We start from the raw sequence: 288,358 nt of genomic DNA on the forward strand, positions 1-288,358 counted from the left end.
GTGAATTGGGCATTGCAGGGGAGACAGAGAAGGAAGACAAGGCGTTTGCTTCAGGGAGCTTGCAATCAATGTTCTTTGCTTGAAGAGGGCAGAGAGGCAAGAAGAAAAAGAAGTTACGTTTGTGATCAAACTGAAGCCTTCACCCTACCTTGCTGGCAAAATCATAATTTACCAACTTAACATCAGCGATTTTCAGAAAAAGATGGGCAGCATAAGTAAGGAAATTGGAACTTTCTTAGATGTATTTTTCCCGCGAAAGAGGGGGAAAGTATAGAACAGAAGTCTTCTCTGAAAACGGTCAGCTGGGGAAAAGTAAGGACTCTCATATCAAACAGATAACTCTCTTTGGAAAAGTGTTGCTTGCTTCTGTGTGTTTGACACTCCAGTGGGGGTGAACTGGACCAATGTCAACCCAGAAAAATTGGAACAGCCTGAGTATATCTGGAAGCAAATACTCCACAGATGGAGAGAGATGTGGGAGGTTAGCTCAGACCACTTGATTTTAATTAAACGGCTTTCAATTTTGTGAATGTGGAAAAGAAAAGGCAAAAGCAGAACTGATAAGGTCCATGTGACATTGACTCTCTTTAACACCTCGATAAAACACAAGAGCAAAGTCTATTAGTGCTAACTGCTGCAGTTCCCTTTTCTAGGAAGGGTAGTGTTCATGTTGCTGGGGTGAAGTGTGAAGCATTTGAGAAGCACAGAATCATAGAAGGAGGCTTGAACCATCGTTGGCATGTATCTGAAGGAAGGATGGACGTACCCGCGGTATTTGCTATTTAGGGATGTTTGACAGAACACCTCTGAGGGAGGGAACACGGCTTCATGGTTAGGAGAACAGATGGACCGAAGGGCAGCTCCAGCCCTGCTTCGAAAATTGACTCCAGGACTCTTGGGTAAAATTGAGAATGCAGCCATTTGGAAACATTGTGAGGCCAGATGCAGGAAGCTTGCCAGGGTCCAGGCGTACACAGGTTGGGGGTGAACTAGTTTTTTGCTTACAACTTAAGCTGGCTCAGGTTCTCTTTCCGCTGAAGTCGTTTTAAGACCCCAGTGAAAAAGGGAGAAGGAGACACAGTCTACGGTAGCCCCCACCATCTTCATTCCCATCCCTAACATTAATGCCAACATTTTCTTCAGCATCCCATATTCTTATTTGAACATGACTAGCCAGGAAATACAAGTGCAGCCATTATAGACATTCTAACATTGAATGTATGAGGTTTTGGGTGGTTGTCCTCAACCAGGGGTGATTTCCCCCCACACGGGGACATCTGGCAATATCCAGAGATGTTTTGGGCTATCACAGCTGGGAAGGGCAGGCCACTGGCATGGAGTAGGTAGAGGCCAGTGATACAGGTAAACATCCTACCATGCAAAGGCCGGCTCCCCACAATTAAGGATTAGTGGGCCTCGAATAACAACAGCACCAAGATTAAGAAACCCTGGGCTAGGTGATGATATGACTTTTTGCTGAAAATATCTTGGAAAGGTTGAGTGGGGCTGGATGAAGTTGTGTTGACTGTGACCTAATTTTATAAGGTTGATTTTAGGCTTTATTTTATTGGCCATGATGTATTAGCAGGCAGTTTTCATGATGTTTTTGTCACAAGGTTCTTCTTATTGCCTCAATCATTAATCTTTTTGAGAAATGTTTCAGATCACACTTGTGAACTTCATCTGGGCTCTACTGATTGCTGACTTTGACGTACAAGTGAGACTTCCTACCTAGCCTTCAAATCTAGATTCTCTTATTTTAGGTAAGTGGGAAGAATCTCCCTGTCAGTGATCTTTTTTTGCTCCTGAGGAACTGATATGCTCAGCAAGAATCAACATATTTTGGATGGCCACTGCTTAAATATTTCCTGTCTTTTCTTTTATTTAAATTTAATTGAAATATTTTTTATTTATAGCCACGTTATTAATATTGCAAATACATTTTTTCAGTAAGGTAAATCAAAGGGTTTTCCTGGGAAGCCTGCAGAAAGGTCCTACACCTGTGTTTACTCTTCCTTCATGATCACTCAGAGTTACTGCTGCTTCTAGGGCAGATGGCACGAAGGCTCATTTTGCTGGGCTGAACGCCATTACTTGCTATATGGCAGAGATTTGGAGATTTTGTGCAGATGCCCAAATATCTGTTGCCCTTGAATACAAAGCATTCTTTGATCCTTGAGTTGTTTGTTTGTTTGTTTGTTTTCTACCCTGAACAAATGAACATTTGGGGATGTAGGTAAACTAATCAACTATCGAACTAAAAATATATAATAAATCTAGTTCTCTGTATGTATTTAAAATCCCATTATTTCCTAATATAATAAATGAGCAGTATTTTTTCCACTTCTAACTTTTGTAAAATAATTTAGTCTCACTTGTCATGCAGATTTTTAAATGGTAGATTTTCACCATCACCAGAGCTACCCTTTGAGCTTTCTCCTCTCATATTTTCTGTGTTGTATTCCATCCATTTTTGAGAAGTGGGAGTTTTGAATTAGATATGATGTTATCATTGGAAATTTTATTCCACACCACAGATGTCCATTCACATAACATTAAGAATTATTATTTTCCATTGTATATATATATACCACATTTTCTTGATCCACTCATCTAACACTGGACACTGTGGTTGCTTCCATATCTTGGCTACTGTAAATTATGCTGCAATAAACATAGGGGTGCACATATCTTTTTGAATTAGTGGTTTCATTTTCTCCTGCCATTTGCAACACATGGATGGATCTAGAAGGCATAATGCTAAGTGAAATAAGTCAGAGAAAGCAAAATACCATATGATTTCACTCACATGTAGAATTTAAGAAGCAAAACAATGAACAAAGAGGAAAAAAAGAGACCGACAAAAAACATAGACTCGTAACTATAGAGAACCAACAAGTGGTTACAAGAGGGGAGGCGGGTAGAGGGATGGGTGAAACAGGTGATGGAAATGAAGAGTTCATTTACTGTATAGAATTATTGAATCACTACTTCGCACACCTAAAACTAATATAACATTGTATATTAACTGTACTGGAATTTAAAAAAAAAAGAAATTTTTTCATTTATTTTTTAAAATCTATATTTACAATATTCACTTGTAATTGGTCATACATTTCCAGGAATAATGATGATATCGATTCAAAAAGATTTCTTTAACCAATTCTGAAAGTTGACTTCCATAAACATCAACAACTAGCACGACAGAGGTCGTATCAGGAAAATTTGTCTGCCATAAACCGTATTTTGTTGTTCGTAATAAAGTAATAGATATGGCATCCTGTAAGTTGTATGATTTGCTATTTTCTGAAGTACACTTTTTTTAGGGAAAAATCTCTGACCTTAATGTTTGGATGTACAAAGTATGTAAATGTATATTTATTTAATTTGGTTCATTAGGTGTTATTATGAGACTGACACTTGGCTCTAGTCTGCGAAACTCAGAGGTACCTGGCTATGAATTGGATACACTGAGAAGAATCTAGTGTTACAGTTGGAAACTGTCACTGGCTGAAGAATATACATAATTTTAAATATATATTTTAAATATTTTTACATATTTTTAAATATGTTTTTAAATTCTAAACTCAGTCAAATGGTACTTAAACAATTCCTTGAAAAGCTACTACCTATATTCATCCTAGACTCTGTTCCCATCCCTAAACTGTAAAGAAGACTCTTACTTATTGCTTAAATAAGAGCTCCCTGAATAATACCCACATGGGGGAAACCACAGAGCCCAGGTGCTACGTTTGTATGACTTCATCCTGAAACTACCACATGTGCACCCCAGAGAGGTAGCAATATGTTTTTAAAATAATATGTAGATTAAAAGAAAGCGTTAAGGTAAAAAAAAGAAAAAAAAAAAAGAATAAAATATCAAGCCAAAGTACATGGGTTCCAGGTGCACATCTATGATGGCTTTTTGACAGATATAAATATTTCCTGAGAAATTGCCCTTATTGTGATATGTATCTTAAGGTCATTTGCGCAACATAAGTGCTGGTAAGTAAGGCAGTAAAAAAGAGAATTCCACCTGGAGTTTAGCCTCAGCTGCAACATTTATTACCTGGGTGACTTTGGACAAGTCACATGTCTGTTCGACTTTCTTTATCTCTGAGACTGCTTCTTGAGGTAGTTACCAAAACCTGAGAGATAATATATTTGGAAATGCCTGGCACATAAATATCAGTTAAAACTTGTTAATAAAACTATAAAACTTTATTGGTAGTTCAGTATTAGTTATATCTTTTCTTGCCAATAGTTTATTTCTACCATTTTGCTGTAAGGATATGGAGGGTTTTTTTGAGGGGCTGCAATAATATTCTGCATTTATAATTTGGGGAAGAAATATAAATAGTTTTGCTTTCAAAATCTGTAATAACAGCAGCTAAGAATTTTTAGGTCATTTCAGGCTTTTTCCAGTGGCGTTTTTCCCTGGTTCAGTTTTCAATGAATATGGGGATATATAAATTTCCTCCCAGGTTGTGGAGTGTTTTATTTCCTGGAAACTTTTTACATTAAGGCATCACTTGTTCTGTGTTCACTTGGGCCTATGGCCATGTCTGAATCTGGTTGGAGTATAAACTTTTTGGCCAACATACTAAGACTTCTGGACAAGACACCAAACTATTATGCAAGCTGGCTCTTCTCTAAGCTCAACCAGGAAACACTACACAAGTAACAAGAAGAATGATTGAAAACAGAATCGGGGGCACCTGGGTGGCTCAGTCGGTTAAGCATCTGACTCTTGATTTTGGCTCAGGTCATGATCCCAGGGTCTTGAGATTAAGACCCATGTCGGGCTGAGTGTGTAGCCTTCTTGCGATCTCTCTCTCCCTATGTCCCCCCTCCCCCCCCACTCACGCTCTATCTCTCTAAGAAAAACGATAGGAAAAAAAAGAAGAAGAAAAGAGAGCGGAACTAGTTGAATTCTAGTCATAACAAAACCTATCAGGGCCTTTTTCTGAGAAGAGAATAGCAATCCAAATCTGAAGAGAACCAGATGCCACTACCTAAGGGCTGCTGAGAAGGAGTGTTCTAATTGTCCTTATCTCTTTATTCTACACTGCCCTCGATAAATCATTGTTTTCCCCAATGCCCTATAGGGAGGGGACACAGCAGCCTCATGCCAACACCAATGGATGAGGCAGTTAATATGAGAGTGGAGGAAGGAACACTGACAGCTTCTATCTCAAGTGGAGAGGCAAGCTCCTTCTCCTTGTTTAATGGACAAGATAGTTACAACAGAGGGAAGCAGACCCCAGGAAAAGCAGTCTGTATGCAGAAGAAATGGGGAGCTCCGCGAAGGGCAGGATTGGGGCTTGTATGGAAACAAAGGCTTCCAGATTTGCAATAGTAGAGGCTCTTGTAAGTCATTTCTATACCTCCTAAATGTACCTGGAAGAAAGCACACACTAGGTCTAAGATTTCATCAGTATTCCTACTACTACTAGCTAAGGTGATCAATAGTCCTAAAAGAATTTGAGTGATAGTGGAAGGAGCAGAAAGATAACTGAGGAGGAATACTAGCTCTTTATTTACTTATTTCTTTCTTTTTAATTTTTAAAGGGTTTATTTTTGAGTGAGAGAGAGAGAGAGAAAGGGAGAGAGACAGCATGAGCAGGGGAGAGGCAGAGAGAGAGGGAGACACAGAATCTGGAGCAGGATCCAGGTTCTGAGCTGTCAGCAGGGCTCAAACTCACGAACTGAGAGATCATCATCTGAGCTGAAGGCAGGTGCTTAACTGACTGAGCCAACCAGGCGTCCCAGGAACATGAGCCCTTTAAAAAACAAATAGGTACTGAAGGACCTTATAAGAGGGAGTTGAATTAATGTCCCACCCCCAAACAAGAATGTAAAATCAATACCATAAATATCTTCAGAGAGGAGGGGGAGGAGATACTACAAATATGAAGCAGAAACAATCAGTGAAAAAAAAAGGATCGAATGGAGTTAAGAAACATATAATAGCAGAACAGATATAGCCAAAGAATAAATCAGTGAGATCAATGATCTAGTAAGAGAATTTTCCTGGAACATGCAATAAAAGGACAGAGAGATGGAAACTAACTAAGAGAATCTAAAACACAGGGAGAGGATAGAAATAGGTCAACTTTGACCTATTAGATAAAACGAAATGATGCAGAGAATTGTCGTTGTTATTGAAATCATGATTGAGAATTAAAGAAAGATGGAAGAGTCCGATCAGAAGGACCCATAAAGCAATAGACAACACTGATGAGGAAAACTCTAAATCTTGACCCATTATACTATCTTAGAATATAAAAGACAACTTTCTAGAATCATCTAGAAAAAAAAAAACCATTTCACTCTAAATTAATTGACATCAAAATTCTCATTGTAGAACAGTAAAGTAACATTTTAATATTGAAGGAAAATAATCTCAAACCTAGAATTTTATATGACTCAGCTATTATTTAAACACTAGACTGAATAAAATGAAGATATTCTGAGCTACACATACACAAAGATGCATAAGACCTTAGAGAAAACTTTCTATAGAAGGTTCTCTATAGATAGAGAAAACACATGACTTCAGAAAGAAATAAGCAATGGCCAAAAAAGTGTGTGTGATTATTTGTACATATCTACAACAGTGCTGTCCAAAAGACTTTTTAGTTTTGATGAGAGCATTCCATTTGCACGTGCAATATGATAATCTATGATCATATGTGGCTATTAAAATGTTGGTGAGTGTGGCCAAGGAACTGTTTTATTTTACTTAATTTTAATGAATTCAAATTTGAATAGCCATAAGTGGTTAATGGTAACTGCACTGTATAATGTAGCTCTGTAACAACCTAGATATAAAGTTCTAGATCATACCAATATATGTTAAGGGGTAGGGAACAAGCAGAGATTAGAAGATGGATAGCAGCCTATGGTCCTTGTCTTGTTCAAGGGGAAAAAAGAGAGAAGAAAAGAATGAAGTGTAAGACTGAACACATTAGCAGAAACCAACCAAAAGATAGACCATTTTCATTTTCATACCAAAAGGAAAAGTCTAATGAATGGCAGAAAGGAAAAAAAGAAAAAAAAAAAAGAAGGGATGGTACATAGGATGTATGAAATAGACTCACCATAATAAATCATAATATGACAATAATTAAAGTAATGTAAACAGATTAAACATGCACATCAAATCTCAGAGACTCTCAGGGAAAATAAGATGCCATAAGACATTGTCAGCAGGAGATAATTAAAATGAAATAGATTGAAAAGAATTAGTTAAAAATGTATGAAGCTATCATTAACTTTAGTAACGGACAAAACACAACTTAAGCTGTCAAACTATATAAGTAAAAAATGAATATTGTTTATATTAGAAAAAGAAATAGGAGATAAAAAAAAGTGACAGGAAAATATATATATCTCCCGGTATTATGAAGAAAGATACATTAGGAGGGAAAAGCAGCAAAATCAGCAATTGCAGTTGGAGCTGGTAACACACTTTTGATCAGCTGATCAAGAAGATAAAAAATAAAAAGAAAGATTTAGAAGATCTGGAAAAACTCTGTGATCAATAAACCTAAACCAACAGATGTATACAGAATTTTATACTCCAAAAACATAGAATGTACATTCTTGCTGCACATACATGGATATTTATAAATGCAGTATCATACTCTATAAAGTCAAAATCATAAAGTAAGGGATCGATAACCAAAACATAACTTTAAAATACCTTCAGATAACCATATGTAATAGAGGTCAAAGTATGACAAAAATAGATCATGAACAACAGAACGGCTAAAAATTTGAAAACTAAGATGAAATGGGTGAATTTCTCAAATTACATACAATACCAAAATTATTACAGGATTAAATACAAACTTGAATAAGAATTATCAGGGAAGAAATTAAAATGTAATCAAATAACTCTCCCCTCGCAAAAGAGCTCAAGACCAAATAGTTTGAAAAGTGTATTCTAAGCAGAAGCTAAGTAACTCTCAAGGAAAAGATCTCTATCTTATATGACAAAAAGCTTCCAAACTCAATTACATTTAATAATATGTTAAAAATACATAATAATTGAATGTATTTATTTCCCAAAGAATATAATGATATTTCAATATCAGACATTCTATTAAAGTAAATAACCTTCAGCAGTGATCATACCTATTGGAAAAGCTTTAGTTTTATAGTCTTTAAAAATGGAAAAAGGAAAAAAAAAGATTTCCCCTATTATTGCAAATGTTTAACATAATATCAGAGGTGTTTGGTAAGGCAAGAAAAGAAGAAAAACAAGTAAAATAAAGAGTCAGAAGGAAAGCAACAATAGTCTCATTTATTTGCAGACGATAGGACTGTCTAAATAGAAAACCACACAAAAACAATAGAGAAATTTAGAAGTGATCAAACCGAGCAAAATTGTTGTAACACAGGATAGACATGTCAAATCAACAGCATTTGTTAATGCCAAACTTGAAAATACAATAACAAAGATGATACACAGTAACAACATTTCTAAAAGTATTCAAGACTTAGCATAATTAAGATCGCAATCTTTTCTATAGTTTAGGAAGTGGAGCAAGGACTAGAGTGAAGACTTAAGCAAAATTTAACTGAGCTTAGAATTTAAGAAAATATGTTCTTAAGTCCGTTTCCAACTGAAATACCAGATTCTTCTCAGTGCATCCAATTTATAGCCAGGTAATATAGAAGTTACTCAGAGTAGCACCCAAGTATAAGTGTCATGAAATACCCAAATGATTGCCAAATTATACAGGCAGTGTGGTAGGCAACCTCTAACAAGGCTCTCCAAGAAACCCTGCCTCCAGGTATTCATTGCTTCACGTAATTCTCTCACACTGGGTGTGGACTGAACCTACTGCCTGTCTTCTAACACAGAATATGCAAGGGCTATGGAATATCACTCCAAGATGAGCTTACAAAGAAACTGTGGTTTCTATCTCGCTTCCCTTCTCTCTCATTCTCTTGCTGGCTTCCTCTGAGGGAATCCAGGCGTCATGCCATCAGCAGCACTATGAAAAAAAGGCCCATGCGGGGAGGAACCAAAGGAAGCCTTTTGCGACACGCAGAGGGAAAGAGAATCCTGCCGGCGATCATGTGAATGAGACTGAAAGCCAATCATCCCTGAGTTGAGCCTTTAGACGAGGCTGTGGGCACTGCTGACGGGCACTGACTGCAGCCTTGTGAGAGAGACCTTGAGGAAGAGAGTCGGCTGGGCCACACCTGGATTCCTGATTCACAGAAACCATGAGATAATACATGTTTGCTGTTTTGAGTTGCTAACTTTGGTGTAATTTGCTATGTAGCAATAGATAACTAATGCAGACAATTATCTATAATAAAATAAACAATTAGCTACAGAAGACTGTTGATCATTATCCGCTTCAAAATGAAAACTATGATTTACTTTGGGAACTTATGGGCTAACTAAATAACAACAAAAACAAACCCAAAATGTGGTCACATTTCCATTAAGGCCTTAGAATCATTGGGTCCATGTGGCACAAAAGTGTGTCATGAGACCTGACGGATACTGCAGATTGACTCATTTAACACTCATTTGAACGCCTTCATTTCTTGCCTTATACCGTGGAGCTGAAAGAAAATACTGAATTTCCAGCTTTCCTTGCAGCTAAAAGTGATCATGAACACAGTCCTGGGCAATAACACAATGGCAGACGTTCCCCGGAAGATTTTCATTTTTCATATGAAAAGATAAATCCTTCCCAGGGAGTGGATTTTTCCTTACCCCCTGCATGTTCTCCCTGCTTTGAACATGAAAGTGATATTGAGAAATACAGGGCATCTTGTAACCATGGCCACAGGGAGAAAAACCCATGTGCTAAGAATGTGGAACAGGAAGTTGGAAGGCTCCTGGTTCCTAACAGCATTGTTGAGGTGAAGGACTAGTTTAGACTCTTTATTGCTATATCTAATATACGACTTATTGTTGAAGCCACTGTGGTGGGGTTTTCTGCTCTTCACAGTTGACTGTATTCTTTTTTTTTTTTTTTTTAAGTTTATTTATTTTGAAGGGGGAGAGGGGAAAGAGAGAGGGATAAAGAGAATCCCAAGCGGACTCCATGCTCACAGCTGAGTGTATTCTTAACTGAAACAGGAGAATGATTTTAGATTTTTGTATCAAAATTTCCTGTGGCATATAAACATAATTTAAATTGGATACTTTGAGACAGGCATCAATTCTCTCAGTTTATGTTAGTCAGTAATAGGTAAAATGAGAATATCTGAATGTTCATTCCAGGTGTCATTTTTGCTTTAGCAGAAATTAACCAAAAGGAAAGCCATGAAAACCTAGTTGGAGCACCAAAGACCTAAATCTTCACTTGGTGTTGGTTTGCTTGTGGAAGATCCAGTGAATCTGGACTGAACTGTACCCAATTCCAGGAAGTTTCAAACTCAACCCAGGTACATAATAGCTGAAAAGGGGTCCTCTTTTATTACTGTATTTAACTTCAGGGATTATTCCAGGCTTATTAAATGGAATTCCTATGACAAGCTGAAATCCGGTGTTAGAATGAGACCAATCTATTCAATATAATGAATCTAGCTCTATTCTACCAGTTTCTTTTGGTTCCTAAGAAATATATGTAAGTTATAAATTTAATGCACCATCCAGGAAATAATACACTAATGGCTTAAGAGCCCAATAAATCTCCCTATTTTACTCTGGATACTTTGTGGCTAGAAACAGAAGCCAACTTGGGCTGGTTTAAACAGAAAGCATTTTATTAAAAGGATCTTGGATAATTCACAGAATTGCCAGAAAGGATGGAGAATCAGACATGAGAAATGGGTAGGCACCAAGGGAGGTGGCCGATGACAACCACAGCCAAACTTCCATCTGGGACAGTCTGGCAGGAATACTTCTCTCCTTGTGAAGGGACGATGGATGTCAGGGCTGGTCCTGGATGGTGCAAACAATCCTTGCCTCTCTTGTCTTGGAAAGAGCAAAGTGCTACTACTGCTTTTGGGACAGAATTCTCCTTTGACCTAGCTTCTTTGCTCACTTGCTCCAAACTCGTGGTTATCAGTGTCTGTCTGAATTTAGCAATGAGATTAAGGAAAGCTTTTAAGGAAATGAAAGGTGGACAAAAGTTAGTACTTACTATGTCCCAAAGGATTGATTTTTAACTTATTCCCTTATCCCCAGATTATTTTATTAAAGAAGGGATGGTGTAAGAATGGGGCAAAGTAATTTTTAAAAATTATGAAAAATGATTGGTTGTCGAATAATTAAATGAGATAATCAAAGATTGCCAGAGACCTTCGTGTATTACACACATATAGCAAGAATCTAAAACGAGACTCTGGTGCATAAATTGGAGTAATTTGGCTTTGGGTGTAGGGCTGACACAGGAAAAGTAAATAAATATGTATCTAAGCTTTCTCCTTTTTCTTGTTTCAGGCAACTCAGTCAGATGACTTTCAAAAATTCCACGGTGATTGGGCATTCAGACCTTCTCCTTCTCCTTCTCCTTCTTCTCCTTCTCCTCCTCCTTCTCCTTCTCCTCCCCCTCCTCCCCCTCCCCCTCCCCCTCCCCCTCCCCCTCCCCTTTCTTTTTAATACAATTTAGAATACTGAATACCTCTGCATGGCCATTTATACAGTTCAGTGTCTTTGGCAAATCACTTGTACTTTTAGATTTACTTCCTCAAGACCTTTCCCTTTCTTTTTTGTTAATTTTGATTTATTTCTTTCTGTTCCCATCACCTCATTTAACTTAGTTCACATGATATTCTGAGTAATAACTCACTGTTGTAATTGTCACCCGGGATTAATCCTGTTTGTACTGGAGAGTTACGCAAGTTCCTACCAGAGGAGATGCTTTAGCAAGTTTGCATTATTCATGTGTAAAGCAAACACACAAATGTTAAGAGTTGGAAGGAAAGAAAACCAAGAATTTGGTCTAAAGTTCTTTCTGTAGAACTGAGGAAGACAAATGGCCTGGAAGATTTTTGGTGTCAGATCTGAACTCTAATCAGTCAAGGAGAGATATCTGCAGAGCTGGGTGGTCAAAATGGCATCTCAAGAATTTTCAGATTTCGTTCTTGAAAAAAAGAGCCTAAAAGTCAATTCAAAGAAATGCTCACCCTCAAGCATTTTTATGCAAAATGACGAACTTTAGAGGAAAATTAGAAACAGCCAAATTCTGAAAATTATACACAATGAATAACTGTGGTGTGATCATGATATGTGTTAGTGCCGTTAAACGTTTTGGGGAATTTTGTTTGACCAAAACCAGGATTTTTTCTTTTCCCAAATGACTAGATCAGGTATTACTGATATACATTCCCATGGTGCTCCTTCGCTGTGCTAATAACATATGTAATTTCTTTATTGTTTGTCCTTCCCACTAGTTTGTAAGTTTCACAGGATAGGAATTGGGTCTACTTTGTTGTCTGTATTCCTGTCACCTAACAAATACGTGCATTGGCATATAGCAAGTCGTTCATTATTTGTTGACTGATTGGCAAATAGGAACATGGAGGCAAATGAGTTATATTCAGAAATTTCATCCTGAAGATACTCACAGAGAGTAGAAGGCAGAGGGTAAATATTCTGTTGAATTCTGTCTCATATCCTCACTCCTTAAAGCTCTTGCTAGCCTTGACTCAGGTCCAAGATTCTGTGTCTGGCTTGTGATTGTCCTCTGCAAGTATTTGGAAAGGACTAATCCTTGTGTTCAATAGACTTTCCACAAATATTTATTTTTGGATATTGTTTATTGTTGACCAATCTGACAGTCTTGGCTGCAAAGTTTCAAATTGAGTTTTGTATGCATTTAATTGACTACGGAATCTGGAGTTATCTTGAGCAGCTGTTAAGCCTAGAATTGATTCTAACATATATGATATAGAAATACATATAATTGGTTCTAGCATATTTATATATATTTGTTACATATATAATTGGAATCCACTAGATTTGAGATAATCTATCTGAAGCTGGAGCAAAACATCCCAAATATTCCACGTACGTTACCTTTTTCCATTGGGTGTTTTGTTTTGTTTTGTTTTGTTTTGCTTTTTTGCCTAGTGGTTTGCAGAAGCTTTTATTTTTTAACATTTATTATTTATCTGTTATATTCATTCCAGATTTTTGCTGATCTTTCACTTAGGATTTAACATTTCTGAATGATGTCAATTTTCTTTATTTATCAAAATACTTTAATTTTTTACTGTATAATTTATCAGTGATTTTCTCTTTTGTCATGATTTCTAGGTTTTGGTTCTAACTTCCAAAGACATTTTTTAGCTCAAGATTATAATTTTTCTGTTTTTTTCTTATACTATGATAGTTTTGCTCTATAACATTTAACTTTTAAAACAATGAGACTTTTATAGGAGTATGGTGTAAATTAGAGGTATTCTTATTTTCCAGATGAAATGTTAAATATTTCATTACAATTTGTCAAGTTAGTCCAGACTCTTTTCTCCTCATGTACCACCTTTATCATCATCTAAATCTATATATTCACTTGGGTTTATTGTTCACCTGTCTACCTGGATCTATTGATCCATTTATTAATTATTGGAACTTTACTTAGATATGTGGTAGGTCATGTCTTCACTCACTGTACTTACTTTCAACATTTCTTTTACTATATTGTTTTTCTATTACAGATAAACCTGTGAATAATTGTCAAGCAGCTTAGAAACATTCTGTTTGGGATTTAAGATTGCCTAAAACTTACGAATTAAATTGGGAGAACTGACTTCTGTATAATATTGAGTTTTCTCAACCATGATATTTGTACCCATTTCTATTTTTCACATCTTTTCAGATGTATACAACACAATTTTACAGGCTTTGTGTATAGAACTCCTTTTCTCATTAAGACTATTTCTCATTTTCTAAAAAAAAAAAAAAAAAAAAAGACTATTTCTCATTTTCTGTTTTTTATTGCTATTGTGAATAGGATTTTTTTCCTTTTATATTTTCTAGTTGATAGTAGACTGTTGGAAAACTACTGTTTTTTTTTTTTTTTAAATTGTGTATGCTTACTTTTGAGAAAGAGAGAGAGAGACAGTGCAGGGGGGAGGAGAGAAGGGCAGAGAGAGGAGGAGACAGAGGATCCAAAGTAGGCTCCATGCTGACAGCAGAGAGCTCAATGTGGGGTTCGAACTCACAAACTGTGAAATCATGACTTGAGGTGAAATTGGACACTTAACCAACTGAGCCACCCAGGCACCCCAGAAAACTACTGATTTTTATATGATGATATTGAATCTGGCCACTTTAAGGAGTGCTGGTACCTTTTTATAAAACTTTACCTTCTTGGATTGAACCTCTAGACAAATAATGAAATAATATAAATAGTGAATATAGTGAATATAAATAGTGAATATCTAGAAAGATAATGTTATCTCTTTTACAATATTTATGCCTTACTCTTTATTCTGTTCCTACAGAATACATTGATGATGAGGGGGAGGAGGAGGAGGATGATATGTGTGAGGGGTGGGTGTATGTGTTTCATGGTCTCTTATACAAAATTGGACTTGACAATCTGAAAAGAGACTTGCATTAAAAATAGAACAAAAATACAAGGACAGTGAAAAGTTAGGTCACTGTGATACTAATTGGTGCCTGTAAGACAAAATTGAAAACAAACATATGGCCGTTTGCCAAATTTTGAATATAAGAACATAATGTGCTTTACATACTTAAAAATAGCCACAAATAATAATAAAACAATAATACATGCCAAAAGACACTGTTTCATAATCTCTCCAATTATTCATTATACTGACAACATTGCTAAAGGAATTCCAAACATAGACTCTTTCTCCAAAAATATATAGCAATGAAATGTATTAGTCATTGGACATGAATGGCCTAGTCCAGGAAAAGACAATAAAAAGACAAATATGTAACGAGAATACTAGTCAAGAGTGTCAGGACAAACCATGATAGTTTAAATTAACTAATACACTTTAAAAATCCAGAAAGAATAGAGATGAGATTAACTAAGTAAACCAATTTCTGCTTGGTTGGATGTTTTCAGTAGATAAAAATGAAATGATAGGATTTTCATGCTGCCCTGAGTGTATCACTAAGGGTGAAGGGCTCATCCTTTTGACTTTTAATACGAAGGTGTGTCTTCTGTAACCTACTCATCATTCAATGATCAGTTGTTATGACCTTCCTTCCTCCCTTTTTAATTTTCTTGGGACAATACATGTATTTTTAAATATAATTTATTATCAGGTTAGCTAACATACAGTGTATACAGTGTGCTCTTGGCTTCGGGAACTATCTGTAGGTTCCTTTAGGATAATACTCTAGAGGCTATTGTGATCAATCATCTACAACCTGTAATAGTCCTTGTTGAATCAATTTCAGTGAGACCTTTAGAAATAGCTGAAGAATTGTTATTAGGATAAAGCTTTAAATTCACAAAGAGAGATCATAAAGACCCACACTGAAAGATTCAAGTAGACAGTTTATACCTAACAGAATTGGAATAATATTGTCAAGTATAAAGAAAAAATGCAACTGAGCTTAGCATGTTATACATTTATATATATAAATATGGTACTACTTAATATGTTAAATATGTATGTTTAATGCTAGACATATATGAGGTTCTGTAAGTTAGTTTTCATTCTCAAATTATATTGTAGTGTACAAAAAAGGCATTTATGAATAATTTTAGATTCAAAATTTTTTATCCGGTAAAAGGTAACTACTTTAAGAAAAATTAATCTTTATTTGAATCAATTCAAAAGTGACACTGTTCTCCCACTTTTCTTAACATATATAAAAAGACTGGATCATAAAAAACCAAAAACAAAAGACCCTCAAACTAAGGTGAGCTTTCCCTGGACCTGTCAGTTAGATAAACGTGAGGAATTCTGGGGATAAAAAGTTAAGGATTATTTAACACCATTTATGAAGCAACTTTTTCTCTTAAGTTCTTCAATAAGGTAGTGTGCAGAACACAAGGGCTTGTTTAATAACAGAAAGCATAACCCTTAAATCTCAAGACTTCTGCTTAAACTTGGCTATGCAAAATATTCTTCTCTACCAATATTGTAATATTGTCTACATACGATAGTAAACGATTTAGCACATTATCATTATAATTTAGCATTCTTCAATTTAATTTCACGTAGAATTCATTAATTGTAGATTCACGAGTCTTTCTCATTATTTGGCTTCGCATAAATCCTCAATCTGAGGCTTTGCCTGCAAAATCACTTTAAGATACAATCCAGCTCACAAATGTTACAAATCCTGGTATAGTAGTTTGCCCGAGGTTCTGCACACATTTTTCCGGTGTGCTATGAAGCAAAGATAACTGAAATGCTATATACTGGATGGATTTGGCATGACAATCAACTGAAAGACCTACTAGGGTATAGCAAGGCATCAGACTAGGTCAAATAGGACCTCACAATATTTCAGAAAGGTGAATTCCACACAGACAGTTTTCCCCCTCTCTCTATAGTAAAAGTTTAGTGAAAATCTCTGGAATGATTGTATGGGCAGTACGTAGACTACCAAATAGTCTACTGGGGATTAATTGTTCCTAAATGTGATATGAAGAAATTTCCTTCGAGCTCCTTCTGCTTTCTATAGATAGCTGTAATATGTGCTATGCTTGATTAAAAAAGGATGCAAAATGACTTTTCCATATTCAACTGTTTCTCAGACACTACTCAAACTTTAACCAGTAATGAATTCCAGTGATGAGAAAGGTGGTTGTCGATGAAATGGACTGCAGTACGTATTTCCACTGCTTACAATCAGGGAGTAGTAGAAGGGAAAGTGATCACAGAAGTAATTTGATTGGTTAATTAATTCTTTACTTAGCCAAGTTATTTGAGATATTAAATAAAAAGCTTTGCATAGTAACTCCTAACTTCACTGTGTCCAACTACCCTACAAATCCCCTCTAGATACTCTGTTTCTCCTCTTCTCTCTTCCCAGCCAGAGCCTGGATTTGCACCATTTGAAATCAGTTCTCCATAAACACATGTGAGATTGAGAGGAAGAGATAAGAAAGTGGGGGTTCCTGAGATTATGGTCCTGATGGTTTGAGATGAAAATGTTACCCATGTGAATTTTCCTCAATTCCATTGTCCAACTCTTTGTTGGAGTGGCCCTTAGGCAGAAAGCCAATATATGGAAATGCAAGGGAATCACGGAAGAATGTCTCTGAAGGTTTCTTCATCCATTATAATGGTTCTGAAAGTGTGATCTACGGTCCTTTGAGGGTTTCTGTCAGTACCTCTCAGAGGATCTTTGAGTCAAAACTATTTTCATGGTTCTACTAAGACACTATTTGGCTCTTTCACTAATATTTATACTAGTGACAAAAAAACAATGGTGGATAAAACTGCTGGCACCTTAGCAGAGATGAAGGTTGTGGCCCCAAACTGTTGTGGCTAATACACTTGCATTAAACACACTAACACACACACACACACACACACACACACACACCCACACACACACACATGCTATTTTGGCTTAAAAATACTCTTGGTGAGAAGATGCTCAGCATCAGTCATCATCAGGTAAATAAAAGTCAAAACCACAATGAGATACCACCTCACACCTTTAAGAATGGCTAAAATGAACAACTCAGACAACAACAGATGTTGGCGAAGATGCAGAGAAACGCAAACACTTTTGCACCGCTGGTGGGAATGCAAACCGATGCAATAGTCTGGAAAGCAGTATGGAAGTTCCTCAAAAAATTAAAAATAGAACTTCCCTATGACCCAGCAATCGCACTACTAGGTATTTATCCAAAGGATACAAAAATGGTGATTTGAAGGGGCACATGCTCCCCAATGTTTACAGCAGTGCTATTAATAATAGCCAAATTATGGAAAGAGCCCAAATGTCCATCAACTGATGAATAAAGAAGATGTGTTTTACACATACAATGGAATACTACTTGGTGACAAAAAAGAATGCAAAATTGCCATTTGCAACAACATGGATGGAACTAGAATGGTTCCAGTAAATAGAATAAGTGTACTTTTCACTTATGCTAAGTGAAATAAGTCAGAGAGAGAAAGACAGATATCATATGATTTCACTCATATGTGGAATTTGAGAAACTCAACAGATGAACATATGGAAGGGGAAGGAAAAATAAGATAAAAACAGAGAGGGAGGGAAACCATAAGAGATTCTTAAATACAGAGAACAAACTGCAGGCTGCTAGAAGGGAAGTGGGTTGGGGAGAGGTGGGCTAAATGGATAATTGGCATTAAGAAGGGCACTTGCTCGGATGAGCTCTGGGTGTCATTTGTAAGAGATGAATCACTGGGTTCTACTGAAGCCAACACTACACTCTATTTTAACCAACTTGAATTAAAAAAAAATTCTTGGTGAAGCAGTAAAAAATTATTAATTTTATTAACCTCGATCTTTGAATACGTTTTTTTATTTCTGCGTGAAGAAATGGGAATATACATGAAGCACTTGCACTGCTGACTGAATTATAATGGCTGTCTTTAGAAAAGTCCTCAAGCAATTGTTCAAGTTGCAATCTGGCCTAGCCACTTCTTTTATGGGACACCATTTTTACTTAAAAGAATGACTGCCAAACTATGACTAATCAGCCTTGTGTATTTGGTAGATGTTTCTTGAAAATTAATGAAGTGAGTGTGTCACCTCAAGGGAAGAAAAATCATAATGTTTGTTGCTGGTGAAAATTTAACTTTTGGAAAACTTGTGTCTGCCCCTGTGAATTTGACTACTTCCTGTACTTACAGACTTTTCCAATGAGATCAGTGATGATACTTAATTAAGGGACTTCTGGGGAAGATGGCAGAGTAGGAGGACCCTAAGCTCACCCGTCCCATGGATGACACCCACATTAGTGTAAATAACCCAGTAAAAGTCCCAAAGATTGGCAGAACAGACTCTCCACAGCTAAATGCAGGTAAGAGGCCACATTGAAAAAGGTAAGCAGGGTGGAGATGTAGTCAAGAAACAAACTGACCCATGAGACTGTCAGCAGGAGGGAGGGACATTTCAAGCACAGAAAAGGGAGAGGAGCGGACCCCACATAAGGCACATAACATTTGGCTTTGAAAACCAGAGAGGCTTAACTTTGCAAGTTTTTACAATCAGTGGGGTTTAAACCTGGAACTTTAAAAATCAGCTGCTGGGCTCTGAGGGAGTCAGACGGCAATAGGAAATGGAGTCCCTGCCTTTAAAGACACAACATAACAAACAATCCCACTGAGATACAACATAGAAGCAGCAGTTTGAAACGTGCCTGGGGCATATGGAAGATTTATTTGCTGATCTCAGAGCATGTGATGGGGGGATGCAGGGATCTTCTGCTGCAGCGTAAAGATTTTGGACCATTGTGTTTTCATTTTCATTTGTCTCTATGTATTTTTTTATTTTCTCTTTGATTTCTTGGTTGACCCCTTCATTGTTTAGTAACATGTGATTTAGACTCCGTGTATTTGTGCTCTTTTCAGATTTTTTCCTTTGGTTTATTTCCAATTTCATAGCATTGTGGTTGGAAAAGATGTATGGTATGACTTCAATGCTTTTGAATTTGTTGAGACTTGTTTGGGGGCATATTATGTGATCTCTTCTGGAGAATGTTCCATGTGCACTTGAAAAGAATCTATATTCTGGTGTATTTGCATGGAATGTTCTGAATATAGCTATTAGAACCATCTGGTCCAATATGCCATTCAAAGCCACTGTTGCCTTGTTCATTTTCTACCTGGATGGTCTATCCATTGATGTAAGTGAGATGTTAAAGTCTCCCAGTTTTATTATATTACTATCAGTTTCTTCCTTTATGTCTTTTAGTAGTTGTTTTATGTATTTTGGTGTTCCCATGTAGGTGCATACATTACATGAACAAGAGAAGGGATAAAAACCATATGATTATTTTAATAGATGCAGAAAAAGTATTTGACAAAGTACAACATCCGTTTATGATGAAAACTCTCTACAAAGCAGGTTTAGAGGGAACATACCTCAACATAATATAGACCACATATGAAAAACCCACAACTAACATCATACTCAATGGTAAAAAACTGAGAGATTTCCCCCTAAGATCAGTAATAAGATAAGGATGTCCACTCTCATCACTTTTATTCAACACAGTACTGGAAGTCCTAGCCACAGCAATCAGACAAGAAAAAGAAATAGAATGCATCCAAATTAGTAAGGAAGAACACTGTCATTATTTACTGATGACATGACACCAAATATAGAAAACCCTAAAGATTCCATCAAAAACTATTAGAACTGATAAATGAATTCAGTAATTGCAGGAGACAAAATCAATGTACAGAAATCTGTTGCATTTCTATACAGTAATAATGAAGTGGCAGATAAAGGAATTAAGAAAACAATGCTATTTACAATTGTACTAAAATAATAAAATGCCTCAGAATAAACTTAACAAAGGAGGTGAAAGACCTGTACCCTGAAAACTATAAAAATTGATGAAAGAAATTGAATATGACACACAGAAAAATGGTAAGATAATCTATGCTTTTGGATTGGGAGAACAAATATTGTTAAAATGTCTATACTATCCAAAACAAAACAATCTACAGATTTAATGCAATCCCTATCAGGGGACCAACAGCATTTTTCACCAAACTAGAAAAATCCTAAAATTTGTATGAAATCACACAATATCCCAAGTAACCTAAGCAATTTTAAAGAGAAGGAAATAAAACTGGAGGTAGGACCACCCCAGATTTCAAGATATACCACAAAACTGTAGTGATCAAAACAGTATGGAACTGGCACGAAGATAGATACATATAACAATGGAACAGATGCTCAACATCACTATCAGGGAAATGCAAATTAAAACCACGATGTGATATCGCCTCACACCTGCCGTAATTGTTAAAATAAAAAACACGAGAAACATCAAATATTGGTGAGAATGTGGAAGAAAAAGGAACCCTCTTGCATTGTTGGTGGGAATGCAAACTAGTATAGGCACTGTGGAAAATAGTATAAAGTTTCTTCAAAAAATTAAAATAAGGTTACCATATGATCTAGTATTCTGCTACTGAGTATTTACCCAGTACAATAACACTAATTTGAAAAGATATTTGCATCCCTCTGTTGCAGCTTTATTTATAATAGCCATATTACGAAAGCAGCCCAAGTGTCCCTTGATAGATGAATGGATGAATAAGTGGCATTATATATATAAATACAAATATTTAGTTGACACAAAGAGGGGAGGGTACTGCTGCCTCTGTTGGGTAGGGGCAGGGATTCTGGTAAATATCCTAAAGTGAACAGAACAGCACCCCCCTCCCAAAACAAAGAATCCCCTGGCCCATAACGTCAATAGTGCTGAAGCTGAAAGACCTGATTAAAAGTAAAAAAATTTCCTAATACAGTGTTCGCTAATGGAGTATGGCCGTTCCCAAAGGCTATTTGTATGACTCAAATTGCAGAAGTAGAGATTTACTTTATATTTACCTTCCTTAGAAGAAGGTATGATTATGTCTGTTTATTTCTTCTTGGCACAGCTTACAGGAAGTCATGGAAGAAAATAATCAATTTCATTGATTTGCCCCCAGAAATTAACAAAAGTAATGAAGGGAGAAATTCTATTTGTTAGTTTCAGAGTTCTGGTTTATATCAAATTAATTTGACTGAAATGACTAAACCAAACCTTTAAACAAGTTCTACTATACCCCATGTTTTTATTTACAATACAGCTCTGGATAAAATGTTGAACAGGCAAAAGTTTTTATTCCCCGAATTTTACGGAGCTGCTCTCAGCACTGAGTATATTTGCACCTTTTAGCACAAAGCCAATGTGTTTATGAGTGGTTCACAAGATAATTGCATTAGAGAACTTTATGTTCTGGTTCAAATAAACACTGATACTTTGCTACGATATACTTAAATTTCAAAGAATAAAACATTACTATAAATCAATTAATTAATTAGCCTTGACTTTGACCTGGAATGGCTCATGCTGAGTGCCATGTATTCATGGAAATTAGGGACTTTTCATTTCTTATAAGTGTTAGTAGGGCTACTGGTTGCATTATGATATTTTTTTTCTCTCTAAATTGTCTTGTCAGAGTGATAGTTCCACTACGTGTTATGCCCTGTGGACTAAAAGCATTTTCAAATTCTTTGCAAAGAAAGAAGCTGCTTCTGCTGCTGCTTCTTTTTTTTTTTTTTCTCCATACAAGCTCTTCTACTTTTATTCATTTGTCTTCACTCCATTCTAACCCCAAAACTGGGAGCAAGAATTCTTTTTGGTTTTCCTGTTCATGAACGTGCTTATATATAAAATGTCTCACTTTCACAATAAAAGATTAATTGGCAATAGGCCTTTTGGCTCAATAGCTTGTCTTTTGTTCTCCAGCTCTATTATCATTCCTGGCCCAAGTTCAAGCATCTCCTTTAGCATCTCCTTCTGTGATGTGTCCTGTCTTTGCAGGTAAGAACTCTAGGTGTCTGGTCTTAAGCCAAATATTCTCACCATAAGTAGAACTGGCCCCGTAAATTCCTTTGATTCTGCCCTTAAAGAAGCTCACCTTCAGCTGCTCCGGCTTACTGTGGATTACATATTGCACGGGTTTAGGTAATGGATAAAGCATGAATATGTTCCAGGCATTTTGAAAGGAAATATACTCTGAGAATTGAATGGCAGGTATGCTTTTCTTTTTCTCTAGCAGAAATCACAAGAAATTTCTCGGTCGTCCTTTTGGTGAATTTGAAAAGTGAACACAATAAATACAAATGGAGTCATGGTCTATTTCATTGCTTTGAGATGTCTTTTTTTTTTTAAACACAGATTTGAGGCTTGAAATGTTGACAATCTAATATTTCCTCCTTTAATCTCTAAATATAATGGGTTTTTGTAGCACTTTTCCAGTTCACAACTCGGAAATAGTTTAAAACTGGATTACAGACCATTACATTTCCTTATTATTTAAAATGTGCATTGGTGATACAAATTTACCTGTAATGGCCATACTTCTAACTATGGTTTGTGTAGTAATATATTGATTACAGGTGTTTGCTGGAATTAGAATAAGATTTCTGAGATTAGAAAAGCTTTTGTAACTCAAACAGTCTGTCATTATGGGTATCATTAATAAGCTGTATTAGAAATTATGTGTCACAGTGATGATTAGCTAATGACATTTGAAGCAAAGACTGTCGTCTGCATATTGTGCATTCTTTTGTTTTTCATAATCCCTAGTGAAAAATAAAATTTACTATGTAAAGATTGGTTGATGCTTTCCATTTAGTTTTTTTCAGAAAAATTTTTTTTTTTTTTTGCCCCAGTAGCTTATTGGTTTGGATACTGCTTATTTTGAAGTTTCTTCTTTCGCCCACCTGCCCCAACCCCAGTTTGGTGTAGTTGTTACCTAAGTGTCAGAGGCAAATGATGGATGGTTGCTCAGCTTCTTACAAATGCAGCATGTTCTAGTGCCTTTTCATACTTGACTTTCATCGCTAGTGTTGATTGATGATGTGTTATTTACCAGACATTGAGGGGCTACTAGTTTATAACATTCAAGGTACAATGTTTGAAGCAGTATGCAATGCAGAAATTTTCTTCCACTGGGGCAGGTTAATGGCTTATCAAAAGAGGAAAGATCCATGCGTGCTGGGAATGGTTCACATCTTCTGAAGCCAAGATCTACTTGTGGGGTATCCTTTTGATAACTGAAGTAGTAGATTCTCATCTGTTAATTTCCCTCAATTGCTTTAGAATGGAAATATGGGAGGATTGGTCATTAATGGTCTACTTGCTGAAAATATCTATACAAAACTTGTGTTTAGGAACCAGATTACTTCTTTTCTTTCTCTATTTTGACAATGTTGTTGCACACAACACCTACTCACTGTTTGTACAGGGGATACATTTTTATTGCTTGCACTAGGGAGGCAGAAGACACACCTTCTATTTCACCTTTATTACCCAGACTATTTAATACAATATGGGTTATGTGACAGAGAGCACGATTCCTAAATGTTAGTGGCTTAGTGAATGACTGACAATGAGTGATCTAAATCCTAATTTGTCAGTCTCACTTTATCTTTCTATTTTGAGAAAATAAAAAATGTCATCAAGCATCTTGTTAAAATATGATTTCTGGATTCTGGATTGAGCATCATAAATTGTTTTTGGCTATTCCATGGGTATACGATAGATGACAGAAAGGCGATTGTGAATCAAAGTGGGGAAAAATAGAAAATATATGTATGTAGGCTGAAGTAATTTGGATAGTTTGATGCAATGAATGTGCATAGCAGCTCCACTGGGCACTAGTTTGCTAATCTAGCACTTTAAATTTCTTTACAATTCATTTTCAGGTCATGTTTTCATTTTATGTTTCTTACAAGAACAAATTAATTAAGCATCAAAAAACATTGAACCCTTTTGGATAATGTAGGACTTCAAGTAATCCATCTTAGATTTTTGAAAGCAAAGCAGCACAAGTAAACCAGAATTTCTATAATCTTGACATATAATCTTGAAATATATCATTTGTTGACTTTTAAGCAAACTTGAGATTGATTTGTTTTTGGGGAGAAGACCCTTTTCTATCATTACGAGTGGGCATTTGCTGGCATTTCCAAATGGTTCCAACTCAGTGGAATTAATAGTTAATGTGCCACTTAACATATACAGATTATGAAGGTGGAAAAAAGTACTAACACAGTGTAATGTCAATTTATCATCAATTTCACAAAATGAAACTGAAGAAACTAGTTTTTGTTCTGTTTTAAGGAAATCCTATCATTATTTAATGATACAACACTAAAGCAGCATTTTGGAAATAAATCATCAGGTATGTTACAGGTTCAAAGGATGACTAAAGACTGAGAAACTCTCATATAGCGGATAAGAATTCGTAACAAGTTCTGACAACATTGTTAACTGATTAAAAATACCTAATAAGGCTGCTGGATTCATTAATGGGTTCCTTTAAAGAAAAATTGGCAATAAAACAATAGCATTTGTTTAAACAGAAAAAAAAAATCCCCTGCATTCTTTCTTTTTGAAAAGAAACAGCCGCATTATGGGTGTTCTCATAGTTTTATGTTGAAACAAGGCACCTTTTCAAAACTATCAAGTTCAGTGCTTCAAAGACATGCTGAAGAATTAAGACAGTGGGTGTGTAAATAAATGTGCTGATTGCGTAAAAATGGTTTCTAGTTTTGCTCAAGTGATTGTAGAGCTTCTGAAGGGGTATGGTTTTAAAGTGAATCTCTAGGTCAGTAATTTTCCTTTAGTTATAATGTATATATAAAGTGACCTTAAAATGTTCCTTTGCCTAAGAATTCTCATTAATTCAGGACACAGTACTGTAGATCAATCCTTATTCTTTAATTCTATGAACAAAAGTCTAAAAACATTCCAAAATTTTTCCATTGATGTAAGAGGTTCCAGTTTAAGTGAGTTATATTCAAAATAGAAGAAAATTCGGTTATCAACCAAAACATCAAGACGAAAGGCACCTGGCTGGCTCAGTGGGCGGAGTACGCGATTCTTGATCGTGAGTTTGTGAGTTATAGCTGCACCTTGGGCGTAGAGATTACTTACAAATGAAATCTTAAAACAAAACAAAAAACTCTTTCCAACATGACATAAGTGAACTGAACAGAAGTGAAAGGTATCTTCAATTTCACTTAAATAACTTGTAATTTAATTGGTAAAATTGATCAGTATACAAAACCATTAGAAAAATGAATCCATAAATAGTCAAATGGTAGTTAAGTTTTTGAAGACTAAATGTCAGGTATTCTATTTTGTTGCATGTCCTCTAGGAAGCTCAAACCTTATGTTTGGCTGATTCACTACCCTATTGAATCTTTGGCCTGACTTAAAAAAATAAGCAAAAACAAATAAAATAAAAAAATTTTAAAAGACCCAACAAGGACCAGTCTCCTGCCACCCACCTTCACCCACTGTTAAAAAAAAAACACAAAAAACAAAACAAACAAACAAAAAAACCCACAGCAATAACAACAAAAAACAAAGTACTCAAATGATCATGGAACATTTTTTGAAGTTGAGTTTCTGGACATGTAATTATTTTAACTTAATTTTTAAAAATATACTTAAAAAGTAATCTCAATGTGTAGATTTAAAAAAATTAGGTGAAGTTCACATAACATAAAATGAACCATTTTAATGTGTGCAATTCAGTGGCATTTAGTTCATTCACGGTGTTGTGCAACTGCCCCTTCTATCCTGTTCTAAAATATTTACGTTGGCCCCAAAGGAGACCCTGTACTTATTACACAGTCCCTTTCCACGTTACCCTTTTCATAATCCTGACAGCCACTCATCTGTTGTCTCTCTCTATGGATTTACATAGTCCAGATACTTCATATAATTGGAATCATACGTTGTGTGACCTTTTGTGTCTGGCTACTTACACTCAGTATAATGCTTTCAAGGTTCATCCATGTAATAGCATGTATCAGTATTTCCTTTCTTTTTATGGCTGAATAATTCCATTGTACGGATAAACCACATTTTGTTTACCCATTTGTCCCTTGATGACATTTGGGTTTTCCCCACCTTTTAGTTATTGTTAATAGTGATGCTATGAAGATTCATGTACAAATGTTTGTTTGGATGTCTATGTTCAAGTCTTTAGGATACATACTTAGGAGGGGAATTTCTAGGTTATCTGGTTTATATAGGTTTAATTTTTGAGGGAAAAGTCAAGCTATTTTTTACAGCGGCTGCACCATTTTACATACCAGTATTGTATGAGGCTCCAATTTTTCAAAATTCTCACCAGTACTGGTTATTTCAGTGTTGTTGTTTTTTTAAATTATAGTGGGTGGATATGAAGTGGTATCTTACTGTGATTTTGATTTGTAGTTCCCTGATGACTAATGATTTTGACCATCTTTTCATGTGCTTGTTGACCATTTGTGTTACCTTTTTTGGAAAAATGCCTACTCCTGTCCCTGTTCCGCTTTTAAATTGGTTTGTGTGTGTTGTTTTTTTTTTCATTGTTGAGTTGTAACAGGTACTTTTTTCTTTTGAAATATATATTCTGGATATTAGACCTTTGTCAGATGAATTGCAAATATTTTCTTCTGTTCTATACATAGTCTTTTTCCTTTCTTGATAATATTCTTTAATGCACAGAAGTTTTAATTTTGATGAAGTCCAATTTACCTATTTTTTCTGTAGTTGCTTTTGCTTTTGGTATCACAAATAAGAATCCATTACCAAATTTAAGGTCATCAACATCCTTATGTTTTCTTCTAACAATCTTACATTTAGGTCTTTCATCCATTTGAGTCAACTTATGCATACAGCATAATGTAAGGGTCCAACCTCATACTTGGTCTTCAACCTCATACTTGAATGATCTTCATACCCTTGTCAAAAATCACTTGACTGTAAATACAAGGGTTTATTTCTGAACTCTCTCTTTTATCCCATTGCTTTATATGTCTATTCTTATATCAATGCCACACTGTTTTGATTACTATAACTTTGTAGTAAGTTTTGAAGCCAGAACATGTGAGTGGTACTAGTTTGTTTTGTTTCAGCAAGATTACCTTCCCCATTCGGGTTCCCTCACAATACCATATGGATTTTAGGATCTGTTTTTCTAGTTCTGCAAAGAAGGCTATTGAGATTTTGACAGAATTGTATTGAATCTATAGATCATTTTGGAAGTGTTGCCATCTTAATAATGTCAAGGCTTCTAATCCACAAGCACAGGATGTCCTTCCATTGATTTACGTCTTCTTAGAATTTCTTTCAACATTGTTTTGTGGTTTTCACTGTACAAGTCTTGTACCTTATTGGTTAAATTTATTCCTAAGTATTTTATTATTTTTATGCTAATGTCAAGAAGACTTTTTTTTAAGTTTCATTTTTGATTTATTCATTGCTAGTCTGTAGAAACACAACTCTTTGGGAGTGCCTGGGTGGCTCAGTTGCTAAGCGTCCAATTTCAGTTCAGGTCATGATCTCGCAGTTCGTGGGTTCAAGCCCCACATCGGGCTCTGTGCTGACAGCTCAGAGCCTGGAGCCTGCTTCAGATTCTGTGTCTCCCTCTCTGTTCCTCCCCCACTCACACTCTGTCTCTGTCTCAAACATAAACATTAAAAAAAAAAAGAAAAAAAAAGAAACACAACTGTTTGTGAGTTGATTTTGAATCCTGTGACTTTGTTGAATTTACTAGTTCTAAAAGCTTTTTGTGGTTAATTCTTTTGGATTTTCTACATATTGAGCAGCACCTTGTTACTGATCTTAGAGGAAAGTTTTCAGTCTTTACTACTACTGAGTATGATGCTAGCTGTGAGTTCTTCATAAATGCCCTTTATCAGGTAGAGCAAGATTTCCTATTTTTTGTTTGTTGAATGTGTTTTATCATGAAGGGGTACTGGATTGTTTAAAATGCTGTTTCTTCAACAATTGAAGTAATCATGTGACTTTCCCCCCTTATTTGATTAATGTAGTATATTACCTTGATTGCTCTTTGTATACAGAACCACCCTCACATTCAAGGGATAAATTCCTACTTGGTCATGATATACAGTCCTTTTAAATATGCTGCTGGATTCAGTTTGCTAGTAGTCTGTTGTGGATTTTGCATCTGTATTCATGAGGTATATTGGTCTGTTGTTTTCTTTCTTTGGGATGCCTTTGTCTGGCTTTGGTATCAGAGTAATTTTGACCTCATAGACTGATTTAGGATGTGGTCTTCCTTTTCTATTTTTTCAAAGAATTTGAGAAAAATTGGTGCTAGTTCTTTAAATGTTTGGTAGCATTCACGAGCGTGAAGTCATCTTTAGAATTTTATTTTTAAAAATGGGCAAATATTGGGGCACCTGCGTGGCTCAGTTGGTTTAGTGTCTGACTCAATTTTGGCTTAGGTCATGGTCTCATGGTCATGAGATCAAGTCCCACGTTGGGGTCTGCACTGGGCATGGAGCCTCCTTGGGATTCTCTCTCTCTCCCCTTCTCCCTCTGGCCCTATCCCCTCTTTAAATAATGATAATGATAATAATAATAACAAAAATGTGTAAATATTGACAAACCTAAGGCTCAAAATTAGATGGAAATGTTTTGGATTTGACAATGCAGAATTTATAAACATAAAATATTTCTGCCAAAATAATGACTCATACTACTTCCAAAATTATATATTTAGGAAGATTAAAAAGGGGGGGATAAAATCATTTTTAATACCATACCCAAGATACAGATAAAACTTAACTTCCATGAGGTAAACTCTACATGTATAAAATATGTTGGAAGGCAATTATCTAAATAAATAGGAATATAACTGAGAATTGAGTGTTATAACGTATTCAGACCTGCACTTTGATTTTCTATTTCACTTATCCATATACAAATAATCAGAATTACTCTTAGTTGGGAATTTGTTTAAACTAGTAAGAGAAGAATATCTCCAAATAATTTTATAATTTTATTTTCTTTCCTAGGTCCATTATTTTTCTGAAATGTCAAGTTAATCTTTAAAAAAAACCTTTAAAAGCTTACATATATATAGATGTTAGCAATATACATAATAGTGGGTCATTCAGATATATAACTAACTGTATTTGAAAATTTTAAGTTATGGTTTATACATCACCTATAAATCTCCTAGATACTTGAATTGACATCATCATCATCATCATCATCATCATCATCGTCATCAGTATTAGTTCCAGAAAGTGTAGCTCAGAGAATGTGCTTGGAAAGACACATGGGAAGTAATGTCTTTCAAATTTTTGAGTGATGATGATGAACAGCCATGAGAATAATGAAACTGAGTATCAATTTGTTTTTGAGTGAGTGGTAATGATGTTAATGTTTAGCTGGTTCCTGTCAGCATTAAAGAGATAGATAAGCAAAGACCAAACTTCAGGGGCAGGAAGTTGGTAATTTTGCTCCCTCTTGAAATGAGTATACCATACAAAAAGCACTATTTGCCTGCTTGAAATTTCAGAAATGTAAATACTTTGAACTGGCATAATGTTTGGGGTATTAGCAAACCTTTTAGAAGAAGAAGTTTATAGGTAACTTCTGGGTGAATCATACCAGCTTTTCTCAAGATGAAGGATTAGTATCAGAAATCCTGACTCATGACATTTTATGTGGTTTTCTATTATTAAACAACTCTAAAGGTTTTTTGCGCATTCTTTTCAGGGTGTTACTTAATAGTACCATACGTCAGGCCCTGGACTTTAAGCTGCTCATAGGCCGAGTTCACATATTATTTTGAATGGCTGGCACATGTACAGCAAGTGTTTGACAAATACTTATTGAATGAATGATCCTATTGTGAAGAAGCAGCATGAACTGGGAAGCACATTGTCTTCTAGTTCTAAAAGCTTAAGAACATGCTACAAAGTCTGCCTATTTAGATCTGCAATCTTAACTTATCCAGACTTTGGTTTTCCTGAATTAAGGAGTTGGGCTAGCACATTTCTTAAATCCCTTCTACCTCCTGAGTATCATGACATGGGTCCAAGACTAGATTTGTGAGTATCTTTTCAACTGATCTCAGTTTTCAATGTCTTACATTAAACCTTGTAAGAAGTAAGTCATTGAGTAGTCTTGCGATACCACTTTTCTTTCCTTTACCTGAATTGCAGTAAATGTAGTTGGAATTAATCAGCACCTACAAATGCAGGGCCTAGACGCAGACATTTTTCTAAGTATAATACATGGCCTCTACCCTCAAGGAGCTTAGAATCTGGTGTAGAAAACAAATATGTACCAAATGGTGTAACTAACACAAGGAAACTTAGGGTGAGATGAGCAAGGCTTTAAAATGACTTTGCTAGGGATCGAGATTTAGTTGAAACTTGAAATGATGAAGAAGGAAATAGCAGAAGCTAGAAAAAAAAGAAACCCATTTGCAAAGGAATAAAAAAAGCCTGTACTTTAAAGAGCATAGCACTAGTCTCTGAATCCAATCTAACCTTTGGTTTTTCTGCTGTAAGCTTCCTGCAGATAAAATATGTGACATCCTCTAGGGCAGTTTTTTTCAGATTTTGGTCACAGTTTGGTTATACTGAAGTATATTGATGGTTTTTGTCTTTTACCTTTTCTCCCCCTATGTATGTAATGTTTTCCTGTGTACTTTTCTATGTACTTAAGGTTTTTTCTTCGATTGACTTATTATTTTTACTTAAGCAAATGAATGCTAGTAGTTTTATAGAATCCCACATCATTATATATAGATGACAATTATAAAATCAGCTCCAATGAAAATGATATATTATTAAGTTCTTTCTGGGTACCGTTGCCTTCTTAAAGCTTCTGCGACTACTTGAATCTTGTTATTCCCTCTCCTTTTTTTCCCCAGCTCAACTGATTGATTTTCTCCTGAAATAGTTTTGTTTAAAGCCCCCATGGATTCTCCATATCTCTTATCCTTTACTACATTATATTGGATGCATTAACATCATCTTCCCTAATTCTATCCTCTTCACAGTCATTCATGACCTGAGCAACTTGTCAAATTTCTTCCTGTAAAGTGCCATTCCTTGAATATTCAATACAAGATTGTTGAATAAATAAAATCATTATGCAAATAAAACATTGATATTTGTAAGATGGTAATATTTTTATATATTCTATCTTTAGGCTTTCCTCTTCTTTTTTTAAAAATGGAAACTTAGCACAAAGTTAAAGCATTTGGTAAAAATGTATTGTCCCCAAATGGAGACTTCCTTTTCAAAGAATTCAGAAGTGCTGAGCAAAGTTGAAAAAAATGGAAAGAGGATAACTCTATGGCCACAGTCTTACGATCTGGTGGCTTTGTTTATGCATATTTCTTCTAAAAGGAAGATATTGTTCTTATCTGCTGGGAGGCTGGAGGAAATGTTAATAATGTTCCCATAACTTCTGTCAGATGTTAAACTTGAAGAGATATTCTGTGGGTTTAGGGATTCACAGACTGAAAATAGGGATTAAGACAACCAGCAGTCAGATTTTCTAAATTGTTAAATATAATTACAGTGGATTCTCTACTTGAAGCTGAGTAAAACAGGAAAATGTACCATTTAAATTCTTTTCCTTTTTCCTCTTGTCACCTGTGGTGAATTTTCCAATGATAAAATCAATTGGCTTTCCTTTATGACAGAGAGGTCGGGAAATAAATATAGGAAAACTGGGAATTGAATGTGATTTACAATAATTGGACTTCACTGATAGCAGTGATAGAAACTTGGGATTTAAAAAAATATAATTTAAAATATTCTTAATTTTTGAAGGAAAAAATATACACACTGGCAGGTCATAACTAAAATATTTCAAGTACACATACTAGCCCCTGATGAGTGAGACTCTTTGGTTAGAGGCAGTGGTTATTCTTGTTCAACACTAAGAATTCCCAACTGTGTACTTGAATTCAAGTCCAAGTTCAATGATGTAATCAATATCATCCTCGTTACAGAATATATTAAAATATTATCCAATTTCTGGGGTTTACCTTTCAATTTAGCCAATATTTGAGTATTGTGTACAAACAAAATATTATGTCAAATGACAATGGGGATTAAAAGATGTGTGGGGCACAATTCCTGTCTTCTAGGAGCTTATGATCTACAACTGTAATAAACTGTAGCAAGGAAGGACAGCACAATGAGGGGCAAAGTCATGTTGTGGGGATATAAAATAAGAAAGGAGCACATTGATACATTAGGTGGTTTTATGAAGAAGGTAGCATCTGATGTGGACCATGAAGAAAGAACAGGCTTTTGACAGAGAGTGAGGCAAACTGCAGGGCATTTAGTAGGTATCAGTGAGAGGGACACAAACTGTAATAGCAGTGGGAAAGCTTGAGATGTGTTTGGTGGTTAGTGAGAAGTCTAGGTTTACTGGAATGTAGTGGAACAGGGAAAGTGCAAATTAGAAGAACAAGCTGGGACAACGTGAAATAAAACAGATTCATGACTAACACAGAACACAGCCAATCACAAGATTCAATGTGGGTGTGATGTCAAGGACAGACCCAAATGATGGCTCCAGTATTAGAAAAGCCACATGGCCCTTCCTTCATCACCAATGGCAGAACTCTTAGATAGGTAGTCATAATGATAACAATTACTATTTGTTGAAGGTACATCAAGTGCCAGGCATGATACTAGGTACTTCACATATATTATATGGTTTAATTTTTAATGTAATTCTGTGACATAGATGCTATCTTTATTTTTACAGTCAAGAAAACAGAGCTTCTTAAAAGGCTTGAAGTTAAGAAGAAACAATTTATATCAGTCTAGTAATAGACACTTACTTTATTATGCAGGTATCTTTGAGAAAGAGTGGGCTCATAAATGTTATGTAGTTACATGCGAAGTCATAGAACATCTCCCAGATGAGATGCCTAAGCACTTCTTCCAATCTATAATGTTTGGCAATAAAATGTAAATGACAACAGCAACAACAACAATAAAAGAACCCAGGGCCATTTAATAACCATTGTTAATAACAAATTACAAGTGTTTTCCAAAGAAAGCAGCTTATTAAGAATTGCAGTCGTGCTTGATATGGTCATCAGCCATTTTTCAAAATGCCACATTTCAAGCAGAGCTATTAATAATCCCATTTCTTGGGTATTTCAATCTCATTTCACAATGTGAAATTGCTAAGAGACATACATTTATCAAATATGTTCTATAATATTACTTGCTTGGCATTACTTCCCTCAGTACATTGTATTTTTGTTGCAAGATCAATGTGAGAGTCTTCTCTCTAGAGAAGGCAACTAATCCCCTTGCCTAGTTTAAAGTGGGTGACTTAAAGCCATTTACAGAAATCCCTCTGGTTACTTTTCCTTCCCCATCCTCCTTCCTTATCCTCAGACTCTTTTATAAATAAGCTTGTTTCTTTTCTTCATTGTCTGTGGCCTCAAACCATGAATGCTTATTGGAACACCAGATTTAGTTAGTAGCTGTTTCTACTAATGGACAAGGTGACCCTGGTTTGGTCTGGACTCAGAATATTTTCAACCCGAGATGAGGAGAGACTGTAAGACTTCTCATTAAAAATGATAAAAAGTGGTTTTGCTTTCTAAGAGGAGTATATTATTCAGGGTTCTCCAGAGAAACAGAACCAATAGGGTGTGTGTGTGTGTGTGTGTGTGTGTGTGTACATATACAATTTATCTTAAGGAACTGGCTCATGTGACTATAAAAGTTTGGCAAGTCCAAAATCTGATAGAGGTGACTGGCAGGCTGGAGGCCCAGAAAAGAGTTGAAGTTTGCATGCAAAGGCAGTCTGCTGGAGAATTCTCTCTTGCTCAGAGGAGGTCAAACTTTTGTTTTATTCAGGCCTTCAAATGATTTGAAGACACCCACCTGCCTTATGGAGGACAATCTATTTTACTCAGAGTCCCTCTGATTTAAATGTAAATCTCCTTCAAAAACACCCTCACAGAAAAATTCGGAATAACGTTTGACCAAATATCTGGATACTGTGGCCTAACCAAATTGACACATAAAATTAACCATCACAAGAAGGAATCTATCTTTGAGGGATATTTTCCTCTTAACCTAGAAAACCATTTTATAGCTATAGCTAGAGAAAATTCTGGTCTGGATTGGAGAGGTCTGAAGCTATGTCTCCAGAAAACTAAACTGCTCTGAATTCTCTGGTTAAAGGTCATCTCTACAGCTTTTCTTCCTTTTGGGAACTGTTTTTAAAGTCTAGATTTAGACTGTCCTATGAATTTTCATCATTGCTTATTCTTGGAAGGCCTGTGTGTGGGTTATCTGTCTAGATAAGGTATTTATTGATAGTCTAGGAGCTGGGCAGGAAGGGAATGGTGAAAAGGGACTGTGTGTTCTCCAGAAGTCATCCTTTGGGTTACCTTCTCCCATTACTTTGGAAACTTCAGCAGATCGCCTTACACATCACAGCCCCTTGGCTGTTGTGCTATGGAAGATTAAGATGGAAGGGCCACAACAGAGTGGGGATAGTCCATGAAAGAGCTATTCTCCCATGAAAGTATATTCAACTCATGTTTTGCGTTGAATGTTTGTGTTCCTCCAAAATTTATATGTTGAAATTCTAACCCCCTTGGACATGAAGCCTTTGGGAGGTATTGCGTTAATAAGGGCCAGTCCTGATGGAGGGGCAGGGAGAGGATGGGCTGGGATGCACTTAGCATTAGGGGCGGACTCAGAGAATTGCTGAATCAGGGCCCCCAGGTGCTGCAGCTGTGATCACTTTTCCTAGACTAAGCTTTATCACTTGGGAGTTCTACAGGTGGATGGGGGTGTTCTGGGATTAGAAACACCTGGATGCCCTGGGAGCCAGAGGCCCCTTATCCCAGACTCATCCATAAGGAATGTGACTCCCACCACTTGTCACACAAACATCAATGACTGTGGATGCCTCACCTCTTCCCTGCCTCAGTCATCTTGCCCCAGAGGCCAGGATGGGTGTGAAGAAACGAGTTCTGGCCAAAATGTTACATAGGTGAGAGAGACTGCTAGAGTCCAGAACAAGGAGGAAAACACACGGGAGCAGGCACAAGTCCATAGCCTTCCAGGAGCCAGAAGGACCTGGTAGCAAAGCATTCAGGCTTCTGGTGCAGAATCCTAGGGCCCGATCCAGTGTCTGCCAAGGTCCAAGGCTGCAGCAGTATCTTAAGGTACTATTCCATTATCCTCAGGGTCAATTGTTGATTTTTGTTTTTGTTGCCTGTGCTTTTGGTATATCTGCAAAATCATTGCCAAGATTGAGGTCAAGGAGCTTTTTTCCTGTTTTCTTCTAGAAGTACTATAGTTTCAGAAGCTCTTCTATTTAAGTCCTTAGTCTGTTTGGAGTTAATTTTTGTGAATGATGTAAGTAAGATAGAGTCCATTTTCATATTTTGCATGTGGCTGTCCGGTTTCCCAACATCATTTATTGGAGAGACTATCCTTTCCCCACTGTGTGCTCTGGGCTCCCTTGCCACACATTAGTTGACCATATATGCATGGATTTATTTCTGGGTTCTTGATTCTGTTCCATTGGTCTATGTGCCTATCTTTATGCCAGTACCATACTATTCTGATCATTACGGCTTTGTAATACTGTTTGAAATTAGGTCAATTTGTTTTTGTTAAAGTCACCAGTTTCAGAAATGTTTAATCTGAACCAGGCTCTCATTTTGGAAAGACCAAGTGAAGAGCAAATGGCTGAGAGTAAAATGATCACTTTGGATGTGCCTCACAGTGGACTGGTGTTGGCCTTCGTGAATCCCAGCCCCACAGAGTAAACCCAGTTGAGCTGCCATATTCTCTTGAACTTGTTTTCATGGCATATGATGTCAGAGGACCCTTAAGTTAATGTGGACCTCTGACTCGCCAGCTTCTGGGTTTAATCCTCTGATGTTGGATCTGCTGTAGATTTCATTGTGAAACCTGCTATGCACAAACAAGTGAGAAAACGGCCACTTCGATGTCAGTAACAGCTGTTCCTCTGAAAGTACATGCTTGCCTATTAAAGCAAAGCTCCCATTTCTCAGGGATACCACTAGTCCAGGGAGGAAACCTGCTAGAACTGTGACATATGGCCACTTTGTGTGTGTGTGTTGTCAGCCTCTTTTATCAGAACATCGGAGGCAGTGCTCTCTTAAAGAATAAAACAAATGGTGGCTTAAAAAAAAAAAACTACTTACTGTCATTTTTTTTGTTCCTATTCTCTGGTGCATCTCAAAATCACAAACATCTTTTCTTAAGACTTTTGGCTTGTTACCCCAATAAGAACTGAAAGGTCTGGACTGTCATTATTTTCAATTTGGAGGCAAATGTCAGCCTCTTTTCTATTATGAGAATAAATGTGCAATGTGGAAAGGAGGTTCACTTTGGCATAGATTTATCTTAACTTAAATTGAAGGGCTTTTGTGAAGATTACTGAATTGATGTTTTCAAATTCTTTGGCATCCTTAGATGAAAGTACTAAGAGTTTTTTTTACTATTACAGTGGTGTTATAGTAAACAAACTGCTTAAGTGTTTTCAAGTTTCAATCCTTCCTGCCTCCCACACAGCAGGTGTGGTTACATGACACGTGTTCTTCTCAGTTGTGAGGTGATGAGAATATTTTGAAATATGTAAGATTTTTTTAAAAATATTTTTTAACATTTATTTGTTTTTGAGAGACAGTGAGAGACAGAGTGCGAGCAGGGGAGGGACAGACAGAGAGGGAGACACAGAATCCAAAACAGGCTCTGAGCCGTCAGCACAGAGCCCAATGTGGGGCTTAAACTCACGAACCATGAGATCATGACCTGAGCTGAAGTCGGATGCTTAACCAACCGAGCCACCCAGGTGCCCCCAAAATATGTAAGATTTTAAATGTTAATTATACATGCACATAATGCCTAGTTAAGTTTTGAATGTATTTCATACTTTGGAAGGAGAAGTAAAGTAAATATCTAATCCTGTTGCTTATTCTATGATTCTATAGAGCATCTTTTTGGCCATTTCCCTAACTGAATCTAAGAGGAGATGTTCTTTAACATTGAACTTATTCTAATTCTGAAATGAGAATTCCAATAGTATGGGATTGTTCTATTCTATTGTGTCTCCAACACTCCATGTTTTCTTCATGTATCTAGCTTATGATAGAAAAGGATAAAAAAAAAATACCAAACACACAGAAAACCAAAAGATAGCTTTAGAAAATTATGTACATTTCATCTTTTAAAGGCTTTAACCTTTGGAGTTGGGAAAACTCATTTTTTCTTGTCTCTTAAAGATATATTAAATAGTCACCCTGATTCACTCAATGGACCTTGAACATATTATGCTAAGTGAGATAAGTCAGACAGAGAAGGAGAGGTACTGTATATTATATGTGAAATCTAAACATGTCAAATTGTTAGAAAGCACCATGGTGGTTACCAGAGGATGAGAGATGGTGGGGGGGGGGGTAGGACAGATGTTTAAGAGTACACACTTGCATGGAATACTAAACTAGCACTAGGCATCTAATACCCAGTATAGTGAATATAGATAACAAAATTGTATCATAATCATCAAACTTTCTAAGAGACTAGAACTTACTGCTTCTAACCACTAAAAAGAAAAAAGATCATTATGTAATGTGATAGGCAGAGGGGCTAATTATGACTACAGTGGCAATCATATCACAATATATATCAGATTAATATGTTGTTCACCTCAGATTTGTACAACGTTGTATCTCCAATATATTTCAATTAAAAAATTTAAAATGGAACAAGAAAAAAAAGAAACATCTTTCATGTAAGAGATATAGCAGAGGCTTCAAAGGGTAAAATAATAAATGCCAAAATGCCCAGTGCAACCATTTAACTGAGATGTAGGCTTTTTTTTTTTTTTTTTTACAAACAATGGACCAAAACTATTTCTGCTGACATTATTCCATGGCCCAGCCCAAGATTTAAAATAATTTTGTTGAAAAAAAGAAGTCACATCTGTTTGCTCTGAATTTTCCTTGATAAGGATATACTTCCTAGAAGAAACTGGCATGCTACTGACCTTGTAGGGGTTTATGATTTCACTGACAAGAAAATAATTACATACATAAAATAATTATTAAATATTAAAACACCTTATTTTAGAATAGGCAATCATTATAAGACATTATTCCAACCTATTTACTCTAAGTGGCATAAGATTTCATAGAAAGATATATTCAAAGAAAAGCTTCTTGGGGATGATGGTAGTAGTGTTCATGACACAAGTTATAAAAATGATACGGAAGCATTGGGAATATAGCAGCACCCAGGATGCCATGAATCGATGTGCCTGAAAATTTTCAACAATACCAATTTTAGATTTTATATCAGAAGAAAGACCATTTTCAATGGGGAAAAATATCGTTTTATAAAAACAAGCTTTGCAAGTTATAGGTATTTCATAAAATGAGAGACTATGGCCAAATAATTCACACTAAAGATGCTGATTCCTTGGACAAAAGCTTAATGAGTTCCTGTTAGGTACAGGGCAGAGCTAGATCATTGGAGGATATAAAAATGCACCTGCTGGTAAAAGCAGATAATCTAGAGATGAATAAAGGTAGCTAATCATGTTACAAATTAACTTATGATACATGCAAATGAGAGGCCATTGAATCATAAAAGACATGATAAAAATTCCAATGGAGGTATATGTCAAGATTTAACAAAGGTTCTGAGAGCTGCAGTATGTAAGAACCTGATTTAATTATGAAAATCTACCACCTTAACTATTTCCATGAAATTCAAAAGCTATGTTTATAAATACATCAGTGGACTTGGGAACAAAAACTCAGAACTTTAAGAAACTTTTGGTAATGTCGTTTAAGTTCTTAGGATAATGTGCTTTATTTTCACTAAACTATAGAACTGGTTATGATCTCAAGTCCAACCTCAGGTGAGAACACAGACAAATGTTTAGATATAAATAGTTGATTCCAGCTGGATTCAGCTTCCTTTTAAGTAGCCAGTCCTGTAAAAGGTACCTACTTGCTGTGATGAGCACTGAGTCTCACGAGTTACTAATGCTAGATAGATATTTACTGGTGAAACTTATTCCAAAGACAAGTGATATGGCAATTTGGTGGTTTGTGGATGATACTGTGTTTTGAAAAATACCACACTGCATCCAATTCCATTGCTTCTGGTCTATACTCCTTCCTAGCCCACAGAGACTCTGAATTTGAGACGTCCCTGCTGGGCACATAGTTAGACAAGGAGCCAGTTAAAATTCACTGTTGTGGTGGGAAATAGATACATGATTGACTTAAAGTAATAAAGAAGGTAATTTCAAAAACAGAACCAAGGCTAACAAAAAAATATTTTGAAAATGAGGTAAAAAAAAAGTTCATGGTTCAACTAATTGTTGAAAGATTTCAGTTTAGTGAGGAAAAAATGAGAAACAGCTCAGCTTCTCTCACACATAGGCTGTATCTAAACAAACTTGATTATTCATGGAACGATTTTTTTTTTATTATTAAGATATTTTTACTATATAGAGAACAGGCATAAAAAACTCTGTTGCATATTGGATCTCACTCTTTGCAGATAGGTAACAGTTAGTTTTAGAAGAAATATGATAATTAAATATAGAATCACATAGTGTTACTCAAAGCAAAAATTTTGCTTATGTAATGCTTCTTGATTTGCTCATTGAGCCTGATATGTTCTCTATAGAGGTTTGACTATGGAATATATGAATCAGTAAATTTTCTTTCTCTTTATGGTACATATTCAAGCACATTGACTGGCCATATTTTCTTCCTACTGCCTAAATCACTCCCTAGATGTGATTTAGCTGCTTGAATATTTGTATCTAGTTCATTTTCTACTTTACTAAAGCAACGCTTTCCAAGAGTAAGAAAAAAAAAAATGAATTCCTGAAAATAATTAGCATATGACCAGACAGAGATTTACAAAGTTTGTGTTCAACATCTATCTTTGGCGTAGTTAGGGGTAGGGGTTGAAAGTTCAAGTCCTAAATAGTAAGTTTAATTGCTGTGTCGTGTATCTTCTTTTCATCTCTTCACTCTCCACCCTTCTCCACCCTGCTCTGGGCTCTGGAGGTTGACCTATAGGTTTCCCATCAATGGGTCTTTCTTGTCTTCAGGCTATGTGTTGGGCACAACCTCTAGGGACACTGGAAGGAACGCAGTAAGCTCACTTCATCTCTTCTACAAAGATCTGTCTCTTCCTGGTGTTTGTTTCATGTCCTCTCTTTGTTGGTCTCTCTCTCAGGGTTTTGCTCCCTTTTGTTATCCCTAAAGGCCTAGTGTGGTAACTGTACCCTGCCATTCCTGTCTCCAGAATATTGCTCTCTTACAGTTTCCTATAATCTTGCCTTCACCTTATAAATAGTCCCTCTACTATACTTTTAGCAAATTTATTACTTCACCACTGACTATCTGATACCACCTTCAACACAAAACTCATACTACTTGGCCAGTGGATTAATGATATTTGTTGTGCACACAATGGCTTTCAGGTACTGCTGCACTACTTATTTGCAAGATAATCAGAAAATTTATCCCCATTGTGGGACTGGGGAAGAAAAACAAACATTTATTGTTCAAAAGAGTGTAATTCAGGCATGGTTTTTGAAACTACATTAAGGTTTTTGATAAAAACCATAGTCACAGGGTCTCATGTTCTATTTATTTCCAATTTTAAAAGCACTTTGAATACACCCATGTTTCATGGTTCAGCTGAATTCAGGAAAAGTAAATACTTGTATGAGAAAACAACTTGAGTCAAAGAAGCTGTTGGGTAGTTGTGAAGAAAGGGAAATTAATCTCTCTCCTCAAATACAAACATCTGCAATACATCTATACTATATAATTTTGATATGGAGATACTGAACACATGGTCAAAAGAATTCTACACAATGTGATTATGGGGATATTCTTCATTTATCCATTGGTCTGCAAAAGATTTCGAAAAATAGGGCTACCCTTAAGCATTCCAGACAGATTTAAAGAATTCTGGGGTTTGCCAAAAATCTAGAAGATATGATACAGTCTGTTGGTCTGATAGGATATTATATACAAGGTAATTAGGTTTGTTATGTTCTATACAAAGAAGACTTTCTGATACTACTCAACTGAAAATCTCAAATTTTTCACTGGATGCCCATTTAATTATATATAGATTTACATGAGTATTACATACATAATATATTTCTTATTTTGAACCTAATGAATTGGAGCATGGTTTTAGTCTAGTTTTCATTATATTGTTATTGTAGAAAAAAATTCACACGGCTTTCTGTTCATAGCACTATTGTTTTTCAGTTAGCAAATGCAGATGTAACTTCTCATGTCCTCTTTTTTAAATGTTTATGTATATTTACTGAGAGAGAGAGAGAGAGAGAGAGAGAGAGAGCAGGAGTGGGGCAGAGAGAGAGAGAGAGGGAGAGAGAGAATCCCAAGCAGGCTCCTTGCTGTCAGCATGGAGCCCCATGTGGGGTTTGATCTCATAAACTGTAAGACCATGACCTGAGCCAAAATCAAGAGTTGGATGCTTAACCGACTGAGCCACCCAGATGCCCCAACATGTCCTTCTTTTTGAAGGGAATTCAGCTGCATTTTTCTATCGAAAATGGGACTTTAATAGAAATGAAAGATTTTTCTTCTACTATACATCAAAATGAGGGCTGATATTGTCCGGAGCTAAAGTAAATGGTAATGATTTCTCTCGGGTGTCTGTAACTTTATACATTCTTAAGTTTTCTTTCTTCTCTGGTGTGAAAACAGAGAATATATGTATCTTGTCAATGCCCACTCTGGTAACTATTATACCTAGACCCCTATCCTGCCACCCTGTGAAACCATCCTTCCCGGCCTGAAATTCCCCCTTCCTTTCCACCACTGCATAACCAGCTCCAGTATCTTACTCTATCTTAGTCTGGCAAACCCAACCTGATGTCCCTGCAAACAGAACTTGTCATTTGCTGGTTTCCACATTTCTATTATGCATGTATCATACTGCAACTTTTCTATGTCTGTTTCTGGACCATCCTGTGAGTTATTTGTGGGACTGAACCTTGTCTTTGATGATTAGCAAACTCTTTAGAAAGTCAGTAGTAGGCATGCATGCTAAACTCTTCAACACTATTCTGCTTCTCATTTATGCAGAGAACATAGAATAAAATAACTTTTACTGGGTTTATGAGAACCAGAAATTTAACTTGAGTATAGTTTTTTTTTTTTTTTTCTACAGTGTAAGCTAAGGGAAAGAAACTATGTTTGTGATTGTATCTCCAGGCAAATGTATGTCCATTAAGAATCAGTGAATGTTTGTTAACTAAATAAAGAAGAAATAAAAAACCACAAACTTTTACCATGTATCTTCCTTCATGATATAAAATGCATCAATTTTTCCACTAAAAAAACCCCAATTTTTAGGGGGTTCCTGGGTGGCCCAGTGGGTTGAGCATCTGCCTCTTGATTTCAGTTCAGTTCATGATCCCAGGGTCATTAGGATCGAGCCTTGCATCAGGCACTGTGCTGAACATGAAGCCAGTTTAAGATATTTTCTCTCTCTTTCTCTCTCTCTCCCTCTTCCTCTCTTCCCCTCTTCCCTGCTCTGTCTCTCAGAACTTAAATTAAATTTAATTTACTTAAAAAAAAACAATTTTTAGCCTTTTGCTGACTCGTTATTTCCATTCAAGCTTGTGAGCATTTCCCCATGGATGGGGTTCACTTTCCTTTCAATATATTTCTCATTTTCTATTGACTAAAAAGGAAAGGGGTGTGTGTGTGTGTGTGTGTGTGTGTGTGTGTTGTGTTTATCAGGGAGGAGAAACGCCCCTTCCCTGATCATGCTGAGTTCGGCACAGTCCCTGACAGCAGCTCCACTGACCTCTGTTTCCGGAAGCGGAAGTGGAAGCGGAAGGGCAAGTAGGGCTGTCGCGGCACCCCTGCCGGTCTTCTCCTCTGAAGATGCTGCCCCTCATCACACAGAGTCTCCTAGAGCTCTTGCTTCCCTTCCAGCTGGCGGGCTGCTCTTTTCTCCTGATCTAGGGACTTCCTTTACTGAGTACCTCAGGACCGGAAGGCTAGGCTAGGCCTGGGACACCGAATTTGTTCTTGAATTTATGAACTGTGCCCGGTGAGAAACTTAAGTGCTCCTGTCCTTCAGTTGCCATTACAGATACGGGCAAAATAATCCTTTTTATCATCCCACAGTCCATAAAATGAACACCAATTCATGGTGTGGGCATAATTAAAGGAAATATTAAATTAATTGGACAGACACCGATGTAAGGTCTCAACAGTAACTGACTGTGGCTAAGTGCATTGCTTTAACTCTCAGATTGTATTTCAAATGACTATTGCTGAGAGAACTCCCAAATATATTCTTGGCCAATATGATTTCTTTTTTCTTTTCTTTTCTCTTCTTTTCTTTTCTTTTTTCTTTTCTTTCTTTCTTTCTTTCTTTCTTTCCTTTTTTTAAAATTAAAAATATTTTTTTTTTTGAGAGAGAGACACAGCAAAAGTTGGGGGGGAAGCAGAGAGAGAGGGAGACACAGAACCTGAAGCAGGCTCCAGGCTCCAGGCTGTCAGCACAGAGCCTAACACGAGGCTCGATATCATGCACTGTGAGATCATGACCTGAGCAGAAGTTGGACACTTAACTGACTGAGCCACCCAGGAGCCCCCATCTTTATTTCTTTCCTTTTTTTTTTTTTTTTTAAGTTCACCGCTCTACTGGGCCTTGACAATTACATTAAAAATGATATTTTGAGCCTCCCCACAATTTTTCCTATGGCCTCACTGAAAAATGTTTGCTTTTTTGCAAGGTTGCAGCGCTTAGAACCAGGACTAAGGATTATGGCCACTAAATTCCAAGTCTTCTTTTATATGTTTGCTTCAAAGCAGGCTTATATTTTCTTAGTATCTTTTATCAGTGTATCAGTCATCAATAAAATAGAAGAGGATAATTCTGACCAAATTAATAGCCATTTTTCCTGACATATCTGATAATGTCCTTTAGAGATAAAGAGTTATATGCACTTAGAATAATCTCTTGAAACTCTTTCTTCAAAAAATATATATATTTTTGGTGAAGTCTTATGTTATTTTTCCTTTTTAAGAGTCTAGATCGTGTATAATAGAGAACATAAATTCCCTTTCCAGTGACTGCTATGTTCATGCTTCTCATTTTATTTTATTCATTCTATTTTATGGATTTTGCAAAGCTGACTTTCAGTTAACCTTATGCTCCCTGAGGCTAAACTTTTGATTTAAAATTATCTGAGGCTTTGAACTCTGGATTCCCTGGTGCATACAGACCCATCTTTAGGTGACTCAGAGCTGGAAGCCCAGCTTTCAGAGTTGGCATCGACCCTGGGTGCACTAGGTGGCTGAGAGTTGGACAGTGTTATCCTGAAGCTCAGCGACCTGCTAAGAATTCCTTGTCTAGGGCCAAATGATGCTATAGACACAGGTCCAGTAGTATGCAGTCCATTTCAACCTCTTCGGCATTTGGCCTCATACCAACACCATAGACTTCTTTTTCCCTTAACCTTCAATGTTGATCATTGAGCCAATTCTGGAATATCCACTACACCTCCCCCATCAATGCCCTTTGTTCTTATACCAAGCTTAAAAGGTTTGAGAAAGTTCCAGACCTATTGGACCCAGTAGCTCTGTCTCCCTCCCTCAGTAAGTAATTTGTATTCCTATTTCACTGCAAAGACCCACGTCATCTCTGGCAAGTCTGTTTTCCTAATTTGCCCTGAAATCTTTATCACTAGGTTTTACATTTATTCGGAGTGTTCTCCCTATAACTGAATAAGTGATTGTCTCTTATTAACCTCAAACTCAAACTCACGTGCAAATTCAAGTCTGTCTTCCATGTAAACACAATCTAAAGATAGAGGAGCCCATAATTTGAAGTTGAAACACTTGAGTTTGGGACCCGGTTCAACTTCTTATAAATTTAGGTGACCAACTTGAAATGTGACCAGCATTACTAGTATTACATGTGTTATAATATTTTTGCCTCTTCCTTTTTATTTTCCCATCAGTGTCTAAATCGTCTATTCATGGAAATCCCAGACATGGCTTTGTGAAACACTGCTTTGATAAACTCCTTGCCCAGAGTCAAACTCCTTGGTGTCATGCCTAAGAACTACCTCATATTTACCCAAAGATATGCTTTCACATCATCATTTTTCCTTCAAAATTCTCTGCTTCCCAGATCTGCTATCTCTTGAAACCAATAACAGACTACAATTACTTCCCAATTACATACCACTCTCCTTCTCTTTGCCTTGCTTACTCCAATTATTCAAGCCCAATCTGACTATGATGTCCCATATATCAACCTATTAATTTCATTTAATATCTAGTTGAAAAAAATCACACTAGCTAGGATTGTGCTTTATTCCTTGTCTAGAGGCCTTGTCTAGAGTCCTGAATTGCATTATTATTATGTTAATTATTTTATAGCCCCTTGCTTAACAATTTATGCCAAAGAAAGACTTTATTTTCTTTGTCCTGATTTTCTGATACGTAATATGACGAACATTATATTTTTTCTCTTCATAGGTCTTTATGGGATTTTATAGGTTAACTAAAGCATTCTGATGAGCTTCTTGAATAAAGATTAATAAAGATAAATACAGTAAAACCTTGGTTTGCAAGCATAATTCATTCCAGAAGCATCCTTGTAATCCAAAGCACTTGTATATCGAAGCAAATTTCCCCACAAGAAATGACGGAAACTCAATTCATTCCACCCAAAAATATTCATATAAAAATGATTACAATACTTTAATATAATATAGAATAATAAATAAAATAAAAAATAAAAGAAAAATAAACAAATTAACCTGCACTAACCTTTGAGAACCTTCATGGCTGGTGTGAGGGAGACAAGTGAGAGGAGGATTATTGTGTAGGATGACTTTCCTTATCACTAACAGAATCACTGCTATCCATTGGCTCAATGGAATCTTTCTCTGCTTGGGGGCCTTTGTATATGCTTGCACGGAGGTTGACTACAGTACAATACTAATAACCTCTTGTCCTTTACTGTATTTAATGTAACTAGCAATAAGACAGCAGAGGAAAGGGTCCATATCTGCAGGTTAGAATGAAGCAAAGCATTCCTAAGCTTATTCTTGTATGGAAAAGCAAAAGACTGTCCATAAGGGCTCTGAAATGACAAAAAGTGCACCAATGCCAGTTATGGGCACTTTCCAATGTTCTGAAAAATCGCTGATTTCTGCCAAACACCATGGCCAGAGACCAGGCATCCAAGCAAGGGAGATGATCACCCACAATCCATCGGGGAGGGGGGAGAAACCATTGGCTCAGTTGTGATCATGTGACATTCAGTGTCACTAGTATTACAAAACATCGCTCATTTATCAAGTTAAAGTTTATGAGAAATGTTTGCTCATCTTGTGGAACACTCGCAGAACAAGTTACTCACAATCCCAGGTTTTACTGTATTTTTACATTTGCCTGTCAGTTTATTTCCCTGTTTATTAGTGTCATTTATATGCAATTATTGGTGAGAAATTTATTTTTTCTCAGCTTTTAAACATCAATTCATAAATGAAAGGTCAAACTGTGGCCAGTCGCCATTGTGGTGTAGATGGAGTAAAACAAACACATGTAAGTTTATGTGTATTTGTTAAATATACTAAAGAAGAAAGAAAGGAAGGAAGAAAGGAAGAAGGAAAGAACACAGGGAAAAATAAAGAAAATAAGAAAAGGAAGGGAAACAAAAAGAAATTTCCTAAGGCAAATGACTGAGAATTTGCTAGCAAGTTTTCACTGAGCTCATTTACTTAAACTCTGATTTAAAGATAGAATATTTTATAATAGAAGCATATATGATCCAGAAACCTAATTGCATCTTTACTCCTGGAAGCAAGTGGATACAGAAATCCCCCTTCATCCATGGTCTTGCTTTCACAGTTTCAGTTACCAGAGGTCAGTCCCAGCCCAGAGACAGATGACCCTCCTGATGTATCATCAGAAGTTCAATAGTTGCCTAATGCTACATCACAACGCTTACATCATTCACCTTAAGATATCTTAAGGGAGAGAGACACTACATTCACATGACTTTTGTTATAGTATATGTTGTTATAATTGCTTTATTTTATTGTAGTTATTATTCTTAATCTCTTACTGTGCCTAATTTGGATGTTAAACTTTATCATAGATATACATGTACAGCACTTGTACCCCAATGTTTATAGCAGCACTTTCAACAATAGCCAAATTATGGAAAGAGCCTAAATGCCCATCAACTGATGAATGGATAAAGAAATTGTGGTTTATATGTACAATGGAGTACTACGTGGCAATGAGAAAGAATGAAATATGGCCCTTTGTAGCAACGTGGATGGAACTGGAGAGTGTTATGCTACGTGAAATAAGTCATACAGAGAAAGACAGACACCATATGTTTTCACTCTTAGGTGGATCCTGAGAAACTTAACAGAAGACCAGGAGGGAGGGGAAGGGGGAAAAAAAAAGTTAGAGACGGAGGGAGCCAAATCATAAAAGACTCTTAAAAACGGAGAACAAACTGAGGGTTGATAGGGGGTGGGAGGGAGGGGAGGGTGGGAGGTGGGTATTGAGGAGGGCACCTGTTGGGATGAGCACTGGGTGTTGTACGGAAACCAATTTGACAATAAATTTCATATTAAAAAAAAACAAAAATAAAGAAAAATTAAAAAAAATATATGTACAGGAAAAAAGCATGGTATATATATATGGTTTGGAACTATCGGCAGTTTCAGGCATCCCCTGGGGGTCTTGGAATGTATTCCCCCCATGAATAAGGGGGGCCATTTATACTGTGGTTCTGTCTGTTTCAACTCGGTCTTGAAAGAAAGAGTAACCTGCAGGCAAATAACAATATCCAGTTTATAAAATGCTTATATTTTTCCCCAAGATGAAGACCTTTTCTGTGTCTGCCAACAAGTTTTCTTTATCTGGTGACCAGTGAAGGTACCTGACAGTTTTCATAAACTGAAAAGTTATTGGGGGATATTAATTTCAATTTGAAAACCTCTAAATACGATTCAGTTTGTTTGGGCAAAAACAGCTTCACTTTTCTGAGTCCCTACACTCTAGCCCTTGTGTTGATCTTGCTAATGGGTGGCAGTGTGTGATCTCTTAATCTCTTTGGGTCTCTAGTCATTCTGGAGGTAAATCATTCCTTTTATAAATTCTATATAATAGGCATTCTTAGCCTGGTTGGATAATCAATACTTATAAAAAACCTGATAAAAGGCATGACCTGCCTTCTCAATATATATACTACTTCTTTTTTTTTTTTTTTAAGATGCTCATATCTTCTAATGGATAAGCAGCCATCGTGCAAGAATTCGTGGCAATCAAGCCCCAACACCAACCTGAAACTCAGAATGTGCAAAGGCCCATTGTAGTCTCTCAGCCTGCATAGATAGTACGCTGGCACTTACCCTAAGCTCTGCCACTTGAATCATCTCACCTAGCCCTGGGAGTTTGTAGGTAAAGCTAGTGTCACAAAGAGACAGGGATCACTTTGCATTTATTCTGAACATTCAATGTTCCAGACCAGTGGTGAAGTATCGTGTCAGTTGGCAGTGGGGTCCTAATCAATGCCTCCTGTGGTGTGATTTTCACTATTGCTTTGGATGTTTAGCTTCCTTTGTTTTTGTAAATGATTTATAGACTCTACAATATCTTTCTTTCTTTTTTTTTTTTTTAATTTTTTTTTTCAACGTTTTTTATTTATTTTTGGGACAGAGAGAGACAGAGCATGAACGGGGGAGGGTCAGAGAGAGAGGGAGACACAGAATCGGAAACAGGCTCCAGGCTCCGAGCCATCAGCCCAGAGCCTGACGCGGGGCTCGAACTCACGGACCGCGAGATCGTGACCTGGCTGAAGTCGGACGCTTAACCGACTGCGCCACCCAGGCGCCCCTCTACAATATCTTTCTAATAAATTCAGTGAAGTATCCAATATCCTTCAAGTAAATTCCTTTTTTTTGAAAAAAAAGCAAAGTTAATTTATTTATTTTCAGACAGAGACAGTGTGAGTGGGGGTGGGAGAGACAGAGAATCCCAAGCAGGCTCCATGCTGCCAGCGCAGAGCCCAAAACGTGGCTTGAACTCACAAAACCAGAAGATCATGACCTGAGCTGAAACCAAAAGTCTGATGCTTAAGAAACTGAGCAACCCAGGCATTCCCACACCCCCAGTAAATTCCTTTTCTAGGTAAATTCACCAGAACTGATCTCTGTCGTTTGCAAACAAGAGCCCCAATACACATAAAGGTAAGAAAAAATCCAGCCTATAATTTCAGTGTTTTAATGGGCCCCCGTAAGCCCATCCACGGATTCTGCCTCCCCCTCTCAGTCTAATGGTGTTGGTGATTTTGAGGGGCTGTGGAAATGGGGGAGTAGCAGGAAGGGCTGGTTAAGGATGTCTGCTCTAAAGTGCATCCAGTTTATTTTTTTTAAAAAAATTAGGGGTCTGAAAGTTTCTCAGTGCATTAATATAAGGAGAAAAGTCACGGGCTTATGAATATCAATTCTAGAAAGTCAAATTTATTTAGGAAGTATATACTTTTCTTCCCAATTATGTACTTTAAATCTTAGTTCTTGTTCATTTTGAGCTGAGGAACAGGGCAAATCTCTGCTCACTGAACAAAGTTAATCAAGAAAGGTCCTTCATTAATTCTTCTGTAGAGGAAGAGGTTTTATTAGTGAGAGACAGCACAAGCACTTACATATGGGTTATCAGTAGACTCACAGACACGTGAGTCAACACTTCTCCCACACAAATCTTTTCATAAAGAATTTCAGGAAGTTTTACCATGTGAGTTAGTTTCCCGGATATATTCTACAAAGACAAGTTATAAAAATCAACTTCAGAATGTTTACAGAGCGAGAGATGGCCTGCTGTTGAATGTCTAAGTTAACATATAGTCACCCTACTGCATATCTCAGTGACCAGCTAGACACAAACACTGTATAGATTTTGTTAAAATATAAGTAATTGGCATTTGGGCTAACAAGATGAATAAGTGGTGTGTGTGTGTGTTTGTGTGTGTGTGTGTGTGTGTGTGTGTGTGTGAGAGAGAGAAAACTCTTCCAAAGTCATCAAACTCTCCTAGCGGAACTTACAGCAGCACTTATGAAGCAATTATTATCATTAAAATTGTGAACAGGGTCAGCTGGGTGGCTCAGTTGGTTGAGCATCCAACTTTGGCTCAGGTCATGATCTCGCGGTCCGTGAGTTCAAGCCCCGCGTCGGGCTCTGGGCTGACAGCTCAGAGCCTGGAGCCTGTTTCAGATTCTGTGTCTCCTTCTCTCTCTGCCCCTCCCCCACTCATGTTCTGTCTCTCTTTCTGTCTCTCTCCGTCAAAACTAAACATTAAAAAAATAAAAAGTAAATAAAATTGTGAACATAAAAGAAACCAGAAAGTATGGGATCCAGAGAGTAGGTGAGCTGGGCAGGTGACATGACTTCAGAAGACGGAGGCAGGGGGAAAACAATTTTCTTGGCACTCTTTTGTGCTTTCTCTTGTGATTATGTAATCTCCTTCTAGATGGGCCCCCCAAAAGTTCAAAAGTAGTCTTTCCTTTCCCCCTTTCAGAAGCCAATTTCCTTGGAAACACAGAGACAAAATGTCTGCTGGCTACCTTGTTTGTTTATTAAAATGTATGGTCTTCCCTCCACTTATACCTCAGCTACTGGTAGGGAAGGCTAGCAGCACAGCACCTTCTGCCTGCACGCACTTCTTGCCCACAGCCGGCTAAGTACCATCAGCAGCGGCAGCCAGACGATGCCGCTGGTGGGAGCCTTAGAATTATTCATTGTACACAGAATTTATCTTCATGCTTACGGAAGTCTCCAAAGTGAGATCTGTTCCCCAGGCAGGCATTACGTACAGGAAAGCAGACCTTTCCCACTCAGGCTGGGGCTGAGTGATCATCTCCACGACAGAGTGATTCTCCATGAGAATGGAGTCTTTGGCTTCTCTGCTGTCAGGGGAGTTGTTTATGGCCATTTACACTTTTGGTATAATGAGGACACCTGTTTGCTAATAACTGAACTGAGGGTATCACAACACAGGGTATTAAAAACTGACACGGGACTACACTGCAGATCACAAACAGAGACAGATCTTTGCTCTTGGTAGCTTAACAGACCATAGCTTTCCTAAGTAGCTAAACTGTCTTACAGATTTTCTAGTATTTATTGCATTTCACTTTAATAAGCAGTTATTATAGTTGAATAACTAATTATTTTATAGCAGGTGTAACAAATACCATGGAGGTGTCATCAATTAAAGTGTTTTATCGCTGCTTTTTCTGTGTCGCAAGGTAATAATCAAAGGCAGGGCCTAAAGGAAATAAAATGAGTTCCATTAGTGAAGCAAATTAAGATTTCATTTTCAGTGAGACTCGTATGCTTCAATGCTACATGCTTCAATTCAATACTAGCACAGACCAGAAACAATAATTTTACTGAAGTGATTTGTGCTGAATGTGTGAATAAGCAAAAAAAAAAAAAAAAAAAAAAAAGATCTGTTAAGTCCATTCACGGGCCATCCCTCCTGGAGGAGAGTGGCATTTGGGTTCCTTTTCTCTTTTCGCTGGAAGATTGTATAGAGAAGACAAAGTCTTTCTCAAGTCCTAATTTGTGACTATGGTACGGAGGGTGAGACTGAGAAATTAAGACAGGTTAGAAAAAGGATACCTCGCATACTTCCATGGGTCTATATGGAGGTGATACTTAAAATTAAAGACTAAAATCAGAATGCTAAGGTATTGTTTTTTAACATGTCTGCAGCAAGGTATGTCGATTAATATCCTTTTTGAGGAGTCAGGGGTCAGACAAACTGTAATAGGAATTTACTAGTTCTCTCAGGATATTGATAAATATAACTGTTGATGCAAAACATCAAAAGTAAAAGTAACCAAGCAATCAAAGGACTTAACTCCCAAATCACCAACCCCCTTTTTGATGACATATATTTATGTAATCGTGTATTGAAATATTTATGCATCTGTGTGTATAAATATATAAATAAAGTATATATACACACACATATAGACTGTATATATATACATATATATATAAATATATATATGTATATATATTTGTTTTTTAGAAGCAGTTAATGGAATCATGGAATATTTGAAATACAGAACTTACAGGAAGTTTTGAGCATCACATTATCACAGTATTTCTCTATTTTTTGTAATAAAAAGATGAGGACAGAGAGTTGAATTGACATGTCCAGTTCCCACAGTTAATGGCCAGGGATAGCACTTCCTTAGTGTATAACACTATTTGCACACAATTAATAATCTTTCTATGTCTCTACTTTAAAATTTCAGCTTAACTCACTCTAAAAAAATAATTTGTTTGGCCTCAAACTTAATCTCCACGTTTACCAATATAAAGAGTATCTGCAGCCTCATGTAAAGTAAAAAGTTAATTTAAGTTGCTTTTGAAATTCATTTAGTGCTTAGTATCAATATTCTGACCTCTGTTATCTTGAGAGTCAAATGTGATCATATTCACATAGACTTCCGACTCTAATGAGCTACAAATGCCCACCTGGCCAGGCAGAACCTCAGGACCAGTCTTTTCTCAAGTGATCTCAAGAATCCCCAAAGTGGGGCACTTGGGTGGCTCGGTTGGTGAAGCGTCTGACTCCAGCTCAGGTCATCATCTTGTAGTTTGTGAGTTCGAGCCCCGTGTCAGGCTCTGCTCTGACAGCTTGCTTACAGCCTGGAGCCTGCTTTGGATTCTGTCTCCCTTTCTCGTGCCCCTCCCCCCGCTCACACTCTGTCTCTGTCTCTCCCAAAAATAAATAAACATTAAAAAAAAAAAAAAAAAAGAATCCCCAAAGTGGCAATGATTTACTCAGGAACACAGCTCTTGGTGTTCTTTATTTGCAGATTCTTCCTGGAGGTTTGCTGTCCCTAAGTCCCAAGCCTCTGCTTAAGATGCTACTTGTCTTGTTTCTCTGCAAGCAAGTAGGGAGACTGTGTGTGACCAGTCCCTGTGAGGTTACTTGGGCCTCAGTACAACGCCTCCTGTGCTCAGAGTCTCACAACATCTTCAGGACACTTTTACTGTGTTCTTCAGATGGAGTGTTCAGATTCCAATGCCCCCCATTTTCTCCTTTCTCCCTTCACTCCCTTCTAGCCCCGAAAACCTTCTCCATCTTCCAGAAAACATTATAAGGTAAATGAATCCTGGCAGAAGAGGAGAATGCTGTTTACCTGCCCACACTGAAGAAACATTCAGGTTCCAGCCTCACCCTGCCAAGACCCTGCCAACTTTTGGGGAAAATCTGGAGACGCATTTTACTTTCTGAGAGACGGCACAAAAGATTGGTCATCATTACTCTAATTATTCACTTCTATTTGCAGGGATGATGAAATTTTTTGTGGTTTGGCCAAAATATCCAGGCTCCATTAAGATATACTTTCTTGAGTTACTTGAATAAAAACCATCTCTGAAGCAACCTCGAAAAGGAAAACTTTACTTTAGTCTATGCTTCTAGTGCCTTACTTTCTAGAAGTTCCAAATGGACCTCAAGACTTTTTCTGGGCCACTGACATGGAAAATGATAGTTGACAGTCAGTGGCCATTAAAAACCATTCTTGCTGTGCTGCCGTGGCATTGGGCAGCCATTACTGTCATGTTGTGAGTAAAAAGGGTAGAATCATGGTATTTTAAAAATGGAAGGGAACTTAGAAATAATTTTGTTCAACTCCCTTGTCTTATAGATAAAAGTAGTCATGTAACAATTTGTCATTTTATATCCAATTTGGAAGCTTGCAATATTCTTCTATAAAATGAAAACATACAATCAAATACGGCACAATTCCTTGCAGACATACTTGACTCAAGCATCACATTTTCACTCCATTTAACGATTGCAGTGGTTGTATACAGTGGTAACTCCCATCCTTGATTTATAACAACTTTGGGTGCACGTTAGACTCCATCCATGAAATTATTGAAACACCTCAAAAATAATTCACATTTTAGTAAAGAATTCCACAAAATTCTTTCATAGTAAGGGAAAATTTCACAATAAAATAAGATGAGATAGATAAAGCAGCTCCTAAAATAATGGGATTCTTGGAGCACTGATAAAATTAGTTGAAGGCCGAATGAATATCTCGATGTGTGAGGAGGAGAGCAAAGATAAGGAAATTTACTTTACGTTTTCATGGGTAAATGCAATAATATTTCAGTTTCTGAAAATTCTATCACTATGTTAAAATTCATTTCCAACTCATCTGATTGCCTAGTTTCCCTTGTATCATGTTATACCAGCCTTGGATCTTCATGGCTCCCCAGTGAATTTCCAATTCCTTGCCCTTCATAAGAGCCATCTGTTGTATTCGAGTTTGCACTGGATCTGACATAAACATTTACGTGTGAGTTCCTCTTGAGGAGGGATTGTGCCTACTAAGTCCTTGGAACTTGGTACCAACCAATACATAGTTGCTAAGTTTATTTTTCTCAAGGTATCTTCTCTAACAAAGGTTACGTTACAGGGCCAATTTAGCTGAGGCCAGCACACTAATTTTATATAATTAATTAAAATGTTTGAAGTGGTGATCAAAGCATTCATTGGTGGTCACTGACAGCCCTAGACCATAAGAGCTCTTTTCTCAGGGGTTGAAAAATCTCTACTTAAACAAATACAATGGTCATAGGAACGGAAAATATTTAGACAATATTTTCCCCATGAGCCAAATTCTGATGATGGAGATCCACTAGAATGACTGCGTTGACATAGTTTATATAAGGGCCATCAAGGTACCATTGACTGGAAGCAATTTGGTTATAATTCACTTGAGAATGTTGTGATGCCTGCATTGTCTTCTGAAGTCGACTTATAAAATCAACCAGCATCCTCATAGACATATTTAATAATGCATTCAAGCAGGCATTTTGCCAAATCCCTTTGAGACAGTATTAAATAGAAAGATGTTTTAAACATTCATTTTGATGAAGGGCACGTAGGTAATGACCTTCTTCAATCCACAGAGCTGATACACAATAAAAGCACTGGCTAACAGAGAATTTATTATAGTAAGATGGAATTCATTTTTGGTACACTGGATATTTAATCTATCTGTGTGTTCTTTATTTCAATTTTAGAGGAGTTTTTTTTTTTTTCCTAATTGTGAGATTAATACATGCTCACTGTAGAAAATTAGGAAAATACAGAAAAAAAGGGAAAGATAATAAAAATTAACTCAGTTCTAAAAAATAATTACTTACTGTTGCATAAATCCTTTTAAATAAAAAATACACATATATATGTATATAATTTTTCTAACATTTATTCATTTTTGAGAGACAGAGAGAGACAGAGCACAAGCAGGGGAGAGGCAGAGAGAGAAGGAGACACAGAATCTGAAGCAGGCTCCAGGCTCTGAGCTGTCAGCACAGAGCCCCATGTGGGGCTCAAACCCACGAACCAAGAGATCATGACCTGAGCCCAAGTCGGACACTCAACCGACTGAGCCATCAGGGCACCTGGATGGCTCAGTCGGTTGAGTGTCTGAGTCAATATATATATATATATATATATATATATATATATATATATATTTATTTATTATATTTTCATACTGGCTTTTATATTTAGTTCTTTAATTTTATTAAAGATTTTTATATTTATTATCAAATTAAAATTGAACAGTACATACTATTGTATAATTTAATACTTTTAAATATAATGCATTTAATGGAAGTTTTAATTATGTTAAGCAACATAATTAATTTCTCTGACTTTCTATATTTCATCATTTATATAGTTTCCTTGTTGTTATTATGAGTAATTCTTTGATGAGGGGTTTGTTATTATGAGTAATTCTTTGATGAACATTTGTGTATTTAAATATTATTAGCTCCTTTTTAATTACATAAAATTTAAGCATACCAGAATATGATTATACCTTGTGTCAAACTGCTAGAAATAAACATTTGTATAAAGGGGTGGGAGAACCGTTAAACTCTCTTGACAGAGTCAGATTGTTCTCCATAAAATTTGATCCAGTTTTTTGGATGACATTATCAGTTTAGGAGAACCTGTTTCCTGCTCCTTAATAAATTTTATGGTAATATATCATCTAAAATCCAGGTATTTGTAGGAGAGAAAGATATTGTTACTGATGTTATACTGCATAAATATTATTTTAATAAGGTTTACTTTCCAAAAGAAGTATTTGTATTTATAGTTTATGGAGAATTGTGGTAGTTCCTTCTTCCCTTTCTAGTTCTCACCCTTTGACTTTTTTTTTTTTTTTTTTTTTTTTTAATTTCCTCTGCTCTTCATGCTAACTGCTTTCAGGGTCCTGAATACGCCATAATTTTTGTTATCTCTGGGCTTCTGAATATTTCTGCATTCTTCTGACCCATTTTCTCCTGGCCTCCTCCTTGGCCACATTTCATCCTACTCATTGTCTGAGGCATCCTCTGTGTCCTCCTTGGGGTGGGCTAGGTACCCCTTTTCTGGGTTCTTAAACACTGGGTGACACCTCTAATATAGCATCCTCCCCCTCTCTCAGAAATCAAATGCCTGTCCAATTGATTGTGTTCTTTGTGAGATGGTGAAATACCCAAGGACACAGAATTTTATCTGAATGGGATAGAAAAGTACTCAGCACAAACTAGGCTTTTGGTGAATGTTTGCTGACTCCCTTGTGCATTATGTAATTTTTTTTAAGTCACCATGTAGATTAGGGTTTTCAGTCTAGCACTCAAGAATATCTGCAATTTATTTCCAGAAAAGTTCTTGAAATTTGTACAGCCTATCACTAGATTTCCAGTAAACTTAAATAAATTTAATAAATTAAATGTTTTCTGTACAATGACGCTTAAGAGCAAGAGCCTTTAGTAAGGCATAAAAATAAACATTACCTAGTCTAACTAGTAAAACATGGTTAGAGAAAAATATGTGTATCAATCCCTCTAAAGATGATTATTGAAGAACATTTTAAAAACGTTTTTGTAATTGGATTATCTAAATGACTATCAACAGGACTTTAGTTGTACTGGCATGAAAAGAGGGCCACATGAAGTTGTCAGGGAAAAACGCAAGCTGTAGAACAACATATACAATAAGATTTGATTATGTATGTTGAACATTGTTAGAAAGCATATGATAAAAGCACGAATAGTGTTTACCTCTGAGGAAGTTGATAAATGGAACATGTGCATTTTTTACAACCAATATTAGTTTTATTATGAATAAGCAAACAATTGTAGCTTATACTTAGAACACAACAATCTACAGTATATTCAGGTTGAATAAATATTATTGAATAAATAAAAATTATTTACAGATTTAATTTGCTCACTTGAAGAGAATGGTGAATAAATGTAAAGGTTCCAGGGGGTAGGGGATGCTACAGCTAAACTATTAACAACATGTAAAACATAATATGTGGGTGACAAAGTAAAGGAGCTAAGATTACTTATTTGAAAGTAGGACATATGGGAGTGATTTCACAATAACCATTTTGTGAGTGGTTACTACACATAATGCCCCCACTGGGATGGCAATGAACAGAAATCCCAGACTCATGGAAACTTGGAAAAGGTGTGTGTAATTAGGAATCGGGATCTGTCCATGATCTGGAAGGCAGACCTCTGGACACAGCCCAGGGACAACAGTTGGTCTACACGTGAGCAGATATTCTGAACATGGAACACGTGGGGCAGCACAGGTGTAGGCCAATCAGAAGGGACACAGGCTGTCACACTGGGGGAGAGTCCTAGAAGCCCATTTATGGCAGTATTAACCTTTTAGTTGCTGGACAGAGATCAGCCAGGGGATCATATGGCATAGGTCTGGGCAGTACTCAGTAAGCCATGGGGCTATGTCCTTATAACAATCCTATTTTTCAGGGTTTGTAATGCTTACCCTTACTATTTTTTCATATTCTAGAATTTGTTATTAGATGCTCTGCTCATGAAATATGTGTTAAATTAAGACACTACATACGTATTAAATGAAAATACTTGTAGATTCCAATGGCTTAAATTGTGGTTTTCTCCTTGGGTTTCTCTGCCTCTTTAACTCCCAGTCATGTAAATATCTTTGTAACTACTCTTTGGACCACTTTTACCCTGAATAAAATGGCCTACTTGGATGTCATTCACCTTAGCTACTTTGGCACGGTTTCTAGAAGTTGGTATTTCTTTATAATAATGACTTTACAAACATGGGGAGTTTAGAGATGTCCTCGGGGCTACTAGTGAGTTTTGCTATTGTAACTTTTTACTTTAAGAACAGCTAAAATGTTTCAAACTATGTTAGTTAATAATGTATTTATTTGTAAATATAGTTCTTGGTGGGCCCTTCACAATAACATCTTAATTTTTCTATAGCATTTCACAAGACACTTGGTATATAATATTTCATTTACTTATTGTAACAATCATTTGAAGTAGATAATATTATTCATATTTTATAAATAAGGAAACTGAGGCTCAGAGAAATCAAACTATTTGCCTAAATGTACATGACTTATAAGTTGCATAATTACAGCTGAAAATCTGTGACTTTTTTCTACAAATCTAATGTTCTTTCTACAGCATTCTACTATCTTATGAGTTTGCTCTTTTTTTTTTTTTTTTTCATTTTTAGCATTGACTACAAGTAACAGTTATACTTAGTTTGGCTTTCAAAGATGTTTTAAAGGATTTATCAATTTTTAATGGACTAAAACCCTTTTCCTTTCAGGATGTAATAAAAATTCTCAATTACATAAATGTTGATTAGTTGGTTTTATAATATTGAATAATAGCCTCCATTGACAAAAATGTATCAGTGCACTCTCATTCCCTTCTTTCACATCCCATTTTCATTAACAAACCTAAAATATGCGATGTGGTATGAATTCCTCTATGTATTTGATAGTCCATTGGGGTTTGTGCTATATATCCCACAACTGTCACCACCCTCTAACCTACAGAAGCTGATGCCTGCCTGATGAATTCTAGATTTTTGCATAACAGAAGTCAATGGCCACAAGTCCATTTGGATTTTAATAATTCAGAACAAATTTAGTACAATTAGAGTGGGACAGTTCCATCTTACCTGGCAAAATGAGAAAAAGGTAGACAAACAATTAATTTGGTTAACTCAGGAGTATTTTAAATAAAGACTGAAATTAAAGTCTACTGATTCCATTCATCAGTGTAAGCACTGTATGTCCAAGGGAAAAATCATGTGCAGATGACAAGGATTTGTCTATTTTCTTTCCATTAACAGTAAAATATAGGCACTTTTGCAGCCAAAGAATCATATGCTATGTATCTATGGAATATGAAATGTCTATTAGAATATAAAATATCTTGTACTATTGTGATGGCTAATTTTATGTGTCAACTTGATTGGGCCAAGGGAAGCCCAAATAACTGGTTAAACACTAATTTGGTTCTGTGAGGGTATTTCCAAAAGAGGTCGGCATTTGAACAGGGAGACTGAGTAGAGCAGATATCCACCCCCCACCCCCACCCCGCCCCGGCCCGTGAGTGGGTGTCATCCAGCTCACTGAAGGTTGGAACAGGACAAAAAGGTAGAGGAAATTTGGATTTGCTCTCTGCCTGCCCGATTAAACTGAGAATTAGATCTTCTGCCTTCAGCTGTCCTGGTTCTCAGGCTTCCACACTCGGATTGGAGTCTACATGACCCGCAATCACCCCTCCAGTTTCCGGGCTCCCAAACCACACTACTGGCTCTCCTGAGTCTTCACCTCGCAGATGGTAGCTTGTTGAGACTTCTAAGCCTCCATAATCGGGTGAACCAATACCCTACATTAAATCTCTTTCTACATATAGATCATAATAATATATCATTATACTTATAAATTATATATCTAAAAAGAGAATTAATGTAAGAGATGTAATTATATGTGTTATATATAATTATATGTCTAGAAAGAGATTTAATATAAGATTTAAAGGTATTTAATATGGCATTAATTAATGCATAATATATATTATATATATATCTTATTGGTTATGTTTCTTGAAGAATGCTGCCTAACACAACCATAAACATCCTTATTTGCTGGCTGTGCTGGACTGAATAATAATGCCTCCAAAAATGTCTATGTTTTAATCCCAGAAACTCGAGAATGACCTCATAGAGCAAAAGGGACTTTGCCAATATGATAAAGTTAAGGATCTCCCCATGGAGAGATTATTCTGGTGGGCCCTAAATGTAATTACAGGGTCTTTACAAGAAAGAGGGAAAGGGGGATTTGATTGCAGAAGAGGAAGGTACTATGATGCTGGAAGCAAGATGCTATGCTACTGGCTTTGAAGACGGAAGAGGGGCCACCTGCCAAGGGATGTACTTGGCTTATAGAAGTGGGAAAAGGTAAGGAAATGGATTGACCCCTAGATCCTCTAGAAGGAACCAAGTCTGCTGACAGTTTGCCCTCAGTCCCATAAGACTGCTTTCGGACTTGACTTTCAAAACTGTATTGTTTTAAGCTACTAAGTTTGTGACAATTTGTTATAGTAGCAGTAGAAAACTAACACAGTGGTGGAGCCTAGTCTGGATTTTGTACTCTCCTGATAAAATCCCTATATTCTGTCTTTTAGACATTATACATGGTACATTTGCTCCTGGACATTTTAATCCCATAACACGGAGGAAGGCATATGGAGAGGCCCAGGCATAGACCCAGGGCTTGATGAAGGTCTCACTCAAAGCTGGAAACATTCCAGGGGAAGGTAACTGTGGATCTATGGGTCTGGTTGGGCTCTAGGCAAGCCTGCCTTGCTGAACCAGTGTTCAACAGCCAGTCCTTGGGAGAGAATTGTCCAGCCTGGGTGCTGCCCACTTACATATCAGTACACACAAGCAGATCACGGATGGATAAACCAAGAGAAGAAGTCACATTCTCTGGTAAAATATCCCTATAAAGTACGATCACTTACTAGACTCATCTGATCAAAGGAGACAGACATGCAGAATAATGAAGCCCAAGAATTGCCCGGAGAAGGAATTTAGCATAATTTAAGAGAGAGTTTTTTGGGTACAATTTTAACAGAGAAGAAATACAAGAAATACCAAAAGAAAAAAAAAAAAAAAGTATAACACCTGAGGTTTGGGAACACATGCTTTATTTGCCCTGTGCAGCATCCTTAGCTTTTGCCAAGTCAGAAATGGCAAGAGAATGGTGACCATCAGCCGGCTACTCTCTCGGCAAGCAGGCTGACCACAAAGGAGCTCGATCATTTTAGGGTGGATTTATCAACTCTCACATCTTTTTTGGTGGCTTAAGACTCAGTAAGCTGTTTCGTAAACCAATAAACCTAAACTGCAAGCACAGAGTCTACATTTCTATGTGATAATCGGTTTACCCCTGGGCACTCTGACTTTGTTTGACACACCCGCTGCTTTGCCTTGTTTCCCTCTGAGTCATAATCTACTTGAGATGCTTCTGAAGTAACTCTATTGTAGCCCAACGATTTAGAGAGACTTCAGGATTCAAGGTTTTCACCTTTGACTCGCAGCTGTCTTTTTCCTATGAAAATGGGCTGGGGATAAATTTAACTGATACGGCACTCAATCATTACTCATTTTTGAATCTCCTAAGAAGTGTGGCCAGTCAGCTTATAAAGCTGTAGGATAAGTTCTGTCTTAGAAGGATCCTTGACCACAGATTCAAATAAACCTCACAGAGGCAGTTTTGTGCATCTTCTATACCTGACAACGTGTTTGAGTCCTAAAAAACCAAGTCATTTTCCAAGAAGATTTTCAGCCCAATGAGTATAGACGTCTATTGGACTCTGCTATCAGTCTGTAGTGTTTGACCGGAAATGGACACAGAGGGAACATAGTCCGTGCTCAAGCCAGATTGCTATTACACATGTAGGAAGGACAAAGCACAAAAGGGTTTGAAGTGCAGTGCCTGTAATGAAGACTTTGTGTAGCCTATGATGGAGGCAGCTCAAGGGCACGCGGGGCACTGTGGAACACCTGGGAGAAGGGCTTTGAAGCACGATGTCAGCACGTCCATTTGATCTGTACTACATGAGACATCACCTAATACTCTCTGTTCTTTCATTCAATGCCCTGATTTTTGGCTCCTTCTGGATCTCTACCTCTGATCATTATCTCCTGCTTCTTGGCAGAGAGAAGAGGCATTCAGGTGAGAGAAAGCATGGGCAGAAGGGGACTCTCGGTATAAGGGTGAGACCGGTTTCTGGGAAAAATTATTTTTCTTAATTAAGAGGCAGATAATTCAGGTTGAACACATGGTGGAGAGGGTGAGGACCTGAGTGGATGTACCATTGTGGATCTCAGGTCTCTGAGTGTTTGGAATTAGTATCAGTGATCATCAAATACGTGCCAAGAATATTACCATTGTTTATAGATTGAATAAATACTATACGTCAATTGTGCTACTAATTTTCAAATATAACAAAATATAAATTCATTTTTAAACACTAGTAAATTCAAATGAACTTAATACTTTTCTACTTTTCATTTGTTCCTCAACCTACCACATAAAAGTAATAGTACCATCATCTGGACATCTGTAAAATAAAGAGGTTTTTTTGTTTTTTTGTTTTTTTGTTTTTTTTTTACCCTTCAGATTCTGGAAAAACAGGAATAGACAAATTATGACACCTTGAAGGATTAAATGCTTTTTGGATAAATGGAGCCATGTTTTTTTCAAGTACATATAGATATTCTGTCCACACAATATAAACCTGCCATTGGATGAATTTTGTTCATTCATGAAAATGAATGCATTAGGGAATTAAACTAGTTTCTTTCTTTCAAAACCAGTTGTCATCAGGTGCATCATTTAAAATGAAAACATAAACATTTCTTTTTTTCCTCTTAGAAAAATAGTAGATATTTAAAATATAGATATAGATAAGAAAAAGGGGGCAATTTCTCACAATTACACCACCCTAGATATTTACTATTAATATATTAATATCTAGGTATATATCCTTCTAGAACCTTTTAAATATACATGCTTATGTATGTTATTAAAACAAAAAAATGTTTTTCTAGGTTGTATTTATAGCCTGTTGTATTTTTTCCTTCATTTACCAACTTAGGATCAACATCTTCCATGAGAAGACATGCTGTTAAAATCCGGAATTCCCTACTAAATAATTTTCTTTAAAAAAAAAATTTGTTTAATGTTTATTTATTTTTGAGAGAGAGAGACAGACAGAGCATGGGCAGGGGAGGGGCAGAAAGAGAGGGAGACACAGAATCAGAAGCAGGCTCCAGGCTCTGAGCTGTCAGCACAGAGCCCCACGTGGGGCTCCAGCCCACAAACCCTGAGATCATGACCTGAGCCGAAGTCAGGCTCTCAACCGACTGAGCCACCCAGGCGCCCCCCCTACTAAATAATTTTCAAATAAATCTGTGATTGAGGTAAATTCCGGTTTCTAGAGACAAGACAATTCTTATGTTTCACTTTGAAATCATGCTTGGAAGGTATGACAAGTTAATGTGACTGCACAGATTTTTTTCCCAACACAGCTTCCTCCCAACTAAATAATTATAATTTCTTTCCTTATGCTACATGTTCTTTTGTGCTTTTTATTCTTTGTCTGTGATTAAAACCTTTTTAATTAGGAGCTAGAGAATTCACTCTAATTTAGGGTTCATATAAAAATCAGTGGCCTGGACTTAACAATTCTAATCTTTCACTACTTATGTTCCTCTACTAGGGTGCTTTTAGGCAATACATAGCTTCCTATTTCTAGAAATAAAAGGTTCTTTAAAAGCCTATTAAAAGGGCCCTATTGATATCAAATAGCACTCTAGTATTACACAGATTTTAGTTTAAATGAGATAGAACCATGTTAACTAAGTTTCCTTTAATAAAAATACAAGCTTGCAAACGCAGACCTATAACATTTCCACAAGCTGTAACCTCGGGAAGGGCAAACCACATCTTCAGAAGATAAATTTCAGACTGAAAGAATAATGGAAGGGACTCCAAAGAGAATTTTAAAAAAATAATTAAGCGTATTAAAATTATATTTATGGAGCAGCTGACAGGATTATACTTATTGCCTTTGGTAAAATGGCTATTAGTGATTATAAACACTACTTATAATGGCAAATATGTTCTACTTTGACTAGTGACCAGCTATTAACCAATGCAAGAGACAAAATGAGAACTAGAAGCCTTGATATAAAGACTTAGGTAATATCTCTCTAAAAGGAGATTTTCAGAAACCCAAAGTCATTTATTAGAATGAAAATGAATTTGGCAGAAAGTACACTGGCCCACCTGGAAGTCAGAGATCTGAGTTTTATTTGGCCACCGCCACGGATTCACCACGCAATCCCTCATATATCCCATTATCTCCCTGGATGAGAGTTTACTTATCTTTAAAATGAAATGATGGAACTAAGGGCTCACGAATATTCCATCAGCCCTGACATGCTCTGATCAGGGTACTATCATTCTTACCAGTGTCGCAGAGACTGTCACCTGCTTCCTCCAACATCCATTTTTTCCCTTCCTCCTTAGAAACAAATCTTGATACTTTTAACAGGGCATAATTTGTCCTGGAATAAAAGAGAACATTTCTCAGTTTTCTTGTAGCATGGTGTGGTCATGTAACAGATCACATCATGGAACTAAGGTCATGGAACTAAAAAAAAAAAAAAAAAAAAAAAAAAAAAAAAAAATAGAAGCAAATGAGTTGGCATGGGACTTTGGGAAGCTAACTGAAGCTTTTTCCTCCTTTAGGTCCAAGACTCAGATGCGCTGGCTTAAGCCAGAGAATCACCTTGGACATGAACTGACGTTGAGAATGGAAGCCATTGCCTAGATGACAGAACAAGGGCAACATCCTGGGTCTCCCTAATGATACCACAGAGTCACCATATATGTCCTGGTGGCCTGTTCTGTGCTGCTTGTACATGAGAGAGAAGTTCACATCTCTCTTCTTTAGGCAATGACATTTTTTTTTTTCTGTTAAAGGCAGCTATATTGAATTCTAATTGATGCAGTCAATAAAATGTGATTACTCGTTGTTGTAAAATAACTACAACTACCAATTATTTTGCACTTAGTAGATGCCAGACACAGTGCTAAGTGTTTTATGGACATTGCTTGATTTGATTTGCACAACGAGAATACTTATGAGTTAGGTATTATTATCTATAATTTACAAATGGGGAAATGGGAGCTTAGAAATATTAAAGAGTATCTACAAGGCCATGTAGCTTATGTGACAGAGCCTAGATTCTAAACCAGATTGGGATGATTCCAAAACTTATTTTCTCAATCAATATCACCAGTTTAATGCAGTCATTATTCCCTGTGGGTCAAAGATGCACAAAGAGCACAGTGTTAGCTAGTATTTCAAGAAAGCCTTATACAATTGTCAAGACATAGACAACATTAAATGCAATCTATTCCCTGAACAAAATGAGGAGACAAAGATCCATCATGGTTACTATAACACTGATAATAACCGTCCCCAAACCTTACCTACCTAGGTCATCAAACATTTTACCTTTACGAGGTCAAACATAGAAAGTAACATTATCTAATAGTAAAGATTCTGTTGGGGATTAAATATGACGATGTACAGAAAGTGTGTAGTAGAGTACCAGGTTCACAATAGGTGCTCAATAAATGGTATCTTGTAGCATTATTATTTAAAAGATCCATAGTGATGTTGTGAAAACTTGGGAGAGTCAGAAATATTAGGTTCAAATACAACCTCTGCAACTTGGTGATTATGTGGATACAGTCCAGTCATTTAATTTTTTGGCATGTAGTTTCCTAAGGAATGGGTTACTTATCTTACAGAATTGTGATCGAGGACAGCGTCTCCCTTCCCGATGGCCGACATGTTTCAGAATCCCAGCAAATGGAAACATTAATATTTACTATTGTCCTCACAGGATTTAAATCAACTTATTTGCCAACAGTTCTTTTCTTGGAGGTGGGGGTGTCGCCCAACTCCCATGGGAGAGTGTTTGCTGTGGGTGTGGCTGCACTACAGCAACGTGTGTCTGGAATTAAGAGGCTACTGAGGTTGGCTTCAGCTGGAGGCTGCCGGCTGCAGTACATCCTGTGGCAAGGCGGCACCCTGGGCCCTTCTGCTGGGCCTGCCTGACTGCTTTGCAGTTCAGGTTTGTCTCGTTCAATTTTTGTTTCTGTATATGAGATGGTCTCCTTTCTACCTTTGCACTATAGCCAAGGCCATTCCAACCTCGGTGGGGCAGCGGGAAGACTTTGGGGTCCTTGTGGGAAACAGAGCGTAACTGCTGTGGGAGAGAAGGACCAGGCCAGCTGTGACCGTACACAGAGGGCACCCCATGTGACAGCACTGTCATGTATTTGTTGCTCGTTCTCTTGGCAAATCTTCACTTTGTTGAGAAACTTGTTTCATAGAAATCAAATAAGAAAATAATACAGAGTGAAAACAAGGCTTTTCTTAGGTAAATAACACTTACTTAATTCCTTCTGACACTAACAATTTATTTAGAACGCTATTAGAAGTTCTAAAGTTATTAAGTTATTAAGTCAAAACCTCGTGCAAAGTTCTAAACTAGTAAAAAAAACAAAAACAAAAACAAAAAAACCATTTTCCCGTCTCCCCTTCCTCCTTTCCCCTCCATGCCAGGTGTTTATCTCAGGTCTAAATATCCATAATACCACTTTTTCTTCCATTTTAAAATTCCCAAATTTGTCCTCTTCGCTGATGGAAAAAAGGGTGACTCTAAACTCCTGCTTCTAGGCTGCTAGGGATTAGATGGAATGCACTGGAAGCCTGGAGAGGACAGGTGACTACTGACTCTACCCTTGCACATCACAGCTCTCCTCTCTCAACCTACTGCCCCAGGAAAGGCATGCTTTGCCTGTGTGGGAGGGAGCTGAGAAAGTCTGAGCCATCCACAACCGACCATCTGAAATCACTTTCCCAGGGAGCCGAAGACGCACATGGCCAGACACTGCTCTGCTTTTCAAAGAGTGAGTCCTCTCTTGTTTCCTAACTGCCACTTAAAAACTCCAGACAAAAATTAAACTGTTGATACATGCAACCGAGCCTTAGCATGGAATAACTTCTTTCAAAGAGATAGCAGTTTTTTGGGGGTGGGGGTGGGTGGGTTGCTAAATTGTGATGTGAAATCAAGGTCAATTTTCTTTGATAATAAATATGTATAAATCAGAAAGGCTGATAATACTACAACAGGAAAAGAATGTAGAGCATTTGGGGGCTTAATTGTGCTTCCATTCTTTTTTACAACTGTGTACTTTGAAGGAAAACGCCAAGTTCTGTTTAGGTCTTTTGTTGAAAATAATTTCCAAAGACCTACCTTACCTGAGTCTTTCTCCTGCTTTGCTTTTCTATTACCATTAGAATTACCCTGCCGGGTATTAGAATTAGAATTAGAATCAGAATAAGAATTGTGCCCCTGCCGGGATATCACAAACAGCAGTGGTGTTTGCTTACTTCTAGCCCATTGCACATCTTCTTTAACCTAGAATTAACCATGTTTTATTTAAATCATCAGTGAATTAACCAAACTGCAAAAAGAATATTTTAATCTCTGTTCAATGGGTTTTCTCTGATCTAGAAAAAAATATGCTTTATGATGGAACTCATGAAAACTAATACATGGGGTGTCTGAGCGGCTCAGCTTGTTAAGCAACCGACTCTTGATTTTGGCTCAAGTCATGATATCGTGGTTTGTGAGTTCGAGCCCCCCATCGGGCTCTGAACTGACAGCATGGAGCCTGCTTGGGATTCTCTGTCTCCCTCTGTCTCTGCCTCACTCCCTCTCTCTCTCTCCCTCTCTGTCAAAAAATCAAAATCAAAATCAAAATCAAATCAAATCAAATAAACAAACTTAAAAAAAGAAAACCAATATTTATCTCTGGCTTTCCTCTGCTCTAAATGTTGTGTGACTTTTAAGGCATTCAAAGATTTCTAAGCCAGTTTATACCTTGACTTTTCTTAGAACTCTATAGTTTCTTTTGTGGTATCTGAAGACTGACCTGGGCATAGAGTTTCTGTGCGCATGCAAAAAGCATGAGCGCCAAGACCAGAAACCAAAGTCCACACGCCTGTCTTCCCGTGGCAACTTCTGCCCCCCACACTGGGCCCACGTCACAGCCCCTGGGGTTCCAAGTGAGCAAATGGGAGCCTTGCTTTCTTTTTGCTCCTGGGCATGAGTTGGTTGTGGTCACAGTCACACAGTCATCCTCACTGGGGTCACCTTTCCCCCTCCGGACTATGTCCCCAGGTCTCCTCGCTTCCTGGCCCCTTCTTTCCCTTCTGCCTCAGTTTCCCAACATGCTCCTGGTCTTTAAAGAGCCCAATGGTTATGACTCCCAAGGAAGTCAAATGACTAACATGTACGCTATAATATCTTTTGAGTGAGATGGCAAATATGGGAGAGAGAAGGGTTAAAGATTTACCTTGGACAAAACTCAACTTTGGAATTTTCATACATTTGTTTATATATTAGCTCCTGTCTACATGGGTGAAGGTAAGGGAGAGGAAGGGAGGGGCTGGTGGCCAGGAGAACAGAGGGAGCGAATCCTGCAGAGTTGCTTTCTGCAGCAGCTCAGAGGCCTGGGATCTGGGCTAGGCTGGGCGGCCAGCTAGCTCCTCCTTCAGACAGACAGTCTCCTCCACTCCCTCCTTCTCAGCTCTGGCCCTTACATCAGAGAGTGTGGAGTAAGCATTTTCTCTCACTGCCGGGGGGCATTTACGAAACTGGCTCGTTCTCCACACACCCCACCCCGCCCCCAACAACCCCGCCTATTTTTTTTAATCACAAACTGGAGTGAGGGGAAATACTCATTGTTGGGAAGTTAGATCTTCTCACAAGGTCAGTTTGTGCCTATTACCCAATGAGAAGAGAACAATTTGAGCAAATGATCACATTTAATTAGAAAAAGAATGAGGCTTAGCTCATAATGACAATGGGCAATTTGAGTAATTAAAATTATTTTAGAAAAGCATTGATTTCTTCTAAATTAAAATATGCCCAGAAGCTATATATATATATATATATATATATATATATGTGTGTGTGTGTGTGTGTGTGTGTGTATATATTCAGATAACTTTTTTGTTATTCAGTCTTTCTCATTTTAAACCACTTGTGAACTGACTTTTCCATTTATGCAAGAGGATGTTCTATATCTCAGAATAATAATTGAAAATGCCCCCATAAATACTTTAAATTTATGAGGTTCTCACTGGCTAAACTACAATTCCTTTAGTGTAACAGCTGAAGAAAAGCATAGAATTCTAGAGAAAACAGTTCTTGGCTTTAACTTCTTTATGTTCAGCAGCCTTATTATTGTCAAAATTCCCCAAATTAAAATGCAAAACTCCGCTTCTTGGCTGGGCTCGGTTACTTAACCTTAATAAAATATAAGAGTCTGTTTCATTAATCGGAAACATACCAGACACAGTGCATGAATTTTATCTTCCACTCTGTCCTTTGTATTTCAGAATGATGATAATAATAATAATAAAAATCCTAGGATTTGGCAGCCAGACAATTGTGTTCTCTTTGTTTCTATCATGTTCCTATGTAAAATGAATTTCTCAGACAGACTAAATGCCTTAAGGGGCAAAAATTCCAATGATCCTCTCCCCTGGAAATCTTTAAAAATAGAATAAACTTTCATTTGTCTGGGTGTGGTTTAAGCACCGTCTGTCTTTGGCAGAGGGATGGTTTAGTTGACCTACTGATGTTGCTTTAAGCTGCATGATCACTTAGGGGGAGAATTTTCCTTTAATCCTTGCCAGATTCAATTTATCACAACAATGCATGCTCTTACAGATGTAGTAAAACAAAAAAGGGGGTGCAATCTTCTTTTCCCCTGTAAAGTAATAAAACAATTTCTCAAATTTGAGAAACTAAGATTAAATCAAGAAAATGTCTGATTTGTTTCCCCCTCTTCAAACTTCTACTGAAAGATAGTGAAATATGATAAATAGCATGCTTTTTAAGACAAGATGTTTTCAAACAACTGGACCAAATCAACAAAACGGAACCATATGCTTCATGAAGACCACCTTCATATTCCTCACAGGAACCTGAAGCTGGGCATCTGGACAGAGGTGGGGGGAGGCACTGACCATGCCAAGGGGTGCTGATGGGCACTGACAGAATGGGGAGTGGGAGAGGGCTGGGGAAAGTGCTTTCACAGATACGGAACCACCAGTGTCAGCCCAGGCCCTTGTTATATGTGCGTCATGTGCCCTCCTGTTGACCGCCCAGACACTCTGTGGACAGCCACAAATTCCCCAGAAGGCCAACTGCACCCCCCCCCCCAAACCCTTGCACCTGGAATCATTATATAATGAAAGTTTCCACTTTCCTCAGAAACACCAAGGGAAAAAAATAGTGTTATTATGTCAGTACGTTGCTCATTAACACATATACACACACGGAGGCCTAAGAGTGGGTCAGTTTTTTAAAACTATTATTTATAGTCAAATTCTAAGTCAAATGTATTCAAGTGTTCACCAATTCCTTCTCTCTCTCTCTCTCTTTTAAACTTTATTTTGAGAGAGAGAGAGAGAGAGAGAGAGAGAGAGGCAGAGAGACAGGGAGACAGAATCCCAAGCAGGCTCTGTCCTCAGGGTTTGATCTCAAGAAGGGTGAGATCATGACCTGGCAGAGATCAACAGTCAGACGCTTAACCAACTGAGCCACCCAGGCACCCCTTTTTCTTTCTCTTTCAAGAGAGAAGCCAAAGTTTGTTTTTAACCATCAAGCTTTATTTAGGTATTATTTCCTTATCTGAAAATACACCCGTTGTATGTGTGGAGATCAATGTTTTTTAGTGAATTTATAAAACTGTGTAATCATCACTACACCCCAGTTTTAAAATGTTTTCCTGCACTTCAATAAGTTCCTCATGTCCATTTGTAGTCAATCGCCTCTCCGATCCCCAGCCCCAGGCCAAGCACTGACTGCTTTCAGCTCTACAGATATGCTTGTTCTAAAAATTTTATCCAAAAATTGTTTCTTGGCCTTTCGGCTAAGATCATGTGTAAAAATTTTACACAAATCAAATAATACAACAGGGGGTCTTTTTTTGAATGCCTCTTTCACTTAGATGATTTTGATGTTCACCTGTGTTGTATATGTGTCAGTAGCTGATGCCTTTTTATTGCTGAACAGTATGAACAGTATGCCAATGTATAGATATACAGCATTGCTTTTGTTATCAGTTCACTAGTTGGTAGACATTTGGGCTTCTGATTTTGGATTACCATGAATACGCTGCTGCGAACATTCAGTTGCAAGCTTTGTGCAGATTTAAGTTTACACTGTTCTTGGGTAGATAGCCAAGAGTGGAATTTTTATTCCAGATGCTAAGTGTATATTTAACTTTTTAAAAGAAACATTGCTTTCCAAAGTGATCGCATCATTTTACATTCCCTTCCGCAATGTATGAGGATTCCAATTGTTCCTTGTCAACACTTGTTATTATCTGAATTTTGATTAGAGCCATTCTAGAGTGCGTGAAGTTATGTCTTACTATGATTTTGCTTTGCATTTACCTAAAGATTTATGATGTTAAGCATCTTTCCAAATGCTTACTGGATATTTTTTATATTTTCTTTGGGCAAATGTCTATTCATATCCTTTACCCATTTTTAAATTGGGTTGTTTGTTTTAAAGTTTTATTTTTTATTTGAGAGGGACAGAAGCAGTATGAGCGGGGAGGGGCAGAGAGAGAGGGAGAAAGGGAATCCCAAGCAGGCTCTGTGCTGCTGACTCAGAGCTTGATGTGGGGCTTGAACCCATGGAACCGTGAGATCATGACCTGAGCCAAGACCGAGTTGGACGCTTGACAGACTGAGCCACCCAGCCACCACAGGGTTGTTTGGTTTTTTTATTATGAGTTGTAGATGTTGTCAACTGAAAGGAAGGCACTCAGGGTAGGTTAGTAAATGCTTTATTCATTGCCTTAGTAAGAACACAGCCCAGGAAACAGTCCTTCGCATTGCTCTGAAGAATAGCTCTGGAGTTATAGGGGATTATATGTGAACAGGGGAATGGGGTTTACACGCCTGCAAACACTTCTCCAAATATTTGTGTGTCACAAGGCATACGGTTTGGTTGATAAAATTAAGGTTTACTGATTTCCACAGAGACATGTGTAAGACCCCTAGGTGAGCTTAATAAATTATGTTTCTATCATAATTGATTATTCAAAAATATCATTTGCATGCCTCTGCTTAACTGATTTTCCAGTTCTTCCTGTTATGTTTTTAAGTTTTTATTTTTAATTCCAGTTAGTTAACACACAGTATTATATTAGCTTCAGGTGTATAATACACTAATTTAACACTTCCATACATCACCCTGCATTCATCACAGGTGCACTACTTAATCCCTATCACCTAGTTCACCCATGCCCCCCACCCACCTCCCTCCCTTCTGTCAACCTTTGTTCTCTACAGTTAAGAGTCTCTTGGTTTGCCTCTCTCTTTTGTTTCCCCTTTCCTTGTTTTGTTTTTTAAATTCCACATATGAGTGAAATGATATGGTATCTGTCTTTCTCTGACTGACTTATTTTGTTTAGCAATATAATCTCCAGCTCTGTGTCATTATAAATGACAATATTTCATTCTTTATGGCTGAATTATATTGCATTATATAATGCATTGATAGGCATTCTTCTTTTGTTGTTGTTGTTGAAGTTTCCTTTTTCTTAATAATTTATTTATTTTTTAATTTACATCCAAGTTAGTTAGCATATAGTGCAACAATGATTTCAGGAGTAGATTCCTTAATGCCCCTTACCCATTTAGCCCATCCCCCCTCCCACAACCCCTCTAGCAACCCTCTGTTTGTTCTCCATATTTAAGGGTCTCTTATGTTTTGTCCCCCTCCCTGTTTTTATATTATTTTTGGTTCCCTTCCCTTATGTTTACCTGTATTGGATCTTAAAGTCCTCATATGAGTGAAGTCATATGATTTTTGTCTTTCTCTGACTAATTTCACTTAGCATAATACATTCTAGTTCCATCCACGTGGTTGCAAATGGCAAGATTTCATTCTTTTTGACTCCCAAGTAATACTCCATTGTATATATATACCACTTCTTCTTTATCCATTCATCCATCGATGGACATTTGGGCTCTTCCCATACTTTGGCTATTGTCGATAGTGCTGCTATAAACATTGGGGTGCATGTGCCCCTTCGAAACAGCACACCTGTATCCCTTGGATAAATACCTAGTAGTGCAATTGCGGGGTTGTAGGGTAGTTCTATTTTTAATTTTTTGAGGAACCTTCATACTGCTTTCCAGAGTGGCTGAACCAGTTTGCATTCCCACCAGCTGTGCAAAACAGATATTTCTCTGCATCCTTGCCAACATCTGTTGCTGCCTGAGTCGTTAGTGTTAGCCATTCTGTCAGATATGAGGTGGTATATCTCATTGCCACCACTTCTTCTTTACCTATTCATCAGGTGATGGAAAGTATGGCTGTTTCCATCATTTGGCTATTGCAGATAATGCTACTATAAACATGTACATCTATCCCTTTGAATTTGCATTTTTGTATTCTTTAGGTAAATACCTGGTAATGCAATGGCTGTATCACAAGGAAGTTCTATTTTTAACTTTTTGAGGAACCTCCACACTGTTTTCCAGAATGGCTGCACCAGTTTGCATTCCCATGAACAGTGCAATAGGGTTCCCCTTTCTCCACATCCTCACCAACATCTGTTGTTTCTTGTGTTGTTGATTTTAGCCATTCTAACAGGTTGGGGTGGTATCTTATTGTGGTTTTGACTTGTATTTCTCAGATGATGAGTGACATTGAGCATCTTTTCATGTATCTGTTAGCCATTTGGCTGTATTCTTTGGAAAAATGTCTATTCATGACTTCTGCACATTTTTTAATTGGATTATTTGTTTTTGGGTGTTGAGTTTTATAAGCTCTTTACATATTTTGGATAGTAATCCTTTATTGAATATGCCATTTGCAAATATCTTCTCCAATTCTGTAGGCTGCCTTTTAATTTTGTTGATGTTTCCTTCCCTGTGCAGAAGCTTTTTATCTTGATTATGTCCTAATAATTTATTTCGTTTTGGTTTCCCTTGCCTCTGGAGACATACCTAGAAAGAAGTCAGTAAGGCTGATGTCAAACAGGTTGCTGCCTGTGTTCTCCTATAGGATTTTTATGTTTTCATGTCTCACATTTAGGTATTTAATCCATTTTGAATTTATTTTTGCGTCTGGTGTAAAAAAGTGGCCCAGTTTCATTCTTTTGCATGTAACTGTCCAATTTTCCCGACATCATTTTTTGAGGAGACTTTTTCCCATTGGATATTCTTTCCTTCTTTGTCAAAGAGTTATTGCTATAGGTTCATTTCTGGGTTTTCTATTCTGTTCTATTGATCTAGCTGCCTTTTCCCCCCCATACCATACTGTTTTGATAACTACAGCTATGTAATATAACTTGAAGTTGGGAATTGTGATGCCTCTAGCTTTCTTTTCTTTTTCAAGATGGCTTTGGCTATTTGGGGTCTTTTGGGTTCCATACAAATTTTAGGATTGTTTGTTCTAGCTCTGTGAAAAATGCTGTTGGTATTTTGATAGGTACTGCATTAAATGTGTAGATCTCTTTGGGAAATATAGATATTTGAACAATATTTGTTCTTCCAATCCACGAGCATGGAATGTCTTTCCATTTCTTTGTGTCCTCTTAAATTTCTTTCATCAGTGTTTTATAGTTGTCAGAGTACAGGTCTTTCACCTCTTTGGTTAGGTTTATTCCTTGGTATCTGATTTGTTTTTGGTGCAACTAAAAATGAGTTTGATTCCTTAATTTCTCTTTCTGCTGCTTCATTATTGGTGTATAGAAATGCAACAGATTTCTGTATGTGGATTTTGTATCCTGAAACTTTATTGAATTCCTTTATCAGTGCTAGTAGGTTTTTGGTGGAATATTTCAAGTTTTCTATATAGAGTATCATGTCATCGGCAAATAGTGAAAGTTTTACTTCTTCCATACAGATCTGGATGCTTTTTATTTCTTTGTGTTATCTGGTTGCTGTTGCTAGGACTTCCAGTACTGTGTTGAATAATAATGGTGAGAGGGAACATCCTTGTCTCGTTCCCCACTGTAGAGGAAAGCTCTCAGTTTTTCCCCACTGAGGATGATATTAGCCATGGGTTTTTCATACACGGGCTTTATATGTTGAGGTATGTTCCCTCTAAACTTACTTGGATGAGGGGTTGTTTTTTTTTTAATCACAAATCGATGTTGTACTTTGTCAAATGCTTTTTCTGCATCTATTGAAATGGTCATATGGTTCTTATCCTTTCTTGTATTAATGTAGTGTATTATGTTGATTGATTTGTGAATATTGAACCACTCTTGCAACTCAGAAAGAAATCCCACTTGATCATGGTGAATGATTTTTTAATGTATTGTTGGATCCAGTTTGCTACAATTTTATTGACAATTTTTGCATCTGTGTTCATCAGGGATATAGCCTGTAGTTCTCTTTTTTAGTAGTCTTTACCTGGTTTTGGTATCAGGGTAATGCTGGCCTCATAGAATGAATTTGGAAGTTTTTCTTCCTTTTCTTTTTGGAATAGTTTGAGAAAAATAGGTATTAACTCTTCTTTAAATGTTTGGTAGAATTCGCCTCTTAAGCCATCTGGCCCTGGAATTTTGTTTGGAGGTTTTTTGATTACTCATTCAATTTATCTGCTGGTTTATGGTCTGTTCAGGTTTTCTATTTCTTCCTGTTTAACTTTCATAATTCATATGTTCTAGGAATTTATACATTTCTTCCAAGTTATCCAATTTGTTGGTATCTAGTTTTTCAAAGTATTCACTTATAATTGTTTGTATTTCTGTGAGTGTTGGTTGTTATTTTTCCTCTTTCATTTGTAATTTTATTTATTTGGGTATTGTCTCTTTTTCGACAAGTATGGCTAGAGGTTTATCAAATTTATTATTTTTTTCAAAGAACCATCTCCTGGTTTCATTGATCTGTTCTATTTTTTGTTTGTTTTTTTGTTTTAGTTCCAATATGATTTATTTCTGCTCTAATATTTATTATTTCCTTCCTTCTGCTGGCTTTAGGCTTCGTTTATTGTTCTTTTCTTGCTTCTTTAGGTATAAGGTTAGGGCGTTTATTTGAGATTTTTCTTTCTTCTTTAGGTAGTTCTGTGTTGCTATATACTTTCCTCTTAGGACCACTTTTTTTCTGCATCCCGAAGGTTTGGGCCATTGTATTTTTTAAAATTTTCTTCTTTGATTTCCTGTTGATCTATTCATTGTTTACTAGCATGTTGTTTAACCTCCATGTATTTGTGGTCTTTCCAAATTTTTTCTTGTGGGTGACTTCTCATTTATAGCATTGTGATCAGAAAAATTTGAATGGTATGATTTCAAGTTTTTGGTATCAGGGTAATGCTGGCCTCATAGAATGAATTTGGAAGTTTTCCTTCCTTTTCTTTTTGAGGCCTGATTTGTGACCTAATATATGATCTATTCTGGAGAATGTCCCATGAGTACTTGGGAAAAATGTGTATTCTGTTGTTTTAGTTAGAATGTTTTGAATATATCAGGTCCAGTGTGTCATTAAAAGCCATTGTTTCCTTCTTTGTTTTCTGTTTAGATGATCTGTGCATTGATGCAAGTGGAGTGTTAAAGCCCTCTACTATTATTGTATCAGTATCAATTTGTTACTTTATGTTTATTATTGTTTTATATATTTGGGGGCTGCCATGTTGGGTGAAAAAATATTTACAGTTGTTAGATCTTCTTGTTGGATTGTCCCTTTTATTATGGTGTAATGCCCTCCTTTATCTCTTGTTACAACCTTTGTTTTAAAGTCTAGTTTGTCCAATGTAAGTATTGCTTTCTTTTGCATTCATTAGTGTGACAGACGTTTCCCCATCCCCTCACTTTCAGTCTGCAGGTGTCTTTCAGTCCAAAATGAGCCTCTTGTAGGCAGCATATAGATATGTCTTCTTTTTTGTCCATTCTGACACCCTATGTCTTTTGATTAGAGCATTTAGTCCACTTTTGATTAGAGCATTTAGTAATTTAGTAATTACTGATTTATATTTACTGTCATTTTATTACTTGTTGTTTCTGAACATTTTCTGTAATCCTTTCTTGTCTTTGTTAGTTTTAGTCTCTCCTTTGCACTCAGTGAGTTCCCTTTAATATTTCTCGCGGGGCTGGTTTAGTGGTCATGAACTCCTTTAGTTTTTGTTTATCTAGGAAACTCTTTATCTCTCCTTCTATTCTGAATGATGGCTTTGCTGGACAGAGTATGCTTGGTTTTTTTCTATTCAGCAGATTCAGATTTTTCCTATTCAGCACTGTAAATATATCAAGCCATCCCCTTCTGGCTTGCCATGTTTCTGTTGAGAAATCTCCAGTAAGCCTTATGGGTCTTCCCTTGTAAGTCAAGGATGGCTTTTGCCTTGGTGCTTTTAAGATTTTTTTCTTTTTCACTATGTTTTGCAAATTTACTTATAATATGTCTTGGTGTTGACCTGCTTTTGTTGATTTTGATGGGAGTTCTCTGTGCCTCCTCGATCTGGATATCTGTTTCCTTCCCCACATTAGAGAAGTGTTCAGCTATTACATCCTTAAGTAATTTTCTGCCCCCTTTTATTCTCTCTTCTTCTTCTGGGATTGTCATTACATTTGATAGAGTCACTGACTTCCCTAAGTCTATTCTCATGTTCCATAATTCTTTCTCTCCTTTGTTCAACTTCATTATTCTCCATTATTTTGTCTGCTAGGTCACTAATTTGTTCCTCTGCTTCTTCCAGCCTGCTCTTCATTGTATCAAGACTGTTTCCAATCTCATTTTTTAAACTCTTTTATCTCTGTGGTAAGGGTATCCCTGATTTCTATCCTTTCTCAAGCCCAGTGAGTATCCTTATAATTGTTGCTTTAAATTCTCCATCAGGCATGTTACCATATCTATTTTGCTTAGATCTCTGGCCATGGCCTAATCTTATCCTCTCATTTGGGATAAATTCCTCCATCTTGGCATTTTGTCTAGGTCTCTGCCTTCATCTGTGTATTAGAAAAGACAGTTATGTTTTCTGCTGTTCAACATAATGTCTTTATGAAGAAGAGCTCATGTAGTGTCCACAGCCTGGCACTTCAGGGAGTGTCTCTGGTGTGTGCTGCCTGCACTCTGCTGTTGTGTTGTGGCTTCTCTGTCCTTCAGGCTGGTCGTCTGCAGAGGCTCTCCTCGCCTGTTGTGGGCAGTGTTTGGTCCTTGGCCTGAGTGTGGTGAGCTTTAACTAGGTGTACTCTGGTCTGCTTGTGAAGTGATATCTGATACTACTTTCAGGAGAACTAAGGCCCTGCAGAACTCTCTGGTTGGGAGATGTGGTGTGGGCAGGGGTTTGTGCTGGTTTTCTGGGGGAAGGGCCCGCCCCATTGGGATAAAGGCAAACTTGGCAGAGAGGGGTAGTTTCACCACAGCACATGGGGTTGGGGCTTGGTATAAGCAAGTTAGGCAGCCAGTGTAGGTGCTGGCCTGCTTCCTGCAGGTGGCTCTATCTTTATGCTGAGGGGTAGGAGAGGGAAATGGCTCCAGTCAGCTCCTTTTTTCCCTTAAGAGGTGTCTCCATGAACACTGCCTCTCAGAGACATGCTCCAAGAAATCAAATAATTTCCCAGCTGTGTACCCCAGGCGTTTTTCAGATCATTGTTTCCATGCTGTCTGCTTCTGGGGTTTTTTGCCTGCCTACTTTCCAGGAGCAGCACAGTGCCCTCCGTGCTCTATCTCAGTCAAACTGCTGACTTTTAAAACTCTAGACTTTAAGCCCCACTAGTTGCAAGAACTCACGAAATTTAGCCCCTCTCATTTCCAAGCCAATGGCTTTGGGGAAACTTTCTCCTTGTGCATTCCCCTGCATGCTCCTCTCTCTCTCACTCTTCTCTGTCCATGGCTCCCTCCTCTCCACAGTACCCACGATCCATTTCTCCCCCAAACTACATCTCTGCACTTCCTATCATCCTTGATGTGGCCTCTTCTCTCCCATTAGTCAAGGAGGTTGTTCTGCCAGACTTCAGGTCTATTTCTGGGGTATTTAGGATGATTTAATAATTATCTAGTTGTATTCATGGGATGAGACAAGCCTCAGGTCCTTCTACTCCACCATCATCTCCCCTCTCCTATAAGCCAGTCCTTCCTGTTATTGGTATCTCCTTCAGGTATCAAGGAGTCACAGAAGGCACGGGGCATGGAAAGGTCACAAAAGGCTGACATCAGTCACCTACTACAGTTTTAGTGTACAATGTTCTTCATAGATTATGGATACAAATCCTTTGTAAGATACATGATTTGAAAATATTTTCTATCAGGCTAGGGCTTGTCTTTTAACTTTAATGGTATCTACTGAAAAACAAAAGTTTTAACATTTTGATGCAGTCCAATTTATCAATTCTTCTTTTATAGATCATGATTTTAATGTTACATCTAAGAAATCATTGCCTAACACAATTTCAAAAATATTTTAGCTCACATTTCCACTAGAATTTTTACAGATTTATCTCTTACATTTAGGTTTATGATCTGTTTTTCGTTGATTTCTGTGTATGGTGTCCTGTAAAGATTTAAGATTATTATTATTGCTTTCTTTGCATATGAATATCCAATAATTCCATTGCCATTTGTTGAAAAAAATGTCCTTTCCCCATTGAATTTCTTTGGCTCTGTCAAAAATCAATGACCATAAATATTAGGTTTATTTCTGAACTTTCTATACTGTTCCATTGACCTATATGTCAATTTTTATGCTGATCATACTGCCTTGATTATTGTAGCTTTATAATAAGTTCTGAAGTTTATAATAAGTTCTGAAGTTCCCCTTTGTTCTTTTGTAAGTCATTATCCCTGTACTACTTCTTCCACTGTAGGCAATGGTTTAATTTCTAATCCTAGAAGATTATGAAAGAAGAGATCATCTTTTCCTTTACACTTCTCTCATGTGTTAGGATCTTCTTACTGGCTCTTATGTAAATCAGTTTTTGCAACATAACATACCACCTCAGAACTAGTGGCTTAATAGAACACACATTTATTTAGCCCACAACCCCAGGAGTCAGCAATTTGGGATGTGCTCAGCTGAGCAATTTGTTTTTCTCTGGCTCTTTTTCATGTGTCTGTGGTCAGCTGCCAGCCCCTTTGGTAGTTCTCCTTCCGGAGGTTGACTGGATGGCAGCTGGGGCAGTGGTGGGTAACTGGGTCATGTGTTTCTCACCATCCACCAGGGTAGCCTGAGCTTGTTTCCATGGTGGCAGAGTACCAACAACTCTAGAAGGAAAACTTTTCAATTCTCTGCTAGCGTATCCTCTGTCCCATTGGCCAAAACCAGTAACAAAGCCAAGACTAACAATAATTTGGAAGAGTTTTGCCAAAAGTGAATACAAGGATGTATGAACTAATCGAAGGTACTGCTGGGGTCAATCTACCACAGGTTTTGGCAACATGGTGAAATTACCTGCTTCAAATATGAAGAGAACCAAATTTCTGAGTATGAACCAATCAAAATTTAGCAAACCAGTTATTTCAAAGTAACAGTTTGGGGTCACTGGGACTTATTCTTCCACAGATTTCCAATCCATAGAGCCCACGTCTCATCCAGTAGCTAACACCAAAGACTAAGGACATAGGGAAAGAAAATGGTTCCTTATAATTTTCCTTAGGATCACAAAACTTTTAGATTGGGGAAACTAAAAGAGTCCAAAATATTTCCTCAATTAGAACATTTAGGGACCTTCAATTCCAACCCTTCCTATCTTAACATGATTTACTTTTAGAACAGAATAATCTTAGAGATCTTCAGGATCATAAAGACCAAACCTGAAGGTTGTACCTTAGAGCTTCATTGAAAGGGTAGTGCTCTTTACCTAAGTCTAAGCACCAGGGCATCCTGACATTAGGATTCACCACTCCTGTATAAATAATCAAATCACACAAGTGTTTTCCTGTATTTTTTTCTGGAAAAAACATCACAAGCAGCTATCAGCATTTTGGTAGGAGATGAAGCTTTAATTCCTAGTTCATAATAGTCAAAATTAATTCATTTTTATCTTTTTTCTCACTATCTATGTTAGACTCTCTGCTGCCATCACTGTTATGAAAACATTTGGAATATTTTAGCAAATGCGTGGGCTTGGAAGTAGATGAGAGGCAGGAAGCTGCACGGTCTGGGCTCAGATTGGTGAGTTAAGATTACCTGCTTCAAGCTGTAAGTATTTGGTGAATAGTTTCAGTATGTTAGAACAGTAGCTATGGATTAAATATATTCTTGAAAAAAATTTTTAATGTTTATTTATTTTTGAGAGAGAGAGAGAGAGAGAGGGAGAGAGAGAGAGAGAGAATGAGTGGGGGAGGGACAGAGAAAGAGAAAGACAGAGAATCCAAAACAGTCTCCAGGCTCTGAGCTGATCGCACAGAGCCCAACATGGGGCTCAAACCCACAAACCGTGAGATCAGGACCTGAGCCGAAGTTGGATGCTTAACAACTGAGCTACCTAGACGCCCCTAAATATATTCTTTGGGTCAACCAGGAAAACTCACCACCTGTGACATTATATTGAAGACAATAATTTAGCAAATAGCTTTGCAAATATAATCTCTTTGAAAACTGGGGTAAATCTGAGTTGTCTTTATTTCAGAACATTATAGATAAAAGCTGGATCAATATGAGAATTTGGAAAGACTTTTCTGGCTAACCTAACCAATTAAATCAATTCCATCCAGGCAATATAAGTAAAGTTGATTTTCTCCTCCTCAGGCAAGTTTGTTGATTAAAATGATTATTTTAGTATTTTATGGTGGGATTGCAGATGTGGAACTGGACCCTACAAATTTAAGTCATTGCCAGTCCAGATCACTTCAGGTGCCTAGTAAGACTAGTTGCTGTTTTTGTTTGTTTGTTTGTTTTTTAAGGTTTATTTATTCATTCTGAGAGAGAGACAGCATGAGTTGGGGAGGGGCAGAGAAAGAGGGAGAAAGAGAATCCCAAGCAAGCTCTGATACAGGGCTCAAACCCACAGACTGTGAGATATGACCTCAGCCGAAACCAAGAGTTGGATGCTTAACTAACTGAGCCACCCAGGCACCCCAGGACTAGTTTCTTAATGTTGGTTGTCCTGGCTGTCATTGTATAAAGAAGCTTCTGAGGAAGTGAAGGCTTGTCCTTCGTCAGAGATAGGTGTAGTTGCTGCCTTGTAGAATGGAGGTTTAATTGAATCACCTGCGGGCTTCAGACTCTGTTTAAATATGTGGATGAAACAAGAAAGATGATGCCTGACAAAGACAAGTGGCTTTGTTAATTGAATTTGCAGTGGAAAATTTACAAGCTTTAATTAGTATAAAATAAGCCACAGAAATAAAGATAGTGATTAAAGCAGACTAATCTGATTAGAATCACAATGTGCGTTGTTACAGGCTAGTTGATGGTAGAGACTCCCCAGCGGAGTCTGGCCAGATGCAGGAACCCACTTGGAGGAAAAGGGTACTTTGCACCCAAGCCTGGAGCTGCCTGTTGGATCGCTAAATCATTTGGGGGGCGGGGGGGGGGGGATTATGCCGGAAAAACACTGTGAGAAGCGTGGGCACTGGTGAATTGATAAAAGCCTTCTTTCTGGGAGAAAGCCTATAAAATCCATGACCACCTGCAGTGAAGGGAGCTAAAATTAAACTTCAGAACCCTCACTAGCTGAGCAAGATTTCACCCAGCCTCTCAAAACTTCAAACTTATGAAAAGTCTGGAGAGTCAGAAGGTGGTTAAGTTGTCCATACTTTCTTAGTTCACACCCACACAATGAAAGCAGTGTCCATTCGAGACATTTAGACAAAGAATATCCAAGTATCCTGCGTGTTGAGAGAAATGTTAAATTCAATGCAGTACAAATCACAACATTAAATTACCATGTAAATCCTCTCCAATGTTCAGTTTCTTGATCTAACTTCTATCAAATTAATTTTAGTTTATGAGTGTAGGTAGATGGAAACTGTCCATTTCCCTTCCAGCAATTCCCAGTTCTCCCCCTATTTTCTGGTTTGTAAAGCTTCCAATCACCTCAAAGCCGAATGCTAAAACAGGTCACGTGTCTCCATTATTTTCTATGTGCATATGCGGCATCGTGCATGAGGCTCTCGTAATATTTAGATAGTCATGCACCAACAGAAACCGTGACAGAACTTCACTTTTCAAACAAATCGTAACCAAAGTTTTTAGAAGATATTCAATTATATATTAAATAAAATGGCCTGGTTTATATTGACTTAGGCTTCTAATATTTGGTATCAACTATTTTAAATGTTTATTCCTTCAGTATGGGTTTATTATAAGAATAGATTTTCCTTCGGTGTTGCAAATGCTGAGACATAAGAAGAAATTCATTTTAAGTGGCTCGTCTTATGACAGAAGGTTATGGCCATTTCAAATCAAATCATTTAAAAAAAATAGACATTTTTATTGTTAATTTGATGGCATAGATTTCAGCCACAATTGTGTCACCGTGGTCTACTGAGATGATTTAGTTCAAAATAAACCAACATTCTTCACTATAGAGTTTTCATTAAAAATATCTACTAAAAGAAGAGAATTTTCTTTGGTGCTTATGGCTAGAATACAAAAAGGTGGAGCGAACGACTGCCAAAATACACTTGGATTAAGTTTATTAATTCACTTCGTTATCTGTATCTAATTCATCAACTATAATTCACAATAATAATTGATGGCTATCACAAAAGATGATATGAAGTTCAATTTCAATTGCACTGCTATGCATTTGATAACAGAAATGTTTTTGTCTCAGCCAATGAATGTTTGTTGAGAACCCCAGAAGATGCAGTATTCTGTCCTGTGCGTTGGTATCTTTTTCAAAGAATATATGTGATCTGGTGAATAGATAGGATACTTATCTTTCTTAGATTTTTAATAGAGACACACTGCTAATGTGTATTCAATACAGATATTTAGAGATACAAATAATAGCTAGGTAGGACATTGATTCTTTAAGTTCAGAGTCTGTTCTCCCTTCCTCCCTCTCAGTCTGAAAGCTCTTAGGTGGGGCTGAGCAAAGCGGGCAGCTGTAAGTGGCAAAGGCAGTGACACAGGACAGGTGTTGCTTGAGCAGGTCGAGGATGGTGTCTGCACTGACTGGGGTGGGGAGTTGAAGCCCCACTGAGAGGGGTTGGGATAAGCAGTTTTCCTGCACAGGGAAGGACAGGTGGAATGCTTACGGAAGCCCCAGAAATGGGTGGAGAAGACCGACTGGGTGAAGAGTCCACCTGTGGGATGATTATGGCCTGGCCTGTGGCGTTGGGGCTGTGGAGGGTGCAAAGGGCATGTGCATATCCTGCCAAGGAATACAGAGCCCAAGAGGGAGGAGGAGGCTCCCTGTGTGCGGGCACCGGTGGTGCGAGCCACCACGGGATATGAGGGCTGAGAACAAGGTGAGGAGGGCACCCTGGTGGGAGACAAAGGTGATGGCAGCAGCATCTGTGTGCGGATTGGAGCCCTGCATGCAGACGGCACCTGTGCAGGGGCGAGGCGACTGTGGAGGGGGTGGTAAGGGAGCATCCACATGGGATTAGTGGTGCGGTGGTTTGCTGGGGGCACTGGTTACCCTGCGGTGACTGAGTGAATAAGAGAGTATAATGAAGATAAAGGGAGACAAGTTTCTCATCGTAAGAAACTGAGAAAGATAAAAAAAAAAAAAAGGGAACAAACCCATGGGGTTAATTTGGAATTATGGTATTGGTTTGAACTCATGGTTTTCAGTATGTAAGTATAGATAGATATATACCTATATAAATAAATATTGATCAGGATGTACGTGTGTGTGTATATCTATATCATATGTGCATGCACACACACACACACATATATTTACTACCTGTATCCAAAGAGAGAGCTTAAGAGCAATGATACTCTTGTGTCACCCAGATGCTGAAACCTAAAATCCATGCTCCAGTACAAGAACTGGGATGCCTTGGAGAAATGGCAGATTCTAGGACGGATCAGGATAATTACATAATAAATGTGAGGTATCTCAGTATGATGGAAGATAAGGAAGTACTCAAAAGAAAGAAGAGGACATTTCAAAAAGACATAGAAATCCAGATGGCCAAACAAGAGACAGGTTTAGCATCAAAACAAATAATAATAGTAAACATGTTCCTTACAGTAGACTACCAACTGCTTAAGGTATAAAAAGTAAGAGGAAAACCATGTGGCAACCATCATAATAATAATTCAGGCAAGAAACATCAATGGATGCAATGAAGTGGTAGAAAATTTGATGAAGAGTAGAATAGGCTCTTAAATTACCTTCACAAAGGGATGAAGAGTAATTTCTTCGGTAAAGAAATCTGCCACACAAAACTTAACCAAGTGATCAAGGTGAACATTAACACACAGGACAAAGCAAAATTACATAGCGCTTGATAGGGTGCAATGAGACCATAGCATCACATTCGCGATATCTCTGCCAAAAACAGATAACCCAAACATAATCATGAGGAAACATCAGACAGCCAGAGTGGAAGATATTTATCTGAACAACTGGCACGTAATTTTCGAAGTTACCAACGTCATGAAAGCCAAGGAAACCCCAAGGAACCGTTTGAGATTGCAGCAGATTCAAGAAACATGGTCACCAGATTGGGTCCTCAATTGGAACCTTTTGCTAAAACACATACTCTTGCCCAGTTGGGGAAGCTTGTATGTGGATTAAATGGTGGTAATAAATTAATATTAAGTTCTTTATTTTGTTTATTTATTAAAAAAAAATTTAATGTTTATTTTTGAGAGAAAGAGAGAGAGAGAGAGGGAAAGAAACAGAGTGTGAGCAAGGAAGGGGCAGAGAGAGAGGAAGACACAGAATCTAAAGCAGGCTCCAGGCTCCGAGTTCTTGCACAGAGCCCGCCTCTGGCCTCGAACGCATGAGCTGTGAGATCATGACCTGAGCTGAAGCTGGACGCTTAACTGACCGAGCCACCCAGACATCCTCTAGGTTCTTTATTTTGATTATTATATTGGGACTTTGCAGGAGAAAATATTACTTGTAGGAAGTACATTCTAAAATAACTGAAGGTAACGGGACACAGAGGCAGCAAAACTATTCTGAATGTTTGAAATCATTTCAAATCATTTCATTGAAAAAAAATATATCAGGAGTCTAAAACAGTCTGTTTTCCAGAGCTGCCTGTGTTATGACCTGGCTGTTTGAGGGAGGAGGACAAATCACTTCAACTCTTTATGTTTCTATTTCTTCACCTCTTAAATAAGGGAGCTGGACTAAAGCACCTCAAATCTCTTTAGAGATCTAATACCCTCAGGTTCTCAGGTGTCAATCAGGAACATTGTACTTAGGGGTTAGGCAAGAAGGGGTAAGTGGTAAAAAGCTCTGGAAGAGGAATCATCCTGGCTGCATTTTGTGAGAGTGGAGATTCGCTGTGTGCCAGAAAGAGGAAGAGGGATTGTGCAGGCAAGGAAAGTGCTCAAGCAAATAGTCTGAGCAGAAGTTACACAACAGGAAGAGACAAGATCTTATCTTTTTGCTGAAAGGCTTCTTGATTCCCCTCCTTCTCTTCATCCCACCTTCCTTCCTCCCTCTAGCAGTTATTAAGCAGTTCAAGGCACTGGGTGAAATACTGTGGAGGGTAGAAGCAGAAAGGATAGTTTCTGCTCTCAAATTGTCTTCAGTCTGGTAGAAGAGGAAACACACGGATAAAGCAACAGCAACCACAACACCAAAATCCCCCCCAAACTCTGCTTAAACTACACCAAGTTTGCCACTCTGAGGTTCAGAATTGAATTAGCCTCTTTCTTGTTCAATAATCATTCTCCCTCCCCTCCCCCAAAGCATTCTTTCCCCTTATTTGACTGTTTTATAGACTAGGTGACATGTGGCATTGATAGCTGTATGTTTTATCAGGAAAAAAATAAGCCTTGGTCAAGTGAGCAGTACTCTACAGACTATCTGCTTAATGCCTCTAGGAATAAAATGGAATTTATCTCTTTGATTTTTAAACCTCAGAGAAACTCTGCTTCCCTTTTCCTACCACAGGAAAAACTGCAATTTAACAATTGATACATGAAATGATTAATTTTATTAGGGTAAAATTGTGAAATAAAATACAATGTGAATTGGGTTCCTCTTAATATAAGCCATTTTTTAAGCTGGTAAAATAATAATATGTATTAATTTATATAATATTATTATAACACTGTACTGTGCATTATATTGTAACGTCAGGGAATTTGTATGTATGCCACTGAAAATCAGTAAGGGACTTAATCCACAAAATCCATATTATTTTCTTTATCAGTCGTTTTGGAAAAGACAGAAAATTATAGTGCTTGAATGAAATATGTTTTTAAAATGAATTTTCCAAATAAAATTTCCCCTAATGTTCATCCTTGTTCATTAAGCCCACATAAAAGGGACCAAAGCAACCATTAAGTGGAGGTTCAATGGCTCTCTGTTTAAAGCGAACACTACGGTTCCAACCCATAATGTGTCTATTGTTTTGGAAAATGCTAATTGTTAAATTGATTGTGATATTCATGTTCTGGCACTCCAGTTGAACACTGCACAATGCCCCATGTGATGATGGAGAAGAGCTTGCTGTTTGATGCACAGTGCTTGGCATGTCCACGTCTATCTCAGTTGTGAAAGGTTGTTTCAGGGCCTTGTTTTTCTAAATGTGAATGGCTCAGACAAGAGAACGGTAACACAAGATACTAAATTATGCTTATTCCTTTCATCAGTGAAGTCGCTCAGATGAATAGACGGGGAGCAAGGAAGCTGCATGTTACATATTTATAATGGATTCTGAGGGTGGCTGAGAAAGCCAACGCAGCATGGTTGAGTGCAGGATGTACTGGGAGTTGGGAACGTGGTTCTGGTCCTGCTCTGGCTCTCTCTGACTGTGATATTGGCACGTTACTCTTTGGGATCTTATCTAAGGAGAGAGGGTTAGGACAAAATATTTTCTGAGTCCCTTCCAGTGCTTTTAATATGAAATATCATTATGTTAAATTTCTCGCTTGTTACGGCACTTAATATGGAAAAAACTGACAAATAACTTCCAAGTAATTTTTCATCAGATAGATACCAAGTCCCTTTTATGTTCTGAGAACAGTGTCTATACCAAAAGTGTAGGATTAATACATGTAGCATGTGTTATCAGGAGTGTATAATTTAGCCTAATACTGGCAGACTAATGATAAATTTAGGGCGGTGATATTATAACAAGTCCCATAATATAACTAAATGTAATGCACGATCCCAGATTTGATGCTCAAACAGAAAATAAATATTGCTATAATGAACATTTGTTGGAAAAATTATACTGAATTAATATCAAATTTCCTGAGGGAGATAATTGTATTGTGGTTATTTGAGAGAATATCCTGGTTCTTAGGAGAGACATGCTGACATATTTGGGGTCATGATATCTGCAACCCAGTCCCAAATGATTCAGTAAAATGTATGTTTATACACACACGCTTATACATATGTATGAGAGAGGCTGAAAGCAAACACAGCAGAATGTTTACAATCGGTGAAAGTAGCATATGGATATTCCCCACCCCCTCTTTTTTTTGAGAGAGAGACAGCAAGAGGGGAGCGGAGGGGCAGAGGGAGAGAGAGAGAACCTCAAGCAGGCTCCACGCTCAGTGTGAAGCCTGACGCGGAGCTTGATCCCATGACCCTGGGATCATGACTTGAGCCGAAATCAAGAGCCAGATGCTCAATGGACTGAGCCACCCAGGTACTCTGGGTATTGCTTTATGATTCTTAAATCTTTTCTGAACATAATAGCTAGAAAAAGTAATGTGTGATAAAATGTTACAGGAATGCAAGGATAATTGCATGCAAGATAATTATAATAGCTAGTCTAATAAAACAGGATGTTAAACCATCTCATTTTATAAGTCTGCGGCCCCACAGATGAAACATATTGGTGACAAGTGTCCAGTGATTGATTGTGAAGAGTAGCTCCATTCTCATCCCCCACCCCCCCCCCCTCCACTGGACGAGGTAAGATGTGGCCCAGATCATGTCCAGCTCATTGGTTTCTTCCAGCTCATAGGCAAGAAGATTATTCTGAGGCACAAGAATGGTTAAGTAACTTGCCCGAGGTCACACAGTAGGTAACAGACCAAGGAGTCAAAATCAGGCTTTGCCAAGTGGTCTCCTACCTTTACCACTCTATAGTGCCTCAAATAATCCTATGTGAACTCAGTTTGGATGTTTCATGTTTTCTTTTTCTTCTGTCTACTTTTGCAAGTTTAGTTTGGAACAAAAATGTCCAAAGGAGCTCAAACCATGGTTGGATTATTATTAGTGAATTAGACAAATTGAAACTTTGCTGATCGGATTACTTCCAGAACCCTGATCGTTGTGATTTGGCCTGTCATAATGATTGTAAATGGTTATCCTGATTTATCTGGTCATTGATTTTGAAGACTTTTAGAGCAATAAGATCGAGTATATGTAGCAAATTGGGTCTTTAAATATATTTTTTAATGCATATAAAATCTGTATATCTTATAGGAAATAACATCCAATCCATCATGAGGAGAACTGAGATTAAAATCGGAAGACTGAGGGGCGCCTGGGTGGCGCAATCGGTTAAGCGTCCGACTTCAGCCAGGTCACGATCTCGCGCTCAGTGAGTTCGAGCCCCGCGTCAGGCTCTGGGCTGATGGCTTGGAGCCTGTTTCCGATTCTGTGTCTCCCTCTCTGTCTGCCCCTCCCCCGTTCATGCTCTGTCTCTGTCCCAAAAATTTAAAAAAAAAAAAAAAAAAAAAAAACGTTGAAAAAAAAAAATCGGAAGACTGATATTGAGCACACCTCCTCCGAGCTTTTCTGAGCGCGACTCTTCTAGGAATGGTGTCTCAGGAAAGATGCTAGATCAGCTTGAGGCAGGATAAGACTTCATTTTGAGTTTAGGGAGCTGTAAGTATTTTGGAAGATACTCAGGAATAAAGTCATGAAATTTTCTTTTCACGTTCATAAAAATATAAGGCACGGTCACTTAGACAAAGACACTTTGGGGTGAAAATTGTGAATGCTCAAGAGCCTTTAGAAAAATTATCTACAAGAGTGCTTAGAAGAGGAGCTGGCAATGGAAGGAGAGAGGTTACACTTTAAACTTAAAGGAATATGGTAATCTTTGGATCCTGCAATTTGGAGCAAACTAGTCTTGCATTTTATTCCTCTGATGTTTGTTTCTTTTCACTGTGAAGATTCAACCTTCAAAGCAGAACCTGACAGGTTGTGCTCTGCTCATCCAGCCTTCTGGGCATCTGTCTTCAGGTGAATTATAGCAGCAAATCTGGGAGTTCACTCCTGTTCTCGGTGCTCGTTCATCTCAACCGAGTGGCAGCAGAGGCCTTAAATGAGCCATACAGAAGTGCGTGCCACAAACATCTTCAACTGGGAGTTTTGAATAATGTTACTTTTAGGTTTTTAGAAAAGTTTTATCCTGTTCATCACGAAGCCTAATGAAAGCCTATTTTGCATTCTGAGAGGAGGAATTGTAATGTGAAAATGTCTCAGAATCCAAATTATTTAAGCAGTAATCCAAAGAAGTTCCTTGTCAGAAGCAATATTATTTTGTACATGCTAGAGAAGAGGAACCCTTGAGCGCTATCCCCCCAGAACTCTTGAACAGGGACTAGTGTATATATATCGTGAAGAGAGTTACGCCATTAATTCTTGATATGTAATGCATTCCTTTCTTTGTATCTGATATTATTTTTAATAGTATTTCTGTCAATTCTCTTGAGATAACAAGTTGTCTACATTGGAGAAATTTTTATTCATTTTGTCTGAAATTTATACCTTTTCCTCATTTTACTTTCTTTTTTTCAGTTTCACTGAGATGTAATTGATATACAGCACTCTATAAGGTTAAGGTGTATAGCATAATGACTTGACTTACACATGTTGTGAAATGATTCCCACAGTAGGTTTAGTTAACATCCAATATCTCATATAAATACAAAAAAAAAAAAAAGGCTTTTTTTCCTTGTGATAAGAACTTTGAGGACTTCCTCTCCCAGAAACTTTCAAATATGCTGTATAGTTGTGTTAACTATAGTCACCATGTTATACATTCCATTCCCAGGCCTTGCTTATAACTAGATGTTTCTACCCTTTGACCACCTTCCCCCATCTCCCCCACTCCTTGCCTCTGGTAACCACAAATCTGCTTTTTTTTTTTCCAGATTCTAGATGTGAGTGAGATCATGAAGTATTTGTCTTTATCTTATGTCACTTAGCATAATGCCCTCAAGGTCCATCCATGTTGTTAAAAATGACAAAAAATTTCCTTCTTTTTTTTTTATGGTTGAATAGATATTTTCCTTTTGCTGTTATCCTGTGACAAATACAGGCCATAATATGAATTAACCGTTGGTTGCATTTAATTGATTTGTTATATAATGCTTGCTTTACTTTCTGGTTGGTTCATGTATATAAGTACTGTTTCTGTTCAGTTTGGGAGACATGCTGGGGCCTCAACAGAGAGGGGGGGAATTAAAGATATACACAGGATCAGGCTAAAGGAATTCTCCTGTGGAGAGCTGGTGGTCTGTACACGGGGAAGGCTGGTGTTTTATATAACAGTGCCCAGGGAACAGTGGTGACCTTGGTGACAATCCAGGTAGGGTTGCTGTCCCAGGGATCTAATCAGTTGAATAGGACATGGACACAGGAAGTCACCAGACAGGGGTAAAGATGCAGTTACAAAGATGTGATCACCTTAGTTTCAGGGAGTTCTAGCTTTAAGGAAGGTCACAGCCAGAAATTTAAGGGTGGAGGGAGTATGCCTAGTCCCTGAGGTTAGAAGTTTGTTGGTAAAGTCTTAATGCATTTGAGGCCTAACCAAAAGGGCTAAATTTCAGGGCAGAACCCCAGCCCCGGTGGCAGAAATAGTAGGCTCTCTCCGGAATGCAAAGGGTCTTCAAGATAAATTCAGACTGTGACCAGGCCTTAGTCTAAGCTGGTGACTGGATTACGGATACTGGGTTGGGTCAGAAAAATAAATTCCATTTTTCTTTGTTGGTAGTCCTGGGGTTCATTGACAGTTAGGATTTGTTCAGGTGCTTAGTGAGGCTAAATTTTTCAGATACAGGATCAACAGTATTAGGGAAGATTTCAGCGGTCAGGAACCAATAGATTATAAAATTTTTGAAGATGCTTATGTCTGTTTCTATCTCAGCTCCCAAAGCCTGGCACAAGGCGGATGCTCAGAGTAGGTGCTGAGTTGATATTTGTGAATTGTGCGGTCTGGTTCCCAAAGGATATTAAGTAAATAGTTACATCCATGTCAAGATTTGCATGTCTAGATCTGCTTAGAATGATTCTAGGATATATTCAGATGAAAGATCTAGTTTATTTTCCTATTTATGAGAATGATATTTAAAAATATTTCCTTTTAGTGTTTCACTTACTAAACTAAGTTAAAATATTAGCCTTTTTAAAAATGGAATTAAACCTCATACTCATTTCTTTATACCTCTAGATCAGTTATTAAGAATGCAATCGTGGTGAGGCTTGCCACATTGAAAAATTAACATTACGGAGACGATATTTCTGCCAACTTCAGAGTTAAGACATTGCTGTCATTATTAAAGCAGGATATTTTTCATATATATAAATGACGCTTCTGAAAACAATTAGAGGAAGTGCCACTTGAACATTAACAGGGGGGATTTGTCCTATGTCATTCACATTCCCTCAACTTATTTGCCTTAGGAATGTTGCACAGACTTACATCTCTCATACATTTTGTCCTCAGGGGTAGTATATTTCCTCCCCCTGCCCCCATACAGCAATTCACAATCCAGTGTAACAAAGCATGTATATTTTCCATTGTATTCCATTGTTTTTCCTGCCTAGGGGCTCTGTTTCCTTATAAAATTGTGCTTGCTGAAATTTCCTTGGTAATTACTAAGTTCAACATGCTCTTTTTTCCATATACGAGACCAAAACTCAGAGAGTTCACATAACTTTTTGCCTGTGGCCCAACAGTTGCTAATGCCTACATCCAGATATCCTATTTTCCAAACTATTCATTTTTAAATATCATCTATCTCAAATTTGAAAACCACTGATGAAGTACTTATTTGATTATTTTTTTATCACCATCTATAACCAGTGGATTTGTATGATCCCTATTGCAGGCTTCTCCCCTTTTTGAGTACCGTCTACTGTTCTCTAATTAACTCCATTGTCAAGCCACATGACAACATCTAGATATCTGAAATACTCTGTAACAAGTCTTTGTGTTCTCATGAAGGGCAATACTCAAATGAAAAAAAAATTTTTAGGGCACCCGGGTAGCTCAGTCAGTTGAGGGTCCAACTTCAGCTCAGGTCATGATCTCATGGTTTGTGGCTTCGAGCTCCGCGTCCTGCATCAGGCTCTGTGCTGACAGCTGGGATCCTGGAGCCTGCTTTAGTTTCTTTGTCTTTCTCTCTCTCTGACCCTTCCCTGCTCATACTGTCTCTCTCTCTCTCCCTCTTTCTCTCTCTCAAAAATAAATATTTTTTAAAAATTTTTTAAAAAGAAAAAAAAAACAGGAAAACATTTTTTAAAGTAGCCAAATATCCAAATGTTTTCTAAATTCCCATGTTTAGGGACACCTGGGTCGCTCAGGTTGGTTGAACACCCGACTTACTGGGCTCAGGTCGTGATCTTGCGGTTTGTGACTTTGAACCTTACATCAGGCTCGCTGCTATCAGCACAGAGCCCACTTTGGATCCTTCCCCCCCTGCCCCCCCGCCCCTCTTCTGCTTGCGCTCTCTCAAAAATAAGCATTAAAAAAATAAAAATAATAAAACGAATTCCCATATTTATGGCATTCTGTGGAGAAAGTCTCCAGATAAATATCTATAAACCTTAACCTTCAAACAAAAATGTCTTCCATGTGGATATTTCCTAAAGTCTATCCATGTTGTTCTGTGTAAGAAACTGAAAGACTAATGTTGCCTGTGCAGAAATACCAACTTAATGTTTTTAAATCCATCTTTCATATTACCTCATCTATTAGAATGTAACTACATTTACGTTTATATGGGTATTGTGTTCTTGATGGTATCTTCTGATCTGTATCATCATCAACGTGAACATTAAGCCCATAATTAATGTAATACCAGCAAATAGAAAGTAAATATTTGCCAAGCATTATCAATTAATATGTACTCTGGGTCACGAATTTATGTATCTCTCTGTATCTGCCTTTTTTTTCTTTATAGATGATGTTGCATAAACATACTGAAATATTCTGAAAGCTCAGGTTAACTGTATTTAAAATCATATTTTGCATGGCAATACAGGCAGCAATTGGCCTTGTTCAGGCACTTCTTTGAAAGGGATATAGAAGGGTGCCTGGTTGGCTCAGTTGGTTTGGATTTCAGCTCAGGTCATGACCCCAGGGTAGTAAAATTGAACCCTGTGTTGGGCTCCAAGCTGGGTGTGGAGCCTGCTTAAGATTTCCTCTCTCCCTCTTCCTCTGCCCCTCCCTTGCTCACCAAATGTGCTCTTTCTCAAAAAAAAAAAAAAAAAAAAGGATATTGAAATTGTCAATTCTCATTTGCATTAGATTCAAGTTTATATCCTGAATAATGCCTCATGCAATTATATTGCCTCAGGATTTTATAAATTACTCCTATAAAAATAAAAAGGAGTTACTTGAAGAGAATTGAACTTATAGAATACTAAACAATGTTTGGATTATTAGTTAACTCATGTATATAAAATTAATGTATAAACATTATATGTGTGTTTAATATAACTCTATATGTATATGGCCACTCATTTATGTATACATACTCCTGCCCATATAGTCAGTACCTATTAATTGAGCACTTACTTGATTCCAGGCATGTGGCTAAGACAGGAAATACAGCATGAACAAGACAAACCTGGCATCCATTCTCCTAGATCCTGTCAGGCACAAGAGCGCCCCTAACTTCTCCCTCGGCAGGCATGGCACAAAGACGTCCGTGCCCCTGAGCCTGGATCTCCTCAGGTCGGGGCTCTTTGGCAGGGCTCTTTGACTGGACCAAGAATGGCATGGGAATCAAAACCTATTTGCCATTCCTGACTGTATATTTACGTGTATACGTAGCAGGCTGTTAAATTAGATGTTTCCATCTAGAGACCCAGGCACAATAGATAACAAGAACCAAAATAAAATTTGCCCTAGACCACCATGATGAAAATTATTAATTCAAGTTTGAACTTTTTATTTGGGGACTGGTTACATGATTTGGGGTCTCTTTCCAGGAGCCCTTCAAGAAGATCAAAAGTAAGGGTTGACTGAGATTGGGAAACGATTTTGTGAGAACAGTTTCTCTGTAGAAATGGTATTAAGAGCCACAGTGCCCTTAAGGGGTATAGCCCTTTCACCTAAGGCTACGGACGACTTGGCAAGTTTGCAGTTAAAGGACCACAGGGCACTGGTGCCCCAGTCAGGCTCGAGATAGCTGCACTGGCTTGCGTGGAAGAGAAGAATGCTACGGTTGGGAAGAAAATGCATTCCTCACCAACACACGTCAATAGGGTGTGATTCCAGCATCAGAGGGCATCACACTGAGGACATTTAAAAATGAGTCCTGCCCACGGGGTTTTCCCTCCCGGGTAAGAGGATCCAGGTGGTAACTAGCCGTCCCATCGGGGACAGAAGCTGAAGTGGGACTGAAAGCCATAGGCTCAAGGAGAGACACTGCCATGTCACAGGAGTGGCAGTTGATGGGGCCTGCAGAGGGAACTTCAAAGAACTCAGATAAGCACCTACACAGGAAAGTCAGCTTTAAAACACCTGCAAGGTCTAGATAGCATGACACCTGCCTATGACAGTGGTGGTCATGTAGGAAGTACAGGTATTTCCATCAATTTTATATCTAAGCTCCCCAAACATTAGCTGGTGGAAGCAGAAAGGAAGCTTCTTCTTCCCCACTGCTTGCTACAGGCTTCAGCTGAAGGCAGAACTGAGATTTAAGTTTAAATCAAGTTAGAACTTTGCAATATCTGGGAAAGGAAATTTACATTGCTTGAGCAAATTTGGTAAAGTTATCATAGCCCTTTCTATTATCTCAGAGTGGCCAAAAGGTTTCTAAAGGTCTTCATTGTCACTCAAGGGCAGGAGATGGGCTGCAAATACTGAATGGGTTTAAAGGGATGGAGGGAAGCAAAAATAAAACTGCTTATATAATTCACTCATTCATTTATCCATTCATCCATTGAATATTTATTAAACACCTTCTATGTGCCAGGCACTGTTTTCAGTGCTACATACACGCGAGTGAAAAAAAAAATACTAAAAAAAAAAAAATCTTCTGCTCCACAGAGTTTTGTTTTTAATTTTTTTAAAATGTTTTATTTATTTTTGAGAGAGAGACCAAGTGTGCATGGGGGAGGGGCAGAGAGGGAGGGAGCACAGAATCTGAAGCAGGCTCCCAGACGCAGGGCTCAAACTCACGAACCGCGAGATCATGACCTGAGCTGAAATCAGACACTTAACCAACTGAGCCACCCAGGCACCCCTGCTTCACAGAGTTTCACACTTAGGGAGTGTATGTTTAATGTCAAGGAGACATATACATATAAGCACACAATGATGAACAGGTGTACGAGTGAGTTGCCCAGACATTCTATTTATTTTCTACCTTTTCTTTAAAAGTTTTGGTGAAACCCAAAGGTAGTATAGATAAGGAAATCTCATGATTCTGGTCTTCTCTGTTGACACGATTATATGTGAGGCTGTCCTTGAATGAGTTCTATGATCATGTTCATTCATATTGCCGTATTCCTGCATCATGGTTGCTAAGTTAATTACCCAGCTCTCCTAGCCTGCAAAGTTCAACCTTAAAGTACTGCTTTTTTCCCCAACTATGTATATAACTCAGCTTAATTTGGCTTTGGATATTTTGTTATAACACTTCAGGTTTATGCTTAAAATTGTTTCTGGGGCATAAAAATGGGCCACTGTCCTGCTCCTCAGTACACAAGACCATTGAGAAGAAATCTGGACTGTGCTGACAATTTCTGCATGCGTTTCCAGGCAGGGATGAATGAGCAGGATTTGTATAATGCGATTTAACCAGGATCTGGCTCGTCATTTGCTTTGACCACTCCTCTCTCTTCCCACCCCCGACTCCCAAATGCACACGGAGACATAGCTTGCCCAGCAGTTCCTACTGGTGAAGGGCTGGACAAAAAGATCGCTTTGACTCACAATGGGAAGAGAAAAACGTTTATGCTGAATGCTCTGTTGTGGTGTAAAATATCTTAAATGTAGTGTGCAGCTGTCTTTCTGAAAAATTTGCTCTATAATTCTTTCATCTTCACTTATGTGTGGTGGACCTAACTTAAAACCAATGAAGTCCAAATTTTACAGTTGAAACATTTTGATCATTTAGCAGAAGGAAAATGAAGTCCTCTTTTAATTAAAACATTAAAATAATTATTGATCTATATTTAAAATGAAAAATTTATAAAACACATAAAATTTTAAATTCTCCTGATAGACATTTGCTTAAAAACTTTTTGGGCATACCTGGCTGGCTCGGTTGGTAGAGAATGTGACTCTTGATCTCGGGATTGTGAGTTCGAGCCCCACACGGGTCATGGAGCTTACCTAAAAAAATAATGTAAAAAAACCTTTTTGAAAATATCATGCCCAGTTTCTTCTCATAACAGGGGTACCTGTTGCCTAGTTTCGGGCCCATAGGCTTCTTTAAATGCCATATTGATGTTCCTTAAACTGTCATGTGAATTTTTTTTTTTTAAGTTTTAGTTCTCATATGTATAGTAAGAGCCCTTCAATGTTTTTGTCAATGTAATTTAGCCGTTTTGAACAACCGGTTTGGATGAACAGTGTTTATTATATACTGGGCCACTTCTACTTGTGATATGGATAAATAACATTTTACCGTCAAGTTTGTTCAACAAAACCATTATTGCTTTCTTGCTGTGCGGACACGGCATTGGTTTCTGCGTCTGCTAAAAAATAGTACTTGCCTTTGAGGAGCATATCATCCAATGTGTTGGGACGAAAGAGAAATGTAGATTGTCATTTATACTTTTATAGTGCATAGGATGTAAATTTGTAATTTTAATAAAATGTGTTAAAAGGCGAGGTAAAAATATGTGCAGATTGTTACCTATTTCTTTCTAATTTCTAATTCCTGACTAACTCCTATTAATGACAGGACTGGCACTCTGACACGAGACAATAGGTTATAAGGAAAGGTTACACATAAAATTGATCAGAAAGACTGCAAATGCTGTTGTTGCACGCATGAACTGTGAAGGGTGCTGTTAATCCTGAAGAAGTATGTGTTAATAAACAACGTATATTGAATATACTGATTAAAGCTGTCTGATTAATCCAACAGTAAGTGCTCTAGAGCCATTAAATTGAGCTTTCAGAGAATTATCATCTACTTGAATCTTTTTAATTTATCAAATGCTCCTAATATATTATTTACCACTCACTGGTTTTTGAAGTCACAAGAGTAATGCTAGTTGGACACTTAAAAATACATAACTGGGGATAAATTAGCAAAATAATAAATCATCCAACAATTCATCTTACCTTTCTAACCTTACGTCATAGTTAAGTGTTACTCCCAAGTAAATCTCTGGAGACACTGTGATAGTACAGTGCCTAGTTTCAAAGTACGTATTCATACAAAATTCCCTTTGCCTGCCAGCTGGAGCTAGAATTCTGAGAATTGTACACTTCAAGTACATATTTAAGGAAGAGCAAGTATGTCGACCGGCCGTGATAGAAGATACATAGTGAACAGAGTCCACACACTCAAAGCTTAAGGGTTCAGGGAAGTAGAAACTATGTTATGGGACCAGAAGATTTAGGAACATTACAATAGCCACAGATGTGGCTTCATCTAAACATTAACATTTTATAAAATACAAAAATACATATTATTAGTTTTATGAATAAAGTTAAGAAGTTTTTAGATGGGATGAGCCTACAGCGGTGGAAATCAACATCACCTGCAGACCTCTGACGGTCAAAATGATTCTCTGTCCATAGAATGAATAAATTAAATAAAATAAAATTTGCAGTTGCGTGTATGGGTGAGCATTTCAGTATAAATAACATTAAATTAGATGTGGCTATTCTTGTACATATTGCCATTTTTGTCCTGCTCGCAATCCATTTGCCATTTCTCCCCCACTCCCAGCTCGCCCCAGGGAAGTAAGATAGAATCAGGGAATCTGAAAGAGTAGTGTGATGTGTGCAGGGAGTTGAGGGCACAGACAGAGCAGGAAGTGAAATGTCGAGTGGGTACAAGAAAGAACAGGAGCCCAGGATAAACCACAGCAAGATGCAATCACGCTCTTTTTAGATGTTACATTTCAAGGTTGTTCCTGAGTTTTATTTTTTAGGAACTCCTGTGGTATTTGTTGAATCTGACCATAATTTGGTCCCTGGGGCAAAAGGGCAAATGTTTTGAAAGAGTTTCTATGTATAGATTTGGGGGGGGGGAAGCATTTTTATTCTTATACAGAGATTTCTAAAGTCAGTAGTTGGTTGACCATCTGAGAATCTCAGTCATTATTGTTGCTTCCCCAATGATGGAGGAAGATATGATGCCATTTGATGCCTTGTCATTTCAACCTTCTTGCATCCGCTTTCTGTGAGATGTTCCCTAATATAGTTTATTAAATCTGAAGCTGCATACCCATTATTGAGTAGCTCCTAAATAGTTTTTAGGCAAAGTATATCATAACAGTTCAATAATACTCTTCTTACTTGACTTTAGAATGCCTTCTCTTAGCCTGTTGTTGCAAACAACATTTTATTCTATACAATATTTAGGTGAAGGACCATGGGAAGGAAATGTAGAATTAGTTGTAGAGATAATGACCATTACTATAGATCTTAGTGTGTTGAAAAGTGGGTGTCCTGGGCAAATTCTACAGGTAGAATTCTGACAGATGGGATCAAATATCTCACATATAAGAAATTACCCCTAGAAATATTCCAGCTTTATTTAGAAAAGTAGCTAATTTTTTGTGAAGATGCAGTTCTGTCTCTAATTTTAGTGCAGAGAAATTTAGAGAAATTTAGAGAAATCTAAATTATATTCTAGTTTGGTGGGAATATACCTGCCTTTAATACATCACAATTACCTCACAAGAGGTATTTCTGTTGCCTCACTTGTAACTCTGTGATGTAAATTCTGACGCTTCACAAATTGGCTCTGATGATTATGACATCAACAACTGCTATACATCTCCTTGGTTAGGTTACATGCTTAATTAGTCATGTTTCATTTCCTTTCTGGCTTTCACAGAAGTTTCTCTTACATGACATGAGTTTTGGAAGACAGCATCCTCTGAGGACTCCCATTCCCCCATCTTTAGAGAAATTCCTTCTTGAAAGAGGCAAATTAGCACAACGTTGCACCCAGACAGGAAAACGGGGTTCTGGATGTGGAAGGTGACTGCGGACAGAGATTTCAAGATCAAAACTTTCAAAGTATGTTTCTGCCACTTCCCGTGTCACCTACGGGATTGCACTTCGTCTTTCTTTACTTCGTTTCACCTGTCAGTTAAAAAGGGCATTATATTTATGTTCACCATGTCTTGCAAGTCTTTCAGTTTTTTGATTTTTTATAATGAACTCTTTGTTCGTATTGAAGCAAGCCCATATTATTAACAAATGATACGGTCACAATGAAAAACTCCCTTCCTATGCAGAGAGCCCAAGGGACAGCACCCTTTCCTATTTTTCAGCTGTACACCTTTGCAAATGGATGAGCCTTGCGCCACTGCCTAAAGGTCAGAAAGCAAAGGATCTGCTGATTCAGCAGGAAGGATAAAACCCTAGAGTTTCCATCTCCCTACCTAAAATACCTAATCTCTTCTTCTTTGTAGAAATAAAACCTGGGAACACTTAGGGAAGACCAAAATTTTATTTTTGCTGAGACCCCAAAGTTTTGTCCATAATGTCTGTCTTCTGGGACTCTATTATTCTGGTAGCTGCACCAGAGAAATAAGAGTTCAGGTGTAGCTCACCCAGCTCTCAAAGGTTCTTAGAACCCCAGTCTTCACCACTGTGCACAACTCAAGGAAGCTTTCTCCTGCAGTTGTTTGTTCATTTAGAATGAGGGAATACACATAAACTCCTGACTCATTGGACTGATGGAGTCCAAATTTTGAAAATATCTTCCCATTTTATTCTTTTTCTTATCTCTCATCTGGTGTTGTCACTCCAATGAAGAACACTAACACTAAAGATCTTTTTTTTTTTTTTTTTATGTTTATTTCTTTCTTTTGAGAGAGAGAGAGCACGGAGAAGGGACAAAGAGGGAGACAGAGAATCCCAAGCAGGATCCAGGCTGTCAGTGCAGAGCCTGACATGGGGCTCAAATTCATGAACTGCTTGATCAAAACTGAGCAAAAATCAAGAGTAGGATACTTAATCTAATGAGCCATCCCAGGTGCCTTAAACTAAAACTAAACTAAAAACTAAAGATCTTAAAGCTAAAGTACTTAATTCTAATTACCATTTTGGAGCTAACAGTTTTTAGGGAGGCAAAACCATCACAAACACTAAAATTAGATTTAGGGACTGTTTCCATTATAATTGTAAATTTTCTTCACATTATTACCAGCCTACTTCTTTCAGTAATAATGAGGAATACTATGGCCATCGCTGTTTAAGTCTATGATTTAAAGTGTGTTTACTATTTCCCATGTAGCATTAAGCACTAAACTAAGAATTTCACCTGCCGAACTTGAATTTCACTTGACAGGCATAAGCAGGTGGCCACTGTTACTGCCCTCATTTTATAGATGAGGTGTAAGAGGTTAAGAAGCATTTACAAGGTCCCATCCCAGTAACTGGCTGAAAGAGCACTGAGACTCAGGTTCGTCTACCTTCAAAACTATCTGTGCCCTCTCCTGATGACCATGCAATGCTCTGTTAAATAGCATGATGCACTACTGGTTAAAGACTTCTCATGTGAATATTTTTTCGCTGATTTAGGGTTACAATAATCCCATAAAATAGACTGTCGATGTAATAACAATTGCCAATGTAGTCTGTACATTTTATAGCCCGATGAATAAAATAAACCTCTCCTCTTCTACGTGAGCAGGAGAGTGGCTTGTTTGCGTAGGTCTCCTCTTGTGCCTGATTCCCCAAAACCGTAGCCTCTATGTTTCTAATCTCTGCAGAATTCCCTAGTCTGCTACTATGGCAGGAAGAAGGCATGGGAAAGATGCAGTCATCGATTACGTGAGAAAAGGGATTGAAATGAGAGACACAACCTGTCAAAATTTCTTCTTAACCACTATGAATGCCTCAACATCGGTCAGATGTTCTTTTGTGTGTTTCTCAAAAGTGTGCTTACTGATTTTCTTTTCCGATACATTTTAATTTTTAAGTGGTACATACATATAATAAAAACTTAAATAGGAAAAAAAAAAGACACCTAAAAGGCGTGTAACAGGAAAAGTCTGTGTTCTCTCTGTTTCACCTCTCCCACTTTCTAGTTTCACTGTCCAGAGTGACATTCAATTCGTTTAGCTCAGTCCACTGGTGGTAAACCTCCACACCTCTAAAGAATATGCTTAGTAGATTGGTACTTGACTTTTTAACTGCTGATATTACTTTCATCCTATTATAAGAAGCACGATATGAAGTATTTCACAACTTTGGCTAAGTCAACAGAATGTACTATCAGTCACTGATGAACTAAATAATGTCCCAGAAAATTAGCACATACTTTTGTAATTTTTTTTTTAATATATAGTTTTCTTCTCCATTCTGTTTTCTGTCTCTGGAATGACTGTTTTTCAGATTAAATCTCTAATATCCTATATTCTTTCTCAATTTTTTTATCACTGTTATTACATATTCTTAGAACTATTCTGTTCTTCAGCTTCTGAGCTTTTCTACTTATTAATTTTTATGCATCAACTTTCAAGCACTATTTTTTGATCTCTAATTATGCCTCTTTAAAAGTAGTGGATTTTATAATTTAGTGGAAGCACTGTCTTCTCTACTCTCTTTGAGGATACGGATTATAGGATTTATTTCCCTTTTGTGTGTGTACATGTGTCTCTGTGTCTGTATATTTGTTATTTCTTTTGCTTTTATATCTCTCAAATTCTGCATTTTCTTTCAATGTCTTGTGATTTTTGTCCATAAACTTATTTTTTTAATTTTTTAATGTTTATTTATTTTTGAGAGAGAAACAGTGCCAGCAGGGGAGGGGCAGAGAGAGAGGGAGACACAGAATCTGAAGCAGGCTCAGGTTCTGAGCTGTCAGCACACAGCCCGATGCGGGGCTCGAACCCGTGAACTGCGAGATCATGACTGAGCTGAAGTCAGACGCTCAACCGACTGAGCCACCGAGGCTCCCCTAAACTTATTTTCTAAGAGCAAGGCTTGAAAAAATTGTTGATTAGCTCTGTTTTTTTTTTAATTAATTAATTTATTTTGAGAAAGAGAGAGCAGGGGAGGGGCAGAAAGAGAAAGAGAGAGAGAGAGAGAGAGAGAGAATCCCAAGCAGGCTCTGCAGTGTCAGTGAGGGGCTTGAATCCATGAACTGTGAGATCATGACCTGAGCTGAAACCAAGAGTTGGACGCTTCACCGAATGAGCCACCCGGGCACCCCAAGAAGCTCTGTTTAGGAGGAGAGGACTTGTCAGTTATTGGCACCACTAGAGCACAGGTCAATTTAGCTTTTCACTAGGTATGTCCGAACATCAGTATCTAGAGGCCTTTCGGAGAGAAATCTGCTGAGAAGTCCTTATCCATCTCCTATGACAGGCAACACAGGGCGAACAGGGTGCAGGAGGACCAACTTGTGTGCAAGCATTCTGAAGTAGGTCCAGAGAAAAGAGGTGAGAATTCCATAATCCTCCATTTGCGTTTCCTTCTTTCCCCTACTTTATTCTGTTCACCCCAATTCTCTACTGTGTTTTGTGTCCCCCACATCCAGAGATTCTGTTCAAATGATCCACAAAAGAGCACCCAGCCTCCTGAGGGGGTGAGGGTGGATGATTTTCTAGAAAAACAGAAATTAGGATATTGATCTCACAAAATTGGAAAAATTTAATAATCTGTTTACCATAAAGTAAATATTATTTCTATTTTAAAAACATAATTTATTTTCAATTGCACAATTATATTAATCTATTCTCTTTTGACCACATTTGACCAATACAAATAAAATCTTTTTCCGCTACAATCAACTTCAATCTCCTTCTCTCTTCTTAATAATAAAGTATTATTAATTTGATACATGTGCTTCAGTGACCTATAATCTGTGTACGAAAACTGATTCTCAATATTTTTATTATAATTTACGTTCACGTTTCTTTATTGTGGTGGTTCTTCAAGTGTTGTGCCCTGATCAGCAGCAGCAGCATCGTATGTGAGGCTGCTAGACACACACATTCATGGGGCTAAAATTAACAACTCGGGAAACAAGAGATGTTGGTGAGGATGCAGAGAGGTTGTTACACTGTTGGTGGGAATGCAAACTGGTGCAGCCACTCTGGAGAACAGTAAGGAAGTTCATCAAAAAATTAAAAATAGAGATATCCTACGGCCCAGCAACCGAACTAATAGGTATTTATCCAAAGGACATAAAAATGCTGATTCGAAGGGGCACATGCACCCCAGTGTTTATAGCAGCCCTGTCAACAATAGCCAAAGTATTGGAAGAGCCCAAATGTCCATCGACGGATGAATGGATAAAGAGGAAGTGGTATTTGTATACAACGGAATATTACTTGGTAATCCAAAAGAATGCAATCTTGCCATTTGCAACAATGTGGATGGAACTAGAGTGTATTAGGCTAATCGAAATAAGTCAGACAGAGAAAGACAAATATCATATGATTTCACTCTTCTGTGGAACTTAAGAAACGCAACAGTTGAACATAGGGAAAGGGAAGGAAAAATAAAATTAGAGCAGAAAGGGAGGCAAACCATAAGAGACTCTTAAATACAGAGAACAAACTGAGGGTTGCTGGAGAGGAGGTATGTGGGGGGATGGGCTAAATGGGTGATGGGCATTAAGGAGGGCACTTGTTGGGATGAGCACTGGGTGTTATATGTAAGTGATGAACCACTAAATGCTACTTCTGAAACCAATACTATACTATATGTTAACTAACTGGAATTTAAATAATAAAAAAAACAAATGCACATTCATGGGCTCTACTCCAGACCTACGACTGAATCAGAAGCTCTGGCAATGGGGATTAGCAATCTGACGTGCTCTGAAGTTCAAGAACCACGGATCTTGAGAATTCACAGTGACGATGGGGAAGACAGATTATGAAAATTGGTCCAGAAGTCCAGTGTTAGACAATGTTCAGAGATGGCAGAACATGATGTTTCCTGTCTCTTCGAATACTTTTCATGAATACTTTCCATGGTAGGTCAATGAATAATGATAATGGAATTTAGATCATAGAGAACTTAATCCTGGTCTTATTGTTGAATTCAGGGAAGAGAAAATACTTCGATTCCTCCGGCCCTCCCACTCTCCTAAAAACTCTAGGGAAGCAGCAGGGTTATTAGAGATGACGGCAATGGTGACACCCTTTTTCAATGCTTAATAAAAGCTGGACAGAAGCAAACGTTTTCTATCACCATCTCTTACCAAGCAGAGAATAAGATTACATTTCTGGCTCTTTCAGTTTAGTTACACATCAAAACTGTATTTCCCTTTACACACTAGTAAAAACTTCAGGTTAAGAATTTGGAGAATCAGATGCTTGCAGGGACTGGGCTGTTTCTTAAGAAGCTGTGCACCATTGGGAAAATTACTTTTGCTCACTGGTCCTTAATTTTTCCCATGAGCAAAACAGAAATTGGACTGTATGACACTCTGTCATCCCAAGATCCTGAACACTGGTGATACAAGGCAGAAGGAACTTTAAAACGAGAAGATGCCTCCAGGAAATTGGTTCCCGTCACCAAGTCAGAAAAACTCCAGAGCCTGGACATTCTTTATCTCATCTCACTTTGGAGGACCTCATGACTCATGACTTATCCTGCCTTTTCTTTCTTCTTCTACAACCTACCCCAGGCCAGCCTACATCTCTCAGGTGGCACTCAGCTGCACACACCTGCCCCGAGAACACGTGCCAGGAAAGCAGCAGGTAGAGTGGTCCTTGCCATGGAGGAGGGGCAGGATTAGTGGGGGGCTCTGCTGTGGCTCCTGATCAGTGAGCAGTGACATGGCTGGGAGGTACTGGCCTGGTCAAAAGAATGTTCTTTCACTTCTAGCCTGTTCTCAGCACGCTCCACAGAATGTACTATGCTGGCTAAGACCAAGAGTGTAGATAACATAGCCTCAAGCACAAGCCTATCTCCTAATTGGAAAATTCCAGGACTGTAGGGGAAAGGTGAGGTGGTGGTGTTGCGCAATCAGGCGACAGGCAGCTTAACACTCACAATTTGACTGAGAAAAATGGAATTATTTTATAGTCCAGTGGGGTCCGAATTGTTATTCTACTCAGATCTTTATTGCTTGGCCCTTGTTAATTTAATAAGCAATCTGTATCCCTAGTACAGAAAACAAATAGGTTTTATAAGAGAAGGTCTAAAACTGAAGTGGCAATAACATAACTGAGAACATAGTTTTATTTATTTTCCTCAGTGGCAGATTGTATTTTCTGTAATTTCTGTGCAAACAAACCAATATGGTATTCTTCTGAAGGGCATAATTGGAATGACAAAACTGTGAAGTCTCCACTGACTGTACTACCGGGGAAATGGACGCGGGGCCACAGTAATTTAATTTTACCAGGAGTTACTATTCGGCTAGATTACCACAAACATGAGGAAACTTCTGCAACACTTCTCACACACTTTGCCCCCAAATATTGCTTCTGCTTTGGAGAAATTACTTTCCTAAAATAGCACTTAATTAAAAAACATCTGTGTGTACAGTGAACAATAACTACATTAATATGAGTTAACCCTCTAAAGAATAACTCTGGCATCTTTTTCTTTGCAAATGTCTCTGGGCGACGTGCCAGGAAAATACAATAAAATTTACTAGGCTGAAAGTTGTGTCTTTCCTTTCCCTTTCTGTCTATCCATCATCTATGCCATTCTTAAAAAAAAAAATTCTTATGATTTTACTCGAAATTTGAGAACCTTGCTTTACAAGGCAGAAAACTGCCTTATATTTTCAGTGTTACAGTTTGTTTCAATGGCACGATATTACAGTCTCTTTGTAAAACCATCATCTTTCTTTGAAGTTGATTCCACACATTTTCAATGATCTATATTTTACACATACTGATGCAAACCCTTCATCACTACACCTCACGGGGCTCTCATCCCCGCCTTGTTGCACTTTGCATGGTCTCTTCCTCTCTCTGAATCATAAGTCACGAGGAGGCAGGGCCATTTCCAAAATCAATTCCTGGCAGAAGAGAAAGGGCCTCCGTGCATCAGGAAACCATTTCAAAGGTTAACAGTTTATCCAAGGGCATTAATTAAACTTCTTTCATAAATAAAGCCTCAGTGCTGTCAAAAGGTGGAGTGCATGAGGAGACAATTCCAAGGCTATAGCTTCCTTCACAAAAAAGAAATGAAGCTCTTCTCAGACAAAGCCTATTAAGCACATTCACTTCCAGATTGTTAGATGTAACAAATGAGCGGGAGAGACAGACAGCGGAAGAGCCCTTAATTCAAGGAACAAAGGACACTTTCTATGTTTTCTGGCATTGTGGTCCCGTCTCTGAAAAATTCCAAGAGCACCAAAGAAGGGGATAATTAAGCAATGATTAATACCAAACCAAAGATGACTCTTGAGGTTCATTTGATATCAATTTCCTTCAGGGAGAGTATCTGCTTATTCCTTATAGCACTGATCCCCATCTATAAGATTAAAAATTACACAGCCCTTATTAAACAGTTTAAAAGAAGTGGAGAATTTTCTTTCCTAAGCTTTGACTGATGAGATTCTCTGCCAATTTATAAAATAAGAAAAATGGAAAAATTACAGAATAAACCATCATAGTCACTTCTGTTAGTGAATTTTTATTTTTAGGTTCATTTTCAGCATTGGGCAAAATAACATCAAGGGCAAGGAAATAAACAGCCTGACTTTTGTTGTCACGTGGGTACCAAGCCATATCAAGATGAAGTGCAGGCATTAGAAAATTGTAAGTGAATACTGGGCAAACAGAGACCCAGAGCAGCTTATCCACTACTAGGCACGTATTTCTTTGATGTGAGTGAGAGACATTGTTATGGATTACACAGAAAGTAGATAATGCAGAAAGAAAAATCAGTTTAAAATATATTTAATAAAGGGGCACCTGGGTGGCTCAGTAAAACATCCAACTCTTGATTTTGGCTCAGGCCATGACCTCACGGTTCATGAGTTCGAGCCCAGATTTCGAGTCCCCATCGGACTCTGTGCTGGCCATGCAGAGCCTGCTTGGGATTCTCTCTCTCTGCCCCTACCCCACTTGTTCTCCCTCTTTCTCTCTCTCTCTCTCAAAATAAATAAATAAACTTTAAAAAATATTTAATAAAAGTTCAAAAGATAGTTTAATTTAAGAGGTCTTTTTTTTCTTTTTGTATAGAGATTCAACTGAGTTTTAAGTGGAGACATCATAGCTGCTAAATCTTTCAAAGCTAATTGACACAAAGGGATAAAGTATAATCAATCCCTAAGCTTCAGCTTCAGGTTTTTATTTTTGGTCAGAAGAACTCTTTCCAGGCATCCATTTGCAGTGGCTAGACATTTTCCCTTTCTCTTGAAGACCCAAATAGTTAAGGGCAGAAAAGCAAATAAGGTGGATTATTTTTAAGGTGGACAATGTCAGCGATGGCCAGGCCTGGATACTGGCTAAGTGGATAAAGGCAAGGGAGACGCACCGAACGTCTGACCACTACTAGGTACAGGGGATGGTACCACCCAGAATCTAAAGCACCAGAGGCAGGGTTAGGGCCCAAGGTGCAGAGGAATCAAGAAGAGATGGGGAATACCTCCCAGGACACAGAGACGTGCTTTGTTCCATTCTGAGAGTAGATTTTCTGACTGAGACAGAATTGGCTTAAGAAACCATAACTAGGATACACTAAAGATTCAGCTACTTTATTTTTTCTAAATATTTATTTATTGAGGGTGGGGGAAAGGGAGGGACAGAGAGAGAGAGAGAGAGAGAGAGAGAGAGAGAGAGAGAGAAAATCCTGAGCAGGCTCCACACTGTCAGCCTGGAGACCAACAAATGACTCGACCTCACAAACTGTGAGACTATGACCTGAGCCCAAACCAAGAGCTGGACACTTAGCTAACTGAGCCACCCAGGAACCCCAAGATTCCCCCATTTTAAATCACGTGATATCCAAATCTTCTTCTCATATAAAGAGAGGCTGGTATATTCTATGTAGGGAACCATACTATAATAGCAGGGAGTATCTCATTCAAAACTAATCAGGGAATCAAAACCCAGGGAGAAAGGGAGATTTGGAGCCTTGCAGGGCCCTGGAATTCACAGCCCAGAGACTAGAATTGTGGAGACATGGAAATCAGATGAGGGATCCAAGAATTCCAGAATTGGAATACATGAAAATAAAAATCCCACAAAATAGATGAATCTGACAATTTTCATCAAAAGAAGATACAAATACATAATATTATGAATGAAAAGGGGCCCACACTACAAATAGAAACTAAAAAGATAATGAGAACACTACCAATAACTACGTTCCTATAATTTTGGAATCTGAGATGAAACAGAAAAAATGTAAGGGAGAATATATATACATGCAGACATTATTTCAAGATGGTTAAAAGCTCAAGTAATCCTGTAGGTATTAGAGAAGTTAGTCTGTAAATCTTCAAATAAAACAGCTAAATAAAAATAAAAATAAAAATACTGAAATAAAATAGCAGAGCCAGGAGTTTTACAGATGAATTTTACCAAATGTTCAAAATGCAGACTATCCTTTTTTTTTTTAATTTAACAAACTCTTTCTAATGGTCAGAAAAGAGGGAATATCTAACTTACTCCACAAGAGAAGTATAATCCTTATATCAAAAGCCAAATAAGGCATGTAAAAGGATACTACACATCAATTTTACTCTTTAAAATATATGTAAAAATCCTAAAAATAATAGAGATTTAAAAAACTAGAAAATCAAATCCAATATATATTTGGAAAGAGAATATACCAAGACAAGATTGGGTTTACCCTAAATATATAAAGAGGAATTATCTTTAAAAAAATGTTCTTCGGTTAGAATATTGTATACTAAGCTGGATCCCCATAACTGCTCTTAAAGGCAAGACTTTTTTCTTCTTTTTTTGGGTAAATTATTGTATTCCTAGTCTTCAAAACAGATCTATACCCATAGCAGATAGATTAATAAACTAATTATTGTGGTTGTTAAAGTGAATGACAAACGGTGTACAATCTCATACAATATACATTGATAAAACACACACCATATGTTATCATATGATATGTATGCATTTTAAGTAAAGTAATGGAAGTATGTGTAACACAAAGAATAAAAGTAACTGAAGACTTAGGCAAAGGTGAACTATGTATAAGAAAGTAAAAAGATAGCTTCTAAAATGGTCCCAAATCCCTCACCTTTTGGTATTCATGCTTCTGTACAGTTCTCTTCCCTAGAATATAAGCTAGACCTAGCGACCTCCATCAAATAAACAGAATACCATATGGTTTCACTCTTATGTGGATCCTGAGAAACTTAACAGAAACCCATGGGGGAGGGGAAGGGGAAAAAAAAAAAAGAGGTTAGAGTGGGAGAGAGCCAAAGCATAAGAGACCGTTAAAAACTGAGAATAAACTGAGGGTTGATGGGGGGTGGGAGGGAGGGGAGGGTGGGTGATGGGTATTGAGGAGGGCCCCTTTTGGGATGAGCACTGGGTGTTGTATGGAAACCAATTTGACAATAAATTTCATATATTAAAAAAAAAAAAAAAGGTAACCATTGATAAGACAAAAAAAAAAAAGAATACCCCAGCAGTGATGGAACATCACTTCCAAGATCAGGTTACAAAAAGACATTGACTTACATTCTATTCCCTCTCTATTGCTTTCTCAGTTGCTTGCTCAAACTGCCATGCAGTGAGCCATCCTATGAAAAGGGCCCTTTGGCAAGGTACTAAGGGGCGGGGGGGGCCTCTGACCAACAGTCAGAAACTATGGAACACAATCCAGCAACTATGGAATACAATCCAGCCAACTGTGATGCGCTGAATCCTGTCAGCAATCCTGTGAGTGAGTTTGGAAGAAGATCTTCCTTTTGACAAGCTTGCAGATGAGAATACAGCCCAGGCCAAAATCTGATCACAAACTATGAGGTCCTGGGGCAGAGGCACCCAGCAAAGCTGTATCCACAGAAATTGTGAGAAAATAAATGTTTGTTGCTTTTAAACACTAACATTTGGGTAATTTGTTATGCAGCAATAGCTAACTAATACAGTTGGGAATAAAATAAATACATCAAAATGTATATATTTGTATTAGCTGGTGGATACACAATTGCTAGAAGCCAAGATCCTGTCTCTAAGTTAATGGAGAGTCAAAGCAAAGAGGGACATGGTTTACATGTAACACACTGTTCAGATCATAAATTAATTGCTTAGGAGAATCATAGCGTTTCTTCATTTGGGAGCCAGAAGCTAAAAGGACCAGTAGGAAATATCTCTTCTTTTTAAGGTGATCTCTGGTAATAGACTAGGTTATGTCTTTAACATTATCACTACACTGAATAAATAATGATCCACAGGTCCACTCTCAATAGCTACCATCTCTCAATATTTGTCAATGACAGAATACTGAAGCTTTATGAGTGCTTTTATGAGAGGCTACAAAAAGAGTATTAACACATGATTCTGATGGTCAGGCTTGACCTTAGAAAAAAATGAGAACATCCAGATGTATGGATGAATTAAGGCTCTCTATATATTTTTAAATTTTTTAATGTTTATTTATTCTTGTGCAAGAGAGACAGAACACGAGTGGGGGAGGGGCAGAGAGAGAGGGAGACACAGAATCCAAAGCAGGCTCCAGGCTCCGAGCTGTCAGCACAGAGCCTGACACGGGGCTGGAACCCATGAACCGTAAGATCATCACCTGAGCCGAAGTCAGACACTTAACTGCCTGAGCCACCCAGGCGCCCCCTAGCTCTATTCTTAATAAGAATTGGAGAGCATAAACTTCAGGGTTGTAATCGGAGCCAAGAACCAAAAGTAAAGATAATTTGTCATGCAGTTTTGAAAGAGGTCCATACATTAAAAATAAATCAATAGGGCAGAGGGTAGGATCAAGGTCCTTCTACAAAAAGTAAGTACAATATCTGACGCTTTTCCAGTACCCAATATAGACAAGTCACTGCAATAGGAAGTTGTTCATGTAGGAAAAAGCAAGAGCAGTCCACCCTTTTTCAGCTCTTGTGGTCAATGCCAACTAGTTATGGCATGTTATCTTGTCTGTGAAATACAATAGGCCTATGGAGGGCTACCAAAGCTTTCCAGGCCCCATAGTTTCAGATGTTATGCATTTCTCTCCTTGGAACTGCCCATTTCATCTTGAAGTGGGAAATAACTACATAAGGTGTTCAGAAATGGATAGTATCTGCTTCCCTCAGAAGGTGAAGTTTTACTTTCTTCAAAACCAGATGACCTTAAAACAGGAACCTTATAACAGGAACAGCATATTTCATGTGCTATACAAAACTAGGTAATAATTTTTTCAATTAGAAGATTTTATTAAATCTACTTCTCTTTTCCTTATACCCCTATAATTTTCTGCAACTATTACTTTTTCTGTCATACCTATCTCCTTGATATAATTGATAGGCTTTCTGTTTATGTAGCCTATTAGAAGAGCAAATCTTTTCTGCTCTGTCTTTTCCTCAATATGACCAAAGGGAACATGAAATCATGGGGATTTATGGAGGGAGATTTGTAAGTCTTTTCTTATTTAGTTGTACTGTGAGATATAAGTTAACTTTTGGACCCTCTCTTCAAGAACAAGTTATTTGTTATCAAATAAGTTCATGTTAGTGGATCAGACACGGATAAAGTGTTTCTATTATAACCTTGTTAGGTGTGTTAGAGTGCTCTGAGTTCTAGAATAATGGTTTGCTCTCTTGCACACACTTGACTTCCATTTCCGACTACCCTCTCTGAACCACCCTTGGACTGCTGGAGAGTAAATGTCTTTTCACATAAACCTGAACAGTCTGAGGACGGCTAAACTACTCACTGCAGCCATTTTAATAGACACAGCAGATTAGCGCATGACTGCCTCAGCTATTGTAACCATTATTGATTGACTGAAAACACAGTCTACGAGAACCAATTAATAATGTCATGGCTGCTTTGTAGCTTGTTGAACTCATGTGGCCTTACCCACTGGTAATTGTGGCACTCTAGTGTTCAAGGAATAATCAAAACTTACAAGAAAAATAAAACTATAATGAAAACCATTTTAGAATATGAATGTGGCATATGTGAATTGAATCACTCATTATCCAAATTTCTTAGTTGACTTGTTCAGTATTTAGATAATGATCCCAGTTAGATATGGAAATGGTGAGACCAACTGATATTACCTCAAATGTACTGAAGAACATTCACATATGTGGAATAAAGTATTACCCAAAATAATTAACATTCAGCCGCAATTACAGAATGAACATATTGCCTTCTCTATCTCGGCACTGCTGTGTTTTATTTTTTATGGGACTTACTTATTTAGTAACTAATCTAGGATATTTGGTAATTTACAGTGAGGCTCCTCATCATTAGTGTGAATTAACAAAATGGCTCTGTTGTCCTTGGTAATTAGTTTGAGTAGGAAATGAGGAAAAGACGACACATTTTGAGGGTTGCTCAATACTACCTTTATCTTTCTTTAATGTCTGTGAGCTAAATATGGAATTTTAATTTCCTCCCTAATTATCGAGGAGTTTTTTTGCTAAATGGGCATATCCCCCAGGCACACTTGCTTATTTTCACAATCTGTATTTTCACCTCACTCTTCTGAAGTGTGCTATTTATGAACTTGCACGGTAGTACCCAAACATTTCTATAGGAAAGAAGGAAAAACTAACCAGTGTTAAACAGCACTGAAGAAGGTGTTAAGCCTTCTTCAGTGATATCATCTCCTGGGGTCTTCCCGTTATCGCTTTGAAATGGTGTGGGGCCTGTTGACATGAGTACTTTCCTGGCATTCCAGGTGGGTAAGCTGGTATTCACACTTAGGTCTAATTCTGAAGCCCACAATCATTGTGACAAAACAGCACATTCTGGTGCACATCCTGAATTGGCTTAAATTTGGTCATCTCTTAAGCATTCCTTCTCAGTTACCCTTGTCATGTGAGGCTGCATAGCCTTCATACCTTTAGGTGGTCAGGGAATATGAGATATTCAAGTTCATATACCTCTATCTCCCCTAGACTTGGCAGATTCCATGGAAACTATTTCTGTACGCACCAAAAATTCTTCTGATATTAGTATCAATGGACACTTTCTGCCCAAGTAGAGTATGTGAAATATTTGAGTTAAAACTGGGCCCACATTGGAGTATATATCTACACTCCAATCAAACAAGCTAGATAAAGACTTGTCATTTTGGTCAAATCCTACATTGCCAACATAATAATAATGTAGCGACACTTTATCGATTGTGACATATATTTTAGGCTTTTATCCACCTCCTGCTAATAGGTAATAATTATCCAAGTTTTTCAAATGAGAAAAATGTGGTTAAGAAGTTCACCCCAGGTCTCATAGCTAGTAAGTGGCGGTGTTAAACTAATATTTTCAACTTGCCCATCATTGGCTGACAGTTTCTATTTTCCTGGTATTAGTTATATGTAATATTCTCTCCTAATACTGACCTTTGGTATTGCATTTATTGTGCTAAGATTTTTTTGTCTGCTCTACCAAGAATTATAATGGTGACTGCAGAAATTGTTTTGAAATCAGTGGTAATTCTTTATATGAAGAGAATTTTGAAAATCCAAATCTTTCATCTTATTAAGAAATTAAGACAAAAATATGTATCAGTCTTCCTGTTGACACAAAGGTAAAACAGACCCTTATGCTTTAGTCTATTTTCCCCATACAGTTCTTGCTTCATACCTTGAGAGGGTCATCCCTGGATTCCCAGATGAGTATTATTCAGAAATTCAGGTAGTGAGGACGAGTAGGTTGTGGCCACTCACAGGGGTAACCAGCTCTGAGAAGAATGATATAAACTTAGATTAAAACAAATGAAAATGCCATTTGCGCTCAGTTATTATTAACCTATGACCAATGATCACACATAGGGATCTAGCTATAGCTTTGGAAGGGAGACTGATTAAGGACAAGTATTAATGATAACAAGACTGTAAAGAGCCTAAGCTTACCCCAAATTCCCATTTACTGTTCAAAAGTCTTAAAAAGAGAAAATTATCAGAGGATTTATTTAATATGGCTAAAAATAACTTGTAGGTGCAGAAGACCACTCTTATTCTGTGGTCTTCCAAAGCTTCAATTGCACAATGTCGATTTATACATATATTTATACATTTTATTCCTCCATGTGTAATAAGTGCATTAAACATATACAAAAACAGAAAGTAAAATTTATCAAATAAAATATATTCTTCCTATGCTCCTAATGTATTGTCTTGTGATCTCTCTTCCCTTGGATTTTTATATTCCAATATGGAGCCTAACTCAAATTTTTGCCTTCACGTATTAGCTCACAGAGCTTATATACAAAAGCTATAATTTGGTGTTTTTAGTTCTAATCTTACCATGTTAGGTAAACTGTGGATTTTCTCTAGGAAAGTAACAAACAGGAAATAAGCCTTATTTTACAAATTCCCCAAACCGTGATCGGAACTTGACTGGAGCAAAAATGTTCCTATTAACACTGTGCATCACCATACAACTTCTGCTGAATGTATTACACCCTCAAAGAGATGATCCAGTCAGAAGTTGGAGAAAAGAAAAGTATCTGAGTGGTATGCCTGCCTATTCATATTTTCCACTTCTAAATCATATCCTCTTATCTTCTACTGCAAACAAGAAAGGTGGGTTGGGGAGGTCGAGGAGTAAGAGTAAGAAGCAAGGGAACTACAAAGATAGGGAGGAAAAGAACAGACAAAGAAGAGAGGAGAGAGGAATGAAAACTGGTAGGACATTTGTGAGGACATTAGTTACTCTCCAGTAGGGCAAAGTGAAAGTCAATTAGGCCACCAAAGACCCAGAAGCCCCTTTAGCGACCCTCTGTTGATGGCTTCTTTCCCAGCTAAGTGGGGAAACTGGTTGCATAAATTGCTCAAAGTGCTATTGAAATCTATCTCCTGGAGGATTCTGGAATATGTCTCTATTTGAAGAGCCTCCTGACTGTGACAATGACAAACACCCATTGTAGGACACTGAGAGATGGTGTTAAACTGTGGAAATACAGGGCTTTGTGATTCACATACTGCAGAATATATGCCTATTGATTTTTCTTTTCTTCTAAGAAAATGTCCCTTTGATACATTATGGCTGCAAGATTGGAAAGTATAGCTTTTGTTTTGTTTTGTTTTAAATTGATTTCATTTGATTTTCCAAAAAAATAAATGATATAGAGATTCCATTCAGGTGGACAGTTGTCACACCAAGTTTGACACTCCTATAAGTTACCTGGGCCTTAAGACTATTGGCATCTCAGGCACATGAGTGATATGTACATTTCAAGGAGGATTTACTATTTTCTCCACTCCTCCTCCAAGTTTCAAAGGGACAAAAATTACCAAGAGCCAGGAAATGGTATTAATACACCTCACTGGATTTGTAACATTAATATTTTCATATTCATTAAAAGAGAGTAAAGCTCATAAAAATAATCCACCTTATCATCATGATCACATAGTTATGCTGTGAGGCAAATTCATCTATTGGCTACCTACCTCTCTATTTGTATCTAATCTGTTATTCTTAGTCCTTTCTTTAGCGATTGAAAAGAAACTGACAAAAGTTAAGTTTTTTGTTCTTTAGATGCAGTTTCTTTTAACAGCACAAATATGTTTGATAAATGCTACTTTTATATATGTGATTTATGGCATATGAAAATGATCTCTTGCTAGCTGTTTTCAAATGTCTGTTCTCTTGATGCTAATTGAAATCTAAATGGGAAAATAAAACCAAAAAATCTAGAATAATTATCTTAGGACAAGTGTTTACAGCCCTTTAAACCGTTATCTACATGATGAATTGCACAGGAAGGAGCCACAGCCATTGAATGCAAAGTAAGAGGTTTCTGCAATGGTTACATTTTATAATTCCCCCTTGATACTTAATTCCTGGTGTGAAAAAAAAAAAAAAACAGAAAAACTTTTGGCTCTTTATTAGCTAACTTGAATATATTTTGTGGTCTATACGAAGTAAAGTCTTCCAGGAGTTTATAATCCAGAAAGTATACTTGGTACTTTGAAACCTCTTCGGAGTCATGTATTGTTATTTCATCCAGGATTACACTTTTTGAAAGGAGCGTGTTACCAAGTTAACTGCTCTGTGGGTGCCAGAGAGAATGAAAGCTAACTCAGGGAACTGACAAGAAACTTGGAATAAGCAGCCTTTTTTTTTTAAATCCCAGGTCTTCTTAAAGAAATTTTATAACAACCTTGGAAAAGTAATTTAACATCCTTTTCCCAATTCATGAAACAGAGGAGGATTGCACTTCATTTACAGGAAAAAAAATTCGTGACAATCAAAAATGTTGATAATATAAATCGGGATGAAAATAAAAACTGTGTCATGTTTTACACCTTTTAAAAAGTTAGAAGTTGTCGAAAATTATGTAAGAAATTAATTTTTAGCCTTTTCCTCTGTTTGTATTACATTGGGGATTTGTGGTTACAAAAGAATCATAAACTTTTAAAACTGGAAAAACCTCAGAAATAATCTATTTTACAAATGAAGAACTTAAGATCAAAGTAAGTAAAATGGCATGCCCGAATCCTGCTGAAGTTATCCTTCTTAGCACTCAGGTAAGACTGAAAATCATAATCACGCACCACTGTGCCTTCTCGGAGCAAACCCCACTTCAGCCTTATGATGTGAAGTTTGACATGGAAGACGCTTCCACATTCTTATGTGACAATGACTTCCTGGCAGTAGATGGTCGGTCTGGGGATATTGTTGATGATGATGATGATGATGATGATGATGATGATGGTGATGAAGGAGGAGGAGGAGGAGGAGGAGGAGGAGGAGGAGGAGGAGGAGGAGGAGAAAGAGAAAGAAAGAAAGAAAGAAAGAAAGAAAGAAAGAAAGAAAGAAAGAAAGAAAGAAGATGGAGGAGGGGGAGGGGGAGGGGGAAGGGAGTAGGAAAAGGAGAGGGGAAGGAGGGGGAGGGGAGGAGGAAAAGGGAGAGGAGGATGGGGAGGGGGAGGAGAAGAGGGAGAAAGAGAAGGAGAAGAAGGAAAAGGAGAAGGAGAAGAAAGAGAAGAAAGTGATGAAAACAGCCATCACTTACTTGTTCAGGGGTCACCATAAGCCCTTAGTTAAAGGGTTTACTTTGAAGCCCTAGGATGCATAAATTTGTTTAATTCTCACAGTGCTCTGGGATTGCTACTATATTATTTATATTTTCCAAATGGAGAGACTGAAATAGGTTCAGTACTTTATCAAAGATCAGACATCTGGGAATGGGCAGAGCTATAATTCAGGGTGGTTCCAAAGCCTGTGTACAATATATGAAGCCCCAAGTTAAGGCAGTCAGGACAAACTCCTTAGAAGATGAAGCAGTATTATGAAAAAAAGATACATACTACTGTATTCTGAAGTGCTTAGCACTTTATTATTTTTATTCTTGCTTTCTTTCATTTAACCAGTATTGATGACCACCTCCTCTGTGCCAGGCTCTAGGTTCTATGGGGGCTTACAAAGCAGTGAAAAAACAAAACAAACATGGGCCCCATCCTAACAGAACCTACATTCTCATGGAGAGAAGCAGAAAATATACAAACAAACAAATAAGTACGCAACAGTTGTAAGTACTCTGAAGGAAAGTATCACATGCAGTGCCAGAGATCTCTCTCTGTTGGGCGGGCACAGAGAGGTTGAAGTTTGAATGGTGAGAAGAGACAGCCACACCAGGATCCAGGATGGGAGAGTTCTTGGCCCCAGAAACCACTTATGGCAGAGGCACAGTGGCAGAAAGGCACTTGTTGTGGTTGAGGCACAGAAGGCAGCTACGGAACTGTGGATTCATAAGCTGGCTGGGAGGGAGAGTTGGAGGAGGGGGGTGAGTATGGAGAGACAGCTCGGCCAACAAATTTGGGTTTTACTGGAAGTCACTGGAGGGAGCCACATGATTTGATCTATGCATATCTATTCTCAGAGATAGGCTCATATTTTCTGTGAGAACTAGACAGTAGATATTTCAGGTTTAGTGGACTCTCTCACATGGGCACCACTGTCACTGCTCAGTTCTGCAGCTGTGGTGTGAAAGTAGCCATGGGCGACACATAAATGAATGAATATGGCTGTGTTCCAGTAAAACTTCATGTACAGAATAGTTTGCTGACCTCTCTTCTAAAAGATCACCTGCACTGCTATGGAGATAGGACGAAGATCTGACAATTATAAAGAGTGAGAATCCCCTGTGTAGTTCAGACAGGCATACTCTCAGAGCAGGGTCATGTTCAAAGAAAAGCCAATCCCACTCCAAAACACACCTGTAAAGCAGTTGTAAATCTTTGAAGAGGTGCCTCAAAAAAAATGTCAAGGAAGATTTCCTTTCCTTCCTCATGATAGACAAGCCCTCCTAAAATCCTTATTTATCATTGTTTTCCCCAATCTCACATACAGTGCTGTCACCTAGACTTTTCTTCCTCTCTCCAAACTCACCAAATCCAGCCCACATCGACTCTAATCTTCTCCTCCTTAGTTCTTCAGAACCTACTATTTCCTTTCATGCCAACAGTTTTCGGTTTTCATTGACTCCACCACTTTGTAAATCATCCATAATCCTCACCGTGTCTACCTTTTCTCCTTTCATGTTTTAATTTACATGGACTATAAATCTAATTAATCCCTTGAAAACAGCCTTGACTTCCTTGTTACTCCTTGGCAACACTGTTTTTACCAGCAAAATCCCAGACTTGGGTTAAACCCAACTATCTTACACTGACTTCCTGAGCTCTGTCTAGATCCATGACCATGATGCCACCTGACAGCCCACCTGCCCCTAATCCCAGCACCTTCCCTTGTACAGCTTCCTTGTTCACTCTTTGAAAGAACAGTTTTATGACTTTTCCTCTTTCTCTGCTACCTCTAATATCCCCTCATTAAGATTTCAGTGAATGACATTTTCACATATTAGTTGAGAAAACAGAAGTTCTCGGAAGGCAACTTTTTTTCCCACCATTAAATCCGTCGAAACATTTCTATCTTTATCCACATGTCCCACCTTCCCTTCTCTCCTGTGATGGTGGATGAAGGACTCCAGCTCCCATCAAAGGCAGGTCCTTCACCAGTGTCCTGAATCTCATCTTTTTCCACTTTTTTTTTTTTTTTAATTTTTTTAACGTTTATTTATTTTTGAGACAGAGAGAGACAGAGCATGAACGGGGGAGGGTCAGAGAGAAGGAGACACAGAATCTGAAGCAGGCTCCAGGCTCTGAGCTGTCAGCACAGAGCCCGACGCGGGGCTCGAACTCACAGACCGCGAGATCATGACCTGAGCCGAAGTCGGATGCTTAACCGACTGAGCCACCCAGGCGCCCCTCTCATCTTTTTCCACTTTGAGGATTTTATCCTGCAAATAATTCTCCTTGTCTTTGTTTTGTTTTGTGTTTTGCATTTCAGTGTTACATTCTCTTCTGGATTATTAGCATCCACTTGCTTTAGTATTTCCTGGCTTAAGAAAACCCTGCTCTGGGCATACAGACCCATATCTCCCTACAACTACTGTCCTAGTTCCCCTCGTCTCCATCCACACTGTCTTCACAACCCACTCCATTTGGGCTTCCATTACCACCAATCTGCCGAAACTACTCTTGTTCAGGTCACCAGTGACCTTCATGATATGCAAGCCAATGGTCAATTCTCTAACACTGCTGAATTTTCTCTCTCAGAAATATGTGACATCATTCATCACTCCTTTCTTTAAAAAGTTCTCCAAAGCATCACAATTTCATGGCTTTCTTTTTCTTACTTCACTGATACCTATGTATTTCAGTATCTACACTGTCTTTTCCTTCTGTGCTCAGCACCTTAATATGTGGATCTCAGAGTTTGGTGCTATGCCCTGTACATATCAGGATCCAAACCTCTCCCCTAGGATATCCAGAATCATGTGATCACCTATTTGACATCATCACCTCCTTCTCTAACAGGGAACCCAAATTTAGCAGAGCCCAAAGAAGACTCTTGTTGGTTTTATCACCTAATTTATTTCTGCTCTTACCTTTCCATCCACCCAGTTGCTCAAGACTAAAACCTAGAAGCTAATGTTGGCACTTCAATTAGCTTCAGTTTCCATATCTAACCCCATGCTGAGTTTTGTCAACTTTATCTCCAAAATATACCTGGTATTGATCCATTTTTCTTTTAGCCTCTACTGTGATCTTCATATTCCATGTCACTTTCATCACAGCATGGGATGCAAAAATTTGCCATAAGTAATCATTAAAAAAACAAAAGCATGATTTCTTAGCAACCTGAAGCAGATCACATTTTGTTCCTATTCAACATCTTCCCGGGGCTTCAATTGCCTTTAGATTCAAATTAATAAAGTTGAAATCCTTCATCATAACCTACACGCACCCTATTCTCTCTCCACTCACCTCAATTTTTCTGCCTCTCATCCACTACATTCCAGCTAATAGGTACTGACTGTTTCACATCATTGTTTTATCTCCTTTTTGCCAAGGCCTCTTCAGATCACCCAATCTAATAGAATTCATTCCCAGGTAATTTTTAACATCATTATTCTGTATTACTTTTCTAGGAACTTCTGATCATGTCTGAAATGATTTTGTTTGCACAAGTACACAAGAGTGGGGCCTCATATGTTTAGTTTCACCAGGACCTAGAACTGTCTCACACAACGTAGGAACTCAATAAATATCTGTATAATACATGAGCCCTATTTCTTCTCCTTAATTCTCCAACAATACATCTTTCATCTTTATCTTTAACCTGTAAAGTAAAGGCCCAAGAATTGGTCAGGAATAAATAGACTTCTTGTCTGTAGGCAGAAACTAAGGCTAGTCCATGATTATATTAACATTTTATTCCAATAATTAATAAAAATCCACATCTATTGAGTTTTCTTATGTCTTTTATTTCTCTTTATATCATCTAATTTACCTTATGTATTATAATGGAAAGTGGTTTTTTTTTTTTTTTTTTTTTTTTTTTTTTCCAATTATCCCCTCCTTGAGAGAGCATCCCTTCCTTATTCTGCAGTAATTCTGCTGGAACCCTGTGATCGGGTGGAATTGATCTTGCTTTCCTGGACCAAAGGCTGGACCCTTTGGACCCATGACCTGGACAAAGTCCTCCTCCCTGGAAACCACAATTAGCTCAGGCTAATTGATCAAAAGCATGATCAAAGCATGACTAATTGTTTCTAGGAATTTAAGAGTAGGAAGTTGCTATATTTTTCTCTGACAGTTCTGGAATTTTATGGGATGTTATAGCTCATAGTACCAAAAAAAAAAAAAAAAAAAGAGCTAGCTACTTTGTAACCATGTTCATAAGACCTGGCTACTGACTGGGAATGAAGCTAACCTAGGGAAAATAGTCATGAATGGTGCAAAGAAACAGAGGAAGAGCTATTGTTTGAGCACATGGATGCCATTTGAGTCGGTTAGCACTTACCATCTTTAGCACTTTTCAATAACTCATGAGCGTAAATTCCTTTTTTGCACCTAACACTAATTTGAATTGCATTTCTAAAACCCTCATCCTATGAAGTCTTAACTAATTCAACTTTTCTTCTCATTTTACAGTTGGAGAAAATGAAGCTCAGAAAGGTTAAGAAACTTAATGTTTGTTTATTTTGAGAGAGAGAGAGAGAGAGAGAATGAAAATCCCAAGCAGGCTCCTTGCTATCAGCACAGAGCCTAACATGGGGCTTGAACTCATGAACTGTGAGATCATGACCTGAGCCAAAATCAAGAGTTGGATGCTTAACCAGGTGCCCCCAGAATGGAAATATTTGAGCAAGCATTTCTGAATTCAAGTCCTATGCTCTTATTCATTACTATATTTCCATATATCAGCAGACTCAGGAAATCTTCATGGATTATAGCTTGAAATTTCATATTCATAAACTACCCCTTTCAAAATTTGATTCTAATGGTAAATAGAATAGGTCTAATATGGACCAGAATTTCAATCATCCTGATAATATTTAAGAGTTTTTCTTCCACTTTAAATAAAATGTTTTATTAGATTTTTTTCCCTTTGGTGTATATCCAAGTTTCTGCACAGGAAAAAACATATTACATTAGCATAATGTTTTGAATTTTATATTTGTTTTTTATTCTGATTTTCTCAATAACCATTATCTAGTCACGGAATGAAGCTCAATTAAATGATGGCATCTGAAGCAATTAAAAATTATGTGGAATTATGTAGATATTGAGATAAGGGTTCATAAAATTTATAAATCAATACCCACAATTGAAGTAAATGTGCAAAATTGATTACTAAGAGAGCGTAGTATCTTTTAAGACAGTAAAACATATAAAAAAATATTCTCTCCTATATTGGTTGCTTTCCAAATTACACAGAATGAATATGAAAGACTAAAGGAATACAGGTAGAAAAAATAAAAAATACTTAAATTCTCATTTCATACTATTGGTAAGTATTCCAGAACGCACAAATAAGTAAAATCAACATTAGCTAATGCAGGAATAGGAACGAACAAACTAGAACATTCTTTCACTTAGAGGGGAGGTTGACAGAACTCAAAGTTTATGCATACTGAATTGCACCACACTAATGGCCTCATCATACATCATTTTGCTTGTTGTAGATGGTTCTACTGCCCACTCAGTTCATCAATCAGAAAACTTTGCCATCTTAAGATTCCTCTCTGATTTGGGTTCAACTTCCCTGTTAGAACCATTTCAGCTTGGCCTTCCTGTCTTACTGATCTTTTTTTTCAGCTTTAATGAGACATAATTAACAAACAAAATTGTAAGATGTTTTAAACGACAGTGTGATGATCTGATTTACACTGTGAAAGGATAATCCCCCCATGAGTTATTTAATGCATTCGTCACCCCCCCCCATATTTATCCCATGCCCTTTTGGTTTTGGTGAGAATATTGAAGCTCTGGTGTCTTAGTGAATTTCAATTGTACAATGCAGTGGTACCAACTGTAGTAATCAGGTGATATATTAGATCCTCAGATCTAACATATTCATCCTAGAGCTGAAAGTTTGTGCCATTTTACCAGCTTCTCCTGATTTCCCCCACCCCCTACTGATTCTTAAAGACTGGCCACTGCCCTTGTTCAGCATCTCTTGCTTGCTTGATAGTAGAGTCTCATCTTCTTATTAGGCTTTAGTAGGCTCTATTACAATCCAACCTCCATAAAGCTGCTAAGTGGTTATTTAGAAGCACAGAATTGACCATGTCACTTTAATGTTTAATACCCTTGAAATCTCTGTTATTTGAAGGATAAAGTTTAAAAAAAGGTTCATCCAAGAAGCATTTATTTGTTAGTCACCTTACCTGGAGATGGGATTCAATGTGGAATAAAATATGGGTCTTCCCCTAAAGGAATGTGAACATAGGTGTGTGAACATAGGGGGCTGTGGAGTCGGCCCACACCAGATCATTTCAATATAACACTGAAGGCGTTACTACAGAGGGAACCCAGAGTGTAATGGAGCTCAGGGCAGGCAGATTTAGCATAGCTTAGATTTTCAGGAGGGTTTCCTGGAAGGAGGATGCCAGAGTTAAGGTCTAATAAATCATCCAGGCTCAGAAGGAAGGGGAGCATAAAAGGTTATCCAGGTAGATCTAGGATCAGAAGAAACCATATCAAAGGATACAGCATAGCATTTCTCAATAACTGCAAGCAATTTAGTATTATGAAAACACGAAATCTGAGGTAGGAGGTAGAGGTTCAGACGCGTGGAGAAGAAAGTAGAAATGAGGTATTATGAAGATCGCATGCACGACACAATCATTCAACAACTACTGATTGTTTACTGAAAGCTGCAATCAGGCACTTGCTGAAGACGCAGAGTAAACCTTAAGTAACTAGAGTTGGTAACATTGTATTGTAGACGTGAAATGTGCTAAAAGAATAGAACTTAAATGTTCTCCTCTCAAAAAATAATTTAAAAAAGAGATAAATATAGGAAGTGATAGATAATTCCTAGAAGGAGGAAATCCGTTCACAAAGTACACGTACATCAAATCATCTCAGTGCGCACTTTAAATATCTTGTAATTGTGTCCGTTATACCTTAATAAAGCTGGAAAAAATGTGAAAAAAAGGAATAAAACCTCCTTTCAAAGAACATGCAATCTAGCAGATGGCACCAGGAAATGCTGTTGAAGTTGTTATATTTAGTAGAACTTCTACACACAGAGCAAAGAATTCCAACTCTAGATCATTGCCCTGGTGTTTCATTGTTGGGGAGTCTCCTGAGATGGCTGGGAGTCCTTGTCTGGAGTTTCCTGTTACTGCCTTTAGCTGTTGCAGAAAAGACATGTAACATTTGGGCTGTGCCTGGGTCTCTCGCAGGGGGGCTGGCCCTTTCATCTGTCTTTGCAGAGTGTCATACAGTTAGTGACAGAGAATGGACCTGAATTCTCCAACACTCCATGGTTCTTCAAGGGATGAGGTAAGGTTCCTGCCCCTCTATCCACTACTTTCTCTGTTCTCCGACAAGTAGATGGATTACTAACCTCATTGGCTCAGAGTTAGGGAATGCTTGATTGGCCACATTTACTTATTAAATAAGCGTGTCTCATTGGTTTCCTACTCCATAAAGCTGGCTAGACAAGAAAGCCAACAGATATCTACTTTTGTCCTCTTTTTTCCTTCACATGTGAGCAGTGCTTGCCTTAGTTTCTTGTGGCCATCTGGTGGTACGATTCATTCCTGGGGGAAGAACAGATTTTACTTGGGTCTAATTTAAGCCACCCACCTGCTCAGTTCAGTTTACCGAACATCTAGGTTTTGTGCTTTAGTGTAGTTAATAATTGAATGGCATTTTAACTTTGCTTCCATTTGTACCACTTAGGTATCCCATCAGAGAAGACATGAAGCCCTGGCAACACTCAGGTGTCCCTGGGAACTCTGGACAAAATCACATCTTAATGCCTTTGGAACCACCCCCTATAGCTGTAAATGCTCCCCTGTTAGTGGGGAGTAATACAGAGACACTTGGTTTTAATTCTATTTACACTGATATAATTATATAACCCAGACAACTATACTGATGGCAGTCCATTTTTCATCTGGCAAATTGTTTCATGTTACATGTGACTAATTTGATCATGATTTGTAATTTATGTGGGATTCTCCTCCCTTCCCCACTGCGATAACCTAACATAACCCATTTGAATTGAATCCCTGTGTGAACACCAGATCAAGTTCATAGACTATCCTCACACTTGTCAGAAGAGAAATATTTACCTGAAGGCCTTTTAAGGCATTTGAAGAATGGGAATCAATGCTTTCTCTTCTGGGCAAAACTGGTAAAAATTCGAGTAACTCTTTTATTACATGTAACAAAAGCTCTTGAACAGAGCTATTGTTAGACTCTATGGATAATTATCAAGGGAAATGCTAAGCTTCCTTCATTAAAGACTTGAAGAAGTTATCTTGGTGAGACAGAATTCTTGAAATCAAAAGCATTACTTTGATGAAATTCTGTGTTTCCCTTCGATACCATAATACTATGCCATATTAATATTTTTAAGACTATACTTGGTTTAACATTTACCATGAGAACTATAACTTACAAAAACTTGTTGTTCTCAAATACAAATAGTAATGGAATCTGTAATCTATATATACCCTCCCTGCTACAGTTAATGATGGCTCCATTACTCGAAGTGCTCAATAAACCAACTGTTTCATTATGCTGATGACGTGATCAACAAAACTGCTAACTTCACCAAATGTAAGGTTTATACATAAATGGAGACAGGCTGTGGATTCTAGTTGTTTTAGCTTCTTCACATCAATTAAGAAAAATCTTCACAGCCCCATGCATTTCTGGAGGAAATGTGTGTGTGTGTGTGTGTGTGTGTGTGTGTGCGCGCGCGTGCGCGTGTGGTGCAGGAGAGCGACAGTCACTATATTCCACAAGCCATTTATGCTGTACCGAAAATAAGAGGTCAGTTTTTGTATAAAAAATACCAGTTTTACCTTTAATTGTTTTCTTGGAGAACATACCTGCCTTAGTTTTGTCTTTAATTTTTTATTTCTTTTCAGACAGTTCATCTCACTTTACAATTGTGTGGCAGCTTTGAAAATTTGTAGGTGGTTGTTAAAAATTTTACATTTCATTTCAGTTCCAAACCTCAAATAATACATAATTTTTTGTGGGTTATTATTTTTCTGTAATTTAGCATTTTCTAAGGATTTGATACTTTACAACTGTATGGGTACTTAACATCATGATAAAAAGTTTTCAGTAAGTTGCATAAGAATATGAATAGTATTAGCACAACCTTCTGCCCTCTGAGCCAGTGTTGATTTTATGAAGTCTTTTTGTGTTCATAAGTACAATACTATTGTACCTATTGAAGATTCACTTGACTTTTTTCCATAATTTCTTTAGCAAAAATTGAAACATTGTTCATGGAGGGTATATGACTTTTTCAGACTTAATATGATTCTGCCCACATAGAAAGTTTCTTTTTAAAGTGCAAATATTATATTACAACAATCAGTGACTAATAAACAAATATAAATAACTCATGTGAATGCATATACATGCACACATATGATAAATTTATAAAATGATATGAAAAATATGGAAATTCTTTGTGCCAATATGATGAGTGACATACAGAAGAAAAAATAACTTAAGATTAATAGTATCTTTCCTAAAACAATGAAAATTCAAAAAGTTACCCAAATCCAGATGAAGTATTTAGAAGGTTAGAAAGAAAAAGCAGTCATTTGCTTTCTTACATTTGTACTCTATCCAGTTCAAGACTGGAAGCAAAAATTATAAACTACGGAGGAATTGCTATGTTGGGCCATGGAGTCTAGCCCCAAATTACAGACTACCTATATCCCGAGGATCATCCCCTATTTACCAACTAAATTACTTCCAGAAGCCAAATCGTTCTTCAGTAGTAAATTGGGCATTTAGGAAGTCTTGCACATTGTTTAAAATCCCTGAAAGAATCCCACACCCTGTGCGGGGCTGTGCTCTCGCATGGCAGATATTCGACACGAACCCCTGAAAGTCCCCCTCTGCTCTGCTCAGCGTGTGCTCTCGGCCCTCCCCTGACATCCAAGATGGATCCCCCAAACTTGAAGAGCTGTGAGGATGTCATGCCTCATGGATAGGGTACACCCAATTAACGTGGTCTCTCCAGTTTTCAGTCCTGCAATTCTGGGAGAATCTTATTAATCTTAGGATATAGCCTTGACACTGCTTTGTGCCAGACCGTGGCGTAGTAACCTGATGAGAACATCTCCTGATGAGCTTTTCCAAACCCTGATCATAAACCAGTTCTGCAGCCTGGGTGTCTAAAAATAAAGAATATGCTTCCTTCTAAAGAGGAAATATACTTTCTGTGCTGCAAAATTTTCAACAATGTACACTTTTAGATGACTGCAGGATGCCATGTATTTGGACTAGAATAAGAAATGTTCATTTAACCCCCTGCCTCCAGATGTTTATATATTGGTTGTCATGTAGACTTCGCTAAAAGTGATGTTTTTATAAGGAAGACAGGTTTTGGGTAGCACCTTCCTTTTTCTACATTACTTTTCTCTATACATTAACATTTCATGGCTGTAAGGAGAGCTCCACAAAGACTTTGACTGTGGTGTCACATGATAACACATTTTAGCGTTCAAATACTGTGTTTTACGCTGATTGAAAAATGACAATCTAACTTATGGCCTCTGCTTTTCCTCTTGTTTCCTTCTATCTTCCACTCTCCCCCGACCTGAGACCTGTCCAGGGTAAATTAACATTAACGATTTTATTTGGTTCCAAGAATGCCTTTCTTCCCCTCTCCATCCACCTCTCTCTCTCTTTCTCTCTTTCTCTTTCTCTCTCTCTCTCTCCCTCTCCCTCTCTCTCTCCCCTTTTTCTTTATTTTAATGTTCACAGGAGTGGGAAACAAATGCTCTAATCTATATATACAATTCAAATGATCAAATGTGCTTGGGAACTAAGCTGGACTTCTATGGGTTAAACAAAGTTCAGTTTGAGCACTTAAAGTGTGTGAAAATTAATTCTCTTCAGATGTCTGTGCGTGGAAAACCAATACAAGCCTATTTGCTGGGCTTTTGTTTGTTTTTTTTTCTTGCACATCACGGTGGTGTTTTTCAATAGCTCTTTTGCACCAATCAGTAACAGGCCACAATGGTGACACAAGCCTTTTGTTTGCCTCATCTGACTCTGCCTCATTTGCCCTCCTCAGATCCTGCCAACATGAGGAACAAACACAGCCAACACTGGCTGGCTCACAACATGCCCAGTAGTTCCTGTAACAGAGGGAGGCATTCCAGTGCCCTGTCTGATCCTTCTGACCTCTGACTTCTCTGGATCCACTCTAGCTAATCTTCTTGAGATAAAAAGGCAGTTCTTACTAGCTTCTTACCCTCAGTGCCTGCAAAGCTAAGAGAAGAGCGAGAGGATGGTGTTTTGTCTGCCTCCTGAGTACTAAGGTCTTGGAGCAAGGTCGCAAATTACCAAGAGCCTGACTTCCACACCTCGTTTTACCCTTCTCAACAAAATGCGCTCTGGGGCTTAATTGCTGGGCCCTCCTGGCAGCCAGCTCTTTCTTGCACACTGTTGAGCAAGGGTCATGAAGAGGTGAGTGGATCATAGGGAAACCTTGTATGTGTATTCTATATGCCTCAGATCACTAAAGGGAGCTATGCAAACATATCAATTTGAGTATCTATCCCTGGGGCTATATTTATGTTCTGGTAAGAGCAGGGATCCAAAAACTAAGACTGCTAAACACACCTGACTGACCAAAAAAAAAAAAAAAAATTGACCTTGTTTCCATGTATGTTACTAAAAGAGTAAAACAATCATTTAAGCAACATAAAAAAGAAACTAACTGAGACAGAAAGAAATGACATTTATAAAGACAACCTACCATTAACGTTATTTTTGCAGAATGTGTATCTTCTTATAGCTTTGTTTTGAAACTGTTTAGATGATGTCAAAGCTGCATATTTTAAAACAGCAGTAAGATGAAAATAACAAAATAATAATAGTAAAATAATAAAAAAATTTCTCAATGGCCACTTTTTTCCTTAAAAAAAATTTTTAACTTTTATTTTAAGAGACAGAGAGCATGAGTGGGGGAGGAACAGAGAGAGAGGGAGACACAGAATCCGAAGCAGGCTCCAGGCTCAGAGGTGTCAGCACAAAGCCCGACGTGGGGCTCGAACTCACAGACTATGAGATCATGACCTAAGCTGAAGTCAGACACAACCGACTGAGCCACCCAGGTGCCCCTTAATGGCCATTTTTCAAAAAGTCTAATAATAATCTGATACTTCAATAAGATCCCAAGACTTTAATATGTCCCTCACATTTTACATGTGTTATTTTAAGTAATTATTATATAATCTTGCTGAGGAATTCTTGTTGCTTTCCATTTCATACAAAAGAAAGCTGTGGTTCAGAGAGGTTTTAACATCTGGTCCTGGTCACAGGGTTCGTAAACAGTAGACCCAGGACTGAGTTCTTTTCCTATCACCGAAGTTCTTTTGCATGTTTGAAATTTATTAATAGATTAAATTGTTCTTTTTTTTTTTCTCTTTGGTGTAACACTGCCATAGTGACCGCAAAAGAAAGAGATCGATTCAAAATGGTTTCTTCTAAGACTTCCTCCTTGGACTTGACCACTGACATAATATGCGCCTGTGTCTGAGCTCTCTCCACTCCAAGAATGAATGAGCCCCAACAGTTCAAGAAAATTGAAAGGATTATAAAGTGCTGTATTGGAAAAGGAGCAAGAAATCCGAGGAGCATCTATTAGCTGCAACATGCCAATAAAGAGGGAGCCGGCACTTTTCTGGCTCGGCCAGCGCCTGCAGCCTCGCGTGCCCACAGAGGTTCGTTAGCACACTGAACTCGCCTCAGTCTTGCAAACAAATTGCAAAAGAGAGAGATAAACTGTGAGAAAGTGACCCTTTTATAGCAAGATGGTAAAGGTAAAAGGAGAGAAGTAGCCTAGGTAGCTCATGCTTTTCAAATGAATACAAATTTTAAATAGGAAGGAAGATGCAGATTATAGTAGATTCTTAAAACTCAGGAGTGCAAACTTGTCAAATCACTCAGTTGCACACCTGAAGCTAATGTAACATTGTGTGCTGACTATACTCAAATAAAAAAAAAATAGAAAAAAACACAACACAAACTTTAAACACTTTGATGTTTCTTTAATTCACATTTATCCAATGACTCTAGTGAAAATACGATTCCCATGTTGAAACGATAATGGAGTTAGAAGTAAAACTCATGACTCATGTTTTGTGCATTTACCTTAGTTCATTAAACATCAGTGATTCTTTGGATTGAACCATTTTATCCCTTCTGCTGCAAATTCTTGAAGTGAAAAGATTCTTGCATTTCTTTTTTCTTTTTTTCTTTTTTTGTTGGGGGTGCAGATACTACATAGCCATAGTAGAAATAGTAAGAGACAAAATTAAAAAAACTGCAAATTCAAATGTATTATTATCTTTAAGGGAAATTCCAAAGACAAATTTCTCTTCATTGTATTCAGATTTGTGCATAATTTCTTATTAAAATGTATTAAAAGAGACATGTGCTATTTTTTAATGTTTATTCATTTGTTTTGAGAGAGAGAGAGAGAGAGAGAAAAAGAATCTCAAGCACGCTCCGCACTATCAGTGCAGAGCCTGACGCGGGGTTCAACCTCATGAACTACGAGATCAGGACCAGAGCTGAAATTAAGAGGCAGATGTTTAACTGACTGAGCCACCCAGGCACCCTGAGACGTGCACTATTTTTAAGAAGGATAATACAGAAACAACGAAGCAAGGGTTTAAAGAAAATGGAAAGACGAGTCCCCTAGGAAAACCACACTTATCTGAAATGTAAAGCACCACACTGCAAAAAGTAAGACTCTTCTAGTCCAACCCGCAGGATCTATTAGCTCTGCCTCTATCTAATTGACTTAAGGAAAATCACTAAACCTCTTGGAATATACATTAAGTGAGGGGAAGTAATTCACGTGAGTGTGGACTGCAAAGCGCATTACTGATACGTGCTTCTATTATTATTGTTTATCAGTAGCTATCTGAACTCCCATCTTACAATGATCAGAATATCTAAAGAAAAGGAATCATTGACATCATGGTTATTAGCATTTTTAAACAACTAGTTATAGCATTCTTGCCCTTTAACGATGAATTCATTGCTCCTTTCCCATAGCTCCATGACAGGAGTTGGGAGTTTAGGAAATACCTTCTTGGAGGTATTTCCTAAAAACTGCTGGATGGAAAGTGCTCTAAAGAGACACTCACTTCTTACCCCATGACCTTTCTCCAGAAAAGCACCAAATGCCTACAGCTCTCTCACATTCATGCACGTTCTCACAGCTCACACCTACCCCACCTGTGGTCCCCAGAGAAGGTTTTGCTTCCTGGACCATTTGAAATTCCCTGCCACATTATTCATTTCACTACCTGGCACAATATAAGGTTTTGATGTAGCTCCCTTTCACAATCCAGACTCCAGATAGTAGAGATTTCCCAGGGGCCACTCTGCTTAGCTACTATTGCCATGTGTGTTTCGAATGGCAAAATCATTTCACTGCAAATATGAGACATTCTGTGTGTGTGTGTGTGTGTGTGTGCGCGCGCGCACGCGCGCGTGTGTGTGACATAAGAAATGCAAGAAGTGAATGGTCATATTTTTTAAAAAGCAACTAAAATGAGAAAACTATTAAAATCTTGGTTAGAACTCTAAAAGGTCTACAGAGGAAACTCTACAATTTAAAAGGCCGCCCAGCCCCATTCTTAGAGATCTGGAAATGCACGTGTTTCTTGTCGTCTCTGAATGTGCCCCTCTTCCTGTCTGATTGAGCTTGACCAGCAGCTTCTGACTCAGGCCTACACTGGTTACACATGGTTAGAGGAATGTTAATTACCACCTGTAATCTGCACAGTATTCTGGAGAAAATAACAAGGGTAACTACCCTTGATGGAGAAAGATAATAGAAATGTAAATGCCATACTCAAAGGTATGGGAATTTCGTGGGCACGTATTTGGGCAGGAATGTGGACCCTCCCATCTTACCAACTCAGGTAAGCACCTGAGGAATAGATTCACCCAGCCAGAGAATGTTAATGCTGATGTTGTAGTCGTGAAGCGATCTTAGCAAGCATCCATTCTTTTCACAGGTAAGGAATCTGAGGCTTGGAGAGACTCAAGTCATTTGCCTCATGTAACAGAGATAATAAAATTTAGTGGAGGAGCAAAAGAAAAATATTTTTGAAATTTTACCTTAAGGAGAGTTCCTTAAAATTTTTATTTAGTTTTAATGCTTTCTATTGGTATTAAAATATATTCATCCTTTTCTCCCACCTTGTTGGAATCCGCAATACTGATAAAATGCTATTCCCTGCCTCTTACAGATACTGACATACAGTTCCCTCTGTACCTTCTCCACTTTCAGACAATGGCTGATTCTATCCTTGTCATCCTGAACATTTTAGCTTTCTTTAAGACATGATAAATTAGCGAACAAAAGGAACTCCTTTCCATGACAGAAGCACTTTTGGGAGGCTGAACATATACCTCTGATTCAAGGCTGAGTTATTATAAGAAAAACAGAAAAGGAAGGAAGAAGGTTTTACTTTCCGACCGTTGAAGACAGTTTGTCAGGACGAGAGACAGACACACAGAACGTGCACAGACTTGCACTTCCATTCGGTGATGAATAGGGCAAGGGTTTCACCCATGTTGTCTTTAAAAGCACTGTCTGGAATACAAGATGACATGGTGTTTCTGGAATACAATTCTGCTTGAAAGGCCAAGAAAAGGTGATAGGTTTTTAATGCACATTTGGGTGTCTTCAAGCTCTCTTTCTATAACCAGAATGGAGATGTTGCTGAAATGCTGTCCTCAGAGAAAAAAAAGCCAACTGGTTAAAATTCCATTATGTTTCTCTTTGTCTGGCATCGTATAATTGAAGACATCTTCAAAACAGAAACAGAGTGTAGCTTCTTGTGGGGTGGGGGGAGAGGAAAGCAGACATCAGATGGCAGAGAAATAGAAAAAAAGCATTGCAGCTCCCCTGCAAAGAATACATTGCTTTCACCAGGAAAGTTCCTGCTGCCCATGCTTCCTTCATGAAATCCAGTCCTTTTGTCTCTCTGCCACCAGAGCCATGTTTCCACCTTGATCTGATCTTGTTTCTATTCTCAAAGCCCTTGGCTTGCTTCGTTTTAGTGGACGCTTCAGACTTAGGCCTACTGTCTCCCCATCTCCCCTCACTCCCTGATTGCCAAATCACTTTGCCCTAATAAGTCTCACTTAAAAACAAAAACAACAATCCTACTGGTACTTGATACAAGTTTTCTCTTTTGTCTGGACTGTTCTCATTATTTCAAAGTTCTTTCCATCCTTCAAGGTACCGTCAGCTCCTAGATCTCCCAACGGCAAACCTTCTCTAATTTTCCTGTGTGCAGTGAGTACGGCCATCCAGTCCGGACGAGCCAATGTGTGCGTGACCTCTAGCAGCCACATGGGGCTCTGTGCTCAGAAATGGCCTGCACCTGCTTTAACGCCCTGCTGCTGCCATCTTAAAGTTTGAACAAAGGGCTTAACATTTTTGTTTTGCACTGGACCTGCAAATAACACACCTGGGCCTTCCTCCCATACTCCCGAAGTTAAGAGTTTCATGTCTCCGTTCTAACAGTTATCATCCACATTGCTTTTCACAATTATTTAATGCATCTCTACCTCCACTAGAGAGGAAGCTCCAGGAATCATAGATCTCAGGTCTCGGGTTCCCACAAGCACCTGCAAGAGCAGTTTGCACAGAGTAAAGTATTGACAAGAAGGCAAGAATACTGCTCAGAATACTCAGAATACTGCTCAGAATACTGCTCAGAATACTGCTTTTAAGGTGTCAAACCAATTTCTAATAAAAAAAATCATATTTTAGGATATATAAACATTTTGCTAAATCTGCCTGTAGCGCCCCCACCTAAAGCCATCCCTTTAACACAGGAAAGAAAGGAATAAAACCAACATCTACCGAGGATGATAGTAGAAAAGCTAATATGTTTTGCAAACTTAATATGCACACATCACTGTGCTCTGTACCGCACGAGCAACAAGTCTAACCTAATCCCCAAAACTTGAGGAATAGGTGCTATTATAACTTCATATAACCTCATATGCCAGGTAAGGGACCAAAGGCTTACAGAGGGAAGGTGTCAGAGGTCACGGAGTAAGTGGCAGAACCAGAGTCAGAGTTGTGTCTGGTTTATATAAAATTGATGAGTCTCTGCTCTTAACTTGTACAGAATGGTGAAATGTTTAAGCAATAAAAAAATCCTACCTATGTTCTGACTGGAACCAACGCCAAGGTAACAAAATTGGCCTATCTCTAGCAGTCCCAACCACGAGTTCATAACACCCAGACTTTTTTTAATGTTTATTTTGAGAGAGAGAGAGAGAGAAAGAGAGAGAGAGAGAGAGAGAAAGTGAACATGTACACAAGTGGGGAAGGGGCAGAGAGAGAGGGAGAGAGAGAGACAATCCCAAGCAGGCTCTACACTGTCAGCACAGAGCCCAACGCGGGGCTCAATCTCAGGAACCGTGAGATCACGACCTGAGCCAAAGTCCAAAGTCGGACGCTTAATAAACTGAGCCACTGCTGGTGCCCCACATACCCAGACTTTTAAGGTGTCAAACCAATTTCTAATAAAAAAAATCATATTTTAGGATATATAAACATTTTGCTAAATCTGCCTGTAGCGCCCCCACCTAAAGCCACCCCTTTAACACACATACTGTCTCTATACTTTAAAGTTATTTCTGAGTCATAAAATTTTATATGTAGAAAGAAAAAGTGCTTCAGACTCTTTCTGAAAGACAGACAGCCTAGGGAGAAGGGAATATCATGGATTCAGCTGAGCAAGTGAATATGGTGGAAAGTCAAACCTGCACCAGTTCTGGGCCAGGACCCTCAGGCAGGTCCACAAGGAGGGTCATGGTTTTCCACTCCCTTCTAACCACCCATAAGCACACCAAACTCAGGAGACTGATGACAAAGGATTAGCGTAAAATGACAATTTACTGAGTTACGTCCATTAGCTGTTTTTGCTCATTTACTGTTAAAATTAGATTTCGTATAATGAACAAAGCAGGACTTCTGTTTCACTGCTTGATCCAAATACCTACCATGGACGAGATGCATATAATGCTTGGAATATATTATTTTAGGAATTTGCATTAAACACATCAGGATATTTCCAAATACACATACATCTGCCATAGCCCTGAATATGTATTATTTTCTGTATCACAAGAGAGATTTTCCAATAAAAACCTCATCAGGGTCTGTCTTGCATGTTTTCAACTTAACTAAGCATTCAGAAGCTTGAATCTTTTTACCACTGTTACTCATCTCAGTTGTTTTCATTAAAGATTCAGCTTTCACTGCTTCATCCTGGAGGGACCATTACCACATCCCTGAGTCTCCTGGAGCTTCGAGTTGTTTTCAACATTATTTTTAAAATTCTTAAAAGAATCATGTCTCTTCCTCCCAGCCCCAAAAGAGCACAATAGCAAGACATAAGAGGTTTGGGCTTCTACTTGGACAAAACTGTACTGATCCAGCATATGCCCACTTCTGCATTGTTGCTCTAAGTTACCTCAGTGCATACTTATTCTCACCCCCTGAAAACCAAAATTCCCCTTAGTTAACTCTAAGGACAAGCTAACCTAGGGTGTCATGTTCCCATCGGGTCCCAGTTTGGAGACAGAGAACCATGTATATAATGACTGATAACAGGTAACGTGTATCAAAACATAGTTCTAATATCACATACATGTCGATTTTGTTGGCAACAGGGAATTTATGAGAAGGATCCAATCTCTTTCTCACCCAAGTCTTGTGTTTCATAATTTTTCCAGCTGACTAATCACTCTGAAAATCAAACCTTTTTCACTGCAAAATGAAATTGATTTGGACTTCCACTTCAGATAAGTCAACTGGTCACAAAGCAGCTGGTAAAACTGCCAGATAAAGGGCAATGGTTGTATATATTTTTATTAATGCCAAAATGTAATCTAAGTTACACCTACAGTTTTGGATGACAATAAGAAGTTCAGAGATTTCCCAACTAGATAGTAGGTACTCAACTGTCATCTTGCCAATGCAGTATTTGAAGCAAATCCGTTGTAGAGAATAAAACTTGAGGTTCTTTAGACCCAAAAGCGAGAAGAATTTTTAAAAACTTTAAGTATGTTAGTAAGGACCACTCAGAGAGAGAAGGCGTTTTGTATTTTATTCCACATCTACCTAGGATTCTTCTAGCTGCTGGAGATATTAATTGACACTTTACAGAATGAAAGGGCAGGAATTCTTAGTTCTTTTTGCAGATGGAGAAACTGAGGATGAAATTAAGTTACTTGCCCAAGACAGGACAGTAAATCTGGCTCATCTAATTCCAAAACTTAGGTTATTTTCATCACACAAAGGCAAGAATCATTTAGATATTAAAATGGCTTCAGGTTTTTTAGCATCTTGATCTTCACTTTCGCAAGTAAATGAGAAATGAGATAGTTTTACATGTTAGTCCCTACGTGGCTAATAATAAAAGGTCTGTATTTACTTACTGAAATTCCTTAATGGCAAAATTTGTAATAATAATCAGGGAAGAACGAGTGATGACTTCTTTCAGTTCCTCCTACAAAAAAATTCAGACAAGAATTTTTCTTTCGCTTCTGCATGCTTCATCGATAGGTGATATTTAAAGTGAAGTTACCAGCAGATCATACCGGGAATCAGTTTGTGCCACAAGGCAAAATAAATCGACCATATTAGAAGAAAGGCTAATAGCCACCTTCGCTAACCCCAGCTTTTGAACCGGGTTTATTATCACCCTTGAAATAGAAACCGCGTGATCAATTTCAAATATCAGAGCATAACACACACTCCACAGGGAACCCATGAAAGATGGCAGAGGAGGCAATGGCTCTCCAGTTAGAAAAAAACCACAATTTTGATCGTGCGTGGAAAACATCAAATTAAAGCCAGCACTTGGTATTGACTCAGCATACCAGCTTCTCCCAACATTCTGGCTGAAGTTTAATCTTCTGCTAACTCCCTGGAGTGAGGCCTTTACTCCTGTGGCACCCATGCTGGCAACACAGAATTGAACAGGTGCTGGCTTCAAGGGAAGCTTAGGATTTGTTTCTTCAGATGTGCAAAAGAATGCTTACAGGAAAGTGTCTCATAAACAGCTTATAATATGTAAAGAGTCAAGAGGAGTGAGGTTTACAAAGTTCCTTCTTTTCCTACGAATTGATCTCAGGTTTGATGGAAGTTTGTTTTAGAAGGATATTCTTTTTCTAAGTTCCCACGTTGGTCTTCAGTCCTCTGTTAAAGATTTCTTGTCATTGGCTTCCTTATCGCTTTTATTTTGCATAGCTTTAGATTAGTCATGCCTAGACCTGTGTGGTCTTTAGCACACTGCTTCTCCTACATCCCAGCTGAGGGCACGATGTCTTTCTGTATGTCAGAATGTTGGAGGCATGGAAGGCAATGATGCAAGAGTCACAGTTGTCAGAGTAGGTTGGAGAAGGCGGCCAACTTCTCCATGGACAGTAGCCCATGGACAGACCCTGTCTGGACCCTGGGCTACTCTGGAAATCTAGAAGATAATATCACTGCACACAGCACCAAGAAATAGAGCATTCTGACACCCCGGTAATAGGCCAGCAACTTGGGGGTCATTATTTCACTACCTGGTTGGTGCCAAGAATTTATACTTTAGGCAGATATCAGGATAATTCCACAGGATGTGAAGACAGCAAACTTGAATGAATGAATGAATGAATGAATGAATGAATGAGTGAATGAGAAAGCAATATGAATTCTATAGATGAATTCAGACTTTTAGAGATAGCACTGAGAGATAATCTTCCAGAACTATGAAAGACAGTTCCACAACGCATGAGTGTCTAAGTGGAGCTAATGATCTTCTAATTGCCCTACTGTGTGCTCCGCACCATGCCAGGTACTTTACATTTATGATTTATATAAATACAGGCAGTCTTCCTACTAATTACCTCTGAGAGCCAAACTAGAAGATGATACCCATTGATCCTCACCCCCTGGTCTCTGTGTCTTTGTGCAACCTGTGTAACCAGTAGGATATAGAAATGATGGTGTATGACTTCCCAGGCTAGATCATACAAGCCACACGGCTTCTGTCTTGCCTACTCCTGGATCACTTCCAGACAGAAGCTGGCTGCCATGTCATTAGAACACTCAGGCAGTTCTATGAAGAGGAACACATATGGAGGAACTGAGGCTTCCCGTCCACAACCTGCATGTCAGGCCAGCCTCCAGATGACTGCAGCTCTAACCGATCTCTTGACTGCAACCTCGTGAGAGACCTTGACTGCTACACCATGGTTCTAGTAACCAGCTAAGCAACCCCCCTCACGTTTCATGACCCATAAAATTTATGCAAAATCATAGGTCTTTGTTGTTTTATTGTTTGTTCATTTAAGCCACTAAATTGTGAGGTCATGTATTATACAGCAGTAGACAAATAAAGCTTTTATTGTCTTTGCTTTACAGATGAAGAAATAAAACGTATGAGAGCTAAAGTTACAAAATCCTAAACTTTACTGAGCACCGACCAGTAAGGCCTGGGCCATAGGAACTGACCAAAGCATGACACAGGAGCCAAGGAGGAAAGCAGCCAGGAGTGGATGAAGAGGCAGAGTTCATCTGCTCATCCATTCAACAAATAGTTCTGGAGTGTCTACTAAGTGCCAGGGGCTGTCCTGGGTTATGAAGATGTAGCAGTGACCAACACATAAAAATTCCCTTCCTTCTTGGAGCTTAAAAGAGAAAAAGGTCCCCACCTAACAGGCTTCAAGTCCGAGGGCAGTGCTGTGCACCGAGGCAGGCTCAGCTAAAGGTTGTTACAGGGTTGCATATACAGGAAGGAATCAATTCCAAGGTCTTTTCTCTTCTTTCTACCTGCTTCTCCTTCAAGTTCTACTGGATTTCCTAACTCACCTTTTTGTGTGTTTTTATCATCAGTCACCCATCACTAAACCTTGTAACAACCTTTCGCTGAGCCTGCCTCGGTGCACAGCACTGCCCTCGGACTTGAAGCCTGTTAGGCGGGGGCCTTTTTCTCTTTTGTACATACATCATGTATCCCATTTGATAAGAGTTTCGCCTGGCATATAATATGTGTTTACTAAATATTTACTGCAGTGACTTAGATTCTCCGAAGAATAAAACTTTCGCGAAGTTAGCTGCCTTAGCGGTTAAACATTCTTCAGCTATTTTAAGGCGAGCGTGTTAAACCAGAGTGAATTCTGCCAGTGTAACTCCTTTTCCATTATCGAGGAGAACAAAACTCATTGTGTAATAAATGTGACTTTCTTCTCAGTAGCCAGACCTGACATTAAGTTGAGTATGTGAGATCTTACACTCTAAATGGAATATATGAAACATTCAGTGAAGATTCTAGAATCCTCCTAGAAACAAAATACGAGACATGGTTACAAGATACTAAAGCAGACATCCATGGGCCAAAGAAGAAATCAGTCTCACATAAATACAGATTTCCTTGGTCTGCTTAGTTCTACAAGGATCTGTGGGAGCTACACATAACGTACCTCCAACACAATACAGGGACGGCTAGAGGCTTAATGCTTCATGGTCACAGCTACCCTGGGGGCACAGGAGTGTCTCTTTTAAACCTTACGCTCTAAAAATATAAGTACTACCTTTATAGAAGGGAAAAATTTAGCACTATGTGTTGATCAAAAAGATTTATTACATTATAAAATATTAATACTCAAGAAAACTTCAAATATCAAGAGGTTCAATCCTCCTGCCCCCAAAGAAAAGTCCAGAGAAATGAAATGACTAAGCTAGTACCCATGCCTGGGTTTTAGATGAATCCTTTTAAGGATTCTTATACACATTGTGTTTCTTCAAATAATTCAGATACTGTCCCATGTTGATTCCCAGGAGTTGGCTGGTTAATTCCCAAGGGACTGTCACTGAGCTGGCACATATGACAGTATTGTAACCAATTTAGAACTTGGTTTTAGAATCTTATGATCCTATCTCAAACACCAAATCTATCATTTGCTGAGCAAAGTTAATTGGGCAATTTGAAAAGAATTACTTAATCTTTTTTTTAATATGAAATTTATTGTCAAACTGGTTTCCATACAATACCCAGTGCTCATCCCAACAGGTGCCCTCCTCAATGCCCATCACCCACTCCCCCTCCCGCCCACCCCCCATCAACCCTCAGTTTATTCTCAGGTTTTAAGAGTCTCTTATGCTTTGGCTCCCTCCCTCTCTAAACTCTTTTTTTTTCTTTCCCTCCCCCATGGTCTTCTGTTAAGTTTCTCAGGATCCACATAAGAGTGAAAACATATGGTATCTGTCTTTCTCTGTATGACTTACTTCACTTAGCATAACACTCTCCAGTTCCATCCGCGTTGCTACAAAAGGCCATATTTCATTCTTTCTCATTGCCACATAGTATTTCCATTGCGTATATAAACCACAATTTCTTTATCCATTCATCAGTTGATGGACATTTAGGTTCTTTCCATAATTTGGCTATCGTTGAAAGTGCTGCTATAAACATTGGGGTACAAGTGCCCCTACGTATCAGCACTCCTATATCCCTTGGGTAAATTCCTAGCAGTGCTATTGCTGGGTCATAGGGTAGATCTATTTTTAATTTTTTGAGGAACCTCCACACTGTTTTCCAGAGTGCCTGCACCAATTTGCATTCCCACCAACAGTGCAAGAGGGTTCCCGTTTCTCCACATCCTCTCCAGCATCTATAGTCTCCTGATTTGTTCATTTTACCCACTCTGACTGGCGTGGGGTGATACTGGACAGCAACATGCAAAAGAATGAAACTAGACCACTTTCTTACACCATTCACAAGAATAAACTCAAAATGGATAAAGGACCTGAATGTGAGACAGGAAACAATCAATAAAACTAAAAGGCAGAATGGGAAAAGATATTTGCAAATGACCTATCGGACAAAGGGCTAGTATCCAAAATCTATAAAGAACTCACAAAACTCCACACCCGAAAAACAAATAATCCAGTGAAGAAATGGGCAGAAGACATGAACAGACACTTCTCTAAAGAAGACATCCAGATGGCCAACAGGAACATGAAAAGATGCTCAATGTCACTCCTCATCTGGGAAATACAAATCAAAACCACACTGAGATTAATCTTTCTAAATCTCTTATAACATTGAAGTAAAAACAATACATATCTCATGGGGTTTGTGAAGATTAAAGGCGACCTCATAGGTCAACTGCTAGGGTAGCTTCTTAGCACACACAGAACCAGTTCTATTTGAAACACTGTTGTTGTTATAATCAAGATTCTCAATATGGATAGGATGAACAATATAGGTGTTAAGTAGACATGTGATGATCATTTCACAATATATACAAATATTGAGTCATTATGTTGTACACCTGAAACAAACATGTTACATGTCAATTATATCTGAATAATAGTAAGTAGATTCTCAATATTTTTAGAATGCCCTGAAGTCTAAGAGATAAGATGCTCCCCATGAATCAAAAGAGGCAAGAAGCAGTGTAGTCCAATGGCTGGCACCTGGTGTAAGCAGGCAGAGACAGTAACAGGGAAGAAGGTTCCTTTGGCTTTAGCCTCATTCCCAAGTCAACTCAAATAATGGAAATGGAAAAAAAAATGTGCTTGTTAAGACAAATTCAGCATTAAAGCAGGTCCCTAAGCCCCCTTTTCTGAGCCTGCCATTTCCAAGCCCCTTTAAGTAGAAATTCTCACCAATTGTCCTCCGAAGGAAGATCAGGAAAAGTGACTGGGTGTCCCCTTGGTGATATTTTATAGTTCAAACTGGGCATTAACATTAGAGAATTATATTCACAGGGAACAGAGACCCAGTTTCTGAGCTTAGGGGCAGGGGCACATGAGTCTAGCTCTCAGAGAGGCAAGAAATCTTCAAGTCCAGAAGAGTCCGTCGGATCCCATGGTACAGAGTTTGACACAAGTACGAGATCCTCAGATTGTGAGCCTGCACTTGAATCTGAACCAGGATCCATGGTGTCTGCCTACAGGGAAAGGAGATAGGGTTCTTAGACTTTGATGTGTCGGTATAACCATAACCTTATCAGAATCAGGCATCGCTGGGATTAAAATGGCTTCAATCTGGGAAACAACATGGGAGTGGATTTAGCTATAGCAACTCAAAGCTTTAACCCCTGGAAATCAGGATGAAAATGCTTTCCCTCCCTTGGACAGGATTGATTCAGAAACCTGATGAGGCGTGTGGATGTGTATCTGCAAGTGGGTTTGCGTGTGTGCCAATGTGGTAGTACGCCTGTGCTTTTTGGAACACAGGTTTCTGATCAACCTCTCATTATAAAAAGTAGGTTGGAATAAGGCAAGATCTAGGGCAGTGAGGCCGAAGAGCTTACATTTATTCTTGTGCATGTAGCATGTGATTTGTTTTATTTAGGGATATCTATAGTATCACGATACATCTATAATACAAAGTGAGATTCCTTTGTATACCATAGGTCACATATATGCTCAAAAATTCATCATCTATAGATCTGTAAATATGTCTACATCTAGGATTATGGAATACTTCCAATCTAGGAGTAAAAATGTTTGATTACTGAATACTTCCATTTCTATATGTATCAGAGTGGAGTTTATCTGTATGTGTTTGTAGTTGGCAGAACAATCACCTCTAAAATATGTCCCTGTCCTAGGGGCACCTGAATGGCTCGGTCGGTTAAGTGCCCGACTTCGGCTCAGGTCACGATCTCATGGTTTGTGAGTTTGAGCCCCGTGTCGGGCTCTGTGCTGACAGCTCAGAACCTGGAGCCTGCTTCGAATTCTGTGTCTCCCTCTCTCTCTGCCCCTTCCCTGCTGGTGCTTTGTCTCTTTCTCTCTCTCAAAAATAAATAAACATTAAAAAAATGTTTTTAAATATGTCCCTACAAACTTTGAATCCCTAATCCTTACAAACTTTGAATATATTAAATTACGTGGTAATGGGAATTAAGGTAGCAGATGAAATTAAATTAATCTGCTGATTTTAAAATAGAGAGAGCACCCCGGATTATCCAGGTGGGCCTGTTGTTAACCCCCAAGGTCCTTCCTTAAATGCAGAGGAGGAAGGCAAAGGGTCAATGTGAGTGACAGGATATGAGAAAGACACGATTGGCCATTGCTGGCTTTGAAGACGTCAGGAACCTATGAGCCAAGGAATAAGGAAAGCTTCTAGAAGCTGGAAAAGTCAAGGGAATGTTTTCTTCCCTGGAGTCTCCAGAAAGAAATGAAATTCTCTGACACCTTGACTTTAGCTCACAGGGACCCAGCTCAGACTTTGGATGTCTAGAAGCGTAAGATAGCAAATCCATATTGTTCAAACTACTAAACGGGTGGCAACTGCTTACAGCAGCAACAGAAAACTAACATAGTTACATGCGTTTTTAAATTTTATGAAAACACAACTGATGTTGAAAAGTGAAAAATTCAGGAGATGCTTCAGTACTTAGTCTGAGGAGTTCCATCTGGAAGTCAGAGCACAGGAATGGTGTTTTTGCTCCATCCAACATCCTCATAAATAATACTTATGTTATCTCATGTATACTCTTTGACGCCTTGCAAAACTGCACACCACGCCATATATTTCCTAAACGGCAACATTTAGAGCAATCGTTTCCATTTAAATGCTACTTTCTACAACCATTTGTTTCTTTTTTCTTTCTTTAATGCATTTTAATTAAAGGTAAGAAGAGAATAAAAAAGAGATGGGAGAACTACGGCAGCTGTAATGTGCGGGTGTAAGATATTGCAGTCTGAAGCCTTATGCTCAGTCTGAAGGTAGGATAACAGTGATTATAGATATATTTCTAAATGAAATTCTACATAAATCCTAGCTTTCAACATGAGACCTTATGGCAGTCCAAAATAACAGTGGTTCTTTGTGAATACACAGTGTTTTTTCTTGATATTTAATTAATTCTAATGATGGCAGTCTATGTCGTAAGCGTACATTCAACAGAGAGGCATCTTATTTAGAAAATATAAAAACTGCACAAATAATTATTGGGTGAATGCCTGCAGTTACTAAAAAAGTGCCAGTTTTGAACATAATATTTTAATGCACAGAATTGCTTGTCCTCGCCTAAAACTTGCAAAATTAAACAGTCGATGCAAGAAGTCTAAAACTATACAAAGGATAGTCCGTTTAATACTGGCTTCCTGGGGCACCAGGTTGGCTCAGTAGGTTGAGAGATCAACTTCGGGTCAGGTTGTAATCTCATGGTTCGTGAATCTGAGCCCTGCTTGGTGCTATAGGCACAGATTCCACGTTGGATCCTCTGTCCCTCTCTGCCCCTGCCCTGCTCACACTCCCTCAAAAATAAATAAACATTTAAAAAAATACTATTTTCCTTCAGGGACTACTACTAGTCCCCTTCAGGGACGCTACTGTATTTAGACCAACTGGAATGTGCTTAGGGAGGGCAAACTCATTTTAACATTAGCATGAGCAAAACAAGTGTACCTCAAAAATATTCTACTGTGAAAGGTCTCTGTCACCCTCTGCTTTACATATACATTGCTATCTTTTAGTTATCATGAGTGATCATAAAACCTGTGAAATACATTTCTAGTAAAATGTAGAAGTCAACAACGGCAAAATTAAAATAAATAATATCCCATTTCCTACATCATTAGGCTAATAGAGAATACCATTTATGTGAATTGCAGGAATTGCTAGTGTATTGTCATTCATTATTAATAGTAATAATTTTCTTGCCATGGAACTAGTAGCTGGCCTTGTATTTTAAAATACACTTAAGTCCCACTGCTCCTTATCTACCTCATAAACAATTCTATTTCCTGATGTTCCACTCCTCTTTCTATTGTAAATTCTGCTTAAGTCTTTCAACATATTTATGGAAATTAATACCTTACTGACTAGAGTTCAGGGAGGTATTGTTAATTTATACAATAAATATGCACACATACAAAGCTGAAGCAAACATACCCACTTCGGTTAAATTATTTAACACTCAAAAGGGGAAATAATAAACTCTTAGTACTTAATATTAAGAGTTAAACTATGTAGAGAGAGACTTGGATTTAATCTTTCTCTACTCCTACCCAGTTGTATGGTCTAAGGCAAGTTACTTATTATATTTGAATCTCAGTTTTGGTCAAATGGTCAAAATTATCATCTAAGTACTATATATGTTCATTTAAATTAAACACAGTATATTGCCTACCCCAAAGTATCCTACCCCTGACCCTCTTCTTTCCCACCAGAACCCTGATTTGGTTCAGATAGTTTGATCTGAAGGTAAGAAGACCCAGAACCTGTTCTAGAGGTAGATATGATGACCTCCACTGGCCAATGAGATATAAGAAGGAGGGAAGGAGTCAAGGAGACTCTCTTCATGCTGTCGCCTGCTTTTCACTTATGCACACAATTGCAAGAGAACGTGGTGCTTTAGGGTTGCTCCCCCATCTAGTGGCTGAGAAAGCAAGGAAGATCAGGAGAGATCCCAGCAACCACCTACTTCTGAAATTACTATTTGGTGGGAAGAAGCCCTTCTTGTTTCAGAACTGTCGGTAGGGTATTCTCATATTTTCAGCTGAACTCCATACCTAGTAGGGATTGAGAGACTGTTAATGCACCAGGAAAGGTTAATGTTACTTTAGTAGAGTATGAAGTATTCCGCAACAGATATTGGTGATATGTTTTGATAAGTTCCCAGATGGAAGAGAAAATTCCAGTTGAGAAAATTATGGAAGACTTCATGGAGGAGAGATCAATCCCATTGGACTTTGATGGGTTTTCAGTCTTTGAGCATGGAAAGGCTGGAAAGGGCATGTGACAGAATTCCATTTTGAGGGACCAAATGCTTTCCCACGGTGATAGTAACGGTTCAAGCTTCAGTGTAACTAGGAGGAGAGCAAATGAGATATGTGAATATCTGGAGTTTTTACTCAAGACTCCAGGTTTCCCTTCTCTCCCAAAGCTCTCCAAGCATATCATCTGTGGGTTATTTAGGACTTAGACCAAATGAAGCATAGATTTAGTTTGGTAACTGGCTTTAATAGTTTCAGAACATACGCTTCTGCTTACATTTTCTGGTTTTATTATTTTTAAAGAAAAATTCATTAATTTAGTTTGTCAATTAGTAAAACACACACACACACACACACACACACACAACAATGATTCGTAGGATTTGTGCTACTTGATTCCAATATCACCACTAAGCAACACACAGTATACATGTAACAGAGAACAAATGGGCAGAGAAAGAATAAAGTATGCACAACCCCATCTTTGATTATTCTATAGTATAGGCTGGGCATGGTTGCTATCATCATGGCTCAGGCTCTGGCATAGAGAGTGCTCCCACGGCTGATCCAGAATACTCAGGGCTGGGATGAGCCTCTCCCCACACCATGTTATGGGCTAGCCTAAAACTGGCTAGGGCCCACTTAGTTTCTCTCAGAAACAAAAGGCATAACAAAGAAACCTCAGGCCCAGGAACAGAGCTAGGGAGTATGAGATCACATTAGCTATTGATTCCCTTGTATTCCCTGGCTGGGCTGGAACAAAACCAGAAATAGAAAAGGTGGGATTTGCTCACTGTCACATAGTATCTCATCATCATGTCATCTATTTTGAAGCATTTCAACTCGTCTTCAACCTTTTCCAAAATTTTTATCTTTTTGGGTTTCTCCAACTGACATTTTTAGAATTTTCCTATTTTTGGTAGAAGTTTATTTTTGAAAGACACATCTTTGATTACCTTGAATAATTAAAAATAAAAATAATATTGAAAAAATTACAGAGACCTATGAATAGACAAGGACTGACAGTTATTAAATATTATTATGTTAGACAATATTATGATTTTGTTAGGTGGTGTTACGAGGCATTAATTTTGCAAGTTGGTAGTTTGCTCAGAGTTACATGCTAGTGAGTGGTGAAATTAAGATATAACTTAGTTCTTCCCTCTGTTCATTCATCTCTACTGTAGCTCAGTGCTTACCACACTGGGTAGGGGGTAGAGAAATTAGAAACAGAGAAAGAAAGAAAAAAGACTACAGTTTAAATTCAATCAAATTTTTGATTTTTTAATCAAGGGAGTCTACATTGATCAAGTACAGAGGAATCATTTGTTGTCAGAGTAATTGATCTTCTTGTTTGTTTTTCTTAAGGCTGTGCATTTTAAACATTCAGTGAAAGAGAAATTAGTGACACACTGAGATGAAAACAGAAAATGTCCCTTACCTAATATATTTACCATTAAATAGAAAACACAACAATTCTTGGTTGCACGTCTACTAGAAGCAAGGTGCATCCTTACACATGAAGATAAAGATATGGTGCTTGTCTTTACTTGAATATATTATGCCCCTACATTGTGAGGTATAATTGTTCATAGTAGTTTGAAGCCGCTAAAATAGGTATTAATTTAAGACCAGAAAAAATTATTAGGATCAATTCTTACTTTGTACCACTGACAATTAAAGCATGAGATAATTAATGACTTCTGAGGAATGATCAATGTTTAGTTTTAAAAAGTTTTGAAATAAAGATTATTTTAGGCTTTAAAATTTTTAACTTTTAAAAATTAAATAAATGTGACATTTAAAAAGAGGGCTGTTTTCCCTTTAGTTTTTGGACTGTATTCTTTGAACGGCCCCATTAACTAAAAATCAATCTTAACTGATAGTAAATATTTGCCATAATTTTAAGAACTCTGAAAAAAATGGAAGTCATCAGGTTTTAATAGCATAGCTTTGGGGATACAGTATACACCTAAATTATATTCACCCGTAACTTACTACATAAGTTTGATTAATTTAAGTGTGCGGTAAGTTCTTTCTTGTTAATGTAAATGGAACATTAGTGTTTTCAACAGAAGAGGAAATAGAGTAGAAGAAACAACACAAATATTCTAGATTATCTGGGCTGTTTTTAAATGCTTTGTTTCTTCTCTTTAATTAGGTTATATCTCCAGTCTATAATTGAATTAAAATGGTTGTATCTAAATAATTAATTTTCCCCCATACATGTTTCTTTGGTAACATGTAAATGTTATAGTGTAACATGTACAGTCAAAGGATGGTGTTAAGTCTTCTAAAAGAAGTAGAACTGTATGCTTTTAGTCCCCTCCCGCATCCCATCAGATTTATTTCTAACAATGTAAAAACAGAATTTTAAATTACTCTCATATTTTTACACTGTGTTTTTTTCTACCTCTGGAGGATGAAATTATCTAATTTTTATTTTGTTTTACTTTATTTTATTTGCACTCCATGAATTTTTTAAACATCAAAATACATACTTTATAATCAGAAAAAAATAAGGCTGTTTTATTTTTTAAATAATCATTTTATTATCAAAACCTTATCAGAATAAGGGAGAATCCTTGCCATTTTTAATGTTGTAGATGCATTATTCGCTAAGGATGATTTGTTAAAAAAATTAAGTCCATGATCCTCTAGGGTTAACTACAATATTGTATTGAGTGGATTAGTGGATAAGCTCATAAATGCTGGCATGGAAGGGGTAGAGTTGAGATTCCAGCTCCGTTGTTTGTTATCTGTTTACCTTGGGCAAAATAGATAATGTCTTTTTTCTTCAGCCTCCTCTTATGGAAATGGCTGTAAAAATAGTAGCTAGCTTATAGGGTTGTCGTGTGCATCCAACGTGTTAATCTACATACACAGAGCTTTTAGCATGATACCTGACACATAGTCAGCACTCTTATAATGCTATATTAGGTGTATTATGAGCCATTAATAGAATGTGAAACATTGTAGAAAAAATAAGTTAAAAGACAGAAAGTAAAAAAAATATTTAAAAAAAAAAAACAAAATATCCACTAGTATTTCCCCCAGGCCCTTTTCTCCCTGGAATTACTCTCTAGATAAGAGGGAAATTGAATGTTTGGCTTAAAAAGACAGAGGTGAATGATGCCAGCAGATCTGTGAGCACTGGACACACAGATAATTTATAGAAAAGAAAATACAAATGACTAATTAGCAGTGAAAATTTTCCAACCTTACTAATAATCAAGGAATTGTAAATTAAGTATAAGATGTGGTTCACTTATCAAATTAGCAAAGATTATCAAATAAAGGTGAAAACCTAAGGCTTCCAGGGTCAGAAGCACATTTTTACACACTGCAGATGGGAATGGAAATTAGTCAACCCTTTTGAAAGCAATTTAGCTACATACAGAGAAAACATGTAAATTACTAACTCTCTTTTGGGGGAGTTATGCTAAGGAAATAAAGAAATGTTCATGGCAGCAATATTTATAGCACTAAAATTTTGAAATAATCTAACTTCCAACAAGAGGTGATTAGTTTAATAAACTAGAATACAACTTCACAGATGGATATTGCAAAAAAGAGGGATAATAGTGATACTCATAAGTAATTTCTATTGACTTATATTGGACAGGGAGTGCTACTGGATTACTGCTGATTTAGTTTCTTCTATGTGCGGGGAACTCCGTGAGCATGTTCTCCTAGTCTTATGCTGCCCCATCACTCATCCCCCGACATGACTGGTAAATTCGGGATAGAAAACTGGACATGAACTGCTATATACTTTTTTTTTACTTTGGGAAACCTTCTGCTCTCTGTTTCTCCTCAGCAACAGAATCTTTCTCCAGAGCCATATTCTTTCTACCCACATAAGAAAGCCTGTTGTTCTATCTGGTGTTGCCCAAGATAGCGCTCTATGTCTACCTACTTCTGAGATTCAGTTAGAGAGCTTATGTGACTATCACATTAAGCCAATTAGGCAAGCTTAGCCTTTATTAATAAAAGTGGTATATTGATTTCCCATCTCTTTTTCAAAAACCTGGTGGGAAAGAAAAGTGTTATATTCTAGAAGTCTCTCCAGACATGCCAATATTTGAAACTGCCCATTAATAAAATCTCCATAACAACTTCCTCCAAAATGTGGAAGCGATTTTAAATCAATAAGTATATTTTATTTCACAGTTTCTGTGGATCAGAAATCTAGGCATGGCTTGGCTGGGTGCTGCTGCCTCAAGTTCTCTCACATGGTTGCAAGAGCATTTGGGTGAGGGCTGTGGTCTCATCTGATGGCTTGAATGGGGAGAATTTCTTTCCAAGCCCATTCGTGTTGTCAGAATTCATTTTCTTGCTGGCTGTTGGCATGAGGCATCCCTCAGCTCCTTGCCATGTGAGCCCTTTCACAGGACAGCTGACAACATGGTAGCTCCCCCACAGTGAGTAAGGGAACAAGAGATATTGTGCAAGACAGAAGGCACACATGGTCTGTTTGTAAGCAGTTCTCAGAAGTGGCATCCTTAGTAGTTTGGCATATTCTATTCTCTAGAAATGAGTCACCAAGTCCAGTCCACTCTCAGAGGGAGGAGTTAGCATAAGGGTGTGAATGTAAGAAGGCTAGGATCTCTGGGGAGCATTTTAGAGGCTGCACATCCCCCAAACTAACATTTACCACAAGGCATACACATACATTATCACATTTAATCTTTGTAACTGCCCAGTGAGACAGTTATGTGATTATCCTATTTTTAAAATCATGAAGCTGAGACTCAAAGATGTTAAGCATCTGGCTTAAGAGCTCACAGGATAATAAGTGGTTGATCAGGTATTGGAACTGTGGCCATCTGCTCTCAGATTGTGTCCACTTAACCACTTGGAAAATAAGGGAAAAGTGAAGTGTAGATATGTGAACGCATTTCAGGACCCTAGTCGTGTTAAAAAATACACAGAAAAAGGTGGAAGAAAATATGTTAAAATGTTAAAAACATTTAAATCTTCGTGTGGAAAGATTATGGATGGATACCTTTTTCTATTTCTTTGTATGTTCATATTTATTTTCCAAAATAAACTGACTTTCCCTTTATCTACTATGGGAAGAAGCCATGAGCCAAATAGAAGATATCCTGTTCTCATGGAGCATATACTAGTGCACCAAGGGTGTGGCAGATGGAGTGGTCCACCCTTAATGCAGACGATAAAGGGCATATTGTCTGTAGAGAACTAAAAGAAAATAATAAACCCGCCAAATGTCAGTCATCTTTTAAATATTACTCAATTTTAGACAAATTCAGGGGTAAAACAGTCTTTCCTCCTGGAGCATACCATTCCCAGCATTCTTCCCCTTCACCATTTGATTAGCCTGGGGAGATAGAAACACAGACATATGCACGTGCACATGCACACACGTGCACACACACACACACGTTTATATGCATGTTTATATATGCATAAAATATATAAGTAAAATTATTTATTTATATATAAATAAAACTATGTTAGTACTAAATTCTACAAAAAAAAAAGCAGAGTCTAGGAGATAGTACATGATGGGAAGGAGTACTTTTTAACTAGGGCAATGACATATAAATGAAGAGCTGAATAAACTGAGGAAGCAGTCTCTTATGGGGTGCCTGGGTGGTGCAGCCGGTTAAGTGTCCAACTCTTGATCTCAGCTCAGGTCATGATCTCACAGGTTGAGAGAGTTCCAGGCCCTCATCAGGGCCTCATTCCAGGCCAACAGCACAGAGCCTGCTTGGGATTTCTGTCTCTCCTTCTCTCTGCCCTTTCACGCTTGTGCTCTTTCTCTCCCTCTGTCTCTCAAAATAAATAAACGAACTTAAAAAAGTCGAGGAAGCATGTGCTGTTTTTATAATCAGAGAAACACAGACAAAAACTAGAACTTGGGTGTCCCATGGAGCCTACGATCCATGAAAATTTTACTATTCTTTCCTTTCTACATCCAGTTCTTTAGTCATCCAGTTAATCTAATTTTATTGAGTGTCTACTATGTGGCAAGCACTTTGCTAGGCACTGGGAATTTAAGAGTGAGAAAACTAGATACTGTGTCTTCTACCATTAGTTTTAGAACAGAATGGGGAACACAGTGTTAATCAGAGGATGACTGAGATACAGAATTGTGAACTGTGACAAGTCCTAGGAGGAAAATGCATGGGCTGCTTTGAGAGAAGAAAACATCTATGGGTGGTCGGCCGTGCAGTCTGCCACGGAGGTTACTAAAATTGCAGTCACAAATGCCATCCATGTGGGAAAGATTATATAACAAAACAGAGAATCAGGTTAAGGTAAGCACCTTGACAAATTTCAAAAAATTAATGGTCAAGTACAGGGAATGAGCTGCAAGGTTCCCTGAGGGGAGCAGCTAGGTAGAAGGAAGGTCAAGTACACATCAATGGAAGAAGGCTTTTCCAGATGAAGGGGAGGGCAGTGGGCAATAGTGTTGAATGAGGTGAAAGGTCAGGTGGACTAAGAATGAAAAATACCTCAGTATTTAGTGACCTGGGTATTAGTAAGCCTAAGGACAGCCTTTGTAGATTGGAGGGGACTGACAAATTAATGGAAGAAAAGGAAACAGAGACCACATGTGTAAATAACTTTTAAAAGATATTTGAGGGACGCCTGGGTGGCTCAGTCGGTTGAGTGTCGGACTTCAGCTCAGGTCACGATCTCACGGTCCATGAGTTTGAGCCCCGCGTCGGGCTCTGGGCTGATGGCCCAGAGCCTGGAGCCTGCTTCCGATTCTGTGTCTCCCTCTCTCTCTGCTCCTCCCCCGTTCATGCTCTGTCTCTCTCTGTCTCAAAAATAAATAAACGTTAAAAAAAATAAAAAAGAAAAAAGAAAGAAAAGATATTTGAAATAAATAAACATTTAAAAAAAAAGAAAAGGGGTGCCTGGGTGGCTCAGTTGGTTGAGTGTCTGACTTCGACTCAGGTCCTGATCTCATGGTTCATGAGTTTGAGCCCCACCTTGGGCTCTCTGCTGTCAGTGCAGAACCCATTTTGGATCCTCCGACCCTGTCTCTCTGCTCCTCCCTGGCTGACGCTCTCTCAAAAAGAAAATATTTTTTAGAAAGACAAAAGATACGCGATTATAAACAAGAAAAAAAAAGGAGTAAGTTGGTAGCTGAAAAGTAAAGCCAAGAAAGGGTTTTGGATTTCCCTTCTTTTTTAAATATGGAAGAGACTATAATTATTGACATACAATGACTGTGATTTTGTAGAGAGAAAGGAGGTTGGCTGACAGTGGGTGTTGCCTGAGGAGGATGGGGAAAGAACCCACACAAGTTTAGAAAAGAAGGAGTCTCCTTTAAGACCTGTTGAAAGTCCTATTCCTGCAGTCCATCCCTCTCTTTCACGCAAACAAAGGGAACCTTTAAAATGTTTAAAAAGTGTAGATGCTTAGAATTGGGGAGCCATGAAATGCAAACATCATGCCCAAAGATATTTTTCCTTACTCATTTCACTTTTTAAAGCACTTTTATATGAATTCATTATTTTTATCCCCACGACAACCTGGTGAGGTTGTCAGGACACACGCCAATCAATTCATGTGACTTATCTATAGCAACCCAATGTCAATCTTGCTATTTATAAAGTATCAAGTGCCCCAGATCTCTTGACTGTCATGCCAGTGCATTTTTTAAAAAGTACACTACATCCCCCCTGGCTTCAAAATCCATTAAGTACAATCACGAAATTCATAGCTTAAAGATATAAGTTGAAGACAGTGAAGACAACACCAGAGAAGGTCTGGCTCATTTACATCTTGAGATCCAGTGAGCGGTTTTCTTTACTCTTATCTGAAGGGAACTACTTCAAACACCAAACATAAAGTATGCTCATGAAACCCACGATGTCTTCCATGTGAATTGCAGTATATAGTCAATAACTGCCTGCCTTTGTACTTTTTCAAAGGTCTGCCTTCTCAGTACAGTTCACCTGAACCAATCCTGGGGACAGAAGCTCTCAGAGAACCGAGTTCCTTAAGCTCTGAAAAACCTCTCAGAACCCTGTGCTTCTTGTTCTGAGAACCCTGTGTCTCTTGTTTAATAATAAAAGCAACAAAGAGTGGAGAGAGCCTTTGCAGTTGGGTGACATTGGATATTTTTTCACTACATTTGTGTGTATGTAGGAATATTCTGGAAAAATAAAGCTGAGCTATACAGAGGTAAGTAATAACATGAATACAATTAAATAAATACTGTTAATACTTATTGAGTACCTACTATTTTCTAGTTTCAACAGGTTAAGACCATCTCAACTTAGTGTTTTACTATTAGTCCATTTTTAATGCACAGTCTCTTGACACAGCATTAATCCTCTTACCAAATGAATACCTTGGCTGGTACACGTACGGAGACCTGGATTTCCTTGGAAGCACAAGGAATGTAGACCATAACCAACTTTTTGGAGACAGGCTATGGCCTTTTCCAACATGTAATGAGGGGCTTAGAAAAATACTGATCTTATTTCCAGCTCATCATTTTGCTCTAAGACACATTCAGGGGTGCAGTCAGTTCTTGTCCATTCTCTTCTCCAGCCATGCTGAGCCGTCCCATGTTCTGTCATAACTCTTGGCATTTATAAATCCTCTCCCTGTTTCTTGGAACGCTCTTCATCTCTTCTGCCACCTCCAAACTCCGTCTCCCCCTGACACCCCATTAGTCTCATTAATTCCAATTCACCCTCAGTCTTTCTCTATAAAGTCTCCTCTGACCACTGTGCCTCCCAGATGGTCTGCATGAAGAGTCATGACACTGTCTGTCTTTCTTTGTACCACCCCTCAGCCAGATACCAAAGAAGGAAGATTCCTCAGGATAGAAATGATGCCTTGGACACGGCTGAATGTCTGGAGCCTAGCACAGTGCTAGATACACTTAAGCATTTGAATCCAGACCTGTTGTTGGGCCTTTGGCCATTGTTGGTTCCTGCTCACACTACTGCCATTTTCCCTTAAGATCAACTAATGGTATCTATTTTGCAAGGTACTCTAAAAATTAATGTTCACTCGGCACCAATTTATCATTGTTTCATTTGGAAATTATTTTACTTTAGACCAGTGTTTCTCAACCAGGACACGAGCCGTTTAGCAATGCCTGGAGACTTGTCATAACGGGCCTACTGGCATCTAGTGGATGAAGGCCAAGGATGTTGCAAAACATCCTACAAGGCACAGAACACTCGCCACAACCACAACCAAAATTATCTAACCCAAAATGTTAATAGGGTGGAGACTGAAGAACCCTGCTTTAAGACTATTCTCAGTCTTTTTTATGTGAGCCCATCATTTCTTCTTCACTGTAACTCACTGGCTTTTTACGGTATACACTGTGCTTATTTCACACTGTGCCTATTCTACTTGCTAGGGTAACAGGTGAAGTGTGGTTGGCAATGGGATTTAAGGCATAAGAATAATCCTTTCAGAACTTGGAACTGAGACTGTACAATCAGGCATTCACTAGGTATGGAATAATTGCCAAGCATTAGTATTCTAAGATAACCACATACAAAATGTTCTGGAAATTTGTTGAAATAAATTGATTATCTGTAAGAGTTACGCTAATTCTTTTCAGTTACCTTGGATTATGTGGAAAACAGAGAAGCAGCAGAAGTAATGAGATTCAGTTTATCCCCTCTTTCTATGCAGGTTGTAGGGCTGGGATTTACTTCTGAATGCTGCTGCTATGCTCAATTTTCCAAACAAGTATGAGGATTTGTGCTCAAACTTCTCAAAGCACTTGAAAAATATATTTTGCTTGACTTCAAGTCGTTTAAGGAGTTCAGCAAAACCTCATGCACTTGAGGATAGGTCAACCTATAGTAGATATGTTTAAATCCGGCCTTAAAAAGATTTGGCTCCTAATCATTTTATAGTGATTTTACAGTTTGTATTGATTTTTTCTGCTAAATTCTATAAATTGTATAGAAATTCTTTTTTACATTCTACCTGTGAGGTTGGTCATTCCATTTCAGTTTTCTTCTCAAGACTCCTGTGATATTTTCCTTCCCCCTTGATTCTTTCTTCTACAACTAAATATCCTACAAAGGAATGCCTGGTAGTTCCAACCAGATTGAGTGTTTACCTGATGCTCAGATTACTGGTGGCTTGGTTAATTCCACTAGATAACTCTAACATCTGAGTGTACTTACTATAATGAATTTAATTTAAGTGACTGGTCATAGTGGTCAAAATGGCAGCTTTTAGCCAGTGCATTCAGAGGAATAAACGAAATACAAATCTCGGACTCTGGATTCAGGGTCCTATTTTCACACTTAATTGCTTTATATATAAATGACGGGAAAAAGGGAGGAGGCCAAGATCAGGGAAAGGTCGACTATAATGGAAAGCCTGTAGAAGGCACAGCTTCAGGGTTGGTTTGATTTGACAACTCATCCTTGTGCGTGAAAGAACTGGTCCTTCTCATGTTCCCATCCACAGTATATGTGTTTTCCTAAGATTGGCTGCCTATCCATGATAGCAAAACGCTATTGTTCCGGGGTTTGATTAGCACATCACACAGACTAGAAGAGAAAGTGTTTCTTTTGGTGTATCTAAAAGAAACTGAAAGTTTCTTTTCCAGAAATCACTGAAAAATTGCCCATGCATCTCACTGGCCCTTAAATGTCATGTGCCATTTTCTAAAACAAGGTCTGACCAGGATAATGCCTAAACTGACTGACTTAGGCCTGGAAAATGGAATCTGTTTTTAGAACAAGAGGGTGGCATTATCCTGATTTGGTTTGAGCAGTCAATTTTTACCCCTGAAAGTGGGAGTGTACATCCTTCCCCATGTTCTGTTACAACTGCCAGTTTTGTGTATCTATCTATCTATCTATCTATCATGTAAATTCCTAAGATCAAGGCCTCTGACTTATTTCCCTTCATATTTCCAGATCACAGCACATTTCCTTTCATATCACAGCCACTCAAAATTTTGTTCAATATGAACCAAAAAGGAGTTTTCTGATATAAGCTGCTATTAGGCATGTTCCATTTCATGGATTCTAATGTCACTCATTTAGAGTGTATGTGATGCCTGGGAATAAACAGGTGAACAATGATCCAGTCCCTGCTCTTAACGAATTTATAGTCTTAGAAGAGAGACTAAGACGAGTATATAAATAATTTCAAAAAAATGCAACAACACTACAGCAGAGCTGTAGTGAGGCACTTGCTAGACTTTTCTTGGAGATGAGGAGGCATTCGAGAGGAAGTCACACCTAAGTAGAGATCTGGAACACTTGTGGAAGTTCACAATGAGAGGCGGCACATGGGCAGGGGCAGGAAAAAGAATGGTTCACTTTGGAGATGGCTATGATAAGACATGTTATGATGTCCCCAATTTACTTCACACAGTATCACTGGATACAGTGTGATTTTATGTATGTTCCATGGGAGTGGTCAGGAACACACATCTCTGTATCCTTCCATTATACTCTTTCTTTTCTTTAGGGCCAAGCCAATCATTCTGAAAGACACCTCTCTATTCATTGTGTGTCCTGTGGCAGCCCTGGATCTAGGCAGCTGGGGTTGAATTCCAGTGTCCATTGCTCTAATCAGGAACACACACCTTTGGGGTATTCAGTTCATGTATAAAGAGGAACATAATTCTACAGAGTCAGCTCCTAAAAGTGTTTCACCTTTATTATCTTCTATCAACACCAGAGGGGTTTGTTACTTAGCATAGTTAACCTTAGAAATGCGTTTGCATTGGTGACATTAGGGATTTGCAGGTTAACATGATGGATGTTAGAAACAGGCTTTGCACTGGTGAGACAATGGTGTTCAAAACATGTGGATTGGCCAATGGTACAGAACAGAGAACCCAGAAATGGACCCACAGACATATGGCCAACTCATCTTTGACAAAGCAGGAAAGAAAATCCAATGGAATAAAGGCAGTCTCTTCAGCAAGTGGCACTGGGAAAACTGGACAGCGACATGCAGAAGAAGGAACCCGGACCACTTTCTTACACATACACAAAAATAAACTCAAAGTGGATGAAAGACCTCAGTGTAAGACAGGAAGACATCAAAATCCTCCAGGAGAAAGCAGGCAAAAACCTCTTTGATCTTGGCCGCTGCAACTTCTTACTCAACACGTCTCTGGAGGCAAGGGAAACAAAAGCAAAAATGAACTACTGGGACCTCTTTAAAATAAAAAGTTTCTGCACAGCAAAGGAAACAATCAGCAAAACTAAAAGGCAACAGACAGAATGGGAGAAGATATTTGCAAATGACATATCAGATAAAGGGTTAGTATCCAAAATCTATAAAGAACTTAACAAACTTAACACCCAAACAACAAATAATCCAGTGAAGAAATGGGCAAAAGACGTGAATACGTGAATAGATACTTCTCCAAAGAAGACATCCAGATGGCCAACCGACACATGAAAAACTGCTCAACATCACTCATCATCAGGGAAATACAAATCAAAACCACACTGAGATACCACCTCACACCGGTCAGAATGGCTAACGTTAACAACTCAGGCAACAACAGATATAGGAGAGGATGCAGAGAAAGAGGATCTCTTTTGTACTGCTGGTGGGAATGCAAACTGGTGCAGCCGCTCTGGAAAACAGGATGGAGGCTCCTCAAAAAATAAAAAATAGAACTACCCTACGACCCAGCAATTGTACTACTAGGTATTTATCCAAGGGATACAGGTATGCTATTTTGAAGGGACACATGCACCCCAATGTTTATAGCAACACTATCAACAATAGCCAAAGTATGGAAACAGCCCAAATGTCCATTGATGGATGAATGGATAAGGAAGATGTGGTACTCAGCAATCAAAAAGAATGAAATCTTGCCCTTTGCAGCTACGTGGATGGAACTGGAGGGTATTATGCTAAGTGAAATTAGTCAGAGAAAGACAAATATCATATGACTTCACTCATATGAGGACTGTAAGACACAGAACAGATGAACACAAGAGAAGGGAAGCAAAAATAATATAAACACAGGGAGGGGGACAAAACATGAGAGACTCTTCAATATGGAGAACAAACAGAGGGTTACTGGAGGGGTTGTGGGAGGGGGGATGGGCTAAATGGGTAAGGAACATTAAGGAATCTGTTCCTGAAATCATTGTTGTACTATCTGCTAATTTAGATGTAAATTAAAAGAACAAAATTAAAATAAATAAATTTTTGAAAAGATAATTATTGAGGTTTAAAAAAAAAAAGAACATGTGGATTGGCAAAAACCTTTGGAGACATTCCCATCCTTGCAAGAACATGGCGAAAATATGACACAATCCACATGACCTCATCCCTCCAGGATGGTGCCTGAGGCCTGACCTATTAATGATTCTGTGTCCAATTATTATTTAAGAGGATGCCAACTATAATATGGGCTGGATCTTAGCTGTAACATGTGGTTTCTTTGCCTTGAGTGAACCTCTCCTAAGAGATATGATAACAGCAGGCAGGATGGGGAGCTGGGGCTGAAGCTTAGCTGACACCGATGCACAGTGAGGGTGCTCTCAGCCTGTTGTCTCACTCACCAATCTCTACTGGCAATACCTATTATTAATAACAGCAATAATAATAATAATAATAACAATAAAGCTCCAACATATTTTGTGAACCAATCGACCTAGAACATTTTTTTAAACTTTTTTTTAATGTTTATTTTTTGAGAGAGACAGACAGAGAGAGAGAAGAGAAATGAGCAGGGGAGGGGCAGAGAGAGAGAAAGACACAAAATCTGAGGCAGGCTCCAGGCTCTGAGTTGTCAACACAGAGTCCGATGCAGGTCTCGAACTCATGAACTGCAAGATCATGACCTAAGCGAAAAGTCTGCCACTCAATGGACTGAGCCACCCAGGCGTCCCAGAACACTTTTTTTTTTTTTTAGTTAGTTAGTTTATTGATTGATTGATTGAAAGAGAGAGAGAGAGAGTGCATGTGCAGGGGAAGGGCAGAGACAGAGCGTGAGAGAGAATCCCAGTCTCTGTGTGTCAACACAGAGCCTGACATGGGACTCGATCCCACAAACCATGAGATCATGACCTGAGCCGGAACCAAGAGTCAGATGCTCAACTGACTGAGCCACCCCAGGCATCCTGACTTACAACATTTTCAAAGAACCCGGAGTCAAGGAAGAACACAGCCTAATCAGATACATCGGCAGTTCAGAAAAAGGAACAGATACTACACGAGTGGGGAGAAAATGAGGATGGCCGGGCATAGAAGACAAAGACAGGGGTCATTCCAAGGTTGTGGGGCGGCTGGTAGAGAGTGTCACATGCTCCAGGAAAGTATGACAACATAAAGACTGAAGCTTATGCACTAGATTCAGAAACGTGAGGATCTCAGATGGCCTGAATGAGTGAGGCAGCGAGGTGACGAGAAGTAAAGTTCAGAGTAGGGAGCTAATACTTGCCGTTTGCTATGTGCATGCCACCTGTCCAGCCCTTTAGCTGCATCAACTCTGCAGCCAAGATAAGTAGGACTATATTTCCCTTTTCCAGGTGAAGAAACTGAGGCACAGAGGGGTTGGGTCACTTGAACTCATTGATATCAATGACATATTGAGTCATTGATAAAACCTGAAAGAGGAGACTCTAATTGGTTCCCTGAATTCAATTCCTGAACTTTGAGAAATTGGCTTAAACCAGCCATCAAACTGGCTACCAAGATTTTACTTCCCTCTCTAGATGTATGGCACCCTAGGTCTGTGGCACTCATTCAGTGTCCTGGTTATTCGGACCCCCTCTGATCTATCTCCATCTCCAGATTTATGGCCCTAACTCACCATTCTGTTATTGCAACACCCCCTAAATGGTCCCCTTCCCCTGACCTCACTCTCCTCCATTGTACCGTCTACACTGCCTCTAAATTCAGCTGTCCACTCCTCACCTCTGCATCCGTTTCCTATTGCTGCTGTAACAAACTACCATAGACTCAGAGGCTTCCACACAAATTTCCTATCTCGCAGTCAGGTAGGTTGAAAGCGTGCTATGGATCACACTCAGCTAAAATTGAGGTGTCATCAGAACTGCATCACATTCTCAAGGCTGGAGAAAGAGTCCATTTCCCAGTCTCGTTCAGCTTCTGGAGGCTTCCTGCATTGCTTGGCTTGTGGTACCTTCCTCTGTCTTCAAAGGCAGCCATGCTGGTCACGTGCTTCTTACATCGTATCACTGACGTCTTCTTCCCCTTCCGCTTGTAAGGGTCCTTCTGATTATATGAGGCCCGCCCAGATAATGCACGATAGTCTCTCTCCATTATGGTCAGTGGATTAGCTACTTTAATTCTTTGCCATGAAATGTACCATATTCACAGGTTCCGGTATTCGGCCGTTGACGTCACTGCGGGGCAATACTCTGCCTACCACGATGGTGCCTCTTGCTACCACCTGCTTTATGCTCCAGTCAAACCAGAGAACTTGCTGTTACTGGAAGAATCATTCACATTTACACTTCCACGCTGCTCACGCTGTCTCTATGTCTGAACGACACTTTCCTCCCCTTCTCTATATATCCTTAAAGTCTCAACTCAACTGTTATTTTCCCCAAAGCCTGTTTCAAGTGCCCAGGCAGAACCAAAGCTTCTTCCTCTATCCTCCTACACCACTTGGCTTACACTACCCATTCCAGGTCGATGTAGTTTCTGGGATTCTCGTGTATGCATAAAGAGAAGCAGAAACGTTGCTGAGATGCTAACAGGCAATTCTGTGCAACAGCTGAGTAACTCATACTCAAAGAGAAGAGTAGGAATCTCATGTTAATGTTATCATTTACTGCCTTTATAAGTATGACTTGTTTCTGGCTAGGTCTCCAACCTGGCTAAAAAAAAAAAAAAAAATGACGTGGAGGTACATGAAGAGAGGCATGCTGTGCTAATTAGTAGATCCTCTTTTCAGTGAGTGGACAAAGAGCAAGCTCTCAGACCACAGATTCCCCAGAGAGTAGAACAAAGGAAGATTTATTCTGGAGTATCAACATCCATGTTGGGAGCATCAGATTTCCCCAAATGTTTGCTTCAATTTTGTTGGAGAAGAACTTCTGGGGTTTGGCAGCTGGGTAGCATCAGCCATATTTGTTTTTCACCCGGGATAGGGATTGAGGGATGTAAGTGCTGATTCAAATAATCTCTGTCTGGCTGCATGCCACAACCTCAGCCCTCAGCAGCACCTGCTGACTGGAGCCTGGTGCCCCCCACAGCCTCGACAGACCTGGTCTAGAGCATCTCCACAGCATAGCAGTAGAAGGCTGTGCGCACCCCTATCCCTCAATGCCTTTCAGAAATCTGTCAAGGTCACACACTGGTGTTGAAACTTCACCTGCATCATTGTCTTTCATAATTTAATTTTATTCCTCAGTGTACTTATGGGCCTTTATTTCATTGAGCCCTACTGCAACAGAAGGCCTCTATCTGACCCTCATAACTTGATGCGATGTGTTACACTGCACGTGTGCAAACTCATGTTTCTCTAATCAAGCCTGAACTGCCTTCGGAAGTGCCCATCTTTGACTCAGTTTCTTTGGGGCTCTGGAGGACCCTTCTTCCCCCTTTGTTCCTCTATGTTTACGAATAACCCATTAAGGCCAAGTGAATTCCTATTTCCTTCATCAAGGTGATCTAGCTAATTGTGGCTTCCCCTTCTTTGAACTGTAATTAACTATTATCACATGAAAAAGACATGTTTCTATAAAAGACAATGTCACACTAAAGATACTTTTATTGTGTAATTATTTGTATGGTCTAACTAATTAACGCCCTACCTTATTCTAGAAGTCGTTTAAGGCATGCCACATATATCTTCACTGTAATTCGAATTAATTTGCTAAAATCAGTGCCTCTTTCAAATTACAGCATGGTGCTGGAAATACAGCAAAATATCAGTACAAGGATGTACAATTTACTGATTACATAGAATTTATCCTACAACTGAGTCCTCTGTCTCTTTCCCACACACAATTTCTTTGTAATTATCTTGCTCATCTTTTTTTTTTTTTTCCTTTTCCGAATCTTCCAGAGGAAATGGGTAAAGAAGTCAAACAAATCAGAAGAGATTTAAAACAAAGTGGGAACAGAATTTAAAAAGGTTTAAATTTGATTCCCAGTTGGTCCCTCTCCTCTTCCTTATTATGTTCATGAATTGTGTTTATCTTTATTTGTGCAACAATGAACATTAGCATTCAACGGTCGATTGGTATGTGATAGTTGAATGAGCATTCTTATGATATTTAGACAATTTCATAGTGTATCCTGTTAAATTAACATAACTTAAATGAGGTCTACAATTTGAACATGTTCTAGGTACTGGTTTTTTTTTAATTTACTTTTATAAACAAGAAGACTCTGCTGACAAAGTGAAGTAAAACTTTTTCCATCATGAGGACTAGGAAAAGAGAAGGGAGGGAGTAGTTATCTCCTTGGTTAGACAGAGTATATCTCTCTGGCCGGGCACCACAGGACATGGCCGTAGGTTTCTGACAGACTGTTGCATTATTAAAGTCGAGCTCTCTCCTGGTAGCACATACTATTATGGCAATAATCTCTGTAGGGAAACCCTTCTTCTTGTTTTGGCTGGAGGCACCACTGCATCCTTGAAACGAGTATTTTGTTTGTTAGTCAGAAGCTTCCTGGAGAGCCAGTAGCTTTCCCCTCTGGTGCTGGAACCCTGGCCCTGAGCAGTTTTTGTGACATATTATTTAAGAATCGTTAAAGGCCTGCTTTGGTCATGTTTCTTATCTAACACCCATTTGGAAAGTAAAAGCTAGAAATTATGAATGACAGCAAGGGGGAATTCAAATTAGGGTCAAAATTTACCCTTTTCCAACTGTTTCAATACTTTATTTTCCATTAGCAGAGATTATTTTGCATTAATTTTCATAGTCTTCCTTTTTCCAGAGTACAAATTCAAATTTTGTATAAAAATGAATGTATACCTTAAATTAACATGCAATGAAGATAAATATTAATTAATTTTTATACATAATTATGTATATATATTTTTAAAATTTTTTAACACTTTTATTTATTTTTGAGAGACAGAGAGAGCAGAGCGAGGGAGGGTCAGAGAGAGAGACACACACAGAATCTGAAGCAGGCTCCAGGCTCTGAGCTGTCCGCACAGAGCCTGCTGCGGGGCTTGAACCCACCACCATGAGATCATAATCTGAGTTGAAGTTGGACGCTTAACCGACTGAGCCACCCAGGCACCCCAGAATTACATATATTTTATCCTTCTATCCATCTACCTAGCATTCATCTATAACATGAGTGAAAAGAGACTATATGTAATATTCACATGTCACTATGTTATGTACCAGGCAATTTAAAATTAGATCTGGATATTTGCAGGCTAGCTAAATCTGAACTGAAATGAACACTCTATTAACAATGTAACTAAAGACTATCACTCTATGGCACATAGACAGGGCATGTGATAGAAAGCAAGCCAATTATTAAGTAAGTGGAAAAGGCAATGGAAAGTACAGCTACGGGGTGCAAACAAACTTGATTGAGAATTTAGTTAATTAGAACTGAAGAAACATAAGGAATTTAGTGTAGGACACCTGGATATTTAGTATTTTGGCCTTTGTTGTACAGAGTCCTAAAATATCATCTTTGGAATATGTGAGCGGGCCACATTCATTTTCTGCTTAAAGAATCTATTTTTTTCCTCAAATTTAAATTCTAACATTTAATGCTATAGATAGCACTGTCCAACAGAACTTCCTGTAATGACAGACATCTTTTATATCTGCACTAATAAGGTAACCACTAGCCACATGTGGTTATTAAACATTAGAAATGCGGCTAGTGTGACTGAGGAAGTGAATTTTCAATTCTATTGAGTTTTAATTCATTTACATTTAATAGCCACATGTGGTTAACAGCTACCCCATTAGTGTAGTAAGAGACTATTCAAAGTATCAATTTGCCAGTGTTTAAGACTACTTAAAGTGTAAGATATTTCTTAATTACAAAAAAAATAATTTTTTGAAAAAAATATGTGTGTGTGTGTGTGCGCGTGTGTGCACGCGCGCGCGCTTGGAAAAAGTTCACGAGACTTGGTTCTATAGTAATATTATATAAAAACTAAAAATGGTGCTATAAAGTAACATGGCTAAAAAACATGTGGTCAGTGAATATTGGTACATATGTAGCAATAAAACACAACAGATTTACTTTCAAATAAGTCCCATGCAATACCAAAAAAGTACAGGTGGGACTACGTTTCAATGAATCTCCCTAACTAAAAAGGCCATGTAAAATAAATTTGATTAAATTCTTCTTAAGACAACCATAATTCATGAATACAATCCATCAAAAAGCAACAGTAAGTATACATAAAGTAGTGATTTTGAAGAACATTAAATGCTGTGGTCTTGCACTCAGCAAAGTGAACATATCATTGATTGTTATTACATAACTATAAGCAGGTAAACAAGAGTAATAACTCTAGGACTTTTAATAACGGTAGCTGTATATTTTAATCTCAGATATTAATACAATAACTCAAATTTCATCTTCAATTAGCCTTGTGAAATAAGATTTATTGTTTGGTGTTAAGAAAACAAAATGACTAATAAGCTCTGAAGTTCCTGTCTTTGCTGTGATCGCAGGTGGCATTTCTTGCCATCACCTGCCTTCCCCCCCCCCCCACTTTTCTTCTTTGATGCTGAGATTTCCAATATTAATATTTTCTCCTTGGACACATATTAATTTTGGGAGAAAACAGACCTTATTCACTGACCAATATATCAATGCATGGATTTTTCACACATACCTGATACACCAATCAAGGTCCAAGTATTACTGTGGTTTTAAATGTGTGTGTGTGTAAGGGGTACATTTGGGGAAAGGGAGATAGAAAATTTTTAATTTGGTAGAGTCAGGAGTTAAATGATGCAGGCCTGAATCTAGTTACAGGCAGTCTTATAATAATGAGCAAAACCCAAGACAACATAACAGGCTGTTCTTAGAAAATATTTATTAGACCAGGCAGCATCTACATTTGGAATAGTGAAGACACTAGCTCCTGTAGCTTGGAATAGATTTTGTGACTGCAGCTAAGTCTATAACTAGAGTTTAAAAGGATGATAAAGAATTATGTGTTCTTTCAACCATTAATTTTAAATTCCTTTGCAAGTGTGTGCATTGAAAAAATAGCACAAAACAAGTAGTTAGGAGACTGTATTATTTTTCTGACTCTTCTTTACATCTCTGTGATCTAAAACAGATAACGTCATTGGATCTCTGTTTCTATATCCATAAAATGAGCAAATAATATAGATGTTCTCTATGACACATTCAATTAAAAGAAAACATTCTCTGGAATAGAAAAGACAAAACATTGTACAAGTAGTGATGTTTTCGGAAAAGGCATCTGTACTAGCTTTGTAGGGCTGCTGTAATAAATTACCACAAACTGGGTGGCTTACAACAACAAAAATTCATCCTCTCACATAGTTCCAAAGGCTGAAAGTTGGAAATAAAGGTACAGGCAGGGCCATGCCTTTTCCGAAGGTTTTGGGAAAAGATCCTTTCTTGCTGCTCCCTAACCCCTGATGGCTGGCAGAAATCCTCACTGTTTTTCTTGGCTTATCAATACATCCCTCCAACCTGTTTCTGTCTTCATGTGATCTCTTTCCCTGTGTATCAGTTCCTCTACGTCCAAATCTCCCTCTTCTTATAAGGATAACACCCTAATCCATTATGACCTCACTTTAAACTGATCACATCTACAAGAATCCTATTTGCAAATGAGACACAATTCAACCCACAAGGACACCTGAAGGCACAGTCTATTTCTGTTGAAGGAGCCACAAGTCTCCAAGATATTATTGATATAGTCCTTCTATAGACATAGAAGAATGCAAAACAGACACACAGTCTTAATATATCTTGTGTGTGTGTGTATATATATATATATATATATATATATATATATATATATGTTTTTCAATGTTTATTTTTGAGAGAGAGAGGGGGGGGGAGGAAGAGGGAGGGAGGGAGGGAGGGAGGAAAGGAGGGAGGGAGAGAGAGAACAAGTGGTAGAGGGGCAGAGAGAGAGGGAGACACAGAATCCGAAGCAGGTTCCAGGCTTCAAGCGGTCAGCACAGAGCCCACTGCGGGGCTCAAAACCCACAAACCGTGAGTTTATGACCTGAGCCAAAGTTGGACACTTAGGTGACTGAGCCACCCCGGTGCCCCAATATTTTGTATATTTTTTGACACAAAAGTCTGCACGTAGACACAGACATAAACTAGCGTTTGTTATGAATGCAATAAATATGAAGTAAAACAAAGAGATAACTCTGTTTTAGTTTTAAATAAAATCAACTCATTTGTTTGAAGGTGTGAAGAAAGTCTCAACAGGAGAAATGAACTTGGGAGAACCCAAGAGCCTTCACAAAATTATCTTAAACTTGGACTGACCATAGACTCATCTCTGCACCCAGCCTTGAATTCTCCAAGACTGGGATCTTACTAGTACTGCAGAATTGCCAGCCTCCGTCCCTGTGCGGTCTCAGATTAGCACAGTTCGGAAGAAGTGAACATAGCAGTATAGCATCCCTGTTAATTTCCAACAACACACCTCACAGCCAGGCTGACCAGAACTCACTGTCATTGTTCAGGCAGTCTCACCCTACAGCAAGTTACGCAGCAGCCAGCTACACGTGTTGCAAATATTTAAGGACACTGGGGTTTGCTCATCAGATGCGTCTACGCAATAAGTAGGTATGTGTTAAGTGGTCTAGATACTTGAGTCAGCCTGACCTATCTTTGGAAAATTCAATGATTTGGACCAAACTAACCATGGAGAATGTAATTTCAGAATTAGAATAAACATTTTTCTAAGTGATTTCTGAAATTATATCTATGGGTGAGAGAGAGTAGGTTAGTTTGGAGGGCAGGGATAAATAAATAATTTTGAAGGCCCTGACAGGGGACTAAGACCAAACACATGCATCTTTACTCTCTGCAGTTTATTACGCTCACGCATTGTTCCTTTCGTGGATGCCAGAGGGACAAGGATCCCTGAAGCAAGTAGAATATTTATGTATGTATGTATGTATGTATTTATACATTTGAACAATCAATTCTAATTACTCATAGGTTCAACATTTGTGAATCTGCCTACTCACTAAAATGTACTTGTACTCCCCAAATCAATACCTGTGCAGTTTTCATGGCCATCTGTGGAGACCTGTGCAGAACAGCCAAACATGTGAGCTGATCTCTGCACATGGTCCCACCTGAAGTGGAACAAGGAGATTCTCTGCCTTCCTGTTTCTCCTCTCATACTATAAACATGTGTCCTTTAGACGGTGTACTCAGTGCCACTTTTATGCTTCTGGTTGGTGATTTTGCTGTTTAAAATGGCCCCTAAACAGGGGATGCCGAGGACTGTCCAGTGTTCCTAAGCGTAAGGTTGTGCTATCTTACAGAGAAAGTAAGTATGCTCGATAAGCTTTGTTCTGGCATGACGTATAGTGCTGTTGGCTGTGAGCTCAATGTTAATAAATCAATAATGCACCTTGAATAGGATTTCTTTAAACACAAACACGCATAAAATAAGGTTATGTATTGAATGGTTGACATAAATGTGACCAGAGGTTTGCAACAGACTATATTCCTTCTAGAGCAATGATTCAGTATTCCCTAATTCTGTGTTCACAATGGCTGTATAGAACACAACTACCATGAATAATGAGAATCAGTGGTGTGTGTGTGTGTGTGTGTGTGTGTGTGTATATATATATATATATATATATATATATGTGCGTGTGTGTGTGTATGTATATATATATATGTATTTTAAATATACCTTAAATATATATATATATATATATATATATATATATATATACACCTTATATATATACCTTATATATGTTCCCTGTATATACATATTCTATATATATCCACATATGAAACAATGAAGTTGGACCCTTACCTCATACCATACACAAAATTTAATTCAAAATGGATCAAAAACATGAATGGATTAGCTAAAACTATAAAACTCTTCAAAGAAAACTTAGGAAAAAAGCTTCATGACACTGGATTTGGCAATGATTTCTTGGATAAGATGCCAAATGTACAGGCAACAAAAGAAAAAAAACTGATAATTGGACAATTAAAATTTTAAATTTAAAAACTTTTGTGTAACAAAGAACAGAATCAAGAGAACGAAAAGGCGACGCACAGGATGGAAGAAACAGATGCAAGTCACATATTTGATAAAGGCTTCATATCCAGAAGATAGGAGGAATTCCTACAACTCAACAACTAAAAGTAAAACACCCGAAAAATGGGCAAAACACTTGAATAGACATTTCTTAGAAAACAGATATACAGATGACCAATTGGCACATGAAGAGATGTCCAACATTCCCAACCATAAGGGAAATGCAACCAAAAGCTCAATAACACACTACCACATGCCCGTTAGGATGCTTATGCTAATAATTATAAATAACAGAAAACAGTAAGTGCTTATGAAGATACAGAGATATCTGAATACTTGTTTACTGTTGATGGGAATGTAAAATGGAAACCAGTATGGCAGTTCCTCCAAAAATTAAGCACAGAATTACCGTATGACCCAGCAGTTCTACTTCTGGATATATGCTGAAAAGAACTGAAAGCAGGATCTCAAAGAGGTATTTGTACACCCATGTTTACAGCAGCATTATACCCAACAGCCAAAGTGAGGAAGCAAACCAAGTATCCAGGAATGAATGAATTAATCAAATGTGATAAATACATGCCACGGATTGTTGTTCAGCCTTAAAAAGAAAGTCTGACATGTTCCAAAATGGATGCACCTTAAGGACATTATGCTAGGTGAAATAAACCATCACAAAAACCCAACATTACACTGAGTGCCTACAGTAGTCACAGGGACAGAAAGTAGCCTGGTGGCTTCCAGGGGTTGAGGAATGAGGAGTCATGGTGGGGGGCGGGGGAGACGGGGAGTCATGGTTTAATGGATACAGTTTCAGTTTTGAAAGACGAAAAGTGTTCTGGAGATGGATAGGAGTGACTAAGTACAATGTGAATGTACTAGATACATTCACAATGTACTAAATACAATGTGAATGTACTAGATACTACTTAACTGTACAGTTAATAATGGTTGAGATGACAGATTTTGTTATGTGTATTTTGCCATAATTAAAAAAAAATACGTGGCTTACCACAGTGGAATTTAACATTATGATAACATTCTTCTCCTGTGTCATTTTAACCTATAAAACCTCCTGGTCAGTTTTAACAGCATGTAACCAATAAGAGCATGAAAAGAAAACTAGAATAAAAACTATAAAATCTAATGTCTGACATAAATGTTTTTCAGAAGCCAATAAATTACATTAAAGGAAAAACAAAAACTTAAATGACACTGAGTTACCTCATTACTAGCACAATGGATTCTGAGAATAAGATTCAATGATTCAGGAAAACAAGTGTTTGAGAAAAAATTCCTATGAAAATCTGCCATTCATAGGGAATTTTAAGGTAATACACTACTTCCTTCAAAACACATGCATAAAATATTCACACACACGTTAAGAGCAGCTGTAAAATTCTTGGAACTTGAAAAGATGACATGAATGTCCTAACACTTTCTTTACACAGTTCAAGCCTGCTCAGCCTTGATTTGCATTTGCAAATGACTTTTTCTAAAAAAAAAAGAAACAAAAAAAAAACTGTTCAACTATTTATTTTGCATATTTCAGTTCAGACTGGGCATGCACAGCAGAGGTTCATGGCATGTAACTGTTACTCAGGTGCTGACATTTGCAAGTCTGATCTATTAACATGAATGTCCCCGTGGCCCACTGGTTACCATTCTGCTCAGCTAGGAAACCCTGGTAACAGTGAAGGGGGTAGGCTCTGTGGGTTTAGTTAAGACTGGTGTGGTGTATGGAATGCTTTCTTATCTTCAGTGATGGCAGGTGAAGTGCCTCTGGGAAGTTTTTTCTCAGGTTACAGAGCAAGCTTTAGTATTTTGTGAAATGATCTGAGGTGTGTAAGAAGAAAGCAAGCCAGAGCCTCTATAACTGTATTTATTCTAATGTGCCGCTTCACAGCTTCAGTATGAGACCCTGGAGGCACTTTTTTCAGGCAAGCATAGCACAGTGGAAAGAATAGAGGCTTTGGTGAATGACACCATGAGTTTCGAATTTGGCTCCTAGTTTAAGAACTTTATGACCTTTAGTTCAGTTAATTAACCTCGCTGATGTTCAGGCTCTTTATCTTTAAGTTGGAAATAATAAGACTTCTGCTTATGAGATTATGGCATGAATTAAAGAAGATGATGTATTAAAAGCTACTGAAATGCCTGGCATGTAGTATGTGTTCAATAAATGATGGCTGGTATTGCCATTTTAATTCTATTCCTACTAATTTTGAGAAGGATGTCTCGGGAAGGTAAGATATTCTTTCAGAATTCAGAAAGGACTCCTCACCCTTGAGAGAAGAGAGAATCACAAAGAAAATATTGCATCTTTACTCCCTATAGAAGTGAGTAGCTGAACAGGGATTTGATTAATTTGGAGCTTTTAATTTTAACCTGATAGTTTCAGAAGCATGCTGAAAACAATGGAAAAATGCAGACACCACTTTCTGAAACTATGTTTATCTCAGAGATTAAGTACAAGTTCCTGGAGGCCAGACCCAAGGTTGTTGGTTTTATTGTTATTAATAACTATTATTATTCACAACTTTACCACGTTGAATACAGTGCACCCTGTTAATTGAACGGAATTTAATTCCTGGGAAACCTTGGAATGAATTACTCGTGCTTTTGCTACTAGAGTTGCATGAGATAGAAACTTCCTGTTTTACATGAAATCTGCTAGAGAGATTTAAAATTTATCAATCCTCTTAGCTTTGCTGCTTTTAAGACCACAAAAAAAAAAATGGCCTGTCTCGGAGAAACCTTGCATATTACAATTCAGTTTTCAGACATGGCAGGAGCTCATTCAGGGTGGAATTTATTTCACATTACATTTGGGGCATGCATGAGATTTAAAAGCAATGCTTTTTCTCTAAAGTACTCACTACAAAAGATATATCACACATACTCAGGCTATTTAAAACTCAGCGAGGGGAATATCAACAGACTTTTTTTTTTTTTTTTTTTTTTTTTTTTTTTAACCAAGTGTGCTCTCTGATCAACTGGGGAAATAAAACCTTTCTTATGAAAAGCAACAAATTGAAACAATTCTGGTGCATAAGGCCTAGGGGTACCTGTCCTATTTGGTTAGAATTTTGGGCAGCTTCTAATCTAGAAGTAGTGTTTATATAGGTGTATGTGTGTATGAGTATTGTTTCTGCCCTTATGCATGGTTTTCTGACTTTAACACCTTCAGTGCTTTTAAAGAATTTTATGAAAGAATAAACCGTTGGCAATTTTTTTTTGCTTGGGTTACAGATGTGTCAATCAAGAATCCCTCAATTGCAAGTAGCAGAAATAAAACTAATGTTGCTTTTCTTAAAAAAGAAATGTATTGGCTCTTCAAGTGGGTCATTCAAGAGGTGACTAGTTTCAGACACAGTATGATCTCTGATGGAATATTATTAAGGGTGCTGTTTGTTCAGGGAAACTGTGCAGTTAGTCGTGCAGCCACTATGGAACACAGTATGGAAGCTCCTGCAAAAATAGAATTACCTTGTAATCTGGTAATCTCTCTTCTGGGTATATATCCAAAGGAAATATGAACAGGATATCAAAGAGATATCTGCACTTCTGTGTTAATTTCAGCATTATTAACAATAGCTAAGATATGGAAACAACCTTAGTGTTGGTGAATGGATAAAGACAATCTCATAAATATATACAATGGAGTATCATTCAGCCACTAGAAAGAAATCTTGACATTTGTGTCAACATAAATAGAGCTTGACAGCATTATGCTAAGTGAAATAAGCCAAAACGAGAAAGACAAACACTTCATGGTATCACTTATACAAAGAATCTAAAAAAAAAAAAAAAGTCAAAATCATATAAATTGTAGAAAAGTGGTTTTCAGGAGGGGGATGGTGAGAGAGATAGGGAGAGGTTGATAAAAGGGTACAAACTTTCAGCTACAAGATGAATAAGGTCTGAGGATCTAATATAAAATGTGCTAAATAGAGTTGATAACACTGTATTGTATCATTGAAATTTGGTAAGAAAGTAGAACTTAAATGTTCTCACCAAAAAAAAAAAAAAAAGTAAATATGAGAAGTCACGGATGTGTTTGACATGGGAGGAATTATTTTACAATGTATACATATATCAAATCACCATGATGTATACTTTAAATATCTTACAATTTTGTATGTTAATTACATATAGCTCAATAAAGTTGAAAAAAGAAGAATGTTTTTTTCCTCTCTCTCTCTCTCTCTATATATATCCCATTGGTTTTGTTTCCTCCAGATAGAGTCCAGAGTGGAGGAACATATACATATGAGAGAGATACATACAGATAGTTCTCATATTCCCCAGGGAACACTGCTATTTTTTTCAAATGCCACATTGTCTCACTCTTCCTTTCTTTGCCCATGTTCTATCTCTACTGCCTCCCCTTTTATCTTGGTAGTGCCTATACGACTCTCAAAAATTCTCTAAGAAGCCTTTGCTGATTTGCTAGTCGTAATTTGGTTTTGTGTTCCCACTGCACTCGGTGCATGCCCCTGTTATGTCATTCTGCAGTCATGAACTCTGACTGCCCTCCTTGAGGACTCTAAGCAACTCCAGGGTAGGGACATGCTATCTCCAAAGCCACAGCGAAGACCTGACGTTAGTGGATCTTACTGTTATTTTATTTTGGAGGCGGGAATAAATGGAAGTATGTCATCTACTTACTCCAAAATTTCTTGAAGGAACCGAGTTTATCACTTATTCAGAGAGATTAGATGAATCACTGCACTGACACAAATCCAGGTGGGCAGTGCCTGAGGAAGTCATCACACGGGGAAGATCTCTAATACCTTCTGAGTTCTCGACACAACCACTGGACCACGAGGTTTCGGAATCCAGTCCTCTGCTGTGAGTTTTCTACCCAGGGGCTCAGTCACACCAAACTGCCTGTTACAAACCAATCTTTTCTTAACCTGCCCTTCAGCATGATTTTTCCCCTTGGGAGAAATAAAACAAAATGTTAACAAATCAATAACAAACGTCATGTGAAAGCGATCACTGATAAAACCTGAGAGAGGAGACTCTAATTGGTTCCCTGAATTCAATTCCTGAACTTTGAGAAATTGGCTTAAACCAGCCATCAAACTGGCTACCAAGATTTTACTTCCCTCTCTAGATGTATGGCACCCTAGGTCTGTGGCACTCATTCAGTGTCCTGGTTATTCGGATTACATCTCCAGATTTATGGCCCTAACTCACCATTCTGTTATTGCAACACCCCCTAAATGGTCCCCTTCCCCTGACCTCACTCTCCTCCATTGTACCGTCTACACTGCCTCCAAATTCAGCTGTCCACTCCTCACCTCTGCATCCGTTTCCTATTGCTGCTGTAACAAACTACCACAGACTCAGAGGCTTCCACACAAATTTCCTATCTCGCAGTCAGGTAGGTTGAAAGCGTGCTATGGATCACACTCAGCTAAAATTGAGGTGTCATCAGAACTGCATCACATTCTCAAGGCTGGAGAAAGAGTCCATTTCCCAGTCTCGTTCAGCTTCTGGAGGCTTCCTGCATTGCTTGGCTTGTGGTACCTTCCTCTGTCTTCAAAGGCAGCCATGCTGGTCACGTGCTTCTTACATCGTATCACTGACGTCTTCTTCCCCTTCCGCTTGTAAGGGTCCTTCTGATTATATGAGGCCCGCCCAGATAATGCACGATAGTCTCTCTCCATTATGGTCAGTGGATTAGCTACTTTAATTCTTTGCCATGAAATGTACCATATTCACAGGTTCCGGTTTTAGGCCGTTGACGTCACTGCGGGGCAATACTCTGCCTACCACGATGGTGCCTCTTGCTACCACCTGCTTTATGCTCCAGTCAAACCAGAGAACTTGCTGTTACTGGAAGAATCATTCACATTTACACTTCCACGCTGCTCACGCTGTCTCTATGTCTGAACGACACTTTCCTCCCCTTCTCTATATATCCTTAAAGTCTCAACTCAACTGTTATTTTCCCCAAAGCCTGTTTCAAGTGCCCAGGCAGAACCAAAGCTTCTTCCTCTATCCTCCTACACCACTTGACTTTCACCATCCATTCCAGGTTGACGGCTTGCTATTGCTAGGCTAACTTTCCCATCACACTTTAATTCCCTGATGTTACCTTAACGTAATCATTCTTGCATCTTCTCTGATATCTAGCAAAGATTGTAAGCACAGAAGGAGCTGAGGAATATGTGCTTAGTGGGGTGGATTTCCAAATTTATGAATTATCTGTGAGGGAATTATGATCTTAATTTTTTTTTTTTATTTTTTGTTTATTTTTGAGAGAGAAAGAGAGACAGAGTGTGAGCAGGGGAGGGGCAGAGAGAGAGAATTTGAAGCAGGCTCCAGCTCTGAGCTGTCAGCACAGAGCCCGATGCGGGGCTTCAACTCACGAACTTGGAGTTCACGACTTGAGCTGAAGCTGGATGCTTACCTGACTGAGCCAACAGGTGCCCTGGAATTATGATCTTTCATTAAACAGTTAAACCCATTAGGTAGTGAACTTTATTGTTCAGAAGTTCTATGTATCAGACAATTGATGCCATTTGTGGGGAACCGTAGGAAGGAAGTAAAATTTTAGGCACAGTTTCAGTGACTGAAAGGTAAGACCCCATGTCAACCCAAAGGGCTCGACACTTCCTTCACGTTGCCTCTGGGTTTGAACTGTATTTGAATCCTGATACAATTACTATTCTTATTTAGGAGAGCGTTCTCAATTATAGAGCAAGACATTTATTTTTTTTCACACTATTCTTATGTGTTGTAGGTTTCCAAAAGGAATTATAAAAATTACTCTGATGCAAGTGGTACATATTCTTAAAATGAAGATGTGATAAGCAGGTCCTTATAATAATAGTTGTGAACACCTTTTTATCACTTTTTGATACCTGGATTATTTTTCAAAGATGGGATATTTTTCCACTTCTCAAAAGTATGAAACATTAAATAAGGATTATGTCTACTTTTGCCAGGCTTTTAAATACAGCAATTCATTTAAATGTCCATTACCCTTCACTGGACAGGTGAGAACGATTCTCAGGATCTTTGAAGGCCTTTTCCCTTAGTCTCAGAACTGGGTAGGTGGGATTCAAACTCCTCTCTTTTTAGCTTAAAAGCACCTGGTATTTTAGGTATGAGTCTTACATCCTTGGGGCACCTGAATGGCTCAGTCAGTTGGGTGTCCGACTCCTGATTTTGGCTCAGGTCGTGGTCTCATGGTTATGAGATTGAGCCCTGCATTGGGCTCTGTGCTGTGTGTGGATCCTGCTTAGGATTCTGTCTCTCCCTCCCTCTCTGTACCTCCCTTACTCATGTCTCTCTCTCTCTCTCTCTCTCTCTCTCTCTCAAAAAAAAAAAAAAAAAAAAAAAAAGAAAAAGAAAAAAGAAAGAAAAGAAAAGAAAAGAAAAGAAAAGAAAAGAAAAGAAAAAAAAAGATTATGGTGTGATGAAGTAAAAAAACATATAGAGCATTTGGAACCTAGAGTTACTGAGGTCTGGGCAAGTCAGTTAGCGTCTCTGAATTTTAGTTTATTATAAAAATAGAACGAAGTCTACCTCATCACTTTGCAAAGATGAAATGAGATAAATAAAGCCGGTTTATTTTATTATGTTTCATTCCCTACCAGAGTTTGGGGGAACGGGAGACTCTGGTGCCATAAAATCCAACGCTCCACGGTACCACCCCCTCAAACTACAAATGAGAATTCCTCCTGAGCTGAACACCAGATGTCCTGTAGGATACAAACATCCGCTGACTAGAAGGTTATTTTTCACATTCCCATGGGCAAATTATTTTTATGACATGAACCCATAACTGGCATAGGATCTCCAAATGGAACGTTTTATAATGAAAAAGGAGCGGGGTGGTAGCTGGCAGCCTGAGGTCCTGGTGACAGGGGAAGCAGATTTTCTTGGAACTGGCATCTGGGTGTTTTGCACTGAGTGAGCGAGAGGGTAGATTTCCTATGGAAGCTGGAGGGACCAGGAAGGAGCTCTGCCCCACTGCGCGTGTCCGAGGCTGGGGTGCCACCAGCACCACTCACACCTGTGCAGGCCGCCCTCGGGTCCCCCTCTCCGCACCGCAGCCAGCGCCTGGCTGGAATGGCTGGTGGGTCCTTCTTGGCCCGGCACACTTTATATGTGGGTAGTGGTCATCCTGCAGTTGGCCTGGATTCTAGGAACTTGACTCCAAGTCATTTTTCTAAGACTGACGAGAATCCCCGCTTCCTTGATGCTTATGTGCAGAACCACTGAGGGTCCTCTCCTCCCCACCACACACATCCATTAGGAGGAACAGGGTTATCTCACCTTTTCCCAATACACACACACGGGAAACAAGTGTCTGAAGCTTTGGAATCTCAATCTCTTCTACTGGAAACACAGCTTTTTCCAGGAAAATAGGCAGAGGAACTTGAAGAAATCTGACATTAAATTCTTGTGGCTCTTTTACCTTTGCTCTCCTGAAAAACTCTTTATCCCTTCTCTTGTTCTCAGGAGAGTGCTATTATGGGTCTAAGCAGAAGGTAACTGGTCCAGTGTCTTCCTCACCTGGCCTCTATGACACTGCAGCCATGGGAACAGCGAAACCTCGGGACCTGCTGGCAGTGAGGAGAGGAGGGATGCGTGATGAGAGGCGGCACCCAAAATGCTCATTTGTTGTCGCTTTGGCTCAAGTGCCCCCAGGAGAGAAGCCAGATTCCGTGTGATTAGAGTATCTGGTTTGTCGCGTTCATACAGGCATAGCAGTTTTCACCTGGAAAAGAACGTGAGTTCACCTTCCCACTGGACAGAGAGGGAAACTCCCCACCACGGAATGACGTGAATGGTTCTGGACAGATCAGGGCCATGGTCCAGACCTGTCGACTGTTCTCGCACGCCAGGCTGCCAGTGACCTTCTGCGTATGACTCTGCTCCGTGCGTGGAGCTTCAGGAGCAAGAGCTGGTGTGTTGCGAAAATGGCCAGGTTGCATATGCTGAAACTCTATTTCAAGTTCAATTTGGCAACAGTCTTAAAGACCTTAACTGAAATAGTACTATTAAGCGAGGCTCAACTCTCTCCATCTATCACATTTGAAGCTTTTTCATTAGGGCCACTACTGAACCTTCTTTACTCGGGAAACCTATTCAGCAATAAAGAACCTGACTGATCAGTGGAATATGAATTTTACTGCTGTGTGGAGACATGGTTTTATTGTGCCGTCAGGGAAAATGAGATCTAATTGGGGAATGAGTGACTTATAATCCTCTCTGCATCATTCCTGCTGTCCATTAAGGCACGAAGCCAAAGACTGCTTCCTCTTAGACGCAGTCTGATTTTTAAACTTTTCCTGGATTTCTTGTTTCCCTTAGATCCTAGATCCGGCATAAACCTAATGCATCTAGCACACATTTTGGCTCCCTAACAGTTCCTGAAAAATTCCACTCTATTTTTTTTGGCTGAAGGTCGTGAAAAGCCAAAAATAAAAAAATACAAAAGAAAGAAAGGTTGGGGAGGACATTTAGAAACTGCATCTAGATTGCCAATTCAGATGGCTAGGCTGGGACCATACATGTGGAAGGAAGGGAGCCATGAATCAGTAATTCCATGTTAACAATGTAATCTCACTTCAATTACATGATTATTTTAGCCAGAGCAGGCTCACAGATGATGACTCCAACTTTTCCTTGCCCTGAGAGCCTGGAGGTTGTGGACTGAGCCTCCACTTGCTCTGTACACAGGGCTCTGGTGCTCCAGCCATTTAAGGAGTGGTGGGAAAGTGACAGTCCGTTTCCAGCACTCCTCTGTGCTCTCATATCAAAGCAGATGTGCTCTTGGGGAGGGTAGGATTATTAGAACATCCCTTTCCTCTAATGGCTTCTTTTGCACTTCATCCAAGTCCACTTACTCTCACTTCCAGTAAACTGGAAAATCAGGCTCGTTTATTTCTCTCAGAGGCAGTGGTTTCCCACTGCGTTGACATATGCTATGTTATGTTGCATTTTGCATCAAGATAGTTTTGAACACGGGTACCCTTATTCACGGGTTTATCTATTGGAAAAGAATAATGGCTGCATCATACTGATGGACATCGTTGCTGAGATGGACGAAACCTGATTTCAAATCTGGAAAGATAAATTTGACTATCTAAATAGCCTTGGTCAATGCAAAAATCTCTGGCTAGGAAAGTCATGTTTTCCTTCTGATCTGGAGCAGCTTAGTGGGAATTTTTTTTAATCAAGTGGGAACAAGAGAGAAGGGAGAGACACCCACATGGGGCTGGAGAAGCAGATTTGTTTTACATCATCGGACTGCAAGGAGAACCTCCAAGAACAGACATGATCACCCCCGGGGATTTCGAAGTTACCTGAAGCCAAGTGGAAAACAAGGGCTTCTTATTTAGGAAATGCACTTAAACATCTTCTAATGTAATAAACAGGCAGGGACACTTTAGCTTTTTACCAAAGAACAGTAAATAAACATAGCCATACCCAACTCTGTAAGCTGAGCTGATTCTCCCAGTCGGAAGTGTACCTTTGGAAATGGCAAAGGGACCCCCGCAAAATGTGGGTAACGAGAGTCAAACCCGAACAAAGCAGCAAGTCTGGGAAAAGAAACCCAAGCACCGAGACATTCAGTGAGTGGAAAGTGCTCGCGCACATCTTTCAGGAAAGTTAGAATGCGTATTGAAATCAGAGCCAGTGGAGCCACACCCAGTGCTTTGCGAGATTTTTGATACCATGTGATTTCTGTGTGTGTGTGTGTGTGTGTGTGTGTGTGTGTGTGTGTGGCTATAAAGACAGCAATAAAGACAACACAAATCCATTCCTTTCCTTCTGTAGAATCTCACTAGATTTTTTTAAAAAATAAAAACTGTACTATCAAACTAAACAAAGCCACCAGGATTGAGAAATATTGTCCTGGGAGTTGGAGTTTTTAAACTGGAAATTAGTAATACAGAAGTAAACTGGAAAACAAGGCAACTCCCGTTGAAAAACCCTTTCAGGGGTGAGAAGAATGTATTTCTACTTCCAGCTCTACTAAGTAAGTTATTTCACAGTCTTTGTCATATTACTTAATCTTTTTAAGTCCAAGTTTTTGTTTCTTTGTTTTTTTACCTATGAAATGAGGGCCCTGGATCTACTGTGTTCCAGCTCTAGTTTTTGCTATAATTTTTGAAATGTTAAATCAGACAAAAACGTTGGCTCAAATTTAGGCAAACTGATACAAAAATGTTTTAGGAGGAGGCAGCACGGAGGTTGACCTAAATAATTTAGAAATCTGCTTTGGGGCACCTGGATGACTCAGTTGGTTGAGCATCCGACTTGAGGCTTAGGTTTGTGAGATGGAGCCCTGCATCGGGCTTGCTGCTGTCAGTGCAGAGCCTGCTTGAGATCCTCTTTCCCGCCTCCCCCCTCCATCTTCTCCTCTCCCCTCACCCCTCCCTGTTCCTCTGTGTGTGCTATCAAAAATAAAAATAAACATTAAAAAAAGAAATCTGCCTTAATATTATACATCATTTTTAAAGTGTAAGCTAAAAACTCATGAAGAGTAAGATGTTGTTAGAAATTAAATTTGAGAAACAAATTAAGTGCATATTAATGATGAATTATTTTTGTGGACTATCATCACACTCCACATGCTTATAAATATTAAATGGAACTAATGCCTTCAAACACACCACGGAAGGAAGAATCAAAAAAAACATCTAAAGGTAAGCAGACAACGCTGTCGGTTCTGCAGGGTCTCAGTCTTCACACAGAACTGAGGGTTTAGGGTGAAAAGGAATTTCAGTTTCTGTTGTGAAGTATGTTTCTTCAAAGATACTTATTTAAAGCAAAGTTTACAGAAGAGACGAAGGAAATAAAAAGCAAGCATGGGATTTTTTTTTAAGTAACAATGTCCTAATTATTAACTTCTCTGACACTGAACACTATTGTTTCAAACCCTCAATTTCAATATTTGTTTTATCTGTGTATCCTAGAAACAATGACATTAAATGGTACCCTTTTGTTTCTTCCTTACACTCAGCGAACAAACTCTAACTTTAGCTGTGTCTGTCCTTACACGTTTTTGTTAGGTATATGAAAAACTTCCTGGCATAGTTTTCTGTCCAGGAGAAGCACAATTTTTTTTACTTCTGATGTTTTTTTCCCAGGTGCGGATAGATCCTGAGTTGCAGCAATGCTGGACTTTCTCCACTGCTGGTGGAGTGACCCATCTGATAGGTGAGTCTGGAGAGATCTAGACTTTTTCTCTTTATTTTCTCTTAACAGAAGCTTGGGTAGAGAAGGAACACATATCTCTAGTCCTTCAAGCTTCAGGTGTTACGGGAACTGCCTGTAGCCTGGATAGGTAAGTCTGTTTAAAACTGGGATTTAAATTTAGGATGCCTACTTTGCTTCAGATTTAAGCCTAACACATCGGTCTAAAGTTCATCCATAATAAAAGCAATAATTAGGTTCTCATCTACCTCACCCTTTGACCTTATTTCTTAGTTGCTTAAGAAGATAGTAGATATTTTAAAATATTGGACCCCCTTAAAGATTCATTAAAATGTCTACATCCTCCTTCATGGAAAATAGGAGAGATGAAAAAGTCTTCTTAGATACCCAATTGTGTAATCTTTATGGCCATACTGTGAATACAGAATAGTCCTCCAGGATATAACTTATTAAATGAAATGTTTTCAAGGACCAAGTAAGGACATTTGCTTCTCTACTGATTGTCCTAGTATAATGCAATTTAGAAAATATATCAGCAGACTTGATTTTAAATCCTGATGCTATTACTTACTAACTGTATGGTGTTGGAGATATCTCTTAATCTGAACTTCAGTTTTTTCAACAGCAAAAAGAAGTATGATAACCAATCTGTTATTAAAAGAGTGCATATGAGAAGCTTAACAAATACTGATCTAACTTTCTCTTCCTATATACACTCCTTTTCATCAAATAAATTGTATGAAATTTATTTATGAACTGTATGCTATGTTGGCAATTAATTCCTAATGGAAACATTCTTGGGAGTGCCTATAATAGAATGTAAAAATATGAAAATATTTACATGAAATGTATATTTATAGAAAATAGAAGCTTGTCTAGGTTAACTACAGGAGTTATCATACTTTTTTAAAAGTAGAATTGCAAACAGTACAAACAAGTCACTTCCTAAATTAATTCTTACATAAAAAGTTGGTTGTAACAATGCTTTCAAGTGCACAGCACTTTGATGTTCAAAGACCCCTTACAATTAAAGAGTGTCCTTTCTGTGATCATCTTGTTCATTAGACTATCTCGAAGATCCCCTGAAGAGGATGCTGAGATGATCTAAACCAATCTTCAAAAATCTCTAGTCCTCAGAAAAGCGATTTTCTTGTGGAAAACCTGACCCCATCTATTTGCCTGTGTTCAGAGGTGTTCATCTTTGCTGTGCATCAGGAACACTTATGGACATTTCTTTAAAATATATACCACCAGGGATTATGATTCAGACATTCTGTGATAGGCTATAGGAATGGGTATTTTTTTTTTAATTCCCTACATATAATCCTGAGAAATAAAGATTGAGAACCACCACTGGGAAGTTTTCAGTCTCTATTGGGTGGGTTCTAGTGAATCCAGGGGGATCACACAGTGATCATCAAACAGTATCCTGAATTCTTGGAGGAACCCAGAACTAATTTTATTTGACTGATTTCTATAAGATATAACCCAAAGCTCACTGCCATCTCTGCCTATTAGGGGGTATACCAGGCTAGATTTCCCCTATAGTGTCCAGGAGGCTAATCCAGAACTTTTTTTTTTTCCTGGTATGTAAAGAGTAACATAACTGTAACCTGACTTGCTTTTATCAGTCACCACTGCTTAACATTTCTTTCCTGAAACTTAGCAACATGTTAAATGGGAATTCAAGGATTCCATAAATGGTCTGTGACTCTATTAATACTCTATTCCTTCTTCTATAGACGCGGCTTAGTGTCTCTTATGCCCACTTGGTCTACTTTGCATCTGGGTAAAATTTGGTTGCGGATGGTTGGCGGTTATTCGAAGTCTTTCTCCAGATTCAATTTGTATCCTATAGGATTTAGAACTACAAGAAATTCACCCAAGTATAAAAACAAATAATGAAACAACACATTTGGTGAGCTCAGGGAAGGGATTTGATGCTGACTGGCGGTTTGGATTGAAGGGAAATATTGAGGATTCGCTTTTCAGGGTAGGATGTGGTTGCCTCATCCTGCTGCCAAATATATTCTGAAAGACACCCTTCTAGGTGGTGGTTTCTTTAAGGAGACATGATTAACTGAGCAAGATTGTTCTCTGTTGTGGTTTTGGAAGAACAACTGGGTAAGGTCACTGTGTTTAAAGAGCATATTTGTTGTGTCTAAATTCCAGTGTCTGTCTATAACTAGACCCACAGTTTAGATCAGTAATTTATTTAATTTCTGATTTAAACTCATGCTCTGACTCTCAGAGAAAACTATGCCCAGGAAGAAGAAAATTACCAGAGCATTCACCATTCCCAAAAACCTTTCAGCAACAGAGGACTTTGACTTGTTTAGCACATGACTTTAGAGAAACCACAACGCTTGAAAATACTAATTTTTTCATTAAAGTGCCAGAAAATTCAAACCCAGAGTTTTAAACAGTGGTTGTTATATACTATTAATAGCTCTAAAATAAGCAACTTTTGGAATCAGGATGCAAGCTAATTATAGAACTTCTTTGCCGTAGCTGTTTCTATTTACATCTCCAAACCACAGAAGCAAATAATGTAGACTTTACTAACACATCAGCATCTTCTTGTCCTTCTCTTAAGTTTCTGACTTCTTTGAAGCTACTCTTAAAGCTTTCCCTTAAAAACACATTGTAACCGAATATTCCCAGTTCAAGGACAATTTCAGTTTGTAGTTTTTAGTCTAAAGGAAGTCTTCTTAAAATGCCGAATTTCAAGTCACTTATACCCCCAAGTAAGACAAAAGATCAAAGCTGTTGTATACAGGGTGCATATTATCCAGTCTGTTTTGTATGTAGTCCTTTCGTGATTGTTTGCTTCATCAACAGCAAACACAACATAGTAGGAAGAGTCAAGAGCGTGAAGTTATCTGCTATGTAGTGATCATTTCCACCACCAAAATATAAGTGTGACATTTGGGTTGATTTTTAAGAAAAAGAAAAATTTGAAAGTGAAAGTAACTATCCAGAGCAAAAATTTTAAGATACTGCAAAGTCTAGCAGAATTGGATGTTTTGTTTTCAGTCTTAGCCAATTTACATGGCGGCAATTGACTCCGTTGGGGTGGAGAGCTGACTGATTATGAACGTCATTCTCTCCAGCACCCGCCTCACAGACACGCCCAGCTGACCCTGAATTAATCAGTACCCACCTACACCAGTCTTGGCTGCACATTAGAATCACCTGGGGAGCTTTTAACAATCCCTATGCCAGGTAATTAAATCAGACCAATTAAATTACCATCTCTGGGGGTGTGGTCCAGTCGTGAGCAGCTTTTAAAGTTTCCCAGGTGATTACAATGGGCAGCCAAGGTTATAAAACCGCAGCTCCCTATCTAGATACATCCATGAGGTTCTGATTACCTTAGCATTTCTACTTTTTATTTTATACAGAATGGGGTAAGAGGCTGCCTAGGACTCCCAGAACATTCTCCATTTGTAAAAATATCCCTGAAGTGGACAAACAGCCTAACAGAAAGTGAGCACAAGACAAAACATGTATGTCTATCAAAGATTGTAACCTCATATTCAATCTCATAAGTAACTGAAATGCATTTCTCTAAAAGAAAAATCTGTAAGTACCTATTATATTATAGCAATGATTGCAAAGAACTTAATTCCCAGTGCCCTTGGGATTATGAGAGGGAAGACATTCTCATATATTCCCGGAGGAGTGAAAATTGGCAAACTTTAAAATAACAAAAACTACAACTACTAAAGAAAATACCTAACATTTAATGAGTGGTAACGATGAGACAGTTCTAAGTACTCCTAACTCCTAACTAAGAAACTGTTCTAAGTACTCCTAACTCATTTGATCCTCATGACAGTTAAGTGAGATAAATATTGTGATTATCCCCATTTCCAGCAAAGAGACTAAGGCACAGAGGCATTGAATCACACAACTAATAAAGAAATGGTACAGGGATGCACATACCAGTATTCTAGATCTAGAGCCTGTGTCCTTTGGTACTCACAGCAAGGTAGGGAAACTTGACATTGTGTGTCCAGGTCTTAAAGAGGACCCAGAATATCAAAATTCCTCTTTTGGGAACTTGTCTTAAGAAAATGATCAGATATATGTTTACTTATGTCCATTAGGAGTAAAATAAAATATTGAAAAAATGGGAAACAAGATGAAAGTCCACTAATAGGGGGTTGGTTAAGTTAACCATGTCATAATCATATGATGGGATGATATGTTCCCATTAAAAACCTTGTTGTAAAGCGATTCTTTCCAACCCTTTTCACATCATGACAGGTGAAGAAAATGACAGTATTTTTATATCACACGAGGGCAAACAGTCAAGGGGGCTGGAGAATACTGGTTCTGGAAGCTGGTGGCACATGTCCAGCCAGCCACTGCAAGAGGTGATGGAATCATTATCTTGACATGTCTGTAGTGCATCCCCAAAGATTAGTTACAAAGTACTCATTTGTAGGAACATATTATGCTACAGGCAAACGTTCACTAGATTTTGCTAAATGAAGACAATGCCAACTATAAGGAATCGTAATACATTCCAGGCTAATAACTCCATCAGTACATATTGGTACAGGTAGCCATAAACCCATACCAGTTGTCAAACCATTAAAGGAATTCTGTATCTGCTGGTAAATAGCCCATGCACTGACAAGCCCACCAATGCCACTGCCACTGCCACCCATGGCTTCTCCCAAATATGGCAAATCTGGACTTCCTCAAGATAAAGCAGCTATTAAGTAAAGCCTGAAAGGGGAGTTTGGAAGGAAGGTTCAAGATCCTTCTCCACTGCCAGCCAGGGCTTTATTCTGATTGGTTGGTGTCTAAGCTGTGCAGGTAGTTCAATGTTTTGAATATTAGCTCTGCATATTAAAAAAAAATCTCGGTAGGGAAGAATTTTTGGAAGAATATGTATTGTAGATGTTAATATTTATTCGCTTTGTACTTTTCTGGATTTTTCTACTTATCCGCTTTGATCAATTATATGTTTATAAATAGGAAAAATAAAGACCAATACATAATACTTTTTAGAATTGATCTTGTGATTATGGTTGAATCTGAATTCTTAAATCCAGATATTTACGAAAGTATCTTTGGCCTTCAAAGTAACAGAAGGCTCCTAAACTGGCTCCTTGAAAGGACCCACTGGTTGGGATGAAGAGGAGACTGTATATCAGCATGGTAACCTAAAGATAAGAGTCCTTTTCCCAATTGCTAGATACCACAAAAAATTCTCATAATCTTGTGGAACCCAGGGAAGGAGAGAGGCTCCCAGTAATAAGTGAGATGGAGTTTTAAAGACAAAATATGTTGATTTAAAAGTAATAAAGGACTATGTTCTGTCTTGTCATTCTGGGTTTCTGGGCCAAAATTCCACACAAACACATTGCTGGGGAGAGTGCCCGCCCATGCTCAAATCAAACGACACTTCCAACCTCTGATGGGGCCAGTGCTGCTGTGGACCAACGCTGCCATGATTTATGCCAGAGAAGGTCACCACTGCCTGAATGATGCGGTTCACTTCTCAGGGTGGCCCCCAATCTGCAGCCATCTCTTCTGCCCAGCGAAACAAAACACCACCATCTCTGTGTGCTTTCTAATTCTCGTTAGAGCTTCAATGTGTCTACCAAGAGGATCCTTTGGTGTGGCCTTCAGCCCTTCACTCTAAATTCACACACACACACGAATGAATGTCTGGCTTTTCCTGATCTTTTTTTTTTTTTAATATTTATTCATTTTGAGAGAGCATGAGAGAAAACAAGTGGAGAAGGGGCAGAGAGAGAGGGAGAGAGAGAAGTGGAAGCAGTCTCTGCACTCCCAGCGCAGAGTCTGACACGGTGCTTCAACTCATGAACCAGGAGATCATGACCTGAGCTAAAATCAAGAGTCAGACACATAACTGACTGAGCCACCCGGGCGCCCGGTCCAGATCTTTTAAATAACATGTGCAAACAAAAACTACTAATTCCCTTTCCCGCAACACAGTAGGGAATCTTCTCTCTTTCCTCTTAGCTGCTGGGACTGTTCCCCCACCCCCCCCCCCCCATCCCACTGGTTTATCCTAGCAAAGGACACTAAAAGAGCTCTGCTTTCCTCCTGGAATCCCATCCTTCCCTAAGTATGACAAGAGGGAACAATGAGGCCCACTTGTTCCTCACTGGGGAAGAAATACACAAAGCGAGCTTAAGTAAATCTCCATCTCAATAAATATCCTTTCACATACTTTCAGATGTGAGCTGCTATTGAAAAACACTCAATATTCATTGAATGAATGGTGGCCAAGGATATATTTGAACAAACAAAGTGTCATCACAGCACCTTGCTAATTTGGAAGTTGTCTATCACACAATGGAACCATAGAACATAGCTAAGAACTGAGAAGAAAACAAAACAGATGTCTTAGAACACTTTACAACTGGGCACTATCAACAAAGGCATCATTTTAGTCTGTTTATATGTTACTTACAGTTCAAGTCAGCCAGGTTTTTGGGTTTCTTTGGTGAAAGGCCTTGAATTTTGGAGCCAGAAGGACTTGGGCTCGGATTCAAATAAATTTAACCCTTTTCTTAATCTGCAAGGTAGAAATAATGGCATCTAACCACAAAGTCATACTATGAGAATTAAAGGAGCTAACATATGAAAAGAATCTAATGAAATCTTATAGATAAAAATGTATTTAATAGTGACTTCTTTTTTCTCCTTTTCCAAGACCAAGGCAGACGGGAAGCAGAAGTTGAGGAGGTTTCAAAGATGGACAGATAACAGTAACAAGAAATAACAGGCCTAACCTGACCAGAAAGGATATTATGTGGAAAAATAACTCAAAACCACCAGGATCCTTCTTCACTTCCAAGGCCATCACTGGGACACAGTAACCAAGAAAAGGTGAAATTATATTCAGTATCTTTCTCAGAAGTTGGTGAGACAGGACAGGGACTGTAGACTACTTCTCTCCAAAATAAATAAGATAGAAAATGTTGGGGCTGGGAAACTTTGCTCAGGGTAGAGGAAAGGGGAGGTGCCACCTTACAAGAAATGGATATACCCGAAGAGCTTGGGTTAACTCTATCCATGGAGCAGAGGTTAGCAGTCTTTCAGTAAAGGGCCAAATAGTAAATATTTTCAGCTTTGTGAGCCACAGAAGGCCTCAGTTACATATATTTCTTTCACGTGTGTATGTTTGTTTTGCCACACTTTAAAAATGTAAAGAAAAAAAATTCTTAATTTACATGCTGTACAGGAGCAAACCACAGATTGGATTTAGCCCACAGGCCATACTTTGCTGACAGTGATGTCCTGTACAGGATTCAAGTTAAGCGCCTTTTAAAACCCATTACATAAAATAATGGGTGAAGTGTTGACGTCTGCATTTAAGTCACCTCACTAGAATCGAAACTTCATTTACTATCATTTTAAATAAATGCACTAATTGGGGTTTACTCATGTTAATATGCCTCTGCTTATAAATGGGAATTTTAACCAACCAAACAATAAATGGCAAAACTAGGACCCTATACACATCGGGGAGAAAAGTAAAACTGTATCACAAATAAGAGCTGGCGTTTATTGCAAATGTGCTCCGGGCAACATATATGTGACTTGTTATGGACTGAATTGTGCGTCCCTCCGGCCCCTGCCAAATTCATGTGTTGAAGCCCTAATCCCTGGTGTGACTGTATTTGGAAACAGGACCCGTAAAGTAGTTAAGGTTAAATAAGGTCATAAGGGTGGAGCCCTAACTCAATAGGACTTGTGTCCTTCTAAGAAAAATGCACACCAGGAGTGTGTGTGCCCAGAACAGAGGTCACAAGAAGCCTGCTTGTCTGCCAGCCAGGAAGAAAGCCCTCACCAGGAACCAACACTGCCGGCACATCGATTTTACACTCCTGGGGTAAAGTCTGCTGTTGAAACCACTGAGTCTGTAGTATTCTGTTGTGGCAGAGTTGGGGTTTGAACCCAGGCAAACTAACTCAGGGTCATGCTCTTAACCAGGTTACAGTGACATTCTTCTCTGGTTTACGGTAAAGATGGCTTCCCACTTAATTAAATAGCACTCATAGGAAGAGCTAACTAGCATATAATAATGGGACTTGAAATGCTTTCACACATGACCACCTGAAGACTTCTCTAAGTGTCAATCATACAAATTTTACTGCTTCCAAAAGGAGCTAAACAAAGAAGAGATTGATGGCCTATTGCTTGGCAGGGTGGATGCTGGCATCTGCCCAAGGGAAGAAATGTGAACCAGACTGTATTTTACCCCTTATGCCTTATATAACATATATGTACCTACAACGTACACCATGGCAACTTTTGTATAGACACTTTTATATAAACCATTTTTTTGTGCAAAATGAAATGTATACTAAAGGAAAGATTAATTTCCAAAATAAACTAGTCTTCCAGATTTTATAGATGTGAAGGGGATGAAGCAGACATACCCAAGCGACCCAACCTTTATTTTGGCAATCTTCTTTTACCCTCTTTCTTTCCTCGTTGCTCCTGATCTCTGAACTCAGAATCCAGCACTGGCTAATCCCCAGTGGTGTTACACTAGAGAAATGCTCAGGCTGGGCTTAGAGGTTAATCCTGAACTGAATTAACTCCTAACTGATTCCACAATCGAAGACTGTTGCAGGAATAGGAAAACAATGGCTAATATGGGCAGAGAATTATCATTAAAGGTTGTCAACTCTTGCGCTTACCCGGTCTGCAAGTTTAATAATCAAATACATAACCTACATGATTTTGAAGGGGCTCATCTGAATATTCTGAATGAAAAATGACAATCCAGGAGGGCACAAAAAGACCCCACATTGCAAACCGGTTCTCTGGCACCAGTGTTAGATGAATCAAATTTATTCCATCCTGTACCTTCAGAGGTATAGAAATGACTTTCTGAAATGTTGAAGTAGGCATTTTTAAAAGTTTCTTTTCTAGAAAACATGCACTGAATACCTCTTATAAATATTCAGTTGGATTATGGTGGAAACAGCCTGAAACATAGATAGTAGACTTCATAACTTACTAAGCGTTTTTTTGAGAAACATTTATTACAAAAGATTAGTAACTAACCCAATACAAAGATACTAAAGTTGATTGTCATTTTTTTTCTCTCACTCTTACTTTATATGGTTGGTATTCAAAATGTTAAATCTATGACTGGTGTGGTTTGTTCGCTGCTAAAAAAAAATGGAGCAGTGTGATTGTTGTACATGTGTTCAGGCAAGAGTAGCTTATGTTATTGACAGTATTAATATGATAGTTAGCACTTTTTGCATTCAACCATCAATATTTAAGAAGCACCCAAAATCTAGAGTGCCTGGATGGCTCAGTCGGTTAAGCATATGATTCTTGATTTCGGCTCAGGTCCTGATCCCGCAGTCCCAAGAAGGAGCCCATGTCGGGTGGGGTTCCGCACTGAGAGCGGAGCCTGCTTAAGAGTTTCTCTCTCTCTCAAAGAAAAAAAAAGAAAAAAAGAAGCACCCAAAATGTGTCAAGCACTCTTCTAGATACTTTGGATATACCACCAGTGAGTAAAACAAAGATCTGTGCCCTTGGGAAGCTCACTTCTAACAGGTAGAAAATGAACAATAAACAACAAGCAGGACAAATAAGTAAATCACTGTATAAGTTTGGAGGGAGACTCCAGACAATTGAAAATGCCCCATGGCAGGACTTGGTGTTTTGAGGAAAAATAAAGTGACTGGTCTAAGGGTGGAGTGCTTGGGCAGGTGCAAGTAGCAGGAAATGAAATACAAGATGGGACTGAAGAGGTGGCAGGACGGATCAAGCCACACAGTGCAGGGTGAGATATGGGCCAGGATCTGGTTTGGTTTATGTAGAGTGCCGTGGGAGAGAGCTACTGGAGGGTGCCCGCTGGAAAGTGATGGAATGTAACTGACATTTTCACTGGAGAACTTTGGCTTCTTTGTGAGGAAGACTCTAAGGGGGCAATGGAGTAAAAGGGAGGACTTTGGGGCTTTGAGCCAATTGTGGCTTGGACTGGGGCGATGGTCAGGGAGATGGTGAGGGGTGGTCAGCTGGAAAATAATTTGGAGAGAAGCCAATAGGATGTTCTAATATGTGAGGGGTGACAGGTAAAAAGAAGTCCAACTTAGTTTTGCCCTAACTGGGACCGTGGTAATTTTGGGAACAGGATCTCTTCGTCTGTACCAGGCAAACTAGCCGTGTAGAACCAGCCAGAGTAGCTACAGTCAGGCACCTTTTAGGAAATTATACCCAGTGATCATGTGGAGGCAGAGAGCCTGGGGCATGATATGTAATGGTTTGGAACAAGCATCAAAAACAAAAAGAATAGAATGGAAACAGAATATAAGGTATCAGAGAACATCACATATAATAAAGAAAATATGCATATTTATATATTTGTATGCACTTAAATATCTATATCTATATCTATATCTATATCTATATCTATATCTATATCTATATCTATATAAAGGAAGCAGTGTTTGCATATAATAGATCAGGATTAAAAGTAATTCTTACTATGGATTTAGGTCAAAAAATTTGAAAGCACCTGACCCAGTATGCCTCTCAGAGCACAGCACATTGTAGATGATTCAGTGGTTTTGTTGAATTAGAATGAAAACAAAAGAAAAAATATGAATTGGTCTGGTAATAAAACATTTCTTTTCTTCGTCCTAGGGAAGGGGCACGGGGAGAGAAATGTAGTCATCTTTTTCCTCCATGTTAGCTATGACCACAGACCCAGTAAACTGTGCATACAAAAAAAAAACTTAGGGGCAGTACTTCATTATTATGCAATTTCCAGGGACAGCACTGTCCTTAATTCAGTGAAACAGACTGAAAGGTCAGGGTGAGTGGTGACAAGCAGTTCTGCCTATTTCCAAGGGTAATAAAGTTTTGATTCCTTGACCAAGGTATTGCATTGGTTGACATGGGCCTGGAGCCTATATTCAGGCTTACAAGTCCATATTCTTTTAACACTTAAAATATATTAACTAGAAAGCATGCCAGCTTTGGTGAATGGAAAATAGTTTGTTGTGTTTGGTGCAGTTAGGGAGAGGCACAGACTAAACTGGAAAGGCCAGTGGTAATTTCGGGGCTATGAGACATGCAGCCTATATGCCAGGGATGCTAGGTTTAAACATGTGTGTAGCCGTGTTGTAGAGCAATCCCTCCACTAAAGTAACGGATTTAGTATTTATATCCATGCTTTTTTAAAGTTTGTTGTCAGTGACTCCCTATCTCCTGGATGAACAGAGCTAGTCAATTGCCTGCCACAGGAGAGTTCAGATTACTACATCAGAAAGGCAGAGTGGGGGAGAGGGGGAAGGAAAGAAAACAACAACAACAAAAAAAACAAGTAGATGTTTCTTTTTCTGCAACATTGTTTTTTGAAGCTCACCCACCCTTCCATTGCCATTTTCACTGACTACCTGAAACTATTCTTCCAATGAGGTGAAATATTCATAGGCCTTTTGACACAAAGTGTGGAATTTTTGAGGGACTATTGGTGATATGGAAGGGAACGCTCTTGCTGCCCTAGCACCTGACTCACTATGGGAAGTCGGGACAGTGGAAGGAACCCAGCGCCCACTCCCTCCACGGCCACTGGGCTCTTTTTGGGCTACAGTGTTGAAAAGGAGGAAGACTGGAGAGGGGGAAAGCCATGGGGAGTCTGGTTAAGATGTAATGGAGGCCTGAACCAGAACACAGGGACACCAGAGAGGCCACATTTTCAGAAAAATATGTTTCAGATTTGTAGTTTACAAATTTCATGAATTTTATCTTGAAGATTTTAAAACCTAGGCTGCTTTCTCTTCTATCTGTGTAATATGAAATAGCTTTTTCGCTGGCATGGGAATTAAAAAAATTACTCTAAGCAAAACATAATTAGAAAGATAAACATACTTCCTTCTTAAGCATATGATATATGCATAAGCCTAATCGAAAATATTTTGCTGGCTTTGCTATTCAGTATTATCTGTGTCACAGCTCCCCATTCCCACCCCTCCCTCTGAGGCCCATTAGAGCAGATAATTATGAGTTGACTTGATATAGGGAAGAGCCAAATTAAGCGGTGATGTAACCAGTGAGAGCCACGCTAATCCTTTCCATCCCACACAGCAGGTGATTCTCAGATAGGCTCTTTACCAGGCTGATGGTTGGAAAGTTTTAGAAACGCAGTCACAATTAATGTCCGTGAACCTAGGCAACAACTTAGCCTCTGTAGAGATCACGGATATCCTCCCCTCTTTCTTTCTTCTTCTTCTTCTTTCCCTCTTTTTGTCTGGAGAGTTTGGCATCATGTTAAGATACCTGGCATTCTGATTCAAGTTCTAATTTCTGAGATATTCCAAATGATCCACTGCTGGCGCAAATAGAAAAATCTCATATTGTATGGAGCACCTGTCAGGCTTCACTGCAGGACATCAAAACACTATTTCTCGTCACTTGACAGTATTTTGGTTACATTCACCACATCTTCCTTATATAAAACACTGTTCTCTCTCCATTTGTGTAAGTGTGCAAAAAGTTCCCTTTAGGTGTTTTCTAGTGCAAAAGTTGGAGAAGGCATGAGTAAAACTTCTGGATATACATACTTAAGCTTTCTATAATAAATGATTTTTAAGTGATGATTTTAAGCATAGTTAAGGTAACGTACATTCTATTTTCACTCAAGCAGATTTATATACAAAAGCATTCTATGGCCCATGAACAAAAATGACATGGCTGGGTCACTGTCAACAGGCTTACATTTAAAATTATCTTCTAGGATTGGGAACGAATGTATGTTGGTCCCACCTTCATTCCCTGCCAGATCCCGTTTGCTGCAAAGCTTCCCTCTGTAAGTCTATTGGTTGAGAATAGGGGAGCGGTTGCCAAATATCTGAGAACAGAAAAGAACTTGACTTACATTACCATAATGTTTTGTCCAGTTGAACCTAATGACTCCATCAACAGTATGTAGCATATAATGTTTTTATTTATTTAATAAGAAGTGTAGTGAAGCATTTGAAACAACCTGAATCCCCAATGAGAGACTGGTTAAGTAAATTATGAGTTATAAAGAGATATAAAAATGCTATAATATTGGAAATGGAAAAGGAAGCAGATAAAAATCATATACTTTTGTTTATAAGTATTAAAATTTAGGAAAATGTACATTTATTGAAAAAAGAAACTAGTCATTAAGATAGCAGAATGGTTGTATTATTTCTTTGTTTGTGTGTCTCCTGATATGATGCTCTGAGAATACGGCATCAGTTATACAAATACCCCTGTGAAAAACGCATGAAGTAGATCTGATCATGAGGAAACATCTGACAAAGCCAAGATGAGGGCCAGTCTCTAAAATAACTGGCCTCTACTCTTCAAAACTTTCAAACCCATGAAAGACACACACACACACACACACACACACACACACACACACACACAAAATGATGCCCCATTCTGGATTAAAGAAACTAAAGAGACATTTAAAACTAAAAGCAATGTGTGATCCTGGGCTAGAAAAAAATTTATAATAGATCCTATTAGGACTGGTATACATTTGCTAACTTCAAAGAAAACTCATTCTTAATAAAAATGATTGCAATTTTAGCCTACGGCCACTTACCACAAAACATTCATGAGGAAAATAATTCAATAAATAATCACATACTTATTTTACAGTAAAAATTCAATATTTAAATACAATATGTAAATATCAGTGATAAAAAAGTAAAGCTTTAAATTTCAGTGAGTATTTTATTGACTTTTTATTATAAAAATTTGAATTTTCTTTAAAAGTCTTATATTTTTCATTTGCCTTTCCAATATTTTATAATAAAAATTTCTTGAAGTTGCTTTTCTATGTTGCTTATATTTTTTAGAAAGTTTAATTATCTTTGATATCCCTGTCAATATTCCAGGAAAAGACAAAATATCAGTAGTCTAACAAGGACAAGTACTTGGTCATTATATTGCTTTTTTTCTTGGCTTAGTGAAACTAAATTTTTAATAATTAAACTTACAATGACAAAAAGGGATATTCTTTTTTCTTAATAAAAATTAGCCCTTAAGAAATCAAGGGATATTCTTTGTTCTTAAAAACTAAAATTTGGGGTGCCTGGGTGGCTCAGTCTAGGTTAAGCATCTGCCTTCAGCTCAGGTCATGATCTCATAGTTTGTGGGTTCAAGCCCCACGTCAGGCTCTGTGCTGACAGCTCAGAGCCTGGAGCCTGCTTCGGATTCTGTGTCTCCCTCTCTCTCTGCCCCTCCCCCATTTGCTCTCTCTCAAAAACGAATAAAACATTAAAAAATTTAAAACTAGAATTTAATGATTTCAGATTATTTGAAGAGAAAACTTCATTTGTAGTTGAACTAAAAACAAAGCAAAGAAACAACACAAAAACAAAGGAAACATATTTGACCATAATTATATTGTTACATAGAAGCAAAAAAAGAAAAAGAGTCATTATATTGTAACTCTCTTTTTACACTGAAATTTTCTATATAGATTGGGCTTAGGATCCAATTCTGCAATTTATTCTGTCTGATAGTCGCCACTTTCATTTTGCATATGACACCAGAATCTATTTTATTTACCATAGCAGCAAATCTCATGGGTTAGAATTAGATTCTAACAAAGACGTCAGTCTGCCTTGGTGGATGAATTTTCAGTTCAACTACAACAAAGAAAAATCCTATCTCAATACCTTACCTGCTTAAAAGATTATTTAATGTTTTGCTTTGTTCTTTTGGATTAGCTGTAATTGCAGAAAAGAAGTCTTCATAGTCCAGAATGACAACTGTTACAACTGTAATTGTTGCTCCAGTCGTAATGACAGGTTTAATTTAAAACTGCTCCTTCTCACTCAGAGTACTGTGAGACCAACAACTCTGAACTGCTGTTTGGAGTTAAGAGTTGGCCATGGTATAGAGTGAAGATAATTTGATCTCCACAGGAATTCAGATTCTAATTTGAGCCTCACTAATCAGTGTTCTAATCAGGGAAACTAATCAACTGTATATACTGTAAGTTTATCTATTAGAAAGCCTTGGATTTCTCCCAGAGCTACAGCCAAATATTTCAAATGGCAACCAACTTTGCCTTGTCATTGCTCATACTTGATCATCAGAAAATCATGTCTATGTCAGGAAAACAAAGGGTCTTTGATTCCATGTGTATGCCAGTCATTTGCCTGCTAAATGCTAATGGATCCCACAGTTATGCCACATTGACCTGCTTCAACACAGTGTAAAGTGAAAATTTTCCCTAAAGTCCTTGTCTTTCTTATACTTACATTTGCATTTGATCAAGATAGCATGAAGTTTAGTACTACCCACATTTACACATAATTTTGTATTTTAAAACTTAAAAAAGTATTACTAGGTTTCTTGCTTGGGGATGTGACTCTTCTACTCAATGGCCATTTATTATGAAGCTATTCTGTACCAGACACTGTGCAGATAAGAGTAGATAAGACAGTACATGTGGAAATGAGACAAAGGGAAAGACTGCAAAGGAAATATGAATAACTTGTATTCACCATGTATTAATTTACCTTGATGGATTTACAGGTATAATACATCTGAACTATAACATCAAGAGACAACAAATAGATACATATGCACATTTGTTGGTTTTAATTAGTTAGCACTTGAAAATAAAGTATTGAAGCTTTTCCTTCTCTCTTGGTTCACAGAAGCCACTCCATAAGATGGGTTGAAAGTACAAGAAGGTACCAAGTAATCTCCCCCAATTATGAGTTCCTACAAGAAAGTCTAGTTCGGGGCGCCTGGGTGGCTCAGTCGGTTGAATGTCCGACTTCAGCTCAGGTCACGATCTTGCAGTCTGTGAGTTCGAGCCCCGCATCGGGCTCTGGGCTGATGGCTCAGAGCCTGGAGCCTGCTTCCGATTCTGTGTCTCCCTCTATCTCTGACCCTCCCCCATTCATGCTCTGTCTCGCTCTGTCTCAAAAATAAATTTAAAAAAAAAAATTAAAAAAAAAAAAAAGAAAGTCTAGTTCATGGACTTTTATCTGTGCATTTAGACTAGAGTTATCTTAGAGATAAAAAGAAGAGGAAACTGTGGGCCAAATGAGGCTAGAAATAGAAGGCAAATCAGATTTCGCAGTAAAAATCAAAGTTTTTGCATTAAGACCTCGGAAGAGACTATTATAGACAAAGCAGACAAATCTTTGCACTTGCAGATTTCACATTTAAGATTTAATATTACAATCTGTCTTTGCCATGAGACAGGGAGTCGTTTTGAAAATTGTTCGATATTCAACAATACAATGGAAAAATAATATAAAACTTCTGTAAAATGAAAGGGTGAATATTATAAAAGATGCAATATTTCATGTGGCCAATAACAGTGAAAGGATTGCTCAGGTCATGACAAACTCAATGACAAATGAAAGACTAGCAGTCTAGATGAGCTAACAATGAAAGAAAAGGAAAGGAAACAAAGTTAACAAATAATAGTAAATAAAATAGAATGACTTAACCACTAAAAAATTAAGAAAGATTATGGGGAAAGTAGATAAAACCTAAAAATTATTTTAAAAATTATAAATATTTAAATTTTGCTTTAAACTCAAATGGGGACTAAAGAGAGAAGAGGGCTGCGTAGGAAGATGCTGGGCTCTCCACATCCTGCTAATCACTTAGATTCCACCCACATCTGCCTAAATAACCCAGAAAACCGCCAGAAGACTAGCAGAACAGACTCTCCGGAGCCAAGCGTAGATGAGAGGCCCACGGAAGAGGGTAGGAAGGGCGGAGAGGTGGTGGGCGCTTCACGGACTGGCAGGAGGGAGCCGGGGCGGTGGAGGGGCAGGCAGCCCATCCAGCAAGGCAGAGCCCACGAGTCTGACTTGCAAAGGTGGAAGCTCCAGACTCCATGAGTTCTGACAGCCAGTGGGAATTAACATCTGGAATGTTATAAGTCAACAGCTCTGCTCCAAAAGCGGGAGAGCTAGAGGACAATGGGAGGGAGAGTTGTTGAGCCCCAGAAGATAGAGCTCAGCTGGGCTGGGGAACAAAGGTGCTGGGAAGCACCATCTCCCTTGCCCATCCCCCAGCCAAAATCCCAAAGGGAACCAGTTCCCATCATGGAACTTGCTTGCACCGTGCAAACACCCAACGCTGTGCTCCTGTGGATCCATCCCTCTGACGGGTCTGCCTGCCTCCCTCCTAGTGCTGCAGGGCCCCTCCCGCAGTGGACCACCAAAGGCAAAGTGAGCTAAGCCTGCCCCTCTTGCCCTGTGCACCTTGCAGATCCACCCCGGCTAATACGCCAGATCCCATAGAAGCAGTACCACAAGCCTGGCAGTGTGCAAGTAGCCCAGACAGGGGCCACACCACTCCACAGTGAGTCCTGCCCCTGGGAGGGGGGAAGATAAGATACACACCAGTCTGACTTTGGCCCCAGCAGTGGGCTGGGGGCAGGTCTGACTGCAGCCCCGCCCACCAACACAAGTTACTCCAGACATAATAGGGGAAGAGCCCTGCAGTTCCGCACCACTCCAGGGACTATCCAAAATGACGAAACGGAAGAATTCTCCTCAAAAGAAATTCCAGGAAGTAGCGACAGCTAACGAATTGATCAAAAACGATTTAAGCAATATAACGGAACATGAATTTAAAATAATAGTCATAAAATTAATCACTGTGCTTGAAAAAAGTATAGAGGACAGCAGAGAATCTATTGCTACAGAGATCAAGGGACTAAGAAACAGTCAAGAGGAACTAAAAAATGCTATAAATGAGGTGCAAAATAAAATGGAGGCGACTACAGCTCGGATTGAAGAGGCAGAGGAGAGAATAGGTGAATTAGAAGATAAAATTATGGAAAAAGAGGAAGCTGAGAAAAAGAGAGATAAAAAAATCCAGGAGTATGAGGGGAGAATTAGAGAACTAAGTGACGCAATGAAACAGAACAATATCCGTATAATAGGGATTCCAGAGGAGGAAGAGACAGTAAAAGGGGATGAAGGTATACTTGAACAAATCATAGCTGAGAGCTTCCCTGATCTGGGGAAGGAAAAAGGCACTGAAATCCAAGAGGCACAGAGAACTCCCTTCAGACGGAACTTGAATCGATCTTCTGCACGACATATCATAGTGAAACTGGCAAAATACAAGGATAAAGAGAAAATTCTGAAAGCAGCTAGGGATAAACACGCTCTAACATATAAAGGGAGACTGATAAGACTAGTGACGGATCTATCTACTGAAACTTGGCAGGCCAGAAAGGAATGGTAGGAACTCTTCAATGTGATGAACAGAAAAAAATATGCAGCTGAGAATCCTTTACCCAGCAAGTCTGTCATTCAGAATAGAAGGAGAGATAAAGGTCTTCCCAAACAAGCAAAAACTGAAGGAATTCGTCACCACTAAACCAGCCTTACAAGAGATCCTAAGGGGGATTCTGTGAGTGAAATGTTGCAAGGACCACAAAGTACCACAGACATCACTACAAGCATGAAAACTACAGACATCACAATGACTCTAAACCCATATCTTTCTATAATAACACTGAATGTAAATGGACTAAATGCTCCAACCAAAAGACATAGGGTATCAGAATGGATAAAAAAACAAGACCCATCTATTTGCTGTCTACAAGAGACTCATTTTAGACCTGAGGACACCTTCAGATTGAAAGTGAGGGGATGGAGAACTATTTATCATGCTACTGGAAGTCAAAAGAAAGCTGGAGTAGCCATACTTATACCAGACAAACTAGACTTTAAATTAAAGGCTGTAACAAGAGATGAAGAAGGGCATTATACAATCATTACAGGGTCTACCCATCAGGAAGAGCTAACAATTATAAATGTCTATGCGCCGAACATGGGAGCTCCCAAATATATAAAACAATTAATTACAAATATAAGCAACCTTATTGATAAGAATGTAGTAATTGCAGGAGACTTTAATACTCCACTTACAACAATGGATAGATCATCTAGACACAGGATCAATAACGAAACAAGGGCCCTGAATGATACATTGGATCAGATGGACTTGACAGATATATTTAGAACTCTGCATCCCAAAACAACAGAATATACTTTCTTCTCGAGTGCACATGGAACATTCTCCAAGATAGATCATATACTGGGTCACAAAATAGCCCTTCATAAGTATACAAGAATTGAGATCACACCATGCATACTTTCAGACCACAATGCTATGAAGCTTGAAATCAACCACAGGTAAAAGTCTGGAAAACCTCCAAAAGCAGGCAGGTTAAAGAACACCCTACTAAAGAATGAATGGGTCAACCAGGCAATTAGAGAAGAAATTTAAAAATATATGGAAACAAATGAAAATAAAAATACAACAATCCAAATGCTTTGGGATGCAGCGAAGGCAGTCCTGAGAGGAAAATACACTGCAATCCAGGCCTATCTCAAGAAACAAGAAAAATTCCAAATACAAAATCTAACAGCACACCTAAAGGAAATAGAAGCAGAACAGCAAAGACACCCCAAACCCATCATAAGACAAATAATAAATATCAGAGCAGAAATAAACAATATAGAATATAAAAAAACTGTAGAGCAAATCAATGAAACCAACAGTTGGTTTTTTGAAAAAATAAACAATATTGATAAACCTCTAGCCAGGCTTCTCAAGAAGCCTGGGATAAAAGGGAGATGACCCAAATAGATAAAATGATGAATGAAAATTGAATTATTACAACCAATCCCTCAGAAATACAAGCAATTATCAGGAAATACTATGAAAAATTATATGCCAAAACTGGACAACCTGGAAGAAATGGACAAATTCCTAAGCACCCACACACTTCCACACACTTTCAAATAGGAAGAAACAGAAAACTTGAACAGACCCATAACCAGCAAAGAAATTCAATCAGTTATCAAAAATCTCCCAACAAATGAAGAGTCCAGGACCAGGTGGCTTCCCTGGGGAATTCTACCAGACATTTAAAGCAGAGATCATACCTATCTTTCTCAAGCTAGTCCAAAAAATAGAAAGGGAAGGAAAACTTCCAGATTCATTCTATGAAGCAAGTATTACTTTGATTCCTAAACCAGACAGAGACCCAGTAAAAAAAAAGAGAACTAAAGGCCAATATCCTTGATGAATATGGATGTAAAAATTCTCAATAAGATACTAGCAAATCGAATTCGACAGCATATAAAAAGAATTATTCACCATGATCAAGTGGGATTCATTCCTGGGCTGCAGGGTTGGTTCAACATTTGCAAATCAATCAATGTGATACAGCACATTAATAAAAGAAAAGATAAGAACCATATGATCCTGTCTATTGATGCAGAAAAAGCATTTGACAAAATTCAGCATCCTTTCTTAATAAAAACCCTTGAGAAAGTCGGGATAGGAGGAACATACTTAAACATCATAAAAGCCATTTATGAAAAGCCCACAGCTAATATCATCCTCAATGGGGAAAAACTGAGAGCTTTCTACCTGAGATCAGGAACACTACAGGGATGTCCACTCTCACCGCTGTTGTTTAACACAGTGTTGGAAGTTCTAGCATCCGCAATCAGACAACAAAAGGGAATCAAAGGCATCAAAATTGGCAAAGATGAAGTCAAGCTTTCACTTTTTGCACATGACAGGATATTATACATGGAAAATCCGATAGACTCCACCAAAAGTCTGCTAGAACTGATACATGAATTCAGCAAAGTCGCAGGATACAAAATCAATGTACAGAAATCAGTTGCATTCTTATACACTAATAATGAAACAACAGAAAGACAAATAAACTGATCCCATTCACAACTGCACCAAGAAGCATAAAATACCTAGGAATAAACCTAACCAAAGATGTAAAAGAGCTGTATGCTGAAAACTATAGAAAGCTTATGAAGGAAATGGAAGAAAATATAAAGAAATGGAAAAACACTCCATGCTCATAGTTTGGAAGAATAAATACTGTTAAAATGTCAATACTACCCAAAGCTATCTACACATTCAATGTAATCCCAATCAAAATTGCACCAGCATTGTTCTCGAAGCTAGAACAAGCAATCCTAAAATTTGTATGGAACCATAAAAGGCCCCAAATAGCCAAAGTAATTTTGAAGAAGAAGACCAAAGCAGGAGGCATCACACAATCCCAGACTTTAGCCTCTATTACACAGCTGTAATCATCAAGACAGTATGGTATTGGCACAAAAACAGACACATAGACCAATGGAATAGAATAGAAACCCCAGAATTAGACCCACAAAAGTATGGCCAACTAATCTTTGACAGAGCAGGAAAAAATATCCAATGGAAAAAAGACAGCCTCTTCAACAAATGGTGCTGGGAGAACTGGACAACAACATGCAGAAGGATGAAACGAGACCACTTTCTCACACCATTCACAAAAACAAACTCAAAATGGATAAAGGACTTGAATGTGAGACAGGAAACCATCAAAACCCTAGAGGAGAAAGGAGGAAAAAAACCTCTCTGACCTCAGCCGCAGCAATTTCTTACTTGACACATCCCCAATGGCAAGGGAATTAAAAGCAACAATGAATTACTGGGACCTCATGAAGATAAAAAGCTTCTGCACAGCAAAGGAAACAACAAAACTAAAAGGCAACCAACGGAATGAGAAAAGATATTTGCAAATGACATATCAGACAAAGGGCTAGTATCCAAAATCTATAAAGAGCTTACCAAACTCCACACCTGAAAAACAAAGAATCCAGTGAATAAATGGGCAGAAAACATGAATAGACACTTCTGTAAAGAAGACATCTGGATGGCCAACAGGCACATGAAAAGACGCTCAACGTCGCTCCTCATCAGGGAAATACAAATCAAAACCACACTCAGATATCACCTCACGCCAGTCAGAGTGGCCAAAATGAACAAATCAGGAGACTATAGATGCTGGCGAGGATGTGGAGAAACGGGAACCCTCTTGCACTGTTGGTGGGAATGCAAACTGGTGCAGCTGCTCTGGAAAACAGGGTGGAGGTTCCTCAAAAAGTTAAAAATAGACCTACCCTATGACCCAGCAATAGCACTGCTAGGAATTTACCTCAGGGATACAGGAGTGCTGATGCATAGGGGCACTTGTACCCCAATGTTTATAGCAGCACTCTCAACAATAGCCAAATGATGGAAAGAGCCTAAATGTCCATCAACTGATGAATGGATAAAGAAATTGTGGTTTATATACACAATGGAATACTACGTGGCAATGAGAAAGAATGAAATATGGCCCTTTGTCGCAACATGGATGGAGCTGGAGAGTGTGATGTTAAGTGAAACAAGTCATACAGAGAAAGACAGATACCATATATTTTCGCTCTCATGTGGATCCTGAGAAACTTAACAGAAGACCATGGGGGAGGGGAAGGGGGAAAAAAAGGGAGGGAGGCAAACCATAAGAGACTCTTAAAAACTGAGAACAAACTGAGGGTTGATAGGGGGTGGAAAGGAGGGGAGGGTGGGTGACAGGTACTGAGGAGGGCACCTTTTGGGATGAGCACTGGGTGTTGTATGGAAACCAATTTGACAAGAAATTTTATATTTAAAAAAAAAACACAAAACAAAACAAAAAAACTCAAATGGGAAGTAGGAAATCCGATACCTCTAGAATATAATAAATATTATGAGGAAAAATAAAAGTCCAATCTGTTAACTATTATTTGATTAATTTTTATTCTTAGAACACAATTTAACTTAATTTTTATTAAAAATGAAACAAACTTATTTTATAATTTTGCAGAGAGAGAGGGAGACACAGAATCCGAAGCAGGCTCCAGGTTCTGAGCTGTGAGCAGAGAGCCCGACATGGGGCTTGAATCCACAAACCATGAGACAATGACCTGAGCCCAAGTCGGACGCTTAACTGACTGAGTGACCCAAGCTCCCCTACAATTCACTGACTTTTATGGAGGAAATTTCAGTAAAGCCTTGGCCTACCCCACCCTCCAATATTTATTGTACTATCTGTCTCTTTTATATGGATGTACTTTAAAGGGCTTTTATCAAATACCAGTGATCAAGAGTCATCTTTATGTGTGAACAGCTTTCAATGCATTCCAATTTTGAAGTCCATCGAAGTCAAGCAATTCACTTTCATTTTGGATCAGCAAATTGCATAATCCTCTACAGTCCCTATTATCATATTCATTTCAACAGATCATAAGACTGTCTTCTGTGTTTAGGACTCTCTATGCTAAAAAAATTAAATAAATACCTCAACTTTTGTCTCATTCATTTATCACATCTGTATATATGCAATTTCTATCATTGCATAAGAAGTCATCACAAAATTAGCAACTTGGAAGAGCACACATTCATTATCTGTTTCTGTGGGTCAGAAGTCTGGGCAGAGATTATCTGAGTCCCCTGCTCAGAGGTCCAAGGACTTGGCTGGGCTTTATTGTCATCTGGAGGCTTGGCTGGGGAAGATTTGCTTCCAGGGTCATTCAGATTATTGGCATAATTTTCTTGAGGCTCTATGACTGGATGGCATTCCTTGGCTTTTCACTGGTTGTCAGGTGAAGGGTACCCTCAAGTCCTAGATGTTGCTTAAAGTTCCTTGCCATGTGGCTTCTCCTAAATAGTCACTAATTCATCAAGCCCACAAAGATGGACTTCAGTCCAGTCTGCAAAGACAGAATCTCATATAATACAACATAACTTTGGAAGTGATATCCATCACCTTTGCCATATTTTATTCATTAGAAGCAAGTCATATCCTACCCAGACTCAATGAAAGAGATTACATGAAGGTATGAATATCAGTGGGTAGAAACCATTAGGGGTTATGTGAGGAGCTGATTGCTCCAATTCCCCTCCATCAAAAACAAAAATATGTGACTCTGGAAAATGAAATCCAAGGTTACATAAAATGGGTTAGTTCCCAGTCATGTCATCTTTGCATATTCAGAAAAGTTATATGAAGTTTACTAAAAGTAAGGAATGTCTTAGATTTTTTAAATTCTTAGTACTATATTAAACTTTTTTTTTAATGCTTCACGAATTTCTGTGTCATCCTTGTCAGGGGCCACATTAATCCTCTCTGCATTGTTTCAATTTTATAAGCTAACTTTTTAAATTGCTGGCCTATTTAAATTTCTTGAAGACTGGATGTGCTTACTAGTGATCTCAAATTGTAGAATGTTGTGAACTTCTGGAGAAAGATGGTGGAATGGGAGGACCCTAAGGTCATATCTTCCCATGGATACAACTAGATAACATTCATATCAGTATAAATGACCCAAGGGGGAAAAAAACCCAAAGACTGGCAGAACCAACTCCAACAATTAAATATAGAAAAGAAATCATATCAAAGAGGGTAGAAAGGGTGGAGGTGGGGGAAGCTAAATGGACCTGTGGGTCTGTCTACTGGAAGGAGAGACCCAGAGGCCAAGGGAGGTGAGAGAAACAGCCTATCATGCCAGGAAGCCTACACAGAGAAGACAAATCCCATAACATTTGGCTTTGAAAAACAGAGGGGCTGAATTTTGTAAGTTCTTATAACCAGCGGAACTTATAGCCTGGAACTTTAAAAATCAGTGGACTTGGCCCTGGGACAACTGGGAGGGTGATAGGAAATGGAATCCCCATCTCCAAAAAGACAGCACAAAAATCAGCCCAGCATAAAGGCAGCAGTTTGAAAGATGCCTGGAGCATAATGGAGGGAGAGTTATATACTAATCACAGAGCATGTCCCACCGGGACACAGATCCCTGGGAAACTCTTCCAAAAACAAAGGAGATGGCAAGTGCCAATACCCTCCCATGTCTCCAACATAAACATCTGACCATCTGTGCGATCCAGTGTAGTTCAGGCATTCAGTACTTAACTTGCTTATGCTGCACTCTGCACCCTCCAGTCTGACCTGTCTCAGCCCCAGCAATGCAGGTCCCTTTCCCCAGAAGACTGGCATGAACCTTACCAACACTGCATCCCCCAACTGTGCACTTGCAGTGCCTTGGTCTCCTTGGTGATGATAGTGGCTGGTCACCTCCTGCTGGAGGACATGCATACCTTTTCAAAACCACATGCCTTACCCTCCCACACTTTGTGTAGTGGCCTCTGCCTCCTCTTGGGCAGACGAACAGTACCACCTTGTTAAAAGTGTGTACCCCACTATTTCAAAAACAGGAGACATGGTTGATTTTCCTAACAGCTAGCTAGACACAGTGAGGAGACAGAGGAATGTGTCCCAGATGAAAGAACAGGACAAAATTACAGCAAGAGATCTAAGCAAAACAGAGACAAGTAATATATCCAATAGAGAATTTTTTTCAATATATGAAGTTTATTGTCAAATTGGTTTCCATACAACACCCAGTGCTCATCCCAAAAGGTGCCCTCCTCAATACCCATCACCCATCCTCCCCTCCCTCCCACCCCCCATCAACCCTCAGTTTGTTCTCAGTTTTTAAGAGTCTCTTATGCTTTTGCTCTCTCTCTCACTCTAACCTCCTTTTTTTAAAAAACTAATGATCATAAAGCTACTCATTTGACTTGAGAAGAGAGTGGAGGCAGTGAGACCCTTACCAAAGAGATAAAAAAAGAACCAATCAGAGATGAAGAACACGATTGAAATAAAAAATAGACTAGACAGAATAAATAGCAAACTAGAGGAAGCAGAAGAACAAATCAGTGACCTGGAGAAGACAGTAATGAAAAGTAAACAGCTGAGCAGGTGGGAGAAAAACAATACACAAAATGAGAATAGACATAGGGAACTCAGTGACTCCATTAAGAATAATAACAGTCACATTACAGAGATCTCAGAAGGAGAAGATTGAGAGAAAAGGGGGAAATGAAAACTTACTTGAAGAAATAATAACTGAGAACTTCCTGAATCTGGGGAAGGAAACAGAAATTCAGATCTAGGAGGCACAGAGAGCCCCTAACAAAATCAACCCAAGGAGGTCCACACCAAGACACACAGTAATTAAAATGGATAAAAGTAGTGATAAGGAGAGAATTTTAAAAGTAACAAGAAAGGGCACCTGAATGGCCCAGTCAGTTCTGCATCCAGCTCTTGATTTCAGCTCAGGTCATGATCTCACGTTCATGGGTTTGAGCCCTGCATTGGGCTCTGTGCTGGCCATGTGGAGTGTGTTGGGATTCTCCCTTTCTCCCTCTGTCTCTGCCCCTCCCCAGCTCATTCTCATTCATTCTCTCCTTCCCTCCCTCCCTCTCTCTCTCTTCTCTTCTCTTCTCTTCTCTCTCTCTCTCTCTCTCTCTCTCTCTCTCTCCTCAAAGATAAATAAACTTAAGGAAAAAAAGCAGCAAGAAAAAGAAAACAGTTATAGGGAAACCCCATAAGGCTATCAACTGATATTTCAGCAGAAATTCTGAAAGGCAGAGGGGAGTGGCAGCATATATTCAAAGTGCTAAAAGGAAAAGAATCTGTAGCCAAGAACACTCATTCCAGCAAAGCTATCATTCAGAATATAAGGAGAGAGAAAGATTTTCTAAAACAAAAATTAAAGGAGTTCATGACCACTAAATGAGCACTACAAGAAATATTAAAGGGGATTATTTGAGTGGTGAAAAAAGACCAAAAGCAACAAAGGCTAGAAAGTAACAGAGAACATCATCAGAAACAACAGCTTTTTTAGGTAATACAGGGGCAGTAAATTTATATCTTTCAATAATTACTGTGAATGTAAATGGACTAAATGCCCCAATCAAAAGACATAGGGTAATAGAATGTTTAAAAACTAAGAACCATCTATATGTTGCCTACAAGAAACTCATTTTAAGACCTAAAGACACCTGCAGATTGAAAGTGAGGGAATAGAGATTCATTTATCATGTTAATGGACATCAAAAGAAAGCCAAAATAGCCATACTTATATCAGAAAAACTAGATTTTTAAAACAAAGACTGTAAGAAATGAAGAAGAACATTATATCATAATTAAGGGGTCTACCCATCAAGATGTAACAATTTTAAATATTTATGTCCCCAACTTGAAAGAACCCAAATATATATATCAACTAATAACAAACATAAAGAAACCCACCCATTGATAATAATAAAATAATCATAGGGTACTTTCACACCCCATTTACAGCAATGCGCAGATCATCTAAGCAGAAAATCAACAAGGAAAACAATAGCTTTGAACGACACACTGAACAAGATGGACATAACAGATATATTCAAAACACTTCATCTTAGAGCAACAGAATACACATTCTTTTCAAGTGCACAAGGAACATTCTCCAAAACAGATCACATATGGGGTAACAAATCAGCTCTCAACAAGTACAAAAAGAATGAGATAATTCCATACATTTGTTCAGACCACAAGCTTATGAAACTTGAACTGAGCCACAAGAAAAAATTTGGAAAGACCACAAATACATGGAGGTTAAATAACATCCTACAAAAGAATGAATGGGTTAACCAGGAAATTAAAAAAGAAATTAAAAAGTACATGGAAGCAATTGAAAATGAAAACATGACAGTCTAAATCTTTTGGGATTCAGTAAAGGCAGTCCTGAGAGGGAAATATATTGCAATACAGTCCTAACTGAAGAAGCAAGAAAAGTCTCAAATATACAACCTTAACATTAAACCTAAATGAGACAGAAAAGGAACAGCAAATAAAGCCTAAAGCCAGAAGAAGAAGGAAAATAATAAGGACTAGAGCAGAAATAAATGATAGAGAAACAACGACAGCAAAACAGAACATACCAATGAAACCAAGAGATGGTTCTTTGAAATAATTAATAAAATTTTTTTTAAATTTTTTTTAACATTTATTTATTTTTGAGACAGAGAGAGACAGAGCATGAACGGGGGAGGGTCAGAGAGAGAGGGAGACACAGAATCTGAAACAGGCTCCAGGCTCTGAGCAGTCAGCACAGAGCCCAACGCGGGGCTCGAACTCACGGACCGCGAGATCGTGACCTGAGCCGAAGTCGGCCGCTTAACCAACTGAGCCACCCAGGTGCCCCGGAAATAATTAATAAAATTGATATACTCATAGCCAGACTGATCAAGAAGAAAAGAAAATGGACTCAAAGTCCTGAACAAAAGAGGTTAGGTCACAACCAACACAACAGAAACACAATCATAAGAGAATATTGTGAAAAATTATATGCCAACAAACTGGGAAATCTGGAAGAAATGGAAAAATTGCTAGAAACATATAAACTACCAAAACTGAAACAGGAAGAGACAGAAAATTTGAACAGGCCCATAACCAGTAAAGAAATTGAATCTGTAATCAAAAATCTTCCAATAAACAAAAGTCCAGGGCCGGACAGCTTCCCAGGGGAATTCTACCAGACATTTAAAGAAGAGTTAATACCTATTCTTTTGAAGCTGCTCCAAAAAATAGAAATGGAAGGAAAGCTTCCAAACTCATTCTACAAGGCCAGCATTACCTTGATTCCAAAACCAAAGACCCCACTAAAAAGGAGAACTACACGCCAATTTCCCTGATGAACATGAATGCAAAAATTCTCAACAAGATACTAGCAAACCAGATCCAACAATACATTAGAAGAATTATTCACCACAGATCAAGTGGGATTTATCCTCGGGTGCAGGGCTGGTTCAATATCCACAAATCAATCAACATGCTACATCACATTAATAAAAGAAAGGATAAGAATCACATGATCCTTTCAATAGATGCAGAAAAAACATTTGACAAAACGCATCATTTCTTGATAAAAACCCTCAAGAAAGTGGGCATGGATGGAACCTAACTCAACATCATAAAGGCCATATATGAAAGACCCACAGCTGAGATCATCCACAATGGGGAAAATTGAGAGCTTTTCCTATGGTCAGGAACAAGACAGGAATGTCCCCTCTTACCATTGCTATTTAACATACTACTGGAAGTCCTAGCCTCAACAATCAGACAACAAAAAGAAATAAAAGACATCCAAATTGGCACGGAAGAAGTCAAACTCTCACTATTTGTGGATGACAGGCTATTCCAATTAGGAAATCCAAAAGATTCTGCCAAAAAAATTGCTAGAACTAACACATGAATTCAGCAAAGTTGCAGGATATACAGTCAATGTACGTAAATCTGTTGCACTTCTATACACCAATAATGAAACAGCAGAAGAATAAATAAGCGAATCAACCCCATTTACAACTGCACCAAAACCCATAAGACACCTGGGAATAAACCTAACCAAAGATGTAAAAGAACTGTACTCTGAAAACTATAGAAAACTTATGAAAAGAATTAAACAGGACACAAAGAAATGGAAAAGCATTCCATGCTCATGGATCAGAAAAACAAGCATTGTTAAAATGTCTATACTACCCAAAGCAACCTACACATTTAATACCATTCCTATCAAAATACACCCAGCATCCTTCACAGAGGTAGATCAAAGAATCCTAAAGTTTGCATGGAACCACAAAAGACCCCAAGTAGTCAAAGGAGTTCTGAAAAAGAACAACAAAACTGGAGGCATCACAATTCTGGATTTCAAGCTAGATTGCAAATCTGTGGTTATCAAGACAGTATGGTATGCCACAAAAAAGTGGATACATAGATCAACAGAACAGAATAGAAAACCCAGAAATGGACCCACAACTGTATGGTCAACTCATCTTTGACAAAGCAGGAAAGAATACCTAATGGAAAAAAAAGACAGTCTCTTCAACAAGTGATGTTAGGAAAACTGGACAGCAACATGCAGAAGAACACTTCCTTAACACCATACACAAAAATAAATTCAAAATGAATGAAAGACCTAACTGTGAGACAGGAAACCATCAAAATCCTAGAGGAGAAAACAGGAAACTACCTCTTTGACCTTGGCCAGAGCAGCTTCTTACTAGACATGTCGCTGAAGGCAAGGGAAGTGAAAGCAAATATGAACTATTGGGATTTCATCAAGATAAAAACTTTTGCACAGCAAAGAAAACAATCAACAAAATGAAAATCAGCCTATGGACTGGGAGAAGATATTTGCAAACAGCATATCTTATAAAGGGTTAGCATCCAAAATCTATAAAGAACTAATCAAACTCAACACCCAATAAACAAACAATCCAGTTAAGAAATGGACAGAAGACATGAACAGACACTTTTTTCCAAAGAAGACATCCAGAGGCTAACAGACACACGAAAAGATGCTCAACATCACTCATCAATAGGGAAATACAAATCAAAACCACCATAAGATACCACCTCACACCTGTCAGAATGCCTAAAATGAACAATACAGGAAACAACAGGTGTTGGTGAGGATGTGGAGAAAGCGGAACCGTGTTGTAGTGCTGGTGGGAATGCAAACTGGTGCAGCCACTCTGGAAAACAGTAAGGAGGTTTCTCAAAAAGTTGCAAATAGAACAATCCTACGATCTAGCAATTGCACTTGGTATTTACACAAAGGATACAAAAATACAGATTTGAAGGGGCACATGACCCCAAAGTTTAGAGCAGCATTATTAACAATAGCCAAACTATGGAAAGACTCCTAATGCCCATCGACTGTTGAATGGATAGAGAAGAGGTGATATATATGATATATACATATATATCATATATACACATATATATCATATATACACATATATATGTGTGTGTGTGTGTGTGTGTATAATGGAATACACACACACACACACACACACACACACACACACACACACTGGAATATTACTCAGCCAAGAGTAAGAATGAAATTTTGCTATTGGCAAAGATGTGGAGGGAGCTAGGGTATATTATGCTAAGCAAAATAAGTCAGTCAAAGAAAGAAAAATACCATATGATTTCACTCATAAGTGGAATTTAAGAAACAAAGCAGTCAAAGTTATGGGAGGGGGAAAAAAAAGAAAAAAGAGACAGGGAAACAAACCATAAGAGACTCTTAAAGATAGAGAACAAACTGAGGGTTGTTGGAGGGGAGGTGGTCGGGGGATGGGCTAGATGGTGATGGGTATTAGGAGGGCACTTGTTGGGGAGCCTGGATGGCTCTGTCAGTGAAGCGTCAGACTTTGGTTCAGGTCACAGTCTCATGGTTCATGAGTTCAAGCCCTGTGGTGGGCTGTGTACTGACGGTACAGAGCCTGCTTTGGATCTTCTGTCTCCCTCTCTCTCTCTCTTTCTGTCCCTCCTCCACACACGCTTTATCTATCTCAAAAATAATTTTTTTTAAAAGGATGGCACTTGGGGGACCTGGGTGGTTCAGTCAGTTAAGTGTCTGACTTAGGCTCAGGTCATGATCTCACAGTTTGTGAGTTTGAGCCCCACATCGGGGTCTGTGCTGACAGCTCAGAGCCTGGAGCCTGCTTTGGATTCTGTGTCTCCCTCTCCCTCTGTCCTTTCCCCTCTCTCTCTCTGTCTCTCTCTCTCTCTGTCTCTCTCTCTGTCTCTCTCTCTCTCAATAAAAAAAATAATTAAAAAAAAGGAGGGTACTTGTTATGATGAGCCCTGGGTATTTTATGTGAGTGATGAATCCTTGAATTCTACTCCTGAAACCAATATTGCACTGTATATTAAGTAACTAGAATTTAAAATTTAAAATTTTGAAAAGAAGAAGAAAAAAAAGGAGTGTATGCAGCCAGTGCTTTATATATGAGACTTTGATATAGAATTGAGCTGGCATTAAAAAAAATCATTCATAAAAAATAGAATCTTTGTTAAATCATAATAGAAGAAATGGTTTCATTATGTAGAGAATAATGAGCCTACCTCACATCATATTACAAAATAAAGTCCTGATGGTCTGTTGAGATATATATTACAAACAAATCTATAATGCTAATGAGCAATATGCCTTTATATCTACCAATTTTTATAAAAAGATTTCTAAAAATATCATTATCCAATAGTGTCATAAATCCTCAAACTCTGAATTGTATTATTCTAGCTCTGTTTAGCATGTTTACATTCAAGAAAAGGCTAGGTCTTCAAAGAGAGAGTGTCCAAACCTATAAAAGTAAAGAGAATAGGTTTCGAAGAGGCCATTAGATTTGGTATCCAGTAACTTGTTTGTAAGTTTAGAGAAAGGAATTTCAATAGCCAGCTGGGGGCATACTCTTAAAAGCACTCAGAGCAGTTTGGACACACTATAGGTGTGGACTCACCTTCACCAAACATTTGGCAACAAACAAGCTTTTCTCGTCAAGCCATTGAGAAAAACAAAAATGCTGTTTATTTTAATTTTATTTGGAGATGCAGACATGTTCCTGTAGCCAAAGCAAAACTTGGAACCATTCTGGATTTTGGTCTCTGAGCTTAGGTTTACTTTTGTGTTTAATAAAAGAGTCAACAGTACTTTTGACAATCAGTGGTTTTCCCCCAAGTCCTAGCTAACATTATCTCCCTTTGCAAACCAGGGTCCTGCAGCCAGCCTGTGGTAAACAATTCCTGAAAGCGTAATAACCACTGCCACTCTTGCCTCCTCAATTACTGCTTTGCCATCTTCCCAGCTCATGTTGTAAACATTCTGAAATGAAGACTCTATAAACCCAAGCTATTGGCTTCCATAAGGGAACATGTCATTAAAAAAGAAAAGGTTTATAAAGGCATTATTTTTTTTTGGCCAAGATAATTGAATGTATTCTTTTCTTTCCTCATGATTCATTCTAAATGGTAAGAGTTTTATTTCCAGAAAATATTTTTGAGATTACTGGAATTTAGTAGCAAATACAGAAAATAATCCATCCAATATTCTAAATAATGGGCTGGAGAGTAGGAAGCATTTTGTACGTGTGTCACCCTATAGAGAGAAACCTGAAGCCAATTTATATAAGGAGAATAGAGTTTGCCACTGTAGCAGAAGAGGATTTTCACCTTGCCTCACTGCTATGGGGAGCAGTCCTCTTGGATACAAAAGTCAGAAGACAGCAGAAGATAACATTTCTACTTAACGTGTGAAAATAAAATTCTAGTAGTGAGGATTTTCAGAAGGAAGTGTGGACTCTTCAGAAAGAGTGAGTTCCATGTCACTAGAGGTATTCAGGCAGGGGTTGGGTAGTTGTAAACAAACAAACAAACAAACATTGTAAAAGCATTCATAAGGCCTCAGTGACTTTCCAGTACTAAGAGTCTATATTTCTGAAAATTCATTTGGGGGCTAAAGTTGTATACATCCTTGTCATGCATGTGATTCTCCAGCCTCAAGGGTCAATGAATTGGTTTTACACTTCACTTGACGCAGACAAGTTGAGGGGGACAAGTGGAGGCTCTCGTATGCTCTTTGACTCCATAGAGCATTCTCAAGGAGTCAGGGTTGGAACAAGGAGGAAAAATAAAAGGCATAAATGTTTCAGTGAGCATCACTTGTGTGGGAAACTCTTGCAGTCTTCCCTGCATGAGAAAAACACGTGGCACAAACAACAGTCCCCATAAGGACGTCAGGGATTGTGTTTATCGTTCTTCCTCGTTTGAATTCTTTTCCTCCCACCCTCTCTCTACCCATGAAAATTCATGTTTTCCTGTCCTAAGTCACATGGGACTTCCCCCATAGAGTAATTTACTGATTCATAAAATAAAATAAACACCCAAATCTCCTCTTACATGCTTCCCATATGTCTTTTCCTCTATTTGGTTTTAGTGCTTAGCAGGTACTTATTACTATTATTCTAAAAATATCTTCCCTCACCTACTAGAATCTAAATTTTTGAGGACAAAGACTGTGTCTAATCGATCCTTATATCACCTAATGTGTGTAATTCCCTACCTTAAACCTAGTAAATCTCAAAAGATATTAAACGAATGGGTTAATGAACAGGATGTTCTGTATAGAGGGAAAATGGCAAAGTTGACTTCTTGCTGCAGACACCTCCATCCCATTCCTAAGATCTCCCCTACATGCTCTTTTATTTCAGACTTTGTGCTGGAAAACAACAGAATTGAGAAAATACGAGGGGTACAGAGCTGGGAAGTTTGTCAGGGGCATATGTAACTTCATGAAATACCAGTTTCAAAGATCAACTTACAATTTTTTCCCCTTTCAGATAAGGAGCACAGTGTGTGAGTGGCATTGGAAAGAGGGAAAAGGCCAAGTGAAGTTCAGTCATTCACCACAAAAGGCAATAAAACAAGACCATTGAGAAAGGTACTGGGAAAATGACTTTCCTTCAGAACGGCAAACCCTGTCAACAGCATGAGGTAAACCTCAGTCAACACACCAAGTGTGGGGAAGGTAAGAAGATTTCAAGCAACTCAAACACAAAGAAAAAGCTTTTGAAAACATTAGTGACTCTTTTCCACATTTCCACTTAAGCTCTATCCATAAGGGAAATATTCTCCCTTATTCCACAGCAATATATCTTTTTTTTTTTTTTTTTTTTTTTTTTTTTTTTTAACATGTAGCCCATTGCCAGCCACCTAGAAGTGGAGGTGGAGATGTTGAACAGCTACCTTGGAACCGAGTTCTTAATATGTGTTCCGAGGGTTAATACTCAGTGAAGCAAAGCGGATGATGGCCAGATAAAACAGTCACAACCCTCAGATGGAAAATAATGTCGCTGGGCAAGCCAAAATATAATTTCTCCTCTGACTTTTCCCTCCAGGAAGTTCTTGTGAAAAACACCTTTCCAGCACAATAGTCATCGAATCCAATTATATATTTTTAGACACTACTAACCATTCTTTTTTTTTTTTTCTTTTCTTCCATTTCAAGAAAATTCTGCACATCTGGAAAGAACAGCAATGAAGAACAGGAGCTGGCGCTTTCGTGCTCGGCTCCTACTGGGCATGTTTCGTTTAATTTCCTCCGTTTTTATGACACTTTCCTATGCTGCTACTCCAGACATTCAATAAAACACCTCACCACGTAGGAAGCATGAGGGAAGGAAAATCTAAAGAAAGTCTGACAGAAGTTCTGAGCGTCTGCTCACCACAATGATCAGCGAAGGCAGGCAGGCGCATATACTCAGGTTTCTGAAAAACACTTCTCTAGGGTCTCCCCTTAGTCTCTGTGCAAAAACTCGGCTGCCTTTTGCAACTCTGATTCCTTGTCACACAAACCGTCTTACTTGCATTCGGCTTCTATAGTCTGCCCACCTCTTCAATGTCAGAAAGAAGGAGTACAAATGGCCCTATGGTTGATTCGGTTTTCCATACATCTCTCATCTCATCTACAATCAATCAGGTTTTCCAATCAGCAAGTGAGAAGCCATTTCTTTCTATCTTCTTATTTACAGAGAAGCAAGAACTAGTTATGGAAACTATCTAGAGCAAGCCCATGGTCTGGTCAAGACAAGGAGGAATTAGATATGGGATTAAATAGGTCAAGAGCTGAGTCATGACCTGGGCTTTAAGCACAATGAGGAAGCAAGCACGACAAGGCTGAATTACTGAGTGCCTAGGGAAGCCATTTGTTTAGAAAAGGATCTGAAGTAAATGAAGAATACTTAGCACCTAGTCTCTGGGGATTGATTACCAAAGAAGAAACTATCTTTTGTTTGTTTACAGTATGTGAATGAGTTCCAGATCCTTGCTGGATGTGAGGTGACGAGAGTCTATGACAGTACTGGGTGCCCACAATATGTGAGAAAAGAAGAAAAACACAAAATGAGGAGGACATGGGCATGAAAGCCAAATTTTAACCATTCTGTAAACTTTTCAGGGAATGACTTATGGCCTATTTTAAATATCCCAAATTGGCATTTTCCTTTACCACATTTTCTTCTTGATACAGGCACACTGCCAGTTAAATGGAGAACAATTTCTCTGTCATATCTCTACTGGGAGGGGTGATAAATAAATCCCTTGGTTTATTTTTAATTTTTTCTTATTCATCAAATATTTGTAAACTTGTCTTCAATTCATGCAGGCCTGTGCAAGACACTAAGCTTAGAATTGACTTACTCTTAAAATTTAATTTTTAAATTTTACTGTGGAAACAACATGAGATCTACCTCTTAAAAATTTTATTAAATGTACAATATATTATTGCTGACTATAAACATGATGTTGTACAGCTGATCTCTAGAGCGTATTCATCTTGCTTAACTGAAACTTTATACCCATTGCTTAGTTATCTCCCAATTTCCACCTCATTGCCCAGCCTCTGGCAACCACCATTCCAGTCTGATTCTACGAATTTGACAATTTTAGATATCTCATACAAGTGACATCACTCAGGATCTGTCTTTCTGTGACTGGCTTATTTGACTTAGCATAACGTCCTCAGTTCATCAATACTGTCACATATTGCAGAATTTCTGACTTTTTAAGGCTGAGTAGTATTCCACTATATGTATATACCATAGTTTCTTTGTCCTTTCATCTGCTGATGGATTTTTAAGTTGTTCCCACAGCCGTTGTGATTAGTGCTGCAGTGAACACAGGGGCACTAATATCTCTTCAAGAGCTTGATTTTGATTCTTTTGGGTAAATATTCAAAAGAAGGATTACTACTTCACATGGTAGTTTTATTTTTATTTCATTTTTTCCACAAAGATTGTATATACGTAAGGTGTGTGACATGATGTTTTGATACCCATATACAGTAAAATGGTTACTACAGTCAGGTTTGACCGTGTCCCCATTCTTCCACCTTATTGCCCTTGGTAAACAGTATTCTGCTCTCTGCTTCTAGGTATTCAATTTTTTTTTTTTTTAGATTTCCACATTAAAAAAAAAACGAGATCATGCAGTATTCTTCTTTCTGTGCCTGGCTTATTTCACTCAACATAATGTTCTCCATTTTCATCCATGTTGTCACAAATGGCAGCAGTGCCTTCTTTTTAAAAGCTGAGTAATATCCCATTGTATGTATATACCCAAATTTCTTATTCATTTATTCATCTGCCAATGGACAGACTGTTTCTGTGAAGGCTGCTATAATGAATATTGGAGTAAAGGTATCTTTTCAAAGTACTGATTTTATTTCCTTCAGGTATATAACCTGAAGACAGACTGCTAGATCATATGATAGTTCTATTTTTTTAATGTTTATTTATTTATTTTGAGAGACATACACACACATACAGAGAGAGAGAGACAGAGAGAGCGTGCATGAGTAGGGGAGGGGCAGAAAGAGAGAATCCCAAGCAGGCTCGGGGTATAGCCCAATGAGGAGCTTGACCTCATGTACTGTGAGATCATGACTTGAGTTGAAACCAAGAGTTGGACACTTAACTGGCTGAGCCACCACAGCACCCCGGCAGATCTATTTCTAATGTTTTGAGGAAGCTGAATACTGTTTTCCAATTTACAAACTTCTCAACAGTGTATAAATGTTTCCTTTTCTCTACATCCTCACCAACATTTGTTATCTTTTGTCTTTTTGATAATAGTCATTTTAACAGGTATGAGGTGATATCTCATTAAGTTTTGGTTTGCATTTCTCTGATGATTAGTGATGTTGATAACTTTTTTATATACCTGTTGGCCCTTTGTATACCTTCTTTGGAAAAATACCTATTCAGATTCTTTGTCCATTTTTAAATGGGTTGTCTGTTTTACTATTGAGTTGTATGAGTTCCTGATTTATTTTAGATATTAACACCTTATCAAATATATGGTTTTCAAATATTTTCTTCCATCCCATAGGTTGCCATGCCATAGAATGCCTTTTCATTTTGTGAAAGTTTCCTCTGCTTTGCAGATAATTTTTAATTTGACATAATCCCACTTGTTTATTTATGCTTTGCTTGCCTGAGCTTTTGGTGTCATGTCCAAAAAATCATTGCCAAGCTCAATCGCAGGGAGGCTTTTCCCTACGTTTTTTTCATTATATTTTTATGGCTTAAGGTCCTATCTTTAAGTCTTTAATCCATTTGAGTTGATTTTTGTGTGTAGTGTAAAAGAAGGGTCCATAAATTCCTTGATTTAAAACAACAAAATCCTTCCTTTCCTCCTTTCTTTGCTTCTTCTTTCCTTCATTTCCATCCTTCCCTCCAACCTTTCCTCCATTTCTTTCTTCCCTCCATTCCTTCTTTCCTTTCTTCCTAATTTAGTAGACAAACCATTAGATAAAGATATGAAAAACTATCATCCTCACAGTTATAGGAACAGCAACCTGGCAGGGGCTTCCAGAATTTGAGTGAGGTAAGGAGTGTGTCTGGGAAAGTTGGTGCACTGGTGGTAGCCTGGCACTGAGCAGTGGAGCATGCCCAATTTGGGGAAGATATCTGACAGGGGAAATGGGTAGTGGCAATCTGGTGTGGAATATTAGAGACCGGGTTGGGTGAGGATGTCTTCCATGTGAGAGAATGACAAAATTAGTTGCTGTTACAAGGTACTGAGGAACCTAGCAGATTGAGGAGTTTGTCTACAGCAGTCATGGAGGATGAGGAGGGTGGATAGGAGAATGATGATGGCTATAATAAGAGTTGGGTACATTATGAAAGGAAATAATCAATTATATACACTGAGAATAACTGAGTCAGATTTTTGCTGGGGGAGAAGGAAGTTACAAATGTGGAAAAAGGGAAAACTAGAATAGACTCTGCAGTGTTGGACTGGAAATGGAAATATTAATGTGAATTCATAGTTTTCAACTGATAGATCATAGATAGATATGGATATAGATATATAGACAGATAATATAATTATATGTAATTTAATTATATATATATATCTTAGCTCTGTCCTGAGACAGTCTGAAAGCAGAAATACCCCACTCGCAATAAGCATATCTTTCACTCAGCTCTTGCTTTATAAATACCATTCTCCACTGAAAGAAACCAGGGTACCTTGGAGAAAATAAGGAAATGTTCCATAAATGATGAAACCAAATGTCAAAAGGATACATGAACCAGCGTGAGACTCCTTCTAGTCTAATCTGGGATATTTAAACATCAAAATAAATAGTAACTGATTATAACCAATTGAATAAAAGAAATCCACAAGTACATGCAAATATGAATGAATGAATGAGAAGTGAAAGATTTTAATAGTCAAATGCCAATTAATAAATACAGAAAGAACTACCATCACAGTAATAGTAACCTTGGCAAAAATATCAATGCATGTCAAACATTCGGGTGAAAGTTAGATGATATACAGGAATTTTACATAGATTTGGTGAACGTCTGCACAAAACACTTAATTAGAAAGATAAAAGAGAGAATCTTTACAATGGGGAAACCTGGAGGAAACTACCTTAATCAAGTAGTTATGTTTAATATCACCAGGAATGTCACAAACTGAATTTGCTTACAACTTGCTTATAATTTGCTGAGGTACAATGAGAATATTGCTATATCTTTGTTTTCTGATATTCCTGACAATATTTAAATTAAATCTAGACATGAAGAAAAATCAGACAAACCTAAATTGAGAAGCATACTACAAAACAACTGGCCTGTAATTTTTAAAAGTTAAGTCATGCAAGCCAAGTAAAGATGAAGGAATGGATCCAAGGTGAACCGGACTAAAGAGACTACGCGTCAACTAAATAGAACTGGATCCTTTTCTATAAGGGATATCATTGGAAAACAGTGAAAGTTTAATGAAGTCTATGGATTAAGTGGTAGAAATGTATCTATTTTAAATTCCTAATTTTGATGGCTATATTTTAGTTAGGTAGAATGATGTCGTTGTGAGAAATTCATATGTAGGAGGTGACAGGGCATCAAGTCAGAATCTTAACATAAAATGATTTAGGAAAAAGAAAAATAAAAAAGCTCTTGGTACTTTTCTGTCAACTTTTTGTAAGTTTTGAATTATTTTTAAATAAAAATTTAAATATACCCACAGAAGTATGGATAAAATTGGGGAAATCTGAAGAAGAGCAATAAGTTGTATCAACATTATAAACCGGCTGTAATATTGTACTATAGTTTAGCAAAATGTTTCCACTGAGGGAAATTGGTTAAAGGTTATGTGGAAATTTCTTATCCTTTTTTTTTTAACAACCCCATGGGAATCTACAATTATCTCAAAATTTTTAATTATGAGAAAATTAGATTAAGGGGAAGTAGTATTTACTGAGTATAGCCTCTCGTTCAATGTTTGTAACAGCCATGACATTGGTATTGTATTCATTACACAGATTAAGAAAATAAAGTGAGGAATTTATTTATTTTCATTTTTTTAATGTTTTGTTTATTTGTAAGACAGAGAGAGACAGAGCATGAGTGGGGATGGGGCAGAGAGAGAGGGAGACACAGAATCTGAAGCAGCTTCCAGGCTCTGAGCTGTCAGCACAGAGCCCGACGCAGGGCTCGAACTCACGAACTGTGAGATCATGACCTGAGCTGAAGTCTGATGGTTAACCGACTGAGCTACCTGGATGCCCCCCCTTTTTAAAATTTTTTTAAATGTTTTATTTATTTTTAAGACAGAGAGAAGTGAGGAATTTAAATAAAAACTTTAAAAAAGAAAATAAAGTGAGAGAGTTCAAATACTGCTTAAGAGTCAACCGTTAGTAAATAGAAGAAATGGAATTGGATTAGAATTTTGTCTGGTTTTACAGTTGGAAGAAAATCTTGCTAAAAAAAAAAAAATCTAAAAGAAACATTCCAAATATACTCAAACACTGTTATTAACGGAAACTAATAAATGCACATTTTTTATTACGTGGATTTAAAATTAAAAAAAAAAAATAAAAGAACGAAACCAAATTCTCTGGTCAGGCCACGGGGGTACATAATTTTGATTACTAAGATCCCAGAGTACTCAAAGTTCAATATAAACCTGCTAATAACACTTTCACAATTCAGCTAAAAGGAGAGTAGTAACACCCTAAATGGAGTCCAAAGTGCAGGAGAAATTCTGTCTTTGGTATTTTCATGGCAGAAATTACAATTTATAACCGAACAGTTAACAGTAAATATGAAAGCACAGGTTTTCGAGTAGAAGAATGGACACAAGATGTAGGGGAGAGTATGTGGATTATCTAAGAAGATTTTATCCTCTGCAAGTAGCAAATGTTTAGTGTTGTATGCATAGGATATATTCTCTAAGGGAAGATAGATTCTTCTATAAAAAAAAAATCACACCACAAGGCAAATAAACTCACTGCTGGTTGTCCTTTCTCTGAAAACAAGGCTTCTGCTCTATGACTAGAACTCCAGCTGTAGTGCATAGAAACATCATTTGCAGAGCGAAGCATGGGGTACACTCTAGATGAAAAATGGCTGCAAAGTGGAGAAAAATTGCATATACGTATGTGGGAGCATACTGGAAGGCCAATTATTATTTAGTATTAATAACATTATTAAAAATAGAAATTGGAAAGATATAAATTGCTCACAGAGAACATATTTCTGATTTTCTCTGGTCCCAACAATGAAGAAAATCAAAAAGATTGTAACATCTGAATCTATGCAGGAAGGTTCAAGAATGCAATCATCTTTCTTCTCCCAGTCTGACATAAAGCTTAGTATATTATTCACTGAAAAATATGCTTCAAAGATGAAGACACATAATAATAGCAAATATTAGGTAGCCTTCTCTAAGTTTTCCAAAGTTACCAGTTGGCAAAACTGACCTAGCTAAAAACTGAAAGAACAGCTTGGATATACTTACACTGATATTTTATTTTATATATTTTTTATTTATTTATTTTGAGAGAGAGAGAGAGAGAGAGAGAGAGAGCGAGCGCAAATGGGGGGAGGCAGAGGGAGGGAGAGAATCTTAAGCAAGCTCCTTGCCCAGCACAGAGCTTGATGTGGGCTCGTGGATCATGACCTGAGCTGCAATTGCGAGTTGGACACTTAACTGACTGAGCCACCCAGGCGCCCCTTTACTAATATTTTTAAAAAGCTATATCTTTATGTATTTTGTAGGCTGCAACTCAAGAATTTAAAAAAAAACTATCTTATGGGAAGTATATTTCAAATGTCTACATTTGTCTACCAGGTGTATGGAGATAGCTGGGCTAAGACCTCATATTAACCTCTAGACTTCCTGTAAGAATGATTAACTGAGAGATTTAAAGCAATGCTCCTTTTCTAGTCTTTTAAAACACCAAGAGTGCTTAAAGAGCTATACTTAGTGTCTACTAGAATTATTATCTAGTGCATTTAAATAATGTGCATTTAAATGAATAATATATAATTTAGGTCAGATTTTTTTTTACGTTAAGTGTGATTAAATACATTTTTCCCTAATCTTCAATTATTATTCATGCAGGTTTTCTCTCATTCTTGAGGAAAATTAGCTCATCCCTAGTCTTTACTCGGTCATACTGATTTTATGGTACTTATCACTGGCTCCTCATGTGGGAGTTAAAATACCTTATTCAAGTATCAAAAATTTTATAGCCTTTTTCTCTATCTTCTGTAGACTTCTATTTCCCCTTATTATCCCTCTGTTAAGAGAGACATAATTAATTTCCTCTTGAAAACTATCAGTGCAAAGTTATAAGTTACCTTTCAAGTTTCAAGTTTTTGCTCTGCTTGTCCACTTCCTTATGTTCCAATAGAAATTATGTATCTGAGCAAGAAAATGGTCTGGAAAAATGATGAAAGTCTTTTTAAATTTTCAAATAAATGTTATCTGCACATGTACTTTAAATTTTTTTCTCTAGGTGACTTTCCCAATCAGGTATTTTACAATATTGTGTTTTACCTCCTTTCCCCTTACTCAAGTCTAAATGTTTCTTAATAAACTAGAGCACACTAAGAAACTATTTAAATGTTGGGGCACCAGGGTGGTTCAGTCGGTTGGGAGTCCAACTTTGGCTCAGGTCATGATCTCATGGTTCGTGGGTTCAAGCCCCACATCGGCCTCTGTGCTGACCATTCAGAGCCTGGAGCCTGCTTCAGATTCTGTGTTGCCCCCTCTCTCTCCCCAGCTTGTGTGCTCGCTCGCTCTCTTTCTCTCTCTCTCTCAAAAATAAACATTAAAAAAAAAGAAACTATTTGAATATCTTTAATTGTTTTTTCAAGAAAAGGGGGAAAGCAAAATACTGGACAAAAACTTAGAGATGTGGCTCAGTTAGTTAACAGGCATTTTCACACATATGTTCAGAAAATATTTTTCAGACTTCAAATGTTGACCATACTTTCTCCCACATGTATATCTTCAGGGTGAGTTAAAATGCTAATATTAGGTAGTCTGGTCATTGAACAATGTCCTATTTCGACCCTGCCCTTGGAGAGCCCCAGGTCATCAGGCAACAATGAAAGAATTCGAAAGATTATCTGACATCATACATTTTATTTGTTTTTTTTTTTTTTTTAATTTTTAAAAGTTTATTTTACTTATTTTTGAGAGAGAGAGAGAAAGAGAGGAAGCAAGGGGTTGAGAGAGAGAGAGACAGAGACAGAGACAGAATCACAAGCAGGGTGCAAGCTGTCAATGCAGAGCCTGATGCGTGACTCAAACTCAAGAACCATGGGGTCATGAGCTGAGCCAAAAACAAGAGTTGGACCATTAACCAACTGAGCCAACCAGGCATCCCTGAGATCATACATTAAATTTTTTTTTTTCCTTTGCTTTTGAGGCCTCTTTCCTTATGGAAAATTTAGAAAAGTCAGGTTGGAGTAGAAGGACTGTGAAGGAAAAGCCTAGATTTGTTAGCTCTGCTTTAGGCTTTAAGGAAAAGAACAGGTGCAGTTCTTAAGGCTTCCACAGCTGGCCAGCTGAACGAACATTTGGCAAACAGGATTGTGGCAGGAGCCCAGCCAGGAACAAATAGTTGTATTTGTAGGGGCATATTCTTTATCCTCTCCTTTGGGAACTTAAGAGTAATCAACAGGTAAGGGGATACGTCTGTAAGGCCAGTGAAGGCAAGAGCACAGCTTCTGGTGGAGCTAGCAGAATGGGACTCCCAAATCCGGAAAATGGTGGACAGCATTCCATGCTGAGTGTCATTAGTTGTTCTGAAAACAGCAAGCGCCTTGACTAATAAAAAATCCTGGTGCGCCTGGGTGGCTCTGTTGGTTAAGCATCTGACTCTTGATTTCGGCTCAGGTCACGATCTCACAGTTTGTGGGCTCAGGCCCCGTGTTGGGCTCTGTGCTGACAGCATGGAGCCTGCCTGGCATTCTTTCTCTCCCTCTCTCTCTCTGCCCTGCCCTGCCCTGCCCTCCCCTCCCCTCCTCTCTTCTCTTCTCTCTCTCCCTCAAAATAAATATTTAAATACAATCCTTAGTAAGAGAAATGCTGAAATGTGATCTTATCACCTTAGATTTTAGGTTGAGATGCCAGGAAGACAAGAAGTAAAAGTTATTCTGAGAGACTGTATCATTCACAGAGAAATAAACTGTCATAAGAAGCTGATTCTGGGCTCATCAACAGAGAGAAACAAAAATAACCCTTCCTTACCTAAGATAAGCCTCCTTTTACTATTGATAAAAGTGTGTCAGGGAATTTAAAATATCTATTGCCTAAGATGCTTAAGAAACTTTAAAAAAACAAAACACTTATGAACATGAAAAGCAAAAATATTAATTTCTATTTCAATTCTTGCTAATATTCATTTTACACACTTACAATTTGTTAAAATTATTTTGTTTCCTTGTTATTTCTTATCTCATTGTGACTTCTGCAATTCACAAAATATTTATGCTTCCAAATACTAGCATAATTCTATAAAGCATTTTAATATAAATATTATATTATTCATGTAGCCTGATCCTCAACAGTATTATTACATGTAAACAGGTTTTTCTGAGGGAGGAATGAGCCAGTACAGAGCACTATAGGGTTAGGCAGCACTGCAATTTATTTTTAAACTCTTACTGCAATTTGAAATGGTAACAAAATTGTTTTTATGTTTTTGTCCATTTTATTTGGTAGTGCTTGTGATTTCTATTTCCTTATGGGTAAGTTTTGTTTTGTTTTGTTTTTAACTATCACGACTACTTATTCAACAGATTGTGCCTGCTAACTTTATGTATTTGTGTGTGTGCGTATGTGTTTGAGATCAAGCTTTTATCAGCTCTATTTCACATATATCCTGTCATTTACAGGTGTCATTACCCTATTATAATTTATCAGAATTAGTTCCATTTTTATATATGTAAACATTCATTGGCTATATTTCCTTTGATGATACTTTTCTTAATAATACTGCACTTATTTCCTCATTCACACAGGCCTTTATCAAAACAGAAGTGTGGGCAACTCCATGTAACATGAGAAAGTCATCTACAGAGAAACATAAACTGAAGTAACGTATTTTCCCACCATGGTTACAAATAATCCTGACGTCTCTAGGCTTAATTTGCCATTTTCTAGGGTGTATTTTGTCCAATGAAAATGAGTTAAAGCAAGTTTTTTTTTAATCGGAAATTTATAAATAAATATCCCTACTAATTTATATGTTTCTGTTTGTATTTATACTTGGCAATTCCTGTACTATTCCTTCCATTATAATGTATCTTTCAAAATTTACATGAAAATATATTTTAAAAATTATTTTTATACCAGGGTAATTTCAACTGCATAAACACTGAAGTGTACAACTTTTCAAGTGTGAGAACTTATAATTTTTTGATCATTTATCTTAATATTGGGACTCCATTTCACTGGCAACTACCCACCAGAACAAAATAGAGTATTCTCCATCTCTCTCTTTTTCTCTCCATCTCTCCCTCTCTAGATAGTCCTGGGGTAAACATTAACCATCTAGATCAGTTTTTTCGAAGTTTCTCCCCATGCATCTACCTGCTTCAGATCACATGAGATGGTTATTAAAATGCAGATATGTGGGTCCAACAAACCTCGTGAATTCGTTTCTGTGGTGGAGCCTCAGGTATCTGAATTCATAACAAGTCCCCCTGGGGACTCTCATATACAATAAAAAGTGAAAACCAAGATTCTAGATATTTTCCTTCTCTAATCTCAATAACACCAAATATAGTAAGAGTTGTATTACCCAAATTAGAGGATATTTTTAAAATAAGAAATATTTAAGGATGAATTAGAAATTATTTTTCTACACCAATAATGAAGGTTGTTAAATATTCTGCCCCGAGATTTGAAATAAAGAAACTTAGTTCCTTTACCTATAATAATATATAAGTGAGCATGACTCGATATGTGAGTTTCTTTAATTTGATATTTTAAAACACACACTGAAGGAGAGCATACATATACAGCAGTACCCAAGGCCCAAGAGTAAGCTCAATACATTTTCAAAAGTGAGCATATCCATGTAATCAGCACACATATCAAAAAGAAAATGTAGTTGGAATACTTTCTCCCGCTATCAGTCACTGCCATCTCCCTTTCTGACTACTATAGACAGAATACCACAGAATAGTTCAGGCTAAATTTGAATTTTATATACATTGATCATACATTATATGCTCTTCTTTTTCTGGCTTAGCTTCTTCAGTCTTATCTTTGTAAGATCCATCCATGTCATTGCCTCGTGCTATTCTTATCACTATATAGCATACCATTTTATGAATATTCCACACTTTATCATAGATAGAAATTCCTGGACCAAGAATAGGAGTATGAGTTTCCCAGCCAGTAATAGGTATGCTTAACTTCAGTCAATGATGTGCTGAATATTAAACAACTAGGTCTCTGGGGTGAGGGAAACAAGCAAACTCTGATTTGTGGCATTTGTCAACTTCTGTGGTGCAAATATTATCACCTTTGTCAGTTTCAGTCAATCAGTGGTGGGTCTCACAAGCCAGTTAAGTCTGCTTCAGCATACCTTACAGATACCGCCAAATTTTTCAAAGAAGTGCACAGCACTGTATGAAAATTTTGATTACTTCCACACTTGACAAGGGCTTTTACTGTTGTTTTTGTTGTTCTGTTTGTTTTAGCAATTCTGGTGAGTATATAGTGATACTTATTACGGTTATAATTTGGATTTATCCGACAACAGATATGTACAGCATTTTTCCATAAATTTATTGGTCATGCGGATATCCATTTCTGTGAAGTGCCATCCATTTATTGGAAATGTGCTATCAAATTTTTCTGTTGAGTTGTCTGCCTTTTCCTTACATTTCTGTATGAGTTTTTAAAATGTTAGCTATCTAAAATGAGAGTCTCTCTCATTCATCGTAACTCTCCCGTACAGCTGGATATCTATTCGGGAATCCCACACTATTGGGCATAGACTTTGGGTTGCAGACAGACAGGGCCCACTGAGTCTTTTCAAAAGTGACTTTGCTGATCTTTAAAAGTGTAAATCAGAGCATAACGTTCTTCGCTTAAAAACCTTCTAACGACTTCTTTTTGAAGTTAGGATGAAAACGTTGCTTTCTACAACATACACTTCCCTACATTATCTGTCAGACTTTTGCCTACTTGGTGCCCTTACCTTCTACTGTCACTTCATCTCCTGGGCCTACCCCTAGAACATGCTGGGCTCCTTCCTGCCTCAGGGCCTCTGAACTCACTCCCTTTCCTGTGCCTGGAATGATCTCTCAGGTTTGCACATGGCTCTCTGCTTCTCACTATCTGGTTCTCAACCAAAATACCCTCAGACAGGCCTTTCCTGACCACACACAGGCAACCTCCCTTCTTAGAAAGTTACTCTTTTCATCACTTCATAGCAATTACTACCATGAGAAATGGTCTTATTTATTTGTTACGTATCTATTTTCTGTCTTCTGCTTTTTAAATAATGTGCTGTACAAAAGACACTCAATCTCTTCATTTCACCACTGTATCCAGTGCTTCGAACATGGCCAGGTACATAATCAGAACTGTCAAACAAATAAATAAAATACTTGTATTTTCAAAAAACACACAATTTTGGGTTCTTCCTAAACTCTGGCTCCTAGAACACTGCAAACAATTACAAAACATCCTTTGGTCTTAGCCATTTTTTGTAAAACGATTCTCTGCTCTTTCCAAAGATGTTATCTTTCCTATCTTTAACTCGACTACTATGAACACATTTTTCTCCTCTGATGATTCAAGTCAGTGCAGATTCTTTATGCCTCCTTAAGATGCACAGTTTGAGCTATTGGGACAGAGACAGAAGTCAGAAAGATACAGAAGGCCACATGTGGACACCTGCTATATACCAAACATTGTTCTAGGTGCCAGGAATGCAACAGTGAACAAAACAGGCACACTTAGGGGAAGCACAAAGTTAGGGACCAGTCCAATCTTCACAAGATAGGAAACAGCAAATGAAATAAGTGTCAACATGAGGATATCCTTCTGAGGGATAAAAGCAGACAAGGCTGTCAAGGAAAGTGAGAAACACAAGGAGATTACATAGCAGGTCCAGGGGAATTCTTGAAAATAGCCTTCTTTCTCGAGTTTTTATTTAAATCCCAGTTAGCTAACATACAGTGTAATATGTTTCGGGTGTACATTTTAGTGATTCAACATTTCCACACATCACCTGGTGCTCATCACCAGTGCCCTCCTCAATCCCCTCAATCACCTATATAACCCATTACCCCTGGGTTTCTTTTGAAAATATGTGCAAATCTTGCTGCCACTGTCATAGCATTTGAATTAAACATCTGCTATATTTCCAGGGTTACCCCCTTCATTCTCCTGCCAGGGTGAGTTCTGGTGCTCTTGGCATGGTGGTGGTAAAAGGATGCCACGAGATATAGAGGAGTTTATAGATGGATCATGTTTTCTCAGGCTTTCTCTTAAGAACCATGCAATTTCATAAATACTGTAACCAGCATTGTTGTGACAAGACTTTAATATTGCTCAGATGACAGACTTATGTACCATAGTCAAATGAGATGCTGAGGGTGCTGTGGTCAGGCTGAAATGGATTAATGCAAAATATGATATGGGATTACATTAGAGTTAAGAGGAATTTGAGATAGAATATAGTTGGTGTTTGCTATGCAAATTTTAGTTAGATGGATGGAGCAAAACTTATGGCAAGGGAGCCAGACTTGCCCCTTAGTACTGGAGTGTTCCCTGGGAGCTTGTCATCAGGTCAGAGTCGTTGATTTTTATTTTATTTTATGTTATTTTATTTTATTTTATTATTTAACTTGATTTTGGAGAGAGACAAAGTGTGAGTTGGGGAGGGGCAAAGAGAGAGGAGACACAGAATCTGAAGCAGGCTCCAGGCTCTGGGCTGTCAGCACAGAGCCTGATGCGGGGCTCAAACTCACCGACCATAAGATCATGACCTGAGCTGAAGTTGGACACTTAACCAACTGAGATACCCAGATGCCCTGAGGGTGGTTTTTATTCTAATTTCACTTGTGTGAAAGTGGTCAGGACATGTTATTCAGCTCTTGACCAGGTGATCATATATACAAGCTATGTCCCCACAGACACCCAGTCTCTGCAGAGTCACATTAAAAGGAAACACAGGTCTGACTCCAGAAGCTGTGAGGCATCATCTTTGCTTTCCACCTTCTGAAGAATTCTAGCCCAGGCATTTTGCTCTGTGTATGACACAGGAAGTTTCACATTACCTGCTTTCTAGACAAAATGTCCTCGTTTTGTATCATACATTCAAGAACATCATGCACACATATAATAAAATATTTTCCTATTCCTTCATGCCATTCAATACTTTTTCACTTGTTCCTACTTCTTTCTTTTTTTTTTACATTTATTTATTTTTGGGAGACAGAGTGAGACAAAGTGAGAGCAGGGGAGGGGCAGAGAGAGAGGGAGACACTGGATCGGAAGCAGGCTCCAGGCTCTGAGCTGTCAGCACAGGGCCCGATGTGGGGCTCGAACCCACAGACCGTGAGATCATGACCTGAGCCAAAGTCAGATGCTCAACCGACTGAGCCACCCAGGCGCCCCTGTTCCTACTTCTTTCTTAACCCTCACTCAACACATTCTCATGAACAATGTCCAATACATCTCTTCCAGACTATCGTACTACACCACTGCCTTGCCCTGTGCAACCACTGGACAGTGCAGTCTCAGACACTACTGAGATTTGGGGCCTGCTATTTGGATCTGGGATCACAGTGAAGAAGCCAATAAATGACCTTTCAAACACGAATCCCTGGAATTCAGGGGAGAAAAGCTGTGAATGACTTGTTTTTTTTCTATTACATTGCTATCATGAGAATCACATTGTGCAGATAGCTTTGGGAACGAGAGGATGAAGCTATAACAATGGAGAAATCTGGGTACATGTGGAAAGAGCGTGCTACCATAAAATTTTGCAATGCACAATGGAATAGTCCATTGATTTTGTTCACTGGTTATATAGCACCAGAAGTTGTATTCGAGAGTTTACTGGAAATTTTAGTCTTTATCTGATAAGGAGAGGCAAAAATATGATACATGAAATTTAGTTTGATATTACTGAAAGGAATGCCTCCAAACTAGAAGACAAAGTGAAGGTTGGACTTAGACATAGTATGGTCAAAAAGCCAAAATACTCTACAGTATTTCTGAAGATATGGTGTGAAGAAGGTCATCTTCCAAAGGGTCTCCACATTCACAAAAATAACCACATGGCCCTGGATAGGGATTGATTCATCATGAAATATAAGGATAAAGATGACCAGAGAAAGGGAAAGAGAGAGAGAGAGAGAGAAATACCAACAGAGACTGAGCTAGAAAAAGGAACTAAGCATGAGACAAAAACTGCTTCTAGATTTCTAGTTCTGTCCTTGATAGCAGCATATGATTTGATAACCACTTAAAAATAACCTTAGAAAAACAATTTGAACAAATGCAATTTCATAGAACATAATTTGCTGAAAGCAATTTAGTTGAAAGCAAGTTGGTCAACAGGTCATTTTGGCTGAAGTGATGATGGGGTTTAAATGAAAATTCCTAGACACTGGTTTTTCTAGTATTAGTCATCTTTGGTAGACCATGGGGCACTTTGAAGACCTTCATACATCATTACATATTCTTTTCCAATATAGAGGTATTTTTCTACTTTTGCCATTTAATACCTAACAGAATGTTCAGTCATGTTCTTTTCATGTTTCACCAATTATTTCTTTTATTCTTACCTTGTTGTTTTTACATTTATAATTGATATAGAAATTATTCCTGCACACTCATAAAGACGTTGGAATAAAATAAATACCTAACATTTAATAAGGTGCCTAAATAAATTATGTTAAGTTACAAAATAATGATGTGATCTCACTTCTGCTGACAAGTAAGATACATAGATTTATATAACATATACTAACCATACTTTACACTTTAGAAAGTATAAGTTGAGATAATAAAAAAGTTAATGGAAAGTTTAGAAAGGTATAATTCTAGTTTTTTTCCTGCTCCTATTTTATTAATCATATTTTTTATGTTTAAAATAAAACAAATATCTCTTCCAACATGGAAAAGTAGAAAGAGAAGCAAATAATCATTAATTTAAAAAAGAACTGAAACTTTGAAGGATGGGATTTTTCTACTTTAAAAATGTCAATTCAAAAACTATTATGCCTATTCTGCTTATCTGGGTATATTTCCTTTTTGTGCAAGGGTAAAATGGAACATGGCTTGCTTGCTTTTTTATTTCTTTTTTTAAAGTTCATTTATTTGACAGAGAGAGAGAGTACACATGTGAATTAACAGGGGAGGGGAAGAGAGAGAGGGAGAGAGAGAATCCTAAGCAGGCCCTGTGCTGTAAGCACAAAGCCTGACTCTAGGCTCAGTCTCACAAACCACAAGTTCATGACCTGAGCCAAGATCAAGAGTCGTATGCTTAATTCTTTCTTTCTTTTCTTTCCTCTCTCTCTCTCTTCCTTTCTTCCTTCCTTCATTTTCTTCCTGTCTTCCTTTCTTTCCCTCCTTCCCTCCCTGTCCTCCCTCTCTTCTTTCTCTCTTTCTTTCTTTCTTTCTTTCTTTTTCTTTCTTTCTTTCTCTCACCACTTTAGTTTGACATTTGAGTTACTCTAATATTTCTCTATCAAAAATGAAAGAGTGGGCATAATTGCCTAAGAATGAGTTTAAAATGTAGGTAAAAATAGGGAAAGTAACAAGCAATATAGGAATAATTTCTTGATAACTGGCACTGAAATATTAGAGAAAGATATCTACAAAATTCTAACATGGCAAAAATATTCAAACTTTCCACAAATAATACTGTTTGCATTTATTTTTTTTATTTTTTTAACGTTTATTTGTTTTTGAGACAGAGAGAGACAGAGCATGAACAGGGGAGGGGCAGAGAGAGAGAGGGAGACACAGAATCTGAAGCAGCTCCAGGCTCTGAGCTGTCAGCACAGAGCCCGATGTGGGGCTTGAACTCACAGACCATGAGATCATGACCTGAGCTGAACTCAGACGCTTAACCGACCAAGCCACCCAGGCACCCCCTGTTTGCATTTATTATATATAAGCATATTCCTGTGTTACTAGTAAAGGTAACAAGTATAAAAGACTTGAATAACTCAAATAAATATGGAACTAAATGGAAGGATATTTAACATTTCAAATCTTTTAATACCTAACATCTAATTGAGTCTTCAAAGTATTACCTCCTCTGAAAACTATTTCCCCACCTGCACCCTCAACTAAAAGGAAGAAAGGAGAGGGAAAGTGAGAAGATAACAATTATTGAAGATCCATACTACATACAGGGGTTTCTTAGGCTTACAGAATTCACATACTGTAAGAGGTAGAGTCAGAAATTATATCCCAAGAACTCTCTGGTTCTGGGTTGACTACACATTACTATAGTATTTTCATGTTTTATATATGAACTGAAAAATAGAGAATGCTCACTGAGTAAGAAAAAGAATTCTCATGAGTATTTTCTTTGTATGGCTTTTCCTTAGAAAGTGTTGAGTGATGACCATAACTAATGAATTAGGACATAATGGTTAGCTAGTTGGAATTTTCCTTCAAAGATGAATACATTTAAGTACTTCAGGTTGATGAATTCTTGTCTACATATTCAAGATGGATTAGGCAATTATCCAATAAATCAGGGTGAAAAACCTATTACAGAATAAAGATAGGGGTGGGGGTTGTTTCTATTTCTAAGATTGATGGCTTAAATTAGTTGAACTTACTATCTTCTTAATTTTCCTAGGACAGGGATGACCAAACAAATACTTTTCTTAATGGGTCAGTGTCTTGCGTATACAAGGCCCTCAATAAATATTTGTGGCAGAAAAATGAATTTAATGTAGGGATGGTTCCAAAACATTTTGTATTCATGTAAAATGCCATCATATATCTATTGTATAATGTTTTTTTAATGTTCTATTATATTTAATTTACTCTTTATAAGGTAAAAATATGTTTTTAAATAATTATTCAACATCAATATCTGAACCAGAAAATAGCAGAGAGTAACAAACCTATGGAAAAAGCTCTTGGATCATTTGATTCAAAACTGAGCAATGAAATGGACAACTTGAAAGAAATCACTGAGATGTGTTCTACACAAGCACGTTCAGAGACACCCCAGTTTGAGGAGGCCTGGGTGGCCTGTGCACTGTTCTCATACTTTTCTATATTATTGTTACACTGCTTATCACATACATCTCAGATCTAAACTGGTTGTACATTTCTCCCAACCCTTTCCAGGGTGTGCTACTACACCATCTTTATCTTAAAGTAAACAGAAAACCCAGAGAAATCTACAAAGTGGGGATTAATAAAGTGGTTTAACAAGGTTGCTGAATAAAAAACTTAAGGTACTAAAGTCACTTTTAGTACTTTAGTACCTCTAAGCAAATAGTGCTTAGAAATTGTTAAATAAAGGATACTATGGACAATGACAGCAAAAATGTGGCATAGGAATTAGTCCAGAAGCAATACACAAGTCTCCTATGAAGACTCACATAATAATGGAAAAATATCCAAGATGACCTAAATAAATGAAAAGTGAAGTCATATGATCATGTATAGTGATTGGGGGAAGTCAGTATGATAAATGTGTCAGTTTTCCCCCAAACTGATCCAGAGTTTCTTGGTATTTCCAATCAGATTTCCAAAAAAAAAATTTTTTTTTCATGGAACTAGACAAGCAGATTTAAAATCATATATGCAGAACAAAGCACCATAAATGGCCAGTTATTCCTGAAGAAAAAAATTAGGTCAGGATAAGGTGCTCTAATATATGGAATTCTTAGTAAATAGCTATAGTAGTTAAGATAGTCAATATTACAGAAAAAAAAAAAAACAGATAAATGAATACAATGAATAAAGAATCCAGAAACAGAATCATATGTAGATGGAAATATGATAGAAATAAAATTATAGATCAGTGGATTTGTTTTGGGTTAATTTAAGATAATTTCTAGATTGATCAAAAAATTCTATGATAAAAAATGTCTTAAAATGTTGAAGATAAAATAGGAAAATAAATCTATTTCTTAGTGGTAGCAACATAGTTGTCTAATAAAAACAATTATAGCTGAGTAAGTAAAAATGGCTAAATTGTACCACATTAAAATTAAGAACTTCTGTTCTTAATAAAAGACAACAGAATGAGAAAATAAGCAAACTTAGGACACAATATCAGCCACATTTAACACTTCCAACTGATAAAAGTTAGCCAGAACATATAAAGTTGAATATATAAAGAAATTAGTAGACTTCTGGGGAAGATGGTGGAATAGGAAGATCCTAGGCCACGTTGTCCCATGGATACACCCAGATAACACCCAGATCAGTGTAAATAACCCAGAAATTAACCTGAGGACTGGCAGAACAGACTCTCCACAGCTAAACATAGAGAATCCCTCTCTGTTCCTCTCCCCGCCTCAGACAGGCAGGCAGGCAGGCAGGCAAGCAAGCAAGCAGCAATAAATAAATAAATAAATCTGAATTTATCTTTAAAAAACAAATTAAAAAACCCAAGACCCATTTATGTGCTTCCTACAAAAGACTCATTTCAGACCTAAAGACATACAAATTGAAAGTGGAGAGCTGGACAGAATTTATCATTCAAATAGATGTGAAAGAAAACTGGGGTAGCAATACTTACATTGGACAAAATAGACTTTAAAACAAAGACTGTAACAAGAGCCAAAAATGGACATAATATGACCATGAAGGGAAAAAATCCAACAAAAAAATATAACAATTGTAAATATTTGTGCACCTAACATGAGCACACACAAATATACAAAGCATTTATTAAAAAATATAAAAGAGGGGGGCGCCTGGGTGGCTCAGTCGGTTGAGCGTCCGACTTCGGCTCAGGTCATGATCTCGCAGTCCGTGAGTTCGAGCCCCGCGTCGGGCTCTGTGCTGACTGCTCAGAGCCTGGAGCCTGTTTCAGATTCTGTGTCTCCCTCTCTCTCTGACCCTCCCCCGTTCATGCTCTGTCTCTCTCTGTCTCAAAAATAAATAAACGTTAAAAAAAAATAAAAAATAAATAAAAAATAAATATAAAAGAGGTACTGGCAGTGATACAATAATAGTAATGGACTTTAACATCCCACTTACATCAATGGATGGATCACCCAAAGAGAAAATCAAGAAAAAAACAGTGGCATTGTATGACACAATGGACCAGATGGATCGAATGATATATCAGAACATTCTGTCCTAAAACACCAGAATACACATTCTTTTCAAGGTCACATGGAACATCCTGCAGAACAGATTACATGTTATGTCACACAATAAGTCTTGACAATTTTAAAAAGATTGAAATCATACCATGCATCTTTTCTGATCTCAACACTATAAAACTAGGTATCAACCTCAAGAAAAAAATCTAGAAAGAACACAAATTAAAAACTACATGAAGAAAAATGAAAATGAAAACACATTGTCCAAAATCTTTGGGATGCAGCAAAGTTGTTCTAAGAAGGAAGTTTATAGCAATACAGGGCTACCTCAACAAACAAGCAAAAATGTCAAATAAACAACCTATATTTACACCTAAAGGAGCTAGAAAGAGAAGAACAAACAAAACTGAAAACCAGCAGAAGGAAGGATAAAATAAGGATTCAGGAAGAAATAAATGAAATAGAAACTAAAAAAAAAACAAAAACAAAAAACAAAAAACTCACAATAGAAGCCAGAAGCTGGTTCTTTGAAATGATTAAAATTGATATATCATTAGCCAGAATCATAAAAAAATTATAAAAGAATATAAAGAGAAGACTCAAAATCAGAAATGAAAGAGGAGAAATAACAACCAACACTACAGAAATACAAAGGATTATAAGAGAATATTATGAAAGATTATATGCCCACAAATTGGACAAATTACAGGAATGGATAAATTCCTTGAATAATATAACCTCCCAAAACTAAAGCAGGAAGAAAATTTGAACAGACTGATTAACAGCAATGAAATTGAATCAATAATAAAAAAACTCCCAACAAACAAAAGTCCAAGACCAGACAGCTTCACAGGTGAATTCTACCAAACATTTGAAGAAAACATAACATCCATTCTTCCCAAACTATTCCAAAAAATAGAAGAGGAAGAAAGGAATGCTTCCACATTAATTCTGTGAGACCAGCATTATCTTGATATCAAAACCAGATAAAGACACTACAAAAACAAAACAAAACAAAACAAAAAACTAGAGGCTAATAATGCTGATGAACATAGATGCAAAAATCCTCAGCAAAATATTAGGCAACCAATTCCAACAGTACATTAACAAATTATTCACCACAATCAAGTGGGATTTATTCCTGGATTGCAAATGTGGTTCAATATTTGCAAATCAATCAATGTTTACATCATATCAACAAAGGATTGGATGAAAAACATAATCATTTCAATCAATGCAAGAAAACCACTTAACAAAGTAAAACACCCATTCATGATAAAAATCATCCACAAAGGGCGATTAGAGGAAACATACTACAACATAATAAAGGTCTTCTATGAAAAATAAACACAGCAAACATCATTCTCAATGGTGAGAAACTGAGAGCTTTCCCCCTAAGATGAGGAACAAAACAGGGATGTCCATTCTCACCACTTTTATTCAACATAGTACTGGAAGTCCTAGCCACAGCAATCAGACAACATACATACATACATACATACATACATACATACATACATACATAAATGGCATCCAAACTGGCAAAGAAGAAGTAAAACTTTCACTATTTGCAGATGACATGATACAATATATAGAGAACCCTGAAGACTCCACCTAAAAACTACCAGAACTGACAAATGGATTCAGTAAGGTTGCATGATACAAAATCAATGTACAGAAATTTGCTGCATTTCTATGTGCTAATAATGAAGCAACAGAAAGAGAAATTAAGAAAAATCCCATTTACAATTGCACCAAAATAGTAAAGTATAAAGGAATAAACCAAAGACATGAAAAACCTGTACTATGAAACATCAATGAAACAAATTGAAGATGACACAAACAAATAGAAAGGTATTTCAGGCTCATGGATGAGCCTAAATATCCATACTAGCCAAAGCAACCTACAGATTTAATCCTTATCAAAATACCAATAGCATTTTTCGCAGAACTAGAACAAACTATCCTACAATTTATACGGAACCACAAAAGACCTTGAAGAGCCAAAGCAATCCTGAAAAAGAAAAACAAAACTGAAAGTATCACAATCCCAGATTTCAAGATATACTACAGAGCTGTAGTAATCTAAATAGTATGGCAATGACACAAAAATAGACACATAAATCAGTGGAACAGAACAGAGAGTGCAGAAATAAATACATGATTATATGTCAATTAAATGACAAAGAAGGCAAGAACATGCAATGGGTAAAAGTCTCTTTGACCACTGGTGTTGGGAAAACTGGGCAGCTACATGCAAAAGAATAAAACTGGACCATTTTCTTGCATCATAGAAAAAATAAACTCAAAAGGGATTAAAGACCTAAATGTAAGACCTGAAACCATACAAATGCTGGAAGAGAACACAGGCAGTAAGTTCTTTGACATTGACCATAGTAACATTTTTCTACATAGGTCTCTTGAAGCAAAGGAAACAAAAGCAGAAATAAACTATTGGGAATACATCAAAATAAAAAGCTTCTACATGGTGAAGGAAATAATCAAGAAAACTAAAAGGCAACCAATGGAATGGGAGAAGATATTCACAAATGACATATCCAATAAAGGATTAGTATCCAAAGTATATAAAGAACTTATAAAACTCAACACCCAAAATACAAATAATCCAATTAAAAAGTGGACAGAAGACATGAATAGACATCTCTCCAAAGAAGACCCATAGATGGCCAACAGACCATGATTCATCACCACTTACCATTAGGGAGATGCAAATAAAAACTATAATGAGATATCACCTCACACCTGTCAGAATGGTTACAATCAACCCAAGACACAACAAGTATTGGCAAGTGTGTAGAGAAAAAGGAACCTTCTTCCACTGTTGGTGGAAATGTAAACTGGTTCAGCCACTGTGGAAAACAGTATGGAGGTTCCTCAGAAATTAAAATTAGAACTACCCTATGATCCAGCAATTACACTACTGGGTATATATCCAAATAATACAAAAACATTAATTCAAAGGGATACCTGCACCCCTATGCTTATAGCAGCATTATTTACAATAGCCAAGATATGGAAGCAGCCCAAGTGTCCATCAATTAGGAAATGGAAAAAGAAGTGGTATATATACATATATAATGGAATATTATTCAGCCATAAAAAAGAATGAGATTTTGCCATTTGCAACAGCATGGATGGAGCTGGAGAGCTAAATAAAATAAGTCAGTCAGAGAACGACAAATACATGATTTCACCCATATGTGGAATTTAAGAAACAAAGAAACAAGTAAAGGGACAAAAGAAAAAGAGAGAGAAAGAGAGAGAGAGAGAGAGAGAGAGAGAGACAAACCAAAAAACAGACTCTTAACTATAGAGAACAAATGGATGGTTAGCAGAGGGGAGGTGGGTGGGAGATGGGTTAATTAGGTAACGGGATTAAGGAGTGCACTTGCCGAGATGAGCACTGGGTGATGTATGGAGTTGTTCAATCACTATATTTACACCTGAAACTAATGTAGCACTGTACGTGAACTAAATGGAAATAAAATAAAAACTTTAAAAAAAATTAAAAAATCATAGGTATAAAGGTATTATCACAATTAGTTGCCATTTGACACTCAACCTACCAGGAGAAATTTTAAAGTCTAAAACTAGAATTGTTCAAAAGATTGGGATTCTCATTAATCAGTGGTTCTCTGGGATACAATTTGGCTTTACCTAGTAAAGGTAAACACACACATTACCTAAAAACACTGCAATTCCACTCTTGAGAATGTACTCTAAAGAATCTCTTGCCTATATGCAGCAAGAAAATGCACAATAAAATGTTCATAGCTATGTTTTCACAAGAGCAATAACCTGGAAGCAAATCAATGTCTTGTAACAACAAATGAGAGTCGGGGGCGCCTGGGTGGCTCAGTCGGTTAAGTGCCAGACTCAATCTCGGCCCAGGCCCAGGTCACGATCTCAGTTTGTGAATTCGAGCCCTGTGTGGGGCTCTGCTCTGGGGGTGTGGAGCCTGCTTGGGTTTCTCTCTCTCCTTCTCTGTGCCCTGCCCCTGCTTGTGCTTTCTCTCAAGATAATTAAACATAAAAAAAAATTAAGAACAAAAGAGAGTCAAATATTTAAACATGCATTCAAGTCAAAAGGATAATATTGAGCAACAAAAGAATATCACATGCACACAAATCTACATACATATGTGGTATTATAAGAGGGAAATCAGGCCAAACTAAGTAACATATCACTTAGGAATACTAATATGTTTACGTTATTATTAATAAATTCAACATAATGGAAAAGCAAAGTTATTGATAATATACAATGGTGGCTAAATGAGTATCTGTCTTATCATTCTTTAAATATTATATATTGTACACATGTTTGGCATGTATTTTGATATAATATAAAATAATGTGATGAAATAATTAAGTTACAACGTGAATTTATTTTTTAACAAGTTACAAAGGAAAAGTTGAGAGACTTTCTCCTCCCTGCGTCTGAAAGTACCCTCTCAGATGTTAAAATTAGACACCCAGTTTTGGTAAATTACTTGAACATCATTTTCAACAAGATTTCATACTTTCTTGTTAAAAAATAACTCACAAATATTTACTTTTGCTGTCATTTCAATTTCCATAAACGAGTTTATTTCAAAAAACAGTGAGTTACTGTTGGATTTATATTTGGTTTTTCTTTTTTAAGAAAAAAAGTACATTCTTATAAGAAAAACAAACAGTCTAGTGCAGCATCAAGTCACCAGAGACAGGTACGAGGAGGGTGGTAGGTGAAAGGTTGGATTCCCCTGGGTATGAAGAGATCTGGCGTATTCTAAATGTAGATATCATTTTTCATAGGCAAAGTAACATGAAGTGTGTTGCCTCCCGTTGGTCACTGACACAGTGAGGAAGACCAGCTGAGGGAGGCTCGGGTGGTGGGGAGCAGGACGGAAAACAGACTGCCAGCCAGATGGACACCGTTCATTACAAACTGAGCCACTGGCTCAGGGCACGACTCTGGATGAGCCGTTTGACTGCCTTGTGTTTCAATTAAGACAGCCCAAGGAGGGAGGAAAAAGCACAATCTAATTGAAAAATAGACATTGTATGTCAATGGAGATTTCTGATGATAAATCTTTGATAGCACTGAGAAGTAACTGTTGGGTGACGGTTAGACCCCAAAACCTGGGTCACTGAACATCAGCAAGTTTATTTTTAAAGCCTTATTTTTCATTGTGACACCTTCGACTGGGGATCAGTGCCTTGGCAAAACATCAAGTCACACATTGCGCTACAAGTGAAATATGCTAATTACATCTTTACCGTTTTATAAAGAATTTCACAGCAGAAGAAGCTAATAAGAAGGTATGATAGATAAAACACTTATGTCGTGGATTTACTAATTTTTGACAGCTCTTTTAAAAGCAGGCAGAAGACATTATTGCTGAGACAGCTTCAAAGAGCTATTTATTATTTAAAGAAAGCATGCGAGTATCAAAAAGAGGTTGGGCTAAGACTTGGGAGAACCAAGGAATCAAGAGAATACAGAAGAAAAACAGGTAAAAATTTTCTCCTATTCTCTCCATTTCATTTGAGAAGCTCAGAATGAAATACCTTCTCTTACATAATGGAAGAGAGCAGTTTGATGCAGGCAGAAAACGATACTAAGTGCTCATTACTTTTAACTGTGCAATTTAAATACTCAAGTGCATCAATGGAAGGGAGATTTAAATAGCAAGCTTCATTGCTATTTGCTCCTAAAAGAAAACGATCCCTACAGATTACCACATTGCGTTAAAGTCAACTTGGGGATGAACAGTAATTCTGCAGTTTGAGAAGAAGAGGGGCATGTGGGAAAACTGAAGCGTGAACAAAACAACAGTTGGGCTGTCTTCCATTGTTTATCGGGGCTTTGGGAATTCTCTGCAGCTTTGTCTTTCATGGTTGCTTAATAAATAAAAATACAGTACACAGCCTACATGTTTGGGGCGTGATTCACAGAATGGTGCTAATTCACCTAAGGGACCCTGCCTGGCTTAGTCCAGGGAGCACATCTTCTAAGCATCTGGAACCACACTGGCAATTTTCCCAAAGGCCAAGGGCTCTAGCTATTTTGCCAGTCATTTACATAGACTGGCTTAAATTATGCAGCCATCTGTATTCTTATGCACCTAGATTGAGTAAAATGAATGTACAGTCTTGAAAGCATCCATCCCTGATGTCCCCTTCAAGCTGACTTTTATTCGTTTCAAACAACGGTGGAATCCGGGACATACTGAACGGTGTTCATTTAGAAAGCTCATCCGTCCTCATTTGCTTCATAGCCCACCACTCTGCCTTCTCAGTATTGTCCACCCGAACTACCATGGGCAATTTGCAATACTGCCGGGAAAGCAGGCTCTGTAGTTGGGCTGCTGGGCGTAAAATCTCCCCTATACTATGTGTTCATGTGCGATGTTGGGCAAATGCCTGCATTTCTCTGTGCTTTGGCTTCTTGCTTCTCAAAAATCTAAGGGCAATAATCTTACAGGGTTCCTGTGAGGAAGCAATGAATTTAGCACACTGTTTGACATGCAGTAAGTTCTCAACGAGTACTGCATGTAATTATCAATATCACAGGTCATGATTGTTATTTTATCCCATCCTAGACAGAGTCACTTTCTCCAGGCAGCCCTGACTTCCTCCACTGCGATGAGGGTCACCTATTAGTGACACAGGGAACAGAGCCAGGTGGCCACGCTTCCCAGGGATGGGAGCTAATCCACAGGGGAGCTGCGAAATATGGAAACTCCTTAGATGGCATTCACAATATTGCAACCTTGGTAACGTCATACAAATGCCAGGTGATATTTAACTGCAACTACAGCAGGAGGAAAGCAGAGGGTGGGGGCGCGGAGGGGAGGGAAGATCAAAGACAGATGACTCAAAAGTGTGTGCGCATTACCTCAAAGGGCAACTTCACGCCACTCCCCTGATGTTTTAGGAACCCCAGGATTTTGGTTACAAGAGTTGGGTGGCAGCCTAACACAGAGTAAAAGGACTTTCTGATTTTGACAGGAGGGCAATCGGCACTATAGGCAGAAAGACAACAAGTACTTAAGATTATTTTAGGTCTCGAAGAAAAATGACTCAAACGTATATTGCCAATAAAGTTTATAAAAATTCTAAAGATGTGAGTTTAGGGGCGCCTGGGTGGCTCAGTCGGTTGAGCGTCTGACTTCGGCTCAGGTCATGATCTCGTGGTCTGTGAGTTCGAGCCCCGCATCAGGCTCTGGGCTGACCGCTCAGAGCCTGGAGCCTGTTTCGGATTCTGTGTCTCCCTCTCTCTCTGCCCCTCTCCTGTTCATGCTCTGTCTCTCTCTGTCTCAAAAATAAATAAAACATTAAAAAAAATGTGAGTTTATTTGTGGATATCAGCTAATGAAATGCCTAAGGCAAGACAACTAGATTTTTTTTTATGATATTTTGAGGAAGATTGCTTATTTGATTGCTGGAAATTAAATTCGTTAATAGATGTTGCCGGTGCAGACGTATATGTTATTCTCCATATAATTATCAAAGAGGGATTTGAGTTAGATCTGGCATACAAATAGGGAATTTAAATTAAAAAATAAATGTACATCAATTGTATACAAGAGCTTTCTATTCTGTCTTGTTACTTAGCATTGTCATTGCCATCTTCCCAGGGTATGTATTTGTGTGCACGTCACAGTTCCAAAACAGGAAAGAAACTACAAGAGAAGCTGGTCTTTCTATTCACTTGGGTGGAGTTAAAAGTTGTTCACACTGTGTAACATGAGAGAAAATCTAGTCTTCAGTATTTCACCTGTCCAGCTGCCCCCAATGCAGCCAGATGGAAAGTTGAGGGAACAAGGGCTTGCCTTTCTAGATATTTGGGTAGATCTTTAAAAATGCTGTTCTGGTGTGCCTGGGAGGCTCAGTCGGTTAAGTGTCTGACTTTGGCTCAGGTGGTGATCTTGCAGTGGGTGAGTTCGACCCCACATCAGGCTCAGTGCTGACAGCTCGAAGCCTGGAGCCTGCTTTGGATTCTGTCTCCCTCTCTCTCTCTCTCTGCCCCTTCCCCACTCATGCTCTGTCTTTCGCTCTCTCTCTCAAAAATAAACATTAAAAAAAATTTTTTTAAATGCCTTTCATTAGGTGGGCAATGAAAGTTGGCCAAATGATTCAGGAATAAATACTATAGTAAGTATTGATTTATGAGAGCACTTTAGGGAGCTCCTGGGTGGCTCAGTTGGTTAAGCATCCACTCTTGGTATCGGGCCAGGTCATGATCTCACTGGTTCCTGGGTTTGAGCCCTGCGTTGGGCTCTGTGCTGGCATCATGGAGCCTGCTTGGGATTCTCTCTCACTCTTTCTCTCTCTGCCCCTCCCCCACTTGTGCTGTCTTGTCTATCTCAGAGTAAATAAACTAATAAGCTTTAAAAAAAATGAGAGAACACTTCACTTTCGACAGGTAGGCTGGAGGAGCATTGCAAATGAAGGCCGACCCTACAGGGGGAAAGGTAAAAAGCAGTGGTGTTTTGAGCCTGGGCTCTGATTAAGTAAGACCTATATTCAATTTCTGACTTTGACACTTTCTAGCTGGATAAACAATGGCCTTGGGCGAGTTAATGGAACATGCTAGGGCTCCTATTTTTCCCTATTAAAACATAAAGATTTTAGGTTGTGTTGTGAGCCTGATAAAAATAATTAGCAATTATTATATTAACTAATAATATCGTTGACTTTGCATGAGTATAGGCTGTTGTAAGCTGACAGTATAGATACTGTATGATACAGAGAAATAGGCATGGGTATAAAGAAATCGATGATGTGAAGACAGAGGAGAGGACATATAAATTCAAATTTCACAGCAGTAATCAAATAATATCTACCATCAGATGGAGCATAAGTAGTTCCCATCCAGGCCTGCAGTCTTCTGGACCTGTGTCATGCTGCTTAATGGCCTTGATGGGCTACATCTTGTCCCTGGTTAACGAGGGTTCAGTAGCCTTGGCTGGTTGCAGCTTCACAAGACACAGAGGCCATGCATGCTCACGTTAGCGTCTAATCTTATTTTTCCCCTAGAAGTTGTTCTGAATTGACAATTTAGTGTTCAGCAATTTAAAATCAATTGGATTTGTTTTTCTTTTTAAGTATTTGTTTCTGGGAACACCATGGAAAAGCAGTGTCAGGCTTTTGAATATTTATATTAAAAGCAAAGAAAAAATTATAGAAGGAGATTAAATGCTTTAGTTTTCTTGTAATCCTTTCACCTTTCCCGGTCTTCTTTCTACCTCCTTCCCTGCCCCTTACTTTGGTGGACAAATCACTTATCATCAATTTACTCCTGAATATCTTGAACAATTTTGATGAACAAACATATTCTCTGTGTCACAATGCTTGGGTAACCACATGTCCTTTTTACATTTCACATGCACCAGAGCTTTGGATTTAATTATACTAGAGAATTCTTTCCCACTGAATTAAGTATCACACTTCAATATCAAAACTGCACTGAAAGCTCTGATATTGAATTGGTGTAATTTTAACCTTCTAAGAGAATTGGTTGGTGTGGAGTTTCTATCCAGCTAGTACATGCTTTGACTTTATGAAACCTTCTTTGAAAAGTGTCTGATTACTTTCAGGGGTGAGGTCTGTCCTTTTGTCCTGACAAAGCTCACTTTTCCATTCTTGCTGCCAAAATGTTTTGCCATTGTGGGATTTTCCCAACTGTTGCTTGGAAGTCAAATTAAAGGTCTTAGGCAATTTCAGCTTTAAAATGCCATGTAACAGACAGAATGGAGGCGAGACTGAATTCTACCAGTAAGTAAGTTAGGTCAGTTCTACACAGCCATGGACGAATATGGATAGAACCAAAACATTTCGGCTTTTCGCTTTGCTACTGCTTTATAAGACAGACTTAAAAAGAAAAAAAAAAAAAAAAAGGCGGAAACTAACTTTCTGCTGCTAGAGGGAAAATTATTCTAGAATTTTTTTTAACAGACTCGGATTCTCAGAGTCTTTAGGAAATACAATGGATGTTTAATTAATTCGTGCATCTAAAACTTAAACCACATTGTTTCTTTTTCATAGGCTGAGTGGAAATAATTCTTCTACAGGGACAATCTAACCTTCCTTTATGCTTCTTGCTTTCTCAGTGTCTCATCTCAGCATGTGTTTTTACAGTCCCCTTCCTACCCAAAGCCTGAGTTGGCTGATAACAAGAACAAGATGGGAAAAAAGTGATTAGATTGTGTATGGTTTAATTACTTTCCTCCTGCTCTGTCCCCACTCCCCACAGCCCTATGGAGCTACTCATGGAGAGAAATGCTGGAGCTAGACCCCAAACTTCCAAAAAGCTACCAAAGAACTAAGTGGCCAGAATAGAGAAGAACTGTAAGTCAGAGATCCTCACTGATAGATGGAGGGAGAAATAGAAAAAGAGCTGGGAGGGGCGCCTGGGTGGCTCAGTCGGTTAAGTGGCCGACTTTGGCTCAGGTCATGATCTCGCGGTCCGTGAGTTTGAGCCCCACGTCGGGCTCTGTGCTGACAGCCCGGAGCCTGTTTCGGATTCTGTGTCTCCCTCTCTCTGACCCTCCCCCGTTCATTCTCTGTCTCTCCCTGTCTCAAGAATAAATAAAACGTTACATTAAAATTTTTTTTTTTAATTAAAAAAAAAAAGAAAAAAAGCTGGGAGTCTTCAAATAACCTAGTAACATGCAAAGAGGAGAGAGACCTCTTAGAACAATTTCCAGACTCAGAGAATGAAACGTATTTAGCACTGGACCTGTTCATTAAGGATTTTCCTGCTCCTTCTTCCTACCTTCAGTCCCTGTTGCCCCACACCTGGAGGCATAGAAGCAGCAGCTATTAAGAAAGGAGGGAAGGGGCACCTGGGTGGCTCAGTCGGTTAAGCATCTGACTTTGAGTCCCACCTTGGGCTCTGTGCTCTCAGAGCGTGGAGCCTGTTTCAGATCCTGTGTCTTCCTCTCCCTCTGCCCCTCCCCCTCTCATTCTCTGTTTCTGTCTCTCAAAAATTAATAAGCGTTAAAAAAAAGTTTAAAAAAAAAAAAGGAAAGGAGGGGAGGGGCACATGGGTGGCTCGGTCAGTTAAGGTCTGACTCTTAATCTCAGCTAAGGTCATGATCTTGTAGTTTGTGAGTTCAAACCCCGCGTCGGGGCTCTGTGCTGACAGCTCAGAGCCTGGAGTCTGCTTCGGATTCTGTGTCTCCCCTTCTCTCTGCCCCTCCCCTGCTCATGCTTTCTCTCTCAAAATAAATAAACAAACTTAAAAATAAAAGGAGGGGAGAAGGGAAGAAACTGATCATTTCTTTTTCCTCACCTGCATGACAGAGAAGGATTATCTTTGAATGAAGATCAAAGTGTTGATTACTTCATAGAACCAAACATTCTATTAAAAAAAATTACTGTGTATTTTGTGTCTTAGGTCACCATTGGACTCTAAAAATGCTCAGAAAATAAAGGAACTGCTTTTTATTTTTATTTTTTGCTTAACCCAAGAGTAAGGTAAAATAGATTCCTGGAAAACTCAATGAACATAAGAATTCAAACAAGTTTGCTTTGTGATAAGCATCCCACACATCAGGTTTGTGCACTGTACTAGTTACAGATGACCTCATGAAATTTGGCCACAACCAGAATCCTAGAAATCTAGTTTCCCCATAAGATGCTGGAAAAGGATAGAAAATCCGAACTATTTGGAAGAGACTCCTTTTAGGGATAAATATTTATCATCTGTAACACATTGGTCAAGAACCAACAGCTCACGAGTGAGGCCTGAAAGATGGCCGAGAAAAAAGTGTAACGTTATGGCTGACATTTTCACTAGTTTATGGTGAACCTCAAAGGGTATCAAGTTTTCTCTCTCGTCAGGAACATGTCTAAATCCTGGTGGAGATGCAAGAGGGCTTTGTGGCTTCCTGCCGCTGACTCTGGAGTATGATACTACTTCTCAATGCTCTATTTACCTGACCAGTGAAGTCACTTGATATACAAGGTCACAGGTCATATCACAATTCCTGGGCTTTGCTTTTATTTACTTATTAAACATTTTGTTTCATGTTTGTTTGCTTATTTATTTAGAGAGACACAGCGACAAAGCGCGAGCAGGGGAGGGTCTGAGAGAAGGAGACACAGAATCTGAAACAGGCTCCACGGTCTGAGCTGTCAGCACAGATCCTGAGGCTGGACCTGAACCCACGAACCGTGAGATCATGATCTGAGCCGAAGTCGAAGACTTACCTGGCCGAGCCACCCGGTGCGCCCCTCCGGGGCTTTGCTTTTAAATCTCTCCTTCTGGCATCTCTCTCCTTTTGGCATCGCTCCTTCTTGCCAAAAATCCATCTAACAATCTTAAAACCGGAAGCAATTCGTGAGTGAAGACTCCCAGTGTGTGGTTCCCATTCTTTTCCAAGAAAAGTCTAACGCCACAAGAATTCAGAGAACAAGTTGGCTGTCACCGCTCAGAGGGATTAAGCAGGGTCAAGGATTCTTTCAAGCATCTGTTACTAGGGGTATAGGTGCCACAGACCCAAAGAGGAAGATGAGGGATAAGTATACAGTAGACGCCCCCCCCTTCCCGTGGGGGACACCTTCATTTCAGGACGCCACAGGGATGCCTGAAACTGTGGACAGTACTAAACCCTAGGTATACTGGTTTTTCCCATCCATATTTACCTATGATAAAGTTTAAGTTATGAATGAGGCACGGTAAAAAAAAAAACAAAAAAAAACAAAACAAAACCAATGACTAACAATAAAATAGAATTATGAAAATATATTGTAATAAAAGTTATGTGAACATATTCCCTCCCTCTCTCAAAATATTACACTGTATTGCATGGACTCACCCTTGTGAGGATGAGAACGACAAAACGCCCATGACTGAGGAGAGGAAGTGAGGCGAGTGACGTAGGCCTTTGCTGCGTAAAGTTAGGTTACTATTCACCTTCTGAGGATTCGTCAGACGGAGGGTCTTCCGCTTTCAGACCGCGGTTGATCTCGGGTCATTGAAACTGCGTCAAGGGAATCAGCAGATAAAGGGGAACTAGGGTTGGGGAGTTGAAGTTAAGTTTTAGGTGAAATTAATGCTACTTTTGAACTGTAATGTTAATGAGACAGATGGAGACATTTGAAGTGTGGAGGAGATGACAGTGTATTAAATAAGGTCAGCATAAGGTTAATTCAAGGTGAAGCTACGAGGACATTGCTCACCTTGAGGCTAACCACAAGATACCATTTCCAAACTGGAGTTAAAGTAAAAGAGAAAGATGGAGAGCTTCGAAGTTAAGAGAAAGGAAGAACGTGTTCCTATTTTGATGACCTGAAATCTTAGGAGTCAAAAATAAAAAAATATCTTGTGAAAATCCATAATTACTAAAGACCTTGATCATATCAGTAAAAATACTGGTCTTTGTATTACTTTTTAAAAGTCAAATCTGGGTAAAAGTATTTGAAAATGGTGTTAGAATGGTTTCATATTTGTGGAAAGTATGATTTAGTTATAGTGTTTATAAACCATAAGCATATTTAAAGATATTTATTTTACAGAAAATAAAATACCTTTGCAAACTATTACAGAGTTAAAACCAGAAAATATTCTACTAATTTTATTCCCGACATTAAAGTACTAACCATCATAGTCTCAACTTCTTCTAAAAGTAAATTTTACCCGGAAGTGTCAAAATAATTTTAATGATCTCACTGCAAAAGTCAAAATGCTGTGTTCATTGGGATCTTTCATAATAGCCTCGCCCATTGTAATTATGCTTATATTTAACTTCTGAATATATGTAAAATAATAAAAATCCAAAGGCTGTCTTCCCTTCCCCCGTTCCACTCATTTTTTTACCTTTTCATGCCCCCTTCCCATCCCTTCCTTCAGTAAATATGTGTATATCCATGTTCAATGTACTGTACTAGGTGCTTTGCCTGATGATGATAAGATAGAGTCCAGAGATAATATAAAGCAGGTACAAATATAATTATAACACAAGTTAGAATATTGTCTGGTTCATTAGATATGAATTATTGAATGGTGGTTATAAATGTTGAATGAACAAATTCTCTGTTCATTTCCGATTGATTCTGTCTAGGTGTTAATGTAAGACAAATTAGGATGGAGTGATGGTTAATTTCAAAACTCACAATGCTATAATTTAAAAAAGTAAATAGATGCATTATGAAGCAAATAAGCCTGTTGTGCACTTTTGAATTTCATATTGATTTAGCTTTCTGCAGAATATGTGCAGCAGTGTAATTAATTTTGAATGATCAGATAATGTTATTGTCAGGTTATACAGATTTAATTCATAGCAAGCTCTTAAAAGTGAGAAGTACATAAAATCCAAGCTGTTGACTATTAGTTCCAGTAAGTGCATTGAGGTAATTTTTAACAAGTGCCCTTTAGGTAATTCAGATTTTCAGACTTGATCATGAACCTTTCTGGTTCATTTCTATGCCACCTGAATTTTAAATATAAACAGGAAAATTTGTAGGTCAACATGGTGATAAAGTCTAATTTGGCAGGTTAAGGAAAAAAATTTGTTGCGATTTTAAAAATTAAAGCATTTCTTACTGTGCACTAGTTATACTTGAAAAGAATTTCCTAAATCTTATGAATTCACTTAGCGGCGCACACACATCTTAATTACATAATTACTTGAAGCAAGCACTCTAATCCATCTTGTTCATTTTACACTTTATAAAAGAAACAAGCTAATTATGGCTTTACACTGAAGAAAAATACAAACTTGTATCATATTTACAGGCTTCATTGTACACTCTGCCGCTCAGACATGAAATAAGTAGAGAAAAAACACAAGTGGTCATTATGCTGCATGCTGTAACAGTGTTTTTAAAATGTTAAAGATACCATTGAACCAACCCTTACTAAAGGGTGGCGGGCATGCTGATCAGGGAGCCACGCTCCCAGAGAATAACTTGAAACGGACAGGGTGAAGATTTATGTGCAGTGATGGAAGAATGAAGGAAATGTTAGTACAAGGCACAGGCCAGCCTGATGACAAGTGAAACATTAATGCGTAACATTCAGGCGTACCATGCAATATACAAGCAAGGAGAATGGCAGAGAGGAAATATTTGAACATCTACTTATATAGGCTCACTCTCAAGGAAGGCAACTTTGCTACTGCAAAAGCCTTCAATTGAACTATACGGTCCTTCAAACTTATGTTTAGAAAATAATAGACAAATCAAGAGCACTGGAACCATAGGAAAATACTAGAGTGTGGTATATTTAGAGCCCTGGAACCATGGATACTGTCATAATCGCATGGAACTCAGGTGGTGCAAAAGGTTCGATCCAGTCTCAAGCCCATCAGGTGTGATCTTGGATCAAGTTCATGCTGGATCAATGGTTGGCATACAACTCAAATGATGTGTATTAATTCTGTGGCAACTCCTCAAAATGCCTGTCTTGTTTGGGGTCCCCTACATGAAGTGGCAATCTAAAAAGGATATAATCTTACAACCATCAGGGTAGGCAAGGCTCAATTTGTGCCCAGGGTAAGAGCTAAAGGTCCTTCATAAGCAGAAATTAGCCTGGAAATGGGATCACGGCTTGCACCAGAACTGTGAGCAAAGCGTCTATGTGAGTCGTGTGTGTGGGTAGTGGCATTTTACAAATCTAGCAAATTTACAGTCAAAATATCGGAATTACTTCAATCACTTGATTAAACATTACAGGGGAGTGTGTGTCAAATCTTATTTCTAGTTAGCAATACCATAGTTTTAAGCTACTACTTGATTACAGATTTTGATTATAAAATCTGAAGTGAGATCATTTTTGGCATATAGATGATGCTTATTTTAGTCAATTTTATATTTTATCTAAAGTAAAAACTGATGTCCTGGGTCACACGCAATTAATTTTCATATGTTTTGCACATTTGTTACAAAGGCAAACCAATGTCCAATGTGAACTACACCATCTTCAAATGATTGATTTTAGATAGATGAAGCTGTTCTTCTATACATAAAATTGTCCTGTTTTCAATGTGCGTACCACTTTTCAAATAAAATGAGGATAAAATGGCAACTATTTCCTTTTGAAATTTGAGTGTTTTCTGAATGTATATATTGACAGTATTTCTCCCAATTATATGACAGTTATTAATATTACACTCAAAAAAAATCTTAGTGAAAAGTTTTATCATGAAATCTATTCATCACTATTAGTTTAATTTCACTTATATTACTTTTAATAGGAACAAAACCTTATTGACCAACAAATAATTTGTTGTACCCATCTGCTGGGAGATCAATTTCCATGTGTCTTTTGTTTTTACATGTCTTGTGATCAGAGGCAGTGACTGCTGTTTTTCTGTGCTATTTTTTTCAAGGATTTTTTTTTATAGCTAACAGCCTTGGGAGATACAGTGTCTCTCTCTAAAGCAGAGGCAGGATTTCCTAATATAATAATGATAGGACATGATATGTGATATAATATAATGTAATTCCTCTAGAACACATGAGCAGACAGGTTTACTATCCATTATAAAAGATTTGAGTTCCCTAGGCTCAGGGATCTTCTTTAACACAACCCATTGCAGGTACAAATATCACCTGACCCACTTAGAGTTGCTCTTCGGGAGTTTTGTTCATAGAACTGGAGGAAGGCAATGCTGATATTTTGGCTACTGATATTTCTTGAGTAATAAAGTCCTTTGTCTCTGTCTATGGGTCTCATGGCTTTTGACAGAATCTGTGAAACTGTGGTGTGCTTCTAGTTTGCTAGAAGCAAACTTCTAACTTCTAGTTCACTTCTAGTTTGGATTGAACCTCAGACCGCTCATTGTTCTGAACATCTTGAAAAAGAAACAAAGAACAGTGGGACAACTTCAAGAGGGGAGGAAGGAGACAAGGTTTTCCCTCCATGCACGCTTTCTGAATTTCTGCCCTTGGCATTACATGTGTAGGTGTGTTATATTAGTACGGTTTCTTTAGTTTGTCATAATCTCCTTTGTTTGTGGATATGTGGGGAGGGGGGCTTATGCATGCATACGTGTGTGTTGTGTGTTTGTTTTTACAAGGGAACAGCCCCCTAAACAGTTGTTGCAAGGATTCAGGAGCTTAGATTTTAGAAACAGCTGGCTGATTTTCCCCCACCACTACCTTGGCTAAGAGGAATGAGACAATATAGCAGATAGAAAACTATATACCACTGTTTAACTTTGGGTCTACAGAGTATTGAAATATATTCAAATAAGGTTTGACAGACTTCTGAACTGATCTATAAAATGAAGTGTGTGCAGCCTTTGCCTTTATGTATTTTATGTTAATGAACCAGGTCAGACTTTCTCTCTTTGCCTAGAGTGGGCCTGGTGAGCAGAATATACACAGTGTGACTTCTGACAAAGGAGGATTAGCTCCAAACACATGGTGGGCTTTCAGGGGCTCTGGGAAAAAGTCTTCCTGAAATAACTCTTCCATTTGCTCTCAGATGCCTGGAATTCTTTATCACCAAAAGGAAATCCTTTCATCCAATGTTTGTAGTAAAGGATTAAAATGCATATACACTGAGAAAGGTGACTCCTCGCTTAAACTGACTCTGTGGCATATATGAATAATAGATTTCCTGAAAGCAGGTCTTCAGTCTTAAATGGGTAGCAGGACATACCTTTATGCAGAAGAGGGAAACGGCATCACAATGATTTTGTTATTTAAGATAACTCTCACTAACCTAATCTGGGGCTGGCAGGTAGATTTTACTTCTCATGCAAACTCTACTTAATTGTCAGCGGCTTCCTAGTGGGCTTTTCACGAAGAATTCTAGGGCATAGTGAAATAGCTCTGGGGTCAGTTAGCCATGGCTGCCAAAGTACCAAGGGAAAGTCGATACACACATGCTGGATATTTGGTATCTCTGATCTACATTATTAGTTGCAAATGGCTTTCTAAAAGTAACTGTGTCCATTTAGAATATCACAACATCTATGGCCAGGAACTGATGCTTCTGGTTCTTGCTTCTGAGTTGAGTGCCCAGGTTCAATCAGAAGGTCACAGATATCAGATGACTAATAAATTCTGGCACCAAATAAGTCATCAAGGATCTACTAGTGACTGGGCAACCTGGCTAACTCTGCTATTGTTAAAAATATTTTTCTGCAAGTGAAAGAAACTCAACTTTAACCAGCTTAAGCCAAAGGGGAAAATTAATAGCTCATGTTACCAAATTACAAAAAGGGCAGGGGTGTGGCCTCAGAGCTTGCTAAAGCCATGAATTTGAATGCCATCAGGATGCCCTGATGGATGGCCAGGTCCCTCATTGCTACCAGTTTTTGTTTCTCTGCTTAATTCTGATAGACACATATTCTGTGTGATGCTGGTAGTAAAGATACCAGCAGCTTTTGAGTTAACTTACTGTTTTGGATTTAGCATCAAGCAGAAAGGGACTCTGATTTCTTAGACTCAATTAGAGAAAAAAATAAATGATGACAAGGGGCCAGAGACTTTGGGCAGAATCATGATAGACTACTACTGACCTTACTTGGCTTCAGGGTTATCATTGGATATATCTGTGGCCAGGGAGGTATGTTTCTAATATGTCAGTTTCCTCTTAAACCACAGACTTAAGTCATTTTGCAAAAAGGGGAAGAGTTCTGCTCTTCCCATTGATTCCATTGCTGGGCAGTAAAAACCATGAAGTGTCTTGCCAATTCCTAGATTCCATAGGCAATTTTGATCAGGGACGGAAATCTTACCTTCAAGAGATGTATTTTATTTCTATACAACAAAAAGAAGTATGCTAATTTTCTTTAACAAAAATTCTAGTAGCTTTCTGTCATCTACAAGGAAATATATCATTCCCTAACATGGCCTAAAGAGTTCTCAGTCTTGTTTTCCACCCGTCTTTTTAGTCTCCTTACCTGGCATTCTCTACCAATCCAACTACCTTCCATCCCATAAGTCTAGGCTCTCATTACTCAATCATCCTTCAGATAAGCTATGTTCTTTCCTGGGTTTGCTTCTGTCCTTTTAAAAGGAGCTTCTCAACTCAGAGAACTTCTACCTATTCTTCAAGATCCAGCATAAAACTTTACTCTTCTAGGAAAACTTGAACATTTCATTTCCTCCCTCATCCTTCCTCACAAGGACTTACTCAGTCTACTTTTCATCCTTCAGGAGCACTCCACTTTTTATTGTTCTATTATGACACATCTCCTTGTATTTTAATAGTTTTATTGATGTGTAATCTATGTGCTGTAACATTTACTTAAACCTGTAGTTCACTTGTTTTTAGTATATTCACAGAGTTGTGCAACCATATCACCTAGTTTTACAACATTTTTATTAATTATTCCACAACCTTTGGACTCGTTAGCAGTGATTCTCCATCTTCCTTCCCCACCCCCACCTACTCCTCTCCTACAGCTCTAGGGACTAGTCTTCTACTTTCTTTCTCTCTAGATTTGGCTATTTTGGATTGTTTCGTATAAATAGATAAATGTATGTGGTCTTTTGTGACTTGCTTCTTTCACTTGGAATATTTTAGAGGTTGATCCATGTTATAGCATGCGTCAGTAATTCATTTTCTTGAGCTTGTTGAATAATATTCCACTGCATGGATATCACATTTTATTTATTCACTTATTGGTGGATGGACATTTGGGTTGTTTTCACTTTTTGATTATTACGAATAAAGCTGCCATAAGTGTTTGTCTACAAGTGTTTGTGTGGCTGTGTATTTTCATTTCTCTTGGGTAAATACCTGGGAGTGGAATTGCTGGATAATGTGATAATTCTATGTTTAGCATTTTGAGAAACTGCCCAAATCTTTTCTGATCTGGCTGCACCATTTTCTATTCTTGCCAACAACCTATGAGGGTTATAGTTTCTACACAGCTTGTATCTTAATTATCATTTACATATGTCTTTTCCAATAGACTGAAGACTGTGTTCTAGTATGAGCTGGTTTTCATTAATCTTTATCTCATCAGGATTTTCCTAAAATATGCAAAACACTAGAGGAGAGAAGAAAGATTGAGGTTAGGAAACAGCTTGATAAATAAAAATTATTCCAGGCTTTCCACGAACTAATTTTTCACAGCATTCTTAACAGGGTGGGTTTTAATATATTATTTAGCATGATTTCCACACATATTACTGGTCCTTAATATCTAAAAATAATAATTTTGTCAATATTTCCTCAGGATTTGACCAAGGTTCCCTGAGAAAGTGATATTGTAATATTTCTGGATTTGATTTTTTAAAGTATAAATCATTCAAATAACTACGTCCTTAGCAGCAATTCCATTAAGAGGGGCAAAATTATGCTCAGCAGTGATTCTGAGAAAAACACAAGAGAACTTAGAAAATCTAGTTTTACCCCAAAATAATTTAAACTAAAAATAAAACTATAAAACTAATGGGATATTTCTCAACTAAAAACAATCAAATAATATTTTGTTACACAACAGACATTGAATTTCACCATGGTCCTATCTGTTTTATATAAAATTTTCCGAATTTACACGGATGGTGTGAATTACCCACAAGTTCAAAGGGGTGATTTTATAATATGTACAATTCTGCACCTAAATCTTCATTGTGCAAGAATGCCAAGCATTTTCCTGGGCATTGGAAATACTGTAGCAAATCAGGGAGGCAAGATCTCAGCTCTCATGGGGCTTGGAGGCTAATGGGAGAGACAGCCAGACAGACAATTAACAAAAGAACAATAAATAAAGATCAAAACGCTGTAAAACGCGTGACTTAGAAACGCTTCTGTCCAGAACTGAGACACCAGTCAATCAATCACCAGCGGTTATAGATCATCCCCCAGGGTATTAGTGCTTGCAAGCATCTTGGAGTAAATAATTGAAATTTCCCTTTGTGCAGTGAAATAGAGGCTCAGGAATTGTTCTAACAACTTTGGATTTTAAAAATGTTTCAAAATGCTGTTACACCGTGATTACCGAATATTTATTAGGAGGCCCCAGGAGGCTTGTCCTGGATGTACACCAACGTGTCTCCACATTGTTTCACGATGAATTCTTCTATTGAGTTCATAATTTGTATCACTGATTTTAACAAATTGACACTTAACTTCTACAGGTTTAATATTTTCCCCAACCTTCAACCATGTAAGGACATGTTCTTCATGATAAATCTTCAATGCAATCATATGTATTTCCAGCATAAGTAGGTCAGATTTTCAGAATCAATTTTTCTTGATGGTCTGACTTGAAAGATATTACATTATAAAAAGAGACTCAGTTATCATTAAAAAAAAATCTAGTTTAGTAAATCCACATTTATCCACATATGACTATCTTTCAGGGTAAAAGAAATCCTGATCCTAAAATTTTATTATATTTTAATCTAATTTTCATATTTTGGGTACAGATATTAAAATGAATCACATATATCTTCACTACTGGGGTCTAACCTAAAACAAAAATTTTCCCAAATGGCAAGATCCAGGAAAGATGTACAAGTTAAAAAACATAATTTTATATGCTATGTTTTTATTAATACAATACAGAATGAATTGAGATGATTTTGTTCTATCCTATATACAGTGAGAATAGCCACTGTGAGTCTGCAAATGAATTTTTCTCGTTCACAACTACTCTGGAAATCTCTGCCTTACAGCAGATTTGACACTTAAAAATAGGGGGAAAAGGTGTTTCATACAAATATTCTTGAAACATGATTTGATTGAAATCTTTCCAAACAGTCATTTCCTTTAATTATAGTATGTTTTTGAATGATATAATTTATGACATTTTTATAGCAAAAAGATAAGCCATAAAAAGTACTCTACGAGACATACAACCCATATTTTGATTTTATGGGTAAGAAAAAGCATTCTTTTTTTAGGGTTTGCTTTTCATGAGAATTCAAAATCAAATTGTGCAACAGCATGTAACACAATAAGAACACATATTGAAAGAAATGATTTCTGTTGTTTTGTATTATGTTGATTGGTTGTCCATAGGTGGCCCAGGAGGGAACTGAGTTATAATTTTTATTTTTATTGCTGCAATCTACTTTATAATTGCTATCTTGCATGAGTTTACAATGAAGATAGAGTTAGTGTGCCTCAATATGCAAATTTGTTAAAAAAAGGGCAACTTGATTCTTGTTCAATTACTTAGGAAATCAACTGTAAGCCCATTGTCACATTGAGAAGCACAGATTTGTTGATTTTACTTCACTACTTTCCATTTGTCATTGCTATTTGTGTGTTCTTTTTGCATGTTCTCCACAATTATATGTGATGGCTATTATATGTGAAATTTCAGGAAGATTAATATACTGAGGTCTGAAAATTCAAGTGTGCCAGTAAGCATTGTCTGGTAAACTATGCAAATATTTCCATGTAATGCTAGTCTTGAACTTGACTAGCAATTGGTCACCCTTTTATTTTTATGCAATCCTTTTCTTTACTGATTTTTTACAGTAAACACATTTTATTTATTTAATTCATTCACTGATCAGATATTCATCTGAAGATGCTATATGGCAAGCATTATCCTGGGCATTGGAAATACTGTAGTGAATCACAGAGGCAAGATCTCAGCTCTCATGGAGCTTGGAGGCTAATGGGAGAGACAGCCAGCCAACTAACAACAATAACAAAAAAAAACAATAAATAAAGATCCAAATGCCAAAAAACTAAACAAGGTAATGCGGAAAGGGAGCTTGGGGTGCTTTGTGAGATGGGATAGTTAAGAATGGCCATTGTTAGTAGGTGACATTTGAGCTGAATCCTCAATAATAAGAGAGAAGAAACCATGCCAAGATCTTAGAAAATTTCCTTCCAGACAGAGGAAACAGCAAGGCAAAGATTCTACGTCTGTGATTTGCCGCCATTTACATTTACCTAGCTATTCTTTACATAAACATTTTACCCATGCTAATGGGGCATAAGAGTGTTTGTCCTTATTCATTTTACTTGGAGGGTTGTACAGTTTGGAGGAAAGATCAATTGATGATCATTCTCTATATTTATCTGCCAGGATAACATACTGTATTTTACTGGTGCAAGTAGCTGTTGGGGTTGAACTCTCCTGTGTTCTCGAAACTAGACCTTCTCAGGGCGCCTGGGTGGCTCAGTGGGTTAGTTGTCTGACTTTGGCTCAGGTCATGATCTCACAGTTTGTGGGTTTGAGCCCTGCATCGGGCTCTGTGCTGACAGCTCAGAGCCTGGAGCCTGCTTTGGATTCTGTGTCTCCCTCTCTCTCTGTTCCTCTCCCGCTCATGCTCTGTCATTTTAAATAAAAACATTTAAAGAAAGAAAAAAGAAACTAGATCTTATCTTGGAATTACCAGTGCTGAGAGTATCATATAGAGTACCATAGAGTATCATATAGAGAGTATAATATCATATATAGTATCATATAGAGTATCACATAGAAAGCGGGTGGGGGGGGGGGGGTCAGGGTGGGGGATGGATAGATTTTGGGATGAGAAGAGAAACCAGAAGTGCCAGCCTCTGGTCTAAAACAACAGTAAAACTCTGTCGTATTTCAGGTTTTGTTTTGTAAGGAAAAGCAATGAGCTTATTTTCCAATATATCTGTGTTACCATGCTGAATTGCTATTTTCATTTCTGTCCTTAAGAGCACACAGATGCATGAATCCTTAAAAAATAGACATTTCTGATTATTGTTCCAAGAGTTCTCAAATTGGCTTTTGTACTTGGTAAAAGTACAATAAAAAATGTGACTATAAGGCTGTGCATATATACATATATATGTGTGTGTGTGTATATATATATATGCATATATATACACACACTCACATATATATATGTATATATATAATGTATTATATATAACATAATATGTATACATTTTATATACACACGTAGATATGTACATGTATATACATATTTATATCAGAATTACCAAAATCAACTAAAACTACCAAATAAAACAGAAAAAAATTAGTGATACTCCCTCCAAAAAGTCAAAGTTAAGAGGTGTCAGGCATCTGATTAGCCATATCCAGATGCTTGCACATACACACTCAAGCACAAGCACTCATATTCAACCCCTAAAGAGAGGGGTGAGGTCAAAAGGCTTGACTGAGGTCATACAGAGTCATAGTGGTTGATCTGAGACCATGGCTGTCAATTCAGTTCAGGGTTTCCTCCCAGGGAATATGACAGGCCAGCATAGAAGGTACCTGCACATGGCCTTATTCTTTCTTACTCTCCTAATTTGATTATTTTTTCTTGCCACAGTAGTTAAGTAGGATATTTTGGCAGGCATTTAGAAAGAGGAGTGCCAGATAAATGTAAACGAGCCGGTGGGCAATTCTGCTGTGGGACTGAGGAGAAATTAGGTATTGGCAATGTCCAAAGGCAGAGAGGGCCATGGCTTAATGAATACCCAGTGTTGCTGATAACTCTGACCTTCTTTTTTCTCTGCTGGAAAAAAAAAATTATAGAGCTCAATTGCTCTTTAACCATTTACTAAGGGGAAAAGAAAAGGCTAGCGTTTGAAACACTGCATTTTTTGGCTTTCTTTTATTTTTAAAATTCTCCTTATTGTTACAGCCCTTTACATCATGGTTGTAAAAATTATTCTATAATGCCATGCTTTTCTGTTTTTCTTACCTTAAAGAATAGTAACCAATAATGACATTTTTTTCCAGTTGCTACCTATCACCCTACTGCAACCAATTATCCCTAATTATAAGACACTCTCTTTAATGCATGATGGTTTTGAAGAGTGTTCGTCTTAAACCTGATATCTTATTCCATAGCTGGAGCTGTAGGGACTGTTCCTGAATATTCTCTAAAACATTTCTTGCAATTCAAATGAGGCTAGCCAACATTGTTCCCTCAAATCTTCCTCATATGGAGATTCTTTTGTCTTTTGTCACCCATCTGAACGTCAATGTGCCTACTAACAGGCAAATTTTAAGAGGCACGAAAATATACGTATGCTTTGTATGAAGGACCTGAAAAGACTAGATGTGCGTTTTCAAATCCAATATCCTTGTAGAGTGTTTCTTTGTCATAGAGTTTCTCACTCTCAGAGATCATTTGCTAATCTGGGACCGGGTAAACTCAGCCATGAACAAAAACTCTTAGAGAAAGGGGTTGCTGATCATTCATCTTTCAATGGCCAATGCATAGTCAGAGCTTGAGCCACGAGCAGATTCTCAATACAGGTTCATACAATTCATCACTGCACGTGTTCCATCTCTCCTCTTATAGAAGAACTTGAATAAAGCAAAGGAAGTCTGTCTCCATAACTAAAGTGTCTCATCAGATCAATGATCTGATACATAATTTTGTGTGCTTATTCTTCTTTTTGTAGCTGAATGGATGCAAATGATAAACACTAATGTCGCAGAACTGGCATTAGGTAACAATTTTCTCAGGGTTTCGGTTATAGTTTCCAATATGTGCAACCCTGTTTTATAACACCATTCGTAGATGTTACAATAATTGGCAAAAGACCACATATATGGTTCCCATCACCTTGAATATCTTCCAGAACTCACCTTGTGAATGACTTCTTAAACCCTTATCCCCCTCTGCCTTTTCTCTACCAGCCAGAGCCTTCCCAGTTTCACCCAGACTAATTTCACAAAGCAAATACTCAGAATCAATCGGCAAGTGATTACAAGTCATTAGCTTCTTGCTGGGCTAATTAGAAGTCATTAACTTTAAGGGTCAGGACACAGAATATCCTTGCCTTAGGTTTCTGAACCCAATTTGAAGCTATACATGAAAAAGAACATCTAAATACACTTCCCAGAATACATTTAAAAAGTAGTAAGAGTTTCAATTCTGAAGAGGCTCAGTGGTGTTACAAAATAAATAAATAAACATACAAAACTACAAACTCACTTTTGAAACATGTGACATCCCACTGAGTTGGACTCTGGCCAAAAAGCCTACGAGATCAATTCCTATAATCCAAGGTGGTTACCCAGGGGCACCTAGATACTAAAGTTCCAGTTTCTTTGCCCTAGAAGTGTCTTGGCTACTGCAGCACTGTCGTATTAGCCCACATTACCTGTGGAACTCCCACGTGTGAGTGCACATCCACATCCACCTACACACATTACCATCACACAAATACGCATACACACCTAATTACTTGATTGCCTGAGAATGAAAGGCAGAATAGAAGCCAAGCTGTAGAATGTAGTTCTATTCTTTTTTTTCTTTTTTTTGAGGGGGGGGGGTAGGGGCAGAGAGAGAAGGAGACAGAGGATCTGAAGCAGTCTTCAAGCTGACAATAGACAGCCCGACATGGGGCTTGAACCCACTAACCGTGACATGAGATCATGACAGAGCCAAAGTCAGACACTTAACCAACTGAGCCACCCAGGCACCCCAGTAGTTGCCTTACTTGAAGCGCTTGAGTCTGTACTTAACATTTGATAACTTATATACTCATCCTTAACATAGTAAAGCTAACTTTGTTAGGCGTTCACTAGGCATTTAAATTATGATGTTTCACAGTTCTGTAATAGTACTAATGTTTACTTGCTAATGACTTTATTCATCAAAGAGATAGACTGTATGAAAATAGGATAAAGAGATTTGAAACCGAAATGATTTCAGACATTGAAACTATTTTATGAACATTTCAATTTAGGTTCAGAACTTAAACTTAGCTTCATTAGAATTTTGAATCTCACTCTTAATCACTGTGTATATCTCAAAAAATGTATGTACTGAACACAGGCTATGTTTTAATTGATTGAAAATAACATTATAGGTTATTGATTAAAGAATAGGCTGGGGAATGAACAACCCTGGCTTTGAAGAAGTTCTCAACCCCTTACAGCTCTGTTACATTGAGAAATATAGTTAACTTCTTTTTTTTTTTAAGTTTGACACAGAGAGACAGAGACAGAGAGAGAGCATGCAAGCAGGGGAGGGGCAGAAAGAAAGACAGAGACAGAGAGAGGGAAGACAATCCCAAGCGGGCTCATGCTGTCAGTGCAGAGCCTGACGTGGGGCTCAATCCCATGAACTGTGAGATCCAGACCTGAGTCAGAACCAAGAGTCAGACACTTCACTGACTGAGCCACTCAGGTGCCCAGTAAACTTTTCTAAGTAATATGGAAATAATAAAATATCGATGATGGTGTATATCAATATATGAAAGCTCCTAAAACAGTGTTTTGTACATAATAAAATCAATAAATATTAGTATCATGAAATGTCCAGTGATTAATTTTAGAGCTAACCCCTTCTGTCTTTATACAGATATTTTTGTACTGGCCATATTTAAGAATTTTAAAACAGACTTAATTTATTCCCAATATTAATATGTAGGTAAGAAGCTAGGAAGTATAGGTATTTCCTGTGACTACAGTCCATATAGAAAGGTAAAAAGGTGGCATTGTGATATAATCTTTTGGGAATGGCTTATGTTATTTTCCCCACCCCCATTTACTCTGTCACATTTTTTGTGACCACTGACAATTTGCACGCTGAGATTACTCTCACTTATTATGCCACTTATTCCTTTAAATCCTTGAACATATTGACTATAGTTTTAAAAATATCATCTGCTAATATCAATATCTGGATTATATTGGATTGTGTTTCTAGTAACTATTACTTCTTCCTAATTATTTGAGTTTTCACTCATAATTATAGGGTTTTGCGTATTAAACATCTTGGAATGATATGTCATCAGGACTCTGGCTAATATTCTGTTCTTTAAAGGCCACTACACTTTCTTTCTTGGACAGTTAATTACCATTATATCCTTTTGATATTGTTAGATTTAGCTTTTCTCCTTGTTAGAGCTGATCTCCTTAGCCCTAAATCATAGCATGTGCCCATTATTCTGGACTGTAGCTCTCCCTCCTAAGGTGTGGCCTTTCCAAGGTCTCCGCTGAATGGCCAACAATCTCAGCAAGGTCTCTCCATTCTGAGCAGACTGGAACTTCAATCTCCAAGAGACCGTATCTCCATTCAAGTCCCAGTCTCACAACAATTGCTCCCTGGTAGGCCTGCCAGAGACTTGCCTCTGATTTACATGATAGTTCTCAAGTAAGAACCTAGGCAGAACGTTCATTCAGACATCTAAGACTCCTCTATATTCAGCTGGCCCCTCTCCAGAGTCCTTACAACAAATTCCAGCCATTTCTGTATCTCTGAATTTCAATTTGTGCCTCTTCAGCTCTGCCAAACCACTGGGCTCTCTGCTCATCCTCCATGCACTGTGGTTTAGAAAGTGTCTACTTGGAGAAAGCTTGGATTAATATTGGATGAACCTTACGCATTTGCCTTTATTCAAGGATGAATCCTACACTGCCTCTTGTCCAAAGTTGGAAAAAAGTTCCCTTGTATTCTTTTTTCTGCTTTCCAATGTTTACAGTAGAAGGCAAGTATAGTATGAGTTACCCAGTCATAACTAGAAGTGGAAATTTGGAAATTCCCTTGTTTTGATAATAAGGCTAGGCTTGCCTGAATAGAGTTGAAGTGTACTTTCTCCCTTTCTATTTCAAGAAATAGTTTTGTTATTATATTATTCAGATACTTTATTACATAAAGTTGGGAATATTTGCGTTGATCTCGCTCTGGTTTCTCTGTTTGGTTCCATTGACCCGTATCTGTTCCTCTGCCAAAACTACACTGTCTTGACTATCATAAAGCCTTAGCATGGAGTAGAGCAGTTCTATGCACTTTTATTCTTTCCAAGATTAATTTAGTTATTCCAGGGTCTGTGTCATTCTATATAAACTTAGAATATGCTTCTCTATGTCTGTAAAAATCCCTGCTGGAACTTTGATAAATATCGTATTAATCTATAGATCAATTTAGGGAGAATGCCCATTTTTACTATGTCAAGTCTTCCAACCCATGAACACAATATGTCACTCCTTTTCTTTAGTTCTTCTTCAGTTTCTTTCATCAACATTTTGTACTTTTCAGGATATGAATGCTGTATATGTTTTGTTAGATTTATAGCGAAGTACTTCATTTTCTTTGGAGTAATGATAAATTAAATACATCAAGATAAAAACTTTAAAATGTTCAAGTAACTTACGGGAAGGCTCCCAATGAGAAACAGAAGAATGAGAAATATAGAAAAATAAACAAAAGCAAATGATAAAATGGCAGAAGCTCTAACCTATCAATTATTATGTGAAATATTAATAGTCTAAATATATCAAATAAAAGCAGAGTGGCACAGTGGATTAAAACTCATGGCCCAACTAACTATATGCCATCCGTAAGAAACTCACTTAATTTTATTATTTTAAAATTTTTAATTCCAGTACAGTTAACATACTAGTGCAATATTAATTTTAGGTGCACAATATAGTGATTCAACAATTCTATGTTTTACTCAGTGCTCATCAAGATAAGTGTACTCATAATCCCCTTCACCTACTTCACCCCCCCATTTCTTAAACAGTGTTTTTTTTGTTTGTTTCTTGGGTGTTTTTTTTTTGTAGTTTTTAAAGTGTAAAACCTGTTCATTATTTGAAGATTAACATAAATCTTTCTATAAAATAATCTGGACTCAATAATATTTAGATTTTGATTATTCTATTAAATAATTATATCATGATTATCAGCCTTTTTAAGGTTTCTATATGTTTATAAATAATTTTTCTTTATCTTATTAAGGAAATTACAAATTTCATTTAAGGCTAAGAACTTTGGCAAGGAATACTTTTTTTTTTAAGTTTATTTATTTTGAGAGAGAGCACAATCTGGGGAGGGGCAGAAAGAGAGGGAGAGAGAGAATCCCAAGTAGGCTCTGCACTGTCAGCCCAGAGTCTGTTGCAGGGCTTGAACCCATGTAAGATCGTGACTTAAGCTTAAATCAAGAGTCAGACACTAAACTGACTGAGCCAGCCAGGCACCCCAGCACAGTAACACATTTTTAAAATATAAAACCCCTTACAAATCCATGTAAACCAAGTATAAAAATGTCAAAGAATTTGGATAGGCACTTCACAGAAAAATAATTGTGCAAGCTAGACGTTCTGCTAGGCAGTGGAGAAACAATAGAAAAAATAAAGCAAAATTAAAACAAACTCACTCCTAAGTTACCTGCTTTCTTTTTTTTTTTAATTTTTTGAATGTTTTTATTTATTTTTGAAGGAGAGAGAGAGACAGAGCATGAGCAGGGGAGGAGCAGAGAAAGAGGGAGACACAGAATCCAAAGCAGGCTCCAGGTTCTGAGCTGTCAGCACAGAGCCTGATACCAGGCTCGAACCCACAAACTGTGAGATCATGACCTGAGCCGAAGCTGGACGCTCAACTGACTGAGCCACACCCAGGTGTCCCAAAGTTACCTGCTTTCATGAAGCTTACATTTTTGTGAAGGATTCTGAAAATAAATGCGAAAAATAAATAAGCATTTATACCAGATTAGGGTTGCAATATAAAGGACAGATGGAGCCAGGCAAGCCAACATTAGAAATAGAGAAATGCATAGATCCTGACATAGTAATGTTTTATTCAGATCTGAAGGACAGACAGAGCCCAGTGTGCCTGGAAAGTACTAAATGAGCTGGAGAATGAAGATGAGGTTGAAGAAGTAGATAGTACCCAGATCAGATAGGACATGTTACCCCAGAATGTGGATTTTTAATTACCTATTCTGGAAAGGCATTAGGCGGTATTAAACTGTTGGTGACAATCTGATTTGTATTTAGCTGTGTGGGGAATGCACTGGAGGATACCAAGGCAATAATGGAAGGTGGGAGACCAACAGGAGGTCGAGGCATTAACACAAGTGAGAGAGTGGTAGCTCGAAATAGAGATGTAGCAGTAAAGAAGGAGACAAATTCAGATTCTGGAAATACTACAGACTTACTGATGGATTGGAAGTAGGTGGAGAGAGAAAGAGAGTAATCGATGCTTCTAGGATTTGGGTTTGGGCTATTCAGGGAGGATGGCATGCAATTTCCTGAGATGGTGAAAACTAAGGATGATAGACAAGGGGCTTTATTAAATTTGAATTTAGACTGAAAAAGAGATGACATTCAATAAAGGATCTATAAGTCCAGAAGTCAAAGGAGAGGTTATAACTAGAGAATCATTAACCTAGACCTACCTGGGCATTTAAAGATAGTTAGGCTTAGCTATGGCTAAGAATAAAAGATAAAAAGAAAGGAGAGTCCAGAACTGAACTCTCACTGGAAGAGGGTTAGGTCTGAGAATCCGAGAGGAGAAAAGATTTTAAGAAGAAAGAAATAACACCTTGAACCAAATGCTGGTGAGTAGGTGAAATAGGGGCAGAGAAGTGACCACTGCCAGAGGCAACGTGAAGATCATCAGTGATCCTGACACGAGCCATTTCCATGGAGTGGAGAGGACAGACCCCAACCAGGTGGAGACTGAGAAGAGAGACAGCAGAAAGCAGGCATAGACAAGAATTGTGGTACACAGTAAAACCTTGGTTTGAGAGCCTAAGTTGTCCTGGAAACATGCTTGTAATCCAAAGCCCTTGTATATCAAAGTGAATTTCAAGAACTATTGGCTCAGATGTGATTATGTGACTTTTGGTGTCACATACTACTCATATTGCAAAGACATCACTCGTTTATAGAGTTAAAATTTATGAGAAATGTTTCCTCGTCTTGCAGAGCATTTGCAGAACAAGTTCCTCATAATCTAAGGTTTTACTGTATTTTGTTCTGAGTGGAAGCAGAGAAATGAGGCAGTAACCGAAGTAGGATTTGGAGAAGGATTCTCTTATTTTTAAGGTGGGAGAGCTATAAATAATCCAATGTTAAATGACTCCTTGAATAGGACAGTGACAAAGAAGGGAAAAAACAGGTCTACCATTTAAGTTTGAGGGCCTCAGAAAGAGTAACTGTACCAATCTGAAAATGTATGAAGGCAATAAAAGCTACGAGGTGAGTTGACCTAATTTTTTCCTTACAAGTATAAAGTCTTTTTAAAACCTATTATATTGAGACTTCTCAGTGCCTCAGAAATTGTTGTCCAGCTCCATAATTTTCACTTAAAAATTTGAGATCAAAGATTCAGTCTTAGAAAATACCCACAGACATAGAAGTTAAAGGAGGAATTATGCACAGTAAGACTGGGTTAATGGGAAAGAGGGTCAGCAATGTTGTCCAGTGCAGTGTGCAGATGGCAGGAGAAAGGCTGTTAACTTTGATCTAGGAAAAATCACAGGTTTCAGTGAACTTAGGAAACATGGAGACCAAATTGCAGAGAAAAGTGGATGGTGAGTGGGAGAAAATCATCTGTTCAAAGAAATGGAGGCACCATATGTAGGAGAGAAATGAGATGGTAGAAAGGAGGGGGAGCAGTCAATCAATCATTATCACCAAACAAGAACCTACCAAAGTAAACATGATGACTTTATGGTATACTTAGAATACTTGCTTCTCATTGAAAATGTTTACGAAGGCACCCACATCATCAAATGAAAATTAAAAAACAAACTGCTCTAGAGTTAAGTTAAAAAACTCTACACGTGTTCCTGTTCATAAAGAATGATGACTTAGAGAGTAGACAGACAATAAAATTCCAAAAACAGAGTAATTTGATGTAATAATAACAGAATTGAGCTGTGGGTCAGAAGTTTTGAGTTGTACTACAAATGAACTGTAACCCTGTAGGTTTCAGTTGTCTTATCTATAAAGTCTTATCTATGAAGGTCTGAGTTAGACCTTCGAAGTGGAGGTCTAATGCATCCACTTTATAGATAAGACATATAATATATGTTTCCATTAAAAATTTTTTTAATGTTTTTATTTATTTTTGAGAGAGAGAGACAGAGTACAAGCAGGGGAGGGGCAGAGAGAGAGGGAGACACAAAACCTGAAGCAGTCTCCAGGCTCTGAGCTATCAGCACAGAGCCTGCCTCGAGGCTCGAACTCGTGACCCGTGAGATCAGGACCTTTGCCGAAGTCGGACGTTCAACAGGCTGAGCCACCCAGACGCCCCTATAGATTTCCATTTTTGAAGGTGGGTCCAAAGTTCAGTGAAATATAGGAAGGAATCACCAGAAGGAAGCATGGAGATCCCGCGATGCGCTTCTCCGGTTAGAAGAAATCCTGCAAACCCACAGATATTTTTCCTCGTCTATAGGTCTATGACGTGTAGATGAGTCAGAACAGGATACCTTAATTCTTAGTTTACATTGGAGGCAGGATCTGTGAATAGAATCATATATGCTGTTCCTTGTGTAGTTCCTGTGGTTGCCTTATGATTAGTAGCATGCGTGGACTAGCATAGAGGGATTTCATTTTTTGAGGGCTTGGAGACATTATCTGATTATTTAATACTTCCTTGATTGATGCTAAAACAAGATAATAGTAACCTGGTATTTGTCACTATTGAAATCTTGCTTCAAGTGCTCAGTGTAATCCTTGTAATCTTAGCAAAGAGTTACAATAAAGATCAAGCTAACACCTGACAACTGTTTAACATTTCATTTGTTTTTAAAATACAAAGCAAACATTCAGATTGAATTATTTCCTTAATCCATGTGGATCACTTTAGTCATGAGCAAACTAGATGAAAGTCAGCAACACTCAATACCGTAGCTCTAAAAAGATTTCTCCAGCCTACTATTTAACAATATAACTTTCAAACTGCATACGATCATTCGTGGGTAAGCTTTGCAAAAGCGACAGCTAACTGTTCCGGCTTCATTCATTCCGTAAAGGTGACTAGGGAGCATTTGTCCCCGCGTCTCTCACTGACTGCAAAGTGAAATTCCCAAGCAGTTATTTTGACTCCAAGATGGGTGTTTCAGCAAATATCACAGACCTAGCTGCACTTAGCCCCAAGTAGGCCAATTAATTGTCATGACCCAGAAGGGATCATGGAAAGGGATATATTAGAAAGCAAACCCCTTGATTTTCACATCCTAATCACAGAGGTCTGATCTCTAGAAAGACGTCTATGAAAGCAGCTTTGTTATTTCTCCAGATCCTTTTAGGTAAATAACCTAGGCTCTGATTTCTGCATCAACCTTTCTTTAGCCCCTGTGAAATGTGCTGTTCTTTAGACAGCCTAAGTAGAGCTACATTATTTTCCACAAAATAAGCTTTTATCTGTAAAACAAAACATAAATCTTAGAACCGGGCTGTTTGCGGCAACATCCAGATCATAGCATTCTGACTTTTTCCCCCATAGTGGAGATTTTCCATAATTATGTTCTACCACCATCTGAAACAAAAAGTAACATTTTATTTTACTCTGGAACACCAGGCCCTGGAGTGACTCTAATGGGCTCTGAGAATTAAAAGCAAGAAATTAGAGCTCTTTCTTGTGTCTGCTCTTGTGGGCTGGCCTCATGGTACAGTTGAAAGAGAGCTTACACAACCCATGAAATGAAGGTATCCTAGTATTGAACACTTCCATAAAAATGGCATATGACAAAATGGCAGATAGGTTAGTAATAAGTGTCTATAAGCAGACAAAGTATTGTAGGAGTCAAAAGTTTCCAGAGAGAATGGGCCTAACTTGGTGGCTTTCCCATTATCTCTAGATTTATCATAAATGAACAAGCCACGCTGGTTTATGACGTAATTTATTTGCTGTGCAGATTGCCATTAATTTTAGATCAAGAAAATGCTGTACAATTATTCTAATCTGGTTTAAACTTTTCAGAGGGATGTATATTTTTTAGTGTTTATTTATTTTGAGAGAGAGAGAGAGAAGAGAGCACATGTGCACGTGGGGGAGAGGCAGAGAGAGAGAGAGAGAGAGAGACTGACTGACTCCAGGAGCAGGCTCTGTGCTGTCAGCACAGAACTCGACATTGGGCTCAAACTCATGAACTGTGAGATCATGACCTGAGCCAAAATCAAGAGTCTGATGCTGAACTGCCTGAACCATCCAGGCGCCCCTGAAGAGATCATTTTTAAAAGTCTATTTATTCCTTTCCCTCTTTTGTTTGCTGGGACTTTGCTGGATTTAGTTTTCTGTCAAAATACGGATTTAAGTTAATCAAATAAAGTTTAAAATTTTTTTATATTAACTCATGATGAATTAATGATTAAACTGATGGCAAGAGAAATAGTACATTGGTCACATATATACTGGTATTTTTCATCACTGAAAACATATATCTTACCCTGTGTACATTCACTATATATCAGAAATTACTCACACATTTCTAAATTACAAGGCTTTCAAAATTTGCCATCCCCCAATACATCAAGCCAGTGCTGAGCATATGTTTGCCTTTTAATTATCACTTAATAGTAATTCTGAGCCTTATTTTTAAAGATAACTTGGCACAGAAATTGACATACTTTGTTTATTGGCAAGTTCCATGTAGCTTCTTTCCTGTATTGTTGTGTTTCTTTAAACAAATCTGTCAATATTCACAGAATTAGATAAATTAGAGCTGGAAAAATCTTCCTGAATGATCGAGACTTTCCTCTGACTCACGCCAAACTACCGTCTACAGCTTTTCTTATCGTTTGGCCTCGTTTTACCACAACATTAAGAGTAATGTATGTGACATCAACTTTCCTCTTCTAATACTCACGTCTGTCCAGAATTCCCTAGTTTGGAGATGACTATTTTTAATCTCTGTTTTGTTTCTTATCGTGTATTTTTCCAAGCTGGATTGTGTTAAAATTACATCTAAAAACTTTGTTTGCTTTTTGGTTCCCAGGTTCACACACTCCAAAGAAATCTGCGTATGGTAGTTACTGCCGGGAAGCTCATCCAACAGGCTTATTGAAAGGCCCACGGAATCATGTTATTGCAAACCATTCATTTGCCAGAATTCCTCTGTAGAGCAAAGTGGAATAGAAATAAACAGATAAAGGATTTCACCTAGTAGGTGAACCAAAGATGTGGGATTCATCTACTTGCTCTGTTCAAACCTACACTGATGTAACACTGAAATCTGTGCTGCTTGAGAAACTCAGAACTCCTCTCTCAGGATTCCATGGCTTTTTTTTTTTAAGTTTATTTATTTTTGAGAGAGAGAGAGAGAGAGAGAGAAAGAGAAAGAGAGAGAGAGTGAGAGAGCACGAGCAGGAGAAAGGCAGAGAGAGAGGGAGACACAGAGTTCCCAGCAGGCTCCACAGCATCAGCACAGAGCCTGATGCAGGACTTGAACCCAGAAACTATGAGATCATGACCCAAGTCGAAATCAAGAGTTGAATACTCAGCTGAGCCACTCAGGTGCCCCATGGATTCCATGGCTTTGTACATTCTTTCCTTTTTTCCCAACACAGTCTTCCCAACCCATTTAATATTTTATTTATTTTAAACACCTTTATAGAGATATAATTGATGCATAATAAACCGCACATATTTAATGTATCCAATTCGATGAGTTTCTATTTCCCAAATTTATTGTTATAGGATTGACATATAACATTGTGCAAGTTTAAGGTGTACAACCTAATAACTTTATACATGTATAAATTGCAAAATGATTACCACAGTAAGGTTAGTTAACACATGATCACATAACTATAATTTTTTTTTATCCTGGTAAGGCATTTTAAGATCTGCTCTACTATGCCACACTGATAAATTAAATTTTATCATAGGTATGTATATATAAGAAAAAATGCAGTATATATAAAGTTCAGTACTATGTATGGTACAGTATTGTTTAACTGTAGTCTCCATGCTGTGCATTACATCCCTAGAATTTATTTACCTAATAATTAAAAGTTTGTATCCTTTGACCACCTTCCAACATTATTATCCTCCCCACCCCCAAGAATCTATTCACTGTATGAGTTTGGTTTTTTTAGATTCCACCTATAAGTGAGATCCTACAGTATTTGTCTTTCTCTATTTGACTCACTTCACTTAGTGTAATGCCCTCCAGTTTCATGTACGTTTATGCAATGAGATATCACCCCACATATCTGAGATGATGGAGAGAAGAGAAAGAGTAAGAAAAGTAGACAGCCACAATGATCATTCAGTTCACTCTTGTGGATAAAAACTCAGGGAGAATGGAGGTGGGGCGGGGGGAGGGGGTGCGGATTAGATCATGAGAAAAAAAACACTAAAATCAGAGGGGGCTAATACTCCTTTTTCCATCTGGAACTTTGAGAGAAGGCTGCTTACTGGGAAGTCTCATATTAACAAGGGAGACTGCAGGGGAACCGCCAGCACCGTCAGGGAAAGCACGGAACCTCGGGGCTCAATAGCTGTGGCACAGCCATAGCAGGACCGCTGCGCCATGGGGCTCTGAGAAGTGGCATGGTGCAATTAGGCAGAAAGTGGCCTGGGTTATTCTTTTCAAGCTTCTGTGTGTCATGGAAAGAATCCAGAGGCAAAGGTTCCTTGAGGTAAGGGTGAACAAGCCTGCCTAGAACCACCACGCTGAGAGATCCCGCGCTGGGTGGATGGCCCTGTAAGGTGCCACACTGTGGATGAAGCTGAGATCCACGGGCATCGACAGCACCGTGAGCAAGGAATGGCCACAGTCCTTAACAGTAATTACAACAGGCAACAATTTCACCCAACACTTTGGAGTAAAGGCAAGCAAAGATGCAAACAAAACCTCATTAATTTAAGTCCCTCTTTCCCTCTTGCTAGCAGGGTATCTGCTTTCCCCTTCATTCACCTAGATGCCATCTTGTACAGGATGTACATCTTGTACACATCTTGTAAGTGTTGTCCACATACACTTATCGCTCACGCGTGTGTGCACGCATGTGTGCTATGGAAATGCATGCAAGAGGGTGGTATTAGCTGCAATCCAACAGATAGCTTTCATCTGAAATAGCGGAAGTTAATAGACTATTACTGTTTAAACACGAGAAGAATGACCTATACTATCAACGGACAAATGAAAGTATTTCTGTTTTTCTCCTTCTCAGCTGGATGGTGTAGACAAAGATTAGACCTACTACAGAAAATGTTTCAAACCCCAACATTTTATTTCCAAACACATATAATTGTGGCTGTCACTCTACTCTTGTGCTACTCTTAGATTCAATACATAATTTTATTTGGGAAAGAAGAGTAAAACAATATTAAAATTTTTAAATGTGCTCTTTTTTTCCCTAAGTATTTTTTTAAGTTTATTTATTTTGAGAAAGAGAGACATAGCACAAGTCGGGGAGGGACAGACAGAGGGAGGGAGAGAGAAGGAATCCCAAACAGGTTCCCTCCCGCCAGCACAGAGCCTGATGCGGGGCTCAAACTCATGAACCATGAGATCCTGACTAAAAGCCAGACACTTAACCGACTGAGTCACCCAGGCACACCAATGTGCCCTTTTCTAAAAATGGAATCCAGTATTATTGGCATTTGCATTACATTTTCTGTCACAGTATGCATGCTCTGTCATTACGGTCATTACAATTGAGGGAAAAGGAGACAAAGGGCACGTCTGTGTGACGAAGTTTTGCTTTATGCTAGATGTGCTTTCGTGGATCCAGTTTATCTTGCCAAGTTTGGCCCTCCTTAAGGATCTTTCACACTTTGAAGGAGACAAGTTGAATAAGACAAGGTCCCCATGCTCAAGAATTTTACACCTTATTAAGGGAAATAAGACAGACACAGATAAATCTATAAAGTCAGGACGTAAGGCAGTGCAACAACAGCCATGTGAACAGGGCAAATGAAATATATGCCTCAGGCAACAGAGACTGAGTCTTACTGAATTTATTTTCACTTCTGTTACATCCCAAGCACTACACTTGTATGTCATGGGGAAAAAGTAAATGATAAAGAGAGATTTCTAAGGCCAGCTGATTTAAAAGAACCTTTAAAAGAATTAGTAAAAAAATTATTCTGATTTCACAGCAATAGCTATATAGAGAAACTAGGTTTTCTCAGTTTTTCTAGATTTCATCCTGCATGCTCCAGAATGAAGAGATTTTCTTTTAACTTTCTCTTTGATTTTATTCTCTATTCTTTCCATTCCTGCTGCCCTATACAAACAGCCCCTTGGTCATATCTGACCCACAAGGCCCCTGAGTCACCTCTGAAGAAGACTGGCATTTAAATAGCATCAAAGTCTGTGATTTCCCCCAACAGGATGTAAGCTGACGTGGGACTATGGTGCCTAGTGGCTGGATTTTTGACCCCGGGATTCCCACATCCCTAACACTTTTATCTTTGGAATACTGCATGGCTATTTCAAGAGTCCGTTCAGGTCTTTCGAGGAGTAATACCCAGCATTTCTCTTTCTGGGAGAAAGTAAGTCAATCCTCTTGGAGATGCTAGGGAGACAATAGCCACAGTGTTCTAAGTAATCTACTTTAAAGGTCTAATTCTTAAAAGATGCATTTTACAATTTTTAAGGCATATTATTTTCACAGTAGAAGCACTCAGGGTAAAGAGGCATACAGGGTATTTTTAAGAGATTACACACCGTATTTTGTCAGAAGATTTTTTTTCCTATGATTTCATAGCCTCTCCCCCTTGGAAGGGAAGAAAAAAAAGTTTCTCTGTTTCTCTCCTTCTTCTTGTTCTTATAACTGTACTAGGAAGTCCAAGGAAAGAGTTTAAAGACACTCTAACAATTGGCTGATCAATAATTAGATCTCTTCCCTCCCCCATTTAAAGGGGGGTAGATTGTGTAATTGAACTGGTATCTTGGCTCAATGCCCAGTGGAAATTTCAGGAACAGAGGACAGTGTGTCTCCGCAGGTTGTTTCAAATAACTCTTGTTGGCTTCTTTAGGGAGATGGGCATTCACATTGGGCCAGAAGGTTATTAGATCTCCATGAGGCTCCGTCCCACTACATGCCATGAGCATTATTCTGTCAACACAAACGTCATTAGGATCTGCTAAAATTGAATTACTCTTAGCAGCTTTACAGCTGTCTTACAACATTTGACAACCACCAAGAGACGCATCTTGGCACCAGTGAGTATTCTTCATTGGGCCGATTTGTATCTAAAAAGTGTGGGAAATGAAGTGGAATAACAGTATCACTGCTCCAATGTATAACGTTTACCAAATAAGTATTGAGTTTTTTCTCTTGAATGCTGGGATTGATTTTTCTACGCCACCCACACCCTCTCCGACTACCTTTATAGCCCTGGCGACTATAAATGATTTGCAGGAAAATTGCTTCTCTACTGTTTCACAATGCTTCCCTTATCTGACTGCCACAGCTGTCACACATCCAAATGCTCTTATTTAAGATGTCCTATGGCTGGAAATATTATTGTTTATGTTCTTCAGTGGCTGAAGAACGTTATCATATTATTTGGTGGATTTAATTCATTTCTTCTCTTTTGCTTCATGTCTAATGTTTTATTATCTCCCAAACATACCAAAATAGATGCTTTCCATCTCTTCCATGTTGTTTCTGTGTCTACTGTTAGTATTTATCCAAAAGAAAAATTAAATTTCAGATTGTGAGGGATGAATCTACGCTTCGCAATTTACTCTTTAGATTTTGGTATTTCTAGTGTGAACCCACCAATAATGCTGATCCTTTTTGATATTATTAATATGTCTTCAAGGTCATTACTCAGGCTCCCAAAATATGAAGCAGTAAATATTTCTACAAGTTCTTCTCTATGTTGTTCTGCTCATTTTCTTCAAAATTAGATGTCCTTAAAAAGCACACAGAGAGTAAAATATTGCATAGAACAAAACACAATGGTACGCATTTCAAAATTCATAGGATTAAAAGCTTTGGATGCAGTTAGATTCTATGTGCCTATATTTCCTTTTAAAAGTACTTCAGTTCAGTTTTTTCCTGTAGTTAATATTATTTATTCTGAGAGTTCTTGTCATCGAAAGTATGCATTCTGAGATTAAAACAGAATGCAGTCAAAATATCACATAAAAGATACTATATTAATATTTTATAATATGTTGCCCAAGATATAGATGGATCTATACAAATAGAAATTTCATGAACTATTCTTGTCTAATAAGTGTAATCAACTCTGTTTGAATAGATATCTATATGGACAGCTAGCATACTCTGATGACATTCTCAAATAAATTAAAATCCTTTTTAACATCTTTTAGTTGTCCTGGAGTCTTAGAATGAGGTAAAAACTAACTCATATTTGCCACAAGAATGGGGGCAGCTATTAGTGAAGTTCATGGAAATGGCAGACTTTCATATGGAGCACCAAATTTTCTGTTTCATAAAATTTCCCTCAAAATTATTTGTCTGAGAAATATATCATTTACTAAGTAAATGCAAAATGTTGGGGAGAGAGTCAAAGTCATCACTCACAAAAAACACTGAAAGCCACAGTGAAAAACAGCACAACTCTGATAATGGGCAAGAATGTATTTTGCGATTATTTTCCACAACTCCAAGGACTGGGAAAAAGCCCATGGTATCAAGTAGGTAGAAAAAAAAAAAAAAAACAACCTAGAACCCTGGCCATTATTTTGAGGATTTGATCAAACTAGACACTCAATTGCGATAATTTTAGCCAAATTTCTCATTTTTTCCACAGTAGTACTATTCTTCAGTTAAGTTCTTTTCCCATCTCAGTTGTCAGAATAATTGTTTCAACCCAAGGCTTTCTCTCTCCAGTTCAACGGTGGATTCATTCCAAGAGTGTAACTTCTGAGTATCACAATGCCATGTTGTGATTGGTTTAAAATGACTTTTTTCCTTTCTATTCCCAATAACCATTACAAACAGCACAAAAAATATAATCAAGTGTCTTTAAAAATATGTAATTGCAGGTATTACTAAAGAAGGCCCTGTTAACATTGAAGACAGACTTTGGATTAGCTCTGAAAGTGAGGAAGAAATCCAGGAACTCAGCACTGGGGTTGGAGTGTCGGAGAATGAAATTTTTCTATATTTGGAGGAAGAAGTTTTAGCTTAAAAGTAACACGAGAGATTGTAGAAATGTAGCATAAGGTTGGGAAAACCAAATTCAACTAGATTTCATACTAAAGGTAACTGGAAACTACTAGAAGATCTATACTAAAACAATAGAAAGGGGGATATAAAGAAATGATTTTTAGAAGACAAAAAATGTGTAGCACTTAGAACCCCATCACAATATAAGTACTCATATCAGAGTGACTGTAAAACATACTACTCTGTTCTTAGAGACAGATTCTAAGGTTATGAAATGCAGAGGAATTTTTTTTGAGAGAGAGAGAGAGAGAGAGAGAGAGAGGATGAGTGCATGGGAGCAGGGGTGGGGAGAGGCAGAGAGAGAATCCAAAGCAGTCTCCAGGCTCCACAGCCAACGTGGAGCCCCAGGTGGGGCTCAATTTCATGACCGATATCATGATCCATCTCATGACCAGGAGAGAATGACCTGAGCCAAAATCAAGATCTGAAATCAAAAGTCAGTCACTTAACCAACTGAGCCACCCAGAAGTCCCATGGTAGAATAATCTTAAAATTATCTCAGTTGTTTACTTCTAATGGTAACTGTTGTTTTGTTTAAGAACCAAGAGTTGCAATGAAATAGACAAGTGATATAATTATTGGGGCGTCGGGGTGGCTCAGTCAGTTAAGCGTCCGACTTGAGCTCAGGTCATGATCTCATGGTTCGCGTGTTTGAGCCCTGCATTGGGCTCTGTGCTGACAGCTCGGAGCCTGGAGCCTGCTTCAGATCCTGTGTCTCCCTCTCTCTCTCTGTCCCTCCCCTGCTCACACTCTGCTTCTCTCTCTCTCTCAAAAAGTAAAATCATGAAGTTATGATTTTAAAAAGTAAAATTTCTAGCTCTCTCCATTGGGAAACTTCAAAAGCAGTAATACTCCTTGTAGAAACCAGCACTCCTCAAGAGTACCTGGGTGGCTCAGTCAGTTAAGTATCAGAATTTTGATCTCAGCCCAGGTCTTGATCTCAGCATTGAGAGTTCAAGCCCTACATTGGGCTGCACTGGATGTGAAGTCTACTTTAAAAAAAAAACCCACAAAATCAGCACTTCTCACACCAAAATATCATAATCTAATTGTCATTCACACTGAAGGAATCAGGGACCCTTACAAAGTGGCTGATTCTAGAGGGGGAAGCAAGGAGGTTGGGCGAGAGCAGCCGCGACTTTTACAGCACATGTGTCTTACAAATTCTAAGAAACAAAGTATGAAGGACTAATGGGGCAATGTCAAAAGGACACAGTAACCAGCCTGAAGTGTCTCCTCCCACTCCAAATTGGGACAGTTAAACGTTAATAACAGTAACTATAAAGCATTGAAATCCATAAATATATACTACTGAGTAGACAATAAGATACAGCAAAGAGAATAAATCAAATAAACTCATTTGTCATCATCAGACATGAATAATATTCTTACTTAGATAACTGGTAATTAAAAGATGTGAACTAGGGTTACCTACGTGGCTCAGTCAATTAAGCGCCGGACTTTGGCTCAGGTCATGATCTCATGGTTCATGAGTACAAGCCCCGCATTAGGCTCTGTGCTGACAGCTCAGAGCCTGGAGTCTGCTTTGGATTCTGTGTCTCCCTCCCCTGCCATTCTCTCTTTCTCTCTCTCTCAAAAATGAACAAACATTTTAAAAATGTTTAAAAAGATGAGAACAAAACATTTATCCCATTTTTAGGATCCTATTTTTAGGGTTTTTATTTAATTTTTTTAAAAGTAGGTTTCATGCCTAGTGTGGAGTCCAACACAGGGCTTGAACTCATGACCCTGAGATCAAGACCTGAGCTAGGATCAAGAGTTGGACACGTAACCGACTGAGCCATTCAGGTGCCCCATTTATCCTGTTTTTTTTTTTTCTAATAAGAACTGTAATTTTAAGGTAAAAAAGTCACTCTAGTTGATAAAGAAAACCTTTTATTTATTTACAGAAGCATATTAATGTAAAAGCAATAGAATTAGAAAAATCATCATTTTGTTAATTTTAACAACACATCTAAGAGAAGAAACTTCAATGGATGTGGACACTTTTTGGTGAAATGTTAGGAAACAGAGCATTCACCTAATGCTGAGTATGTCTCCACAGATCACTTGTTAATTGCAAAGGAGGAAACGTACATTTCTGGTGGGAAATTCTGACTGTAACAGAAAGGATTCTAATCCTTTAGCACCACTTACTAGTGAACCACTCAGACATTCTGTAAATGAAATGCAACAAGAAATACCAATTTTCTCCATGAACTATTCTTGCCAAAAGTGTTTTACTTGTATCTAATCATGACGCTGGTTTTAACTTTTAGTTTACAAAAAATACAGAGGATGGAGAAACACGCAGATTACGTCATGAAAACACCATCAGACAAATGCAGAATGTAAGACATTCTACACGGCATCTGGTGTGATGTCTTTAAAAAGTTAATAGCTTGGGGAGGAAAAAAAAGGAGGAAGCTATACTTGATTTAAAAAGACTTAAGAGACATAAATGTATTGAGTACTTTTTGATTGAATCCTGATTTAGAAAAAAAAAAAAGTTAGACATTTGGGAAAATTTGAATATAGACTATCTGATATTATGAAGGCATGGCTATTCACTTTCTTAGGTGTGATAACGCTCGTGTGATCATATGGGAGTGAGATGGTGAGGGATTCTGAGGTGCCTGCCTGGAAAAGCATATCTTGGGATAAAGTTGCTTTATGCCCTCCCTAATCTTGCAATTTCAGCCTGTTTCAAAATGAAAGCTCTTTAAATACCTGTCCATTTGTAGTCCTCTCTTCTGAGGCATTTCTTTTACAAAATAAGAACTTGCAGAAAACCTCAGGACCTCTCATAGACCCATTTCTCTAGCTCACGTAGCAGGTGCTAGATACAATCAGGAAACCCAAAGATATTCACTAGCGTGAAGCAAACTCTAGGGTCCACCTTACAAATGGTTTGTTCCTGCAAAGACCAGACCAGTGAGAGCCAACATGGACCCGAGCCCCGACTTTTCACTGATTTTCCCCATCATTGTAATGCCAAAAATCACACCAGGGGTGAAGGCTTAACGAATGCAAATAAAACATACAAGGTCTGAAGAAGCATGTTCTGTCAATAATGCCTGTGTGCCCAGCTTCTTGTGTTTTCTGCCCCTACCTGCTTAGACATCACTCCTTTCCTGCCTCAGCCCCTTCAAAACCTTTCCTTAGCCACTGTTCAGGGAGGAGCCCGGTACCCCGTTACGAAGGCTGTTCTCCCCCGTGACAGAAGAGTCAAAGGACCTGGAGATGGGTAACAGGAGAACATTGCTTTTCATACTGGAGAATCTAGAGGAAGGTGTCATAATCTTTATAAAAAATATTTTAAATGATTAGCCAGATAGACATAAATAATGATATAAGTATAGATTTACATAGAGTACAGATCTCGACTGACCTAAAATGCAAACCATTAACCATAGTTTAATGTGGATGCTGAGTTTATGTCTTTTTTGTAGCGTTCTTTCTATTTTTCTATATGTTTTAAAATTTTTCCTTTATTCATTTTCTTATGAATGTATGTAATCTTAAAGGCCCAGAAAGTACAATAAAAGGTGTACTAGCTCTATTCCCTCAGGGCTTTCGCATAAGAGACTCAAATACTTTGCTTCCATGACTGAAGTTCAGAGAGATAAGAAATTAATTTGGGGAAATCAGTAGTTCTAAAGGGAACTCCACCGTTGCAAACTCTGGAAAGGTTACCTGTGAAACAGACAGTCTGGAATTGCTTCAACGTGTATCGTTGGGAATTTAGAATATCCTGGAGGATTCTTAAATCCAGAAATTCTCTGGGGGCAGTTTCAAAGTGGGATGGCCCAAATCAATCTACGACCCTTTCCCTAAGCCTTTTTTGGGGCCAGGCTGTCCTTGTAAAAGTCCTCCAGGTCAGCTCATGTCTGAGATCTCACCTCTCAGCCCAGATATTCCTAAGCCAAAGTAAAAACACTGACTGTCTTGGTGGGCGCTTTTGCTTCCAGGAGAGCAGGCGAAGGTAACTAAAGGTCTCATGGCCAAGCCGTCTAGTGCCTCCTGCCCCCCCCCCCCCCATCAGAATTCCCTAGGATGGCAGCAGGTTAGTTTAATAAATTCATCCGCTCAGTAACACTTGGCTAGTCTGTAAATGCCCTGTCACAGGGAAAATACATGACAAAAAATGCCTTGTCCATAAACTTCCACCTTGAGTCCACGCCCTATAAATCAATTGTGCTTTCAACAGCCTCTTTTTAATCCCTACCAGTCTTATGACGGGCCCTCTGCTTCTTAGTTCATTGAATATGAATTTCAGTGAGTGCCACTTATTTTATAGGGAAAAATGTTTTTCACTAGGAAGGAAATTCTTTTTATCTTACTAAACTTGGACATCATAGTTTAGACATTTCCATTCTCTAAAACATAAAACATCTAGTGCCTGGCCATTACCCTAAGCACTAAATCAAAATGTTCTTCTAAGGTAGAATGTGTTAGTACTTACAAAACTCATTAAGTCAGAAAGTATTCATTGAGCTCCTACAGCTTGAAAAGTACAGGGTTGGTCACTTAAGGAAATTGTCAATATGAGCCTAACTCCATTTCTTCAGGGAGTTACAAATATATTTATGGGAGAGAAGGTAATCAATGTGATAGGTTTTTCTTGAATTTAGCCATAAACTATTAATTTTGTACATATAGATTTTATGCCTGGTTTCTTCAAAGTGTAAATTCTGTAAGTTAAAATAATGACTGTCATTTCTGATAATGATATGTATACACTTTCTGTAATCTTTTATTTTTAAGTGTTATGAATGAATCTTACCAAGTATCATATTTATAAAAAAAAAATGAATATACCATCAGAGTTTCTGGCATGCAAAAGCTAGCATTAAAAAGTGAAATCCTATTCTTCTAGGCCAAAGCGGTTGAACTGAGGTTACAGTCTCAGAAAATGGATTGGTTAGTCATTACATGTGGCTTTTCAAATTACGTATCTATCAACGTTTGCCAGGTATTATTTATCGAAGCTTCTAAGCACTCTCTAGTCAATATCCGGTGTGATAATTTCTAAATGAAAACATTTGACTGTGCAACTCCCCTGTTTACACGCTTCCGTGGATTTGTACTGAGAGCAGGACGAAAAGAAATCCCCTCCCTGTAGTCTGTGGATTTGCCATCGCAGCTTCATCCCAGACCACACTGCCTCTCCCTCTTCACTTAGCTACCTGGGCTCTCTTTGACAAAGATCTGCCACAGGCTCTTTGCACATAATGTTTTATATGCTTGGAAGACACCACTCTCCTTCTGTCACCTAGTTTGTTGCTGCTTACTCGTTTGCTCTCCGCTAAGATATCTTCTCCTCCAAGAACCCTTCTCTGACCACCCTGACTAGATGGTTCCTCCCTCATGTATCTTTTTGTCATACCACTATTCCTACTTCGAATTTCACATACCGACTGAGTTTGTTAATACGGGTCTTCTCCGCCAGAGAGGAAACTCAATGGGGACAGAACCTGTGTCTGATTGGTTCCCACCGTACCCGGCCCCCGGCACAGAGCGCAGCACACGCAAGACATTCAAAGACCCTTGTTGAATGGATAACCCTTCCCATCTCATTAAACACACTGCGCTTACATGCTTTCCACCCTTGCTCATGCCCTGTGTGTGTGCACCACCGTCTTCTTTTGGGCCTGCAGGCAACTGCCCAGGAGAAGGGATTTGAAGTGGCAGGTGATGGTCACAGTCGTGTCCGCGGTGAAGGTTCAAAGCCGCTAAGGGCTGGCTTGGCGGAAGTGACGTCATGCGACACCCATGGGTTTGGAAGGTGAGACACCTCTAGGGCTCCAAGGAAGCTTCTAATGTCCGGAACAAACTTCCCTTCCTGAGTCAGCTTTTCTTGCGGTTTATATCAATTCCCATTTTATTTTTTTTAAATTTTTTTTAACCTTTATTTTTGAGACAGAGAGAGACAGAGCATGAACAGGGGAGGGTCAGAGAGAGGGAGACACAGAATCTGAAACAGGCTCCAGGCTCTGAGCTGTCAGCACAGAGCCTGACGTGGGGCTCGAACTCACGGACTGCGAGATCATGACCTGAGCCGAAGTCGGACGCCAACCGACGGAGCCACCCAGGCTCCCCTCAATTCCCATTTTAATATATTTAGATCCCAACTGTGTATCATTCAGGTTAAATTTCAAATGTTGCATCTGACCCAATCCATAACTTGGTTGCAGGGACTGTTCATATCCCTCCCCCCCAAATTCACATATTGAAATCCTAACCCTCCAACGCGATGATATTAAGAGGTGGGGCCTTGGGAGGTGAATAGGTCATAAGGGTAGAGCTTTCACAAATGGGATTAGTATCCTTATTAAAAAGCGAGAGAGGGGCACGTCGTGGCTCAGTCGATTGAGCGCCTCTTGATTTCAGCTCAGATCATGATCTCATGGTCTGTGAGTTCAAGCCCCGAGTCGGACCTCTGTGCAGACGGTGCTGAGCCTGTTTGAGATCCTCTTTCTCTCACTCTCTCAAAATAAGTTTTTAAAAACTTAAAAAAAAATAATTAAAAAGCTAGAGAGAATTCTTTTATCCTTCTGCCATGTGAGGGTATAGTGAGAAGATGGCTCTTTATGAACCAGTAAGTGGCCCCGTTACTGGAAGAGATCAACTCTGCCAGTACCTTTATTTCAGACTTTCCAGCTTCCAGAATGGTGAGAAGCAAGTGTTCATTATTTAGAACCCACCCAGCATGTGGTATTTTTGTTACAGCGGCCCAGACGAACTAAGATACTTGTATAATATATATATTAAATATTATATAAAAAGTTCCTGAGTTCGAGCCCCGTGTCAGGCTATGTGCTGACAGCTCAGAGCCTGGAGCCTACTACACGTTCTGTCTCTCTCTCTCTGTCTCTCTCTCTGCCCCTCACCCCTCATGCTCTCTCTCTCTCTTCCTCTCTCTCTCAAAAATGAACATCTAAAAAATTTTAAATATTATATATCAAATATTATATCAGATATTTAAGTAATTATATTAAAGCTCAGTGGCTTTATGGCAGGCAGCTGGAAATTCTCTTGAGAATCATCCTTAAAATCCTCTCTAAAACGATATGTTTTGGCAAATATTGTGTTATAGATAATAAAAGTCTTTGAGAAACACTCCATTTCTAAACACAAATCAAATATCTTCAATTCTATTAAGAGACTGTAAAAATCTCTTAGGTATACTAGAAATTTATTCTCTCAATATCTAATTGAGAGTCATTATAGGCAAAATAATTTTGACATATAGAGCTTTGTGTTGATGCTGTTTTGATAACTGTTTAACTGTTTATATGGTGTCTGTCTCCCAGAATATTTTTAATAAATAATCTGAAATTGATTTACCATGTGGTCGCTAAATTTGGTTCAGGTGCCTCACAAATTCAAATTTAAAAGAAGTGATTACGTGATACACACGAGTCAGTAGGGCTTCTTGGGAAAGTTTTCAATGGAAATGTCATTGGGTGGGGAATTGAGGGCATAAGGTATCCGTATAAGGTGTCTGCTTTTTAAAGGTATAGTTTTCTTTTGGGAGAATTTTTCAGTCAGTAGAAAGGATATTCCCTAAGGCCCTGAAGAGACAGGAGTTGATAAGAGGTCCTTTGAGACTCTGACATAACATGGAAGAACTCGTACTACCCAGCACATAACTCCTAAATCCTGCACTGAGATTGCTTCCTGGGATTCACAGAGTGGCTGTTCACAGTAATTATGGCTGAGGGAGGGCACCCCGGCTTCTGGGGGAGGTACTAATGCTGACTTTACGGAACAGCTTCTCCTGTTTGTGCTGTTGAAAGACTTTTTGCCAGGCTTCACCTACCACTATAATAAAATGAGAAATTTCATGTCCAGTTTATGAATGCAATTAATGACAGGGATAATGACTCTGCTGGATTCAGAGTTCCTAAAGTACCTAGTGAGAACTTGATGAAAAGCAGAATTATTCTTGATTACAGGTACATTTGAGATCATCTTGAGAGTATCTAATAAGGTAAGGTCTAATAGGATACATCCATAGGACATTTCCAAGATGGTCTTAATTGTATAGAGAAAAGGAGACAAGAAGGGGAAGAGACAGGGAGAAAGAGGTTACTTCTGATCCCTGATTATTATGGAACTAATGATAATATTAAAATTTAATTTTGAAATGTACATGTGCTTTTTTATAAGATGAAAGGGAAACTTTAGTGCTTTTCAGATGAA

At 38.1% G+C, this 288,358-nt stretch overlaps 1 long non-coding RNA gene and 1 other non-coding gene across 3 annotated transcripts; both read right to left on the reverse strand.

Annotated features, from left to right (window-relative positions):
- Positions 1–51,742: 51,742 nt before the first annotated feature.
- Positions 51,743–196,127, reverse strand: LOC122217413. Of its 2 annotated transcripts, XR_006201477.1 has the most exons (7): positions 196,042–196,127; positions 189,713–189,817; positions 138,605–138,675; positions 115,683–115,779; positions 64,944–65,041; positions 54,345–54,472; positions 51,743–51,826 (listed from the first exon to the last, which is right to left on the reverse strand). It is a non-coding gene; the product is annotated as an uncharacterized LOC122217413 (long non-coding RNA). The 2 variants fall into 2 exon arrangements; XR_006201476.1 differs by lacking the exon at positions 138,605–138,675.
- Positions 196,128–207,206: 11,079 nt separating this feature from the next.
- On the reverse strand, positions 207,207–207,312 carry LOC122218823. Its single transcript, XR_006202138.1, has one exon. It is a non-coding gene; the product is annotated as a U6 spliceosomal RNA (small nuclear RNA).
- Between the last annotated feature and the right edge of the window lie 81,046 nt (positions 207,313–288,358).

The sequence above is a fragment of the Panthera leo genome, chromosome B1 (assembly GCF_018350215.1).
Source record: "Panthera leo isolate Ple1 chromosome B1, P.leo_Ple1_pat1.1, whole genome shotgun sequence".
Classification (NCBI taxonomy): domain Eukaryota; kingdom Metazoa; phylum Chordata; class Mammalia; order Carnivora; family Felidae; genus Panthera; species Panthera leo.